The sequence below is a fragment of the Lemur catta genome, chromosome 14 (genome assembly GCF_020740605.2).
Source record: "Lemur catta isolate mLemCat1 chromosome 14, mLemCat1.pri, whole genome shotgun sequence".
Classification (NCBI taxonomy): domain Eukaryota; kingdom Metazoa; phylum Chordata; class Mammalia; order Primates; family Lemuridae; genus Lemur; species Lemur catta.
The window spans coordinates 22,831,906-23,120,263 of NC_059141.1; the positions used below are offsets into that span (position 1 = coordinate 22,831,906).

A 288,358-nucleotide genomic window follows, 5' to 3' on the forward strand; every position below is an offset into this window, starting at 1 on the left:
GGGCTGCCTGGAGGAGGGGAGGGGCAGGCTGGCAGGGCAATAGCCTGTTTGAGAGGGGTCAGCAGGCTCTGGGGGACAGTTAAGGACCAGCTCTAGAAAGGAGGCTGCATACTGAGAGTTAGGAGAAGGCCAGGTTGGTATAGGATTGGAGGGTGAGCTGGTGGGCTTGGTTTGACAGAGCAGATAGGAGCAAGTCCTAGGCCCTGTGGGACAGGGAGCTTGGTGGGAGAGTGGGGGACGCGGAAGGAGGCTTGGGCATCCCACATATGAAGGGTAACGTGCACAGAGGCCAGAGAGGGAGCCTGTGTTGGAGAAGCAGCGAGGAGCCTGGAGAGGCCCCGTGCCTTGGGAGATTTTGAGATGGAACATGAGAGGGGCGTAGGCCCCAAGGAGGGCTCCAACCTTGAGTGTGCCGGGTGTTTGTGTGTGTGTGTGTGTGTGTGTGTGTGTGTGTGTGTGTGTGTGTGTGTGTGTGCGCGCGCGCATGCGCACCTGCGAGCATGTGTGTTAAGTCCTGGGTCTCTGTCAGTTACTTGTAGAGTCCCAGAGCTGGCCTTTGTCTGCCTGCTCTGTCTCATGGGATCTTAGCCTGAGAGTGGGCCCTCTACTCAAGCTCAGATCCCTGAAGTCTAAGCCATGGGGCCTTGCTGGCATGGGTCATGCTGGGGAAGGAACCAGCAGAAGCCCATGGGGTCCGGGAGGCCCTTTTGCAACTTAGTACCACCCCAAGAGTTGGCCACATCAAAAGGCCAGAAACTTGAGGGCTGAGCCTCTCCCTCCAGAGCTTCTACTCCCAGAGAGGTGTGGCTGCCAAGGGCCACGGCGGCCTGGCATGGACAGGAGAGGAGCTGGGGAAATCCCTAGGCCTCCCGGTGTGAGGGCTGCTTTGGGCCCCTCCTTTGAGCTCTGCTGGTTCTACCCTGGACTGGCCCCTCCGTGCCTGCCACTGCACAACAAGGGTCAGAGTCAGCAGAAGCCCAAAGACCGGGGTGTCTGGGTCCAAATGTGGAAGTTGTGTCTTTCCTTTCGCTTCCAGCCTCAGTGCCCCAGCCTGCTCCGAGCCCAAGGAACGGGGCCTATGGGGCTAGGAGCAGAGGAGCCAGTGGGCAGTGAGTCATAGGTTGGCTGACTTAGTCCCTTCCTACACACAGGAAGTTCCCAGGACCACAGGGAGGGATAGTGCTGACTTTGCAATCAGGGGGCTGGACCTGGTTCCTGATACCCCTCCCCATCTGCCTTAGCTTCTTCCCCCAGGAAACTCAGGATTTGGGAACTGCCTTCAAACCAAACAGACTCCTGGTCCCACCTCCTGCCCAGGACAACAGGAAGTCATGGGATAAAGGGGGAGAGTACCTGGGGTTGTGTCCCCTGGGCTGCTCCATCTGACACAGGAGCGCAGAAGAGCTGTGAGTCAAAGGAGCCATGGGGGGATTTCTGAGTCTTGAGAAAGGCTGCCAGTCGGGGGGGGGGGGGCGGGGAGGGTTCTCTGCGTCCAAACTAAGCAAGGGGTGTGCGTGTTGTGGAGCTGAATCTGTTCCTGCGCAGGCTTTCAGCCCAGCCCCATCCTGCCAAGAAGGGAGGCTGAATTTCAGAGCCCTGGGGGGAACTGGGGTCCTGTCCAGCAACTGAGCACCCACAGACCTACCGCCCAGTCACCGCCTGGTCCTGGGGGGAGGGGAGGGGTCCCACACGCTTGCTTCCTGCCCCAGCCCAGTCCTAAGCACTCTACCCTGAGCCAGGGTTGTCCTTGGACAGACCACATGTGTGGCAGGCAGAATAATTGTCCCCCCAAAATGTCCATGTCCTAGTCCCTGGAACCTGTGAATATGGTACTTTAGTTGGCTAAAGACACTTTGTGGATGTGATTAAGGTTAAGCATTTTGAGATGAGGTGATTATCTTGAGTAATCCAGTGGGCGCAATGGAAAGATGAGTTCTTAAAAGCAGAGAACTTTTCCCAGCCACAATCAGAGAGAGATAGATGTGAAGAGGGAAGAAAGGCCATAGAGACGTGATGTTTCTAGCTTGGAAGATGGAGAAGGGGGCTGCCAGCCAGGGGCTGTGGATGGCCTCTAGAAGCCAGAAAAGGCAAGGGTGCGGATTCTACTCTAGAGCCTGCAGACAGGAATGCAGCCCTGCCTACACCTGGGTTTTATCCCAGTGAGGCTTGTGCCAGATTTTGAACCTGTTAGAGCTATGAGATAACTCTGTGTTGTTTTAGGCCACTAACTTTGTGTAATTTATTAACTGCAACAGTAGAAAACGGATAGCCCGATAGACCATGGGTGCCTTGGTTTCTCCTTGTACAAAGTGGGCCAAGGGACAGTCTGTGAATGGACCCTGCTGTGAGGTGGGGGATGTCCTCTGAAGTGCTGCTGGGGGTGTGGGGTAGCAGGAGAGCCTCAGGTACCAGGAAGAGGGGAGGGTCAGGTGGGGGGCAAAGCCCTAGGTCCCAGCCCTCTCACTCTGGCTGCTACATGATCAGTCTGAGCCCCCCTTATTTCTGTCTAACACTTTATGCCAAGATACAAGTCCTCTCTGGGCAGCTCTGCCCAGCACTGCCAAGCTGGGAGCCTCATTTTCCCAGGGCTTGGGGTGATGACATCGGTCTTGACCATACACTTGCACTGAAAGGGAAGCAAATGGAATTCCTGTCCCTTTGAATGGAATGGGGTTCCTCTTGCCAGGACTAAGGACTGCAACTTGGAGAAGACTTTGGCCTCACTCTGCCATCAGAGAGCCCCTTTCTCAGCCCTCCCCCATTAGCTTAGAAATTGACCTCACATGGAAACTACGGCTGTTGGGGCAACCTACTACCACCCAGACTGCAGACACACCTGGAAGCTGCTCTAGGCCTAGCATGGGCTCAACTCCAAGACCTTTGGCCCTATGTTCACTCTGCCCTTCAGTCTGAGCACCAGCCAGCTGGCTTTCCAGAAACCTTGAGCCACTGGGCAGCCCTGCTTCTGAGCTCTGGAACTGGGGCATTGTCAGGGCTGAAACCTCAAACCAGCCTGAGACTCTGGGCCAAGTCTTATCCTCATTGTCCTACCGGTGGCTCAGCAAGCCCTGGTCCCCACACTAAAGGTCAGTGCACAAGTTGAGCCCAAGTAAAAGACCTTCTAGAGGGAACATCCCTGAAGAAAGCCCCTGGGCCCAGAGACAAGAGAGGCCCCAGGGAAGGAAGGGCTGTGGGGAGGGCTCTGAGGCTGTCTGTGGAGGACAGTGCAGATACCAGGCAAGGGAGGCCACTACTTGCTGCTTGAGTGGCTGTGGAACCTCTTCTTGGATAGCAGTGGTGACACTTTTGTCCTGCTGGACTTGTCACCTCCCATAGCGACAGGCCCTCATCCCCACTGTCCTCACCCACCTGGCTCTGCCTCAGATCAGCTGTCATTGTGCATGTATAGGTGGCCCCTGGGTATATGTGTCCGTGTTCCACTGCATGGTCATTTGTGTGTGTGCCTAACGTACGTTTCTGTGCCCTGTGTCTGTGTGCTGCATGCTCGTGATTTTGTATCTGAGTGTGAGTGTGTGTGTGTGTGTGTGTGTGTGTGTGTGTGTGTGTGCGCGCGCGCGACCCCAGGCATGTGTCCAAGTGTCTGTTTAGGCCTCTGGTTGCGGGCCCCTACGTCATCAAGGGCTCTTGCAGGGCCTATGGCTGGAAGGGGGGGCATCCCTGAAAGTCCCTGTGGTGCTGGACAGGGACTGTGGAAGGTGGCGGAGCACTGGCTGGGCCCCGGACTCTGGGTGCTCGTGTCCATGGAGGAGGCCGCAGGGCGGGCCGCCTGCGTCAGCCTTGAGCGGCCATCAATAGCGCGCGGTTAATTAATTTGATGGGAACAGCAGGGACCGCCGTTTGCATTTAGTGAAGTTCCAGGAACTTCCAACCTCATCTTCATAATTGGCCTCATAAATTGTAAGAAAGAGAGAGATCAGCAAAGCGGGAGGGAGGAGGGGCTGCCCGTCCGTCCTTATTTAATTTTATTGCTGAAATTCATCTTTTTAGCCTCCTCCGCCGGAATCGGCTCTCTCCCTGCCGGATTTGCCTAATCATGATAAATTAATATTCATTTCCCCGCCTCTTACCCAGCTCCCGCGCTTGGTTGGAGTTGGGGAGGGTCTCCTTCCAGCCCCTCTGTTGGGCCTCGGTGGGAGCCGGGGGTGGGGACCACTGAGGGGGAGCTTGTATGCAGAGCTGAGAGTGGCCCCTGGAGGGAGCCTGGGAGAAAGAAGGGGCTCTGTTACCCGTGGGGGGATCGGGGTGAGGGAAGCGGGGGCCAGGGATTGACCGGGGCTCTCAGAGGGCCCAGGATGAGGTGATCAACGACCTCTGCCCAGCTAGGGCTGGGTAGGAGGGGTGGGAAGAGACTGAGAAGGCTGTTTTGGAGACCCAGAAGCCGAGACCGGGGGCAGACAAGGATGGATTTAGGAGAAGGAACTGGAGTCCAGCTGGAATGGGGAGGTGGCGGAGGGGTTGGTGTGGTCTTTGCCCCAACCCAGCCCCAACTAGATCCAGGCCACCTCGCCCTGTGCAGCCTCCACATGGACCTATCCTTGTCTGTGGAGCCTCACAGGCACCCATGGGCTCTGACTGCAGAAGGGCCTTTCCACTTGCCCATAGCCATTCAGCTGGGTGGTTGGCCGCCTTAGGGTGGCACCTTCGCTGTGCTGTATGACTGCCATAGCTACTGCCATCCTTAGCAAGGCCCTTTGGAGGTCGGTATGGGAGTGTTGCTGGGAGGATACCACAGTTCTGCTCTTCCCTGGCCAGTGGGGTCTCAAAGTCCAAAGGGTCAGAATTGCCCATCCTCTTGCACTGCAGTTAGTGAGACTTGGGAGGGATTTGGGGTGTTATCCAGGCCCTTGCCCTCTTTACAAATGAGGAAACTGCAGTCCAGAGATGGGAGGTGGATGGTCCAAGGTCTCACAGGAGGCTGGGTATGGAAGGCAGGTTTCTAAGAATGTCCCCAGTGACCCTTGCTCTTATCTCATCTCCTTGCTTTTGAGTGTGGGTGGAACCTTCGACTACTATGTAACTCCTGTGGTTAAGTTACATACATGGCAAAAGGGAAATCATCGGGTGGGCCTAGTCTAATCACAAGAACTCTTTAAAAACAGACAGTCTTCTGTGGCTGCTGGTAGAAGGGGCAGTCAGAGAGATTTGAAGCATGAGAAGGACCAGAGAGGTTCCTTGAGGAATAGCCCCCAGCTGATAGCCAGCAAGGAAACAGGGACCTCAGTCCTACAACCAGAGAAGTCTGCCAGGAACAAGAATGATCATGGAAGCAGTGTGCCCCAGAGCTGCCAGGTAAGAGCCCAGGCTGGCCAACACTTGATTTCAGCCTTTGGGGCCCTAAGCAGAGAACTCAGCTGAATCTGCCTGGACTTCTGATCTTCAGAACTATGGGGTAATAAATGGGTATGGTTTTAATGGGCTCAGTTTGTGATAACTGGTTATGCAGCAGTAGAAAAGAGATACACAGGGCCTAGGGGCAGGCTGTCTTAGGAAGCTCCTATGACAGGGGCAGGGGATGAAGTTGGGAGAGGTCTGGGGGCTCTGTGCTAATGCCACTCCCCGCATAGTCCCACGTGACAATAATTGACTGGAGCCAAAGTTCCTCACCACTCCCTATTATTTTGCCTGGGACCAAACCCTTGTCAGCATTTAAGTTTGGGATTCCTGCCCAGGTAGAGTCTGTACCCCTGGGTTATGAGTAGCAGTGAACTCACCTCTCACAGGAATGGGTCCTCAACAAGAGAAGTTCCTATGGAACTGGCTCAGGTAGAGCCTTCTGCGATGTGGGCACTCCAGGCAGGCTGATAATTTGGTGCCCTTTCAAACCAGAGTCCCCCCACCCCACCCAAACGAGAGTTTTCAAAAATATTCTATTTATTCATGGTGCCCAGGTAAGTGCTGGTAAAAGATGTTTTTGATTCCCACTGGAGGGCGCCATCTTCTTTGGAGATTGGAGACCAATGGACATTTTGCAAGTTATGAAAGGCCTGCAGTGAGGAGACCCAAGTTAGCGGAACCACATTCTGGTTTATTTCAGCAAAATTTCAGTAGCATTTATTGATTGACACTTGAGCCTGGCCAGTCCATCCTTAACCCAGCTGGCATATAGATTATATCATGTAGCCTTCCCAACAGCTTCCATCCAGGTAGTTGTATTAGCCCCATTTTACAGATGAGGAGAGTGAGGTCCAGAGAGGTTTATTCACTTGTCCTAAGTCACACAGCATGTGAGGAACAGAGGTGGGTTTCAATTCCGATCTCTGTGATCTGGGAAGCCCAGCTGGTTTCCCTGGCTCCTCTCTAGGAGTGGCCTCTAGCCCAGATCTAACTGGGCTTTCTGTCCTAATCTTGTGCCGAAAGCCTAAGATCTCTCCCTCCTCTCCTCACTTAAGCAAGGAGCCCTGAGCTTTTCACAGTCTTTAGAGGGTCCCCAAAGCTGATGTTGAAGGACACAGTCCGTGGCCTGGAAACCTGGGGTTTTGAATCAGCAGTTGCCCACTTGCCCTGAGATGGGATCCCCTGACCTTTCCGACCTCCATGTGGGAATTAGTGGTGTGAGGGGCACCAACTCCTACGAACTCCCAAGCTCCAGCCCTGCTGCAGGCGGGGGTCCTGTTTCTGTAGCTCACATATACCCCTATACATGCCTGACCTGTCCCCCATGTCCCCCATGTGTTTGCACACACCTGACCCTTTTCCTTCATTCACTCACATGTGTCCCTGCACACACCTGTGCCTCCCTCACAGCCCCCACACATGGCTGACTTGTCCCCACATGGGCTCCACCACAGGGCCCGATGGGGGCCTGGCCTGGCCTGTGACGTCCCCTCTCCCCAGCTCTAGGCTTCCCCTGGGGAATCTTGTCTCATCATCATGACCTTGGACTCAGCACTGCACGGGAGTGCTTTGGAGCCACTTTGTCCAGGGCCTCTGGTCAGGCCACCCTCCCTGCCTGCCAGCCAGCCAGACACCACATTGGAAAGGAATCACCCCCTGGCCTGCTCCCTTTCTCCCAAGCTGCCTGATGGGGAAGGTGGTGTGTCCCCAAAGGAGAGAACCCAGAGGCCATGCCCTTCCTCTCCCTGCCAGGGAACAGTCCTGGAGTGCTGTACAGCCTCAGCTTCCCACCTCAGGGTCAGGGACTACAGCCGCCACCTCAGAGAACCCAGGTCCACCCACCTTGAGGGGCCTCCTGACACTCCCCCCACCAAGTGCCTATGGAGGCTGCAGGACCACTGAGTGAAGAGGGAGGACTGCGCAGAGATGCCCCCTGCTTCCCTGCAAAGCGTAAATTCGAACTGCAGATGCCCCCCCCAGCCCGACACACACACACACACACACACACACACACACACACACACACACACACACACACACACACAGCCTGGCTCCGTGGGCAAGAGATGTCCTCTCCACCCGACGCTTCGGGTTCCTCTCTCTGGTCCCAACTCCGTCCACCCTCCAGGAACAGAGACAAACGGGGCTTCTGGGATGGATCTGGAATGGGAGCGGCTGCCCCGAAGCAGGGGGATGGCGGGACGGAGGAGTGCTCCGTGGGGCATCCTCGGGGACAGGGGGTATTCAGCCGGCCGGGTCTTTGGGGGCAGGGCTGGGTGGCTGCCACTCGGAGTGTCGGGCTCGGGGCGGGGCTGCCGACGGGCGCTTCCCGGGAGCCGCCAGCAGAGGGCGCCCGAGGACCAGCGAAGAGGCCCGGCCGCGCGGGAAGCCCAGGGATGGGGGCTGTGGTTGAGGGTGCGGTGGGCACCGGGGAGGGGACCCGCGAACCCGGCTTTCGGGCTTCTCTGAGAGCTCGGGGGTGGGGGCTGGGGGTGGAAGAGTCTGCTGCAGCGCGATCCCCGCTCCCCTGGAGGAGGCGGCCCGATGGGGATGTGGGCGCCGCGCGCCCTTCCCGAGAGTTGGTAACCCTCCCCATCACCCGGCAGGGGAGCGGCCTGCGGATCCCGACTGGCGACCTTGGTGCTGAATCGAGTGGGACCTTCCTCCCCACATTCACCTGTGGTCAGGACTCTGTGCCTCAGTTTTCCCGTAGGGGAGTTCTGTCCTTGCTCCCGTAAGCTCTAAACTGAGCTACCAGGTGGGGCGAAATGACCCAATGAGCGGGAACCAGCACCTCCCAGACCCCGCCCTTCCTCGCCAACCTTGTACGAGAGCTCGGGGAGGAGAGAGAGCTGGGGGGAGGACGGAGAGCTGGGGGGAGGAGAGGGAGATGAGAAGAGGAGGGGGAGATGGGGGGAGGAGAGGGAGCTGGGGGGAGGAGGGGGAGCTGGGGAGAGGAGGGGGAGATGGGGGGAGGAGGGGGAGATGGGGAGGATGGAGAGCTGGGGGGAGGACGGGGAGATGGGGGAGGAGGGGGAGATGGGGAGGACGGAGAGCTGGGGGGAGGAGAGGGAGCTGGGGGGAGGAGGGGAAGCTGGGGGAGGAGGGTGAGCTGGGGGGAGGACAGGGAGCTGGGGGGAGGACAGGGAGCTGGGGGAGGAGGGGGAGCTGGGGGGAGGACAGGGAGCTGGGGGAGGAGGGGGAGCTGGGGGGAGGAGGGGGAGCTGGGGAGAGGAGGGGGAGCTGGGGAGAGGAGAAAAGAGTGAGTGACAGACGGAGAGGCAGCGCTGGAGAAGCCCAGGGGGAGAACGGAGGAGTTAGGGGAGGCAGGCTGGGGTGGGTCGGCATGAAGAGGGGCCCAGCCCTGTGGGAAAGCTCTCCCGAGATCGGGTAGTCTGTGCCTCCTCCCGGGCTGTGCTGGGGACTGAACTCTGCTCTGTATCCCGGGAACCATCGCTCCTCCCGTAGCTCCCCCTCCAGCCGCCATGATTTATGGCTGGGCCAGGCCTGTCGACCTTGGACGGATAACTAATGACGGGTCAATAACGCTACAGAAAAAGTGAACTGGTAAGGGGAGGAGGGACGAGGCCATTAGCCGGCCCATCCCTTTCCAGCCGGCATCTCCCTCTAATCTTGGTGCCTTTCCCAGCAGTCTCCTTGCTGGGAGCTCCCCAAGGGCCAGAGACAGGTCTGAGAGGTGATGGTTAACACAGCTGAAATAGGGGAGAGGAGGCAGGGACCAGGACAGTTTGGAAAGACCCAAAGTGGGTGCCACGAGAGTGAGGAAGACTGGTGGGAGGGTCTTGGGCCTACACTCCCCTTACATTCTGTAGCAGGAGAAAGTCACATATTGGGAAGCCAAAGTTGGCAGGTGGAATCCTGGCCAGGCAGAAGGCAGGGTGCCCTTGGAGAAAAATAGGGAGGAACCCCGGCACCCTCCACCCCCTCCACCTGGCTCCCTCCTGGGGCCCATCTCTAGGGTCCTCTGCCTCCTCCCACCCCAAGCTGCCTGAGATCAGAGTGTTTATTTAGTCTTGAGGGGGGACATCCCATATTTGCCCTGTGTTCTTGCATTTATGTGGGTTGTACAAGGCAGGGGCCTGAGCCTCAACTCCTATATCATCGAGTTCCTATTGGGAGTGGACCAAAGCCGCCTCCTCTCAGGAGTGCCAACCCCCCTCCCCCTGTTTGAGGTTACCTGGGTCATTCCCTGGGCCCCTAGTCTATTTTCCACACCTCAGGGACCCAGAGCCCTCTCAATGCTGACTTGCTTTACTAGACCTCCCCTAATTGTCCATGCAGCATCCAGGTGCGTTTCAGTCATATAGTTCCATTTTGTGGATGAAACAGCTGAAGCTCAGAGAGAAGCAGTCAGTAGAAGGAGGAGCTGAGACTTGAATTCAGATCATCTGGCCCCAAATGAGAGCTTCTCCCCCACCCCACCACCCCAGGGCCTGTGCTTCTTCCTCTGTCTGCTTCTCCTTGACTCCTGCCCAGCTCTGACTGCAAATGAGATACCCAGTGAGAGTGCCACTGAGGCAATGGCATTCTGCCCCCAAATTAGACACAGGGTGACAGTAGAGGAAGTGTGGGGCAATGGCAATGGGATAGGGAAACATATTTGGGCCTGCATGTATGTCTCATGGTGGGGACATTGGATGCCCATGTGTGTATGTATGTGAATTCACTTATTCATTCAACAAACAGGTGAATTCATTTATTCATTCAACAAACAGGTACTGAGTGACTACCATGTGCCAGGCACTGGGGAAATAGGGGATCTTGTACTTTAGCAAGGGGAGTACCTAGGATAGGCATGTTTGAGGGACAGCCGCATTGGTGTGTGGCAGGGTGTGGCCTCCCTGCAGAGCAGAAGCAGCACCGGCAGAGGCAGATGCAAGGCAGCAACACCTGCTTTGGGGATGGAGACTCGGAATCTTCACTCATCGCTTCAATCCCTCACTCTACTTCCAGCCTCTCCCATAACCCCCATCCCAAACCAAATTCACCTTCTCCCCTGAGCCTACTCCTACTGGCTTCCTAGCTCAACCTGGAAACCTTAGAGGTCCCTGGCTACATAATTTTTGTGGCCCAGTGCAAAATGAAAATACAGGGCTCTTTATTTAAAATGTATAAAGACTTTCAAGACAGAGGCAGCAGAGCATCCAACCACACATGGGGCTCTTCTAAGAGCAGGGCCCGTGGACAGCACAGGGCCCAGTGTGTGGAGTCAGCCTGCCTGGCACCGCCGGCCACTTACATTCCCATTCATTGACTTCCGGGTCCTCTCCTTTGCTTTTCTCTGTCTTGGGCTAGCTCAGGCTTCATGGATCTCTCATGTGGACCTGTCTCAGCCTCCTCGATGGCTCCCTGGCTTCCAGCCACCTGGTCCCAGTCTGTCTGAAAGGTCTCATTCCCACCACACTCACCCAACACCACTCACATGGACTCCTGTCACCTTAGACTGCTTGGTCCCAAACACTCCCCATACTTTCCTGTTTCCATACCTTTCGTTCAGGATTCAATTCCTCTAGAAAATTCCCTCTTCCTTTAGCCACCTCCTCCAGGAAGACTCTCCTGATTTTCCAGTTGGAAATCTCACATCACAAACTATGTATTTGGATCAAAGCACATATTACCTTCTGCTTTCACGCATAGCCATTTGCCCCCTTCCTGAAAACTTAAAATTCTAGAAGACAGGGATGGTTTTAAATGCATCGTTGTAACTGCCCCAGCACCTAGCTGACAGGTGCATGGTCGGGGCTCAGTTAATATTTGTTGAAGCAGCTGTGGGCATCTTTCGCATGTGTGTGTCTGGACACTCTGAATTGTGTGCACAGAGCAGTTGTGAAGGGCTTATGTTCATGCAAAAGCATTTCTGCTTATGGGTGTACATATTTCTGTATCCATGCATGTGCGGTCATGCCAGGAACAGGAGCATGCATGTGCTTGGACATAAGTGGTTTTTGTAAGTGTGTGCACGAATTGAAGGTACATGGGTGTGGATGGCTGTGTGCAGCAGGATTTATGTTGGTGGGTGTACACCCAGATCTGGGTGGCAGATGTATGCGCGTGCATGGCACAAAAGGATGTGTGTGTGATAACATGATGTCAGGGTTGTGCCTGGACAGGAGCTGCAGGTGCGCGGTGTAAGGACACAGGCGTCTGGCGCATGTGCGGGCCATGTGTGTGCACAGCAGCGTGTCCTGGCCGCAGGCAGGCCGGACGCCCGGTGCGCCCCCTGCGCCCGCTGAGCGCACCGCTTTGTTCCTCCGCCGCGGGCGGCCGAGTGCTCTCTCGGCTCCTCGGCCTGGGCGTCTCGGGCCCTGCCGTGATTGGCGGCCGGGTGGCAGCGTCTGGCCTCCCTCCGGGGCGGGCGGAGTCGGATCGGCTCCCGTTACCGGCGCAGGGTGGGTAGGGGTGGGGGTGGGGGGGCGCCAGGCCATCCATCTTCTGTTATTACAGCGTAATGGGGCTGCTCGGGCGCCCGCCCATTTGTCATCGGCCTCGTTCGCTGATAACGGGCATTTGTCATCACTTTCCTCTGCGCCAATGTCATCAGCGCCGCTGACAGCGGGGGCGGGGAGGGGTGTGCAGTGCATGAGCACAGGCGCGCACGCATGTACATGGACCTGCTGGACACACGCTCATGCACATACACACGTGCACATCTAACCTGAGGGGACACACTGATCCTAGGGGGACACATGTCCCTGTGCGTGGATCAAGGCTCGTTGGAGACGGACACACATGCAGACACACACTCAGAACAGCCTCATCTGTCAAGCAGATATTCCCAGCTGGAGATCCTCTTCCCCAGTCTAGGAGCCTTGTATTGGGGGGTGGAGGGGGCAGTTCCTGGTTAATGGCAGCTTGAGTGCAGGTGGCCCTCTGCCAGCTCCCTGTGTGTACGTGTGACATCAGCCACCAACATTTATTGTGCCCCCCACAGACTGTACAGGCTTGTATGTGACTGTTTCATTGGCAGCACAGGGACAGCAAAATGATCACACTCAGGCCTCCCAGACACAAGGATGTTGGGAGAGTCTGCAGGGCTGGGTGGTGGGGTGATGGGTAGTGGTCCCCACAATGCCTTCCTCCCAACCCTCCAGAGACAGTGTAGCCTGAGAGTCACCTTTCCACTCCTGGCCCCACTCAGGCTCTGAGCCTAGGCTGATCTTCAGCAAGAGGGACTTAGGAAAGACTACAGAAAGAACTTCCTGCCTGGACAAGGTGTGAAGGAGATTGGGGCAGGGATGCCACTGGTAGCCAAGAGGGGAGCTTGGAAGAGAAGGCAGATCCCCCCTTGTCTGTGTCTTATGCCCTCTGGGCTAGGTCAGGTACAGCCCACCTGGGGCATGGATATGTCTTCCTGATGCACACTCACTTCGGGATGGCAGAGGGGACCCCATTCGCTCTTATTAGAGAGAAAGAGAGAGAGACAACCCCCATCTCTCTGGTCCCTGGTTTTCTGGCACATATTATGTGCTCAATAAATTGCTATTGAATGAATGATTGAAGACAGCATGTATGGGGGGAGGTGGGGGTCCTCTTTGTCCCTCCCAGAATGGCCACCAGCCACTGGCCCAGATTTCATTTCATACCCTCCCCCTAACTCTCCTCCTCACTTCTGCAACCCCCCAAATTCCCCTTCTCCCCCAGCCTCTCCCTCCTGGGCTGATGGGGAGGGCGTAGGGGGATGGTCCCCTGGCAGAGCAGGGCTCGCTTGTTCCTTGTAAATGAAGACCATAATTAACATTAAATTAAGGTAATACAAATGAAGGCAACATAGAGGCTGACAAGATGAGCGTTTGGGGAGGCAGTGGGAAGAAGTGATTCATATTTTTAATTTACTGTACGGATGGGCCGTGTGGCTGGGGAGCGGCAGCTCTCATGGAGGGGGTGTCGCCCTGCGATGTTTGCTGGGCTCCAAGCGAGCACACAATGACTATTAAACTCAACTGTCCATATAATGGGACAGATTCGACACGACGCCCACTGGAGCACCAGGAACCTGGCCGGCCAGGCTGTAAATCCTGCCCACACCGCACCCACCTGCCCACCTGCCCGCCTAGCTGGCCTGGCCCAGGCCTAGGGCAGGGCAGACATGGTCTTCAAAGAGCCTGGAGGGGTCTCAGGCCTGGGGCATCAAGGGGGCCAAGAGGGTCCAGGCCCCTGGCCCCAGCTGCACCCGGGGGTGGGGGCACTGGAGGTCAGGTCTTGAACGTGCTGGGGGTGAGATGGGGCCTGGTACCCAGTCCCAGCCCAGACCTTGGTGCCATGATGGGGCTAGAGCTTGTGGCCCCACACATGGTCCATTCCAGGAATCGAACGGAAGACACTGATGTTCCATCTCAAAGAGGGGAATTAGTCACCACTGCCATAATCATCGTCATCATCACCACTCACATTTACCAAGCACCTACTGCGCACCAACCCCCAAGCACGTCTAATCCATTGTCATCTCCTTGCATCCTTGAGACCATCCTGTGAAGAAGGTATTATCTTTATTTTACACGTGGGGAAACTAAAGTTGAGACACGGGGAGTAACTTGATCACAGAGCTTGTAAGTGTCCACTGCCCTGTATCAAAAGTGTGCCCCACCCCACCCCTCCAAACCCTAGAGCCTGGGGCAACCCCTGATTCTGTATCAGGAAGGAGGTGGCATCCCAGGTGCCCCTCACCCATGGGACCCTGAGGTCTTAGACACAGAGCTCTCTGGGGACTTGGGGCGTGTGTGTGTGTGTGTGTGTGTGTGTGTACACATCCTCCCACCCTCACTCCAGCCAGAAGAAAGGTGCCAACAAATCCCAGGCAGGCAGGGAGGGATTCCTGCTTACTCACTCTGCAAACGGAGCCGAAAGACGCTCGTCCCTGGGATGAGAGACGCAAGTGTAATTTAGGTTTTGATATTATGAAAGTCTCGCTGCTCTAAAACAGCGGGGCACTCGGTGCCTCATTAATAAAGGATAAACTTGGAGTCTATTTACAAGGCACTTTTTGGGGTTATTTACTCTCCAATATACATATGTAATGTTGCGCATACTTACCGCTAGGTACGGCTCATCCTTCTAGCCTGGGCTTCCACCCTGAGGAGGGGGTCCCTGCGGGGTGGAGAGGGTCAGGGGCAGAGGGGATGCTGAGAGGCCACCCTGGGCTGGGGGAGGCTCTGTGGGAAATGACAGGCCCCATGGAGGGAGGGGAGTCACAGGATTGTAGGGCTGGAAGTAAACAGCGCAGAAAGCGCACCCCATCTGCCTCCCTCCCACCCCTTCCGGAAGCCCACTTGTGCTCGCCAGCCCCCTTAAAGATGAGGCATTACAACTATTATGTATCCATAAAAATTTTAAAAAGACAAGGTACAGGCTAAACACCCCTGCTGGGCATTTGAGGCTTTCCCTCCCTGCACCCCCTGCCCCTGTGTCAGGCCAGGGCACGGCTGCCTCCCTCAACCAGGGCCCCCACCGACCCGATCCTGCCCGCGCTGGGGAGGAGCCCCCCCTCCTTCTGACAGGTACGTCCTGTGCAGCGCTGCGCACCCTCGCCGTGGCGCTGCCCCCCATTGCGCGCCCAGCACAGCCTGGAGGTGGCAAGGTCTTCCTCACACCAAGGCGCAGCCTGCCTCCCGGCTCCCCGTGCCCAGCAGCCGAGCCACGGTGGGGCTCCCCGCAGCTGTCCAGCCCCCTTTCCCGCAGTGCCACGGTGGGGCCGGGCAGCCACGTTTTGCGGTAGGGTCTCTGCTCATCTCCAGTTTATGAATGAGGGGACTCCTAGAGGCTGGGGAACTCGCCCAGTGTCGCGCAGCCAGTAGGGAGCCAAGCTGGGGTTTTAACTGGGCCGGGCCTTTGCTGCTCAACGTGGGCCCCGCCGCCTGTGGCCTCCGATGAGGAGCACCGGTTTCCTCTCCCCGCCTCACCCTTTCGCCCTCTGAGTCACTGAACACCCACCGCGTGCGGACTGGGGCTCGCACACAGGCCAGGCGGCTCGGTGTGCGGGAAGGGGGGGCCCTGCCTTGGTCTGAGAGGCGGTGAGTTCAAGCCCGGAGATAGGGCGGCCCCCACACGCGCCCCACGCTGCCAGTTACGAGGCTGTCTGTGCCTGTCAGCTCCTGTGGGTGAGCAGTGCGCGGCCCAGGGCCCAGTCTGGGCTGGTGCTGTGGTCTGTGTGTGTATGGGAGCAGGAGGGGCGATGTCAGGCCACCCCTGGCTTGGCCAGTTTGGACCAAGCAGACATCTGGTGGCCACTAGGAGACCTGCAGCCTTTTTGCAAGGAGCCCTGGGTGAAGGTATCAGGGTCTAACCAGTCTCTTGGGAGCCCCCAGGGCCCCAAAAGGACACTATCACCCTTGGGGTAGAGATCATGGCTGCTCCAGGCTTCCGTGCCTGGGATCCAGTGGGAAGACTCGGGATCTGGCATATGCCTCCCAATCCTAAAGTTGGGGGAGAGCTGCCCTGGAGGGTGCTGGGCAGAGGGAGGACGGCAAGCAGGAGGACCTGATCCATCATCGTTGGTGAACAATGAGCCATCACCACCCTAATTAAGAATGTAATTACAGCAAATACATTCTGGGCTGCGAATGAATGACGGGTGGCAGGAAGGCACCTTGCGGCCCACAGCCAGGAGATGACCCTCCCTAAACTCCCCACTCTGAGCTGGGGAACCCTCCTCTCAGCACCCCCAGCTGGTTACAGGGAACCCTCCAGATAGGACGGCCTGAGCCAGGGGCTGGGGCCTGGCTGGAGAAGGGAGGGTGGGAAGGAGGCTGCTCGCTGGGATGAGAGGGCTTGGGCTGGTGCCTGCATCTCAGGCGGGGGAGCAGGGCCGGCAAGCAGTGGGCACCTCTGGGACAGCTCTAAGCTGGACTTCAGGGCACACCTGCTTGAGGTAACTGGGCCCCTGCTAAGGCCCTAGAGGGTGGGTGAGGGGCCAGGCCAGGGGGACTCAGCCTACAGACCGGTGACCATAGCAAAGCTTCGGTGGGCCGTATGGGCTTTTTGGTTTGGCTCAGGCTTCAGGACCTGGGGCGGAGAGGGGTGAACTCTCTCGAGCGCTGGTGTGTCCTTAGCTGGAGGTTGGAGTACAGGGCAGGGGTCTGGCCACCTTGCGGGAGGAGAGCTGGGCTCCTCTGGTGGACCTGGTTCCTGCTGCTCTCTCCTTCAGCAGGGTAGGCCCCAGCCACCCCTTCCCCACGCTGCCACCTGGGACCGCATCTAAGGTCCTGGCGACTGGTTGCCCCAAGGAGTCCTGGGGCTCAGGACACTTCTTTCTCTCCTCAGAATGTCCAGGCCTGTTTGTCCTGGGGCCCCACTCTGCTTACCCTCAGGGAATAGGCTACCCTGAGCACAGGGTCAGGTCACGCTGAGGCCAGCCTGCACTGGGACTATTCCAGGGCCACAGCATGAAGGCCTGCCCTAATGCAGGGCTCGGTGGCCTTCGCCTCTTGGCCCCATCCGCTGCGGTGGCCCCTGGCCAGGTCCTTCAGGGTGTGTGGGCTGACCCCAGGGGAGAGAGGGCTGGGTGGGAATGGTGGGAGCCCAGGCAGGCGGGCAGAGGGGAGGGAGGGAAGGACACTGACAGCAGAACAAATGCTTGTAATTTTATAACCAATCGTGGTGTGTCCATGGGGGGCCGTTTGCGCCTCCACTCAGGACCAATCAGCCTGACAGAGCTATGAGTCTGCCTGAGTGAATGTGAGCAGCCCCCCGCAACACCACTTACTGCAATCTCATTACCAGCCCAGCCCAAGACCGGCCAGAGCTGCGGGGCCGCGGGGAAGGGGGTGCAGCACGGCCAAGGAGAGCCAGGCTGGAGCCAGGGTGGGCCTGGGACCAGGAGGGTAGCCGCAGCAGGGCTGGGAGACCCAGCGGCTCAGAGGGAGGGGAGAAGGAGGCAGAGACTCGGGAAACATCACTTAGGAAGCGCCTACCGGGTGTTGAGCATTTAGGATCCTGACAGGGCACAAGTCCCTGCCCTCAAGGGGCTTGCAATCTGCTCAGGGCAGACGGACAGATTACAGACGGATGCGCCCTGGGGAAAGTGCGGCTGGAGAGAAGTGACCAGAGGGCAAGGAGGAAGCTGAAGGACAAGGAAGGAGACAGGCAGAGTCCCAAAGTCAAGCTGGCACTGGGCAAGGGGCTGGAAGGAGAGAGTAAGGAAGAGAGGGAGGGGAACCAGAGAACCCTCCGGACTGTGTGTAGAGCCTGGTAGAGTCTGGGCAGAGAGCAGGGGACCGGGAGAGAGATGCTCACCCACGGGAGGAGAGCAGGGCAGCTGGGGGAGGGGCAGCTGGCCAGTGGTGGATATTAAAGGACTGCCTTGCTGGATATCTGGCTCTGGGGATGGCTATGTGCCCATTAGTCTCTCTAATTGTCAAAAATCTAATTTAGTGTCTGGAGCCCGGGCTGGCCTCAGGTTAAATGGAGGGAGGCAGGCCTCGCCATAAATCCGCCCGCCCAGCCTGGGCTGGTGCTAATTCTGCAGTTAAGTGAGGGGGTGAGGAGGGCACAAGATGGGACAGGCAGGGCTCTGGAGAAGGGGTGTCCCTGAGTGACAATGCATGCCAGCCCCCATGTGCTAGGTCATAGCCAGGCCCTCCTCCGAGGGGGCTTGCCTGGGGGTCCCATTTGGACCATTCAGGGGAAGTGCCTCAAATGTGACATGAGCTCAGGACCAGAAGAGTCTCTCAAGGGTCTGCGTGGCTGGGAGTATAAAACCATCAGCCCCTCGTCCCCCTGGACGTACTCAGGTTTCTAAATAGGCTCTGCTCTTGCAAGGTGGCTGGTGAGAAAGGCACATTTCCTACATAAAATCATGAGCCTTTGATGAGGAAGGGGGCACGGAGACTCATACTTTATGACTAAGTGACTGGTCATCACCTAGCAGTTCGCTGGGGATGGCCTCAGTGATGAGACCACGGGACATTCATGAGATGCCTGGGGAGTAAAGGGCCATTCCGTAGTGGGGAGAGAGCACACCCGCTGGGCTGCCCAGCCTCTTCTTCCCCAGGCCTAGACTCACCAGGGGCCTGGGGACCTGGACAGCCGCTGAGGGTGTCCCGTGGCCTGAAGTGGTGCTGGGGCTCTCCAACCTGGGCTTGGCAATCTCATGCCTCACTCCCCTCAGAGCTGCTAATTGAAACCCAGGGGTGTGGCAGGTGCAGCAGGAGAGGGTAGGGGGCTTAGAGGTTTCCCTGAGAGGCTCTGCTTCCATAGGGGTGGGGAGAAACAATTTCTCCTGGCTGCAGCTCCATCTCACCAGGCACCCACCCGGCCTCTCCCGCTGCTAACAAAGTGCCTTTAATTAGCAGCCTAATAAAATGCTCTTAATTGGTAAGAGCCAATCAGGAAGAAGAGAGGTCTCCTCCCCCTAGTCACTGCTGATGGTGGCACAGCTATAGGTTTAAAGGGGAGAGGGATTCTAGGCCCAGCTTGGGGTTAGGAAGCAGTGGCTAGTGGCGAGTCTTCCCAGGGCATGCCCGAGCCCCACCTTTCCTGGGGGATGAGATCTGACACTGGGTTTGAAGGTGAGGTCCATAAACCCTTAGGCTCAGCCTCTGCTCAATTCTGTGCTCAGGAGCCCAGCTGGTGAGGGACATAGCTGAGTAGATGCTAGCGGCCAGCCCCAGAGTGGTCTCTCCTGACTCCTACCTCCCTGCCTTCGCTCTCTAGGGCACTGCCTGTTCATAGTTGCTGGGGAGGAGACTTCAGTGTGGTCTTGGGCAACTTGGGTCCCTTTTCTTGCTAAGTTTCCTCATCTCCAAAAGGCTGGGTGTACCTGATGCTCTGACATTCTTCTAGCTAGAGCAGGGATAGTTCTGCATAGGGGCCCTGATGTCAACCACAGTCTAAGACTGCTCTAAGGACCAGTGGAGTCCAGATAAAAGTGATACACAGGCAGATGGAAGCCAGGGGCCTGGTCAAGTGGGGAGGATTATTAATACCAAAAGCCCATAGGTCCAAGGGCTTTTACTATTCTAAGCTTCTAAGACAAGGATGGGTCAATTTTGAGAAGGGTCCTGTTTGTGCCACTAGAGAGGGGGTGGGAAGAGGATGAAGAGTGAAGTGTCCCCTTCTGTCATTGCCTGCAACCTTGTACTTATCTCCCTAGGTTTGGTTTAAGCAGGGAGGCAGGGAGGGTTCACTTGGGAGCAGCAATGTTATCCCCCAGATGGCCAATGGTGGCTTCATTCTCACAGCTTGTTGGAGTCTCCCTGAAATTGCTCCCAGATGTGAGCTCACCTGTCTATAAACTGATCAAGTAGGATGCATGGGAAACCCAAATTTTCTTACTGCTGAGGGGCAGAAAGAAACTCAAATTCTGGGCTCAGGTTGGGTTGTGGTTGGCTATGGTGACCAATTTGAAAATTAGACATCACTTTGGCTCCAATCTGACATGGAGACCATGTGCCATGGCTCACGCCTGTTATCCTAGCACTCTGGGAGGCTGAGGTGGGAGGATCGCTTGAGCTCAGGAGTTTGAGACCAGCCTGAGCAAGAGGGAGATCCCATCTCTACCAAAAATAGAAAAATTAGCTGGGTGTTGTGGCACAGGCATGTAGGCCCAGCTACTCGGGAAACTGAGGCAAGATGATCACTTAAGCCCAGGAGTTTGAGGTTGCTGTGAGCTATGATGATGCCACTGCCCTCTACCTGGGGCAACAAAGCAAGATTCTGTCTCCAGAGGGAGGGAAAAAATCAACATGGACTAGGACTTGTATGCCAGGGACCCTGTACTTATTCAGTCATCTAGCCCTAACCTCTCAAGCTGGTTTTCTCATGTCAGACTATCTTAAAATGTATTAAATCTGTGTACTCTCTCCTCCTTCAATTTGTATATTAAAAAACTTAATGTCCTGTTGATGGTGGGGCAAAGAGACAAGACACTTAGAAAATTCACTTTAATCTTATATTTGTAATTTAAGTTACTTTTTTCTGAACAGTTAAAAAAACCAAAACACACTCTATTACCATGATCCTAGGCTGTGAACATATTGGTACATTGACTACACATCACCATAACATAATCACAAAAGTCAAAGCAGTCAGTACTTAAGAGTCTAGAGAACAAAGAACTGAACCAACCGAAAGCTCTCAGGGAAGCTCACAATTGTTGCCAGGCCTGTCCCCATAGCTGGAGTCTACCGGCCACCTCTGAGATCAGTCTGAGTTGGGCTTGAGTGATCACTTGATTTGGGAAGGTGTTAGTTTCCTTGGTACTCAGAGGTCTGACCTCCTAGTTGGTCTTTCCCTTTAGTGTCCAAGAAGGGAAAGTGTTAGGGGAGATAACACTTTACAATACTATTTACTGTACTGATCCTTAATAAAACATACACAGCGCCAATCAGGAGCTAAGAGAGCCAGTGGGCTGGTTGGAAAGCACATATTTCAGATGTCATCTGCCTCCAGGAAATTTCAGATCAGATTCAGAGATCAACTCAGGCTGTAGCATTGGGTGCACTTGAAAGTCTGCTGAAATCCAGATGGGGAAGGAGATCCGAAGTGCGGATTAAAGTGATGTGATAAATGTGACCATCAAAGAATGCGAGGGTCACAGGAGGTGGGTACCTAAGCATCCCATTTTCTACCTGTAAGTACTTTGGATTACTTCAGAATCCAGCTTGCAGCCCGGTCCTCAGAGCTGCACTACTGTGGGTTGGACTGCTCCACTTCAGAGGGTATTGACATCTAAGGCAAAAGGAAGATGCTAAGCAGGTCAACAATATCAAGGTATCTAATCCAATTCTAGGAAAGGGGGAAAAAAAAAAAGCCCTAATTATTTCCAATATTCTCCATCCTCCCTCTACTCTAAGCCCTTTGTCTCCACACACAATCAAGTGCTAAATAAGGAGTAGACCAACCACAGGTGCAGACCAAGGAATGGTACCAGGAGGTGGCAAAGGAAGAGTGCATTTCTTTTTCCTGCAGCTTTAGATTGTACAAAAGAAAAATAAAAAAAGATTGTTCTTACTCAAGCAAAAACCAGAATGATTTAGGGGTCTCAGGGTCTTTTCCAGTTCAGAAACAAGTTATGAGGGCCAGACTTTATTACTTGTCAATAGAGTTCCAAAGAGAATCCCTATCTCTGAAGGAGACACCAAAAAGAATTTTGCCAAGGGACAAGTGTAAAAGGCCTCTCATACATAATTCACGTCCACTTTCAAATTGCACATAAGAAAGTAAAAAGATATTTTCAGCAGTGAAATACACACACGTGCAGCAAGGCATGCTGGTCTTGTCCAAGCAGCCCCAGTGTGAACCAAGAGGTCACATGTGTCCACAACAGGTGTAGGTGCATGCACACGCTCCTCACCCACTTCAACGGGGTCTCAGCCTTCTTTACGAAAGTTTCTTTCAGGCCCTACATTGAGAAGTGAATTTTAGTGAGAAGAGACTAATCTTTAATTGGGACATTTCATTTCAGAGCCAAGGGACACCTTCAGCTCCTTTTCTACCATTCCTTTGTGTGTTGAGACTTTCTTTGTTTCTCTTTTCTTTTTAAAAAGGTCAAACTTTACATTTATTCTAGCCCAGTTGGGGCTTAGTAATAATCAATTCCCACTGAAATCACGCAGAGATGGTAAGTGGGGTTTACCTTCTCTGGAAATGAACTTCTACTTACCTGATTATTTCTTCTACAATGAACTAGTAAATGACCCCCAGAGCTGAGAAATGTGAACGATTCAAGTTTTTCAGACCACTTAACTTCATTCCCATTTCCATCAGCAGCAGAGAGGACAACTTGGAGAATATCCTCAACTGAGCTAATGGCTCCACATCTGCGGGGTCCACCCTTGATCTCATTTATAACGTACTGGACAACTTTCAATACGGTCTTAGAAACAATATACCTTCAACTGAACCTAGACGGGAGAGCGAAACCCCAGGCACTGATGAATATTCAACAGCTCCCACTTTTGAACAGCAGCATATAAGAGAAGGGCTAGTATAGTTATGGCTATCGGACAATATTTTGAGACGGCTCGAAACTGATGCCTCTTTTGTGTCTGACCTGTGTGTTTTTCAGGGCTGACAGCCCTCTACCTTCATCTGTAGCAAAATCCTTAACCAATCAAAAAGCCATTAATAGTCAACACAATAACGAGGAACCCTGATAGTGGCTAAGTAGAAAACATTTCTCTGTAGTATTTGGATAGCTGAGAAGGGAATTATACTGAAAATATTTCTCAGGCAATGACGTAACATTATACTGGGAAATATTTTCTCAACACAACCTGGAACTAAAAGCTTAAAAGAACTCTTAAGCAGGAAAGGGAAAAGGTAAAATGTTTATGTATAACCTGCTTCTCAATATGTAGTAACAACATTCAGTCTGGACACATTTTGGGAGAGGGTTACCTTCTTGCAAATCAGAAGGAAAAGTGAAGGGGCTTCTTTCTCTCTCCCTGCTTCCCTCTGCTGAGCTAACGGTGGCCTGGCTTTAGGTCACTTGCAACTGGCCCTCACTGTGCTATTTTTATAGCAGCGGGTTAAAAAGTGGTTTTCTTAAACTCAACTACTTTCATTATGAACAAAAACAACTGGCCTGATTGGTCAGCTTCCAAGGGAAATGTGAGACTGTACTATGGCCTCAAGGTGTTGGCCAGGCCTGCCCGTGATACCCGAGATGGCTTGTGCAGATTCACGCGTGCTGGGGAAACAAGCTGGGTGCGCAGTAATAGTATGTCCTGTGCTCTCAGGTCGGCATGGCACAAGTGTCCTTGTGCCTGAAGCCCGCTGGCTTGGAGGCCCACACACCTGCCTTCCAAGTGGCTGGGTGAGTCTGGCCCTTGCTGAGGTCCATTTGTTTATGTTGTTTACCAACTGCCAGAGAAATTTTATTGGTTGGGGAGAGTGGAGAGCAAAATAAGTTCAGGAGGAGGAAGAAAAGAAAGAGAAGGCAGTTTCTGCCCCATTAATAAACCCTGTGTGCCAAACTTCACCCTGATCCTCTCTCTCAGGCAGCTTTGCCCTTTTGCACATGCCAGGTATGGGTGAAGCAGAGGGAAGGTTCTGTGGTGGAAGGATGAGATGGTTAGATTAATTTTTGAGACATGATACTTACTGGCCTAAATGAAAAAGAAAATCAGTTTTTACTCCTGACCATCTCTTAAGCTACTCCTACTGTGGTCTTGGCAAGATACAGGCGCCTGGGTGTGCACAGGCCCTGATGAGGAAATCTGAGATGGGAACCATTACGCAGAATGCACCGAGCGACTAGCTCTGGCCATCTCAAACCTTTCTGTAGGCTGAGCCTTACCAGTGATTTAAGATGAAGTACAATGCTTTTTATTACACACCTAATTGTTAATGAGAGGAAATGCAATCAGCAACTCCTTTCCACACTCTACATGGAATCGAGGAGACTGCTGAGTCCAGAAAAGATGCAGCCATTGATGGAGCCCAGGAAATTTCTCCCCCTACCGCCCCCACCTTTGGGTGGAAGGAAGAAGGAGAAGAGAGAAGAGTTGCAAATATGATGAGAGTATCATGTCCAAGAATCCACTGTTGCCACGGGGTCACTTGCAGCAAAAGCCTGGGTTTGGAATTTTGACTGAACAGTATTTAACTCTTCCAAGTGCTGCATTTTCTAGCTGATCTGCCTCATGTTAACTGAGGACACTCTCTTCATATACTTTCTTCTCAGGTGGAGTAGAGAAACAGGTTAGGGGGTGGTTGGGAGGGTAGCAGGGAAGAGGGACAGAAACAGAGAAAGAGAAGGGAGGCAGGAGGCCCAGATCTTCCGGCATGTATATTCTTGTTTTCTTTCCTTGCCCTGGAGGCCATAGAGAGAGAGCTCTGTCTCCTCCTGAGCATGGTGGGGCTGGGCTGCTCCGGCCAGGGAGACACTGGGCGCTGTCTGGATTGAAGCTGCATACACCTCTCCCCTAGAAGTGGGTCTCTCCCAGTAGCCTATACAGGGAAACTAGTTCTTCTGCTTAATGGCAAAGCAAGAGAGATTCTGGCAAAACACTAAATATATTTATAAGTCATCTTTGTCTGGAACCAAATGGGGAAAAAATAGGTGCAGAGGGGAAAAGATGAGGGGAGGGGAGGTTTAAAAGTTCCAATCATTCACGAAAGATAGAAGACATCTTCTGGTAGCAGCACTGAAGCAGTCGGCCGTGCTGAGTAGACCGTCCTGGGCCAACTGCAGACCAACTGTGTCCCAACGGGAGTCTCAAAGCCCTGCTCCTCGGCTAGTCCGGGGAAACCGGGTAGTAGTTTGGTTGTTACTGTTGTTGCTCATCCTGGTGTCAGCAGATATGTTAAATACCGCAACTTTAATGAGTCCTGTGTAAAAACAGAGGAAACAGTCATTAGCCCCTTTCCCTGTATTTCTTACCTGCTCTAAAGAGGAAAGGAACATTCACTTAGTTGCCAACTGGAAAAAAGGCTTAGGGTTCTTCCTAATGCCTGCTCTCTGTCCATGCCATGCAGGAGTTTCTGTCAAAGGCTGCCTGGCCTGATAAGGGGACTTACACAAAAGGCATGGCTCCCTGACGTGCTCAGGGCTGTGCTGTACAAACCAAGTGATGTCTTGAGGCCAAACTGACCACGGTTGGTGTAGCTTTCCCCTGCTCCCTGGAATGGCAGAGCAGGATGGGGTGGCTCAGCGTGCTCTACCCCAAATAGCCATAAAAACAGTGGTGCCACTAACAGAAGTGAGGGAGTCGAGGGAAGCTGGCCTGGCTGTGTGGCTGAGGGGACAGTCTGACTGAGGATGGGAACACCAGAAGTGCTCCCGGTACCTTCAGGGACAGATATGTAGCTGACAGCTGGTCATGTGGCCTAGAGAGTAAGGCAGAGGTAGAACCAGAGATGGAAATTTGAGCACCATCGACATTGAGATGAGAACTGACACTGTGGGAAGAGACACGGCAAACTTATTCCCAAGGAGGGGAGCTTAGATAAGGAAGAAAAGCCAGAGACAGGCTCTCAGGGGGTGTCTATGTTTTAGGAATGAGGGGGGAAGGAGACACAAACCATCAGAGAGCCAGGAAGAATAGTAAAAATGGCAAAATGCCATAGAAGTCTAAGGAAGAGAGAATTTTGGCAAAAGAGGACATAGCTATATGGTGATTACAAAATTGATAATAATGGACACTTTTTACTGGGGGTGGGTTATGTGCTAGGCATTGTGCTGAGCACTAACAATTTTCCACATAGTATCTCCATGCAGCCCTCACGAGAGCTCTGTGAGTAGGCCCTGCAGGCTCTGGGAAGCTACCCGTCCAAGGGCACACAGCTGATGTGACTTGGCTGAGGAACAAGGAAGCAACATGTCTTCTGTGAGAGCAGGGGATGCTGAGGCAAGCACCAGTTGGGTATGAACCACTCCCCTCAGCAGGAACACTGCAAAAAGAGGTGCAGAAAAGTGTAGTGAATGTGTACTGCCACGAGAGCTGAGTCAAGTGTGGGAAATGAGAAATTCTAACACCAACAACGTGCACCAGTAGCTAGTGCAGCTTCCCCAAACTAGTGATAACCCAGTGCACGTGAACTGGTTAGGCCACCAGGTCTGACCTGAATACGCTGTAATGTGTACAGACAACCTGGGTACCTTTAGAATCTTCCCCTGTTTGAGTGGGAGGTTTGAGACCTAAGTGGGAGGTACACTGGGTTCTCACCAACTTCAGAGCCACTTCTGAGGTCAAAAGACAGGACTTCATCTTGGAGGGGGTGGAGAGGAGGGATAAGGATAAAAAGGCTACTTTTTTTTTTTTTTTTTGAGACACAGTCTCGCTCTGTTGCCCAGGCTAGAGTGCTGTGGCGTCTGCCTAGCTCACAGCAACCTCAAACTCCTGGGCTCAAGCAATCCTGCTGCCTCAGCCTCCCAAGCAGCTAGGACTACAGGCATGTGCCACCATGCCTGGCTAATTTTTTCTCTATATATTTTTAGTTGTCCATATAATTTCTTTCTATTTTTTTAGTAAGGACGGGGTCTCGCTTTTGCTCAGGCTGATCTCAAACTCCTAAGCTCAAATGATCCACCCACTTCGGCCTCCCAGAGTGCTAGGATTGAGGTGTGAGCCACTGCACCGGGCCTAGAAAAGCTACTTTTTATAATTGAATGATACTAACAAGGCAGGGCTGCCAAGATGTCAGTGTGAAATTTCACCAAGAGATATTTCCATTCATACATTAGATTATCTACTTGGCTTAAAGGGTCTCTATGTGTGTGTGTGTGTGTTTTTGTTTTTATTTTTTTGGATACAGAGTCTCGCTCTATTGCCTGGGCTATAGTGCTGTGGCATCATCATAGCTCACTGAAGCCTCAAACTCCTGGGATCAAATGATGCCCCTGCCTCAGCCTCCCGAGTAGCTGGGACTATAGGTGTGAGTCATAATTCTTACGTACTAATTTTTCTATTTTTTGCAGAGACTGGGTCTTGTTCTTGTTCAGGATGGTTTCAAACTCCTGGCCTCAAGTGCTCCTGCCACCTTGTCCTTCCAGAGTGCTAGGATTACAGGTGTGAACCACTGGCCCAGCCTCTATTGTGGGTATTATTTAATCTGGGAACTACAAAATCACAGGCTTTTGGATCATTACAGTACTCAGTTTTCAAACCGATTTAAATCTCATTTTATTTTCCTAACAATCCTCCTAGATAACTAGGGCAGGAATGATTAGTGCTACCACACAAGTGGGATCCCAGAATCATCTAGAACTGAGGCTGGCTACCTTGGTGAAAGGCACCACCCACTGTGGCAGCTCCAGCCCTGTCTCATGTTGTCTGCTTCCTCTGCTTTACAGGGCTTGGTGAGTTGAAGGGCATAAGAAAGCTCCATGAATCCGCAACAGCTTACTCCCCGCACTCCATCTCCTATGCACAGTGCTATGTGCATAACTCTTTCCATACCTGGGCAAGTATGAGGTCAGTCTATGGTTATTTATCTGGAGATGTAGGTGTATGTTCGAGAAGGGGAACGGGGAGGTTCTGCTTGGGCAGCTGGATCATTTAGGAAGTCCCAGATGAGGATTGTGTCATCATGTGAACTGCTGACAATCTGGAATTCATCAAACTGGAGTCGGAAAACTCTTCCGGAATGCTCCTAAAGCAGCAAAAACAAAAAGGGTAAGAATTTGAACTACTCAAAATCAAAAGGACATAAATTCAGCAACACATCAAAAGAAGTCTATGGAAAGGCGATGGTATACTGTTAATTTTTTCTCTACCATTTAGTAGTTTTCAAAATATACAAAGAAAACTTAAACTTTGGTTAAAGGCAGGATGAAGAAGTCAAATACTAGGCAGCTGTAAACAATGTAACATTCTTTGGCCAAAATATGTTAAATAGCATGCTAGTTTCTCACTGCCAGCTTTCCTTGGCTTAGGCTGAATGAAAGAAGGACCTCCCTGGCCTTCTCCTTTCTCTGTGTCTCTAAGTTCCTTCTACAGTTAGAGGCCAAGAGCTGGCAAGCAGTAAGTGTGCCGATAAATATTTATCAACCAAACCTCCCTGATTTGTAAAACCACTGGTAGATTTTCATAGCATAAAAATCCTTACCATGGCCAATTTCAAGCTACCCATGCTTGAAACCAGCTTGTAAAATTCATGAGTATCTAACAGTTGGCTCTCATAAGAGGGTATCAGCCTGTTCTAGTGAACCACTGGCAATAACCACCACCCCAATCAAGATGTAGAATGTTTCCAGTATCCTGGAAAGTAATCTTACAACCCCTACCAGTCAATGTTGCCATTATTAATTCACTTAGTCTGTTCTTGGATTTCATGTAAACACACTCATACAGTAGGTATTCTTTTGTTCCTGGCTTCTTTTGCTCATCATTATATCGATAAGATTCCTTTCTGCATGTAAAACAGTAGTTCGTTCTTTCTTATTACTGGTTGATATTCCAATGTATGAACATACTATAGTGCTCTTGTTGGTGGACATATGGACTGATTATAGTTTTTGGCTATTTTAAGTAAAGCTGCTATGAACATTTAGGTACACGTCTTTTGATGGATATATGCACCTATTTCACCTGGGAGTACAAATGCTGGGCCATGGAGTAGGTATCTATTAGTTTTTTTTTTAATGGAGACAGGGTCTTGCTCTGCTTCCTAGGACAGAATGCAGTGAGTGGTGTCATCACAGCTCACTGCAACCTCAAACTCCTACGCTCAACTGATCTGCATGCACAGGCATGCACCACCACACCTGCCTAATTTTTCTGTTTTTTGTAGAGATGTGGTCTCACTCTTGCTCAGGCTGGTGTCGAACTCATGAGCTCAAGCAGTCCTCCAACCTCAGCCTCCTAGAGCGCTAGGACTATAGGCGTGAGCCACCATGCCCAGCCTCTATTACACTTTTAATTTGCATTTTTAAAAATAAAGTTGAGGAAGTCCTCTCTGTTCTGAGTTTGCCAAGTATTTTTTTTTTAATTGTGAATGGGTATTGGATTTTGTCAAATGGTTTTACTGCATATACTGATACAATTATGTGGATTTGCCTTCTTTAGCCTGTTGATATGATGGATTATATTGATTTCTGCATGCTGAACCAGCCTTGCATACCTAGAACAAATCTCATTTGGTTGACAGTGTACAATTCTTTTTAACACATTGTTGGATTTGATCTGTTAATATTTTGCTGAGGATTTTTTTTTTAATTTAAGAGTTACTTCATTTTACTGGTAGGGGTTGTGAGATTACTTTCCAGGATACTAGAAACATTCTACATCTTGATTGGGGTGGTGGTTATTGCCATTACTATCAATTTATTTATTTGGAGACAGGGTCTTACTCTGCTGCCCAGGCTGGAGTGCAGTGTTGTGATCATAGCTCATTGCAACCTTGAACTCCTGGGCTCAAGTAATCCTCCTGCCTCAGTCTCCCAAGCAGCTGAGACTACAGGCACATGTGACCATGCCTGGCTAATTTTTTTTTTTTTTTTGGTAGAGACACAGTCTTGCTATGTTGGCCAGGCTGGTCTCGAACCCCTAGCCTCCAGAGTACTCCTTCCTTGGCCTCCCAAAATGCTGGGAGTACAGGTGCGAGCCACTGCAACTGGCCAGCTCCTTACTTTGAATTTAATTTGCTCTTCTTTTAGTTTTCACAAGTGGAAGCTTAGATTACTGATTTTAGATCTTTCTTTCTAATATAGGCTTTCAATACTATAAATTTTCCTCTAAGTACTGCTTTCGCTGTATCCTACAAATTTTGATAAGTTCTATTTTCATTTTAATTTATTTAAAAATACTTTTCAATTTCTCTTGAGATTTCTTCCTGGATGCATGTGTTATTTAGAAGTATATTGTACAACCTTCCAAATATTTAGGGATTTTCCAGTGTTACTGAATTCCACTGTGATCTGAGAACATACACTACATGATTTCTATTTTTAAAAATTTGTTAAACTATATTTTATGTCCTAGACTGTGGTCTGTTCTGGTGAATGCTCCATGGAAGTTTAAGAAGAATGTGTATTCTGCTGTTGTTGCATGAAGCATTCTATAGATGTCAATTATATTCAGTTGATTGATGGTGCTGCTGAGTTCAACTATTTTCTTACTGATTTTGTTGCCTGCTAGATCTGTCCATTACTGATAGGGGGTGAAGTCTCCAACTATAATAGTGAATTCATCTATTTTTCCTTGGAGTTCTATCAGATTTTTGCCTCATGTGTTGTGATACTCTGTTGTTCGATGCTTACACATTAAGGAGTGTTATGTCTTGTTGGAGAACTGGCCCCTTTTATCATCAGGCAACTTTATCCCTCATAATATTACTTGCTCTGAAGTCTACTATTAAATCAGTATAGCTATTCTAGCTTTCTTCTGATGAGTATTAGCCTGCTATATTCATTTGCTAGGGTTGCTATAACAAAGTACCACACCCTGGGTGGCTCAAAAAAACATAAATTTATTTCCTAAGGTGTCAGCAGGGTTGGTTTTCATTCTGAGGTTTCTCCCCTGGCTTGTAGATGGCCGTCTTCTCCCTTTATCTCCACATGGCCTTCCCTCAGCGTGTCTTAATCTCCTCCTCTTCTAAGGACACCAGTCATTCTGATTTAGGGCCTTCCCTAATGACCATGTTTAACTATAATTACCCTATTTTATTTTTTATAGAGAGGGGGTCTTGATATGTTGCTCAGGCTGGTCTCCAACTCCTGAGCTTAAGTACCCTGGTACTTGGGCCTAGAGGTGTGCTTCACTGTGCCCAGCTCAGTCACTTCTTTAAAGCCCCTATCTCCAAATACAGCCACATTTTGAGGTAGTGGGGGTTAAGACCCTAACATATAAATTTTATGTGGGCACAGTTCAGCCCATAACATGTGGTATATCTTTCTCTAACCATTCACTTTTAATCTATATGTGTCTTTAAGTAGGTTTCTTATAGACAACATATAGCTCCATCTTGTTCTTTGATCCACTCTGACAAACTTGGTTTTTAAAGCTGAAGCAGGAAAAATACAAAGAAAACCACACCAAGATACATCATAATCAAATTGCTGGAAAGCAGTGATAAAGAAAAAACCTTAAAAGCAGCCAGAGGAAAAAGATACATTATGTATAGAGGAATGAAGATAAATGACTTCAAACTTCTTGTCAGAAACCAAGACAGAAGAAAATGGATAAGAGCATTTTTTTTTTTTTTTTTTGAGACAAGGTCTTGCTTTGTTGCCCTGGCTAGAGCACAGTGGCATCATCATAGCTCACTGCAACCTCAAACTCCTGGGCTCAAGCGATCCTCCCTTCTTGGCCTCCCAAAGTGCTGGGAATTATAGGCATGAGCCACTGCACCCAGCCTGGAATGACACCATTGAAATGCTGAAAGATGCTGTCAACCTAAAATTCGTTAGCCAGCAAAACTATTTTTCAAAAATGAAGGCAAAATAAAAATCTTTTCAGGCAAATAATAGCTGAAAGTATTTGTCACTAGTACACCTGAATATACAAAAATAAGTAAGTTCTTTAAGCAGAGGAAATGATATCCAATGGAAATATGGATTTATACAAAGGAATGGAGGGCAACAGAAAAGGCAAATGCATGCATAAAAATAAACTAATTTTTTTCCATTTAAAGATTTCTTTAAAAGATAGTTGATTGTTTAAAGCAAAAATAACAATGTATTATAGAGATTATAATATACGTAGAAGTAAAATCTGTAACAACAATAGCACAAAGGATGGCAAAGGGAGAAATGGAAGTATAGTGCTTGAAATTTCTTACGTCATACACAAAGTGATGTGATATTATTTGATAGTGGACTATAATAAATTAAAGACACATATTGTAAAGCTTAGATCATACCCCCACAAAATAGAGAGATATAACTAATAATCCAAAAATAGAGATAAATTGAACTCCTAAAAAAAGACCAGGAAAACAGGGGTGAAAAAAGAGAACAAAAGGGAGAAATTAGAAAATAAATAGCATCATGATAAATTTAAACACAGTCACATCAAAATTACATCAAATGTGAATGGTCCAAACATGCCAATTAAAGGCAGAGATGGTCAGACTGGATTAAAAAAACAAGGCCCAACTATATGTTGAATATGAGAAATTCATTTTAAATATAAAGACACAGGTATGTAAACAGTAAAAGAATATAATAAAATATACCATAAAACACTAATCATAAAAAGGAGATTTTATATATAATGTCAAAGTTTTTATTCCCCAAAGAATACTGTAAAAATTAAAGAGAGACATTTTATGTTAAAAAGGTCAGTATATTACTAAGACATAATTATCCTAAGTGTGCATGAACCCAATAAAATTGCTGAAAAATACATGAAGCAAAAGCTGTTAGAACTGAAAAGAGAAATACACAAATTTAGAATTATAGTGGGACACATCAAAATTCCTCTCTCAATAATTAGTAAAGCAAAGAAAAAATCATGCCAGGCATGGTGGCATGTGCCTGTAACCTCAACTACTTGGGTGGCTGAGGCAGGAGGAACCCTTGAGCCCAAGAGTTTGAGACCAGCCTAGGACCCTATCTCAAAAACAAACTAATAGAAAGTCACTAACCATACAGAACACCTGAACATTATAAACCAATTTAACTTAATTGACATTTTTGGGATAAAAGTTATCTCTAACCACATTTATAGCTTCAAATGTTTATACTAAAAAGAAAGGTCCAAAATCAATGCTCTAAGTTTCCACCTTAAGAAGCTAGAAAAATCAATGAAAAAGAAAAAGGAAACATGACTTGGATTCTATAGACATTAAAATGAAAATAAGGGAATATGATTAATAACTTTATTTCAATAAAGTTGATAACTTAGATGAAATGGCCAAAGTGCTTGAAAGATGAAGTATTAAAACAGACTCCAGGCTGGGCACAGTGGCTCATCCCTGTAATCCTAGCACTCTGGGAGGCCAACGTGGGAGGATCGCTTGAGCTCAGGAGTTTGAGACTAGCCTGAGCAAGTGCGAGACTCCATCTCTACTAAAAATAGAAAAATTAGTCAGGTGTCCTGGTGAGTGCCTGTAGTCCCAGCTACTTGGGAGGTTGAGGCAGGAGGACTGCTTGAGCCCAGGAGTTTGAGGTTGCAGTGAGCTATGATGACACCACTGCATCAAGCCTGGGCAATAGAGCAAGACCCTGTCTCAAAAACACAACAAAACAAACTGATTCCTGAAGAAACATTAAATCTAAACAGTACTATATCTATTAAATAAATTGAATTTGTAATTAAATTCAATTACACAAAGAAAACTCCAGATCCAGACATTTCATTGGTGAATGCTATCAAACATTTAAAGAAGATAATATCATATCTTATATGCAAACTCTTTCAGCAAATAGAGGAAGGAACACTTCCAAAATAATTTTAAAAGGCCAACATCACCAGGACAGTCAACCGGAGACATAAGAAAATAAAGCAACAAAGCAGTACCCTCATGAACACAGACACAAATCCTTAATAACAAAGTGAATTCAACAACATATAAAAAGGATTATACACCATGAACAACTAGGGATTATACCAGCAATGCAAAGGGTTTAACATTAAAAAGTCAATGTAATGCACTAATTAACAGAATCAAAGTGAAAAACTACATGATAATCTAAATGAGTGCAGATAAAGCGTTTAACAAAATCCAATATCGATTCCTAATAAAAACTCTCAACAGAAAGGAACTTCCAATCCCCTGATAATGAGTACCTATGAAAAACCTATAGCTGACATACATCTACACACACACACACACACACACACACATATAAAATGGTGACAGACTGAATGCCTTTTGCCCAAGGTCACGGACAAGAAAAGGACATTCACTCTTACCAATTCTTTTTAACATTGTACTAGAGGTCCTAGCCAGAGCAATAAAACAAGAAAGAGAAATAAAAGATACACAGACTGAGAAAGAAGTAAAAGTGTATTTCTACATATTTGCAATGAACAATCAGAAATTGAGGTTTAAAAATACCAATTCCAATAGCATTAAAAATATGAAACACTTAGGGATAAACCTGACAAAAGACACGCAAGACCTTCACACTGAAAGCTACAACACTGCTGAGAAATTTAAAAAGACCTAAACTGATGGAGAGACATACTATATTCAAACACTCAATATTCTGGGGAAGTCAATACTCTTCAAATTGATCTAGAGTCAACAAAATTCCTGTAAACATCCCAGCAGACTTTCTTTGGGTTGAAATTGGCAAACTGATTTTTTAAGTTCACATGAAACTTCAAAGGACTCAAAAAACTTTGACAAAGACAAAGGTGAAGGACTCATACTACTTGACTTCAAGAGTTACTAAAAGCTGCAATAAGATAGAATGGTACTGGCATCAAGAGAGACAAAAAGATCAATGGAACAGAATAGAGTTTTTAGAAGTAGACTTACACACATATGGTTGATTCATTTTTGACAAAGCTGCAAAAGGCAATTTATAGAAGAAAGGACAGTCTCTTGAACAAATGGTGCTGGAACAACTGGATATCCATAAGCAAAAAAACCCAAAAAACAACAAAAAACCCTTTAATCTATATCTTGTACCATATAGAAAAATTGACTCAGAACAGACCATATAGACCAAAATGTAAACCCAAAACTATAAAGCTTCTAGAAGAAAACACATGGAAAATCTTTGTGACTGTGGATTAGTCAAAGATTTTTAAAGATATAATAGCAAATAATATAAGCCATAACAGAAAAAGCTGATACAATGGACTTAAAATTAAGAACTGCTTTTGGAAGAACATTTTTAAGAAAATGAAGAAATAAGCCATGGAGTGGGAGAAAATAGTTGCAAATCACATATCCGATAAACTGTACCGATCCCCAACCTTTCTGGCACCAGGGACTGGTTTCATGGAAGCCAATTTTTCCATGGGGTGGGGCAGTGGAGTTCTGCAGCCAGGTCCCTAACAGGCCGCAGACCAGTACTAGTCCACAGCCCAGGGGCTGGGGACTGCAGCGATAAAGGACTTGCAATCCAGAATATGTACAAGAAGTTCAGCTTAATAATAAGAAAACCACTCAATTAAAAATGAGCAAAAGACATTTAAACAGACACTTCATCAAAGTATATATACAAATGGCAAATAAGCACATGAATAGATGCTCAACATTACTAATCATTAGGGATACACAAATTAAAACCACAATGAAGTACTATTATTGGTACCATATTTACTAGAATGAATAAAATTGAAAAGACTGTGCGCTTAGTATTGGTGAGGATATGGAATAACTGGAACTCTCACACACTATTATACTGTAATGTAAGATGGTACCACCACTTTGGAAAACAGTCTGGGAGTTTCTAAAAATATTAAATATATGCTCACCATATACCATATAATCTAGTCATCCTGCTCCTAGTTATTTACCCTGGAGAAACAAAAGCATATGTTCATCCCAAGACTCGTACATAAATGTTTATAGAAATTATATTTGTAATAGAAAAAACGTGAAACAACCCAAATGTTCATCAACTGGCAAATGGATAAACTGTGGTATAACCATACAATGGAATACTACTCAGCAATTTTTTAAAATAAATGAACTGTTAATACACATCAACAACATGGTTGAATCTCAAAATAATTATGCTTAGTAAAAAGAGACAGGCAAAAAAGTACATACTATATGATTCCATTTTTATAAAACTCTAGAAAATCCAAACTAATCAATGTTGACAGTGGTTACCTGGAGACTGGGGCAGGGCAGGATGGAATGGGAAGGGAAGGAGGGATTATCAAGGAGCATGAGGATATCTTCATCATCTATGATTTCACTAGGCTATACATTTGTCAAAATTTATAACTTGGTACACTTTCAATATGTCTACTTTAGTGTATGCCAATTATACCTCAATAAATCTATTTTAAAAAACAACTCAATAAATAAAGTGATCACAAGATCTGAACACCAACTTCATAAAAGAAAGATAACATACGAAAGTATATTCAACATAATTAGCTACAATAGAAATGCAAATTAAAACTACAATGAGATATCGATACACACACTCAAATGGCTGTAATTTTAAAAAATATTGACAATACCAATTGCTGGCAAGGATATGGAAAAATGGAACTCTTATACATTGTTAGTGAAAATGCAAAATGCTTTACATTTGCAGAATCCCATAATGCCACTTTGGGAAATAGCTTGGCAGTTTCTTTTAAATTTAACACATTGACTGCCACATTAGAAAAAAAATTTTTCCCTGGGGCCACGGTATTTTAATAAACAAAAAGATCCTTTCTAATTTGTTGTTTTTTATTGTTTTCTGTGCGTGATTATATGCAACACAATCCACATTTTTAGAATTAAATTGTCAATATTAATTGTAACAATAAGAACATCAAGATTTTCATGAACCAACTGCAAGGTTTTGCTTCATGAGGCCCTGGGCTCAAAACTAGCCTGAGTTAAATACAACTCACATAGCGGTCAATGTGTTAAACATATACTTATCTTAAGATCCAGAAATCACACTCCTAGATATCTACCCAAGAGAAATGAAAACAATATGTACATAGAAGAGCCCATACCAGAATGTTTTCATGGGCTTTACTCAGAATCAACAAAAACTGGATTCCAAATGTCCTTAAACTGGTTCATGAATAAACAAGTTGGTTTATCCACACAATGGAATACTATTCAGCAATAAAAAGTGACAAAGAATTTGTACATGTAACAATATGGATGAATCTCAAAGGAAGTGGAAAAAAAAAAAAAAAAAAAAAACCAAATACAACATGCTACATACTGTATGACTTATTATCAGTGGTCCCCAAACTTTTTGGCACTAGGGACCAGTTTCATGGAAGATAATTAAACCTCAAAAACCAGATTTAGTCAGCCTAAATATAAATGAATGAAACTACACATTTTAGGCTGGGTGGTACACACCTATAGTGTCAGTTATTTGGGAGGCTGAGGCAGAAGGACTGCTTGAGACTAGGAGTTTGAGGCTGCAGCATGCTACAATTGCATCTACAAATAGCCACTGGACTCCAGTCTGGGCAACAAGGCAAGACTCTGCCTCTTGGGAAAAAAAATAAAGTACCCATTTAAAAAGTTATGTGTGAAATATGCAGGTAAAGTATGTTTGGTGCTAAAAAATGAGTTTTTAAAAAAATTAATTATATCTGTTTTGAGACAGGATCTTACTCTGTTGCCTGGGCTCTAGAGCGCAATGGTGTCATCATAGTTCACTGCAACCTTAAACTCCTAGGCTCAAGCGATCCTCCTGCTTCAGCTTTCCAAGTAGCTGGGACTACAGGTGTATGCCACCATGCCTGGCTAATTTTTCAATATTTTAGAATGACGGGGTCTTACTCTTGTTCAGGCTGGTCTCAAACTCCTGGCCTCAAGCAATCCTCCTTCTACGGCCTCCCAAAGTGGTAGGATTATAGGCATGAACCAGTACGTCTGGCCAAAACATGAACTCTAAATCCAATGAGGAAGACAGGAAATGTAACCCTTTCTCTTCTCCAGAGCCAGGACTGTCTAAATGTTCAGAGTAAGAATTTCAAATGGGCTTCAAATGCTTCATCTTTTCCTTGAGTTGTGCAAAAGATTCTGTCCACCCTGATGTCCCATCTAATCTTCTAATCGAAGCAGCATTTACCAATCTGGGCCCTTGGCTAACAACACAATAAAGAATTTAGTGTTTTTGAAGGTGACATTCTTCTTTTTGAATCACTTCTTTCCCCAAGTGTCAAATGGTTCAGACAAGGTGGTGTATGGGGAATAAAAAAGATGGCATTCAAGTTGCTGGAGGCATCAGCCCTTGAATAGGATGCAGAACTAAGGGGCTGACCAGGGGGTTCATGCAAATTCCTAGGGCACTATTTGAAGGCACAGGTGTGCAGGTCCTTAGATTTTGGACAGGTTCCAATTTGAATAATTATATTCTCACTCCCTTAGTACCTTCTGCTGTTTCTGGTGGATATGGAATTCTTATTCACTTCCTGTACTAAACTGTTGTGTAGGGTTGCTGTGCAGCTGTTAAACAGCTGCCACATTCCTCTCCATATACAGGCTCTAAAGCACTTTTGGATGAAAGGCATTATATAAACATATTTTATTGTCGTGTATTGGTTGCCTTTTCACTCAGTAGAAGGTTTTGTGAAGTTTTAACTATTAAATCCAGATCTATATTCCATAGTACATCAATATTTAATTTCTTCCCCTACCTACTCTGCAACCTCCTCTGAACAACACGGCTCTTACCACAAGGGTCCGTAGACAGAGTGTCCCTGCAGGAGCACGAGGGTCCAAAGCAGCCACAAGATCCCACACTTTAATTTTTCTAAAGATCAAAAAGGGGACAAAAATCTCAGTTAAGAACAAAATTAAAAGAACACAGGGAAGAACAGCAAAAAGTCATGGCAATAAATACGGATGGTGAATATAGTTTACACGATAAATCCAGCTCACAGGAATATATATAAACTTTTTTGTTTTGTAGACTTGGTTCTTGCATTCATTCTTGGGTAGAGGTTATTGGTCTTAACAGGGGAAAATGTACGTGATTAACCTAAAAACGAGAAACAGGTTAGCTTTAACCAAATTGATGATAGATAGTGGTAAAGTTATGCCATACTTTGGGATCAAGAGGAGATCTTGTGCAGACCTCTTATTGATAAGAGATTACTTAGACCTAGAAATCTATTAACTCTGAGGCATCCTCTTTCTGGTCAGTTCTAAGAGTGGCCCAGGTCACATGTACCAGGGGACTGGGGTCTACTTAAGAGCACTGGAATTTATATAAGCGAACCCTCATATTTTGATTTAAAGAAGAAAAGTCTAGCCTTTTCAAAAATCAATTATAGGCCAGGTTTCCTCAAGGCATATAACAGACAAATCCTAAGAAAGGTAGGTACAGATCAAAGCCAGGGCAATAAGAAAATATAGCCTTGACCCACCCGGAACATGTCATGACACCCTGAACAATTTCCCAAGGGTATGACAATGATGGCTGACTTGAAGCATAGGAAGTGAGTCGGCTACACTTCCTGCTGCTTGAGTTGGCTTAATGTGTCAGTATAGCCAGCTCTGTGAACTAAGAGAACATTTTAAGTAGTTTCCTGTATTTTAAAAGCTGCTGATATTTGAACTGTAGCTGGCCACCCCTCACCTCCCAAATCAGGTACTCTGACAAGAAGTAATGATAAAGAGTCCTTCATAAGTGAATACACTTTTGTATGCATTTATTCTGTGCTTAGCATTGCTGGACATGATATATTAACAACATGAATGGATCCCACTACCACTAAAATTAGAAGAAAGTCAAGATGACTGAACTCATTCTAAATGAAATGCTAGCAGAAGTAATGACAAGAGAGCTATACTTTTAGAAATTATTCAAAGAGATCAAAATTCAAGACCCTACTACACTAAGGCCCCAAAATACTGCCCTCTAGTGTTTCTATTTTGTTAATAAGTTACCATTTTACATGCATATCCTGTTATACTGGGTTTGTCTGGTTCTTTGCTTTATAGGGCAAAGTAGACAAATACATAACCAAGTAACCAAAATATTAATGAAAATCATGTACAAATATAAGTACAATAAAATGGTTGGGAAGAATATTTTAGAAAAGAGTAAACAAAGGAGAGTTAGATTAAAGAAAGGAATATTGGATCAGGTACTTTCTATAAAATCTAAAACCTTTTAGAGACAAGGAAAGGTTATGTTTAACATCACAAACCAGGAGGGATAAAGATGTGGATTTTTTAACAGCTCTGACTAAAGCATTATAAAAGCTATCCATGTAACAAAAACATTTGTACCCCCTTAGGATTTTGGGAAAAAAAAAAAAGATATGGCCTTTAAAAAACTCTATTAGCAAACTCACCCATCATAGGCCCCACTGACTATCCTCTTGTTATCAAATCGAATACAACGCACCAATTCCTCATGGCCTTCTAACACTCGCAAACATGCACCACATTCTATGTCCCATAATCTGGAAAAGAAAATTGAGTCAAGTGAATTTTCATGTATTCTTTTCAAAGCCTGGAATGGTATAATAATATAGCTCATACATCTTTTAAAAATCCACAAAAGTAAAATCAATCATCACTCATACAAAAATGTATTGCTTTCAATGTAATTTATTTCCTTTCTGCCATTATGACTCAGGCAGAAAAATGTACGGTTTAAGTTCAAATGTAATATGTATTTTCAAAGCACAATGCTTTATATAATTCTGTAACCAGGTTCTCCCAGACATAAAAAGGATGAATTCAACATACACAGTTGTCTGAGAGGGAAACAAAGAAGCCAAAAATTATGCTTCCTGAAATTACCACTCCAAATGAGACCCAGAATGTTGGTGACTCCTGCCCTCACAAAGCACCTCTGCCACTGACACAGTCTGCTTTCACCCACTGTCCAGGAAAGTCTTTCTCATATAATGGAAATACAAAGTCAGTTCTCAAAAACTTTTGTGTTCTAATTTCAAAAATTGTATGCTTTCAGACTAATCCAAGTGATTTCTAGGAATGATAATTTCCTTAGATAAAACAGTAGCTCTGTTTGTTGTTCTAATGGCCTCTTCATCCTCTTAGTACTTCAGTGAAGGAAGCGAGAGGATGAATAAATCTTCCAAATTCTAATCTTATCTGTGTCATTCATCTTTGTGAAGGGAAAACACCAAAAAATACTTCAACTGTGAAATCTTCATAATTTCAAAGACAGGTTACTCTCTGGCCAATTACGTAATGCTAAGATAAAACTGCACAATTTCTAGTAGGGAAACAAATCTTTTTTTTTTTTTTTTTCTTAAAAACAATGGCAAAGAGAAGAGGCCTTTAGCTATTTATTAGCACTTTAACTTGTAGAGAGGAGAAATTTAAAAAGGGCCTTCAACTTCCAACTACCTGTCTTACTTGCTCATTTCCCTATTCAAGCAGTACCTCTGAAATAGGTCTAGCTGGTGATAAAACTATAATAGGAAGGAAACACATTAGCAAAAGGCTTTGTTGTGTGCCTCTCTGCTTGGGGCAAACATTTGACCTGTAAGAAGCAACAGAAAGAAAAAACAGATGATTTTAAACATAACACAGTTGAAGGTTGATATGATCTGTGCACAAATAACGAATTGGAGGGTACTCACCATCCTTTCTGGGATAGGGCACCTGGTGCTCACCTGATAGTGTTGTCAGAAGAGCCACTCACTACCAGCCTGTCTCTGTATTGCAAACAGGCAATGCCTCGTTTGTGTCCATTTAAGGTCCTTACAAATTCACAAGTACTTGTGTTCCATACCTGAAACAGACAGTAGTATCGAGAAATTGATTCTGGTGCCTTTACTGATAAAAATCTATGGCAATGGTAGTTTTGGGGAAGTAGAATACAGGACTGAGTCATTAGGGGGAAGTCAACTTCTCAAACAAAGACACGAATTTTAATTCATGGTAATATAAGGCTAATATGTAGCTGGCTGATATGATTTGAGAATTCCTCAAATTGATTTACTCTTATGGGGTTAGTTTGGTCTTCCAGATATACTTTCTTGAACCTAAATTTACCCCTGCTCTTCTCACACTCACCATTATTTATAGGAATAAAATACCTAGTCAAAATTCTTGCACAACTTGTCTCACTTGTTACTATTTTACCCACAGACTAGTCTCTGAGTTAAATATTTTCTTATTCTACAGTGATGTTTAAATATGAAATTGCCCTTGCTCAAACTTCACATGAACTCCCCTATTCTAAGTTGGGGACTTACTGAAAAATGCCTTATTACCTTTATAGTTCGATCCCCAGATGCAGAAACTATGTACTTGTCATCAAAGTCCACAACATTGACAGCAGCTCGGTGTCCGACCAGCACCCTCCGGAGAGTAATGTCTGTTGGGGAGGCCATATCCCACACAGCAATGGAACGGTCTTTGGAGCAGGTCACCATCATGCCATTATTGAAACGTAAGTGCAGAACTGCTTCACAATGGTGAATCAGTGTGTTCAGCATTTCACCTGTATTTACATCCCACACTCTGGAAGGAATATCTGAGATTTAGATGGCATTCAAGTAAAATTTGTTACCTGTCTTTGACCATCATGCTCCCTGCCACTGTCCATATTTTCATGGGAAGGGTTATAACTTCACTCTTCTTTTGCAGCATTGAGGTGGAGCTACGATAAAGAGTACTGATAGACCATGGGGAAGTGGTAGATGAGAAAGGGCTGCACTGGGAGAGTGGGAGAAGGAAGGGGAGGAGATGCTGCCAGTGTGAAATCCTTAAGACACACTGCTTGAAATGTGGGCAAGGTGTGGAGGGTAGTGATGAGGCAGCAGCCATCATCATTGAATAATTTGGCCCAGACATGAAGATTATAGAACTTCTGACATTTAAATTGATACCATTAATAAGATACAGTTTAAGTGGGGAATCTGATTAATATCAGCAGCATTAGTGCCCACCTCATCAACAGCTCTCAGGAATCAGAACAGACATAGGCCAAAATGCTTCTGCCACACAAGAAGTAATGTGGATTTGAGTTGATTCCCCTGGATCTTAGGTTTCATTACACAGGTCAAGGGCCAAGATTACCCAGACTCTAAGTCTAAGCCCCCATTTCTGTGCTTTGAAGGAGTTTGGGGTCAAGAACAGCCCTCCCACTATAAACATGGGCTTCACAGAAGAGTGTTGGATGCTTAGATAACTTGAGAATTTTGTGTGATGATATATTTTACTTTGATTACTCTATTTTTGTGTTATCTACTTTGGGTTTAAAAATATTTTATTCTCTTTTCTTGGTTTAGCCCCCCTTTTTAGAAAATCATTTTCCCCCTTACCCTATAAACGATATTAGCATCTACAATGTTTCAGCTTCCATAAGGCACTCCACAAGCACCAATAAATGTTAAATATCGATAACTACAAGGACTGAGTTTGCTATGCCTTTAAGTCATAAGACAAAAAATAGGAACAGCCTTTTCTATTCACAGAGGATAACTTGGAATGGTAAACATTTAACTTCAGAGAATCTAACAATGCAGTTAACTGCTTTTTTCCTAGGTTTTTTTTTTAAGTTACTTTTGATGCATTATGTTTGCTAAATCCTTTAGCTTAAGGCAAAATTCCTAACAGAGGTTTCCAGCAGTGTGGCTGGTACCCAGAACTCAAGCTTCCCGGACTCCAGCAGCATAATGGCTGTGTCATCAAATCACCGACGCCTCTGGAAATTGAAGGCCCCTCCCTGAGTGAAGATCACAATTAAAAACTGCAGGGATGGCAGAGGAGGGGCTGGCAAAGAGAGAGCACTGCTCACCTGTACACATTTTAAAGGAGATACTACAGGCCTGTGCTATAGTTATAACCTCCTGAAAAGAAGGCTTCATTGCATTCATGTCATTCCCCCGTGAGGTGGTTTTTGTAAGGAATGCATGGTTTACCACAAAGATAAGAAAAGTTTCTATAATGGATGATTCTCCAAATTAAAATAGAATGTATAGTTTCTTAAATGCACAAAAATGTAAATCTACTGCAATCATTCCTAAATCAAGTTTTCTAGTTCTAGACTGACACAAATGATAGGTGCTGGCGGGGAGGGCCTGATGGTTTATTCTTTTTTAGTCTCAGAACTGTATTCATGCAGATATATATAAAATTACTATCTATGACAAAGAACAGAGCAGAGCTGATGTTTCAGAGTTCAAAAGAGCATTTGAAATTTTCTACCTGACCGTGGAATCCGATGATCCAGTTATGATCACCCTCTCATCATACTGGAGACACAGGACAGAACCCGTGTGGCCTGTGAGAATTCGCTTGCATTCCAATGTGCTTTTATCCCAGATCTAGGATGGCAAACAAGATCCTTTTGATCACCATGATAATGGAGTGCTGTGGAGACTTGTTGGCCCTATTATGTGTTTGATTCCGCCAAAAGAATCACAGCCTAGAGTAGTGAGGAATGCATTCTTCTCTGTAAGTATAGCTAAGCAGTTATGTATATATGGCCTCAGTCCTAATGCAAACTTTATCCTTTTCATTAAGGGACAGAGGTAGCCTATAATTATGTGAAGGCCAAACGAGTAATAAGCCCATTCCATGCACTTCAAGAAGAGAATTTAACTCTTATGGGGGCAAGCAGATGTCTGTCCTTTAAGGAAATTATTTTGGCTTTTTGGGACTGAAAACAATCTAAAATTTTCACTTACTTTCTAGAAATAATGCTTAGAGTTTACGATTTGGATTGCATGATGAGTGCTACCCTCCCACAACTGAAAAAAACCTCACCTTGATTGTGTTGTCTCGAAGGCCGCTTACTATTTTCTGATCATCGTACTGTAAACAGTAAACTCCTTTGCTTGTTTCACTTCGGCAGTGGATTCTTTGTAAACTATGTCTTCCACATCTCCAATTAGATTCTATTGTCTGAGAAGGAATGGTAAAGAGGCAGTAATTAGGAAAGGACAGGAACCAAATTCTTCTCTGACTTTAATAGCAACCAATGGCTCAATGCCTCACTCTATGGGAGATATAAAACTTAAGGCAAACTAAAATTATGGCTTTAAAAAGCTACTATTTAGATTTATAAAACATTTTTCCATTTGCAAGGTAATTAAAGATTTATTTTCAGGCCGGGCGTGGTGGCTCACGCCTGTAATCCTAGCACTCTGGGAGGCTGAGGCGGCTGGATTGCTTGAGGTCAGGAGTTCGAGACCAGCCTCAGCAAGAGCGAGACCCTGTCTCTACTAAAAAAATAGAAACAAATTATCTGGCCAACTAAAAATACATATAGAAAAAATTAGCCGGGCATGGTGGTGCATGCCTGTAGTCCCAGCTACTCGGGAGGCTGAGGCAGTAGGATCGCTTAAGCCCAGGAGATTGAGGTTGCTGTGAGTGAAGCTGACGCCACAGCACTCACTCTAGCCTGGGCAACAGAGCGAGACTTTGTCTCAAAAAAAAAAAAAAAAAAAAAAATTCATTTTCTAGACCTCTCCTACATATAACTCAATCAATTAAACAATAAATCTGGTGGAAGGAGACTACTCCTCAAGAGAGGGCCAGGTTTGACCTATGTGAGGTTATGTGCTCAGTGCTTCTTTTATATGTGGTGGCCATTTCTACCCATGAACTTCCATGGAAACTCAATTCAGAAAATATTTAAATATCAGCTTATGAGTGCAAATTTAACAGTCTCACCGCTACTGCATGAATGTGTCATTTTCCCTCATCTATTTATCTATCAGTAAACAATTTTTAAAAGCTTTAAAAAGTTTGCCTAGCAAGTTACTATATTTCACTCACCCTACTCACTTGTAAAGAGCTTTTTAACCCCCATCAATAAACCTTAAGGGGTTTGCCCTAACAACACTGTGACTAAAGAATGCTGATTATTCTCTACCATTTGGCAAATACCCCCAAATACATAGATACTTACCTCAATGTCTTGTATAATTTTAGGATAAAGTGCTCTATAAAAAGAGTTGGGAGGAGCATTCCCATCAGGAGGTTTGTTTTTGAATAAATACTGTCCCCTACAAAACAACAAATATTTCCCAAATGAAAATCATAATATTATACATTTACAAGGAGCTTCACATTTCTTCAAATATTTTCACAGTTACCATTCCATATAATCGCCACAACTAGCCTGGGGAAGTGTGAAGTTAAAGCCTAATTTTAGGAGTCCCATGTCAAGGAGAAACTTTCTGGGTTCTAAGAAATTCTATCAACATTGATTTGCTTTTGGGTAAAACATGATTATTTTTAATGTAGAATCAGAGTATCAGGCCTTTAGGAATATTATAATGTCACAGACAAATGGAATATATATAATCAGAATTCACCTATTGGTCTATTAGATTTCTGTATAGATTTACTGGCCTCGTATTTTGAAAATTTCTTTGTAACAGTAACTATTACTTTGAACTAGCACATGCTCCAGTGTCACTTTGTTTCACTGAGAAAAGCTATGTCAGTGGAGCCCAGCACTGTGGGCAGCAGCAATGCCTCTGTCACGGAGATCACTTTTTCTAGGTCTTTATTTGTGTGGGATAAGGTTGCTCAGTCACCCAGGCTGCTGGTGATCAGTGCAGCTACGATTTGAAAGGAGCAATTCAGTTCCTTTCGACAGAAAACCAAGGGATCACAGGAGTGTCCAGCAGCAGGTAGGGAAGAAGATGAAAAGGAATACCTAACAGCACGGTGCTGTCAAATCTAAGTCATGAAATTGACTTTCACAGGTGTGCTCCTGGCTATGTATACACATATACGCATTTTACTGCCTTTTCTGATTCTAGTGAGCAACACTTGTTAGCATCTCCTTCCTTATGACAGCACATCTCTGGAATACTCATATCCCAAGCTAGATCTTTGTTACAAAAAAAATCAGTAAATGGCAATCACTTCCTGCTGGGCAAAAAATTTAATTCCTCATCCTGAAGTTAAGAACCCACCAAACACGGTGTGGAAGCTAGTAAACCCCACTATGGGTGTACTAACTGCTGTTCTCACTGGCACCGTGCCTTGCAAAGTGGAGATAGGCAGAAATGCCTCTGAGTGTAATCCTGGCACCAGAGAAATCATGTTTTCTCTGGGCCAGTCATCCACTCCTCCCTCTATAGCTCCATTACAATATAATTAATTGTTCGATGTCTCCAGGAGCGCTTCTCCCCTGCCCTCTCCCTATTATACACCTTGAAAATTAGTTAAGAAAATTTCCTATCAGGAAGGTTTTGGCTCTAACTTTCATGTTAATACAGAAAAGAAAATTCTGCAATAGAGAAGCAAAAGTAATAGTTTTTAAAAAGTGGCCTAATAAAACATAATACACCAGCATAAGGAAAAGGGCAAACAAGATACATTATAAAATAATCCAGGATTAAAGGTACCCTTCTCTGAACAATCTTATTCTATAAACACTTTGCAGGCAAATAATAGATATTGAATGCAAAGATTTTAGGTTGACTCCTTAGCCCATACTCTGAACTACTTTACTGTTTCTCAATGCCCACCATTCCTGAGATTCCTGTCTTCTTTTTAGTCTCTGGCAATTGTATACAGGCACTCCAGGATTTTCTTCATATGCAATGATACTATCTCTATCTCCTAAGGAAAGAGAACTCATATAAACTCTTGAGCTTGTTTTCTATCTCAATGAATTTGTCACATCTTGGTAAAATATCTGTATTTCTTCAAATCAAAGGTGTTAGAAAAAGGAGTGGATAGGTGTCGAAAACTGGCTTCTCAGTCTGTATCTACATTTTAAGTCAAAACCTTTCACGATGGAAACTCGTTGACAACAGGGACCACTTCTATGTGAAATGCCTAGTACCTGTAAGAATGTGAGTATATGATAAATGTTAAATATTAAATTTAGAATGTTATCATAAAATGTGATCTGCTGATTAAGAAAATGGACTTTTCCCAAGTGATCTTTTATTGTAAGAGTTACCATTACTGAGCAGAGAGAGCATTTTTCAGAATTAGTCAAGAAAGAAAATAACGGAGTTCATGTCCTAGACTGTCAAATCCATCTAGATATAAAAAATCACAACAGAGTAGAAGTTAAATCTTAGAGACCCAGAGCTTTTATTAGAAAACTGTATTTATTTGCTTACTTTAGGTTGGAAGAAATGGAAGAAACTTTCAAAGATAGCAAATGGGAAAAGGTATAACAGACATTACTGACATAATAGGCTTGGTAAGACAACTTGAAAGAAGAGAAACTGATCACAAATTAATTTTTTTTTAAAAGCAAGGAAGGACAACTGACACAGGAAGAAAGGCAACATGTAAAAACAGAAGCAGCAATAAGAAAGTCAGGGGAATACTGGAGGAGGTCTACATGGAGTGGATGAGTATTTCTATTTTCATGGGGTATATCAAGTTAAGAGGACAAATGTGGCCAAAGACTGTGGACTGTAGTCAGAACTCTAAAGAATACTCAAAAGAGCAGGAATGAGTGTCTGTGCTTGAAGAGATAGGGGAGAGAGAGATAATCAGTACTGGACCCTGGATTATTTCCCAGGTACACCTTCACATACCCTTTTAACACATTAACTGCCATGTGAGTTGCATTTAACTCACATTAGTTTTGAGTCCAGGGCCTTGTGAAGCACCCTGGGAGCCGTGAGAACTACTTTTCATGTTGCATATAATTCATGCACAGAAAAAAATAAAAAATAACAAATTTTTCATTAAATTAGAAAGGATCATTTTGTTTTCAAAGTTTTTATTCTTTTTTTTTTTTTGAGACAGAGTCTTGCTCTGTTGCCCAGGCTGGAGTGCTGTAGTGTCAGCCTAGCTCACAGCAACCTCAAATTCCTGGCCTCAAGTGATCCTCCTGCCCTCAGCCTCCCGAGTAGCTGGGACTACAGGCATGTGCCACCACACCCAGCTAATTTTTCTATTTTTAGTAGAGACAAGGTCTCGCTCTTGCTCAGGTTGATCTCGAATTCTTGACCTCACTCGATCCTCCCACCTCGGGCTCCTAGAGTGCTAGGATCATAGGCGTGAGTGACCATGCCTGGCCCAAAGTTTTTATTCTATTTTCTTAATAAAATACTGTGGCTCCCAAGGAAAAATTTTTTTTTCTAGTGTGGTAGTCAATGTATTAAAAGGCCCAAAAGCCGTCTTGTCAATGATCTTATTTTTTTCTTTGTAACTAACATAACAGATCTTGCTGTTTGGTGCCAACCCTAAGCAAAATTGTGGAGCCTATTTTACCCTTTGGCAATTTTTCATATCCATCTGCTAAGAACTGCCCACTTACTTCCTGTTTTCCCAGCCTTCAAAAAAGGACTTAGTAAATGCCCAATGTCTGAGGAAGGTTTACCGTCATTTACAGTATAAATGGGAACACAGTGGATTTTAACAGGGAACAAAACTTTTATAGCTAAGGGAATAAATCTCCATAACTGAAATTTCAGGTCAGGAGTTAATCTGGAGGACAGTTTTTCTTTTTTTCTGAGGACTCCTCAGATGTCTACCCCAGCTGCCCTAAATTTTCCCATGTAAGCAGTTGTCTGTTGCTATTTCAAAGGCTTATCCTGGCACTCTGGGCAAAATGATAGACTCTGAATGTCATATAACTGTATTCTTATTTGCTTTGTTATACTATTAAAGAGTTTACTTCCAAAGTATGAAAGATAAGATTTTTATTTTTTAAATAGTGAAATAAGTGAGAATAAAAAACATATTTGAGAAGAAATAACAACATTCTAACCTTCTTTTATTTATACAATTGTTACATAGTCAAAGAACTGCCTGGTTTTTGATTACTTTAATTGAATTTGAGAGCAAAATTTAACAAGTCTTCCTAACAGCTAGAATGACAAAAATCTCTGAAGCACTTCGTATAACATTTAGGTCATAATATTATTATGTGTTAATGAATTTCAAAGACCAAAGAAAAAAAGCCAATGACATTTTTATGAAAATTCTAAATAGAGAAAGCAGATCCATATGAGTATTTATCTTTTAAAAAGTATTCTCCATTCTGAAATATTTCATATCTCTTTACAATCCAAGACAAACAATTGATAAAATTAACTTGGAAGGATATAACTGAGTACACATATACCTACTTATCATTTTTTTCTATCAACTAAAATATGTAATGGCACCCTTATTTATGAATACTTTTCTTTTTCTTTTCTTAAACCTGACTTAAAGTATAACCACACCTAACTTTCTTATAGTGACATTCTAAAGACATAGTCTTAGAGAAAATTCTAAAAAGAAAGACATCTTCCAGAAGTTCTAAAGAAATGGTGCCATTATGTTAAGAGAACAACAATAAAATTGGAGAAGTCCCCGAGGCTGCTAGCTTTAAGATGTTTCAGGGAATTCAGAATTAAGGAAGAAAATCTTGAGAAAATATAAGTCTTAAGAAACAATGATTTATACTAAATTTCATTTTTCACTTTTTCTGATGGCTAGAATTCTTAATCTAGCTGGGCATAAAAATAATTTTTGATTACAAAGGTGATAAAATACCAGAGGCATAGGCTAAAGGCAAGAAATTGAAGGAAAAAAAAATCATTTGTCCTGGATTATTTTAGGGGAAAGATTTGATGATTTCTGTCTTATTCAAAGACATCTACTTGCATTATAAATTGCCCATCATCCCTTTTGCACGATACCAATTTCTGCACAGAGAACAGAATGCTTTAAACAGGAGGGCTGGTCAGTTTTCCATTATTTTTGCAAAGCAATATTAACACAATATTATGAATGACTGGTCAGAAGAAAAACTGCTGAGTTTATGAACTAATGAACTATTCTGTTACATTTTAGCTACAAATCAGCAAAATCACTGTTTTAAATGATAAGAGGTCTCAGTGATTCCTAACAATCTTCCAGTGACTCTGAATGGCCAGGTCTTGATGCTCTATAACAGAAAGAAAGCTAAAAGGCTCACCACCCTCTTCGTTCTGCCAGGCCTCTCCACAGAGAATCTGTCCTGACCATTCTCTCGATGAGCTTCTTCCATAACATGCCATCAGATGTCACTCGGTACCATTCCTTACACACTAGTTCAGCAGCACATAGTGATTTGGCATCCAGGTATGACAGAATGTTCTCAGCAATATGATCCAAACCCCGAGCTTTCAGTGGGGGGAGGAGGCAAAGAAAAAGAACATAGGTGGTGATGAATGATTTTTTTTACAAAAGGTCCTTTAAAACAGAAAAGCATCTGCTGTGTTATGAAGGCACATCATTGTCCCTAGTGTGGTTCAGTTTCTTTTTCAAATAGAGGCTTGGGTAAAATGAGTGTCAATAATTTTTCCATAAGGTTACAGAAATGAACAGTATTTTCCATCTTCCTTTAGATAAGGAAGTTAAAGCTAACAACCAGCAACCCCCCCAAGACATTAAAAATAAAAAGGATTCCAGAAAACAATTCACATCTATCTATATGGATTTCAGCACTAGGGGATGTTCTATGGATGGCATCTCAAACTCTGTGATTCAGACCCCCCCAAATCTCTATATTAGGTCCATTTCTCATTCTGTTTCTATTACTGCTGCAGTTCCAAAGCTGTTCAGTAAAAGAAATATCCTTTAAATGTACTAGGGGAGAGGCACTAAGTCAGAATGTGCTGGGTTATAGAATTTTGGACATGTAGAAAGGAGAGAAGGAAGTACAGATTGGTATGGGAACATCTCAAGAGAAAGAGAGGCATGTTTAAGTTCAAGGATGAGTTTAATTTCAGATGTTAAAAAAAAAACCTGTATTTGAGAAAAGCTGCTGTTATAAAACCTAAATGACAGTTGAGCAAAAATGGAAAAAAAAAAAAATCCCAGACCAATAGATAACTTGGTTAGCATTTCAGGGAATATTTTGTAGGATATGGAGAGGAAAACAGTGGAGAGTAGATCTTTGGGGTGTAAACCAGATGGGCTTCCCAATTAAATTCTCCTCTAACCAAATATGTACTGAGGCATCAGAAGAAAAGATCCTATAAAATAGGATGATCTCACTAAAACCTTCTTTTGATTGCTGTTCTAAATTGACAAGTGAGACAAAAACATTCAGTTATTCCTCTTTACAGGTTACATATCAGAGGTTTTCTGAAGACTTAAATAGTTCAGAAAGATCCCTTCATACTGTGACTCCCTTAGGCACAAACTTAAACAGGAAAGAGAGCACTGTATTTCAATTTTTGCCTTTCCCTTGAATCACAGAGATGCACTTGGATGCCATTAGCAACAATTCAAATGTGCTTAAACATTATTCTAATTATAAAGATTGTATGGATATCAGTCACACTTTTCAGCAGACTTGGGAAAGACAGCATTAAATGGATCTTGTTTGGCTGGCATCACATGTTCATATTTAAGCATAAGCAGATGGAGGCATCCATCACCTAATTCTTATTAAAGGAACATGACTATAAGCCAATTAAGGATATAATAATTAGTTCTTCATGCAAAACACAGTGATGGTATAATTTCTGAATCTTTATGTTGAAACTTTCTACACCATCAGAAGTTTCCAAAATGCATTCCTGTATTTTTAATGGCTGCCATCAAACTGCTCCCGATCACTTACTATGAACCTATAATAATTCTTTGGAAGTAATTTCACCTAACATTCCAAACAAACCCATTACGTTAATGGATTACAGGCATCTTTTGAAGTTGTTTGGTTTATTAAACATAGCCAAGATGGTACAAGTTTGTAAGTTTAAATGGCCATAAAGCATTAGACCGATGATTTAATACCTCATAGAGTGGTCAGCAGATACACACTAGGAATCAATATTAGGCAAAGGATACACAGGTCTAATCAACTCCTGTTCAATTCTTAGTGGTATAAGCTTGAAATAGTAGCATGTCTCAGTGATTGGAGAGAACAAAGTAATGAGGTACACACAGATCGTTGGTATAAAGAAAACTGTTTGCCTATGGCTAAAACAAAGTCCAATGAGTAAAGGGGCAAAAATCTACTCTATTTAACAAAAGATATAGGTAAAATTCAGTTTTAAAGTGGTTGTTTTAAAGATATAAATAGGCATGCATTTCTTTTGTTTTAAAGGGCAGTAGAAAATTGTGATGTAGAAAAAAAACTTTTTAAAAGATATAATTGGCAAATATAAAACAAAGTATTAATAGTAACACACAGTTTTGGAGAGGCTACAAGTTGGTCTATTTTTCTTAGAGGACAGTTTGGCAGCATGTATTAAAAGCCTTAAAAATGTTCATACTCTTTAAGATAGCAATTCCATTTCTTGTATTTTTTTCTTAGAATGCCCACAAGATTAATATATAAGAATGTTCACTATAGCATAGTTTATAATAGGAAAAAAAAATCTAAAACTACCTAAATTGTTCAATAAAGGGTTAAATAATATGTGCATCAACCATTGTAAAGAATGCTGCACAACAACTGAAAAGTATGTTTTAAAAGAACACACATTTAGGAAAATACGTTAAAAGAATGTATGAAGAAAAAAATGTTACAAAACATTTATGATCACGGCTTTATAGGGAAATAGATTCACCTGGAAAAACCAGAAAGGCTACATGCCAAAATACTAGTAGCACATTTGTAGTTCTCTCTGAATGGTGACTTTCTGGGAAATATTATTTTTATATTTTATGCTTTTTTACATTTTCTAAATTTCCTATAACTTCCATGGAAGAAAATTTATAAATTTCCTATAATCAGAACCCCCCCCCCAAAACAAGATATGATATTTTAGGTAAGATTCACTCATTTTTGTACTATTTTTTCTTTTAAAATAAACTTTTAACACATGAGAACCCTGTATTTTCCTGAGATAGCATTTCCTCCAAATACAGATAACTTTGTAGTGTTCTAGGTTACCATTAAGCATTGAGAAAAACCACAGCATCCTCCAAGGAAAAAGTATTTTAAATATCATTTTCTTTTATCTCTATATTTATTTATTTAACACCACTATAAGGCTCCTGAGATACCCTTCTTTTTTAAAAAAAACACTCAAGTAAAAATGTTTCTTGGCCAGCCATGGTGGCTCACACCTGTAATCCTAACACTTAGGGAGGCCAAGGCGGGAGGATCGCTTGAGTCCAGGAGTTAGAACCAGCCTGGGCAATAGCAAGATCCCATCTCTACAAAAAATACAAAAATTAGCTGGATGTGGTGGTGTGTATCTGTAGTCCCAGCTACTTGGGAGACCGACGCAGGAGGATCACTTGAGCCCAGGAGTTCAAGGCTGCAGTGAGCTATGATATACTGTACCCAGAGCAACAAAGGGAGACCCTGTCTCAAAAAGTTAGAATACAGGTAAAAGTGGAATCTTTATTTCTAGAGTTTGGTGTTTTTTTGTATTTATATCAAGAAGGTACAATTAGAGGACCCAATTGATAAAACCAAGCCAATAAAGTCTTTTAAAAGAGAGATGTATAGCTAGAGATCCAGTTCCATTACCATTATAGCAAATTAATGGTTTATAAACACCTGTAGACATACCTGGCAGAGCAGTTATGAAATCCCTCTGCAACATAGGTTTAAGATATGAGTTTATGTGCCCATGTTGGTAATGACACATTTGGGATATAAGATGTTCCACAAATTCCACTTGATCTGACTCTGACCACTGCTCAAAATATTTGACACACAGTTCCTTTTCCTTTTCATAGCTTGCAGACAGTTTCCGTTGCTTGGGCACAATCATGCTGGAAGTGCCATTGGCAAGTTTTGTCTGTAGAAGGCAGGGATTAAAAGAAACATAATTAGTACTGAAAACGAGGGATATATATATGACTTTCTGATCTGGCATGTTATGTTATGTCTGCATGATTGAGCCCAGTTTGTTGTTCTATTAAATAGTATTTGGATATTTGTGAACAGCAATTATATGTAAAGCCACAGAAATACCACAGTAAGTCAGTAATCAGGTATATTGCTGGAAGACTAAGCATCCATTTCTAAAAGTTCACAGGAAGACATTTGGAGATACACAGATGATAACTGAAAGTTGAAAGCACATTATTATTATTATTATCATTAATAATAATACTAGCAAGCAACAAAACTAATTTGCTTTTTCTTGTATATATCAGTTATTGGACATTTATACAATTACTTGCTCACCACTTATTTTTTAACTGTCAAATAAGAAGTCTCCCATGCATCTACAATGTGCCAAACCTGATGTTGGTGCTAGGAATATAACAATGCACAGAAATGACAGTCTCTATCATCAATAACATATATTCCAATGTGGGAGGCACATTAAAAACATAAGCAAATGAGTAGAAAATATAATGCAGATAGTGCTATGGGGGAAAATAAAGCAGGATGAAGGGACAGAAAAATGGTATGTTATTGTGGTAGGCAAAATTGTAAGAGGATCCCCCAAGATTCTTGGCTCCTGGTGTACACAGACCTTTTCTGTTATTCAAATAAACAGTAATATAGGTACTGCTGTGATTAAAGTAAGGACCTAAATCAGTTGATGTTAAGGTAGGGAGATTATGCAGGCGAGTCTGATCTAATCACACGAGGTCTTTAAAAGCAGAGAGGCTTGCGCTGAAGCTGGACCCAGAGGAGATTAAACAGAATATACATGAGGATGTGATCTTCTCCATATGAAACTTCCTCATCTACATGGCCTTGCTGCAAGTCACTCCTTTTATCTTAAAGAAATTGGTCAACATATGAAGACTGGGCATCACAATGCATGATACGAAGAATCTGGTTATAGCTTCTACACCTATCTGCAATGAATAGGCCCAGAAAGGGGTAAGAGACTTTGATTGAATGAACATTAAAATTCTACCTGTTAAGAACAAGTCTGGGTCTGCTAACTGACCTCCAAAGCTGAAATATAAAACTATTTGGGAAGTATGAAAAAATGCCTCATGGTGTGCCTCTGTGAATGCTGGCATAATTGCAAATAATATCAAACTCCATTTTCTAGCAAGTATTAATTTTAAAGGAACTATGTCTCAAATGGCACTGTCTTGTCAGTCATTTCTGTTTACCTTTTTACTTCTGTCTGGAGTATATTTGTGAAGAGTCCCTTTAATTAGTTACATTTTATGGAAGTCAGCACACAAACACAATGACATTTGAGCAAAGGACCATTAGTTTATGTTTAATAAATGTACCAATTTTAAAAAAAGAGTTTTCTCCAATTGGTTGCAGAAGAGGAAGGGGGCCATGTGGCCAGGAACGTGGTCAGGCTCTAGCTGCTGAGAATAGCCCTTGGCTGACAGCCAGTAAGGAAAAGTGGAGACCTCAGTCCTACAATGGCAAGGAACTGAATTCTGCCAACAACAAGAATAAACTGAGAAGAGGATTTCCCCCAAGAGCTTTCAATGAGAACTCAGTCAACATCTTGATTGATTTCAGCCTTGTGATACCGAGTACAGAATGCAGCCACACTGTGCCAGACTTCAGACCTACAGAACTATAAGCTAATGAATGGGTATTGTTTTAAATTACTGACTTTGTGGTGATTTGTTATACAACAATTTAAAAAAATAATACAGTTTTTTAAGTCTAAGCAATTAGACAGTTTGCAGAAAGAGGTGACATTTGAAGTAAGACATGAAAAAAATGTGGGAACTAGACATTTTGTTACATGAGGGAAGAATGGTCTAGGCAATGGGAATTTTGAAAGCAAAGGTCCTGGGTGGCAGTCTGCCTGGCATGTCCGAGGAACAAGAAGGCCTGGTGTGGCAGAAATATGATGAGCAAAGAGAAAAAAGGTTGCAGAAGTAGTCTGGGACAAATAATCCAGGTCATTCAGGTCTAGTAGCTAATCTCCAAAGATGGCCCCGAACAATATAGTGCTCCCTCTACACGAATGCTGTTCCTCCCATCAAAAGTTGGACTTTATGTCCTATCCTTTAGAATCTGGGCTTTGACTAACAGAATGTGGAGAAAGTCCCCTTCTGGGATTTCTAAGCCCAGGCAGCTTCTGCTTACTCCTTCGTAGAGACTTTGTAGAGTCACCATATAAGAACCTCAGGCTACTCTGCTGGAGAGAGAGGTACGGAGGATGAGAAGCTACACTGAGGCCATATGGATAAACACTCAGAAGCATGAGAGTGTCACAATCTGACACCTTTTAAAAGGACCATGGCTGTGTGGAGAATAGAACATAGAGACCTAAATGGAAATAAGGAGGCCAATTAAGAGACTACTGTAACAGTCCACAGAAGAGATGACAATCTCCTGGACTATAGCAGTAGCTGTAGAAGTGGTGAGAAAAAACGGGATTCAGTGTATATTCTGAAGGCAGATCCAACTGAATTTGCTGACAGACTGGATATGGATATGAGGAAAAGAAGAGGAGACAAGGATCATACTCAGTTTTGAAGCTGGGGGACACTGTAAGAAGATTCAGGAATCAATAGAAACTTTTGCTACTCTGAAGAAAGTATGATTTTCTTTACAGGATAACCACAAAGGAGTAAAACTAGGTACTTTTCAAAGTAATTTGATGGATCTTTGGCACATATGCCTAAGGTAACCCCAATCTGGCAGGGAGACCCATTTAACCATCGTGTTCATTTCTGCTTAGACACACTGTATGTGGAACATGCCATAAAACTGTTCCAAGTTTAGATAATCCACATTGGCTATTTAAGGCATAGGCTTGCTTTATTTTCTCAATGTTAAATCCTATATGCAAGCCTCTTTACAAAATAAGGATACACAGCTGAAAGTGTATTTTCAAGAATGGCCTAATGCCATTCTATTTACATAGAAAGAGCAGACACTTGTAAACAGCAAGCCCTGGTGTTCAGAGCTGGATGTTTTCTACCATAAATGCCACTGTTGTCTATGATGTAGACTAAAAATGATTAATAAGAACCTCGTTGGACACAGGCCTTCAGGGATGCTTTTTGTGTAGGTTATTTGTTTGCATCTCAGAAAAGGAAAACTCATGAAATGTGGAGTAAGATTTACGGAGCTAACAAATAGGTGGGTTTACAAGCTTGACCAAATGCCACTTCTCATTCCAACAACCAAAACCTCCCACTCCATCATCTTTTATATATTTGCTGTTTGTCTTTTAAAAGGTGGAAATGAACCATAGTTAGGTGCTAACAGAGTACTGTTTTCTGGTTAAAGACCAGAAATGCCAGTACCAGAGAACAACCACCAACAAATTAATGAAATGATTCTGCTTATTCTTTAACTAAATTATTTAGATATTCTTTAATTTAACAGTGTTTTGCTCTGTAGCCTGGGATAGGGTGCAGCGGCGTCATCATAGCTCATTCACTGCAACCTCAAACTCCTGGCAAGGGATTCCCTTGCCTCAGCCTCTAGAGCAGCTATGACTACAGGCATGTGCCACCACGCCTAGCTAATATTTCTTATTTTTTGTAGAGATGGGATCTTGCTATGTTGCCCAGGCTGGTCTTGAACTCCTGGCCTCAAGTGATCCTCCTACCTCAGCCTCCCAAAGTGCTAGGATTACAGGCGTAAGCCACTGTGCCCAGGCCAAACCAGATATTTCTATAATCACGCGGAGTCATGTTTTGTTCAGCTGCTATCAGACTGTTAACAGATAAAACTGCTTAAGGATATAACCAGTTTGGTTATCCTACTACAGGAGCTGACGTTTAGTCAAGACATTCTTATGTTTTCAATGATCAAATCATAAATGGGACTTAAAATATTTGGCTATTGGAAATGAAGTACAAACTGAGATTTCATGAATCTATGAATTATTCTGGGCTATTCTAGCTGCACTTTAGTAACTGCCCCTGAAAATAAGAGTATATTTTTGTGAGGCAGAAACACACATACCTGCTTGAGACCCATTAACACTTCAAATGAGTTACTCCTAACCATTGCCCCATAATGTATTGTTTTAAAGGAGCTTTGGCCCTGGAATAAAAAGACCTAATTTCAAATTCTACCTCCTCAATTTACCAGCTGTGTGACATGGAATAAATAACTTGATCTTTCTGAGTCTCTGTTTCCCTCATCTGTAAAATGGGGATAATAATAGGATCTACTTCATTGGAGTTTTGTGAGGATCAAATATAAACACCCATGAAAAGGATGCTTAACACACCACCTAGCACACAGAAGTGCTCAATAAATCGACATTCTTAATGAACTTAAGACACTGCTGGAGTTGGGCTTTCCCCCTCTTATTGAAATACGTTCTTCTTTCTCACTATTTTTTTCCATTTTAATTTTTATTGAAGTATAACATACACAAAAGTGCATAATCTTAAGTTTGCAGCTCAATGTATTTTCACAAGGTGAACATACCCATGTAACCAGCACCCAGATCAAGAAGCAGATTATATCACAAGCCTTACAAGCGCCCTTTTGTGTCCCTTTTTGGGTCACTAGCCACCCTAAGAGTAATCACTATACTAATTTCATTAAAAAATATATATATTTTGAAAACCATGTGCCAATACATTTATGGTAGCATAAAAACATAATATTTAGGTATAAATTTGACAAAATTTATGTCATGTCTATAAACTGAAAATTATAAAACATTGCTGAGGGAAATTTTTAAAAGAATTTAAATAAATGGAGAGATATATTATGTTTACAAATTGGACTCAATATTGTTAAGATGTTCATTCTTCCCAAATTGATCTACAGAGTTGGTGCAATATTAACTAAAGTATCAGCAGGCAAACTGACATGCTGATTCTAAAATTCATATAGAAATGTAAAGGATCAACACTTAGACAAAATACTCATGAAAAAAATAAGATGAAGTACTCAGAGTACTGAATTTCAGGACATGGAGTAGTAATCAAGATAGTGTGCTTTGGTGTAAGGACAAAAGTATAGATCAATGGAACAGAATAGAGAGTCCAGAAATAGATGCGCATGTGGCTGAGTTTTAAGAATGGTACCAAGATAATTCAATGGGGAAAGGACAGTCTTTTTAAACAAATGATGTTGAAACAATTTATTTGAAGCAAAGTCTCATGCTGTTGCTCAGACTAGAGTGCCGTGGCATCATCACAGCTCACTGCGACCTCGAACTCCTGGGCTCAAGAGATCCTCCTGCCTCAGCCTCCTGAGTTGCTGGGACTACAGGGACATGCCACCATACCTAGCTGAGGATTTTGGATTTACATACAGAAGCTAAAATTATAAAACCTATAAAAAAATAAAAGAAAATCTTGGTACCCTTGGGATAGGCAAACATTGAAAAATTTTAAAAAATCAATAAATTGGCATGTGGCAAAATTTAAAACTTCTGATTTCTAAAAGAAACAGTTCAGAAAATAAAAAAGACAAATCACAAACTGTGAGAAAATATTTGCAAAATATGTATTTGACAAAGGGCTTGAATCCAGAATATATAAAGAACTCTTAGAACTCAATAATAAGAAAATAAGTAACCCTGGTTTTTTTTAACGGGCAAAAGATTTGAATAGACACTTCACAAAAAAAGACCCATGATTCATAAATGGCCAACAGGCATATGAAAACATGTTCAACAACATCAGTAATTAGGGAAATGTAAATTAAAATCACAAGATAGTAATACATGTTTACTAGAATGGCTAAAATTAAAAAGACTGGCCATACCAAGTACTGGCAAGAAAGAGGAGCAGACTGGATCTCTCATACATTGCTGGCAATGTTTATAATGGTAGAACCACTTTGGAAAACAGGTTGACGAGTTTTTTGTAAAGTTAAACATACACTCACCATATGACCCAGCAATTCCACTCCTAGGCATTTACCCCCCTAAAATGAAACATAGTTCCACACAAAGACTTGTAAATTAACATTCACTGTTGCTGTCTTCAGAATAATCCAAACACCCATCAAGAGATGAACTGATAAACTGTGATATATCTGTATAATGGAATAGTACTTAGAAATAAAAGGAGTTAACTACAGATACACAAAATGATAAGGATGAATCTCAAAAACATGCTGAACAAAAGAAGCCAGGTATAAAAGAGCATATACTTTATGATTCTACTTATATGAAACTTTAGGAACAACAAATATAATTTTAGTGAGAGAAACAGATCAGTGGTTGCCTATGGCTGGATGTGGGGATGGGATTGACTAGAGGATGCCACAAGGGAACTTTCTGAGGCAATGAAAATGTTCTCTATCTTGATTATTGCACAAGTGCATATATTAAATAATTGTCAAAATTCACTGAACTACATACTTAAAATGGGTGTATTTTATTGTATGTAAATTATATCTTAATAAAGTTGACTTCAAAAAATTCTAAGGATAGAGTACTCTAAAGAATAAATAATACTCTAATACATATTTCATTTGTAACTAAGATGTTACATTTGTAGAAAATTCCGGAGATAAACATCTTTGTTTTCAAGCCCCTTTCTTCTACCATTCTCTAATAAATACAGATTTTTCTACAAATGTCTAAAGTAAATGCAGCAAAATTTCAATTTGAGAACTTCTGAAAATCCACAAGGGCACAATGAAAAAGTTCAATTATTAAAAAATCAAAAGGTTGTATATTAGAGGGCATGGGAGAGAGGGTAATGGTTAGTGGTGGCAGTAGAATTGATTTGGCTTTCCCAACAAAAGCCTGATGACTCAACCACTACTGTCCAAATGTCTAGGAAAGCTGACAAACAGCCTCAGTTTAATGGTAACACTAAGTTTCTGCCACCCCTGCACATCTCCTCTTTTGCTTTTATGTTCACAGTGAACACTTGTCTACAAAAGAAAGAAAGAAATAAGCTGTCGGGTGACAAACACACAAAATGAAAGGAGTTAAGTATTTATAACTGTCCTCCAGCTTAGCTCTCAAAGGCTAAGGGCTAATATTTTCTCCCTTGAAATGATATTACATGTACCACTTTCAAAATTACCATGAATTTCTCTGAAGCTGCAGCCTGGGCCTGGAGAGGAAAATACACACTTGCAGACCAACTGACCTAACCACCAACCACCACTGTAATATTAAGTGTGCTGACTTTGCTAACTGTATTATATATAGGTTGGAAAAATACATCATGGACTGGCTGAACTTGATGGTGAAATAACAGATGTTTCTATAATGGTTCATGAAAACTCTGCTTTAACCAAAATGAAAGGTGTGGTAAGTAGAGAGAGAAAAATGTTCCAGACAAAGGATACCATTTAGAACTGGGGCTGCAAGGACTAGATGAAGAAAGTAATTATAACAAGAGAGATGTAAAAGAGAAAAGGATCTTTTTTGGCTTTGAGGAAAGCTCTGGCATTAGAAACTATGGTAGGGGAAAGGGGACATAATGATTAAGATGATGAATTAATTTAAGAATAAAATGGGCAAAGGTTGTACAGGGGATGAGGCTGCAGCCTAGGAGGGATAGGACAAGAATTGTGACTAAGGCTGGAACTTTAGCATTATCAGTCAACCAATAACCATTTATTGAGTGACTACTCTGTGCTGGGCACTTTATCTGATGCTAGGGAAATTGCAGTGAACAGGCATACAAAGTTTCTTGGCCTTCCCTGGGGGGAGTGGGAGGAGAATATATAATAAATATGTTAATTTCAGAAACCAATAAGGATTGTGAAGAAAACAAAATAAGATAACAACATAGTGAGTGAATAGGGTAGCCTACTTTAACTGGGGTGGTCAAGAAATGACTCTGAAGGAGGTGACATTTGATCTGAGATCTCAAAGATGAGAAGTCAGTCTACTTGTAAAGATCTGAGGGAAGAGTTTCCCAGATAAAAGGGAGAGTAAGTGCAAAATATGTTCAGAAGGAAGGCCAGTGTGGCTGGGGCAGACTGAATAAGGGGTGAAATGATGGGAAATGAGGTGGCCTGGAGACAGATCATATAAGGCCCCCTGGGCCACGCTAAGGAGTCTGGATTTCATCTGAAGTGTAAAGGAGATCCCCTGGAGGTTCTGAAGTAGTCAAGTATGACATCATCTGATTGTGCCTTAGAAATATTTACACTAGCAGCCACATAAAAAATGCACCAGAGACTAGGGAGGTGGGGAGGAGGTAACAAGAGCAAGTTTCAAAAGCAAACCAAGGAAGATCAATTAGAAAGCCAATAAAATAATCCAGGTAAAAGGTAATCATGTTTAGGATTAGAAGAGGCAGATTAGGAAGTATTTAGAAGAAAGGTATTTTAGCCTCACAAAAGAGGAAGAAGGAGAAAGGGCTTGAGACTTTTAAGTTTGGGTTATAGTATACATTTATTTTAGTATAATGATTTCTTCCTCTAAAGGGCTGATCCTTTAGATAATTAGTCTGGTACATTAGCCTGGATGGGGATAAAACCAGGATCCTTGCTCCTATGGCCCGGAGAAACAAGGCAAAACTTGTAAGGGTTTTGCAAAGGAAAAGGAGAGATTTTTAAGGATTTATATTATATTCCCTATAGGCTATTGCTAGGATTTAGTTAAATAAGAATCCCAAAACATTGATTTTAATGTTGTTTTTCCTATTATTTTCCCTTGACTTCTTTGTAAAAAGCATCTTAAAAAAAAATAAGTCAACACTCACTTGGTTGAAGTGCGAGGAAATGGGATTGTCTACGTTTTGATTAGTACAAAAGAGAGGTAAGTAAGCACACATCGGAATGGACATGGTGCTGACAGAGACCCCAGAACAGTTCTAGAACTCCTAAAGAGCTAGGGTGGGAAAGAAAAGGAAGAGTTGGACAGAGCCCACTGGTACCTGAGCATCCTTTTACAAGGGGATTTCAAGAAAATTTGAAAGAATTTAGCCATAAATTGAATACGCAGAGAAAAGGTAATGAATGCTCAAAAGCGGGACAATAACTTTTAATGTTCTAATTTTTAGTTCTTGAACTTTATAACTCTCAGTGACCAAAGCAGTCCATTATCCTTTTTGGGGTAGCGTGGGGAGTGGGAATTCAAATGAAAATGGTGGCTGGATGTACAGAATGGAGCATACATTTCAAGAGAAGTAAACATCACAGTCCTCAGTGGGATTATTGTATTAATATTTTAACAGCTTCTACTAAATATGATTACATATTAGGTGAACTCATAAACATGTCAGATCTGATTAGTGAATGTGGAAGACAGGAAGGGGCAGATTTGTCAGCAGAGGGAAAGTTAACGTTATGAATCTCACTGATTTCTAATAACCAACAAGGAAAAGCTTACAATCATCCCAATTCTTTTAACTAAAACTCACTAGGAAATGAACTCACACTGTCCCAGTGTATATAATGATTTAACGATGGGACATTTGCTAATCTTTTTTTGTATTTACTAATTATAGGAAAAGCCATACATAAAATTTACCAAAATCAAAGCAAAGCCATTTTGATTATTTCCTGATTTTTCATATAGTTAAAGAGGCAGGATAGTCATTTAACATTTTTAGGTTACAAAACTGAGACTCTGGTTTCTTTAGTGGGCTCCCTCATGCAACTCTATAGCTTCCAGGGTGATAGGTTCTTTTGTTCTAAACCAAGAAACTCACAGCAGTTTAATTTACTGCTGTATCATTATAGCTACTAACTACACACACCTCCAAGGCTGGTAATGCCACTGATGTAGACAGTGCCACCTTAAAAGGATTTTTGGATGGGTCCTAGTGATGGGGGAAAAAAGGACATAATGTTTAATTATAAGAAATGATTGAAATAGGCACAGAGATACCCCGGGTGCCTCTGCACTGCAGCAAGCTCTAAACTTGTTATCGTTAATGGTTTAAATTTCACTGTGCTAATCATTTCAGGACACAAGCCCTTCTTGATAATCTAATGAATTATTCCAACATCCTTCAGCAAAAAAAAAAAAAAAAAAAAAAAAAAAAAAAATCCTCCATGACAGCACTAATTACAAGACGTTTTCCCAGTGCTTATGTAAAATATGACAGAGCAGCAGCTTAGGGAATTGCAGAAAACTGCTTCTAATTTCCACTGAGAAACTGACAAACACCTCTCTTTCATCTCTCCCAGCTCTCAAGTAAGATTTAACTTTCTCATTTAGTTAATTACCGAGTGAGGATCATCATTTCCCCGGATCGGAGCGGCACAGAGCCTTTATCGTGTTAACTTGTGAACTTGATCGATGGCTGCTGCTAAAACTTAATAACTTCACCCCCTGGCAAATTGTAAGATAAATATAATAGGAGAAACTCTGACAGTAAAAACCTGCCAGAAATGAGCGCTGTGTTTATGTTTCTTTGCAGGCAGCAAAAAAACAACCCACAGCTTATTACTGGTTGCGTGTTACTTATATTTAAAAGACTCCAGGCAGTTAACTTTCTACGTACTGTTAAAACTTTGCTCACAAGATGGAGAAAAATGGGATAAAAGCACCAGTAATGCAGACTTGGGGAAGTGAGAGAAAAAGAAATAACAGGGAGAAGGGCAGCACAAAGGAGTAAATACATTGTGTAAAATCTTAAATGTCATGATTATCAGACAAAACGTCCAACCATCTTAAATAGGCATAAAATCCTTTTAAAAGATAATTTTGTACTTCTAAGACACTTTACCAACTATACGTAGGAGCAAAGCAAGAGAATTTTGTTCATTCAAATTTTTTCAATGACATGAATCCATGCCTGAAGGATTCAATTAACTGCACAATTCCTAGATTTCTTTTCAAAAACCCCTGCAGCTAGAAAACCATTCACTAACTACAGCATTACCATTTAACCCTTTGTGAAACAATGAGTACATTAAAGCTAGGAAATGAGTAACTCAGGTTGCCTAGAACACTTCATCTAGTCCTACATTCATCTTCCACACCTGGGCTAATCAACAAACCCAAACGGAAATAGTCTGATGAAAGTTTTCCTTTTTGTCCAATTGAATCTGAGCTCAGAATTTTAACATTTAACACATTAACTGCCATGTCAGTTAAATACAACTCACACTAGTTTTGAGCCAGGAGCCTCATGAAGCATATGTAATTCGCACATCTCTTCACCTTGGGAGCCTCGAGAACTATTTTTCGAGTTGCACATAACTTACACACAGAAAACAATAAAAAACAACAAATTTTTCATTAAATTAGAAAAGGTCATTTTGTTTTTTGAAGTTTTCATTCCGTTTTCATAATAAAACACCATGGCCTTGGCCGGGCGCGGTGGCTCATGCTTGTAATCCTAGCACTCTGGGAGGCCGAGGCGGGCGGATCGCTCAAGGTCAGGAGATGGAGACCAGCCTGAGCAAGAACGAGAGCCCGTCTCTACTAAAAAAAATAGAAAGAAATTATCTGGCCAACTAAAATATATATAGAAAAAATTAGCTGGGCATGGTGGCGCGTGCCTGTAGTCCCAGCTACTCAGGAGGCTGAGAGGAGGATCGCTTAAGCCCAGGAGTTTGAGGTTGCTGTGAGCTAGGCTGACGGCACTGCACTCACTCTAGCCCGGGCAACAAAGGGAGACTCTGTCTCAAAAAAAAAAAAAACAAAAAACACCATGGCCTCAAGGAAAAAATTTTTTCACTAGTGTGGCAGTCAGTGTGTTAATTGTGGCAAAGGTGGTATCATGGCCTAGTACAGAATGAATGTTATCCTTTTTATAACCAACAATACCAAGGACAAGAGACAGGGTATAACTAACAACAGTAGAATTGCTGCTCACCAATGCCTGTGACCAACAACAGGGCTGAAAATAAATTTGTATATAAACTGCCAAGTCTATCAGACTGAACACTCTCATAGAATAGAAATATTACAAAGAACAAAATATGAACTAAATTCTGGGAGGATAAAGAAAGGCAGAAAGGCCGGGCGCGGTGGCTCACGCCTGTAATCCTAGCACTCTGGGAGGCCGAGGCGGGTGGATTGCTCAAGGTCAGGAGTTTGAGACCAGCCTGAGCAAGAGCGAGACCCCGTCTCTACTAAAATAATAGAAAGAAATTATCTGGCCAACTAAAATATATATAGCAACAATTAGCCGGGCATGGTGGCACATGCCTGTAGTCCCAGCTACCCGGGAGGCTGAGGCAGTAGGATCGCTGAAGCCCAGGAGTTTAAGGTTGCTGCACGCTAGGCTGACGCCACGGCACTCACTCTAGCCCGGGCAACAAAGCGAGACTCTGTCTCAAAAAAAAAAAAAAAAAAAGAAAGAAAGGCAGAAAAGGTCCTTTAGGACTTAGAGTTGAAGCCTAACTTGTGCAGCTGTATTTAACATTCATCATGAGCTACAACAGTGCCAATGAGCTGAAGACTTTGTGCTACAGTCCAAAGGGCCACCATTTTGAAAGATGAAAGGATTTGGAAAACTGAACATTAAAATAGCAAACCAAATCCATATTCTCTACAGGATCAAATTCTGATTCAGTGATCTTCCTTTTGTTAAATAAAAATTTATTGGGGGGGGTCAAGAAAAGAAAGATCAATTGATTTTTTAAAAATAGCATTTATAATAGACACATTTCAGAAAATACAAAAAATATAGAAGCACAAAGAACACAAAAATTGCCCATAATTTCCACTATCAACAAACAATGTTCACATTTTAGTGGGTATATATCTTTCTGGTTTTTATAAAAAAATTATTAGTCAATTATTTGAAGAATGTTATGAAGGGAGGGTGTTTCTGTGCCATGGAGAGGATACTTTGTCCATAACATCAAATTAATCAGAATAGTCAAAAGTAATTTCCTTTGCTGAATACCTTAGAGAAGATGGATCCTGGAGGATATAGCATTATAGGTCATTGTGATAGGGGAAAGAAGGGGAGGGAAGAAGAGAAAGACAAAGAGGAAGCTGGGGAATGAGAGGAAAGACAGGGAAGGAAATGAGGGAGAAAAATAGGAAAGGAAGCAAGGAGAAGGGGCTAGGGCTAGAAAGAGGGCAGGGGAATAAAAGAAATGACAAAAATGGCTGGGGAATGGGGGAAAGGAGAATGGGAGGCTAGGCAGTGGGTTAGGTGAGAGATGGGAAAAAGATAGGGGAAGGGTGATAAGCTCACGCCTGTAACTCTAGCACTCTGGGAGGCTGAGGCAGGAGGATTGCTTGAGGTCAGGAGTTCAAGACGAGCCTTAGCAAGAGTGAGAACCCATCTCTACTAAAAACAGAAAAAAAATTAGCCGGGCATGGTGGCACACACCTGTAGTTCCAGCTACTCGGGATGCTGAGGCAGGAGGATTGCTTGAGCCCAAGAATCTGGGGGCCTGGGCAACAGAGCAAGACTCTGTCTCAAAAAAAAAAAAAAAAAAAAAAAAAAGTGATAAGCAGGGCTAGGGAAGAGACCGGAAGGGGAGAGAGAGATGATGGGCTAGGGAAGAAATGAAGTGGTGAATAAGTAGGGATGGGGAGATGAGGAGAAATGGTAGTGGTGGTAGGGGAATGAATATAACCAAATGCGAAAGGGACCAAACATTACCAAGCTCACCTGCTCTAAGAGGAGTAATATGCTTGCTCGACAAACAGGTCCTCTCCCACACAATAAACAATAAACATCAAGAGGGAGAGGAGAAGAAAAACTATTTTTTAAAACCACTATATAATGTTTCAGGCAAAGTAATAAAGTTTAATTGTCTGGAATCTGGTTGCTCTTTCTGTATAACTTCCTCAGGTAGAGGGTGTTCAACTGGATGTTAAAAAATGTTAATATTACCAAAAGAAAATTACTGTGATGGTGAAAACTTAAACTAAGAGTCTTCCACCCACCTCCTCCCTCACATCCTCCCTTTATTTAGCATCAGAAAGCTAAGTTTTACCATAAATAATAGGGAATGATGGAGGCACCTGCTGCCACAGGAAAATCTAGAGACACACTTAAAACACAATTTTTGTGTCCTCAATGACTTGGTAAAACTTGCTTCTGCGAAAAGCCTTTGAGAAGCTTTATCTAAAACCTGGATTTGGAAACTACAAGGGTTGTTTTTTTTTTTTTGGATAGGATCTCAAGCAGCCAACTCAGCTTTCTAGAAGAAATTCAACTCCTTCCAAATGCTTGTTAATGCATGCTAAATGCAGCAAGAAATAATCCTATGAGGCAGAAGCACAGGCAGTGAATGAAGTAAATGACTTGTAACTTCTGGAAGTCTTGGTTATCTGCAGGTAAAACTTTAATAACCCTTGGAACATCAAGGGACTAAAGACATTTCTCTCTGGAATACTTCAGTAATTGTTTTCTTAATTTATCCAAGAAAAGCTCAGTTTGGATGCAGCTTTCTTTCTTTTTTTTTTAAAGCAGAAGTAATGAAAATAACTTGTTCAGATTCACATAAATTTGTAGAGTTCGGACCAGATTTCAAAATGCAGTTGTTATATAAACTGTACAGTTTTTCTAAAATGAAATTCTGGTCCTTCCTCTTTTTAGTGACAATGAAGCTCCAAGTCAATGACTAAGAAGACCAGGACTGCTTTGCATAAATGGATAAATGCATTTGCTATAACCAAAAGAGGTTTACATGAGCATCGAGACCAGCTCAAATGTCTCCAATAACCATCATAAAAAAAATCTACCATTTACTTGGAGTGTGATCTTGGGTAAGTTACTTAACCTCTCTGTGCCAGATATTCCTCATCTATAAAATGGTGATACTTATAGTTATTACCTGGGATAAAAATAAGATAATATAAAGGCATTTAGAAAAACAACTGGCACATAGTGAGGGCATAAACTGTCATTAAGATCTTAACTAGAAAAGATTACAATCTACATAGTTGCTGACTATAATTAGCTTAATACTTTAATAAATACAATCTTCTTTGCTTTTGTAATAATTTTATGTTTAGAAACCCTCACTTTCAAACTAGATTTTAAGCCCTGTAGGGCAAAGATTATGATATAAGTCTTTGTATGTATATGGCAACAGCTCAAAAATATTTGGTAAACAGAATTCTTTTTCTTTTTATAATACACCTCAGCTTACTTCCCAGGTAAACAGAATTTTTAATCCAAACTAATGTAAGGGGTGGATATTGCTTTTTGCGAGTGCAGTGGTAAAATGTCTTGTGGTGTAAACATATTTGGAAAAGATGCAAGCACTAATGTCGATGCTTTGTCCATAGGCACTCAAATTTTCCAATCTAACCCATATTTGAATATTGCTTTCAATATTTTCATGGAATAAAATATGTAAAATATTACTATGTAACAATTTAAGAATCAAAGCAAAACTGAACTTCCAAAAGGAATAATGACTGATACTAGGTTATGGTTTCATGAAACTTAATAATTGGAGAAGGCCGGGTGCCGTGGCTCACGCCTGTAATCCTAGCACTCTGGGAGGCCGAGGCGGGTGGATAGCTCAAGGTCAGGAGTTCGAGACCAGCCTGAGCAAGAGCGAGACCCCGTCTCTACTAAAATAGAAAGAAATTATCTGGCCAACTAAAAATATATATAGAAAAAATTAGTCGGGCATGGTGGTGCATGCCTGTAGTCCCAGCTACTCAGGAGGCTGAGGCAGTAGGATCGCTGAAGCCCAGGAGTTTGAGGTTGCTGTGAGCTAGGCTGACGCCACAGCACTCACTCTAGCCCGGGCAACAGAGTGAGACTCTGTCTCAAAAAAAAATAAAAAATAAAAAAATAATTGGAGAAGACAGAAAAAAGCAAAAGGAAGACCTGAAAGTATTTTCTGTAATATGGAATAAAAGAGATTAGTATTTTGCTTTTTTTAGTCTCATTTTCAATCTTTCAGAGCTATTGCTAAAACGTATTCCCCTAACACCCAAATTTAGTGAAGGAAAAATAGTAAGGAAATTATCAGAATGGTAACAAGACTCTCAGTGCGTTACTCTAATTTTTAAAATCCATTTTACCAATTTCAACTGAAGAGCCAACATCCTGTAGGGCAGAGTACATTTTGCTTCTTTCCAACTTTCTACTTTGTTTTAGTAATCAGTAAAGACAGAGCTAGGGCAGAAACCAGACTAAAATTCTGGCTGTCATCATCCACCCCTTTTCTCTCAAAAATTGACAGAAAAACTCTTTAACCTTGTAATTTTGTTTGAAGGTTATTTATATGTCCCTCACAAGGAAACCATTCTTAGGGGATTTCAGGGACCAGAGATTGCAGATTTTTGGCTTTTCTGAAAAAAAAAACCACACAAAAAAAACCAAAAACACTGAATTTTGAGGGTCACAAAAAATTTTTTTTTCAAAATGAGACAAACTCCCACCAGGGGTTTTGGGCATATGTGTGCTGAGAAGAGAGGTGGAATAAGACAAGGAAAATCAGGAAGACAGTTACCTCCATAATATTTGTGCGCTTATTTAGAAATAGGAATTGTATCTTTTCTATGCAGAACTTGGCTTTTCTTAAAGCATGAAATGGTTTCTTGAAGACATTTTCTGGTTTACTAACCAACCTTTTCACTTCACCTGGGTGTGGCTTAAGCTTATATTGAACACTATAAATATGAAACTCAGGGGTACCAACTCTTTCTCATGAAATTTTTCTCACTGTCAAACATTCTGTAGTTACTCTATTTTCATTTTCCACTTAAGGAATACATACAGAAATTTGGCCGGGCGCGGTGGCTCACGCCTGTAATCCTAGCTCTGGGAGGCCGAGGCGGGTGGATCGCTTGAGGTCAGGAGTTCGAGACCAGCCTGAGCAAGAGTGAGACCCCGTCTCTACCAAAAATAGAAAGAAATTGTCTGGCCAACTAAAAATATATATACAAAAAAAATTAGCCGGGCATGGTGGCTCATGCCTGTAGTCCCAGCTACTCGGGAGGCTGAGGCAGTAGGATCGCTTTAAGCCCAGGAGTTTGAGGTTGCTGTGAGCTAGGCTGATGCCACGGCACTCACTCTAGCCCGGGCAACAAAGTGAGACTCTGTCTCAAAAAAAAAAAAAAAAAAAGAAATTTGATGCTTTGGAAACAAACCACTCATGAAAAAGTTTTCTTATACTTGACATAAGTGTTTTCACATAGCCCTACAGCAAAAGTTAGGCAACATGATGTAAAAGAGATTCAGGCCCAGTCTAAGTCACTAATTAGCTATGACACCTTGGGCAAGTCTCTACTGGCATGGGACCTCATTTGTAAAAGGAATGAGTGGATGGGATCATCTGAGGCTCACTATGGCACTTAACATGTTGAGTCTATAATCTGGTTATATTTTAACCTAAATATTTGACTAAATAAATTTAAAAATAGAGATTCATTCTTCACATTTTTATACTTACAAAAAATCATATCAGAGCTTAAGCATATTCCTAAAATTAAAAAAATATAGTAGTTAATATATGTTTTTCACACTATTGGGGTAAACAACATATTCCATAATTCCAAGAATAAATCAAAACTTTTCTTAAACAATTGAGTTTTTAATGTGAAGAGTTTTTATTGAGCTTTATTGAGTTTATAATTGAGTTTTTATCATTCTGAGTGACAGGTACATGGGTAACATTATTACTCTCTTTTCTACATGCTTAAAATATTCTAAAATTAATAATTTAAAACTTAAAAAAAATTTTGGCCAGGCGTGGTGGCTCATGCTTGTAATCCTAGCACTTCAGGAGGTAGAGGTGGGAGGATCACTTGAGGTGGGAGGATCAGCCCGGGCAACAGAGCAAGACCTTGTCTCTAAAAAAAAAAAAAAAAGCCGTGGTGTGTAGTCCTAGCTACTCACAAGGCTGAGCCAGGAGTATGAGATTGCAGTGAGCTACGATGACACCACTGCATTCTCTAGCCCAGGTGACAGAGATCTCACCACCAAAAATAAAAAGGAAAAAGAAATTAAAAATTTTTTTTACAGTTTTAACCTTTTTTTTTATATTTGACACTAGGATCTGAAGCCCTAGTAATGCCTCCTTGAAATTTTCTGTCCCAATATGCCTCATTTCTTTCACATTTACTCTCCAGATAATTTCCCCATCCATCCCTCCTCATGGGTCCCAGTATTTAAGAAAAGGTTTTCTAGGAAACTGCCAATAAATGAATGTACCTCTTTATTAAAGACGTCTTTATTTCACATGGTGGCAAAAAATTATATATACTAACTGGTCTTACTTTGGGCCAAATCAAAGTATAGTCATGCACTATGTAATGATGTTTCAGTCAATGACTGTTCATACAGTGGTAGTCCTGTAGGATTATACTACTGTATTTTTATTGTACCTTTTCTATGTTTAGATATGTTTAGATACACAAATACTTACCATTGTATTACAATTGACTACAATATTTAGTACACTAACATGCTGTATAGGTTTGCAGCCTAGGAGAAATAGGCTATACCATATAGCCTAGTTGTAGTAGGCTATACCATCCAGGTTTGTGTAAGTACACTCTATGATGTTCAAATCATGATGAAATCGCTTAATGATGCATTGCTTATGATGTATCACCATTAATAAGGGACACATGACTATAGTAGGGCTATAAGAAGAGTCTGCAAATAGATATGAGAACCCTACTGGAATCCTCTCAAAGCTTTATCAAGGTTGTAGTGGTCATGATCAGATGGCTACTGCTCTTTGCCAGTATAATTTTCACCATTGTAGGCCATAGACTCTGTACCACGGAGACTTTTTTTCTTTCAGATTCCAAAGGCCATCAAGTGTCCTCAAGGTCAAGATGGCATATTAGCTACTATAATAAATAAATATGGACAAGCCCTGAGCTTTGATTTTCATTTGAAAGAATTAAGTTCCACTGGACGTTACAAGTAGAATTTGAAGCATGGTGATAGCACTTTTCGACAGAGAGCAATCTAGTGAGGACTACATTGTAAGTAAATAAGGATGAAAGAGTGTGCTGATATCAGAATGGACATTAAAGAGAATAGCAGTGAGAATGGGATTTGGGGGGTTGGACCAAAGAATCAAGACATTTTGGAGGATGTATTCTTAAGGATAATACCAAGGAGCCAGGGCATTACTTCTGGAGGTGATAATTATTTCAAAGGTAAGTACTGCACAGTGTCAGGCAAGCCCAGGTTCAAGCCAAAGTTCTGTCACACACAAACTACGTAGACCTGAGCAAGCTAGTTAGCAAGCTAGCAAGCCTTGATATTTTTCAACTGTAAAGTAGAGAAATACCACCTATTTCCTAGAGTTGTTATAAAAACATCATGCCAAATTCCCCAGGAAGGGGAATTATGAATTGAAATACTTTTTAAATATGCTAACTTGTGTGAACACCATTAGCTGATGGGATGGGGGATAGAACTGTGAAGAAAACACAGAAAATTTAAGATGTGATTTAGATTGTAAGAGCAGCTAACTAGAGCCAGGCTAAAAGGCTCTGGGAAAATCAGAGGAAACTTCAACTTAGGGAATTTTTTGCATATAGGGTAATCTTTCTATATATCTATGTCAATACATCTCTCTCCATATATTTCAATAAATATATTGAGAACCTTCCATGCACAAGTGCTGTACTAGACGATGCAAAGGTCATACTGATGGCAGTATTGACAAGTTGATTCTAAAATTTATATGGAAATGAAAATGGCCAAGAATAACCAATTTTGAAGAATAACAACAAAGCTGGAGAACTTACTAGCAGAGTTCAAGATTTTGATAAAAGGCCCATAGATATATATTCACATAATTTATGACAAAGAAAATAATTTAGTACAGTGGGAAACATACATTTCAATAAATGGTGCTGTATCAACTGGGTATCACATTGAAAATAAAGAATTCTCACCTCTACCTTACACCATACACAAAAACAAAATGGACTATAAATCTAAACATGAAAGGTAAAACAATAAAAATTTTAGAACAACTATAATATCTTCATGACATTGGAAAAGGAATAGATTTCTTAAGGAGAAAGTAAAAATACTAACTATACATGGCAAAAATCAATAAATTGGACCATATAAAAATTAAAACCTCTGTTCAGGTCATCAATAGACATCATTAAAAAAGTAAAAAGGCAAGCACAGAGTAGGAGAAAATATTTGCAGTACGTACATCAAAGAATTTGTATCCAGAATTTACATAAAGAACTCCTAACAAATCCTTACAAAAAATACATAAAACCCAGTAGAAAAATGAGCAAAGACTTGAACTGCACATCCAAATGGCCAATCAACATTTAAAAATATGCTCAATTTTAATAGTGTTCAGGGAAATTTAAATTAAAAACACAATGTGACAATAACATGAATACACTTAACATTACTAAACTGTACACTTGGAAGATGGTAGATTTTATGTTATGTGTTTTTTACCACAATTAAACAAACAACTCAAAACATGATATGTGATACTACCATACATCACTAGAATGCTACAATGAAAAAGCCAACACCGAGTGTTGGTTGGTGAGGAAAAGGAACAATGGAACTCTCTCATTTACTGCCCTATAAATTGGGAAATTTGGAAATTCCAATTCCTCTCCTAGTTACATATTCACTCAAATACATTCATTGTATATATTCATGAAAAGATATATATAAGAATTTTATGGTAGTTATCAAAATCTAAAAGAAACCCAATGTTCACCTACAGTAAAATGGATAAATTGTGGTATTTATTAATATGTATACTGAAACATTACATATCAATGAGAATAAACAAATTACAACTATATGCAACAATATTAATGACTCTAAAAAACAGTGAAGTAATTCATACAGCAAAAATAAGTACTCATGTAGGGTTCCATTTATATTAGGCTTAAAAATAGACAAAACTAATATACGGCGTTAGAAGTGAGGATGATGGTTACCCTTGGAAGGGTAGTGACTTGAAAGTAGCAGTGGGCTCTAGTAATGTTCTTTTTTATTTCTCTTTTCTTTTTAAAATCTGGGTGGTGATTATACAAGTGTGTTCACTTTGTAAAAATTTACTGCATCAAATTCAGGAAATCCTGAATACTGTGTTAGGAGGAGATGATTACATTCACAGAAAGGGAGACAAGGGTGAATAAAGTTCTGTTTTGTTACAGATAGACTGTCCTAGCCCTTATTTTCTGATATGAAAAGAAACAGGGACTTCTAATAAAAAAGATTGAAATTTTTACCACACAAGAGCCTGAGCCTCTATCTTCACTTTCAACCCTGTGGCCACATACAGACAATTGTTCCCATATGCCACCACTCTGAACAAGGTTAGAGCTCCCTCTAGCACTTTTAACTAAGGAAACACCACAGGCCCTTACAGAGCTGACACAGTTTGGTGCTGCCCACAGTTACATGCAATATGGCGATTTTTATTTTTAATTTGCTTTAATTGTTGCTATGATATGAATAATTAATAGGCTGCCTATGCCAGTTTTGTAAAGTTCACAGCACAGAAAGCCAGGAGAGAAATATCTACTTAGAAAGGAGGCTTAAAAATGGTTATAACTGCTATAATATTAGAGAATTCCAAATATTTATTCATGATTTGTGGCAACATTATGTTCCACCAACAAACATGCTACCAAGCACTTCCTACTAAAATATCTTTCTGGTCTCATCTACTTTTTTCTTCATGACTTCATAACCACTGTACCTATAGTACTGTATAAGAGCAAAGTAGGTCAGTGTTAAGAGAACCTTGCTCTTCGGTGGAGAATAGAAAGGTTTGGCTGCACATTTAACCTAGTTCCATCCATTCTAAAACAATTATTTATTAGCATTAAATAAGCCCCAACAATAGAGACCTATTCAATTTAAAGCCTGTATTTTTTCCCCATGTTTGTAAACTCCCTTTTCTATGGGCACCTTAACCATTGGAAATTATGATGATATCAATGCCTCCAGTTAACAACGTCTATTTCACATTTGGATATCACCAGAAAGTACAATTTAGTTATAATGTTGTAATCCTATACAATCCAGACAGAATTAGAGCAGGAGCTAAAAGTTCAATAATTATAATACACACAACCATTCTGGGAATGCAGCCAGAAATAAAAGGGGCTTCATTTTTCATGGTTGGATTTCAAATCTTTCCCATCCTGAAAGAAACATGGCTTTTCAACACTCTTGTTCAAATCAATACACATATAAAACCAGCTAATTAATAAGTTCCTTGAATCAAGGAAGAAAAATGAGAGAAAGAAAAAGAAGAGAATGTAAAGAGTCACCTTTAATGTAAATTCATTTTAAGGAAGACTATTATGTGTTGTTCAGTTTTCTGTATTTTCAAAATTAAGAAAATATTTTTTGAGTTATAATCTAGCAAACACGTCCTATCAACTTTTTATTTAAAGCATATGGATCCCTCAAAAAATATGTCCATAATTAAAGGGAGCTTTAGTAATTTCCTAGGGAAATGGTTACAATTTCGTTTTTTAGCATGTGAAATGAAGATTAATACAAGTCAGTATGCCTTCTCCTCTTGTGCTCTGGTTACAGACAAGCATCATTCTGTCAAAGACAGTAAGCCATTGACATCAGTTCTAGATCCTTCCTGTACATACCACACAAGCAAGATGCCAATTTACCACCTTTGTTTGGTTTTGTATTCTGTCTGCTGGTCACATTAACACGGCCACACTCATTCTAAGAGCAGCTCAAACTAGGGGTGAAATATTGTGTGAAAACAGTTATTCATTAGCTTGATGAGAACCTCAATCAGGAGTTGTGATTTTCCTAAGACAGGATTCACTGCAGCTTCTCTTTCAGTTCACCCGTCTAGTATCTGGTGGGAGTGGTATGTCATGAAGTAGAACAAGAATGACAGATCTAAATTAACATGACAAAAAAGCTATTTGATGCTGTCTCTTGGTTTCTCTACTTCACTCTCTTATGTGGCCTCCAATGGCATCAGAATCCTGGCATTAATTAAGCAACAGTTTTATTACACACAATCAAAGCCTGAAAAGAAAAGCCTAACAGACAGTAAGAGGAGATTACAAGGTTCAATTAACACTTTTACTTTTTTGTGGTTGCTAATTGAGGTATTTTTAATTTTTATCATCTCATATAGAATGCTGAAAAGGAAAATACTGTAAGTGCAAGAGAATAACAAACCTAAAATGTACTATTGTATCATGATTTTTCTTTTTATAACCAATTTGCCTACTTTTGCGATTTCTAACTCCTGGCTAGTAGTTATTAATAGTAAACAGTTAACATTTAATAGGCACCACAGAGAACATTTTAGATAATCCCTCCCATTTGCAACATATACCCTAATTTCTATGTACTAAAATTCACAAACACAGTGGTTTCAAAGCACAGGGCCATGGGGCCAGACAGTCTGGGTTCAAATTCCAGTTCTGCAACAAGCAATATGACCTTGGGTAAGTTGCTTGATCTGAGTTCTGGTTCTTTTGTATATAACATAGGGTGTTAAATGGCTAATGAGTTGTTGTGATGATTCAAGAGAAAAATGTATATAAAACCATTAGCCCAATGTTTGACACATTATAAATGTTCAATAAATACCTGTAATGGTACAGAAAGGCTGTCAAATTTAATGATACAATCTCTGGATTTTAGTGCTTTAAAAAACATATTTCATAAATTTTTTTTGTTTGAAGTCTTTCAGACTCAATAAATATAATTTGAGAATCTAACTTGTGTAAGTGAAAATTAATCCTATACAAACTTTATAATGAGACCATTTACTCTGGCATACAATTTGCCTCTTATAACTTGTCTTACACATTGCATATTATTACATTATAATGTTGAGATAGTGGCTCCTGTAGTACCCCAGGCTAGATGTATTCAAGTTTACATTACTCGGTACCCAAAGCTTTGAAAAGCATACCATATTCATAAAACTATCGCTGCAAATGGAATCTTCTGTAATCTGGATACCTGTGATGTCTTTATTTACCCTTTATCTTTCATAGGCAAATTTTTAAAAAGCTGTATTTTATGGACTTAATATATTTCAGAAACTATCTCTTTTCCTTAAGTTATTATCCAGAGAAAAGGTTAAAGAAAAATCCTTCAACCTATTTCACAGTCTAAAATGACACTATATTAATCCTACAAAACAAATATAAAGGAAGATTCAAGGAAACCGATTTTTTAAAAAAGTTCCCTAATTAAACTGTCAGGTTTGTAAGTACTCCAATCACAAAAATAAGAGAAAATATACAAACTGAAAATGAACCTCACACATAGATGTAAATAAAGCCACTCTTTAGGTTGCCCATTAATCCACAAGTGGCATATTCATCTTATTTACAGTATTATACCCCCCGCCATGATATTCCATTACAGAGTCACGCTACAGACTCCATAGTTAACACTGTAGGAACCATTTCTTTTTAAACATAGTTTTCTCTATTTCCCTTTTGGCTTGCTCTCACATAAAAAAAAAAAAATCTGTATAATTAAATTTCTTATGCTCTTAGATATTCCTAGAAAATGTCGATTAAAAGTTAGAGAAGAGATGCTTGAGGTATAAAACATATTTAAATTTACATTAATTCTTTTAGAAAGATTTTAATGTTCCTGTTCGTCACGGTCTTGGCTCTCCATGTGAGCAAGTACTTCTTACATACTTTTTTTTTTTTTTTTTTTTGAGTCAGAGTCTCACTTTGTTGCCCGGGCTAGAGTGAGTGCCGTGGCGTTAGCCTAGCTCACAGCAACCTCAAACTCCTGGGCTTAAGCAATCCTACTGCCTCAGCCTCCCGAGTAGCTGGGACTACAGGCATGTGCCACCATGCCCGGCTAATTTTTTGTATATATATTTTTAGTTGGCCAGATAATTTCTTTCTATTTTTAGTAGAGACAGGGTCTCGCTCAGGCTGGTCTCGAACTCCTGACCTTGAGCAATCCACCCGCCTCGGCCTCCCAGAGTGCTAGGATTACAGGCGTGAGCCACCGCGCCCGGCCATTCTTACATACTTTTATAAGTCTGTGCAGGAAATTTATGCCACCCTTAACTGTCAAAAATTTCTGTCCTTTCCATTAGAGAATACCTAGAGAGTTACACACACACACACACACACACACACACACACACACACACACGCAATAATATTCATGTTTGTTTGCTTTTTTGTTTTCATTTGTTTTTCATTAACCTGTTTCTTCTAATCACTCATCCTTGTCCTAAGACTCCTCTCTGACACAGAGGATTTCAAAGTCCAACTAAATTCTGATACCCTAATCATGTCTTCACAATCACCAAACCATCTAGAATCATGAATGGAAATATAAAAATATTTACTAAAGTGTAATTAGACAAACCTGGGCTTTGAAGCCTGAAGAGACATTTTTTAATTGACAAAATTAATACCAAAGTTTAAGCAGGAAAAATAAATTTTTTGGTATGAAAGGACTGTCAATGCATGTTGCAAATCCTGACACAGACAATAGGATAAGGTGTGTACTCCAAAACAACCTCTAAAACAATTACTAAGGTATGAGTGACCACCTTGATTCGAGTGTTCAATACTATTTCGCTCATTTGATATGCAGAATACTGTAATACGGAGCCATGAAGTCATCTCAAATCCTTTGAAGACCTGTATAAAGCTGGGTGCAGTGGCTCATGTCTATAATCCTAGCACTCTGGGAGGCTAAAGCAGAGGATCGCTTGAGGTCAGGCGTTCGAGACCAGCCTGAGCAAGAACAAGAGTGAGACCCCCATCTCTAGTAAAAACAGGAAACAAAATCAGCCAGGCATGGTGGTGCATGCCTATAGTCACAGCTATTTGGGAGGCTGAGGCAGGAGGATCACTTGAGCCCAGGAGTTTGAGGTTGTAGTGAGCTATCATGACACCATTGCACTCTTAGCCTGGGCAACAGAGAAAGACTCTGTCTCAAAAAAAAAAAGAAAGAAAGAAAAGAAAAGAAAAAGACCTGTATACTATGTTCATAAGGTAGGTAATTATTATTGAGTAAGCATTTAAAAGCTACATAGAATTACTGACTAGGTAACCCAGAAATGAGATAGTTAAGTTTCTGAATACACTACATGGCTCAGTTCAGCCTGAACAAATATATTATAAGCAGCAAGGGGTGGGAGTAGGGGGAACATGAGGAAATAACATTTGCTAGATGTCAAAAGTACTATAGATTACAAACTATAATAGAATCTATAAGAATTTTTTTTAAGTGCTATAGAAATCAAATGGAGAAAAGCTATAGGTACTATGTAATGGAGAGTCAAGCATCCTCGTAGGAGAGGTACAGGGTACCTCCAAATACCATTTGAAAAGCAGTCTGCTGAGCAAGGCCTCTTAAGTCAGATCCTGAGTTCAAAACTTGGCCTACAACTAAAAGATGTGAGAACTTGGGAAAAGGTTTAACTTTTCTAAGCTTCAGGTAAGATAGGGGTAGTGTCCATCAGGTTCGCATGAGGATTGAAACAGATAACACATAGCTAGCCCAAGATGCCTAGACAAAGTGGCTCAATAAATATTAATGTATTCTCTTTTCTCCTCAAACTTGTAAGTAGCAGAAAACTAGAAAAATAAGAAAAGATAAAGGTCTTCCATCTTGGATACATACATAAGAAAGAAAATAGACATTTTTCAATCTTTATATGGGAACATACCCTAAAACTAAAAATGGGGGCTGGTAGAGGAGTGAAGAAAACTGAGAAAGGGGGCTGGGTGTGGTGGCTCACGCCTGTAATCCTAGCAGTCTGGAAGGCCGAGGAGGGCAGATCGTTTGAGGTTAGGAGTTTGAGACCAGCCTGAACAAGAACGAGACCCCATCTCTACCAAAAAAAAAAAAAAAAAAGAAAGAAAGAAATTAGCAGGACAACTAAAAGGTATACATATATAAAATTAGCTGGGCATGGTGGTGCATGCCTGCAGTCCCTGCTACTCAGGAGACTGAGGCAGTAGGATTGCTTGAGCCCAGGAGTTTGAGGTTGCTGTGAGCTAGGCTGACACCATGGCACTCTAGCCCAGGGAACAATGTGAGACTTTGTCAAAAAAAAAAAAAAAATAATAATAATAAATAAATAAAACCTAAGAAAGGATTATAATAACCTTTATAGATTCCCCTGGTTGTATGCATAAGAACTGTAAATAAAGGTGTACTGGGTAACCTCTAAGGACTAGACTAAGGAGAATTTCTCTAAGGTGAACCCTATTGGGATTAGTAGCCTTGGGATTAGTAACTTTAGCTGTGTAAGGAAATTAAAAGGGCGTTTCTTGGCCATTTGGCCAGCTGAACATTTTTGAGATTACTAGTATAAACAAAAAAGATGCCTTCAAAAAATGGGACGTCTAGCTGGGACCAGTAGCCCATGCCTCTCGTCTCAGCTATTGGGAAGGCTGAGGCTGGAGGATCACCTGAGCCAAGGAGCTCAAGACCAGCCTGGGCAACACAGCGAGACTCTGTCTCAAAAAAACCAAAACAAACAAACAAACAAAAAAATAAAACAAAATAAAACTCAGGATGTTTATTTTACGCTAATCCTAAGAAACATCTTTGTAGAAAAGAACTCTAACAATGGGAACAGAAATTGACAGAAACACTAAGTCAGATGGAACTTTCCTTTTAGAAAAAAGAGAAAGATACAATTTTATTTTCATAGAAACTTGGTACGGAGTGGAAGAGTCATTTAAATTCACAGTTCATTTGCCTCAGAAGCTGAAGTCACGACACAAGAATAAAATTTTACATGTATGAATCCTGAGCTCATGGGTAGTGAAAGGTTCAAAAGGACGGCTCAGGTTTCACAAGCTTTGTAAGTGATCTTTTTACACCATATGACTAAGAACATATTTATTCATGGAGAGCTTATGAGCCCAGTCTTCTGAAACTGTCAAACTATAGAGAGAAGAATGTTTACACAATGAAAATCCACAAAAACCATAAAATTTTTAAGAATAAAAATCTCTCTTTTAGATTAGGAATGTAGAAAAGTACCCTACAAAATAATAACAAGTGGGCTTTAAAATATTAATATGCACAGTAGCCAGTCTATTAAAGAGTTGTCTGGAGGGAGTCCTAAATACTATTTGGTATTATGTCACTGATTATAAAATACTGATACATACAAGTCTAAATGAATGTTTTCAGGAAAAGCTCACTATCTCAAAACAAAACAAAAATCAGATTTCGGTTCTAATAGAATCCTGAATTTTTGGGGGGCACAGGTAAGGAGATGGTACTAGGAGGAAGTGAGGTGCTTTTCTTTTATGAGTTTTGCATAGAGGCTTAATATTAGGGACTTGAGCTTCTATAAATGCATATCTTCGAGCTGTAAGTTATGTATAATCTACATTAGCTATAAATATTTTTTAAAGTCCTATTAACTGTAATGAAAAAAGATCACCTTATACCTTACCTAAATATTTCATACTATACTTTAGGCTCTTTCCTACTAATTCTATACTCAGATGGGTACTGGATAACCAGCTTTAATGTATTAATACTTATAAGTAAATACCTAAGTTAATTAACTCTTAATATCACGAAAAAAATTATTTTATCTATCTTTTGAAGATATCTGAATTAATTTACATAGCTTACATCATTACTTACTTTTATAGTAAGCCACTAAGCTTAACATATAAAGACTAAAATACTGCAAATCCTGATGGCCTCATATACTTCTCCAAAGTTAAAGCTTTCTAAAAAAGGTCTAGAAAACAGGGGCTGATTTAGTTTAGAAAATTTAGCTCATTAATGTCTTCCACAGCCTTACACCATTTCCCCCCAATATTACAGGAGTGATTAACAAGGTTTTAATTTTCATATATCTGAGCTTTAACTGGATGAATCAGCCTTTAGTCTCAGTTACTGCATAGATTTTTTCCTCTTCCTCTTATAAACACCACACTGGATTGATATTCAATTCTCAATTACATGAACTGAAATAACACAGCCCCAACAATGAGAAGTCAATTGCAAAGGAAATACAAAAACAAAACAGCGAATTTCTTAATAAACAGAAATAGGAAAAGAATACAATTTAAATATGCCATAGTTTACTGCCTGGATTTTGCTCCTCTTTTGAATAACTCTAAGTGACAGAAGTGCTCCGAATGAGAAAACTCTCACGTTACTTGCAAGGAAAACTCTAAACTGCAGTTATGAGGTGGGGGGCAGTTGACAAAGCAGAACTTTTTAAAATTTAATTCCTCTGGTTACCTGATTTTTAGAAAATAAAAACTTAAAACCCAGAGTACAATGCCAAAGAAAGTGTGCTGGTAATCAAAATCCTAAATGACTCCTTATAGAATTATAGTCTATAGATTATTACTACATCAACAATATTTCTGACATTACTTTGGAATGTAGGCAGGGTTTTTTAAGTCTGTGAACCAGCTCTAGAATGGAAATAAAATGCCTGTATACAGCAAGAAAAAGGTAATATTAATATAAAACCCACAGATTTTTTTTCTTTCCCTTTATAGAAGTTGTGCCTGGCACTGTGCAGCTGTGGTGCTGCCTTCATCACTCCCTCCATTTCTAGTCTCGCTAATTAAAAGGTTGATCACAGAACAATGCTCTTCTCATTAATTTCAGTGTTCCGATTGGGCAGGATCCCTGCTTACTCCACCTGATCTTTTCACACTGCTGAAGTTAATGTGACAGGAGCCTGAAGATGGATTACCTGCTGCCATATTGCCCATCGCCTCCAATCAGGAGCTATCTGTGTAAACTGATTGTTCTAATTTGCTCTCATTATTTTTACAATATCAGGAGAAAATAACGCACACAGCTCACTGTCAAAGCCATGAAAATCGGCCATTAGTTAAACCCAGACACTGAGTGGCTTTATTAGACGCACTGCAGTTTATTGATGTAGCTCCAGTCAAACAAGGCAGCATTTGCTTCAGTAGGAGAAAATGTTTATACGGATAGTAAATATTTATTGTGATAATATCCACAGCAACAGGATATTTTAAAGAATCCTGTTCTTATTTCAGAGGCTTGATTTTGACAACAACTTAGGTTGGGTTGGCATAAGAAAGCAGGTAACATTTAATATACACTTAATAGCATGAAAATCTGTCTATTAAATTTATAAGCACCATACTTAGTGCTTTTTTATTTATCCTATTTTATTTATCCTGTACTTTGTATAAATAAGAAACCCTATTCTCTGACTACAAAGACTAATTGGTAAAGAAGGGTAGTTCTCTTTTGCACCATACAACCACAAATATTTTTCTAAAATTTTAGACTGAGGAATCAAAATTATCTCTGTAATGATTATAACAGGTATAATTTTAAATAAGACTGCATTCTTATAAAATGTAAGTTTTCAATAGGATTATTAATCTTAATATCATAGATATTGATAATATGTTTGAGAATTAGAAAATAATCAGCACAGTAAAGCCAGCTAAGCAAACAAGCTGAGATTTAAACCCTTCAGTAACTAATAGTTTCTTAAAGCAGAAGGCAGAACTCTGCGGAAAGGTTTGATATTCAATGAAATAATATATTTAAGGAACTGTCCTGAGCACAAAGAAAATATATTTTCATGTTGTAAAGAAAATGCTAAACTCCAAAAGAGAACAGATTTAAATTTGGTATTTCTAGGCTTGCTTGGCTATGGACATTTTGTAAAAATATTAGCTAAATGTTGCGTGAACACCATTTTAGGGGGCTGAAGAGGAGGGTATAAATAATAGAAACTGATGCCTTTTAAATAAAAGAATTTAACTAATCCATACACTATTTTCTCCACCTCCCCTCTTTAGTATTAGGAGGAAACATGGCTTCCTCCTGTTTTCTTTCTATACTAAGATTCCTAGGTAACGTGAAGGCAAGAGTATGCCCTTCTTGCTGCTCCCCTTTTAATGGCCACTTTTTTTTCCCCCTAAGAAACGTGTGCCATGCTTTTCTCCTTAAAATTCCTGCACTAAAAGACTGCACCATACTGCACTCCGCAAAACGTGCTGATGGCGCCAATTACAAGCCCCCAGCCGAATGCTCCAGCCCCCACCATTCGGGCAGATTTATGCGGACTCTTGCCGACGTTATTACAAGTCAGAGTTTATTGGGAAATTGTTACATTATGCGGAGTGTCTAACAAATTGCTTATGCTGCTATAATTGGATTACAACAGCCGCTTGCTCCCACCGGTAAGATTAGGCAAGTAGGACTCCTGCCGATCTCTGAGCGTTAGCAGTAATTTTATTTGCCTTGCCTCTCTCTTTCCTAACAACATGCCTCTCTCCCTGCCAGCTGTCTGCTGAAAAGGCACAGGCTTGTTCCTTGGCCCTAACAATGCAATTACAGCCCCGCAGATCGCACTGTTTGTGCATTAAGTACAGAGCCAAAACGAGGCGAATTGATCGTTTGACTTTTGGAGAAGCCATGTGATCTCTCTGTGCGGGTGATCTGACATGCATCAGCAGGCAATACTGCAGTCATTCTTGATGAAGAACTTCTTCTTTCACCCCATTTCCCCCTAACCTTTCCTTTTTCACTGAGGAGGACACTGACTGGGCTCATCTCATGCTAATCTTGATCAATCCACAAAGACAAACTTGATCTTATTAGCTCCCTGGCTAGATAGAAATGTGAATAGGTTCTAGCATCTTGAAGCGCCTCAGTCAGATATATCAGTGATTCCCAACAGCTGAACTGCTTGCTGCTATCTAAAAAAAAGGTTCATAAAGAGTTCATCCAGGAAGAGTTTACAGAAACACTGTAGTTCAAAAGAATTACAGAAAGTTTTAGGTTTTGTCCAATAAAACTGCCTTGGAATGGCTTTGTTATAAGCTCTATCTATATTTAAGGGCCATCAAAAATCAGCACTGAAACTTGTGCCCCGCCTTTCTCTACAGATCTGCTCTGTTGGAAGATGCTGGTGGCCAATGTGCACAATCAATGCAGTTGGACTTCAGGCTTAAAAACAGCCAGTCTGATCCCCATTTGGGGCAAAGTTTTAAACACATGTTGACGACAGTTTTCTGTTTCTTATGTCTCTTTCCTGTATGTTTAACAATGAATGCGAGTAGTGAGGAGACTGCAGAAGCAGTTACTCTTATTCAAAGGTGTTAATTCATGAAGATTCTGGGGTGGGGTCTGGACTTTTTTTTTTTAATTAACTCTCTTCTTGGTTGAAAATGGTGTGAATTTTACTAATTTTAACATAGACCAAGATTCCTGCTTACATTTTCCTCACCAATGGCATATGCTCAGGGTTCCTAAAGCTGATTACACAACAAATGTGTAGTCAATTTGATCCCTTTTGGTGCCCCACCTCTGTATTCTGAAATAGCATGTACCTCTAGGGAAAATGTATTCTTACATCTTTAATTTGACAAATACACAAACTCTTGCCTATAAGAGGGGCCCCTGCTTCTCTTACTAATTCCAAAGTGACCTTGGGAAAGTCACTTTACTGTTTATTTCTCAGAACCTGTGTGAGTTCAATGTCCAATTAACACATTAAACTCATATGAATATTTAAAGACTTTAAAACATATATTACTTCTGAACTTCATTTCTGCCTTTTTGAAACAGAATAAGCCTAATTTGTAACATGTTATATTCTAAAGTTTTTCCAACTACATTGGCCTCAATGATGGTAAAATCTTACTATGTTCTCTACAAAGCTAATGGTTAGACCTGACAAAGGCGCTTGTGAGAAGAACGGACCATCTGACATGCTACTTGTGGAACAGTATATTAAAGAAGCCTGTTAACATGTAGTTTAAAACTCAAAAGAAACTCTGAACAGCTGAAATGCCTTATAAATAGCGCAGACCCAGAGGAAGTGCAAACGTCTGCATTGTGAATTGTAGATCTTAATTACCGACAATGGCTGGTACAGCAAGTAGCACAGAAAAAAAGTGAAACAGTTGCACTGTTCATGGTTAGCAATAATTCTTCAGGAAAATATTTACTATCAATCAGTTATGAGAAAAGGGACTCTGTGCTCGTAAAACAGCACGTTGCTTCTCATACCAGGACCATTTTGCTTCAGCATAATCTGAATTTAAACAGCTTGTTTCCTGCGGATATAATTTTGGAAATAAATAAAACAAGTCTTCTATCAAAATCTGGAGTGAGTGGGAAGGAACATCACATTTTTCTGTCTCAGTCAGTTTCAAACAGATTATTAGACTCAAGTAAAAAACAATAACAAAAAACAACAACAACTAAAATACAGAACATCTACAAAGGACTACTGAAGGGATTTATTTTCCAAACATAAAGAAGCAAAACTTCTCCCATCAGGGCCAGAAATCTAGATAGATGTATTCTAATAACTCAATTTTAACTCTATGTGTTTGTGCATATGTTTGTGGCTATAGGTAAGGGTAAAGTAGGGAAAAGCCTAAAACAAAAATTGTCAGTAATATTTCAATAACGTCAATAAAAAGATAACATAAAAAATTAATGCTCTTCAGTTTTCCAGTTAGTTTTCTTTACCAATTAAAAATCATCATGAAGGTTGACTATTAGGTACAATGCGATTATGGATTTTAAAGACTAAGTTGACAGTTAATAATGACTGTCCTTTTAAAGCTATAACAAATACAGAGCTCATAATGTTCCAAACACAAATCTTGTGAACTTCAGGAGAAAGGATTTTGAAAAAAATAAAAGACATTTTAATGTTTCCAAATATTACTTGAATTAAGTTATACTGATAAACTGACCCCTTCCCAATTTTTATTTTTAAATCTTTTCTTAGGCCTCTTCCTTCAAGTTAAACATTCAAAAGACCTAGGATAGGCCCCCTAAGGTAGCTGCAATTTGTCTTATACCTTTGTTTCCTTTTATTCTAAAAAGAACCATAATAAGTACCCTTTTTATAGACCTATTGTAAGACTAAGGTATTTCTGGCAAAGAAGAGTCATGTACAAGGTACTACAGGGGTCTGAACATAACAATTGCTGCTTTTAGGGAAATAACTGGTATTAATGTTTTCTCTAAAACTCTGCATGAACAGTATTCAATAATTTTTGGATTATAATTAGTATCTCCTACCAAAGTTACTCTTATCAGAATTTAGTTGCTTTCAACTAGAGGATAAAATTGGTTGATACCACTATATTACAGTTGTTCTCACATGGAAACAGTTGGATATTCAGGCTACATTGCAGGACAACCTGAATCAATAACAGATACTTGTTCAGAAAACATTTCAGCCATATCAATGTAGCAGATGAAAGTATTCAGTTAAGGGCTAAAGGCGAAGGTCAGGAAATAGGGACAAGTTTGTAGACCTACAAAAATAATAGTAAGTTATTCCACTCAGAGGTCAAGCAATAAATGAGGCCAATAGAAACATTACAGAATCATGAGACACACATAACAACGTGTAAATAAAAAAGAGAAAACTTTCACTAGTCTTATGCTCTGAGTACTTCACTGGAGGCTGCTGCAATAAAGAAATTTTGTCAACTACGTGTTTTTATTTGCTATGGATCAACTGATTATTTGGTTCAAATCTGAAGCAATGAATCAGAAGACAGGACATGGGCCAATAAAAGGAACCAGGAAGTTAGTTAGGTTCCAATAAGAAATAATAGAAATTATTATTAGAGTATTTAAGGGGACGAAGAAAGGATATAGGTGTCAGAGTAATGTTAAAATAAGCAAGAATGAAATGAGAGGGTCACCATCTAGGAGCAAGTGAAACACACTGATGAGCAGCAATGAGCAAACTTATTTCCTTACCCAAGAACATGGAGAAAATTATATCATTATGCCAGATGCCAGAAGATTTCTAACCATGTACTACTAAAGTAGGTGGGAGGGAAAAAAAAAATAAACCCCACATCATACAGACACACACCAACCTAACTATGCAGTTTTAGAGATCCTGGCTTACAAAGTATGGAGAAAACAAAAGGAACAGATGCTCACTTGGCCAGCTCTCAATGAAACTCATTAAAATTGTCACCCTGTCCTTGGATTGGTGCTCATGTTAAGATTTTACCTTGTTTAGCCAGAAGATACCCACTTGTGATGAAACTGAGAGCAGCATGGCCAAAAAGGAGGAAGAGTGGTTTTATTTTTTATTTTTACGAGATTATTTTTAAAGGACCAAGTAATCATACTTGTTTCTATATACAAATGCTGGATATGAAATAGGGTTAATTAGCACTTGGTAGTTGTAAGAAAAATGACTGAGAAAAAAAATATATATAATGTATTATACTCACATTTTGTAGGAAATTATTAAGACGTGTAAGAGACACTTAACTGATGAACTTTACCTTTTAAACCACAATTTTAAATAAATTCTGACATTTCCTACATAGATCATTTCAGTGGTTATATTTTATATGATGTATTTTCAGTTGGCAAAGTAGGCCCAGAGACTACTGTATGTTTTAAGAAATAAAATTTCGTAAATTTTATTTAAGCAGAGCCCTCATGGATGGGCTTAGTGCCCTTAAAACGAGACCCCAGAGAGCTAGCTAGTCCTTTCCATCATGTGGGCATGCAGCGAGAAGGCACAATCTATGAAGCAGAGAGGAAGCCCTCACCAGATAACCCCTGACCTGTGCTCAAGCAATCCTCCTACCTTGGCCTCCTAAAGTGCTGGAATTATAGGCATAAGCCACCATGGCCAGCCTATATTATTTTCTTAAATCCATAATCCTTTAAGTCTTTAATAGCAATACCGAGTAAAGATGCCTACAGAGATAGCACTGTTATGACGTGATATATACTGATGAGTAATATTACTTACTTTGGCCACACAATTTTCAGTCTTCATAGCAGTGCTTGCTAGACATACTGTTTCTTGGTTTAAGCAGAGTCTGGCACAGCTGTTGTAAGTCTGTAAAGAGAATTTTTTGGAAACAGTTTTTTAAAATATTGAAATACTGCCATACACAGTTTTCAAATTCTATTCTATTTCTCAAAATAAACACACAAATAGAATTTTTTTTTTTTTTTAAATGGGGTCTTGCTCTGTCACCCAGGCTGGAATGCAGTGGCATGATCATAGCTCACTGCAGCCTTGAACTCCTGGGCTCCAGCAATCCTCCTGCTTCAGCCTACTGAATAGCTATGATTACAGGCTTGAGCCATGGCGCCTGGCCCTCAAAACATATATTAAAAATAAATTGGAGCATTTGAAATTAGCATATAAACAATTGGTACACGTAAATTCTGGGCTCAGGGTTCAACATTTCTTTTGTAATGACTAATTCCACAAACACTTACTATTCATGCACATAAAAAACAACCTTTTTTAAAAAATGAACTTTACTGTTTTTAGAAGATATTTATGAAGTAATCAGTATTTACTGAATAAAATAAAACTTTAATCAAAGAATTCTGGTTCCAGTAATGGTAGATATGTAGATATGTTTGTATCAGATTAATTTTCCAGCAGATAACAATTATAAACCATAAAAACACTTAAAAACTATGTAAAGGCATAAGTGAAAATTAATGCTGATCATAAGTGGTCTTACGTAAAGACTGACTTTAAAGTAGGCAGAAACTGGCGGGGGGTTGTAGGGGTGGATGCAGACTGATCTTGAAAGAAGAGAACCACACTGGGTGAGATATGTGTTTATGTGCTTTTCCCCCAAAGGCACTTGCCAGTCCACTTGGTGCAGGGTGACCAGAATTCAATTAGAAAGCCACAGTCTTTTGGCTTAACATAGCAAGGAACTGAGAAGAGAAATCCCAGAAATTAGAACCACAGAGGAAGGAGGAAGCCTAAAAAAAATACATATAAATTTTTGTCAAATCCTTGGCTAACCCTGCAAACTATATACATGAAGGGGAGACTCCAGGGATTCCAATGGAAAGCAACAGCTGGAAGGTTGAAAGACCTGAGCAGAGATTCCAGCTGCTGCTCCTGAGGGGAGACAGAGTTTAGAATTTGATTCCTACCAAGTTAGAGAGGCGTAAAAAGCATCTCAGGCTTTCCACTGAAAACTCAAAAAGACCTTAAATTGAGATTAAAAAGTATGTTTTAGGAATAAAGGATCTGCTTTAGGACTAAGGGCAAAATCAAAACACACCTGACCTTAACAAAGGTAAAACCAATCCTACACAAGACAACAGTGATCACACAGTAATTTAATCAGAGGAGGATAAAAGAATTCAGAGTTTCTGCAATGTGCCCTTTATAATGTCCTCTACATAATCAAAAATTAGTGGATACGAGCAAAAGAAGATAAATGGGATCCATAGTTAAGAGAAAAAGGAATCAAAAACTAACCCTGGCCGGGCGCGGTGGCTCACGCCTGTAATCCTAGCACTCTGGGAGGCCGAGGCGGGTGGATCGCTCGAGGTCAGGAGTTCGAGATCAGCCTGAGTGAGACCCCGTCTCTACTAAAACTAGAAAGAAATTATCTGGCCAACTAAAAATATATATAGCAAAAAAAAAAATAGCCGGGCATGGTGGCACATGCCTGTAGTCCCAGCTACTCGGGAGGCTGAGGCAGTAGGATCGCTTAAGCCCAGGACTGTGAGGTTGCTGTGAGCTAGGCTGACGCCACGGCACTCACTCTAGCCCGGGCAACAAAGTGAGACTCTGTCTCAAAAAAAAAAAAAAAAAAACTAACCCTGAAAAGACCTATTGTAGGAATTAGCATATATTCTAGCTCTAAAGAAGCTATAATGTGTCCAATGACTTAAATAAAAGATATGATCACAATAAATAAACATATGAAAAATTTCACCAGAAAAATGAAAACCTAAAATGAATCAAATAGAGATTCTAGAATTGAAAAATACATTATCTGAAATTAAAAATTCACTGGATGGGCTTAAAAGCAGATTGAAGGTGGCAGAAGAAAAGGTAAATGAATTTGAAGACATCAGCTGAAACCATATAAACTGAAGAACAGAGAGAAAAAAAGAAAAAGAAAAAACAAAGAAGGGTCTCAGTCATCTGTGACAGAATTTTGGGTTATCTAGTATATGTGTAGTTGGAGTCTGAGGAGAGAAGAGAATGGGGCACCAAAGAAGTTATAAAAATAGTAACTAAATATTTCCCCAATTTAGTGAAAACCATTGGCTTTCTGAGCTAGGATTAGCAAATCCCAGGTAGATTACATACAAAGAAAACAACACCTAGCCCAATCAAAGTCAAAACTGTTGAAAATCAGTGACAAAGACAAAACATTGAAAGTAGCCAAAGAAAAAAGACATGTTATATACCTGGGAGCAACAATATAAATAACAGCAGGTTTTTTACCATAAACAATTAAGGCTAGAAGAAGACAAGGGAATGACAGGTTCAACTCATTTAAAGTGCTGAAAGGAAAAAAAAAAAAATCTCAAGCCAGGTTTCTTATGTTAGAAAAGGAAATTACAAATACAGAAAGGGAGAAATTTAGAACAAACCCTGTATTTTTGAATTGGAATTGGAGGTATCAGTGTGAACTCATGGTTAAAAAAGTAAAATAAATAATAAAAAAAAAATATATATATATATAAAAGAAAAGTTAGTGTTTGAATCTTGGCTTCTAAATACCATTCTGCTCTAAAGGGAGCCATAGATCCCTGGAAATGGCTGATTCCAGGACTGACCAGGGAAAATATAATGAACTTATAAATACTCAAGAGGATGGAGATATGTCAATGGGGCACAGAAGACAGCCTAAGAAAAGGCTTTCATTAGCTCAATATGAAACAATTTCAGTATTAAAAGATATTAACAGATTACAACCTGTTGAATAAATAGGAAACATTTCTTCAACGATATAAATTACCAAAACTGGCACAATGTGAAACAGAAAATCTGAATAGCTCTAAATGGATTAAAGAAATTGAAATTGCTATAAAAAATCTTCTTACATAAATTTAAATGATAAGTTAAAAAAACTTTCCACAAAGAAAACTCCAGCTCCAAATGGCTTCACTGGTGGGTGAATTCTATGATATTTTAAGTTAGGTAAATTTCATATGGAATTTACCATATTAACAGAATAAAGCAGATAAAAACCTTTATGATAAATCTCACCTAAAAAAAGAGCATCTGCCTAAGTTAACCACTTATTTTTTTAAGAAAGCCTCACCAAGCTATGAATAAAAGAAAACTTCATAAAGGGCATCTAAAAAACTTTCGACTATCATACTTAACCATGCAAGACTTAATACAGTCCCTCTAAAATTGGGAACAAGGTGAAGATATATTCTTACTACATCCATTCAACATTGTATTGGAGGTCATGGCCATTAAAACACAGCAAGAAAAAAAAACAAAAGGCAAATAAGTTGGAAAAGAAGAAATTGTTTTTATCTATAAATGACAGAAAACAAGGTCAACAGTCAAAAATCAATTGGATTTCTCTATTCTAGCAATAAATAATGAGAATGAAAAAAATTTACAATAGCATTTAAAAACATTGACTACCGGGGAATAAACTTAATATGTGCAAGAAATATACATTAATAACTAAAACACATTGCTTAGAAAAAATTAAAAAGACATAAATAAATGGAGACATACATACCATGTTTAATGACTGGAAGACTTAATGTTAAGATGCTAATTCTACTCAAATGGATACATAGTTTCAATAAAATCCAGATCAAAACCTCACAGAGTTTTTAATAGAAATTGCTAGGTTGATTCTAAATTTATTAACTATATAGAAATACAAAGAATCTAGAATAGCCAAAACAAAATCAAAATAAAAACAAATCTGGAGGACTCATACTACCTGATTTCAAGACATATAAAACTATAATCACCAAGACAGCATGGGTATTTGGTACAAGGATAGACAACTATCAGTTGTCTCATCCACCTTGGTTACCAGGATGTGAAATAGGGGTAGGTCAGCAACTCAGCCACCATCACCCACTGCTCTGCATCCAGCAGCAATATTTTTTTATACAGGAGGTTCACACAGACTACTGTCTACAGTCCACTGGTTTTTGACAAATGAACCTATGTAATTCAATGGGGGGAAAGAAAAGTCTTCTCAACAATGGTGAAACAACTGAATAAATCTGTGGTTAAAATAATGAATCCTAAACTCTACTTAAGAGCATACATAAGAATTAATTTGAAGTGGACCATAGACTTAAATACTATAACTGGCTGGGTGCATTGGCTCATGCCTATAATCCAAGCACTTTGGGAGGCTGAGGCAGGAGGATCACTTGAGCCTAGGAGTTCAGGGCTGCAGTGAGCTATGATCACAGCACTGCACTCCAGCCTGTGCAATAGAGAGAAAGCTTGATTCTAAATTAAAATAAATAAATAAATAAATAAATAAATAAATAAATAAATAAATAAATAATAATAATAGGAATAAAGACAAAGCAATTTTTTAAATGCCTAAAAACTTAAGACAGATACTTTACAAAAGAAAATATCTGAATATTTAATGAGCTGTAAGCTAATGCTAACCAAACCCTTTATATAAGAAAACTCATAGTAATTTCATTTATAAAGATGGTAACACGCCGGGCGCGGTGGCTCACGCCTGTAATCCTAGCACTCTGGGAGGCTGAGGCGGGTGGATTGTTTGACCTCAGGAGTTCGAGACCAGCCTGAGCAAGAGTGAGACCCCGTCTCTACTAAAAATACACAGAAATTATCTGACCAACTAATATATATATATATATATATATATATAGAAAAAATTAGCCGGGCATGGTGGCGCATGCCTGTAGTCCCAGCTACTCGGGAGGCTGAGGCAGTAGGATTGCTTGAGCCCAGGAGTTTGAGGTTGCTGTGAGCTAGGCTGACGCCACGGCACTCACTCTAGCCAGGGCAACAGAGCGAGACTCTGTCTCAAAAAAAAAAAAAAAAAAAAGATGGTAACAGATAAGATAGCCACCAAAAAGAGAAAAGAAAACAAACTGGAGTACAGTTATTCAGCGGAATAAAACAATATAAGAGAATAAAGTACTGATATACATAGCAACATAGGCAAATCTCATAAACATTATGCTGAGTGACAGTCAGACCCCAAATATATATCATTCCATCACATGAAATTCTAGAAAAAGCAAAACTAATCTATAGTAATAGTAAGCTGATCAGTGTTTGATTCATTGGGGATGGGGAAATTGAGTAGGAAAGGGATCAAGAGAACTTTCTTAGATAATGAAAATGTTCTACAGCTTGATTTGAGTGGTGGTTAAACAGGTGGGGGGAATAGATTTATCAAAAATTCATTGACTTACACAGTTAATACCTGGATAATTCATTGTATGAAAATGTTCAATATAAAATAAAAAGCATATGCAGTTAACATTTTAGAGGAAAAAGTATTATAGAGGTTCATCCAATCAATTAACAAAAATATAATGCTATTTTTCTAAAAAAATTAAGTTATGAAAAGTAGGAAAACTAATTTGTTTTCCTTCAAAATTTTTCTCTTTCCCCTCCATGAATAAATATAACATTTAGGGGAACATTAGATAGATTCAGAAAACCTGTGCCAGGCCTAGGGGAGTTTCTAGAGTAGGGCTACCTAAAGGCTTTTATTTTCTAGACATTCCATCTGTAAAATGGGTATATGACCTTGCTTATCTCCCAAGGAAGTAACATAAATTGGTAAACTAAAACTTGTCACAGTTGTTTGACCACTGAGGAATAAATGCTAAAACATTCAATATTTTCCTATTATAAAATTTCTTCCAGCTTGAAATCAAACTAGTGAATATAATAGCCACAAGCAAGATAGGTTCTATCCCCATGCAACATTTGAAAAGGTAGCTTCATTGCTGAACCAGAGGCAGAGAGTTTTGCGTTGGAGTACTTTAATACGTTTTTATATTGCATATAAAGCACATAAGCATAAACCAGTGAGATGCCTTGCTGAAAACTACCTTCTTTGTGAAAGCAGGCTGTAATTCTGAACAAGTTTTCAATTTTCACACTGCTGCTAGGGTAAAAAACATTTTAAAGAGTTTAATTTTTTACAATGGATTCAATGACATAGGATTATCTAACAAAGTAATGGCTAATCAATAGAAGGTTTAGTTGTCAGGTGAAACATATAACACACTAAAAGGGATTGATTGCCAGGGTTCCCCTTATTTACTAGAAGGTATATATTTAAAATGACACAAACTTGTTACCAGGCTGCATTCTTTTAACCTTGCAAAAAGCTGCTTAAGAAATCTGTTCAGCAGCCCTACAGCAGAACAAGATATAGTATAATGAAAATGGCTAGTGATTGGGGGTGGGGGTTAGGGGGATAGGGACCTTCCAATATATGGTAACATCAAATCATGTCCCAAGCAAGAATATGATATAGAAAAAGCAAACTAAAAAGCGACTCTAATGGAAGCTGGAACTGGGCTTTAAAAATGCCACACAGATGCTACCGAACCTCGCTCAATAGCCGCAAAGCTGTATCCAATTTCATTCCATGTTGTTCTTTGGGCAGATTTTTTTTAAGATTCATGCAGCTGGGCACAATAGGCTTTTTCTCTCTCTCTCTCTTTTTTTAATGGTACATCCAGATTAAGCACTGAACACAAAATGAATTGGGCCCATATGGATTTTGACCAGCATAAAAACTGTTTCCTTTATAATTTATTCACAGTATCTCAACTCTCTATATGAAAATATACTTTTTATGGTCATTGCAACCCAGGAGTTCAATAATATTTTTTCTACTAAGTCAGTGATTATACAATTTATCAAAGAATGATTACATTGAAATAAAAATAAAACAAAGCACCAACCCCCTATACAGCCTTCCTTCCTCAAAGTAATTTTAAGAAAGCTGGTTATTAAATTGCTCCTTTTGGAAGAAGGGTTTTTGTAGCTAGGCACAAATTGCCAAACCATGTTTTTTTTTAAAAAAAATGCTATTAGACTCTAAAGGATTCAGCAGAAGTGAGAAGTTATATAAACACATCACTTCATCAAACTTGGAAAGATCACTTTTGTCTTACTTAAGAGACCTACATTAATTACCTTTAAGGTCTTTTACATGGACTATTTAAAATAAGTACAATTTATTTATTTATTTATTTCAAATGAGGTACTTCTTCCAAAGTATTAAATAATGTCTACAAATGCAAAAACATTTTTATAAATAGGTAATTAAAACAGATGACTAAAATTAAGTCAAGCTGCAAAACATTACCCAGAATGCACTGTGATTTTTTTTTTTTTTTTTAATAAACATCGCAGGCAATTTTTTTCCATGCAAAGCCCAAAGCACTTCGGGGGGGGGGGGTGGGGAAGAGAAGTAGGAAGTTTCATAGGGTAAAAAAACCTCACATATATAATGAAATAATGCCAACCTCCCAACGAAAGCATTTACAAGATAGTCCCTTAAGCATAGTTTGTCATATTGCAATTACACCTTGCCTACTGCCAAGCCAAAGTGCTTACTATTGCCACTAGAGGGAGAAGTGTCTTAACACAAAGCAATGGCAGATAGGGAATGGGTTTTCTTGAGCAATTATCAGAACAAAGCTCCCTTGGCTGTGTGTACCTTCTAATTACTCAATACAATTAAAATGACTAACCTAAAACAAATAGGGAAAAAATCCTGCCTGCCTGATATCAGGGACTTCATTAAACGTTCTACTCTCATCAATCAAATCAGAAAGAAGGGAATGCCATCATATGCGAACATTACAGAGCTATTAAAGCAAGTAAATTCTGTGAGCTTTTTCTTTTTTTAAAGGAAGAAAAGAAGTGGCTGTCTTGAAAAAAGAAATGTCTTGGTATTTACCCATCTGGATGCTGCTTGAAAATAAATTGTTCTCCAAAGAATGGAAATACAGTATGTTTTCTCTCAGTTCACTGGCTTAAGAATGACTTTTTTGTTGTTGTTGTTGTTTTGTTAACACACACTATAATGTCATTTTCTGTGTCAGTGATGTGCTTTCTCCTCCTACTCATTCAACTGTATAAAGGAGCTGTGCCCATCAGACTTCTATACTTATCCTGACTGTTTTAACTTTGAGTCCTTCACTGCTGCTTTTTTGTAGATCTACTCCAAGGCAATGTTTAGAACAGCGTAGGAATTTTTGAGGGGAGGGGGGCATTGTAGGCAAGGAAAACAGCATTCCTTCTAAAAGGCTTATATAGTTCCTTTTATAAGGCCCAGTCATTAACAGAAGATGACAACAGAGTCATTTTTCTTTCAGCTGACAATTGTGACATTTTTCCAGCAGCGTGCAAGGTGTTGAAAACCTGGCAGCTGTTACCTCCTGGGATGAAGATACTTTTTTATCCTCCCTTGACAGTTTAACTCAGTGGGTCAGCACCTTTAAAGACTGCAAAGTATCCTTGAAGAGGATGGAAGCTTGAATTACTGCTCCCTCCCTAATCAATGTAAACCCTCACTGCAGGTGAAGTCTCCATCTATAGAGGTGCATGGGGGAGGAAAATGTAATGCCCTAAGCCAGATGGTTTTTATCTTGTTTTTAAAGAATAAAGGAACAACCTAACAAGGGAGACAGCTACTTTGTTAGCTTCTTGGCCTCTCTCATGGCTTTGCATCCCCAGGGTTCCAGCTACACAAGAGAGAGAATACAGAAAAACGTAAATACTTAAAGAAATATAACTAGAGGGCTGGCATCATGCTGCTTTCAAAGAGTTGAGAGAGCCCTACTCAATGCTTTATTTATCACTGCCCACGTTCTCAGGATGGTAAGTGGACACATACACAAAGGGAATGGGGGATGGGAGAAGGATTAGACAGCGGTCACAATTTACTCAATTACAGAGAAAGGCAGGGCTGACAGATCCTATTAGCACCAAAGTGAAGCAAAGAAGAGTTGCATGTTGTAATGCTACACTTTCAAAAAGTAACAAGTACTTTCATGTATTCTCTCATGTCTTTGCCCTTGATTGTAGATATGAATAAAAGCTATGAAAACAATGGTTATGGTTTCCTTGGTTTCATATTTTAGAAGTAAAAGTAAAAGAGAAAATTGTAGCTACTTTGTACATCCTTTAAATAAAACTTCATACTTTACCTAATGCCAAGAGATGAAAAGATTACGCTAAAGCTAAGAAAATAAACTTTCTTTACAAGGATACACTGCTTTACCTTCCCCTCCAACTCCCCCACCTTCAGTTGTTGGAGATGAAATGGAAAAGCAGGAATACAAAATGACTTGGTGACACAGGGAGTAGTGTCTCTCGACTTTTTCCTTCAATAGTTCTTTTACTGGTAATGTCTTCATCCAGTTTTGGAATTATTGCAGTGGTGGTCTTATAATACAGGTCAAGAAGGGTTCTTTCCTTCTCTATTTTCTGAAAGGGTTTGTATAAAATCAGTATCATTTCTTCCTTAAATTTTTGTTGAATTCACCAGTGAAACCATTTAGACCTTCTGATAATTAATTAAATTTCTTTAATAGAGCTATTTAAATTTTGTTTCACCTTGTGTTAGTTTGGTACATTGTATTTTTTAAAGAATTTGTCTATCCATATCATAATTGGCATGAGAAAATATATTGGTGAAAATGCTGTTTATAGGACATATATATAATAATATTCCCTTATTATTCTTTCAATGTCTGTAAGAATTACAGTGATAACCCTTTCTTTAGCTCCTCTTATAATATTTAAATTGCTCTCCAAATTAACATGTAGTAGTCATGTCCTATCAACAAAGGCAAAACTCTACTTTAGAATAATATACATGAACTGTAAACTTAGTTTAAATCAACACTAAATTGAAAGAACGTAACTGAGCTTTTTATAATCAATGGTAAAAGAGTTCCTGAAATCTCATTAGAAATATCTGCAAAAGGATGTAAAGTTGAGAGACTGGCGCATGTGATGCAAATCCTGCTTATATCAACCCTAGGTATAAGGTGGCCTTGACATCTTTTTGTCTATAGAACTTGACTACAGTGAAAAAAACAAAAACAAAACACAAATGGCACTTCATTATTGTCATATGCAATAGATAAAAGAGGGCATCTAAACAGCTTATATATTATGTCCTACTTTTAAAAAAATCAGCAGTGGGGTAATCAAGTTCAGGGCAGCCCTGGACAGCTGCCCTGTGACTCAATTCTATTGACCCCTGCTATTCATCACTCCTCCCTAAGATTGAGAGGGCAAGCTCCTAGGGAGTGACCACCACAATAGACAGACACAAGCCAACAGTAATCTGGTTCGAGCAAAAAACCAGATGGCACTGCAATAAATTTACAAATCTGCATTCATGGGGCTGTTAAAACACCCAGAAGCTAAAAGACTCTGAGGGCCCCAGGAGGATCTCCTACTTCCCTGTTTCTAAAGGCCATTTCTCTTTCCAAGAACATTGAGTTCATGCTCTTCACAAAGAGAATGGAGATAAAACCCTTTACAAAGAAGGGAGGGGGGAATGCCTCATGACCTAATTAATCTCCAGAGCTTGGATCTCAACACTGAATGACAGATATTAGAAAAATCATTTTGGAGCACTCGGAGAAAAAAAAGGTTGTTAAAGTGGAGGGGGCAAAGAGAACCTGCTAAAATAGCAATGAAAAAAACATTAAATCTCTTTCAAAAACTACACACAACAGATCTTGCAAGTGGAAAATGATTCAATAATGTATGCATTTATTTTTAAAATGAATCAGATTAGTCCCATGTGTGACCTGCTGGTCCATCTGTATGTGTTGGACTTAATAGGCACGATTCTCTCTCTTGCTTCAGTTTGAAGTATGAGAGAGATAAATTTAGTTTAATTTTCAACAGATCAGCCTATCCATTTTCCAAATGGACCATCTGGATCAGCCTATTAAAATTAATTTATAACTTTGCAGAGTGAAAATTCGTTTGTTAGCTTAAATAAAGTTGCCAAAACTTTTTGTCGTGTCATTGTTTTCTGACAGTTGTTTCAGTATAGTGGGCAGAGTGTTTCAACTTCTAAATTTATCTTATTCAATATTGTTTTATTGATTTCAATTTACAGATAAGGTGTGAATTTCCAGCTAAAACTGTAACTGTCTAAACATCAATTACTGATCATTTCTTTTTTTTTCTTTTAAACAAAGCTTCCTGGAATGACTCAGTTCTATTTGCTAAACAATTATTTTTATGAGAAAGGGAAAAGTGCCCATCCAAAAAACGTTTATCATATAGTAAATAAAAAATGAATGTGTCATGGTTTCAAGCACTTTCCCTCTAAATTAACACTGTTAATGCAAACTGGAGGCAGAAGGCAGAGGTAGAAACACTGAAATCCAGGTTTCAAATCACTGACTGGCCAGACAAGCCATCTAACCTCTTTAAATCTCCATTTTCTTCATCTATAAATTGGAAATCACATCATATCTACCAACTTTACAGGGTTACTGTGAGGATTAAATAAGTATATTCATGGTGGGTGTTCAACAAATATTAGATCTCTCCTTCTATTTCTAGAACAATGTCATAAATTCAAGTAAATTAAGAACAGTGCCATAAATGCAAGTATATTATTTTTACTGCTGTTGGTGCTCATCTTATCCAATTTCATACCAAAAATAAACAGGTGGCATACTTTTTCTCTGGCAACACTGTAAGAATTTGTTTTTGTTGCCAATGAGTAAGGAAGATGTTAGAAATTTCTACAGGCAGTGAGAACAGATTTTCAGACAGTGTTTTTGGATATTTTAAGTTTTAAAAAGAGAGCACCATGACATTGAACTTTCACAAGTAAACTGTGTTACCTTGTGGAGTTTGGGGGCACAGCAGTGAGCAAAAAATATTTTTAAGTTATCATCAATAATGATGATAAAATGCAAACAAAATATTGTTCCGACTAAAAGGAGCTAACTATTATTAGGCAGGTATGTTTTGATTGTTAATTTTTTTTAAAATGTATGAAGAATCTTAACAGGAAAATAAGGTTTAAAATCAACTATTTATTCTACGATGTGCACTTAAGAAGCATTTAAAGTTATCATTATTACTGTTTTTTTTTTTTAGGCTAGTCAAGTGAAGCAGTGGAATGGAGAAGGAACAAAGCAATCTACAACTGGTTGTGATTAATTAGTTGTAAACACCACTGCACTTGGACTAGCCTAAATTTATTTTTCTTGAATAAGAACTCTTTTATTTTGTATTCACTATTTGTAACCAACTGGCTGTCCTGTGCTTGTACACCTAGATGTTTTTGAAATATTTTGGAAAATAATGTCACCTGATTGAAACTGATGGATATGGCCAAACTAACTTTAAAGTAGTCTTAATTAAAGCTCCAGTGATTAAAGGATGGCAAAACAAGGGCTTCCTGTCTTTTGTTTTGTTGTTGGTAGCTTTTTAAGTAAGACTGAATTTCATACCTGTCTAAGTGAATTCTTCTCTGGTATTATCTTCCTAGGGGGTTCGCCATTATTACAGTCTTCTCTCTCTGAGGAATTCTGTGAAAGAAAGTAAGCTTTAATTCAGTTCTCATTATCTTCAATCTTATTCTGTGGGAGTAAACTGAATTATATTTCTAATTCTGTAAGCTAGAATGCCACATATATTTATGCATTTATTCATTTGAAGATTTATATACATACAGACATAAACATATGTAAAGGAAAACATATGCCCATGTATATAAATAAATTATGTGAGGATCTCGGTGGAAAGTATTTCATATATGTTTTAAGTGCTGCCCAGGAGATCATATTCACTATCAGTCTAGTTTCTCACTCTTTGACACAGGTTGACAATGGACACAAGAAAATTCCAGTCTACATTTAGTTGATGACAACTTAAACCATGATTATTACTTTCTCTTTCAAATAATTAGTTTTCAGCTATAGTAAATGTTTAGTTGGCACAGATCTCCAAGTTTGGGTCCTAAAAAATAGTTCTTTCTCTTTCTCCTCTTCTCAGATTTGATTTTCTTTTCTTCAATAAAAGTAGCTTAGTACTTAGCATAAACAACAAGATTTAATCAGTGGTTTAGGATTTGAGTTTATTCCTTGTCAGTATCACCTCAAACAGCAGCTAGAAGACCCTAAGATATCAGTGGGTTTTTTAATATACTTGGGGGTGGGGGAACAATAATCCAATTGAAAATGAGTTTAGAATTGCCAAAAAAATCTGCCAGTCAACAGGTGTAAATTGCTGTCTGCAAGGCAAAATACAGAAAATCCAAATTACATATTATTTGGATTCTATTTCCTACAACTACATTTGTAACATTAATATGTTATTTATTTATTTATTTTAGAGACATGGGGTCTTACTGTAACTTCAAACTCCTGGGCTAGTGGGATCCTTCCATCTCAGCCTCTCCAGTAGCTAGGACTTACAGGCATGTGCCACACCTGGGTATAAATTTTTAATTTTTTCACAGAGATGGAGTCTTGCTATGTTGCCCAGCTGGCCTCGAACTTCTGACTTCAACCGATACTCCTGACTCAGCCTCCCAAAATGCTAGGATTACAAACTGAGCCACTGCGCCTAGTCTGTAACATTAATATTTTAAAACCTGCAGTCGATACATTCATTCCATTAGTTATCACATTCTAACTGGGGAGTTACTTTTATTTTTAGGTCCAGAAATTATTTCCAACATATGAGTTTATCTAATACTTTTCATACAAGTATGAAATTATTATGATACAATTACTACTGTGTTTTAAACCTACATATAAGTTTCACTTTTTTGGTTTGTATTAGATACTACATTTTAAAAGATGTCAAAGGACAAAAAATGTATTGTGTCACTCTAAGGCCCAAAACTCTGTGGCTAACATCTGTGTGCTTTGTGTGTCCACCTTTAGTTAGCTTGACAGGCCAGTGCCCCAAAGTGTTCCTTTTGGGCAGAAATCTCTTATGAGGTTTAACTTGAAATTTTACATTTGTAATCATCATTTTATGGTAAAGGTCCCTAAAATTAAAAAAAGAAAAAGCATTCTATGTTACAAACAAAGGGACAGAGATTCAAGAACTTTGGAGCTCTAATGTCTATCAAAAAATGGGGGAAGGGTAAGTTGAATTAGTGACTATAAAGCATGACAAATGAGGAAACTGGCAATAAATGCTACTGTAAGAGAATCGAGGCTGGGCATGGTGGCTCATGTCTGTAATCCTAACACTTGGAAGCTGAGGCAGGAGGATTGCTTTAGGCCAGGAGTTTGAGACCAGCCTGGGCAACATCAGGAGGCTCCATTTCTTCAAAAAATTAAAAAAATTAGCTGGGTGTGCTGGCGTGTGCCTGTAGTCCTAGCTAGCTTCTTCGGAGGCGAAGGCAGGAGGATTGAGGGAGCCCAGGAGTTTGAGGCTGCAGTGAGCTATGATCATACCACTGCACCCCCATCTGGCCAGCAGGGCAAGACCCTATCTCTTAAAAAAAAAAAAAAAAGAGAGAGAGAGAATCAAATAAAGAAAGGGAAAAGTCAACATTAAACCCCTAAAATCAAGGTGTATATTTAACTTTGTTTTTATTAAAAGCATAGATGTTTCAAATGCCAAGATTAAATGTATTATATAATAAAAACTTATATTTAATTATAATTTATAATTTGCAAGTAACTATTCCCCAGGTCATGAAGTCCCACCCTCCTTCAAATAAAATACTATATCAGATTATCTAAACCTGTTTAATTCAATGTGAGGTCCTATTTAAAAATTGTGTTTTATTGAAATGTCATTATTTAACATGGAATCCTACTAACATTTTGCTGGAAGTTTGTTGTACTGAAGACATTATAAATTGCATTTTTCTTCTACAGGTGCTTGGGCTGAAATACAATTGCTGGTAAACTCCATACTGAATTATAAAGTGAAAAATAGTCATCTCGACCTAATAGGATGAATACGGACTATTTAGCCCATATCCAAAATTTCCTTCCTCCTGATCCTTTATTTTACCTGATTTTGATGAGTGGTATTTGGGTATTACAAAAATGTCTGAAGAATGAAAAGGCAACGGGAGCTAACAGGTAATTACTAGCAGAACACAGAGCTCCTTAGGAGTTCCTTTCTCCTTTCCACCCTATCAGGGCAAAGAATATATAGATGATATTGTTAAGCATTAAGAATAACTCTTAAACAGGAAAAGGGGAAAAAAACCCACATTGTTGTGGCTAGTTCTTTTTAGATAGATTAACCCAACACTTTTGCTCTGGACCATCCATATGAGAAATCAAATCAAAACAAAAAAATCCAACTCCGTTGTTACAGAAAATAGAGGCAGCAACACTAAACAGTCATGATATCAGGAGCAAAGAGTAGGTACCGTCTTAATAGTGAAGAGAAGAGGCAGAAGGCCAGTGAATAAGAAAGATGAATAGCTCTACAGTCTTGAGGGTAGGGGGTAATGAAAATAGTCATGTGTACCTAGGTGGTCACCTCAATGGTCCTCAAAGACTCTCCAACATCCAGAAGAGTTCAGCAGCACAGTTAATTCTTACGTCATTATCTGTGAGGAATCCCAAGAAGCAATGTGCATAATTGGCCTAGGTCGTCATGCTAAATTTTGTCCAATAAATTCCATTTAAGGGTAACTATTGATACAGGAATCATTAAAGGATGCTAAAATTAGCAAGTCAAAGTTTGACAAATAGCAGGATAGTTACGTGGTCTCAACATATTTTTCCACAAGACAGTCATTAATTATAAATGGAAAAACAGTAATCTCATAGTGGAGAAATCTGGCAGATACCACTTTAAGATTCTATGACTCCCCATATATATACTGAGAACACATCATCACTTCTGAGGTATCCTTGCCAAAAACACAAAACCTAAATCTACTCATATGAAAACATGAGATTAACCCCAAATGAGGATCATCCTATAAAACTGCTAGTCTGTACTTAACAAAAAATGTCAAGCTCATGAAATATAAAAAAAGACTAAGGAATTGTTTCAGATTAAAGGAAACTAAAGAAACATGACAACTAAATGTAACTTGTGATCTGAGATTTTCTTTTCCCATTGTGGATTATTAGAACAATTGGAAAAATCTGAATAAGAACCACAGATAAACTAACAGCACTCTAACAATATCAATTTCCTGGTTGTTTCCCTACTTTAAACATCTACATACAGAAAAATTCACTTTTTGGTATATAGTTTTATAAGTTTTGATAAAATTACAGTTGTGTAACAACCACCACAATCAAGATATGAAACAATTCAAACACTCCCAAAATTCCCTTGTAATGCTCCTTTATAGTCAATCCTCTCCCTACTGAAAATTACTGACTTTTTGGCTCATTTTTTCAGAATATCACATAAATGGAATTATATAGTATGTAACCTTTTGAATCTGGCTTTTCTCACTTAATATATTCACAATCCATTCATATTGTTGCACATATTATTAGTATTTCCTTCATTTTTATTGCCAAATAGTATTCCATTGCATGCCACATTGTGTCTATCTATTCAATTTCCTGATTTTGATAATTTGTACTGTGGCTTTTCCCCCCCAATGTCCTTGCTTTTAGAAAACATACACTAATGGCCGGGCGCGGTGGCTCACGCCTGTAATCCTAGCACTCTGGGAGGCCGAGGTGGGAGGATTGTTTGAGCTCAGGAGTTCAAGACCAGCCTGAGCAAGAGCGAGACTCCGTCTCTACTAAAAATAGAAAGAATTTAGCTAAACAATTAAAATATGTACAAAAAAATTAGCTGGGCATGGTGGTGCATGCCTGTAGTCCCAGCTACTCGGGAGGCTGAGGCAGAAGGATCACCTGAGCCCAGGAGTTCAAGGTTGCTGTGAACTAGGCTGACGCCATAGCACTCTAGCCCGGGGAACAGAGTGAGACTCTCTCAAAAAAAAAAAACAAAGAAACCATACACTAAAACCTTTAGGGATAAAGGGACGTGTGTCTACAACTTTCAAAAGGTTCAGAAAAATAATATGTAAATGGATGTACGTGAATGTATATAAATATAGAGATAATGCAAATGTGGTAACATTAACATTTGGTGAATCTGTGCGAAGTGGTGTAACTATTTTTTCAATTTATCTATAAATCTGAAATTATGTCAAAATAAAAATTAAATAATAAATCAAATCTAAAATAAAATATGTTAAGAAATGGGAAAAAGGTCAGATAAGTGGAAAAATTTTAGGAGAAAAAAATTCCATCTATTATTAAAGTTATATTCTATCACTTAGCCCTAAAGCCAACCCTAAGCAAACCTAACCACTCAGAACAACTCATTCCTGATACTCAGATGGATCATTTTACTAAAATAAATAACCTGCTGAATGTGTATTGTTTGTAGTAACAATATTCTACAAATGGCAGCATTACAGTAGTGCCCCCTTATCTGTGGTTTTGCTTTTCGTAGTTGCAGTTACTGTGGTCAAGTTCAATGCTAAAATATTAAATGGAAAATTCCAGAAATAAACAATTCATACGTTTTCAATTGCATGCTGTTCTGAGTAGTGTGATGAAACCTCACGCCATCCTGCTCTGTCCTACCCAGGACACGAGTCATTCCTTTGTTCGGCATATCCACACTGTACATGCTACCTGTCATCGACATCGTCTGCTCCTGACATCCAACCACCCACATCGTCAAGGCACTGTGATCCAGGATCACTCGAAGCAGATGATCCCCCTTCTGATGTATTGTCAGAAGGTCAATAGTAGCCTAATGCTACATCACAATGCCTATGTCATTCACTTCATTTCATCTCATCATGTCGACATTTTATTATTTCATATCATCACAAGAAGGGTGAATACAGTACATTAAGATATTCTGAGAGGCAGAAGGCACATTCACATAACTTTTATTATAGTATATTGTTATAATTGTTCTATTTTATTATTGTTACTCTTATTGTGCCTAATTTATAAATTAAACTTTATATTTAAAAAACAATATATACAGGGTTTGGCCTGAAAAAACTATCCAAGGTTTCAGGCATCCATTGGGAGTCTTGGAATGTAACCCCCATGAATTATTGGGGGAGGGCTGCTATATATTAAAATATTTCTGAAAAAGATTCTACACAACTTGTCACCTTTTATATTAACACAAATACTTATTTCTTAGCCCAGCACTTACTAGCTTATAATTAAAAGGGGAAGAATAAAAGTATCCCTGACAAAATTGAATTTAACTTCAAACTGCAAGCATTTGGGTTGTAACACCTACCGCCACACTAATAAAGGTTTGGGTAGAGAAAAGTCAATATATAAAATACTGTTAAAGCTCATGCATTAGGTCTCAGAGTTGCATTTTGGATAAAATGTTTCTAGAAGTAACCTGGGTGAATAAAAAAAAAAAGTAATCACACTAAAAAAAGCATTCACATGATAAACTCAAATAAACTGTCTCAAAACCAACACATCTCAGTTTAGAGCATTCTTTTACCATCCTCACCCATTTCTGGATCAGCTCTTTCCTCTCAACTTTTTCGGAGACTTAAATCCTCAGAGTCAGTCTTTACTCATTCCTTTTTTTTTTTCTTTGAACACATCTAGCCAATTTCCAGTCTATAAAACTTTCATTTGAATCATCTATTTTAATACATCTGATCCTACTTTTGCATTTCTACTGCCTCTACTCTAGTCCAGATCCCCAAACCTCTTACCAGCACTGTTACTATTGAGATAGCCTTCTGACATCCTTGCTTAAATCTATATCTGATACAGTCGACTGTCAGAATCATAGTTGTAAAAAAAATTAGCTGGGCATGGTGGCACACACCTGTGTCCCAGCTACTCAGGAGGCTGAGGCAGGAAGATCGGTTGAGCCCAGAAGTCTGAGGTTCTAGTGAACTATGATTACTATAATGAGGCCACTGCACTCTAGCCTAGGAAACAGAGCAAGAACCTGTCAAAAAAAAAAAAAAAAAAAAAAGAACAAAAAAAACCCCTTTATAGCTCTCTGGCAGTAACAGGATAAGCCCAAACATCTTAGTATAGCATACATAAGAGATAGCCAAATTAACTTTCCATCAAAGAAAGTCTCTGTACCATTTACATGACATTATTTATCATTCACCAACATAAAAAAAAAAGCACTCTTTCATCCCTGTGGTTTTGCTAATTCTGTTCCTTCAACGTATAATAGCCTTCTTTCCCATTCTCTTCATCTACTAAAAGTCCTCATTCAAGAGTCAACTAAAACAATACCATCTCTGAGAAGCCTATGTTTATATCCTCATCCTCAACTCCCAGTTGGAATTACTCTGAATTAACGCTTCATTTCCAATTTGGCACTTATTCTTTATATTTAATTTATCTCTTTATGTTATATCTCTCTATGAACATGTTTCTCACCCCACACCTCTCCCCCACACACTGTAAGTTCCTTCAGGGCAGGGCCAGTTTCTTTTTCATCTTCATATTCCAGTGGCTTAGCACAAAACTAGAGTACATAATGTGACTTTTAAAATGTTTGCTGGATTGAACACTATTGCCAGATTAATCTTTCTTAAACACCACTACTGTCATGAAGGTCTTTTCCTAAAATACTTTCAGTGGTACTTTGTTTCTATGAAATCAAATATGAAGTATGAGGCCTGGTTTTCAGGACTGTCCAGAATTTTCAGCTACATTACACCAAGTTATTTCTCTCAACATATATTTTCTGTCCTAATTAAGCAAGTCTCTTCACAGGCTCACAAACATCTGATATGATCTTAAAATTTTCAGGCTGGAAGGATCCTTAATTCTAGTCTAGTTCACTCAACAATTACTATATAAACATAAGAAGATCATTTAATCTACTCAGGTCCCACACATTCTTAAAATGAAGTTCTAATGTCATCTTCACTAAGACACCATACAACTACTCCATCTTATTCTACTGGAAATTCCTTAACATTTTTAACTTGATTCACAGAAGCTGGCACTTAATTAGATAAATTTTTGCATCGTTATTCTCAATTAACCAATAAGATTGAAAGCTTATTGGGAAGTCTTTGTAGCTTCCTCTACCCACCAACATATTACATAATATACAGATAATAAGTGCTCAATAAATAATTGAAACCCTATACCATCCACACTGTCTAGTTAGCTCAAAAAATGGTTTTCATAGCAGAGAAACTTCAGGGACAGTCCAACTACAGTCCTACTGTCCCACTACTTATAATGCCCACATGATCATTTAGAGCAGAAGTTAGCAAGCTCTGGCCTGCTGCATATTTTTACAAATAAGGTTTTATTGGCCCACAGCCACATCTATCCATTTAGCTTTTGTCCATGGCTACTTGCACACTACAAGGACAGAGGTGGGAAGTCACAACATAGGTCCTGACAGGGCCCACAAAGCCTCAAATGTTTATTATCTGGCCTTTTATAGAAAAAGTTTGCCAACATTTAACCAAAGCATTCCTAACTTTTCAGAGTTTTTTTTGTTTTTGTTTTTGCTTGTGTATGTGTGTGTGTCCAATTCAGTAAGTAAAGAGAGGTTTTTGATGGTAGCACACAGCAGGATCATAGCTGGGGCAATATTCTCCAGGACCTAATAAGTGGCTTATTTACTGTTTTCAGTTATCCATTTGAACATACAACTCCTGATAACATGAATAATTGAGTTGGTTATATAATCAAATGAAAAACTAAACTTGTTTATACAGTGATAAAAAGTCAAGCCACTCATGACGACTCATAATAATCTTTGAGTAAGCATCTTGCTCAGGGTTGGATGGTGCAACAGAACTTGAACCTGTTTGAAGAGACACATGTTCTAAGTATTAATAAAGTAACCAGCTCCAAAACTACAAGTTAATATTTTGCACCTATGCCATATTCCTTATTGGGAGAACTCAAAGGACTCTGTAACCAGGATATTTATATTATTTTAGTAAAGCAAGTAAATTGTGGTAAATTGTAACTCTCATTTTGAACACATTTAAAAATGTAATCATCTGCTCATCATCATGTAGAATGACAATCCACATAAAAAATCTTGAGACCAATTTTTAACAATTAGTTGCAAACAAAATAGAGTGAGCTTTGCTAGTAAGTTGGTAATTTGGATTAATACATTCCCCCATTAACTTATTAGATGAGTTGAAGCTAATTATATCCCCCAAATATACATGATTTGCAATTTACAAAACTAGGAATAATTATTATTCTACAAGGTTAAAACATAATTTAGCTACATGGATAAAATCATTCAAACTCTTCAATGAAAGGCAACATGAAAAAAGCCACCATTGTTTATGTGTGTGTTTAATTAATCTTCCCAGGGTACAATGGGGAAAACTTAGGTCATTTAAGTTCAGAAGGTGATTGAAGAATCCCATTCAAGGGAGGATCTTAAATGTCCTCATAAGCTAATATTCTTTGGCATGTTTCCATGCACATTGCTTCTCCAGCACGTTTATCATTTGACATACTCTGTTAAACCACAACCACATCGAAGCATCTCCATACTGTTAGACGTCAACAGATACACCCAGTTACAGCTTTCAAGAAGTACTTTTTTCTAGTAATATACCAACCCAAGTACAGTGCTCAGAACCAGACAGAATGAACAGCACTCTCTGGGACAACCAAACAGGACTTCCATTAGTACTGCCTTGCTCCCTGTGACAGTCAAAAATCTGCCAAGCAGGTTTCCCCCCCCACTGTATTGTCCAACCCTAATCATAAAACACTACAGATGCAGACTTTCTCAAAATGCAAAGGGATTGTGTATATTTGCAAAGAACAACTATTTTTTATGCTTCCAAATTCTTAATCCTGTTTGGAGCTGTCAGTGGGGGTTAATGGAAGCCTTGGATAGGAGAATTCCAATCTGGTTGGCAGATGGATAGGTTGGTTATAGCTGCATAACTATGTCTTGCCTGCAGGCACAATTCAGAACACTGTTAAAGCAATATAAAGTCTCTGTCAAGCTGAACCATTTGGATCAGTAGCAAGGAGAAATAATAATAAAAAAGAAGTTCATTTCTGGGCCTTGTGCATTTATGCTAGTATGCAGAAACTGATTAATTGTCATAGTGTGCTGGTCTTCTATACCTCAGATTTCTACTTCTGGAGTAGATTTTGCATGCTAATATAATCATTCTCCCTCTTGAGACATTAGCAAATAATCAAATGAAAAACAGGATCATAATTTACTGAGATTCGAGCAATTCTCTATGCAAATTTGACTTGTTATTGCTGCTGCCTCGTTAATCTGAATGCCTTTGACAAACTCCTTTGATTTATGAACTCGTGACAACTCCAATGTGTATATATTTTGCTAGATTGACATTATCATTAAGAGTGGGTGGACTGAGCTCACATGAATGGCTGATTTTATTCGCTGGTGTCTGCTGCTCAACAGCTGAGCATCTCCTCCTCACAAAGCCCCTGAGCGGCAGGCTCTTCCCATCTTCCCATCCATTCATCATCTCGATGTTAATTGGCCCAGGCTTTAAGCAAATTTTCAACACGATTTAAAGGCACGATGACACTGATTACTGACCCTCTGCCATACGGTGCCTATTGATTAACCTGACAGAGATGATGAGCTTGAGGGAAACTAGGTATGTGGGGACCTCAGGGGGAAAAATATATTGTCTATGCAGGCAAACACTTGTCATTACCTCACAAGCCAGAATTTGCACAGCACACATTCTTAAAATACACTACTGCTTTAACACCTACAGCTAACAGAGAGAGTGCTTTCTGTATTCAGAGATAGTACAGATATGTCATGTCAAAGTACATGACACATTCAGTATTTAGAAGAACTCCCCAGATAGATGGCTGCCTTTCAACCAATTATGCTTGTGCTGGCTGATGTATATAATTTAGGTTAAATTCAAAGAAAGTAACTAGATGGCCTGGCAGTGTTATACCACATCAGAAACGAGTAAGAATGGGAAAACAAGCTGGAGTCTTGAAAATAAGGAAGAAAGGAAGGATTGAAATTATCTGTTGTCATCCTACTCACTATTTAAAAAGTAGGTATTCTTAAAGAGGAAAAAAAAATCAATCTGATTTTACAAATTTTTATTTCTGTTCTTTTAATACTGCTACCTGATTCCACAACTGTCAAACTAATCCCAGCACAGAAAGTACCAACTGAATATTTTTAAATAAAGAAATATTTTAATTCTAGCAAACAGATCTCTTCTTGCTTGCCCATTTTCAACAACTGCTGTGCACACTGCTATACTCGGGAAAATTGTGCAGGATCTTTGAAGTTAAGCTTCATAAAAACTAAATGTTTTGTTATCAGAGAAAAAAATGAAAGTTCATAATTAATAGTTACTGAACACATACATTAGTAACAAAAATCTGCTTTAAAATACTGTTAGGTCTGCAAATTGATACAAACAAAGTCATGCAGCAAACTATCAGGGATTTTTAGAAAAAGCAACCATCTTTAGATAGGGACAGTTATTATTTAAAACAAAGCCAACAAAATATCCTCCCTCTGGCCACATATATCACCTTGTTTACTTACGAGTCCTGTGGGGACAGCCAACATACAATTTTATACACGGAGATTTTGGAGCAGCACTAACAGTTATTTCAAAGCAAAAATAATAGAAAACTGAACAACAGCCCGGCTGTAGTCCCTATTACAGTGACATGGGCTGTTAATGTAAGAGATCAAATGTTTTTCAAGTCAAACAGCATTGGTGCCTGTTATACTGGAACATGTAGCTTACACTCTAAAAGCCTGCCTCCTGCTCTTTTAAGATAAACAAGCTCAACTAAGCACTGAGATACTCTGATAAGGATAGAAGAGATGAACTGCATCAGGGAGTGACAAGGCAAGGACATGGATGAGCAGTGTTGCTTTTTTGTTAACTTTTAAGTCACAGGAAATATCACAATACAACATTTTAATATTTCACCATTAAAAGTCTACTATAGGAGAGAGACAAATTTGTACTAATAAATATGAGGACAAAAAAAGCTAGAACAGTTATCTCTGTTTTGCAAATAGGAGAGATATTACACAGCTGTCTGAACACATTCAGCTTTGTGACTTCTTAATCAAAGGTTTGAACATCAACTTAGCAATGACTGTGAGTATATAAAAGAGTTTGTAATTATGTTAATATGCTCCACATCAGAAGTAATAGTCCATTTAACTAAAGGTTTTTTGGCTTTAAAGCCTTGAATTAAAAACAAACAAACAAAACAAAAGGAACTTCACACCTTACCCTTTCAAGTAGATATTTTTACATTTCATTCTGCTTTACATACTGATGCAATCACAAAACCATATCTATTTACAACAATGTGGCTTAACATTTAAAAAATCCCAAATGGGCTTGCAAAGCGGGCATCTATATACTACTGTAAGTTGTTTTTTTTTTCTTGACAGAATTAAGAAGACTACCATTCTTTTAGAAAAAAATGAGTTTGATACATATGTTTATACTGTTTAAAATACAACAACGTACCAAGTAGCTAAATAAGCAAGGTAAAATAAATAACAATTCACCAGGGGGATTTGGGGTACAAAGACATATAAAACAAAAAGCTAAGGATACCTATTATGTGAATAAAAATATAACTAGTTTAATTTACCTCTTACCTTTAAATCTATTATGAATCTTAGAAACCTTTTTTTTTCCTTCAAGATATTACCCTCATGATCATGTGTTTAGGACAGATCCTTATACATCACAATTTTCTTTGCTACCATATTTACACATTTAATCCAGAGCTCCTCTGCATATAGTTTTGTGTAAATTAAAAGGCAAACAACATTTGCTTCTATAATGAGGACATCTGCTTATTTTTGTAACTCAAAGACCTCTGCATTACATAGGTTTTTTGATTTCTCAAAATAAGGCTAACTATAGAATCCTTAGAATGTACATCAAAATCCTTTTTTTTCTGACAAATTATTTCTGTCATCCTTGTTTCTGATTTTTTTCCCCTGACTTTCATCACTTTGGATCTTTTCCTTACTTTGGGGTTGCCATTTTATTACAATTCAACATCTTCAAAGAAATTTAAGGTTCCTTTAAACTTGATAGACTGTAAATGAAACCATCCCAAGTAAATAAGTACATTTCTGAAAACCAGATTGGACTGGAGTAAAAAGTTTAAGTGCATATTTCTACCATGAACTGGCCCTTATTTAATCATTCTCTCTTTTTTTTCCTTATTATTGTGAAATTATTATTCTATAGATTTATTATTATCCTGTGGCCTTCCCCATTAGTTATACAGAATCTTAATGTCTTTACAGGTCTTTAAATTTGCAAATACCATTCCTCTCACTGATTTCTATACATTTTGGTTCCCAAGGCTGTAAAAGAAGGCCTCACACAGGTTTTGAAGGGTATGCTTTAAAGACCAGCAACACATGGAAAAACAAACAAACCAAAAAAACCCAAACACCATACTTTATATCACCTTCCTTTCCTCTTAAAATGCTAAGTAGACTAAATACTAACTATATTCCTTATTTGGAATACTTGAGTTTAATCTGTAATTTTTGCTTTTACTGTAAATCCTGCTTTCTCATTTTCTGCTGATCTCCACTATAAAAATGAAAAAGCTAGAATGAGAGAAAATATGTTTTTAAACAGAAAACAGCTAATATAACTCATATTGACTGAATTCACATAGGTCTCTGAGTAGCCATACACCAAGGTAGTAGGGGCCTAAAGGATTTAAAATTTAAGTGAGAAACCTTCTATTTCTAAGGGTCAAAGGTTATAAGTACCAATTCGTGTCTTCAATTTTTCATTTGTTAATCTCACCAAACAACAAAATGAAAATAAAACCAAAACTGATTAACTTGGAGTTTGACCAGGAGTAGTTTAATAAATTTATTTAGGAAGATGGCTAATTTTACTGCCCCAGGGATAAACAAACCTTGTTGGGTTTTTTTTGCTGTGGTTTAAAATAATGCCCTTTGATGTGTAAGTAACAGATTTTTCTTTTTCTCCAAAAGAAAAAATTGCTTTTTTCTATAGCAATGTAAATGGTTTCTACTTAAAGGATATGCTTGTGTGTCACTCTAACAAAATTATTTATCTTAAGCCTGAGGTCTTAAATTATTGGGATACTATAAAATGGCTGTATACCTCTAATCTTCCATTTTGCTAACTATATAGAATTTTGTTTGTCACGTTTGACAAATCCTACAATTAATTTGATTATGCTGTCATTACTTTCCATACCATAACTATCCTCAATCTAAATAACAAAAAAATCTATATTATTTTCTCAGAATTATCCCATAAACCACTTAAATGATTACTATCATTTAGCAGGTATAAAGAGTTTTCTTTGGAAATATTAATAATACTTGTTTAAAGAAAAAATAAGTGAGAAACATTAATCCAAATGTTCCCAAATTATTCTGTCTTTGATCATCACCTCAATTTTAAAATGGCCTTTTGATTTAATTTAATAATCATTTTAGCACTGAAATTCAAACTGGGCTAATTTTAATCAATGATCTTTTAACATCTGTTATTAGCTATCATGAATAGCATTTTGCTGTGTTATAGAATGAAAAAACTGCTTCACTAACAGATATCAAACATTAATTTTAATACTATAGTAGTTATTTTTATAGTACAGAACCCGTGAATACCATAATAGCCAACTTTGGCATTAGAGTATGTCCTGCCAAAATCCCCTCCTGCAGAAACCAATGTACACCTTTTGCTCCTGCAGACAATGAAGGAATACTTGACTTCAAAACCAGTTTGCCTATCACTGACTGTTGTACCAAGGACATTCTGGGTAGTGGTCAGTAAAGAAAGCATGGCCATTTCTAAATGCCAGTGGTTCCCAACATCTCCTTTCCTTCTGAGTGGAGTGAAGTCTGAGAGCACTGACTGGTGGGTCATTCAACCCACGAGGGCCTGGAAAGGTTTCAAGAATAACAGAGGTCATGTAATTGCCAAAAGAGCATTAGCCACTCAATCATAATGGATAATTAAATGACCTACATGATTCCTGAAATAGCTGCTCTATATTTGGTCTATTACTTGCGTCCCCCAAGATAAGCTACTCATCTGGTCTGCCTTGACCCGCAAAAGTCCAACCTGTGCTGGAAAACTAGCTGCATGCTTCTATTGCTTTGTAAACCCCCTGCAAACCTCCCCACCCCCCTTGGTCATGCCCCAGACTCTGCTTTCAAGAGGACACACATAAAAAATCAATCTTGTATCCTTCTCCCTATTGTGCTCTCTAGAATACAAATGACTAAAGCAAAGAAAAAAATTAGTAAATTCCTGGTATAGATCTTTGGGGGATAAAGGGAAGAAACATAAGAGCTACAGAAAAGGAAAGTCATGATATATATTTTTTTAAAGTTCTGCTCATATGCCTTCAAAGAATTTTACATTTGATTATAAAGCTAGTCAGGGATTGTTGTGGGCAGCACGTCATTAAAACTCCAATTGCCTAGACTGCATTTTTGTTGGTGTGGGCTATTAGAATGTTTCCTGGCCTAGTTTTTAGTCCATACAGAAAGCAAACTGCTCTCAACAAAATGAAATATACACAGCACCAACTGTTTATATAACAGCAGGAGCAAAAGGAGCAAGACTTTATATGCTTCAAATTCTCATCTCTGAATAGTTCAACAGTTTCACTAAAATACTTTATCAAAAATACAACCAAATAGAAGCGAGGTGCATGAAATAGCAAAAATATATTGGAGAATTTGCTTCTTTAGGAGAAACAGTCTACCTGTGGCCCTAGAGGTAGCTGCACGTCTAGTAAGCACTACAGAAAGAGGCGAGAGAGACAAGTAACCAAAGACAATCTCACAATAATCGCAAGGGAGAAGGGATGTTAGGGACAAAAGAGCTCACATTTAGAACAACTTGGAGGCTAGTAGGATTTTTCCGTTTCCACAGGAAATTATGTAGCTTGCAGCTACTGACTATCCTGATCTCTTACTAGTACATGAATGGCTTATTAAACCTAGAACATATCTGTTTTAGTTAACTTCTGTGCAAGGAGGGGGGTAGAGGGGGAGATGAGAACAAAATGTACTTAAATGCTGAATTTTCTCTCCAGGCTGAATGCCTTTCATCCAATAAGACATTCAAAGCAGTGACCCAGCAAATGGATTGAAAAAGCAATCTTCCGTCCCAGTGCCACATTATCATTCCTATTCAGTATTCTCCATGAGATATCTCAATCAGCTGTGTGTAAGTGACAACGCAACCCATTGCTGGGTTAATTAAACATTTGACTTTAACACCCTCCCCGTCATTAAGCAAATAAAAACAGATAATTCAAACTGCACTTCATCCTCAGGGTACACAACACACATGTCAAAATTAAGAGAGTCCAAGGCCTCTGGGGAATTCTGTTGGGGCTATAATCAGTTTAAATCTTATCTGGTTTATCAATTATTCTATTGATTAAACCAAAGCGATTATACACAACTCCTCTGCCACATGGGATTGATGTCAGCAGAGCAAGAAAATAACTCCAGGAGGTTCCAAACTGATTTAAAAAGAGACCATCAGACAGACCAATAATAGTCGATTATTACATACCAGTGATCCATATACTGAAGAGTTGATTCTTAGTTTCAGGCAGGTGAAGTGAACTGTTTCCAATCACTAATGTCCCTCTGCTATACACCTTACAGTTGGTTTGAATAAATTTATGTCTTGAAAGATCAACATATTTTCTACTGATTTAAACAGAAGCTAGGATACTCAGCAGTTGAAATATGCTTTATAGACACTGACCCTAAGTTCTAACAGAGAGAATCTCAAATAGAGAAAACTAAAATTTTTCTAATCTTTTCACCTGTATGCATGTGACTAGTAACATGCAGGCATGAAAAGGGATATACTTGAGAGCTAATTCTCCTAAAAAATATAATAGCCCAGATACTCCAATGTCCTAAAAACACCATATTCCTGAAAAACAGAATCTAAGAAATCAGAAAGACCTTACCATAGATATAGAGTCATGATTCCTTTTATTAATTGGGGGGGGGGGCAAACATCTTCAAAGCCATTAATAACATTGAAAATATAGAGCTATATCTTCAAATGAAATATTGATATCCTCACCCTAACATATCAAGTTTCCACTAGAAAATTCTAACCACAATTTAGATACCCTCCTGTCCATTCATTGTGTAATATTCTTCAAATGTCTAGAACCCTTATCACCTCAAGGCCATGCCCTATTATATATGAGAAAAGCACTAATAAAACCTACTAACAAAGGTGGCGGGTGGTAGTTAGACTACTCCACACCTGAAATCTGTGCACTCATAGCCATGGTCTTCAGAAAGGAAATTTGTTCACGGCTATGTTGGCACCACATGTGCATTCAACCATAATTTAACTTATCTTCTTCAGATTTTTTGTTTTCCGGCAGACTAAGAAACCTGCATTAGCATGCTGTATTCTACACTCACCACTAGAAATACTGAGGGTGCTATTTGTAATTGTATTCTTTTTAAGAGGTTTATTCTCTGCAGCTGTTTTCTGCTTGCAGTGTATTTTGTGTAATCAGCACATCATCATAAATACATTGGCTGTTCCCCTGAGGGTAGCTGTCAGTGTTTAATTTACAGAACAACCTGGCCAATGTGAATTTTAACACTACAGCACTATGGCAAGGAGTTACCACACTCTGTGAAAAACAGGTTTCTATGAATTTTTATATCAAGAGCTGGTCCCAGGACAATTTAGGTTCTAGAAATAGAGTGTTTAAAGAAGCACTTTATTCCTTGTATGCAATGGACTCTTCTCAATTTATATAGCCTTAGAAGAAGCTTAGAACTAACTACCAAAGAGCAAGTGGGTACCACCAATTCTGAAGACAATAAGGATTAAAAATCTATGACCTACCAGGAGGAGGCACTGTAACAAATATCACCTATCTCTCTAAGCTACATGTAAAGCTATCACAAACATCACTGCTGACTTAGAAGGTATGTAAAGGCAGAAGGAAAATCATTTAAGAGACAGACAAGTCTGAAGTATGCATTATCACTCTTTTTTGCTGGTAAGTATACTGTTTCCTTAGGACTGCTACTAAGCGAGACCTCTAGCTCAATAAGGGGAAATATTGATGAGATTGGCTGGGCCCAGTGGCTCCTGCCTGTAATCCTAGCACTTTGAGAGGTGAAGGTGGGAGGACTGCTTGAGGCCAAGAGTTTTAGACTGCCTGAGCAACACAGTGAGACCCCTATCTTTACAAAAAATAGAAAAATTAGCCGGACATGGTGCTGTGCACCTGTAGTTCCAGCTACTTGGGAGGCTGAGGCAGAAGGATTACTTGAGCCTAGGAGTTTGAGGTTGCAGTGAGCTATAATGATGGCACTGCAGTCCATCCCAGGTGACACAGAGAGACCTCATCACAAAAAAAGAAAGGAAAAAAAGGAAAGAAGAGACTAATGGTTATTAACAGTGGTAATCCCCCCAAATTATATGCATAATGACTGTTACACAGGTTCTCAATAAATGTCTAGTAAATAACTGTAAGTACTCATGAGGACAGGGTCTGAATCTTAATTTCTGTCTAATACTTTGTACAGCACCTGACACATAGAAGGTACTCTGTATACTAATAGAGTTTTGGCTAGTTGTAAATGGCCATGTTAATTATGAAGCTTTAGACCTGTACACTATGAAAAGGATTTTGCTGATTTAGAAAATGCCCTTAAGGCCAATATAAAAAGTACATATCATATATTTTAGTGATTTTAATGACAGCTGTTTGTACAAAAAACCTAAGTTGCTCAATCTTACAATAAAAAATAGCCTACAAAATATTGCCATATTCAAACTCTATCTTAATAATGAAGATCACAAAGAAGAAATTAAAACTTTTCTATGCTTTATACTTGTTTCTTTTATATGAAAAAATTTAAAGAGATAGTTTTAATTGCTCAGAAAGGTAACAATAGCACTTTTCTATTACTAAAGTAGTTTTATATGTACACACACATATTCCATAAATCAAGTAATTATATACATGTATTTTTCTGTTAGGACTATTTTTATAAGTGAGAATGCCTACAGTTAAACTGAATCAAAATATATTTCATGCTCAGTTGTCCTCAGTATATCTGCTTTTAATGTTGTATAGAATTATATTTTTGTGATGTTTTACAAAATCATTAAATTGTGACTAAGATTCTTTTTTTAAAAAAAAGAACAAAATTACCTACTTAACTTTAGAGAATTTCAAACTTGCCCAAGTTTGTAGTAAAGTTAAATTTTAAACTATTAAGCAGAATAGAGATTTGTAGAATTTGCTGATACTGATATAATTAAAATATTTTTCTATAACAATTTCTCATTTTCTATAAGCATAATCATATACAAGCAAAATTTGATAACACCTTTAAAGTAACTGACATCAGTATTTCTAAGAACCAGAAAGAAGTTCTATTTAAGAATACAAACAATCCCTATATTCATCCTTTCTATGATGTTAAGACATTTCAAAAATGTAATTCCTTTTTACATTTATAACATATAAAGAGCAAAATGAGAAAGAACATAATCCACTAACTCAATTTTGATTTTTTGTCACCAATTAAAGGTTAGAAATTTTTAATTAAGTTGAATATTTACAACTTAGTATTTCATAAAAAACTTGAATGCCTAATAAAACATATCTTAATTTTTAATAAGGAAATTTATCACATTCTTATTTCAATTTAGAATTACAAAAATACATCCTGGGACCTTTTGAACTAAACTGGATGGGGTTAGACTGAGGTCACACTGAATCAGATGACTGCATTCTCTCTTCCCTGGAGACCATGTAGTAGTTCCATAGGCTGCCATTAGATAGCAGCACAGTACACATCATCAGTCATGTCTCTCAATCTCTTCCCGTTAAGGTTGGAATTATCTCAGTTACATTCACACACACACACACACACACACACACACACACACACACACACACACACACACACACACACAGATTCTAATTCAATTAGTGCAGTCGGCAACTCCAGAAAAGAGTAATTCAATTAGTGCATTGTGGAGCTCTACAATATCTCTAAGCAGATGTTCACCATCTTCAGGAACTGGAGCTAGGTTTAAAATACCTGTACCATTCAGATATGCCATGACATTATATCATTTGTCAAAGTGCTTACATATGCTTTCCTGGCTTCAAAGAAAAGGTGAGGAAACAAACCCAGGCTAAGTTCCTAGAAATTTTCCTATCATCCATGCCAAAGAAGTATATGCAATTTCTGGCAGCACATTATCTTATCCAAATTATGTTCAGAACAAGATGTGTCTATACTGTATTCTACATTATTATACATTTTTTTACATATTGTATTATTACAGACTTTTGCAACACAGCCTCTAGTTATGCATTGTAATGAGGATACTGTCAAGGTAGGACATGTTCCTAAGGAAAGACAACAGAATGCTAACACCAAAATAGGAGGTTATGAAAATGGCAGGAATGATTACAGATATATTCCAAAGAAACACTAACAGAACCAGAAACATTTAACTTGGGGAAGATATAAGCAACAGGATAGCTATTCTCAAACATATAAATATATGAAAAAGAGAACAATTACTTTATATAACTACAAAAGGCAGAATTAGAATCAGTGGGTGAACAAGAAGTTTAGTTCCTTCTTGAGGAAAAACTTTCTAACAGGACCAAGAAAGAAGAAAACAAGGTGCTTCAAGAAGTTTCAGCTCACCAATAATGCAATGATCAGACAAAGATTAGATGACCCCTGCCAAACACACTTCATAAAGGATTCCTGTGTTATGTGACGACTAGATGGCCTTTTGATGTCCTGTCCACTGCTAAAATTCTATGATTCTATGAATACACTGATTTTTGCTCATAAGGCAAGCATGGAGTTTTAAGTAATAAAGCTACTCATTATTCTGGAGGTGTAGCTGTATAAAAGCCCATAAGCTATGAGGCATTTTCACTGTAATTGATGCATTAATAATATACCAAGGGAAGAAGAAATTTTGCACAGTTTCTCTGTACTAGATTTAGGAGACTCCATAAATGCAAATATTTCCACTCTCATTTCCTAGATAAACACTTGCATTCCTCTTATTCTTCTAAGATTAAAAAGAATGGTTTGTTTTCATTCATTCTCTGGAAATCAGCCAATGAGAAATCAATTTCTACAAGAATGATTTTTGAAAACTCCCCTACTGAGTCAAGACAGTGGGTTCTCATAGCTTAAATGCAAATCTATGTCAATATTTATGCTTTAAAAATAGAGCAATAGTTAAAAACAACAGTAACTAGTTCTTAATATCCTTTCCTTTGGTCTTACTTTCTGAGCACTGTATTTTTAAATGAGGACATAATTCTGGATAGAAGGGAGCAGGACTTTATTTTATAAATATTATCTCCTCTCCTTCCAGTATGACTTCAAAGCAGGAATTAAGAAATGTCAGGAGTGATTACCACCGTTTTTCCAGTGCATTTTACTGTGTATTCATGGTAGAGAACATTTCTTGCCTTTCACATTTGCAGAGGAGAGGACTAAGCCAAATAATTGTCCTTAAAAACCATCAATAAAGGCCGGGCGCGGTGGCTCATGCCTGTAATCCTAGCACTCTGGGAGGCCGAGGCGGGTGGATCGCTCAAGGTCAGGAGTTCGAGACCAGCCTGACCAAGAGCGAGACCCCGTCTCTACTAAAAATAGAAAGAAATAATCTGGCCAACTAAAAAATATATATAGAAAAAATTAGCCGGGCATGGTGGCACATGCCTGTAGTCCCAGCTACCCGGGAGGCTGAGGCAGTAGGATCGCTGAAGCCCAGGAGTTTGAGGTTGCTGTGAGCTAGGCTGATGCCACGGCACTCACTCTAGCCCGGGCAACAAAGCGAGACTCTGTCTCAAAAAAAAAAAAAAACAAAAAACAAAAAACAAAACCATCAATAAAGATAAATTGAAGTACTATCAACACACAAACTCTTTTCCATACTCCAGAAAAATCGCAAAAGTCATTCATTCTCAGTTAAAACGTTACTTGTTAAGTTCTATGCCCACAAAATGGATGAAGACAGAAGGACACATCTATCAACAGTGCTTCCTTAGAAAAAGAAAATTTTTTAAATATATTTGTTGTTTTAAGATGTATAACTTAAAATCGTAACAGAAAACTCATTATATTACTACCAAATATTTTCCAATAAATATATGTTGGCTTTCACAACAAAGATTTTCTATTCATGTGCCATTAAGTTGGACTAGTATAAGCACAATGGTTCTTCCATATTACCTATTCATGAACCTTTTTACTACTAATACAAATAGTAATACAAATTTTGCACATTTTTTAAAAATTTATTTTTCTTGCCAAAATTTTTAAGTCTTTTCATAATTTGACCACTTGTCAAAGACACTGGATAATTAGAGTAATAAATAAAATAACTGGGGTAATTTTGATTTGACTGGCAATACTGCCATATAGTAGGCTATCAGTTTAACAAACTATGTCACTGCATCTCTCATCTGTACCCATTACAGCCTTCCCAACTTCCTGCCTCCACAAAAACAGAACTGGGACCTAACCTGTATCTTCCTTACAACAGGGTGTTCCATAAACCCCAATATCAGTAATATACTAACCCAACTTTAATCTCCTTTACCCATACCTCACAGCCTGTGTTTATGTTTCAGTGTTAAGTTTATTTGCCTCCATCAGCACCACTTCTAACATTGTCCCTTTTTGTGTATCTAATGCAACTACTTCCAACCTTATCAATGAAAGTGGACAAATGGAGGAGAAAGGCATAAACTGCAAACACCTCAAACAAGAAAGGTTGCTTAAAAAACCAAGTGTCACATTCTGACAGTTCAATATTTCATAGCCAATACAAGGAATGTGCAACGACACTGCAACTTTAAATCTTTTCCTTCTATGTCAGTCTCTCTTTCTCTCATTGTAATGCCAAAGGGAACAGCAATCAGAGTGGAGATGTTCAACGTGATAGAGGTCAGGACACCATCGGATCAACGTACCAGAAACACGACCTTGTTTATTTTTTTTCCACAGTATTATTGTTTACAGGGTGCTTTGCTCGTGTACCTTGTGGTTCTTAGCTAAAAGATGAAATTACAGCCCAGGATGAAGCGCTCAGGCACACATCCAATTTGTGTTTCCATCTCAGAAAACAAAAAGCTTCTAAGGCCCTCAGGCTGCCATTCAAACTTGGAGGCTGACATTTTTAACAGCATGAACCAGAGACTGGCAGAGAGAATGATCTAATGCATTTCTGACTTGTCAATCAAAGATCTCACCTCTGCTGTCTTGTAAACAGTTGGGGGCCATCTAACTACATTCATAAACCTAGGGAGAGCTTACTGCCAGCTGGGGTGCTGGAGCCACATGCTCTGGCTTCAATTCACCAAAATCATGATTCAGTTTTAAAATCTCACTGTAAATAGTCCATAGGCACACTTCCAGGACTACTGGAACAGAATCAGAGTAGGGAATACAAAAGAGAATCTGGTCAAATACTGTGTTATTTTCAAGTTGATGGAATCCTGTACCCATTTTATCCTCATTTTACAATTCCCCTCAAAGGATTGTACTATGAGGGGGCAGCTAAAATGCTTAAAAAAATTAATGACCAGCCAATTAAAAAATCTAGGGGAAATATGTTAATATTATCCAAAAATTTTCCTTTGTGGTTTATTATCAGTGAAGAAATAGGTACTCCTCAAAATAATGGCTCATGTAAAGTGTAGAAATTGCAATGAACAGCATCTATATTTTAGTAAAACTAATCATGTATTCTTTCAAATATAAAGCTGCTCACGTTCCTATACAAAAGCTTTATATTTACTAGTTTGAAATAGTGTAATATATACAAGTATGTGTTCGAAACATGGAAAGATAAAATGAGATGACTTATCCTGGTACTCTGTCCCTATTTATGATCATCTTACCCAACACACACAACTAATTAGACCCAATTAGGGTAAAACTTGAACTTTTTACAAAAGGATCATGTATGAAAATGAATATTCCTTTTCTTCATGTCAATTTTACAGGGCACAGAAATTCAGTTTAATTTATACCAAGCCATAGATACTAGGTTTGTGGATTTGAACAAAGGTCTGAAGGATTTGAATGGCACACCTGAGAACTTTAAAAGGCAGATGACAGATAACCTAGCAGGACAAGGTACACTGCAAAATCCCTTTTCATCATGATGTACTACATCCCAGGCTCAAATAACTATTTCAAAATATAATAGACTTGGTCTCCAGAGGACTGGTCAAGAGAATATAGAAAAGCTCAAAGCTACTCAACATCACTCTCAGGAAAAACAAAACTCATATGTATCAGCTCCCAATAGCAATGCATTACAATTCTTAGAGGCCTATGCAGTTAAACAAGTCATGAGATTGGACTTTTTTTTTTTTTTTAATGAGGCACTTGTAAATAATTTGAGTTTCTTTCTTCATGAAAAATGACAAGGGAAACAGTTTCCTGAATTTTGTTGATCTACCAAATTTCCACATCTTGGCGGCGGACATAAAATACCAAGTCTGGAAATGCACACAAGGACAGAGCAAAACAATAAAACACTACCATATAAAGCAGAACAATAGTGAAAGAAGGTACAAATGGCTGTGGCAGTCACAAAACATCCAATAACCATTACTGAAAAGAATCACAAAAAGAACTCCTGTGGTACTATGGCCTCTACTCAGCACAAAGATGGCAATAATAAGGTAATCTCAGAATATAAAGAAAGTAATATGTACCTCTTCAGAGGATACAGGTAAGTCTTAACTGCCCATAGCAAGAATTTGTCTCATACAGATAGTATATCCACAGAAGTTCCCATTACCTCTTAAAGTTTTCATCAATTCCATCCTTCTGGTTTGTGCTTCACTGGGGCAACTTCAGTCCCCCTGTGGTACCTGTACTCTCCCTTCTGCCATTAAGGGTACTGTTGAAGTTAACGCAATTAGGAAAAATCCAACATTATTCAACACAAATAAAATAAGCAATAAACCCTCTTGGTGGAGTGAAGAATTTAATTTTTAGAATTCATCATGAAAAATTTAAAGAACTTTTTTTAAGGAAATCTGATTGTCTCACAAGAAGATGATTTGGTATACTCTTTAGGTAATGCCTGTAAAGGAGTATTAGCTGCATCATAGACATGTCAAAATACTCAGAAATAGAGGAATCTGTTACTATAAAATGTGAAGTACTTATTTAAACAACCAAGCAGGCATCTGGAAAGACAAATCAGCCCAAGATGTCATTTCTCCAAGTAGACTATTTCCAGGATAAGGTAAAATGTAGCAAATTCAGGTCATCTCTACTTTTCTTACTGAGATGTACATAAAGGTTATGAAGAGTAGAAGGGGAAACAACAGATTTCAATATTAGCGTAAATATTTTTAAATCCATAATTATACTTTTTGGGATATTAACTTCAATCATATATTTCCAAGATTTTGCACATGTACTTTTTAAACTCTGTGCCTAATCAAGGCTCAAATAAGGGGTCACTTTCAATGTGGCTAATGATTTCCATCTTTTCTCTAGACTGTTGCTTATCACCATCTGCATTTCAATTTTCCCAGTGTTTATTCTTTTAAAGAATAAGGTAAAATGCAATAAAATAGTAAAATAATTGCATAAATATATACTGCTAGGAAAAGAAAGATGTTGACATCATTAAAACTGATCTGTTAGCTGGCTGGCAGTGCCACTATAGCTTGAAATGTGCACTTGTTCAGCAATGAGAGTGAAAATTAAGCATACAGAATCCAATTCAGAGGTGATCATCATAGTTTGAGATATATAAAAGCCAAATGTATAAAATTTGAGGAGTGCTCACAAATCAGACTCAGCATGTTTTTCTCTTTTCCATGTAAATGTGTGGTCTTTGGAATGGTTAATTATCATGATTTCTTTTTGAATACAGAACATTTGTGTGTATTCAGCAATTCAATGTTTTCCTCTACAACATACATGCTACTTGATACTTTTCTTCAAAGTATCTAAGTCTATTCATTAATTCAGAAAAAGTATCAAATATTACACTTCACACTGGAAATATGAAATGAACAAAAACATAGTCCTGCTCTCAAGAAACTCACAGTCTAATAAGGGAGAGAGAAAAATATACAATTATAATAGCTTATCAGTGCTAAGACAGAGGTACCTATTGCATGCTCTGGGTACAGATGCTCTGACTAGTTTCAGGCAAAGAAAGTAAGTATCAGGGAGGGCTTTTATCCTAGCTCAACTTAAGCTAAATATTGAAGATTAGGAATTAGCCAGGTAGATAAAAGCAGAGAGGGGACAAGGGAGAATAGATGTTTAGCTTAAGGTTCTCCAGGTAGGGAGCACAGGATATGCAAAGACACAAATGCATAAGAGAACACTGCACCTTCAGGGAACTGTGAAATTTGAAATGGCTAAGAATAGTATGAGAGGGAAGTGGTGGTGGGATATAAGCTAAGTTCAAACTTTGTTCCATTTAAAAACATGTGCACAACTGTCCAAGAGATAACAGTAACCAAAATCAGTGTTACCAGCTGATGACTGTAGAATTTGAGCAAGAACATGATATAGGTGAAATTCAGAAAGTACTAAGTATCACTGAAATGGTAATATGTGGGAGGACATTTAAGATAGTTCCTTTCTTCTTTCTACTTCTCTGTATTTTCTACAATTAATATTAAATTTTTTTATATATTTTATAATTTTATAATTAAAACGGTAATAAAAATATTTAAAAACAAAACAATTGTCTGGACACGCCTATGTGTGTACATGCATGGATAAGTCATTCCAAATCAAAGGTAACTAACATGTTAACAACAATTATCTTAAAGTAAAAGGATTATGGGTGATACTCTCTTGTTTAAATATTTACCAAATAATTTACATATTCCACAGTAAACAATAATTAGTTTTATAAAAGCCAAAAAAAAATTTCCCCACAAAACAAACAAAAACATGATTGTCACTCTCTGCAAATCCCTAAGATAACAGATATAGGTAGGATAAATATGGGTCAAATATTAACACGTGCACAAAAAATAACTAAAATTTTTATTATACAGCAATTGTGCTGTATAATATGAAATTATTCATATTCAATTCGGGGACCATCAGCTAGGGCTACATAAGCATTTTTGTCATAGGATAATTTTCCTGATGGCATTATTTTGTAATAAGATTTGAATGTTAATTTACCTTCAATGTGACAATCCATGTTCCCCTAAAATCTCAATTGTAAAGTTAAGTCTTCCACACATATACAGAATAATGCTTAATTTCCCTAATAGTATTCCATTTTAACATTTTACTTTGTATGTGGTAAAATTTAGTCAACTTGTAAGCATTTTTAGGTAATAATGTACATTATCTCTCCTGAATTTAACCCCCAACAACTGCAAGCTTTGACAAAGGACCTTAGCTAATTTTAAAATATCATATTTTCACTTGGCTCAAGACTTCCTTAAAATTACTAGCTATACTTGACACCTAAAATATGCTAAGGTCATATACATCTACTTATATTCTTATTGTTAGAATTTCATTTCTCTTTCAGTATCTAAAGAAAAATAAAAAATCCTATTCATCTGTTTTTAAGCACTTTCTCTCCACTGCTCATTCTCATTTAATATTATAGATTATAAGATCACTATTTGCTGAGGATTAGCAAACGATTCCACAAAATACATCTACTGTTAATCAATAGAAATCCTCTTAATCACTTACATACTTTCCAGAATAAACCAATGGAATGATGAAAATAAAAATATGTTCAAACTAAATGTATCCTCATAGAATCTATTTAAGCAATTTTTCAGCATCTTCTCTGTCACTAGCTTGAAATGTGCAGTTTGAAATGTCAAAGAACAAACCATCCCGATGTTGTAGTTTCAATTTGAGTTACTGAGGATAATCTAACAAATTCAGCAATGGCCTCATAGTTTTTCCTTCTCTATTGTTATGAGAATTTTGATTTCTTAAGATGCTTAGAAAAAAACGCCGTGAGGCTATTGCTAAGACATTTCCTTAAACACATTTGTCAATATTAGTAAAAATAAGTATTCCTACTGGGAAAACAACTTTGAAGTATGACTTGACTGTCTCTTTTAAACTTAAAAATATACTTACTCTATGACCCAGCAATTCCACTCTCAGGTATTTACCCAAGAGAAATAAAAATACATGTCAAAGAAAGATTTACACAAAACTGTTTTTAGTAGCTTTCTTCATAATACGCAAAAAACTGGAAACAATCTGCATACCTATCAATAAACAAATGTATAAACAAATTGTGGTGAACTAAAACAATGGAATATATTCAGCAATTAAAAAGAACTACTGATACATAGAACATGAATAAATCTCAAAAACATTATGCTGATAGGAAGAAAAGTGACACGAAAGAATGCATCTTATATGACTGATTTATATGAAGTTCAAGAACAGGCTAAACTAATTTTGAGTGACTAATCAGAACAGTAATTGCCCATGGGGGACATGTACTAACTGGAAAGGAGTGTAAGGAAACTTTCTCAGATTATGGAAATGTTCTATTAAATATATTTTGAGATTGAGGTAGGTTACACAAATGTATACTTCTGTTAAAACTCATCTAAGAGTACACTTAAGAGCTGTGTTTTTCACTATACGTAAATTTTACCTAAATAAAAATCTAAGTAAGTAAAAATAAAAACCAAATCAGAAAGATACAAATGTACTAAGATTGTTATAATTCCTGTAGTGGGAATAGGAAGTACTAGATTCTGTTTCTGCTTATTAGTCAACCAGCAACATCAAGCACATGTGTGTGCTGAGCCTGACATAGAACAAATTATTGAATTAATAGGATAAAACCTGCACATAAGCCCATGACTTCCGTTTTTGCTACAAAAGATATAATAATGATCTAGCTGAAGATAAGCCAAGAAAAATAAATATTCATAGTTATAACAATGTTGGGAAAGCAAAATTTTCTCATCAATACCTGAACCAAAAGTAGGCTTCCTTACAATACAGAATTGGACTACACACTATGAAAAAAATAAGATTTACTAGCATACTGTTTTATAGCAAAGTAGACAATAGCATTTACTGGAAGCCTTCAAACCTAGTCCTCCATGCATTTTTTTTTTTTTTGATAGTCTCACTCTATCACCCTGGCTAGAGTGCAGTGGCATTATCACAGCCACTGTAACCTCAAACTCCTAGGCTCAAGTGATTCTCTTGCCTCAGCCTCCCGAGTAGCTGGGAATACAGGCACGTGCCACTACACCCAACTGATGTTTTCTATTTCTTGTAGAGAGCAAGCAGCTAATTTTTTCTATTTTTTGTAGAGACGGGGTCTCGCTCTTGCTCAGACTGGTCTTGAACTCCTGGCCTCAAGCAATCCTCCTGCCTTTGCCTCTCAGAGTGCTAGGATTATAGGCATGAGAGCCACCATGCCCAGCCTCTCCATGCATTTTTTCCTAATAAAACTCAATCCGCTAGACAGTGTTTTAAGGACTTAACATAAACCAACTCATTTAATCCTAACATCAACCCTATAAGATAGCTACTATTATTATCCCCGCTTTACTGATAAGGAACTTGAGGTATAGATAGGTCAAGTGCTTACACAAAAGTCTTACCTAGAAAATACCAAAGCCAGGCTCAAATACCAGGCAATCTGACACCAGGGACCATGTTCTTAATCATCCATACCATACACTGACCTTTGGGGCTTCATGTGTAAGATGTTGCTTAAGCATCTTTTTCTGCCTATGCCACACAATTTCACTCCTGCAATATAATTCAGGCCCACACATCCAATTTATTCTTGAATCTTTCAGAAAAATCTCTAAACCAATCTTTCTCCAGATATACTCCAGAAGTAGTAACTTATGAGGAGTTGTGGTAATTTTTTAAAATAAATATTTGTTAAGTTTTGATCAGGATCAGATAGAGAATCTGATAGGATCTGATCAGGATCAGAATTCTATCCTACTGACCCTTTCATTTTGCCTAAAGACTTCAGATCACTTTAGGCCAAATAAAAATTTGAATTGTTTTTGGTGTCTTGGTGTCCAAGTCAGAAGATTTTAACTTGTACAAGTTTTAATTATGTATGATTATTTTTACAACTTGTCTAATTATAGTCCAAACCATCCATTATTCACTGAGCACCAAACTACTAAAAAGCACTCAAGGGGGCACTGTGGAGGTCAATAGATAAGAAGCGATTGCTTCTACTTTCAAGGAATTTTTCTAACATAACATTTCTCAAATTAAGCTAGGATATATTGACTACCTAGGGTCTACTGAATTCCCATGCCCACATCCAGGGGTAGGAAGCAGCATGTAGGCAGCAATGTATAACAGTCCTATCTCACTGTGGTTTAAATTTGCATTTCCCTGATGACTAAAAATCTGTGCATCTTTTCGTGTGCTTATTTGCTATTTGCATATACTCTTTGGTGGTGTATCTATTCAAATTTTTTGCCTATTACTTTATTTCATTTATTTTTGACACTGTTGCACCACCTGAAGTGCAGAGGCCTCTTGTCTCAGCCTCCCGAGTGGCTACAACTATAAGTATACGCCACTGTGCCTGGCTGCCCATTATTTTATCAGGTAGTTTATCTTATTGTAACAGTTCTTTATGTATTCTGAATACAAGTATTTTATTAGATATGTATCTTATAAATGTTTTCTCACAGAAGTTTTCAAAATAGTGAAGTCTAATTTATCAGTTATTTTTTTAAGGGTTCATATTTTTTGTGCCTTATCTAAGAAATCTTTGCCTAACCCAAAGTTGCAAGTGATTTTTTTCCTCCTACATTTTTCTGTTAGTTTTATATTTTAGCTCATATTTAGGTTTATAACCCATCTCAACTTAATTTTTGTATATGGTACAGTGTAACAGTTGAGGTTCATTGTTTTGAATATGGATATCCAATTGGTCCGGCATGATTTGTTGAAAAAACTGAGACCAGTGGATTTTAAGATAACACAGGAAGTTCACTGATTAGATTTCAGATCCTATACTGCAACTAATCTTTAAGAAATTACAATTACCTGAAGAAGGTATCAAAATGCCTTTCCCTTTTCAAACTGTGTATCTGTGCCAGGCCAGATATTCCTCATATATTTCAACCCAAATAACATATCACAGCAGATTGAATGCAAGAGCAGATATGAGAATCCAGCTGTCTTTTATTAATCCAGATATTAAGGAGATTTTTAAAAATGCAATACAATGCCAGTCTTAATTTTGGGGGGAAAATATATTTTTTATACAAATGTTATTTGTATCATATGCCACAGGTTAAAGTGAATTAATAAATACTTAAATTTTTCTCAGTTCTAAATTCAACTATAGTAAATATGAATAGATAAAATCCACATAAACAAAAGCACTTTAGGGTACTTAATAATTTTTAAGAGTACAAAGGGGTCCTGAGGCCAAAACCAAGTTGCCATCATCTCTCTCCTCAATTACTGAAATTATCCTTCTTATAGCCAGAGTAATACATCTAAATGCATCTTCTCATAGCCAGAGTAATGAAAATATTATCAGATCAAACTTGTGTTTAAATCCCTTCAGTGATTTACTAATCTTAGCATCAAGACTACCTACTTTCTTTTTTTTTTTTTTTTTGAGACAGAGTCTCGCTCTGTTGCCCTGGCTAGAGTGAGTGCCGTGGCGTCAGCCCAGCTCACAGCAACCTCAAACTCCTGGGCTTAAGCGATCCTACTGCCTCAGCCTCCCGAGTAGCTGGGACTACAGGCATGTGCCACCATGCCTGGCTAATTTTTTCTATATATATTTTAGTTGGCCAGATAATTTCTATTTTTTTAGTAGAGACGGGGGTCTCGCTCTTGCTCAGGCTGGTCTCGAACTCCTGATCTCAAGCGATCCACCCGCCTCGGCCTCTCAGAGTGCTAGGATTACAGGCATGAGCCACCGCGCCCGGCCAAGACTACCTACTTTCGATGGCCCACAAGTCCTGAGTGATCAGCTTCCCTAGTCTTTCTTCACTCCATTCTCCCTTTTTTATTGTCTCAAACAATGATCTTGTTTTTAGTACGATCCTTAAATGCAACAAGGCTCACCTGTCCTTGGAGTCTTTGCACTGGCTCTTCCTTGTGCCTGAAATGTCCCCTCTCCTCTCCTCCCTTTTGGCTTGTTAATTCCTATTCATCCTTCAGATCTTAAATATTCATTACCTGGCTCTCCTCACCCCAACCCTCAGGTTAAATCAGGTCCCTCTGTTATATATTCTTACAGCTACTTGCACATTTTCTTCATAGAATTTATCCGTTTGGGAGATAATGTGATTTTTTTTTTTTTTTTTTCTGAGACAGGGTCTTGGTGTCGCTCAGGGCTAGAGAGCAGTGGCATCATCATAGTTCACTGCAACCTCAAACTCCTGGGCTCAAGCCATCCTTCTGTCTCAGCCTCCTGAGTAGCTGGGACTACAAGTGCACCCCACCATGCCCAACTTTCTATTTTTTATAGAGATAGGGTCTCGCTCAGGCTGGTCTCGAACTCCTGGCCTCAGCCTCCCAAAGTGTTAGGATTACAGGCGTGAGCCAGTGTACCCAGCCATGATTTAATAGCTCTCTTGCTCATTTCACAATACAAATATAATAATCATGTATAACTATTAAATAAAATTTTGCCTATATATATCCAAGATCAATAGTTTTTATCAGATTCTCAATGGGCTGCATGATCACTGTGTAGTAAAGAATTAACCTCCAAAGAGAGCTCTGGTTTTTGCCCTTGGCTACTAGGGCAAAACTACTTGTCTCTAGGTCCCTGGAACTCCTTGCCTGACAGCTTTAGTACTGGACAAATATGATTCATGTTGGAGGTGTTGAGCACAACTTATCAGTTCCAACAGCAGAAAGAAACAGAGACTAAAGGCATTAGTGTTAGCTATGGGAAAAGGGCTGGAGACTAAAGGTCAGCCACACGGGTATTATGTGATTGCCCCCCAATGCAAACTCTAGACACCAAAGGCTTGGGTGAGTTTCATGGTTGGTAATGCTTTGTGTTTATTGTCACACACTGTGGCTGGGAGGCCGTAAGCCATCCCTACCTAACTCCCATGAAGGGAGGATGATAGTAAGTTCTACAGTTGGGACTCCTCCCAGATTCTGCTCTATGTGTCTCTTCTTTTGGCTATTTTTAACCTGTATCCTTTCCCTGTAATAAACGGTCGAGTGTAATTGTTTTCAGTGAGTTCTGAATCCTTTCCAGCAAATTATCAAACCTGTGAGTGGTCATGGAGGCCCCTAAACTTGCAACCGGTTTCTGAAGTGGGGGAATTACAGTTCTCTCAGACTTTGCAGACTGGCTAAACTCACTGCAACGCAAAGAAGTTTAAAAAACCAATAGGCTAGACTATGGTTCCTCGAGGGCAAAATCCTATGTCAGTTTGATACATAATTAAAACATGAGAAATTTCACTTTGAAATAAATAGACACTCTCTGGACATCAATAATCTCTAGTAATAGCAATCATGTTTATGATGATGATGATAAAAAGCAGGAACCATTACCGCATGCCCTTACTGTAGTATACATTTACAGATAAGCAAACAACTTGTTCAAGGTCATACCACGAGTGACAAAGACAACATTTAAGACTTGATTTGACTAACTGTAGAGCCTACACGCTTTACTATATGGTATCTCACAGTACAAGCAAATGAAGTTTAATATTAAATTTTGCAAAGGAAAAATTAAAATTTCTACCATTACCATTAGTAAAATAGCATCATTAAAGACTAGCAACTGTTAGTACAGGTCAGGAATATGGAATACTTAAGTTCCCCCCTTTTAAGTAAGACTTAGTCATAAGCATTCTGCTACTTACAGCTTGTCTTCAAAATTCTTCTAAATAGAATATGAACTACATAGGTTAAAAACAAATATAAAAACAAATTTGATGTGTATTACTATAAATGCTAAGCATAAATTCCAAATAACTGAGGTGGACAGATAACACTCTGGCAAGAAAACTATCACATAGTACACACTAGATTACCCTAATCTGTAAGCAATGGGCACCAAGCTTTTTCTTACATTTTTGTCTACAATTTTCCATTTTCTTCTTCTATAGCTTTCTCTCACATCCTAGAACTGATCTCCTGGCCTCTAAGAAAGGCTGAGGGGAACTAGAATCCATCAATCCATGCAAGACCAACTGGACTGTCTCAAGCAGAATATTGTACCCAAAGGTCTCAAAGGCCTTTTCACCTTGAAACTAGAACCATTAATCAAGACATAAATAAAACAGTTTATAGAAAAAAATACATATACAGTAGTGTAATAACCAGAAGATACTCTGAATAGAGCACTTTATATTTTCAGTAATTGTAAAAAAAAAAAAAAAAAAAAAGAAGATGATGCTCAGGCAACTGATTACATTAATTGGCTATATGTAGGTCCAGAACATTACATATTGAATTGTTATTTATTGAGATTACTATCACACTGCTACTAGATATGCAAACCGACAGTCAAATTGTGCTATGTCAATTTTAGCAAACCAATCATGATAAAAATGTCTTAAGAGTGGATCGTTCTGGACCTACATTAAAAATTAATCATTAAAGGAGTATTGAGTGATATGAAATACAGGCAATATATAGGAGAAAAGGTGAATATAAGTAAAGCATGGGAAAGGAGGAGGGACATACTAATGAATTAGACACACACACTAATGCCCGCAAATAACCCACAGAGACAGAGAAAGTACCTGGAAAGCTGTGAGTGCGCCAGTCCCTGGGTTATACAGGCATCGCAGCGAAGGCATGCTGTCCGCCAGGCTGGAGCAGCCCAGCCACAGAGACCTGGGCATAGAGCACTGCAGAGAGAGGACAACTATGAGATGGGACAGCATGAGACAGGATGGCACAGATTACAGGAATTTTCAAGGCTTGGCTGAATGCAATATTCCAGTTGCAGCTGGCCTTTATGACAGAAACATCTTCAAGAAACATACTACTTATTGGTTCTAACCCCAGAGAGAAACGCAAAGGGGCACTAGTGGTCAAAAAGCCCTAGGGGTAAAAAAGAAGTTATAGGTCAAAAAACCAAATTTTTAGGTGAAATTTTTGTCCCTATTCTTGTATGTATGAGTCTAAAGGAAATCTACTTCTTAATTCAATTGATCAATTCTTTTCTTCTATGTACCTCAACTCATTTCCCATAAATTCACCATAGGGTGAAATATGGCACAGATTAAGTAGAAAGAGGAATAGAGTTCACCACAGCATTATAATATTTAATAGAAAACAAAATACTATAGGAAAGTGAAGATTTTTGTTTTCCTTAAGGAAAAGAAAAAGTATGGTATCCTTATGGCTTTGATAGCAGCCAACTCTGAACAGTTTGTATACGTTTTATGTATCTTGTTAGACTGCTATTCATTGACCAAAATGCACAGTTACCATAGCAGCTGCCTCTTCATCTTTCCAGATGGATTAAAGTGGGGATGGGGCAAGAAACAACCCAAACAGAAGAGAAAACAACAAAGAAAAAAGAGAGACAGGGACATAGAGAAAGAGAGATAGAGAGAAAACTCAAAAAGCTGCTGGTATTAAAACTTTCTAAACAAAAAAAAAGTACATGCAAATGTGTGTATATATAGAGAGAGACAGAAAGAGAGAGAGAATTAAGTAGGGAAAAAAGGTAGAAAGTACAATTTCTAGTAACTCTATATAAATAATATTGGCATTATTGCACCTATAGCTTATAAGACAATATACATTTCATAACAATTTTTACATTATTCATGTTTCTCTAAAAGTACTCGAGACTCAAGTTTTGTCCCATCAACTTGAGAGTGCTATTACAGTCTAATAATAACCAAAAAACTAATTACCTAATCAGAGCACATATAAAAACAGGAATACATATTTTTAAATATAATGGTCAATATGGGTGACATTAACTTTAAATTACAGATTTTGAAATATTTAATATCATAGGTTTTTTTTCTCCTTCTTAGAACAGTACAGTTACAGGAATTAATACTTGGAAGCAAAATGTGGTATTCATTGTTGACACCATTTACAGTTGATAAAAGGATAAAGGGCTGCAAAGAACTCCAAAAATTGATCTGACCTAGACCCCTGCTTTCAGATCATTATTCTCATTTTATAGTTTAGGCAATTGAAGCCCAGGAGAAATTGGTATTTGTCCATGATCATGAATTTATACAGTAAAGAAGTAGGGACTAGAATCCTGGCCTATTGCTTTCTAGTACAGAACTCTTTCTCCTGCCTCCATCCGTCCCCAGGTCATAAAGTAGACATCAGGCTTCAAAAGAAAGGTATCTGCTAAAGGCATTGCTGGACAACATAACAAGTAAAACAGCTAAGCTGCTTTGAACTACTATAACAACCTCCCAACTTTGTTTACTGTTTCCAATGTTTCTTCACCTCAAGCTACAATCCATTTTACAAACAGCAGCTAAATAGAACAAATAATTGTCTTCACTTTCTTTTCATGTCGCTTTCATCAATAATTCATAATGGATCCCCTATCTGCTGTATGACATCCAAGCACTCTATCAATCTGAACATTTCTCTGCTGCCTACGTCAACGCACCTTCTCTGTCCTTCCAATTGACCCTGGCACTCTAGCTAATATTTAATATTAATATAATTAACATATTAATTAATATAACATTGATACTTTGCCCAAATTCTCATCTTACTCCTACTCCTTTAAACTTGTAATTGCCTTCTCCCTCTCACTCTGCCAATCCACATCTGCCATTTCCATGACTCCTTAAAATTATGTATACTAATTTCAGTCTCTTCCAGTGCTTCTTAGTATTAATAGCAGAGATTCTCATATAAGAAAAAGGCAAGAGAAGAGAATGAGGAAAATGGGGTAAAAAAAAAAAGCTTCCTTCCCCTTGAGAAACACTGTTCAACTGCTGTTCTACACTGGAAGCATCAAGAATGCTTTGCTAAAATGATTTCTAAGTGCATGACATTGAAGTTTTCCTAAGGCTAATTTTTTTTTTCTTTTGAGATAGAGTCTTGCTCTGTTACATGGACTAGAGTACAGTGGTGTCATCATAGCTCAAGTGGTTCTCCTACCTCAGCCTCCCAAGCAGCTGGGGACTACACACATGTACCACTGTGTGCCTGGCTAATTTTTCTTTCTTTCTTTTTTTTTTTTTTTGTTGTTGTTGTTGCTCAGGCTGGTCTTGAACTCCTGGCCTTAAGTGATCCTCCCACTTATCCTCCCAAAGTGATCCTCCTTAAGTGATCCTCCCAAAGTGCTGCTAGAATTACAGGTATGAGCTACCGCTCCCAACCACATAAAGCTAATGTTTTAATCATTTAGTCAATAAATATTTACTGAATGCCTTCCTTGTCATACATACTATTTGTGGGCACTAGGACTAGAACAACAGACCAAAAAAAAAAAATTACAAAAATCCCTGTCTTCATGTAACTTACATACTAGTGAAATTCTCTCAACCTTAAATTCTTCTATATTAAAAATCCTTAATGTAAAAGAAATCCATTGTTATGACTATCTCTCATTGGTAATGAGAGACAATGTACATTATTAAGCAGCTGGCTAAAGTTGTGGGTATGTATGGATAGAAGAAACTCTTTAGTCATTCTGAAGTACTGAATTTGAGAAAAACAAGAAAGATAAATGGGAGGGAAAAAAAGGAGTATGGAAATACCGAAGAGCAAATAATGGAAGAAAATGGAGGACGCACTGGAAGATGGTTTGTCACTTCTCCCTCTTCCCTTCAGAAGACCACATACTTCTAGCCATACTGAAGCCACCTGCATGATGTACAGCACCGTTGAGTCTAGAAGCTAATCAGAAGCTCTTCATCCACAGATTTGGGACTCCTTTTTTTTTAAATTAAAATATATACATATTTATTTGTATTTGTGAATGTTCCTTTGTAAGTTTTTAAAGGCATTCCTGTTGTGAATGATTTGTCTTTTCCATTTTACATAAGAATCCGTTACTTTTGTGACATGTACTTGATAAATTATTATCTGAGTTTCCTTATTGTTACTCATTCTAAGCTGTTCCTCATTCATTCATCCCTATCCTCCATCAAAACTCCTAACAACTAAGAATCTGAAAGGGCTTACTCCACCCCCTAAACTAAAATTCCAAAATAAAATTATAATCAATAATGAGCCACACACACCCAGGAAAGATACTATCTAGACATACCAGTGTGGTTTCCAAAATAGCATTAACTTGCAAACACCACACAGAGGATGCATTCCCGATTATTACAAGTCAATTGGTGTGGGTATGAAAATTGCACTTGAATATAGTCAGATGTGCACATTACCATAAGATTTTACATATTATGGCTCAATTTAAAAACTAATTTTCAAATTGGTTTGAATTGTAACAATTAATCCTAGCCATACTGGTAAATGCCACTTAAAAGCACTGAGGAAAAAATATAATTACAAAATAAGTGGAGTAGGCTACAACTTTTACTCTACCTTTTTCCCTTTTATCTTCACATTTAGGAATATTTTCTAAATGAAGGGGAAAATCAAAGGAAATTTGGGCAATAAGTAACAGCAGAAAGGACTACCATTTTGTTCACTATCCTTATGCATTCTATATTGATTGGTGAATTTCTGACAAAGATGTAAGACTTTTTTTAATCCTTCAACATTTAATAAATAATGTCCTTTAAAACTTATCTTTAAAACACCCAAAAAGTACATAGTTTTCTACTTAATGTTTAGGCTGCTGTTCCTGTTTCTCCTTCCAAATTATATTCAAATTCCTGCTATTTTCTTTCTACACTTAGAAAAAAAATTTAATTAAAAAAGAGCAGGTTCTAAACTAAGCTACAATCCAGGCACCACATTCTCATATTTAAATATTTAACTTATATTAACTGTTAAAGAACTTGTGAATCACCTACTCCTTAAATGCAATCTCAAAACTACAACAAAGTTTAGTTAATAGATGTGCTTGCATCCTACACAAATCCCTCCCTGCACAACACATTAGTTTCTTCAGCTCAGTTCCCATCTAACCTCACCCCAATTGACTCTCCTTTGCAAAATCAAAGAAAGTTGAAGACTAATAATATATTACAATTGTTATTATCCAACTGCATGACTTCATCAGCTTTTTAAAAGCATATAGAACATTCAGCAATTTAAGAAAGGCCTGAACATGTTTTCTAGTACCTGAAAGAATCAGAAAAAAAGATTAAAATGTTGCAACCAAGGGCCTCCAGTGCTTCAAGAAGAATATAGTATCTAGTGCCCATCAGGTTCAATGGCACAAATTCATTTACACAGAGAAGAGTGAAAATCTCCACTCCTCCCCCTACACTTGGCTGCCGGGAGTAATGTCACAGATCCTCTTCACTGATAGAGGGCCCTGCAGGCAAGGGGCTGGCCTCAGCATTTATTATATGAAAGCTGAATGACAAAATCTCCTAAACTCAGGTCCCTGTTGGTCAACTTCTAGGAGTAATAGAAGCTATAATAATCAACAATAAAAAGATTGCTGCACTGAGAGTTTATGTATCCTTAAGCCATGGAATAGAAGAATTCCCTTTTCAATACTATATCAACTAAAAAATTCAGAGAGAACTACAGTATTACATAGGCCACGTAATACTTTCAGACTCTACCTATACAAATTCAATGGTTGCCTCTTAAGACTCCCAGCTTAGTTCACTTCAAAAATAAAACTCCCACCTATCACATAGGATAATCATATACGCCCAGCCTTATTGCACAAGGTTTGTGATGAAACTAAAATACGGCTTCTAAAAGCTGCAAAGACAGCCTGAGCAAGAGTGAGACCCCGTCTCTACTAAAAAAATAGGAAGAAATTATCTGGCCAACTAAAATATATATATAGAAAAAAAAAAATTAGCCAGGCATGGTGGGCGCATGCCTGTAGTCCCAGCTACTCGGGAGGCTGAGGCAGTAGGATCATTTAAGCCCAGGAGTTTGAGGTTGCTGTGAGCTAGGCTGACGCCACGGCATTCACTCTGGCCCGGGCAACAAAGCGAGACTCTGTCTCAAAAAATAAAAAAAAAATAAAAGCTGCAAAGTACAAAAGAAAAAAACATAAAGTGGTATTATTACCAAAAACAGGCTTCCATGAATGCCACTTGCATTTCAAAATGTTCTGGGAAGCCATTATGAACTACAGACCATGGAATCAATAAAGTCATCCACCAATCAAATATTTATTTTTTATTACCAGAGTGGACACCAGTGGAGCACAAGGAAAGGAGAACTACAGTTTATCAGGCATAAATTATTTGCCAGGCATTACACTAGATCCCTAAAACACATTATTTCATTTAATCATTACGATCTTGTCAAAGAGTTATTATTAATAGTATTTCCACTTTAACAGGAGAGTAAACTTGAGTTCAGAGAAGTTACAGAGACTAAATGGCAATGGCAGAAATAAGATGTCAATGTATTTGTCTCCAAAATTCACAGACTCACCACTTCAAAGACCTGCTCTCGAGATGTTTACACTCGATTTTAGAGAGACTAATTACTAACAAACAGTAACTACCAAGAAAAATATAATAACATACTAAATTATGTTAGATGATAGCTGCTATAAGTTTAGTTTAATTTTCTAATATTTAGAAAAGTTCAGTCACAGGCTTTAATTTTATTGTAGTGCTTGTTACTGTATATAAGCTAATTATATATTTGCCTCCTTTAGCAGTTGTAGTCCTCAGAGATGTGATTTGTGTCTCACTGTTTTTTATCTCCAGTGTCTGGTCACAGTAGACATTCAATAAATGTGTGTTTAATGGTGAGAGATCAGTGACAACTACATATCAAAGAAAAGTAAGGAAGCATTGTATGCCTATGTTATGAGAAAACAGACAAAATAATACTCACTGGTTACATTACTGACTCTGCTCTAACTAGACTGGAAGGTATGTGTTGGATAAGACTCTTTCACAAATCATTATCTTATTCACCTTTGTAACCTAGTATGGTAAAAAAGACACAAAGAGGTTAAATAAATTACCAAAAACTGATGGATAGCAAAGATGGGATTCAAAACTAGATATTCTGACTACCTAGGACAGTATTACATAAAAATGGCACTTAAAAATTCACACATGGAGTTATCTTGTTTATTAAGAAATGGGGAGCCAAATATGGTTTAGGGGCACTGGAATGACTACAGAAACTAAAGAAAAGAGGCCACCCAAGAGGCTGTTGTATTCATCAAAGTAATGGCCACGAAGATGACAAAAGTACACCAAAAGAAGGATCAACAGGACTCATTCACTGACTATAAGGAAAGAAGGGGGATGAGTCAGAAACAACTCCAAGATTTCAAACTTAAATGACTAGAAAAATAGTAGTGGCAGTGACATCCCCTGGTAAACTGAAATTAGTTTGGGTGTAGGAGTAGGTAAGTTCAGAAATCATGATTTTTGAGGTGATAGTAAACTTCTAGAATGTAAGTAAAAATATGGCATGAAAGCTTGGATATAAACCTGTAATAAGTACACAGGACTGGGAGTGACTGACTACTGTATAAGTTGTAACACATTAGGTTAAAAGCATTTGCTATACAAATACCAGAGAGTTTTTTCAAAGTAAAATTTAATTGATACCTCTCCCCCTTCTCCTTTCCTACCTGAACAATTCAGTTCAACAGCTATTAGGTGAGTACAGGCTAAGTAGGCATCAAGCTGAATGGCAGGGGTGGCTATAGTGGCCCAATACAGGCTTTTGGAGACCAAGTAGTATGAGAAGGGTGGCCCTGAGGGGACAAGGGGCCTGGCATAAAGTTTCAGGGCCTAGGTAGAGTGACAGGGAAAAAGCAGCCAAGGGGGTGATAGGGCCCTAGTGCATTAAGGAAGGTTCCCACATAGGAACTGGAACAGCAGCAGTGAGCAAGATGATGAGGGTGTGCACAGATGGTGGGCAGGAAGTGGGGGAGTGGGTCACAGTGAGGGTTCCCCAGGTGGGCATAAGAAGATATGCATTAAGGGAAGGAGGGGAAGTAGTCCAGCAGCGCTTTAGACCCAAGGGGGTAAAGAGAGTGGAAGGTGCAGCCCAGTGCAATCTGTCAGATCCCAAAAGGGTGAGGAAGGCATGCATGTGAAGCATGGGGTGGAAAATGGAGAGAGAGAGATGTGTTAACAACAGGAGACGGGTTATACGGGAAGATCGACCAAATAAAGGTGGTAGACCAAATATTGAGGATAATAAGAGTTAGGTTTCTCATAATCAGAAGGAGTTGTAACAGAAAGCTAGAATAAATATTAATACTATGTTGCTGAACTAGAACTGAAGATGCTGTTGTGAGCTCAAAGCTTAAAATATATAGCAAGAAATTTCTACATAAATAATGCATGTATATATGCACAGAAGTATTTTCTCTCTCCCCTCACCCCAGATCTATTAAATGAGAGGGCCTGGGAGCAACTTAACAGAAATGGGCAGTACTTTAATGATTCAAAGTACTACTTGCCATTAAAAGGAATCAGAGGCCCTTAGAACAATGGCAGATTTCAGGGCTTGGACAGGAAAGTTTAAGATGAGCTTAGAATATCTTCTTCAAGGCTCAAAGAATGGTGGAGACATGTCAGAATGACACAGGGGGCCAGAATGCAAGGCTGAGACAAATTAAATCTGGGACAATTTGAACATCAAACTAAATAATGAAAATAATAATGAATTATAACTGTGGCAAGCAAACTCTAACATGCCCCCCAATAATTCCCACCTCCTGGTATTCATACCGTTGTATAAATAAGCCCATTCCCTTGAGTGTGGGATATCCTAGTACCTTGCTCCTAACTAAGAGAATATGACAAAGGTGATGGGATGCCATTTGTGATTAGGTTACATTAAGACTGTAACTTCACCTTGCTGACAGACTCTGTTGCCTTCTTGGCTTGCATGGTTTGATGAAGTGATCATACCGTAGCAGTCCAGGTGGCAAGGAACTTGAGGGTAGCCATGAGTCAACAACCAGCTAAGAATTGAGGCTCTCAGACCAATAGCCCTTGAAGAAAAGAATTCTGCCAATGACCATGTAAGCTTGTAAGTGGATTTTTCCCCAGTCAAACCTTAAAATGAGATCCCAGCCCTGGAAACCTTGATTATAGCCTTGAGAGAGATCCTGAAGCAAAGACCATGGTCAGCTGTGCCCAGAATCCTGACACAAAGAAACTCTGAGGTATTATATTAGCTTATGGATATGTTAATTGGCTTGTGATAATCATTTCACGATGAATATGTACACAAAAACATCATTGTACACCTTAAATATAATTTTTATTTGCCGACTATACTGCAATAGAGCCAGGGAGAAACAAAAGAAAAAATATATATATTTGGCAGGAAACATAGATGTGAGAAAATTCTAGAAGAGGCATAAACTACTGCCAGGGTATAGCAAGCCATCAATTTAGGAGTTGGCACTCTGAAATATTGGTGCTCATGAAAACTTAAAAATAATTATGAAGTTTTCATTTTTCTATGTATTTTGGGAGCATTTATTATAACAAATATTTGCCATTTAAAGGTTAAATATAACTCACTTGTAAATCCCCCCCAAAAAATATGAATAAATATGTGTTGTGTGTTATTATAAGCCACTGAATTTGTGGTAATTTGTTATGTAATAATAGATAACTAATATAATAATCCACTGAATAAAATAGAAATCCCTGACTCTACTAATGATATAATACCTCCCCACAAAATACTTAATCATTAAAGAGAAGGAAACGAACTTTACAGTGGGAAAAAAGCCTTACTTACTGACATCTTAATCAAGTGATTAACATTAAAATCACCAATAATGAAACAAACTAAAATCATGTGTCAACTAATGGTATGCAATAAAAACACAGCATCACCTCTGTGATATTCCTGTCAGATACCCAACCTGGAACTGATCATGAGAAAACATCAGAAAAGCCCAATCTGAAAAACATTCTATAAAATAACCAGCCTATAATACTCACCCCAAACTAAAGGAGACTAAAGAGACATGACAACTAAATGCAACATGTGATTCTGGACTAGATCTGTTTGCTATACAGGACATTTATTGAGATTTCTAGAGAAACTTGAATAGGGCCTCTGGATTAGAGGACAATAAAGTACCAATATTAATTTCTTCATTCTGATGGCTATTATTGGGTTATACAGAAGCATGTTCCAGTTTGTAGGAAATACGCATCAAAGAATTTAGGGGTGATGGGACATCATGTCAGATTCTTATTCTCCAGTGGTTTATGGAAAAAAATGTTATTTGGCTGGGCGAGGTGGCTCACACCTGTAATCCCAGCACTCTGGGAGGCCAAGGACAGAAGATCGCTTTAGGTCAGGAGTTGGAGAGCAGCTTGAGCAAGAGCGAGACCCATCTCCACTAAAATATAGAAAAAATTAGCTGGGCAACTGAGGAAAAAAAAAAAAAACACAGAAAAAATGTTATTTGCATTTTACTTGCAAGGTTGCAGTAGTTTGAGAATGTCTAAATATAAAACATGGAAAATCAATTAATAAAAATATATATTGGGATTTTGCTTTTGGCTATGCTTTTTTAAATTTATTTTTTATCTTTTCTCCTTTGGCCACATTACTGAAAAGCTTTAATGTAATTGTTAGCACACTAAATTCCATGCAGAAAAGACAGCTATAAAACTAAATGAAATAAAACTGTTTGAAGGCATCAGAGAACAACTTATCCAGACAAGACTTTAGGAGCTAAGACCCCAGGCAGAAGGGCAATGTATGATGTGAACATTCTGTCCACAATTTTCCCCAGGCATTTGCTGATTCCTAAGTTTTACATGCACAGACTAAGATGCTGAAAAACCAATTTAAAGAATATTTTAGTAGTCTCATGATGCTGTGGAGCTAAAAACTGGAGTATAGGGCCCACCTAGGATGAGTTGCCCTGGTAAAAAACTCAGGCTTTCAGTTGACACCATGGAAAGAACTCAATGAACCAGAAAAAAGAAGGGCACCAAAAATAGACATGCCTCAACTGAACCAAAGGGACATGAAAAGATTATTAAACACTCTCTGAAGGACAATATTCAGTCTATAATATTTTCATTAAAAAATACCTAACATGCAGTAAAAAAAATTATCAAGCATTCAATGCAAAGGAATCAAATGACCAAATTAACAAAGAAAAACCACTGGAGAAAAGCAATAAAAACAGAAAGACTCAAACAGCCAAAAGGTGGAAACAACTTAAGCGTGCATCAATGCATGAGTAGATAAACAAAATGCAGTATACGCATACAATGGAATATTACTCAGTCTAAAAAAGGAAGCAAACTCTGACACATGCTGCAACATGAATGAACCTCAAGAACATTATGCTGAGTGATATTAAGCGTGTCACAAAAAGACAAATACAGTCATGTGCCACTTAAGGACAAGGATATCTTTTGAGAAATACATCATTAGGTGATTTTGGTGTTGTGTGAACACCACAGAGTGTACTTACACAAACCTAGATGTTATAGCTTACTACACACCTAAGCTATGTGGTATAGATAGCCTATTGCTCCTAGGTTACAAACCTGGACAGCATATCACTATACCAAATACTATACCCAATTGCAACACAATGGTTAGTATTTGTGTATCTAAATATATCGAAACACAGAAAAGGTGTAGTAAAAATATGGTATAAAACATAAAAAATGGTATACCTGCATAAGGCAATTACCAAGAATGCAGCATGTGGGACTGGAAGTTTCTCTGGGTGAGTCAGTGAGTGAGTGGTAAGTGAATGTGAAGGCTTAAGACTTTACTATGCACTGTTACAGACTTTATAAACACTGTACACTTAGGCTACATGAAATTTTTAAAAAATATATTTCTTTATTCAATAATGAATTTTTTTTTTTTTTTTTTTGAGACAGAGTCTCACTCCATTGCCTGGGCTAGAGTGCAGTGGCATCAACATAGCTCACTGCAATCTCAAACTCCTGGGCTCAAATGATCCTCCTGCCTCAGCCTCCCAAGTGGCTGGGACTATGGGTGCTGTTACCATGTCTGGATAATTTTTTCTATTTTTTTAGTGGAGATGGGGTCGCCCTCTTGCTCAGGCTGGTCTCGAACTCCTGACCTCAAGCAATTCTCTCACCTTGGCCTCCCAGAGTGCTAGGATTAAAGATGTGAGCCACCATATCTGGCCATCTGTCTTCAATTATAAATTAACCTTAGCTTACTGTAACTTTCTTACTGATAAATTTTAATATTTTTAACTCATTGACTCCTTTGTAATAACACTTAAAACATAAACACATTGTACAAATGTATAAAAATATGTTCTTTCTTTATATCCTTATTCTATAAGCTTTTTTCTGTTTTTAAATTTTTATTTCTTTTTACTTTTTAAACGTTTTTGTTAAAAACTAAGACAGAAATGCACACGTTAGCCTAGGCCCACATAGGGTCAGGATCATCCTCCACATCTTACCCCACTGGAAGGTCTTCAAGAGCAATTAACACACATGGAGCTGTCATCTTCTCTGAGATAACAATGCCTTCTTAGGAAATACCACCTCAAGGAGCTGAGGCTGTTTTAATATTCTTTTTATAAATAGAAGGAGTATACTCTAAAATAACAATAAATAGTATAGTATGGTAAGTACATAAACCAGTAATAGCTGTTTATTATCATTATCAAGTGATATGTACTATATGACAGGCAGCACAGGAGGTTTGTTTGCACCAGCATAACAATAAACACGCAAACAATGCGTGGCACTATGATGACCCAACAGCTACGATGTTACTAGGCAATAGGAACTGTTCAGCTGCATTATAATCTAATGGGACCACTCTCCTACACAAGGTCTGACATTGTTCACAATGTCATTATATGTGGCACATAACTGTACTATATGAGTCCACTTATATGAGTTATCTAACGTAGTCAAATTCAGAAAGTATAAAGGTGGTTGCCAGGGGCTGACAAGGGTGCAAGAATGGGGAGTCATTGTTTAACGGGTATTGAGTTTTACAAGAGAAAAAGTTCTGGAGGTTGGTTGCACAATAATGTAAATGTACTTAAACTACTGAATTGTACACTTAAAAATGGCTAAGATGGCAAATTTTATGTTACGCATATATTAACACAATTTTTTAAAAAACAGCCCCCAATGTGGTAAGTATTGGAATTACCAGAAACAGGCTTTAAAATGAGCATAAAATACTCAAGAAAATATGAAAAAATGAAGAGTTGCACCAGAAAACTGGAATTCATAACTGAAAATATATAACATGAAAACTCTGTAACTAAAAAAATATAAACATTGAAATTAAGAATTGATTAGATGTTTTAAGAGAAGATTAGAAACAGAACAAGTGAGAATTAGTGAAAAGGAAGATAGGTCAGTAGAAAACCACGAGACTGAACCAGAGATAAAAGAAAAACCCTGAAAAGAACGTAAGAGATATAAATGACACAATGAAAAAGTGAACATGTGTATCTGGACTCCCAGAAGGAAAAAGGTAAAGAAAATAGGGCAAAAGCAACCCTTAAGAAGATAATAAAAATTTTCAAAAACTGATGAAAGGCCAGGTATGGTGGCTCATGCCTGTAATCCTAGCCTTTGGATTACAGTGGGAGGCTGGAGCAGGAGGATCACTTGCAGCCAGGAGTTCAAGACCAGCCTGGCACTCAGTGAGACCCTGGTCTCTACAAAAAATAAGAAAAATTAGCCAGGCATGGTGGTATGTGCCTGTAGTCCCAGCTACTTGAGAGGCTGAGGCAGGAGGATCACTTGAGCCCAGGAGATGGAGGCTGCAGTGAGCTATGATGACGCCATTGCACTGTAGCCCTGGCAACAGAGTGAGACCATGTCTCAAAAAAACCAATCAAATAAACAAAGAAAACCTAATGAAAATCATCAAGCCACAGACTCAAGAATCTCTACAAACATATAAAGCAAGCATCTTTTCTATGCCTTGGTGAACTGTTCTAAGTTTAGATCTGCTTCTAACATTTTATCCTTTGTATAATACTTTTAATGTTATGAAATATCTCCAGGAGATCTTTTAATATATAGTTTTTTCCTCTGGGACATCTTCATCTTTTTCATCATTAACCACTTTCCTCATTTATGTATTAAGTTTACCTTCACTAAGTACCTCTGGCTGCATATCTAGTGTCTATCAAATGATAGCAGTGTCAACATTCCTATGGTCAGCTATTTCTTCTATAACTCCATTTCCATTTCAATCAAATTTCAATTAAAGTGTTACTTTTTTGTTACTTTGTTTCACCTCTGTAGGCCAATTTCCACTTTTGATTATCTATTTTTGTTAACTATCATGTAGGCTTACCACTGGGAAAGAAGACAACACGCTATACAATTTGTTGTCTGTACATAAAGTTAATAACATGTGCAGTGACTATTCACTAACAGATTTTGAAATAAGTGATGAGCATCGATTTTTCACATAGTAATCTGTGGGCTGCAGAACTAGCAACGAAGTTTGTACTTTACATACTCAGTTAACATACTATGGTAAATGAAATTAAAACCATGGTGCTGGGGAACTAGTGTTATTTAACTAAACTGTAATAATTGAAATCTGTACATATTGGAGTTGTGCAAAGTGAGGACTTCCAGTACATTAAATTTAAATAAAATAGAAACTCTGAGTAAAAGAAGAACACAAGACCTAAGCTCCCACCCTAAGGGAATTACTAAGTAGTAGGCTAAACCATCTAGGTTTGTTTAAGTACACTCTATGAAGTTTGAACAATAACAAATGTGCCTAAAGACACATTTCTCAGACAACATCCCTGTCATTAAAAGATGCATGACCGTATGTATATATTAATACATACATATACTGTGAAATGTAAATACTAGCAGGTAGACTGGGAAAGAAGACTTTTACATAGCACTAAACCAATAATCAATTTATCTTATTATTCTTCCAGTATCTACCATCCTGGACTATAATCTGAAACCCAAAAGTGGGTACTGGTGTTGGTAAAGAGAGCTCCAGAAAAAGCATTCTGGAGTTGTAGTTCAAGGAGTGAATAAGGGGTATCCTAACACTCAGAAAGAATGTAAAAATCTCTCCTTTTTCTTTAAAGTCCTCTCCATTCTCTCCAAGCAATCTCATGACGAAAGCAATCTCACAACACAAGGAGAGACCTACCAAAGCCTAACACTTTGAAGTAAGGAAATCTGCTGATCAGAGGAATTGTGATCCTAAAAGAGTGAAGCAAAATCTCATTGCTTTTTCCCCTCCTCTATCCTCCCATCACTTAGCCCCAGATTCAGTAACATATACAAGATTAAATAAAGCCCTAGTTTTCTGGCTAGAGAACTGAATAAGGGAGCCTCAGGGAACCAGATAGTACTAGAGAAATCAAGAGGTAGGGACTCAGGAAAGCAATCCTTTAAAGTGGTTAATAAACTCCTGTGTTCACCAACAAACTGTACATGGGTGGATATAACCCAAAATAGCAAACTATAGACTTTGAGAACCAAACTATAAGATGGACCACCATCCAGATTCCAGACTGGCCAATGAGTGGCACACACATGGAACATATCTCAATAGTACTGCAAAGGCTTTCAAAATGTAATAGAGACCGAAACTACAATCCTACAGAAAGCTAAACTTGCAGGCTGAATCCAACTGGGTTGAGTGAGTGATAAAATAAAAATATTAAATTTTTATTCAGATTTAAACAAAATTCAGTGTCTAATAATATTAAAAATGTCAAGGATATAATCCAAATATTATTCAGGATATCAAAAAGGGAGAAATTTTTCAACTGGTATCAACAGATGCCAATACCAAAATGAAACAGATGCTGAAATTAACTTTAAAGACAAAGAATTTAATATAGCTAGCATTAAAATGTTCCAATAACTAAGGGCAAACATTCTTGAAAGAAAGAATGAACCAGCAAAGAAACAAAAGATATAAAGAAGAACTAAATGGAAATGTAAGAACTGACAACAACCAAAATTTTAAAACTCATTGGATGGGCTCAATAGCAGAATGGAGATTACAGACCAATATCCCTTACGAACATACTGGCAAAAATTCTCAACAAAATACTGACAAATAAAATCCAGCAACACACAAAAAGGATCGTACACCATGACCAAGTGGGATTTATCCCAGAAATGCTAAGAGCCGATGCTTTGAGTCCTGAAGGTATTCTAATACCTAGCTCCAGGTCCTTGTGGGGCCTGACCACACATCTTTTTCCTTTTAGTTCCATGAACTATCTCTGTTTCCTTAAAATAGCTGCTCCTTCTTGCTCACGGGGAGAATGAAGCAATCTGTTATTTGAAACCAAAAGTACTTGATGAAGACAGAAATACAATTTTAAAATGAGTATTACCCCCAGAGTAGACACCATGGGAAGCTATACTTATTCCAACAATGCCATCAATGCTCAGGAAAAAAATTTTAATTTAAGCCTTCCAAAATAAAACTAGATTGACTTTATGAGAGCTAAATGAGTCCCTGCTTTCAAAGAGATTATAATCTAGTAGAAACAATGAGATTTAAAGGTTTAGCCACCACAAGTTAACATTTATAAACACTAGAAAACACTAGGCAAATTAAGATTAAGATGTAAAATGTTACTAGTATGATATTACTATTAGGCCATATTAACTCATACTATTCTTATAACCTCTAGATGCCTAGCCCACAGTTGTATCCATAGCAGAAGTGTTCAAGAAATCCCTGGTGAAATGAATTGTTGAATTATCATGACAACTAAGAGGAGGCGTGACCCTAATCCAGGAGTTAAGTCACCAGGTTCTGATGCAGACTTGAGCAGCTCACTTAATTTCTATGCACCTCAGCTTCTCTGTTGGTAAAATGTTGATTAAAATATTTCTGGTGGTGCCTAACACCAATAAAATCCCCAAATTCCGTGATTTAAGTCCATCTACAATACTTCTAATATAGATTTTTTTAAAAATAGGAATTAGTAGTTTCACCACAAAACTTGGACTAAAAGGGATGGAAATCCTTTTAAACAAGAAGTGGGGAGAGGGAATGGTTCCTGATGTTATTTAAAACTGCTAAAATTTGGCTGTCGTCTAAATTCATTATTATTTATTAAGTAGGCAATTAGTCAAATATAAACTGATAAACTAGAATTTTGAACAAACAAATGCTTTAAAATTCTAATAACTATGCAGAAGCAGTAAATTATTCTTACTTGAATTTCTACTGCTTTGTAGAGCAGGGTTACTAAGTACATAATTACATAAGAGAGCCACCCAACTTCCAAAGGAGCCATTCCAGTGAATTGTGTAAATAATATGCTTTAAAAAAACATAACCTCCTCACATATGAATTTAGATTTACCAGATATGGAGTAGCTGTGTACCTGGGAGACTAGAACACAGTCTTAAAAAGCCCTTCCTAATTATGAATTTAGCAGAGAGACTAGAATGACCCAAAGCAAATTAATATGTAGACTTTTTTTATAACTTTCGATAAAAACACTTTCACTATTCTGCTTCAGTACAGAAAACAAAAGATCTTAAAAGTCACTCGGTTGAAATAAGAACTCCAGAGCATAAGAAAATGACCAAATTTTTCTAACATCAATGTTCTATTTTTCTTAATTACTCAGTTATTTGTGTTTTACTTTTCTTTCATTTGTATCAACGTAAGTTCTAAATATCTGGTCTATGACTGAATTTACTGTAAGACTGTTGAATTTGAAAGAATAAAATAAAAAATTGTTTTTAATCACATAAATTATTCAACATTAGCAGGAAGCAGGGCATCATAATAATGCCTAGATGCCACATGTTTTCTATGCCAATAAAAGTCATTTTTAATACCCATCAATAGGAAACCGTCTTAATAAACAAACTTATGCATTCAGCCAGGTAGTATCTTTATTCTCCCTATAACAGAACAAGAAGTAAGGATGTTCACTTATACTTTCTTTGACACATTATTAAAAGTCACCTTATGCTAAATAAAGAGAATTCCTGTTTTTTAAGTGCTCATTCACTTGGTAAGAATAAAACTACAATTACCTCAGATTAGTTTTTACAAACTCAATTGTCTACACATGTACTTAAAGACCATTTAAATCATCTCACAAAAAAATTATTTGGTTACACTAGAATTTCATTGCATTAAATTCAAGTCAAATCCCATTGCAATAAGCTCTAAGGGACTGTCCAAATTCTTTTATTGCCCTAGAATTTATTGCATTAAATATGATTTGAAATAACTAGGCCACCAGCTGAGGCCTGGGAATCGTGGGGTTACACAACAATTTTTGATGATGTGGAGTTGGCCTATCCACAAATTTCAAATGATCACAGAGTTCACTGGGAGGATTAGGCTTTATGTATTTCTGAGAGATGGAGGGTAGGGAAGAAAGAAAAGGAAAGAAAAGAAAAGAGAAGGGAAGAGGAGGGAAAAGGAAAAACGAAAAAGAAAAAAGAAAGCTTGGCATTTGCCACACTTTTTTTTCCCCAGATGGATTTACATGTTTGTTCAAAGGAGTTGCTATGACTCAAAAAAGGCCAGTGTCATGTTAATAATCCACATATTAAGGCCAGGCTGGCTGCCATATGAGAGATCAGAGCTCTTCTCCCTCACTTCCCAGGCAAAAAGTGCAAAAGAAACCACAGAGTAAAATCCTTTGACAGGCAGAGGAGACAAACCCTCACACTAAACTTACGGATCATCCTCCTCTACAGATGTGTTTGCTCTAACAATGAGTTCAAAAGGGAGCTTTCTTCCTAAGGAGAGGGAAACTCGTTCATGAAAGGATCCCTTGATATCTAACAATATTTCAATGACTGCAAACCAAGTTTCCCAGCCCTCTTGGGTACTCCTTAATTTAACTTTTGTGTAGGAGTAGAGAAAAGAAAATTACTTGCTCATTAGAAAGAGAATAAATGCCTACATAAATAAATGCAACCATATTACATCTGATTTCCTGGGCACCACAGACTAGCAGAGAAAAGAAACTCATTTTCAGCAGTGTGTTTACTTCACTGTTTGCAAATCACTGACTGATTGGCAGCTACAATATATGAAATAAATAACCATTTCAAAGACCAAGTGTCATGTTCCCTGGTAAGTAACAAAAAATGAGCATTATCTACCTTCCCCATCCAGTTTATGGAATTTAGCAGGAGAATAGGTTTATTGGGTATTTGATTACTTGGTATGTTGTGAGGACATTTTCTATGATGGTATGGTTATTATTGAGGTAAGATAAGAAATTCTCCTTTCTCTCAGGACATTAGTATTAAGACTTACATATTCACAAGAAGGACACAAAATGAATATTTCTGAAGCAAGTGAAATATGACAAGAAATTGTGAAATGGGGAGTGATGAGTATACCTAATAATTTTTTTCTTCCATGAAAATAAAATACCTGATTTTCCAATCCAATTTATCATAAGCCAAGATGCAAACTAGTAAATCTCAAATGTACAACCTGATGATATTGCCCACTTGAGACAACAATCTAAAAATCAGTGGATCAGATTTTAATGTAAAACATTTTAACAGATTTACAAAGTAGCTATAAAATCTTCTTTTCCAAGATAAGTTAGAAGAGAGGGAGATTCACATCCATACATTGTTAAATCCCAATGACACTCCCTATCTTCTCACAAGAGAATATAAACACTGATGGTCTTTCATTTTCAAACTCATTTACAAAATGTTGGCTAACTTGTTAATGCAATCTTTGAACTGTTTGCTGGGTATCTGAACCATTTAAAAGCTTAAGTTGTGTGATAAGTCATAAGTCACATACATACTAAATAACAGGAAAAAAGTGAGCTTTTTACAAATCATTTCAAAAAATCCTTATTTCTCCTTCTCTTCCTCCCTCATCTTTTTCTGATTTTTAAAAAGAGGTTTCTTCTCTATACCTATATGAAAGAACAGATTTTGGTTAGCCAGGCAAAACCAGGCAATGTTTAACATTAAGAGGCTATTTATGAAAATTGACTTATGCATAAGCAAAATCAACATTAATATATTTGGATTCTGACTGGAAATATTCAGTGGATTATTTTAAAATACTGTTCTTTGGTCAGTCAATATTATTTCTCCTAACTGACTTGTTTTCACACCACAGTTTTCAACTACAACACAAGAACATTAAATATAAAAACCTCTACTAAAGGGCAAAGAAGGGTAATGGCATTTGTGTAGGCAACTCATGCTCAGGTAATGTTCAACTATTTGCAATTAAATGTGGACGAAAATATGGGAATTTCAACACAAGTTTTTAGATAAAATCCTCAGTTTTATGGATATTTATAGCACATGTCCAGTCTTGCAGAACTCTGTCTTCCTCCAACTCATTTGTAATATAAACTGCTCTTAAACCACTTTAATACATTGTTACAGGAATACTTCTTTTACCCAGCACCTACCAAGCAGCAGATCAATACTCTAATACAGAGATGCCGATTTCATTACCACAAAAACCTGCGCAAGCAGCCAGCTGCTGAACAAAGAGCACAGCTTTCATCAGGTTTATTCCTAACACGTCTCCACTGCACTGGGATGAAATATTTTGCTATGATGGGCAAGTAGAATAATGGCATTTAAAATAACACTTAAGAAGTTCTGATTATAAAGAAAGTTTGAAAGACACAGCTAAAATAAATTTCTTCACACCTAGAGGATGCTTATCATTTATCATCAAATCCATCTGTTCATATGCAACCATGATGCTACACTGGATGCTTTACAAATTGTCATGACATTAGATGTTTATGTTACAGTTCAACACTTAAGACTAAAATGATACAGCAAGAGGGTATGGAAAAGAACGAAAATTAAGCACTGGGTGAGAAAAGGGGGAAGGAGGAAAAAAGGAAAACACCCTATATTATTTTTAAAATAATTTTCAGGAATAAAATTATAATTAGAATGGACAGAGATCAGTCTATACACAGTGGTACAAGCAACTTGTGGCACCAGAGGGATTTAACTTTTGTCTAAAACCAATTCTTCCTGTCTTTTCTTACACTATATACTTTCAATGGACTAATGCTGCAATACCTCTTTCTAGACCAGCTTTAATCATTTTCACAACTATAGTTGCTATGACAACAGGATGCAGCTTATCTGTGCTGTTTTCATTTTCCCCATTTGAGTTGCCATAACGACACAATCATTCTGCCTTTCTCCAATATGTAACAACTTTATTTTAGGATTGTATTCTTAAAGACTCTGGATTTCCCCATGAAGAAAGCAAATAACAGAATGTATACAAGAATGTTATTTAAATAATATAATACCCAACTTTAAAATCTTTCAGAGGAAGAATTACTTTGATAGGGACTTTCATCATATAAAAACAAAAAACATTAACAAACCCTGATATCTGCTGAAATCTAAAGACTGTGTACCATTAGCAGTGACTGATTTTTGTACAGACTTCTCCAAGCAAAAAATATCAATACCATCATGATTATGAGCTGTGGGAAAGTGTGCATTAATACCTGTCTCAAGCAGATCAAGAATGAAGATGGTTCTATACCACATACTTTGTACCACAGTGGCCAGGCGCTGCGGCTCATGCCTGTAATCCTAGCACTTTGGGAGGGTGAGGTGGGAGTTATTGCTTGAGGCCATGAGTTTGAGACCAGCCTGAGCAACACAGCAAGACCTTGTCTCTACAAAAAATTCAAAAATTAGCCAGGCATGGTGGTGCATGCCTGGTAGTCCCCTCTACTTAGGAGGCTGAGGCAGGAGGATCCTTTGAGCCCAAGAGTTCGAGGTTACAGTAAAGTAAGTTACAATCACGCCACAGCACTCCAGTCTGGGCGACAGAGTGAGACCTTATCTCTTAAAAAAAATAAAATAAAAGGATTCCAATGCTAGGCTACCTGGCTAGACCCAGACATGAAAATTAAACCAACCAATTGGGCTAAAATAATGAACAAAATCCCATCTCTCTACAATCCTATTTCCTTAATTTATTCTATTGATCCCCTTTTGGGAGGCCTAAACTCCCCAAGCAAATGCCACCTTGCAATGACTTCTAAATTAGCGGAAGCTGACAGATCCTAGGCTGTAAGCAAGATGATGCAATCTTATTACAGTGCAATAATGTAAATTTAGGTGCTAGTGCTGTTAGAATCATGCAAGAAACTGGATTTTTGTGATGAACTTTGACAGGATAATTTATGAATTTTTTGTGCATGTGTGTCCTAGCATTCTTGGTAACTGCTATGACTCATGCAGAACTCTCCTTAAAAGAAAAGCTCTGGCCTCATCTCCAGGCAGTATGCTACAAGCAGACATGCATTCAGATCTCTGCTATTGCTGTTAACACCTCCTGGAACTCACTGGTCAAATTGCTATTCCTGCCGTGTCTAGCCATGTACTCTGTAGGGAACTGCAGGCTACTGGGACATGCCCCTACCACTCTTCTCAATAGTGTGTTATACCCTGTTCAGATTGTTAATTATTTTAACCTTCACTCTCTCTGGGCTACGGCTTTCTTTATTTCTCCCCTCTGTTCCTAGATTAAGAGATCATTGGCTTTTGTTTTACTCATAACTAGTCAGTCTGTGACTCTGTGTATTTTGTGGAAGGCGGGGAAGTGGAAGATGACTCCGCTTTTAGCTTTACCTTTGAAACTAGATAGTTGAGTCTTTAAATGGACCAAAAAACCTTATCTCAGGAATAAACCAAAATCCCCAATAGAAGCTATGTGAAATCCACAAGCCAAGCAGGCTGCATGCTGCAAAAAAGAGTACTTTTTCCAAGATTTTAAGGGGTATAAATTCCAATATACATAAGACATCTAAATGTCTTTCACTCTCCAAGATACAAAATATTATCTTTATAAATATTCACCGTACCAGTCGTTGGCAATTAGATCTAAAAATATTCAATTTCCAGTATTTATACTTAAAAATAATTTAGCTGCTTTTTTTCCTTTTTTTTTTTGAGACAGAGTCTCACTCTGTTGCCCGGGCTAGAGTGCCATGGCGTGCCAGTGCCATGGCCTAGCTCACAGCAACCTCAAACTCCTGGGCTCAAGCAATCCTTTTGCCTCAGCCTCCCGAGTAGCTGGGACTACAGGCATGCGCCACCATAACCGGCTTATTTTTTCTATATATTTTTAGTTGTCCGGCTAATTTCCTTCTATTTTTAGTAGAGACAGGGTCTCGCTCTTGCTCAGGCTGGTTTCGAACTCCTGAGCTCAAACGATCCACCCACCTCGGCCTCCCAGAGTGCTAGGATTACTCTAGCGTGAGCCACCACACCCGGCCAATTTAGTTGCTTTTTAAACCATTTCCACAGTGAAAGAATGCATTATCATAAAAAATAAATTACCAAAGAGTCTCCTTCTTTTATAAAAAAAAATTTAATGTACCTTAGTCACAATCTCTACCTGTAACCCTACAAAAATAGTAAGTTCTTTTAAATAAAATTGAGAAGAAAGTATCTCCTTTTTTCCCCCAGCTAAATAATGTACATATTCTATAAAATCTGTAATTTAGTTACTAAAGCCTTGGAAGTCCTAGATCCAGATTCCTGGGCATGCACTTTGTTTTAGACGGGCATGCTATACAGCATAAGAAGTTTGCATTACATTGGCTATGCTGTTCAAAGGATTTTCTCGGTCGAGATGCTTTCAAAGATAGACGAAATCTGAAGAGAAAATAAGAAAAGACAAAGAACTCAGTTCTGCCACAATACACGTTCATCCTTTGTGTGAGACAAGCTGGTTTCCAAAGTGGGCTGTGCACATGCCAGGAGGTAAGCAAGACGATCCTTTGGAGTGTAGAGGGGAAAGTATTAGAACTTTTAATTAAATTAATTTTCCAGTTAAAAGCGTAATTAATCTTTTTAGCTTTTTGTGATATCGACTGACACTTGATTCCCTGATCTGATGTTATATATGGTCAAATATCACTTATGAACCAAGTGTTCCAATAGAAGACTGGAAGCTCCACAACATAAAGGAGTTAGCAATGGTGCCTTCCCTCATTCATTCTCTTTCAGCATATTGCAAAAACTTGTAGTATGCTCTGGATTTAAGATTACCTAGTTTTAAATAAACTTTAAATAGCCTTTCATTAGACACTTTACAAAGTAAAAACAATATTGAACTAACCGTATGTGAAAAAAGTGAGCCAAAGACAGTATCAATGTAACTATTTGGGCACAATTTATACATACATATTTATTCATTTATATATGTATTTTTAATATTTATATTTGCCCTAAATGTATATATTATGCCTTAATATAGTAACTAATGATAGGGCATGGATACAATTTATAATTTGTAAATTAAAAAATAAAAATACTTGGGGCCGGGTGCAGTGGCTCACGCCTGTAATCCTAGCACTCTGGGAGCCTGAGGCGGGAGGATCGCTCGAGGTCAGGAGTTCGAGACCGGCCTGAGCAAGAGCAAGACCCCATCTCTACTAAAAATAGAAAGAAATTATATGGACAACTAAAAATATATATAGAAAAAATTAGCCGGGAATGGTGGCACATGCCTGTAATCCCAGCTACTTGGGAGGCTGAGGCAGGAGGATTGCTTGAGCCCAGGAGTTTGAGGTTGCTGTGAGCTAGGCTGACGCCATAGCACTCTAGCCTGGGCAACAGAGTGAGACTTTGTCTCAAAAAAAAAAATAAATAAAAATACTTGGAAGGAGTACTCAAAAATTTTTTATGATGCATTGGGAGGCTATTGTTCTGGATAGCTAAGGTCTCAAATTTATTTTTAAAACAGCTTATCAAATTAAGGCACATGCCAACATTGCCATTTCTGTAGAGTCTCTGAATCAGCTACTGATGAATGAGCAGCACTTTGTGAAGGCTGAACTAAGAAAGCTGTAGCCATGCTAAGAAATGAAGACAAATTTCCGTTGGCCCAAGTGCAAAAAGAAGATAGTGAAAAGTTTTAAATTTAGATTTTTGAAAGATCACTCGGGCTGTTATATGGAGACTGGATTTCAAGAGAAGAATAGTTAGAAAATTATTACATTTGTCCATAAAAGAAATAATAACCCATAGTAAGTTGATGGCAGTGGAGGCAGAGAGAAGTAGACGAATTTTAGATGCAATTTGAGAAGGAGAACAGATAAAATCAGATGATGGATTGGATATCAGGGTAAGGAAAAGTGAGCACTTAAGAGTGATCCCAGGTTTGGGGCTTCAGTAACTGTGTAAGTGGTGACACCATTTATTAGGATGGGAAGACCAGCAAAAAAACAAAAACAAAAACAAAAAATCATGACTATACAACATTCAAGTGGATAGTCAGTTGAATATACAAAGCTAGAGGTCAGAGTAGAAGGCTGAATTAGAGATTACAGGCATGTTAGGAGTCATCAGCACACAAATGGTATTTCAAAGCCAAGGGAATAGATGGTCACCTAGGAACAAAGTATAGACAAGACACAGAAAAGGGCCCAGGCCCAAAGGCTAAGAACTCCAACAAAAATAAAGATTTGTCTAAGGGCCAAGTGTTTATTAAGTAATCTGGCTCAATAAAGCGTTCTTTCACTGTATCCAACTGTCTCTTAACAAAACAAAACAAAGCTATCTTCCCTAGCCTAAGGTTCTCAAATTTTAGCATTTAGTTTTTGAAATAACTCCATATTTTGGTTCTATCAATAACTAACTTGAATGCTACCAGGCATATTATTGTTTGCCTTTAGATACTTGTTATTACTGAGTTTGAAAAGCATCTCTAAAACTCCTGTGAAGGTATAAAAAGCCATGAACAGCCAAGAAGAAAAACAAGGTATAAGCACTTAACTACTAGATACAAAGGCTTGTTTTAAAGCTATGTGAATAAGATAGTATGGTACTGATACAGGGATAAATAGAACAGAACAGAACAGAATGAGTCCAAAACCAGATCAATGCATTTAAGGACATGATTCATGATGGAGGTAGCACAGTAGATCAGTGGAGAATACATATTCTTCCAGTAAATGATGCTGTGGGCCACTGAAAATCCCTATGGAAAAAAATGAAATGGAATCCCTTCCTCACATCAAATAAAAGTCAATTCTAGAAAGATCGGTGGACAATACATATTCTTCCAATAAATGATGCCATGGGCCATTGAAAACCATATGGAAAAAGATGAAATGGAATCCCTTCCTCATATCAAATAAAAATCAATTCTAGAAAGACTAAAGTTCTAAATGTAAAAGGCAAAACTAAGAAGCTTCTAGTAGAAAATGTGAGACTATTTTCATGATCTTAGAGTAGGGAAGGCTTTCTTAAACAAGCCACAAAAGCACTAATTAAACACCCCCCCTCCCAAATTCACCTATCAATCATATCCAGTGGAAGAAACACAAGCTGAACCACAAACAAAACAAAGAGTCGAAAGCACCAACCAGGCTTAGACTTGGGAAATGTGTGCTCTAATCCAGGCTTTCATCCAACTGTGACCTTGGACAAGTCACACAAGTCTCTGGGTCTTCATCTGCTCATTTTTAAAAGGAAGGAGTACTCCACAATATTTTTTACTGATACCTTGTAAAAATTGTTTCTCTACATGGCATACGGGATACATTAAAATCCAAACCAGGTCTTTTGGCCAAAGTGTACTGCTGATCTAAAATGATCACAAGCTACTCTTTCTTGAATGAGCTAACTAGATGGATAGCATTCCCAGTGTTGATAACTTAAGACTGCAGTTCCCAATCCCTGCCTCTCCCCCCGCCCACATACTGCATACTGACAGGGCATCAGTCCAGTCTGTGGCCTGTTAGGAACCCACCACACAGCAGGAGGCGATCAGTGGGCCAGAGTGAAGCTTCGTCTGTATTTACAGCCGCTCCCCATCTCTTGCATCACCACATAAGCTCTGGGCACGAGATTCTCATAGGAGCGCAAACCCTACTGTAAACCGTACACTTGAAGGATCTAGGTTTCGTGCTCCTTATGAGAATCTAATGATGTGAGGTAGAGCTGAGGCACTGACACTAGTACTGGGGAGCAGCTGCAAATACAGATTATCATTAGCAGAGACGTTTGACTGCACAATAAATGTAATGCACTGTAATGCACCTGAATCATCCTAAAACCATCCCCACCCTCCTACCCCCACTCCCACCCCCATCCGTGGAAAAACTGTCTTCCATGAAACTGGTCCCTGGTGCCAGAAAGGTTGAGGACCACTGCCTTAAGAGGATGAAGAAAAAGAGAAGAAGATAAATGTTTCCCAGGCCTCCCACAACCGCAGAGCATAAATAACTGAACATGCTGACAGCGTTTAACGTTTACCTTGATAGAATAGAGTTTATTCCAAATGTTCCTAGATGTAAAGTGCACTTGCTAGGGTAAATTGACCTTGCTGGGCATTTACTTGGTCATACTATTTCTTTAATAAAACTGATAAAAGTAGAAAGATCCTGGAAATAATCTGGATAGTAATCAAAGGATTTAAGTGTATCTATCTATATATCCCTGACAAGTAAAATTCCATCATCATAGACAGCAATAAATTGTGGCTGCTTGCCTGAGTAGCTAGGGGAATGAAAATATTAAGAACAAGATGTTCCAGTAGGATTTTTGATAACCACCAGCCAAGTCATCTCTGTACCATTTTTCCTGACACAACCAAACAACATACTCAACATTTCATTAGCTTCTCAAAATGAGATTTTATGAGGAAGCTCAGACCTTATAGTAAGATCCTTATTAAAACAATCACAACTAGTTATAGTAAAATGATGTTTATCAACAACAAAGGCTTTTTAATAAAAATACATTATGCCACAACCAAAATATAAGCCTAGATCAGGGTTCTTAACCTGGGGCTATAGATAGGACTCAAGGATCTCTGAACCTCCTGAAATTGTGAACAAAATGCATGCATATGCATGCATGTCTAAGGAGAAAATCCTGTAGCATACAAAAGATTTTCAGTCCATAACCAAAAAAAGGTTAAGAACCCTTGAATTAGATAATCTCTGGAGGGATGACCCCACAAAAATCTGGTGACATTTTAGATAAGAAGGCAAATAACTGATATTAAGAAAAGAGGACCTTGCTTCCTTCTAATTCATCACATTTAATACAAGTTCAATAAAAGTCAGTTTCACTTTAAAATAAAGTTTTGATCAGCCTAAGCCACACAGTGAAACCCTGTCTTCATAAAAAAAAATTAACTGTTAGAAATTAAAAAAGAAAAAGAGAAAAATAAAAATAAATAAAAAGAAAACAAAAAATTATAAGAGTTTTAAAAACTCCATGGCTTCAATTAAGCAATTAAAAATTGAGTTCAATAGTGCCCTTCAATTTCAAAATGTTCTATGTCTTATCTTCAGTTTATCTCCCTACTGTTAAAGCCTCTCTAAACACTCAAATTTTAACTATAATATTTTTTATTTCTCAACAAGAAAAAGAATCTCTGCTTAGGGTTTTTCCACCAGGAACTACTCCTTCTAGGTCTTATGTACATTTTCAAATCAATTGAAAACAAGATCTTACTCTTTCCTACTGCTAATTAATTGGGGCTATTATCCAAACCTGAGCCTTTGAAAAAAGCTATTAGTAAAATCCTAGTGTGGCCAAAATTTAGTGACTGGTTCCCACCCCAGCTCATTAATATTTACTTTAAAAAAAACATCGGCTGGGCGTGGTGGCTCATGTCTGTAATGGCAGCACTCTGGGAGGGTAAGAGGGGAGGATCTCTTGAGCTCAGGAGTTTGAGACCAGCATGAGCAAGAGCAAGACCAAGACCCTGCAACTCTACTAAAAATACAAAAAATTAGCCAGACATGGTGGCTCTTGGCTGTACTCCCAGCTACTAGAGAGGCTGAGGCAGGAGGATAGCTTGAGCTCAGGAATTTGAGCGTGCAGTGAGCTATGATGAAACCACTTCATTCTAGCCTGGGCAACAGAGTGAGACTCTGTCTCAAAACAAAAACAAAAACAAAACAAAACACACACATACACACACACACAATTTACTAATGAGACTTATAATTTATCATCAACTACTCATAAGAAATTATAGTTCAGCTGACTGGCAAGTAATTGGCAAAGGCAGATCGGTTTAGCTACATAAAATAAGTATCCACCTGCACATACTAGCACTAATCAGGGCGTGAAATTAAACTTTCTATTCAGAAAGAAATAGCTGCTTCAAGGCTGTGCTTTATTCTGGGAAGCAAATATTAAGGTCATTCTCCTATCTAATGGTTATAGTATTGCTAATAGGGGAAGCAAGGGAGGAGGAATGACTGGCCAACTTCTGTAAAAGTAAAAATATCTCTATGACATAACAAATTTGCCACTTGCTTTACTAATTGCACAGACTTAACAGAACAAAGTCGCTGAAGAGTATACAGAGATCACATCAATACTGAAAGCCCATCGGGCATGGTGGCCCACAACTATAACACCAGTACTTTGGAAGGCCAAGGCAGGAGGAGTGCTTGAGCCCAGGAGTTCGAGACCAGCCTGAGCAACAACAACAACAAAAAAAAAAAAAAAGAAAGAAAGAAAAGAAAAGAAAAATTACCCAGGTGTGGTGGCATGCATCTATAGTCCCAGCTACTTGGGAGGCTGAGGTAGAAGAACGTCTTAGGCTCAGTCAGGAGTTTGAGGCAGCAGTGAGCTGTGATGATGTCACTGCTTTCTACCCCTGCCACTGAATACTTATTAATTACGATATACTCTTACTGTATATTGGAGAAATCTGGTAAATACAACCTTAATAAATGATCAAACTTAATATCACCAATAATGGAACAAACTGACATCATGTATCTTCTGAAATAATGCACTAAGAAGGAAACCACAGCATGTATTATATTCCTCACAAAACCTGTTTACCTGAATCTAATCATGAAAAAACAATCAGACAAATCCAAATGAGGGACATTCTACAGAACTACCCTAGAATCTTCAAAAATGTCAATTTCATGAATAAAAATGTTAATGAACTATTGTAAATTAAAGGAGACTAAAGAGACATTATATGTAACATGTGGTTGGATCCTGGATTTTTTTTAAAAAAAAGCTGTAAAAGACACTTTTGGGACAACTGGGAGTTTTGAACATGAGTTGTATATTAAGTTAAAAAAACGTTATCAGTGTTTAATTTCCTGAGTGGAATCTTGTATTGTCATTACAAATGAAAATGCTCGTTTTTGGAAAATACATGTGTAAGTAGAGGTGAAATACCATGTCTGCAATTCTCAAATGATTGAGAAAGAAAATTATAACTATATATAAAGAAAAACCAAATGTGGCAAAATGTTAACAATTTGACAATCCAGGTACTGAGTTATCACTGTGCTTTTCTCAAAATTTTCTGTAGATTTGAAAAAAGACTGATACCATCCACACCCCTCTTCAAAAACATATTTCTCTAAAATAAGTCAAAAGATAACAGTCAAAAAACCCCCACATATTAAAGTGCTTTTATGTATACTCTCTCACTAGATCCTCAAAATAACTTAGTAGCTGGGTGCAGTGGCTCACACCTGTAATCCTAGTACTTTGTCGGGGGTCGCAGGGGGAGGCAGGAGGATTGCTTGAGGCCAGGAGACCAGCCTGCACAAGAGGGATACCCCATCTCTACAAAAAATAGAAAAATTAGCCAGGCGTGGTGGCATGCACCTGTAGTCCCAGCTACTCAGAAGTCAGAGGCAAGAGGATACTTCAGTCTAGGAGTTTCAGATTGCAGTGAGCTATGATGATGCCACTGCACTCTAGCCTGGGTGAAAGAGACAGACCCTGTATCAAAAAACAAAAAAATTTAATAAGAGGAGATAGAACAGTTATTGTTACTTTCATTTTAGAGATGAGGCAACTGAGGAACAGGGTTAGTACAAGATAGTGCTTAAGTGGGTTAACAAGCACACTCGCTCTGGAGCTAGAATGTCTAAGTTAGGAACACCAGCTGTGCCATTCATAAACTGTATGATCTTGAGGAAGTAACTTAACCTCTCTGGACTTCAGTTTTCACATTTGTAAATCAAGATGAGAATAATCATACATACCTAACAAGTTAAGAGGATCAAGTGAGTTAATTTATACAGTGTCTGGATTCCTGCATGGTATATACTGAGCTATCAGTGTTTGCTACCATTATTATCATTGTTATTTTATTTTAACTATTAATACCACCACTCAAGGTGAGAGAACAAGCAAATACAGTCATGCACCTCGTAACAATATTTTGGTCTACAATGGACCACATATACAAAGGCAGTGCCATAAGATTATAATACCATAATTTTACTGTACCCTTTCTATGTTTAGATAGATACACAAATGCTTACCATTGTCTTACAATTGCTTACAGGATACAGAATACAGTAACATGCTATACATGTTGTAGCCTAGGAGCAACAGAATATACCATATAACCCAGGTGTGTAGTAGGCTACACTATGTAGGTTTGTAAGTTCACTCTATGATTTCGCACAACAATAAAATCACCTAACGGGCTCGAGGTCAGGAGTTCGAGACCAGCCTGACCAAGAGCGAGACCCCATCTCTACTAAAAATAGAAAGAAACTATATGGACAACTAAAAATATAAATAGAAAAAATTAGCCGGGCATGGTGGCGCATGCCTGTAGTCCCAGCTCGGGAGGCTGAGGCAGTAGTATCGCTTGAGCCCAGGAGTTTGAGGTTGCTATGAGCTAGGCTGACGCCACAGCACTCACTCTAGCCCGGGCAATAGAGCGAGACTCTGTCTCAAAAAAAAAAAAAAAAAAAAAATCACCTAACAGGAGTATCCCAGTCATTAAACAATGTGTGACTGTAGTTAAAGACAGGACTTGAGACCAGTTCTGGCTCTAACTCCTGTGTATTTCCACTATGCCAACAGTGTTTCAATCATTTACAGTTATATAAGAAAATGGAAAAAATAACAGAAGCAAACATCATTGCAAAAAGGATGTGCAAGTGTACATGACAGGGTGTGTGAACAAGAGAAGGATGTTTGCTGATTTAAAAAGGTTGTTATACCTAGTTCATCTTTAAGAGAAACATAATCTGGATGGATACTTAAAGTCCTTTATAATTTCCAAAATATTTTCATTATTTGTAATTTTACTTAGTCCTTACAATAGCTCTCTGAAGTACAAAAGTGGGTATTATTATCTTTCCTTTTTAGATGAGCAAAATGAGACTCAGAGAGGTTAAGCATCTCTGAGCATCCCAACATCTTATGACTTCTAGAAAGTGGAACCAGAGAACCAGGCCTTGTTTTCACTATACCACAATGTGAAATTTACATACCAACTAAACTGATTACAAGGTGCTTCAAAGAAAACATACTAACAAGACAGGTAGAACTCCATATTTGTCAGTTACAAGCAAAAGAAGTTATAACTAGTCCATTCAGCACAACAGATGTCACTTTGCAGAGCTTTGATATTTTTCTTAAATACCTCTGAAAACAAGGATCAAAAAATATGAACTCTTGTAAAAAGGGCTTTATTGTATTTTTATAGCTTATTACATACCTTGTAACAATCATTTGTTAAATGTGAATGTCAGTTTTATTTTCGGTCCCTTTTTTCCTGGCTATTTACAAGCTTTGTAAGAATCGTTCCTTAATTAAGTCTAAACATAGTTTTATATAAATGGATTCCTGGAAATAAAACGTTCAGACTTAAGAAATGATTGTTACAGAGACTGTAACAGGCTGTAAAAAAACGAATGCCACTTTAAACAAAGATTTCTCATTTTAATTAAAAAGATAATCATCAGAACATTCCTACACTTAACAGAACCATTTAAAGAAGCTTCTTTGGAAAAAAATATGTAGTATCTTATGCAAGCTTCCATAGTATAATTTATATTTAAATCAAACTCTCAGTTGATCCTATAGTATGAATTCTTATGTACCATGCCTACATTTTAAGGATACATTGAAAAATAACAGGTCCAAATGAGATAAACCTCATTTCTAATACTTTTTAACATGAATGCTTTCCAAAAAGATTATGAATATTTTTCTATAAGATAATAGTATAACACATTTAAGAATACTTAAGGGCCGGGTGCGGAGGCTCACACCTGTAATCCTAGCACTCTGGAGGCTGAGGCGGGTGGATCATTTGGGCTCAGGAGTTCAAGACCAGCCTGAGCAAGAGCAAGACCCTGCCTCTACTAAAAAAACAGAAAGAAATTAGCTGGACAACTAAAAACATATATAGAAAAAGAATTAGCCGGGCATGGTGGTGCATGCCTGTAGTCCCAGCTACTTGGGAGGCTGAGGCAATAGGATTGCTTGAGCCCAGGAGTTTGAGGTTGCTGTGAGCTAGGCTGAGGCCACAGCACTCTAGCCCGGGCAACAGTGCGAGACTCTGTCTCAAAACAAACAAACAAAAAATACTTAAAAAACACTTTTTAATATGACCACATATAAACATAAGGATTATATACAATTTGTTGATGAGGCCAAGTAAAGGGACCATATTCAGAAGACTACCATATAATCACAGGTGACACATACCTCCATAAAAAGAGTTTCTATTCTCAAACTCTGATAAAAGTTAAAGCAATCCATTCTGATTTTCAAAATGCCATGCCTGAATATGGTTGGTTAGAGGCATGATTCGATGAGGCAAGATTCTTTTCAATTAATTCATTTGACTAACTTTTAAATTATTTGTTTTTAACTCAAGTTGTATAAAATTTGTAAAATTAGGCAACATTCCGAGAATATAGATCCTATAAGATGTCATTATAATTAACTGCAATTTTAAAAACAGATACATCAATGTTCTTCTACTTAAGTCACCTTTTTTTTTTTTTTTTTTTTTTTGAGACAGAGTCTCACTTTGTTGCCCAGGCTAGAGTGAGTGCCGTGGTGTCAGCCTAGCTCACAGCAACCTCAAACTCCTGGGCTTAAGCGATCCTACTGCCTCAGCCTCCCGAGTAGCTGGGACTACAGGCATGTGCCACCATGCCCGGCTAATTTTTTCTATATATATTTTTAGTTGTCCAGATAATTTTTATTTCTATTTTTTTTAGTAGAGACGGGGTTTCGCTCAGCCTGGTCTCGAACTCCTGACCTCGAGCGATCCACCCGCCTCGGCCTCCCAGAGGGCTAGGATTACAGGTGTGAGCCACCGTGCCCGGCCTTAAGTCACCTTTTCTAAATTATACTGAACACTAAACCTGAATCACTACTTGACAGTTTATTTCTGAAAACTGCTTCAAAGTGGACTATATTTTCCCATGGAAACAAGTTATAATCAAGAGACTATTTCTTAACTGAGAACTTGGTAGCAAAGAAAGTACTGACATAACACCATCTAAACAAAGATTCAATAACTGTAAAACTCTACAATCATTAAAAAGAAGGAAATTATGTACCAGCTTCATAAAATGGAAGTAACATACCAATAATCAGCAAGCATGCATTCAAAATGTAAAAAACATAATTCTTGCATATTCACTCACTAAACAAATTTAACCTCAAGCTAATAACCAACTAAAATAAACACTAAACATTTAATTAGCAATCATTTAGTTTGCTTCTTATAATACAGACTGCTGCTTGAGATGATTTACAAAGATGGGAGAACAGATAGATGGGGCCAAATTAATATATTACTCCAGGGAAAGCCTTCCTTGCCTCTATCTAAATTATTTCTCTGAATAAGTATGTTATTCAAAATCAACACCACTGATCTATGCCACCGGGAACATGAGATCAGTAAATGTTGATCATGATCACAATCTCCATCATGATGACCGTGTTTCTAACTTAGTTCAGCATTATGAAAAAAATATAGAATAACCAGATTTTTTTTTTCATTTACCTATCTCCTCAGCTTTTTAAAAGCCACAAATGTACACAAGACAAAAGAACACCAGAAAAAAAATGCTCCCAAGTCACTCTTCCATCCTCACTGTCACAAGGCTTGCTCGAAACCTTGTGAATAGGTTTCAGAGTCCCTCGCACTTCACGGAAAAACTGTGAATATTCAGTAGCATAAACTCCTTTCTAAAATATTCACAAAAGGCTAAGCACAGTGGCTCATATCTGTAATTTCAGAGACTCGAGAGGCTGAGGCAGGGGATCACTTGAGGTCAGGAGCTCAAGACCAGCCTGGGCAACATCAAGAGACCCTGTCTCTTAAAAAATGAAAAAAATTAGCCAGGCATGGTGTTATACACCTGTTGTCTCAGCTACTCAGGAGGCTGAGGCGGTAGGATAGCTTGAACCCAGGAGCTGGAGGCTGTTGTGAGCTATAATCATGCCACGGTACTCTAGCCCAGGCAACAGAGCAGAGACTCTGTCTCAAAAAAAAAAAAAACAAATCTGAACAAGGTCTGAGGATCAGATCTGTATCTGTATTGTATCAATGCTAATTTCCAATTTTGGTGTTTATGTTATAGTTGTGTAGAATGTCCTCGCTGGTAGAAAATACATGCTAAAGTATTTGGTGGTGATGAAACAACTTACTCTAAATTGCTTCAGGAAAAAATTTCTCTTGTATTGCACTCACAACTTTTCTGAATTCTGAGACCGATTCAAAATAAAATATAAAGAGAGAACTGCAACTGGTAGTTACCAAACACTAATCCATAGACCAGTACCAATCTATTAAGTAATTTTTATGGGTCTGTGGTAAAATGAGAAAAAAAAAAATAAGGCTAGTAAACATAGTGAATATATATATATATTATTTTTTAACAAGTCATACACACACACAGACCAATTAAGGTGAGTATCTTCTAGTGAGAAAGACTGTATTAGTTTTCTGTGACTGCTTTAACAAATTACCACATACTCAGTGGCTTAAAACAACATAAATTTATCATCTTACAGTTCTGTAGTTCAGAAGTGTGGAATGGGCTTCACTCAGTTAAAAACATGTTGGTGGGGCTGTGCTCTGTTCCGAAGGCTCCAGTTTGCCCTTGCCAGCTTCTACAGGCTGCTCACATTCCTTGGCTCATGGCTCTCTTCCACATCTTCAAAGTCAGCAACAGTGGGCAAATTCTTACATGACATCACTGACCTCCTCTTCTGCCTCCCTCTTACCCATTCAGGAACCCCTGTGATTTTTTTTTTTTTTTTTTTTCTGAGACAGTCTCCCTTTGTTGCCTAGGCTGGAGTGCAGTGGCATGATCATAGCTTACTACAGCCTCCAACTCCTGGGCTCAAGTGATCCTCCTGCATCAGCCTCCCAAGTAGCTAAAAGTCAGCTGATTAGCAACCTTTACTCCATCCACTACCATACCATGATTTCCCTTTGCCATATAACTTAACATATTCACAGTTTCATGGAATTAGGATACAGACTTCTTCAGAAGAGGGACATTATTCCACCTAACACAAAAACATTTAAGAGTTTCCTTTATTCAGATGTTATATCCTTTCTATCTTGTTGGCATTGAAGTCTTTTCTTTCTTTTTACAATCATGGTGCTAATAGTGATAATTCTTTTTTACATGTTGATACGTAAGAAAAAAACTCACTTGGCTGAGCATGGTGGCTCATACCTGTAATCCCAGTGGTTTGGGAGGCCTAGGTGGGAGGATCACTTGAGGCCAGGAGTTCGAGACCAGCCTGGGCAACAGAGTGAGACCTCATCTCTACAAAAAGTAAGAAAATTAGCTGGGCATGGTGGCGCACGACTGTAGTCCCACCTGTTCGGGAGGCTGAGGTGGGAGGATTGCTTGAGCCCAGGAGTTCAAGGCTGCAGTAAGCTATGATCATGCCACTGTGCTCCAACCTATGCAACAGTGCAAGACCCGGTCTGTAACCAAAAAAAAAAAAAAAACCCACCACATGACAAACAAACTTGCAAATCTTGTCAACTCTTCGTGGATACTACAAAATCCTTTAAAATTTTTTATAGATCCCTTAAATTAAAAAGTGTGAAAACAGACAAAACATTCTGTTCCTACAAAGACACCGTGTATCTGATAAAGGATTTGTATTTTTTAAAATATAAGGAACAAATCAATAAGAAAAAGGCAGGCAGCCCAATATAGGAAAAAAAAAAAAAAAAGGCCAGGACTTGAATAGACACTTCACAAAAGAGGATGTCTAAATAGCTAATAAACCTAAAAAGGTGCTTGTTTACAGTAGTCATTAAAGAAATGCAAATTAAAACAGTGAGATAGTACAATTTATCCCCCAGAATGGCTACAATGAAGAAGACAATATCAAGTGAGTGTTGCAAGAATGTGCAGCAAACTGGAACTCTCATACACTGCTAAAGGAAGTGTAAAATGAAAAACGGTTTCATAGTATCTATTAAAGCCAAAAATTTTCATACCCTATGACACAGCAATTCCACTCCTAGGTATACACCCAACAGAAATATGTACATGTTCAAGGAAAGACAGGTACAAGGTTATTTCTAACAGCACAATTTAAAGTGGCCAAAAACTGGAAATAACCCAAATGTCCATCAAAAACAGAATGACTAAATAATCTGAAATATATTCACACAGTAGAATATTATACTGCAACAAGAATGGACAAACTACACACAACAATCTGAATGAATCTTTTTACAATCAACATAGGACAAAAGATACCAGACACTAATGAATATACACTGGAATGATTCCATTTATATGAGGTTGATTACCAATAAAGGTAAAACTAACCTACAGGTATTAGAAGATAGTGGTTTTCCTCGGGAGTAGGGAGTTAGTAACTCAAAGGGGGCATGTAGGCAATTTCTGGAGTACTGGTAATGTTCTATTTCTGATCTGGATAATGGTCACACAGATGTGTTCATGGGTTAAAATTCATTGAGTTATATAAACATGATTTGTATACTTTTCTGTAGATGTATTCTGCTTCAATAAAAAGCTTACATAGACACATACATATACAAAGTACACTAGAATATTCTTCTTAAATACAGACTTCATCAAACTGGATTCAGTCCAAACTCCCAGCCCCCTAATTTATCTTTTCCTTTTTATCTGCTATGCATCTTATGCTCAAGTCATACCTATCTACCACCTGTAACTGATCCTGTGCCTGCCCATCTCCTGGCCTTTACCCAAGCTACTTTCTTTTCTTGGAACTGCCCCCTTCAGACACCAGGCTGTCAAAAACTATTTTTCAAGATCTAATATGAAGCTTTCTTCTATAAAGTTTTTAAAGATCTCTCCAGTTAAAACTAATTTCCCCTCCCTTAAATTCTATAGCACCTCTATTTTAGCACTTAGCAAAGTGTGTGCCTTATGAGATATTTATAAATGCCTGTCTCATTAGATTGTGAAGTTCTAGAGTTTTATTCAACTTTGTATCTTCATGCCCTTCTGCCTCATCACCCCTTCTCCCCATGTAACACAATGCTTTGCACTCAGTTTATAGTCACTTTCTTATCAAATCACATTACATGCACACTATTGTGACCTCACTTTCAGTTTGTCAACCCACTGATTTTTTTCTAGACTTTATTGTCAAGCTCTACTTAACAGAGAATTCAATGCTTCAGCACAATTTAGGATTATACAGTCCTAAACTTCCTATCCCTAGATACATATAGGGATTTTATGGTGTAAATTAGCAATTAACACCTTACTTATACATGGCAATTTATAATTTAAAATGAACTGAAAGGGGGGGAAAAAAAGAGAGAGAGACCCTTTTTAAGTAGGTAACACTAACAACAGCCCATTTTCCAATTAAGAAAACTGGAGCTCAGAGTGAGCAGTTTGTTCAAGCAGCCACTGTCAGCCTACTAGCCAATACACTTGCTACACTGTAGCCCACAATAAAGTGCAGGTCTTCATTTTGGGTATTTGTTTTAGAAATACATATACTTGATATGCTCAATTTTACTTTTTCTGATTAAATATGATTTATATTCACTGTAGAAAATCTGTACAGTGACTCATGCCTATAATACTAGCACTTTGGGAGGCCAAGGTGGGAGGATAGCTTGAGTTTGAGAACAACCTGGGCAACACGGCAAGATCCCATCTCTACAAAAAATTTGTTTAAAAATAGCCAGATGTGGAGGCTCATGCCTGCACTCCCAGCTACTCCAGAAGGCTGAGGCAGGAGGATCCCTTGAGCCCAGGAGTTCAAGGCTGCAGTGAGCCATGATTCCAACACTGTATTCCAGCCTGACAGAGCATGACCTTGTCTATATTAAAAAAGAAAAAAAGAAAGAAAGAAATCTGGAAAACATCATTAAAGAATTAAAGAAAAAAAATCACCTCAGTAATGTTCTTTTTGTGTGGTTACTAGTATATTTTTAGAATTCCATTAAATATTGTGAAATATTACCCATAATCCAACAATTCACAAATAACCACATTTAACAGTTCAGTTTATTACTTCCTCAGTACAAGGATTTATGCATCTGTGCTACAAAAACATTTATCCACATGCTAAAATTTCTGAGTAGCTATCTCTATGACTTTTTAGTGAAAGCATGAAAGTTCCCCAGACATCTAAAAATATCAGCACCAAATATCTGCAACTTTAAGTTTAGGTGCAGAGAAGGAATTGAAAACTCTAAACCTACTACCAAGAGAGTTGTTGGGATACTATGTATGACTTTGATACAAATTCTGTTACAGTTCATATTCTGTTACAAATACCACTGGAGTGACATCAACCTTATCCTTCTGCAAAACAGCATAGTATCGTGAACTTGTTGAACGTTTCAGGGCATCACTATGGAATAAAGTCAAGATTCTGTTTGTTTACGTTTTTTTCCACATAACATGATGCAAAGATATCTGCTGCATTAAATTGTGATTCTGGGAGTATTGAACCAACAAGTATTATTCAATAACCAAATGAAAAAGTACTAGTCAGGACAGTGCCAACAATGAAGAGCAGAAAGAAAAACAATGGCTATCCTAGTAAGCATCTTACCATTCTATAAATCAACTGTACTAGATCATTGTAGTAGATTATTGTTACTATAGTAGATTATTGTGCAAATTATTCCCTCCCCTACTTAACTTGGGGCTTGACCACATGACTCCATGTGGTCAGTGGAATATTAGCAGATGTGATACAACCAATGATTGAAAGGCACTTAAACAATAGAGCTTACTCTCTTCTGCCTTTGCGGTGGCTGCGAGAAGAGTTATGCCTGGGAAGTCACTGCCTATTCAGTCTGAATCCCAAAATAACATACAGAACAGTCCTGAGTGTGTAACCAAGTTCCCAGTCACCCAATTAAGCCCAGTCTGGATCATCCAATACCCAGCAAATCCATAAATTCATGAGAATAAATATCTATTATTGTATGCCACTGATATTTTGTGGTTCTTTATTAAATAGTAATAGCTAACTGATACAATGATATTGTGACAACTGTAAAGTCTTTTCTGTATTTCATCAGTAATTCAAATATCAGGAAAGCTATATGTAAATTTAGGCAGTAACTCTTCCACTCTGGCCACCACCAGACAGCAAGGAAATAGGCCATCATATCCCATTGTTTTCCTGCTCTTTAAAGATGAAGTATACTTGTAAGGGAGGCTCTCAGATCAGACTGCCTGAGTTTAATCTCAGACTCCTTGCCAGCAGAGTAACTTTGAGCAAGTTACTTAACCTCTCTGGAACGATCTTCCTTAGATGAAAAATGGTGGTAATAGTAGCACTGAATCTATCTCACAGGATTATTGGGAAAATTAAGTGAAATAACATAGTAAAGAACTTAGAACAGTGGATTTGGAACAACACACAGTAAACACTAAATAAATACAGTCATCCCTTGGTATCTGCAAGAAATTTGGTTCCAGAACCCTCCCCCCATACCAAAATCCACAGATGCTCAAGTCCCTTATAGTGCCGTATATAAAATGATGCAGAATTTGCATATAACATCTCTAGATTATTTATAATACCTAATATAAGTGCTACATAAATACTAGTTATATTGTATTAGTTTTTATTTGGATTGTTTTTATTGTTGCATTTTATTTTATTTATTTTTTTTGAGACAGAGTATCATTTTGTTGCCCGGGCTAGAGTGTCATGGTGTCATCACAGCTCACAGCAACCTCAAACTTCTGAGCTCAAGCAGTCCTCCTGCCTCAGCCTCCTGAATAGCTGGAACTACAGGCTCTCGGCACCATGTCTGGCTAATTTTTTCTATTTTTAGTTGTCCAGCTAATTTTTTGTATTTTTAGTAGAGATGGGGTTTCACTCTTGCTCAGGTTGGTCTCCAACTCCCAAGCTAAAGCGAGCAAGTGATCCCGCCTGGCCTCCCAGAGTGCTAGGATTACACCTCGTCAGGCCCTGTATTATTTTTTATTGTGGTTTTTTTTCCTGAATATTTTCAACCCAAGTTAGGTTGAATCAGCAGATGTGGAAGCCACAGATACAAGGGGCTGACTGTAATAGCTGTTAGCTATTCATGGCTGACTAAATTAAAAAGAAAAAAAAAATTTCTCCCACTTCTACTGTGTTACCCCGTTATTGACATAGCATCAATTCAGGTCACAAGCCTGGGAGAAGGAAGGCAAGTATGTCCTCAGAGGAGACCCAAATCATAGAAGGAGCAAGACCAGAAAGAAATTCCTACTCAAAAGGTTCATCTTAGGCAGGCAGGAATTCTCCCCTAGGTCTGGGGCTTTTGCTCCCTTGCTTCCTAATTCTAGTCCTGGCCACATATAAAAGCAATCCAGGTACTCAGATGGTAGTGCCTCAGAGAACAATCATATTCTTAGCTCTACATTAATCTCAATATCTTTTCCACTTCTGTTATTTGAGTCTTCTTTAAAACGCTCTCTCTCGATTGGGCTTTGGGAAACTGAAGGAAATATGCTTCAGTCTGTTCTAATTATCCAGAGAATCCCCAAGTACAAGGTAAATACTGTGGAATACTACCTGAAACTGTTAAGATCCCTGGAGATTTTTTTCCCCGTCCATTGCCAATTTTAAGATGCTGGGATTAATTTATTAAGGAAGGGGCAAGTTTTCTTTTTATTGACTAAGTTGCAAAATTTTGTTAAATATTTTCTATTTCATCCTCAATGGATTCTCACTATACACATTTAGAAAGGACTTCTGTGCTGTGTTAAAATATTGCTAGAAAATAGATGGAATTTTAAAATATTTTAATACAAGATTTTTTTCCTTGATACTCATTCTTCCCTTTCTTATTATAATGCCATTTACCATAAAATAATTTCATCTATATATGATCAAGATCTTACATAATGTCCTGTCCCCATTCAGTAAGGGAAAAGAATTCTTATCTGCTTCCTTTCTTTCAGGATTTAAACAAGTGGTCTCTTTTGAAAGTTCATTTTCTAATTTAGCAATAAATAATTTCTAAAACCATTCAAAGTAGAAGAGCTTTTACTCCACATCTAATAATTCACTTTCAATAATTTACTATGTATATTTATTACAAACACAAATCTAGAAAATAAGCAAAAAGAATTATTACTAATTTGTAATTTCATACCCCAACATCTACATAAGAGTATCCAGAAAAGAAACTGTTTGAAAGCTAATTTAAATTGGAAATAGACAAAGGATACATAGAAACTCTGACAACTTAAACTAAGAACCAGTTTCAAATGTCCATCCAACCAGCTGGTAATCAATCTCAATGATCGAAGGAAAAGAAAAGTCCATTACAGTGAAAAATCTGAAAATTTATTTTAAAATGTAATTTGTTTTTAAATACCTATGTTTCTCAAGTAAATAAGAAAAGTTACTGAATCACATTAATTCAACCAGTATTATGTCTACAGTGATGTCATTAAGGCAAGTCATGCAGGCGATCATGTTAGTTCCTTGAGAAGTTAACCTCAAAAAAGAGATGCCTTCCAAGCACTTCTAGTGTTATTGCCCACAAACTTGGCTGATCCCAATTGTATTTTTAGCCTGAACATCCAATTAGAATAGCATCTTTGGTAGCCAGTCTCAAAAGATGGCCCCCAGTAATTCCCCTTCCTTGTTTACCCATGCCACTTTTCCTATCAATTGGTAGAGATTATTTCCTCCTTCTAAGAACCCAGCCACCACCACAGTTTAAGGAAATCCATGCAGCCACATTAAGAATGGCCCACATAGAGAACTGAAGGCCTTTAGCCCTACCTGAATTCTCAGCCAGTAGCCAGCCATGTGAATGTGGCCATTTGGAACACTCCAGTCATGCTGGCACCCCAGCCAACACCAAGGGAAGCAGAAAAACCATCAAATTTGAGAGAAATAATAAATTGCTTCTTTTAAGCCACCAAATTTTGAAGTGCTTTGTTACACAACAATAATCATCTTTTATATTATATCTATCAGTTCTATAAGAAACTTTATGTGCCCTAAAATTATGTCATTCAAGTTTCAAGTTCCTCTACTTGATTTTGGGATTAGTTGGACAAGAATATATTTATCCTGTCTATTTTTAAAAATAAGCTTCAAATTTCTCCTCAGTTTATCTTTCATACATTACATATATATATGAGGCCTATGTTCAATCATTTTCATTTCTCTTCCAGGTCCTCTTCCAGTTCTACTTATCTTTTCTGAGGTTTATACTTATACTTTTGTTGACCAAAGTAGTATCCGGAAAGGTCCTTGAGGACCTGCTAACGCTGAATGTGAGACATTAGCACACAAGTTATTTAATGCAAACTAGAGTTTTCATATCATTTGTTTTTAGAAATTAAACATTATGCTTAAACTACTTTTCACAAGTATCCAAGGGCAACTCTGGTCAACTCTAAATTAACAGTCTCATTAATAAGATTTTATTGTAAAATTCCTAATTGAAGCACTACATTAATGTGGTAATGAGCAAATTCATAAGAGTATCCATTTCATATTGGCATTTTAAACCAATTTTACTTTTTTTTTTAACTATAGATGTCAGGGCATCTGTACAAAAGTTGTCACTAATGATTCACAATTGAGGGAAACGGTAAAGCCAGAGCAAAGCCAAATACTGAACAAAATTTTCTATTTAATTAAAAGGATAGTCTTTCCATGTGTACTGTGCACTAATTACTTGATGCAAATTCAAATAAAATATATTCCTATCTCAAAATTGACTCTGAATAAACATGCTATAGCAGGGTAAAGGAGACCAATGGGAAGTTGTAACTTACTCAGATTCATGATAAGACTGTTACTGAGCTGAAAGAGAATATAAAATCTCTAACTCTTTGTTCTCTGATTAAGGTGTCATTCTTGATGACCGTCTTCCAGTTGACCTTTTCTCAAACAGCAGCCACAATAGCAGGCAAGGTCAAAAATGAAAGTAACTAAAATTAAAGAAAAAATTGGCTTCTCCATATAGAAACTGATTCGACATTTTATAATCTATGGTGCCCTAAAAGCTGCGAACTACTACATGGTCATCTCCAAGTCCATCTTAACTCAATCAGGAGGCCATTATCAAAACATAACTCACTGGTACAAGGCAGAGATGAAGTGGTTAAGGATATTCCTAGGCTGAGGGCTTCTTAATGGGGAGTAAAAAGGATGATCTCATAATGTCTCTTTATGATCTATAACTCACATTATTCCATAAATCTGACACAAGTGTCAGGATCAGGATTAAAAATCAACCCTCTAGGTAGGAAAACAAAAATAAGGAACTTCTCTGATTTAAATCTAGAAGCTGGCTATAGAGATAAAGCAACTTTCATTTACTTTTAAAGTCCAAAAAAAATTTCAAGACCTCTTCTTAATATTTGGCCAGTCTCTGGAAAAGTATTCCTGGGATTTTAGGCAGTTTACAGCCTAAATTCAATTAGATTAGTATCCATATTTTTTTAGATTTGTCATGGTATTTTAGGCGAAGACACAAAATAACTATTTTTTAACAAAGGAATAAGATTTGGAATAACAAGTTACAATTGCTTCTGAAAAAAGCAAGACTTGAATGAAAATAACATTAATGTCCTAAGGCCACCTGTTAAACTAAAAGTCTACTCATTCCATCATCCTTTAGTTGTAATCACAAAGTCTGGTTTTACACCTGGGATATACAAGAAGCATCAGATTAAAAGCATCAAATATCAGACCATATAAATTTGCCAAAGATAAGCATAGCAAAAGAAATGCATGATACAGTTAAATAGGTTTCAAGGGGTTTAAACACACAAAGTCCAATCCATGCTCGTACTGTGCTTCAACCTAAAACTGACGGGTAAACCACCAGTCCTGACTTAATCTCACATAACCCACTACCTACAGTCACCCTTTTCATCTTCTGAATTTCTCCACAGATCTCATCACTTCTTATGGGTCTTTGCAACTCTAATCTCCATGGCCTTTCCTTTCCCAGAAAGTGATACAGCACCTGGCCCCATATTTTACTACCTCCACAATTTAGCTCTAAGTTTTGTTTTGCTTTAGCCTATTAGATATTAATTTTGCCCCCAATCTCCTATACCCACGTTTTCCTGACCAATCGGCCTCTTACTTTCCATCAACTTGTCCTAACTATAATATTTACCTTCTTTCAAAGTATATATCCCTTTCCCGACATTTTTAATTCTGGTTCATAGTCAACACCCTCTTCCTCTCCAACGTATTGTCCCCACAGCCCTAGGTCCTCTTTCCCAGTCCTTAATCTTCCTACGTAAGGCCTCTTCCCTTCCAGAGTTTGTCAACATTAGTTTGGCCAAGCTAAGATTCCACCCTCAAGGCAAAGCCTATCTTCCCTCCTCATTTCACAAAACTACAAGCCTCCCACCAGCCTCTCCCTCCTCCACCCTTGAATCCATCTGCATCCAGCCCTGCCTATTCTCCCCCTACCCACAATATCTGTCTTCCCACTATCCCGTGCTCCCCTTCCCTACTCCTGAATGCACCTCCTCTCGGGGCCTTACCTGCAGTAACCCTGACACCAGGAAGGCCCTGCCAGCGGCCTCACGGCGTCTCTCCACTGGGCTTCCTCCGGCTTCACTAACTGTCCCCACGCCCCTTTCCCTCCTGGGCCCCGCGCGCCGCCTGGTGCCCCCTCCTCGATTAAGCTCCCGCTGTCACTTGGCCTCTCATCCACAAGATGGCGGAGCTGCTGCCCCCACCCCTGGGTCCGCTCTGCAACCCCCAGCCTCCTTCCCGGAGCTCTCATCCCGTCCCTCCGGCCGCCCTCGTCACGGGCCTTGGCCCAGGGTCCCGCTGCCAAGTCCCGCAGTGGGGGGGCGGCCCAGGCCCGAGCTCAAGAGACGCTGCCAACGCCCCCGCCTCCGCCGTTCCCCGGCCTACACCGTTCCCTCACCATAAACTTGAGTGCTTTCTCCTGCAGCACCGCCTCGGCCGGGTCCATAATCGCCGGGGCCACTGGGTCTGCTCTCCGCCGGGGCCGCCCCTTTGATGCCAGGCCGCAGCCAACGCAGAGCCCGGATCCCGCCTCCTCTTCCTTCCCCCCGCCCCCTCTTACCTCTCAGGCATTGGCAGGGGGGCCAAGGAGAACCAGCTGCTTCGTGCTCATGCGGGAGCCCGCTGGTTCACGGGATTTGTAGTTCTGGAGCTTCCCTCAGGAAAAAACTGGGGCCACGCCGCGAACCGCAACTCCCGCAGTTCACTGCGGCCGCGCTGCGGCTGCCGACAAGCCAAATCTGGACAACCCGTGGTCAAGTAGCGGAAATAGGCTGATGGGAAGTGTAGTTTACAGGTTCTATGGATGAGAAACGGGAGGGGCACGGGTGTCTCCGTGGTTACCGAGCGACGCCAGTGGCGGCTTTCCTGGCGTTTGCTATCAAGATGGCGACCGGTACCTCACCTGTAGCCCGAACACTGGGAAAAACTGTGAGAGGAATCAGGGGTCTTAGGGCCTCCCTAACTGGTTTTAGAAAGCCGGACATCCCCAAATTTCATATGTCTGGCGTCTGCAGGAAGTTTGTGACCCAGAGGCGCTGGGCCAGTGGGCACCTGGGAGCAGCTCACAGACCAATGCAGAATTTCAAGGTTCTCCTAAACTATCGCCCTTCACTTCTCCCAAGTAATCTTTTCTCCCCTACAGCGAGTCAGAGCCTGATAGAAGTCGGCTCATGAAATTCTTGGTGTTTAGAACTCAGACAGCATAGCCTGCAATTGCTAACCCTGGGACGTAAGCCCTGTTCTAAGGGTCAAACAGGAATTTACAAAAGCCTTTGGATAGTGGAGTATAATGACCATCCAACAAATAAAGCATGTAAATATTGTCTTTGGCCTTGAAAGTGACAATATGAGTTTATTTTGGAAATCGGGTCTACTTTAGGAGGAAAAGCAGTAGCGTTGGGTTAAAAGTGAGGTAGATTATAAACCTGGTGCAGTGGCTCCCACCTGTAATCCCAGCTACTCTGGGAGGTTAAGGCTGCCGGATCCCTTGAGCTTGGGCAACAGAGAGAGATCCCCATCTCTAAAAAAAGAAAATAAAGAAATGAGATAGATTATGATAGCCTTGTACAAAATATCTAAATTCATAAAATAAGTGAATTAGGAAAGTGCCTTTTCACTTATAGGAAAAATCTCCATGGTAACTATTTTAGTTCATTCAATAAATAATAAACACATAACTGTGCACAGACATCATCTCAAGAAATTAGGATTCATTAGTGAACATAACAGATCCAGTCGCTTTCCCTTGTGGACCTTACATATCTAGTCTGTTGATACTTTGTCCTAATCATCCCTATGTCCACGGAACTCAGCATAATATTTAATACATAATAGACTTTCATTTAATAAAAAGTTTTGCTCTTGAATTTAAAAAAAAAAGTTCAACACAAGTGCAAAATGGAGAAGACTTAAAACTCATTTGTACGAAAACTACCTGGAAGTTTTCGTAGGACCAAGGCAGGCATGTGACATGGTTACCAAAAAAAAACTACAGAAGTCCTAGGCAGCTTGAAGAGAAGTAGTGTTTGGGGCAAAGAGGCTTGTGGTCTTACTGTGTTTTGAACCACCCAGTTCACTCCTGGAGTATTTGGTTCAGATATGGGCACCATGTTCTATTAACATCATATGCAGAAACATAGGCAAGAGCAGGAAGACCAAGAAAGAAAATATTGGTGGATGCTTAACTCTGAAAAGAAAGAACACTTAAACATAAAATGACAACCAACTTCAAGTATTTGAAAGACTTTTGAAGACATGTGTAGGACAGCCAATCAAAGCTCAAGGTCGACAGGAAGCAAAAGTGATAAAAACCCAACAACTATTTAATTTTTGAATATCTGATAGGCTTAATCCTAGGATCAAGAGATCCAAAGAAGGTAGGAAAGGGTATTTGTATTTCAGTTGGTGGGAGACATGCTGTTATAGTTGGGTGTTAAAGAAAGGTTTTTCCCCCTTCCCGTTACTTCCGTGTCCTCATAAAAGGTCAGGAGTTAATTCTTTACTTCTGAAAGTTTGCTGACCCCATTGAGGCACTATGTTCTTGTGCCTAAATGGAAGGAGACATTTTTAACAGCAAACTGTAATTCACATTAGGTTCCCTCCTCAGATGCTCCCACTGCCTTAGGCCAAGGCCCATTCTATCTAGATAGAGCAGTCAGTACCCTTCAGGGCAGCTCTGGGGGCTGGAGATTGGGTGGGATGGTAGTGGAGCCACAGGAAAGAGTATTCCAGGCAAAGGTAACTGTATTTTTCATGATGCATTCTGGGAACCAAAACAAGATCCATGGGACTTTAGTGGAAGAGTGGCCTAGACGAGATTGCAGAGGACAAAAGCATGAAGCTCTGTGAGTAAGCCGGGATTTAGGTGGCATAAGCTGGTTAGGTGAACTAGCTGATATCCTTTCTAACTGGGGTCAATGCCTATATCTTACTTATCAGCTATAAAATATCTTGACTTTCACCCCAGTTTAAGGCCACATTGAGGCATTTGGACTTTATCCTGAGAGCTGTGGGAAATGACAGAAAAATTTTAAGCAGGGCTACAGCATGGTCAGATTTGTATTTTCAGAAAATCACTCAGAGTCCAGGGTGGAGAATAGATTAGAAAGGAGCACAGCTGGAAGTTTGGGAAAAGGATTATGAAGTTGCTGAAATCTTCCTGGGAGAGACGGTGGCAGCCTAAATGAGGGAGGTGGCAAGAACAGAAAAAAGTAGATGGATTCCTATGATACCAAGGAGATAGAATTGGTGGGACTTGGTGATTCATTAGATATGTCATGGATGATATCAAAGGGATGTGTCAAAGATGACTTCTAGGTATCTGGCTCAGGAAACTGGATGAATGAGGGTTGCCATTTTTTGAGACAGGGAGCACAATAGAAGGAGCAGGTGGTAGGGGGATAATCATTTCTTTTTCAGACATATTGCTTCCAGGAGCCTGCAAGACTTCCATATGGATTCAGACATCTGGGAGGCCATTGGATATTTGGAACTAAAGCCAGAGAGAAAGACCTGGACTGCAGATTGGGATCCCCAGCATGCAGGTGGTAACTGAAGCTCCCCCAGGAAAGGACGGCATCACCCGAGGAAAGTACAAACAGTTGAAAGAGCAGCAGGTTTAGAACAGAGTCCTGAAGAACCATAGGATTTACAGGGTGAGCAGAGGAAGAGAAACCTGCAAAGCAGCTCTAGAAGTGACCAGAGAGGCAGGAGGAGAGTCCAGTGAGTGTGGATCATCAGGAGAGAGAAATGCCATCGGGAGAGAGAGACTGCAGCAAGTCAAAAAGGGAGCTGAGGACATGAAGATTCTTGAGTCTCTTCTTACAAAACCTGTGGCTATCAAGGAAAGGAGAGAAGAGGTATCACAGTGGTTAGGGGTAGAAGTTGGAGGTCTGAAGAAAGCATCCCTTGTTTTGTTTGAAAGAAGGGAGACTTTAGAGGAAACTGAAGAGGTATGACAACTAATGCTATGAATGAGCCCTGACTGGATGCTAGAACAACACATGCACACATACACACACATTGACACACAAGAGAGAAAACAGCTATAAAAGACATTAGTGGGACGATTAGCGGAAACTGAATAGGGGGTTATATTGGATAATAGTATGCTATCAATGTTAAATTTCCTGAGTGTGATAATTGTGAGAATAAAAGTATTAGAGAATGTCTTTGTTCTCATGCTGAAGTATTTAGGGTGAAACATTATGATGTCTGCAGCTAACGCTTACATGGTTTGGGAAAAAAGAAAAGTATATATATGTATATATATATTAATATGGAGAGAGAGAGAGAAAGAGGGAAGGAGAGAGAAAGAAAAAGAGGGAGGGAGGATGGGAGAGACAGAGAGAGAAAACCAAAGCAAATGTGACAAAATGTTGAGAATTGGTCCATCTAGACAAAGGGTTATGGGAATTTGCTGGACTATTCTTGCAACTTTTCTGAAGGTTTGAAATTTTCCAAAAATAAAAACTTGGGGAATTAAAAAAAGTGAGAGACATAAGCACATTTAAATCCTGATGGAAAAGCTCTATTAGAAAGAGAAAGATTGAAGATAAAAGAGAGGGGATAATGATGGAGCCAGTTCCTGAGAAAATAGGACAGAACAGGATCTGGGACAGATGGAGGGACTGGTCTCCTCAGAGGGAGACTAGGAGGAGGAGCATATAGGTGCAAATGCAGAAGTGGAGGAGAAAGGTTGAGCTAGTGCCCTTCTAGTAGTTGCAATAGGCAACTAGCAATTTCTACCACAAAAAGAAGAGATTTTTGCATTTTCTGCTCTTCTGAATTATGTTTATTCCCTTTCCTCCATTAGCACAATCAAAAAGTAGCTCTTGTTTTTTAATTAATATTATTTTTAATTGACAAACCATAATTATATACATTGATGGGGTACAGTGTGATGATCTGATATTGTATACAATGTGGAATGATTAAACCAAGCTAATTAACATACCCATCACCTCATTTAACTTAACCTTTTTTGTGGTAAGACATTTGAAATTTACTCCTAGTTATTTTGAAATATACAATATATTCTTACTGACTATAGTCACCCTACTGTGTAATAGATCTCAAAACTTATTTCTCCTGTTTAACTGAAACTTTGTACCCTTTGACCAACAGCTCCCTATTTCCTTCCTCCTCCCACCCCTAGCCCGTGGTAACCAACATTCTATTCTCTACTTCTATGAGTTCCACTTTAATTTAGATTCCACCTATAAGTGAGATCATGAAGTATTTGTCTTTCTGTTCCTGGTTTATTTCACTTAGCATAGTGTCCTCCAGGTTCATCCATGTTCTCACAAATGACAGAATTTCCTTCTTTTTAAAGGTTGAATAGTATTTTATGGTGTATGTATACCACATTTTCTTTATCCATTCACCCATTAATGGACATTTAGGTTGATTTCATATCTTAGCTATTGTGAATAATACTGCAATGAATATGGGAGTGTGGATGTCCTTCCACATACTGTTTTCAATTCCTTGGGATATATACCGAGAAGTGTGATTGCTGGATCAAAAAGTAACTTTTCTTAAGTTAATGTTTTTCTGGACTAGTGATTCTCAGCTGGGGGCAATTTTGTCCCCCAGAGTACATATAGCAATGTCTGGAGACATTTTGGGTTGTTACAACTAGGGGGAGTGGGGGCTTCTACTGGCATATAGCAGGTAGAGCCCAGAGATACTGCTAAGCATCTTGTTATGCACAGGACAGCCCCTACAACAAACAATTATTCAGCCCAAAATGTCAATAATACTGAAGTTGAGAAACACTGTTCTAGACTAAGTGTTTCCAAAAAATTATCAATCATATATTTAAACCAAAATGCTGTTCATGCCCCAGGTGACTTGAATTAACAAATTGAGTAATTATGATTTACCATTCATTCACTTATCCATTCATTCATTGCAAACTTATTTTATATAGTACAATATACCACAGTGGTTAACAGTACTCTGGAGCCAGACTACTTGCGTTCAAATCTGGCCTCTATTCCTTGTGTGTCATTTTCCTTCTCTATAAAATAAGAATTTTAATTGTAACCTCATAGGGTTTCTCTAAGAATCATGTCAATTAACACATATAAAGCACTTAGAGCATTGGTACATGGTAAGAACTCAGTAAGTGTTAATCATTATTATTGTGATGATTAACTCCCTGCCATGAAGGGTATACAGAGAAATAAAGAGACGTTTCCTTCCTCACTGTTTATGAGAAGACCGGAAAAAACTAAAACCAAGACTATTAATACAATACATATAATAAGTGCTATAAGTGAGGAATGCAGGAAGTCCTATAGTAGCATCAAATATAGGATGTTAACTAGCTCTGCTTGGGGAATAGGGAAAGACTTACAAAAGCAATAATATTTGAACTGGATTCTAAAGGATAAAGACTAGTTACTTTACACTCTGTTTGCTATTTCATTGTTACCACTTTGTCTTCATAGGTGTGAGTACATGTTTATGTTTTGTTTGCTTTTAGTGGCAGCCCATTTTTAAGAAATGCAGGTATGTGAGAAGTTGCTGAAGATGCTATCAGGTGTCCATAGGAGCCAGTTGGCCTCCATCACCTGCACCTCCATCCATGGGGCAAGGGACTGGGATTGAGAGAATTGGAGTTGTAATGTTACTTGATCTGGGTGGCGATTACACAGATGTGTTCATTGGGTAAAAATTCATTGAGCTGCACACTTATGATTTTTATATTTTTCTATATGCATATTTTATATTAATAAAAAGCTTACATACCCATAAAAAACTTACAGTAGAATGTTCCTAAATACAGATATAGTCAAGCTGGATTTAATTAAAACTCCCCAGTCTCCCAACCTTTTCTCTCCTTTCTTGTTTCTTCTGTATTGAATGTTCGAGTCATACCCATCTACTCACCTTTAACGCTCCCTGCATCTGCCTATCTTCTGCTCTTCTGGCCATTCCCAAGCTAGTCTCTCTGCCTGGAATGCCCACCTCAGACACCATCTGTGAATGTGTAATGTGTAGCCATGAAACTCTTAAGGCCAATCAATATATTTGGATTGTAACCAAAGTAATTTTTATCAACTAAGTCCATTTGGGGTATATTTTTAAATTTTTAAAATAATCTCAAATGTCCAGAGAACTGGCAAGTGCAGTACAAAATGATTTTTCCTGAACAATTTGAGAGTAAGTTGCCAACCCGAAGCCCCAGAACCCCGAAATACTTTGGTGTGTATTTCCTACAAACAAGTACATTGTACACCACTAGTATACAACCACCAAAATCAGGAAATTAACATTGATACATAGCTACCATCTAATCATCAGATCCCATTCAAGTTTTGCTAATTGTCCCAATGTCCTTTATACTAGAAGGATCCAGTTCAGAATCTCCCATTATATTTGGTTACCATATCTCTTTGGTCTCCTTCAATCTGGAACACTTCCTTAATCTTTTCTTTAACTTTCATGACCATGACACTTTTGAAGATTATAAGCCAGTTATTTTGTAGAATGTTCCTTAATTTGGATTTATCTGATATTTCTTCACGATTAGATCCAGGTTATGCATTTGTATTAGTTATCTATTGTCGAATAACAAGTAACCCTAAACTTAAGAGCTTAAAACAATAATAAATACTTGTTAGCTAGGTGTGGTGGCACACACCTATAATCCCAGCTACTTGAGAGGCTAATATGGGAGGGTCACTTGAACCCAGGAGTTCAAATCCACAGCTACCTTTAAAAAATTGTTATCTTTTGTTATCTCATATGGGTTAGAAATTCAGGAACAGGTTAGCTGAGTGTTCTACCCCAGTGTCTCACAAGATTGCAGTCAATGTTAGCTGGAACTGTAGTCACCTGAAGGCTTAACTGGGGCCAGAGGATCAGCTTCCAAGACAGTTCACTCACGCGGCTGGCAATTTGGTGCTGACTATTGGCAGAGGGCTTCAGTTCCTTGCGATGTGGACCTCTCTCCAGGGCTGCTTAAGAGTCTTCACAACATGGTGGCTAAATTCCCCCAGAGAATCCAACTGAGTAAGGCAGAAGCCATAATATCTTGTACAACCTAGCCTTGGGAGCCACCTTCAATCACTCTTGCAATATCTTATGGAGTCAGGATTTCCTTACAGGTACTACTGTAACTCCAGAGCTTAAATGCAGTGACAGCGTCTCTTATTTATTAACAGTAGCATCCAAAGCAGAAACCCTTGCCTAAACAAACAAAGAGTATTTACCTTGGTTATAAAAATACACTTTATATATTTGGTACATGTTTTTCCCAGTTTGGAAAATCAATCAGTTTTGTGCTGACAGAGCTGTTTTTCCCATGACTTCTGTGATTGGCTTTGTTAGGCCCTGTTTGACCAATGGTATTTACCGTACTTTATTTTGTATCCTTTAGTCAAAGTTTGAACAGGTTTTCTCTTTAACTGACCTATGTCCAGACTCCCCCACTACCATTCCTTCAAGTTGGTGGATTCTTTTATTTGGCTGCTATAATTTCCCAGAATTTACATCATCTGAAGCTATTTTTTCATTCGATCCCCATTCCCTCCCAAAAATGCCATTTGAGGAAGATGTGATCAAGGCTGGGATTAGTTCTAAGAGTGAATTTAAACACTCACTATGTGTCTATCACTCTGAAGATAGGTAAGAGATGAGCCCTGCCTTCCAGAAGCTTTTTATTTTGTAGAGGAAACAAAAACATAAAAAAAGTATATACCAACCAGGGCTTTCTTTTTTTTTTTTTTTTTTTTGAGACAGAGTGTTGCTTTGTTGCCCTGGCTAGAGTGAGTGCCGTGGCATCAGCCTAGCTCACAGCAACCTCAAACTCCTGGGCTTAAGCGATCCTACTGCCTCAGCCTCCCGAGTAGCTGGGACTACAGGCATGCGCCACCACGCCCGGCTAATTTTTTCTATATATATTTTTAGCTGTCCAGATAATTTATTTCTATTTTTAGTAGAGACGGGGTCTCACTCTTGCTCAGGCTGGTCTCGAACTCCTGACCTTGAGCGATCCACCCGCCTCGGCCTCCCAGAGTGCTAGGATTACAGGCGTGAGCCACGACGCCCGGCCACCAACCAGGGCTTTCTTACAACAGTATGGGCCAATATCAAAGTCCTGGCACATGTAAACTTGATTAATTTGAGACACGTGTTTAGTTAAGGACCTATTTGCAAAGGTGTGGGCAGAATTTAGGGGGACCAACACAGGGCAGTGCACACCCCTGCGCTAGCAATGGCAGGGAGCCATACCACTCCTAGACCTGAAGGGCCAAGGGAAGAGAATGGCTACCAAGACCCTGAGAAGGTAGTTGAGGGGAGGGGAGCCACTTGACAATAGTTATGGCCTTCAAAAAGGAACACAGCACTTCCACAGCAACCCAGCAGGGAGGGATCTGGAAGAATTATACACCAGCATCCTCCTGCCCTCAATTCTTCTATGTTCTCTTGGCTAAATATAAATAGAAGTCTGAGGGCAGGAGAGCCTTTGATACTGCCCATTTGGGTTTGCCTCCTGGGGTCCAGAGAGAGGTGGGAAAGGATGGAGAGTGTGTCTGGAAAGGCAAAAGGCAGATTTCAGCATGGGACCAGTTTAGGGGTGGATAAGATCTAGAAGGTGTACAGACCCACAGGGCAGGGCTCGTCATTCAAGGAGGCCCCAGAAGCAGGCACCAGGAAAAACTGCAGGGGGACTTTCAGTGGGAAGGAGCTTCCACGGCAGGCACATTAGTAGGCAAACAGAGAAATCAGTAGGCAAATGGAGAGAAATCCACATAGTCAGGCTGGCAGCCTCAGGAGGGCTGGGAGCAGATTGCGAGAGGAAGTGGAGGAAAGGCAGGACTTTAATGTCAGAGAATCACTCCTTAAACACAATCTCCTCCATGCATCAAAAAACATTTCTTGAGAGGAGCTACTCTGAGAAGGCGCAGCAGTAGGAAGGAGGGAGCCAGGACAACTCTCCAAAGAGGCCTGGATTCCTATCCCAGAATATCTGTCTTCTTGGGATTCTCATACGATTGTCCCTTTTACCATCACTGTACCTGGATTCTAGGCGCCCATGACTGTCTTTTTCTCACTGGCCCAAACGCAAATAAAACCCATTTGACTTAGTTTGTCCTTGGCACAGATAAAATAGGCTATTTTTTTTTAAATAAGCACCTTAATTCAGAAATAATAACAAAACAACCAAGGAAAGAAAACAGCTAGAATTAAACACACACACACACACACACACACACACACAAAGAAAAGAAAAAAAAAGCATAGAATATGCATGCATGTTTTAACTTTCAATTATATAAACTTTCAAACATACAGAAAAGTAAAGAGAATAATATAGTGAACTTCCTTTTACTCATTACCTAGTTTCAAAAATATTGATTTATGACCACTTTTGTTTCACGTGTACCCCCACCCACTGCTTCTCCCCCTCCTCTGGATTATGTTGATGCAAATGTTAGGTATTTGAGCCATAAATACATCCGTGGCTTACAATATATACGGTCATAAAGCTCTGTGCGGATTTCTGATCTCAACGCCTTCCTGAATGTAGAGTTCCCTTATCCTAAGTGAGCTCCTTTCTACATAGTTACCAAATGGACATGTGACTGAATGCCACTCTCCAGTCTCTGTCAGAGAACTGTCCCAAATGTGTCCCAATTGTCAGAAAACAACCTGTCCACACTTTATGCCCTGTCCATGGGTTCTCCATGCTGGTTCCAGTGCTGGCCCCAGGGTCTGCTTCATTCACGGCCCGGGAGACTGAACCTCAGCTCTGGGTTAGCAGTCCAGATTTAGCTGGACCAGGTCCCTGCTCACGGTAAGGACTCAGTAAACATTAGACAGTGGTGGTGATGATGATGATGACAAGGACCTGACAGAGAATCCTGTCAAGGCCTCAGCCCAGAGAGGGCACAACAGAGATTCATTTACCAGAATTAAGCTTTGAGGGCTCAGCCTGAATCCAAGTGCGGCAGAGTAGTTTTTTGTTTGTTTGTCTGAATGCACCTTCTCCAGATGTAAAGAATTTAACAGGAAGAAGCCATGTTATTGCACAATATGGAGATGTGCCAAGGACTGTATGTAAAGCTGGGCTTTTGAAAGAACTAATTATTGTCTTATGGGGGTTTACCTGCCACCGTTCTCCCCAATTCAGTGTCAGGAAATCCGACTGAGGGCGTCCTTCAGAGAAGGGGCCAGACCATGGGAGACAGAAATAAAAGAGGGTCCAAGGATGGACAGGGGTGCCAGGGGAAAAGAGAGAAGAGGCGAGTGGAAGCACATGCTCTGCCTCCCAGTAGGGTCAGGCACAAAGGCCTTGCACTCACTGGGCAGGAGGGGAAGAAGCCAGACTGCAGAGCCAAGGAGCCCCTCCTGAATTGTCAGGTCTGCTTGTGGTTACAGCAGGCCAACCGTTGCATTCAATTCTTTGGCACTGGGTGGGAACTAAAATGACACACCCCCACCACACCCTTTGGGGGCACTGGGTGGGAACTAAAATGACACACCACCACACCCTTTGGGGGCATGGACTGCACTGCCCCTCCCTTCAACGCAGGGACATCTGCGCCAGTGTTCCCTTGGAAACAATGCAGTGCAGCTGCTAAAACCACCAATGCGACTCTTGATTCTAAACCTGTGAGCTCCAGAACAGAGCCCCTTTGTGATTCTCCCAGTGATAACTGAGAGAAACCAGAGAAAGGAAGCAGCTTAGAGGCTTGCTGTAGACTTAGTTCAGGGACAACTCCACTGAGGACAGACTGAGGGTTGATTTCAAAGACTAGGTTGGATAAATCCTACTCAAACATTTCTGGGACAAAAAAAAAGAAAAAAGAAAAAAATCAAAGTGCAAATTCACAGTCTTTCATATTCTCTATCTCACTAAGGAGCTGGGGTTTGTGTTGAACTTTTATTGTGCTGAAAGAGAAGGTGGTAGATCATTCTGTATAAAAAGAGGCAGACAGGGTAACAAGCTTCTGATAAAAAAATGAAGAGATTCAGAAGGTGGGAGAAGGGGGCTGAAGAGAGGCCATCAAAGTCAGAGGAGAGAGAATTCCTCCCTAGGGCCAAGGTATGTCCCTTCTGAGTCTCTGCCTCTGCTGTTTCTCCTGTCTACGCTGCTCTCTTCTCGTTTCAGGGCTGGCTCTTCCTCACCCCTTAGGCACCGCAACACCCAGGGAGTTCCTTCGGAGCATTCATTACAAGTCGTGATTACTGTTTTCTTACTTGTCTTTCATTTGTCCTGCCCCATGAAAGCAGGAGCCGGGTTCATCCTGTTCATCATCATCTCCCCAGCACCCAACGTGGTGGGTGCTCAGTATACACAAGCAGCTGTCAGTATCTGTCAGGGGTTGGTTCCAGGACCCCGGGGATACCAAGATCCTTGGAAGCTCAAATCCCTGATATAAAATAGCATAATATTTGCATATAACCTATGCACATCCTCCCACATACTTGAAATCATCTCTAGATTACTGATAATACCTAATACAATGTAAATGCTACATAAATTGTTGTTATACTGTATTGTTTTTTGTTTGTATTATTTTTATTGTTGTACTGTTATTTTTATTGGTTTTTTTTCCCCAAATATTTGCAATAGGTGGTTGGTTAAATCCACAGATAGGAACCTGAAGATATGGAAGGTTGACTGTATTTGTGGAAGGAGAGAAAGGAAGGGAAGAAGGAAGAAAGATTTAGGTGGGGAGAAGCTTCTGAGGAAAAGTCTTTAAGAAGTGATGTTTGGTGGAATTTCCCCTTTTTGCTACCCCTTTAAGAGGTGAACAACTTAAATTACTTGTCAGTGCTATTTAGAGTCAAATTAGTGTTGGGGAGAGAGAGAGAAAGAGTGACGCACCATGCTGATTGCATCGATTGAGCTGTTCTCTTACTTATTCTGTGTACTTTTTTGTATGTATATTATACTTAAATAAAAATTACATTAAAAAAGAGAGAGAGAAGGAAAGAAAAAGGCCATACCAAACCCAGATGTGTAAAACACAAATACAGGGGCGGGGGAGTGGAGCGGAGAGCATAGGTGAGTGTAGGGACCAGGGTGAATTAGAACAAAGAAAGGAAGAAGAAATGCAGTATGCGTGTATGAAACTGATGAGAACAAGGAGCATGGAGGCGAAGGCTGGGTAGGGTCAGATTAGTGAGGACCTGCATGCCAAAGTGGAGAGCTCAGATTTGCTTAGGAACTGTTTGAGGGCAGTGCTCATAGTTTATACTAGTGGCTTTCCAATTTTAGATGCCTAGGACTCATCTGGAGAACTTGTTAAACAGCCCCATATTCAGAAATTCTGATCAAGAATTTCATGAACCCCATATTCAGAGATTCCAATCAAGGAGACTGAGTGGGGCCCATGAATTCGCATTTTAACAAGCTTCCCAGATGACTTAGTTTAAAGATTGTCCTCCTTGGGTTTGGCCATTGGGAAGAAAAAAAAAAAAGAAGATTGTCCTCCAGCCATAATCTGAGAAACACATAGCATCCTCTCACTCCCCTATGTGGCCTAGGATTTCATCAAAATTTATTGATTTTAATGAAAACTAAATGCAGTATCAAAGTAAGCAGGACTCTGACGCTAGAAGTCCCGTTTCTAGCTTCATCAGAACTTATTATAGATCCTGCTATCAAAAGACACTTTTTGTACTGAAAACCATTTGGCAGTTTTCATTGGTTTTGTGGTTAAGAGTACAGGCTCTAGAATCAAAACCTAGGTTAAATTCCTGGATCAGTTATTGAACTTCTTCTCTAAGCCTCAGTTTCTTCATCTGTAAAATGGGGAAAGATACTAGGCTCTACCTCATAGGATTACCACGAGGATTAAATAAATTAATGTTTGAAGGTACTCACCATAGTGCCTGGCCTGTAGTAACTCTGATTAAACCATGACAATTATCAGTCTTTGTTGTTGCCTCTGTAGTCCTCTCCCAAATCCTCCTCCCACTGGGTTCTTCCCCAACACTGAGTAATAGAAGTAACTGGAGAAGTGATTGGGCCTTAGCTTTGCAGACAGGGCCCAAAACATCTTACAGGCTCCAGAAACCCCTTTCCTCTTACAAACTAACTCTTCCTTCCTCCAGCCCTGCTCACCCTCCCCAGTGCCCAGGCAGCCAGGCAGGGAGCTGTCTTGCCACAGACCTCTCTCAGCATATGTGTGTGAGAGGGTTTCCACTGAGACTCTTGGTCTTACCTGCCCGAAATTTTGCTAGTGCTAGGTCTAATTTATTTTAGGGCCTGGATTTGTGACTCCAAACTAATTAATGAGTTGATATAGTTGTGCCTGAGAATACAGGTCTCCTTGCCCAGGTTTGTAAGTTGAGAAATCAGTAGAAACCAAGAAAATTCCTCTCAGGTGGCAGGAAGGCAGGAGTCAGGATTGTTATCTTTTTAAAATTCTTTATTTAGGAGCAAGGCCAACAACCATTCCTCATCAGCCCTCCACCCGATTGGCTTCAGCGCCAGCACCCCAGCATGCTAGAACTCACAGGCTGGACCTTATGAATAGGAAATGGCCAGACATGCAGAACCACCCTCCCTTCTCATAGCAGGGCTTCAGCTAGCGGATCTGACAGTTTATTTGTCAATATTATTTGTTGTTAGCTTAATTGTAGGAAAATTGAAAAGTGTAATGCATAGCCATAAAACCCTTAAGGCTGGTTAATCTTTTTGGATTGTAACCAATGTAATTTTTATTAGTTGATCCCATCTTGATTATAATATGCAGAGCCCTGGAAAAGTTGCTGAAGGCTCCAAGTCATGGTGTGCGCGGGAAACAGGCTCCATCAACTGCATTTTCTACCAGGGAGAGAGAAAGGGCAGAGGGGGCTAGATTAAAGGAATTGGGTTTGAGATGCCAGTGGGGGGAGGAGAGCAGTCTCCAGGATGGACACAGAAGTGGTCCTGGCAACCCAATGAGGATAGGGGTTAGCCTAAGCCAGGTGAGGTCCTGTGCCTTACATGCTGTGGTGCTCAGGCCCAGCAGTGTGCTGAAATGAGAATATTTGAGTAAGGGCCATAAGCTCAGAAGTAGGCTTCAGTAGAGGAAACCCAGACAAATCCAAAAGATCAAAGAAAACACATTTCCTTTCCATCAGCATTGGTTTACTTATGATTATTTGGAGAGACCCTTTTGTTCAGTTCTACAGTTCAAGCTTAGTGGCATCCAAAATTAGAACTATATTTGCAATGGAGAATTTGGAATTTGTAAAGGATGACTGTAACCATCTCAGGTCCTTCTCTGGACTTTGATTTTCTGCACCAAAGAATGGGGAACAAATGTTCTCCATCTCTCACCCTTTTCTTTTCTTCTTCTTCTTCTCCTTTTTTTGGGGGGGATAGGAGATAGGGTCTCATTATGTTGCCCACAATGGACTTGAACTCTTGGGCTCAAGCAATCCTCTTGCTTCAGCCTCCCAAGTAGCTGGGACTACAGGTGCATGCCACTCACTGCACCCTTACTGCCCCTTTCTTGACCCTGACATATAAAGGGGCCTCCTTTTCTGCTTTGGCATCTCCTGAGAAGGAAGGGGTTGTGCCCTCTCTTGGGCTCATCCAGCAATGAGCCCCCTTTGAAAGGTGAAGTTGGGGGCCAGGAACACTGGGATTCTACTGACACTTAACGCATGCCTTTCACCCCCAACCATAGACCCCAGCAAATGAGCTAGCGGCCTATTCTAGGTAAATGAGGAGCCTAGAGGTAGCATGTGGGCATTTTTTTTTCTTAGCCCTTTTATGAATATAAATACTTAGTGTGTGGTGTTTTGCAGAATTAAATCTCTGAGCCTAGTAAGATCATTATGTAGATGCCAGGGATGAGATACCTGTGACTGCTGTGTGTCTTCTCATTCAACGATGCCTGTGATGACTTGATGCACTTTAATTTGCCAGGGCAATCATTAATTGCATATGAAACAGTTGGTGTTTGGCTTTAAGGGAAGCTGATTGGGTCAGTCACCGAGTGTTTGGCTCAGTGATCTACAGCTGGCTCTTTGCTGCTGTGCTCCTGCTTTCTTTTCAAAAGCATTTCACTCAGTGTTTTGGGGACCCCCTGAGGAAGAGGCCGTGAAACATTAGAGGTTTTAATCTGTGTTTTCCTTTGGGCATTATAGCTTTAATTTTAATATTTTGGATAATAAAGAATGATTTTAAATTAAATTTGCCAGTCTGCCATCTGTGATTGTTTGGACTTTTTCCTTCTCTCTGGCAGTTCTTTGACTTAATTCTTTCTGAACATTAGCAAAAGTGGGTTGAGGGCCGGAGGAGCAAGCAAGAGGCTGCAGAACAACAGGTAAGCCTACAGAACTCAGAGAAATGGAGAGAGGCTTGGATCCCTGGCCTTTGGCCCTGGAAGTTGGTAGAAAAAGCTTGATGCCAGAGTCAAAATCACCAAAGTCAGCTCAGCAGTAATTGCAGCTTCCTGTCATCACTCCTTGATTTGACTTTGAGAAAGTAATTGGCCAAGATTATGCCTCCATTTGCTGATCTGTTAAACAGAGAAGTGATTTTAAATGGAGAAGTAACCCACTGAAGTGCCAGGACAGTTTTGATACAGTTTCACATCTGAGGACAGCTACTGGAACCCAAGGTGTTATCATGATCCACTGAAGGTTAAAGGGGTCTGGGAGCTCAGATCTAGAGCTAAATCTGAGAAATGTCTACCTAAAAATAGGTTCCTCATGTTGTCAGTGAAACCTAGGAAGAAGAATTTTCTACCCTTCCAAGGGAATTGAGGACACATCATCACCCCTGCAGACCATGGCATTAATGAGTCAGACAGACAGTGCCACTGAGCACACAGACAAATGCGGAGCGAACGCCAGAATAAGATGAAAAAGCACCTGCCAGCAGAGCGGTTGGTGTGATGAGTGGGTTAGCTAGGGAAGGCGGGAGGGTGGGGCTTGCACAGTAAGACAAGTAACTCTCCCTCCTCTGTTTAGTGGAAGAAGACTTCTGGGAGAGGTCAGTTTTTGCATTTTGGGGGAAAGGGAAAGTTTGAGGGGCTGTCCAGGGACAGTATCCCTAGAAGAGCACATGGGCCATCTGAGAAGAAGCCTTAGAGAGAAGAGAGTGCAGAGATGAGGGCTAGGGATGCTGAGAGGGTGAGTGGAAGGAGACACACCAGGGGAAGGGAATAAAGCAGAGGATGAGGAAAGCCACCTGAAATGCACTCTGGGACAAGAATGGGGCATGTGAGGAATTCTGGGAGCTGCTGGAGACCTTAAATTACGTGTAGATAGAAAGCTTTGTTTGCACCAGAGTGGTTTCCTTTGCATCTGCTGATTTCCTCACCATCCCTCCTCCCTCATCCCAAATTCTGCTTTTATCAAATCCAGGAGGGGCTCCTAGCCACCTCCCTGCACAGACAGAGAAGGATCAAATTCATTGCTCTGCAGGTCAGAGGGCAAAGATTCATGAAATGACCTTGAAGGTCAGGGAGGCAATATTCACGGCTCTGAGCATAAAGGAAGCTCAGGTAAACAAGTATTTATCATGTTTTTAAGACCTCACATGAGCATCCTTTGTCCCATATGACTCCTAGACTAAGAGAGATAAGCTTGGAATCTCAATCGATCTCTCTCTCTCTTTCTTTCCTCTCTCTCTTAAACACACACAGAGGCTGACACAGATTTTTCTCTCTCCCTCCTCCTCTTCCTCTCTAAAATCCCTAGTTCTCCTAAACACAACCTTGGTATCCCCCAATAGTAGAAAACAACCCCAACAAGTGCCTATGAAAAAAGCCTTTAAGACTCATGAATATTTAGCTCGTCCTCATGTAAAATATATGACTTTGTGTAAGGATCAGGCGAACGAGGTGCATGATTTTTTTCTGATTTATGGGCCTGGAGACGGATTATTCATAGCAGAGCAGCTGTGTGGAAAGATTCATCCGCTGCAAAATGTGATTGTACATCAGGCAGTGTGTGGGAACGGAGCTATGACTAATGGCTGCTTTACATATAAATGAGAAGGTTTGTGCTAGGAACTGTAAAAAAATACAATCACTCAGCTGACGGGCAGGCTCCTTATCATGGGTGCAGGAGAAGGACCACAGGAAAGGTAGGCAAATGAATGCCGCACCCCACTCCGCAAAGCTGAGCCAGGTGGGGGTGAGAGTCAGAGAGCCGGAGGGGGTTGGAGGAGGTGTGGAAAGGCAGCCAGCTCTCCGGATCAGTCTCTGTGCTGGTAACTCCATCCGGGCCCGCTGTGACCTCTAAGAGCCTGTAGGGGCAGAGGTGTGGCCCAACAGAAGTGGCTGCATGGCCAACATATCCAGGGGTGACAACCAGGCCCCGAACTCTCCAGAGCTGGGTGTTGGGCTGCTGAATGATTCAGGTGCATTTCAGAAGTCAGCACAGCATGCATTTGGGTAAACCTCTGAAGAGAAAACTGTATGAACATGAGACTTCCCTCTGCCAGTCCTCACGTCTCCCTCGCTTTCCCTCCTTCGTCTTTCTTCTCTCTTGTAGCTGAGACAGGCTGTCTAGACATTGCAGATGTGGACAGATGTTGGGTCTGTAATTTATAACAACGGCCTCCAGAAGGCAATTCCAATTTGTTTCGGTAAGGCTTTGAGTTACAGGCAGAAAAAATATCCTGTAAATACCGTTGACTTACATGGTAACTACACCAAGAGTTTACTTAGTGAACAATCACTAACTACAGCATAATTACACATCTCTGCAGATTACCAGAGAATTTAGTGGCACTGAGCAGGCAGTGACCACCAAACTGAGTTTCTGGCTTTGGGAAAGCCTGGAGAGCAAGAGTGTTGACCCACAGTTAACAGGAATTTATGGCTATTTCTTCAGATCATCAATTAGTCTCCATTTTGCAGGGCCTTTCAGTTTTATCTCCATGCTAGACATCCCCTCGCCATCATACCGAGCTCCAAGCAGGTTGGATGCTGGCTGTTGCTTTCCACTGATACAGTTTTAACCATGCGGTATCCATAGGTACTCACAAAACCCCCAGACAAGCCAGGAGGCTAGAAAATTATCTTTGCTGTTATCATAACGGGTCATGCACTCAGCAGCAAGGTTGAGCTGCACTGATCCATCCTCACTCTCTCCTGGTAACCGATGACTAAACAGCTGTCCAGGCCATCAGTAAAGCCGACTAGCCCACCCAAGATCAAGCTAATCCTCATGAGGACTATATTCTGACCTGGTAATAATAATGGAAGACGGGAAGGTGATTATCTGGAATAGTTTTTCAAGAAATTCAGCATGCTTCTTCCTATCATGTGGGATGGTGTGTGTGGAGAGGGAGCAGAAGGCTAATATTAAGGCCAATATGCAGAGAAATTAAGTGATCTGACCGTGATCAGAGACTATTGGTAGCAGAAGCCAAATTTGCACTTGGGGTCTGCCATCCCTGAGAATTCTGACCAGCTGGTCTCTTTGGGATTAGGGGATCAGAGTTAGCTGGCAGCTGGGGAGCTCAGGCTTCTCTGGATATATAGGGTTGCAGCTGAAATAGCCATCAAGGTATCATTTATGTCAGTCTAGGGGTAGGGGAAAGGGGAGTGGGAATAAAGAGGGTAGGAAAATGTGGGAATCAAATGAACACATGGATAGGGTTGGATTCCAGTTTTTAATCCATTACCAACCTCTTCTAGCTTATTTGTTCCTATAATCTTCCTTTCCCTCTCTTACCTGTCCAAAGACAATGCAATAAAACTAAATCTTAATATACCTCTAGGCACAGAATCCTGGGTTTACACAGACCCTGAAAAAAGTACCCTATGCCAATTTAAGGACAGATATTGTCTGGAGAATTTTTATTGATTCTTTGGTTGTTTGTGTTCTCTCTCTCTCATTCCCTCCTCCCTTCCACCTGCCCATTGAATGTTCTATATCTGTCCAACTTGAATGATATCTTGCTTCACCTGAAGAAGTGGGTCTGGTTTGGAATGTCAGCTCCTGGCAAAGCCACAGAACTGATCACTAGCTAGGAGCGCAGACCATGTGGGCCAAAGGAAAGAAGTGAAAATTATCATGTGTTGTGACTGGAGCTACACTTCTCTGGTGGGCATTGGCCAGTGGCTTTGGCCTCAGGCTTGGCCTAAGAAAAAAGATGTCAGCTGCAGAAAGATGGGTTTAGGAAACAATTTGTGTCGTAGCAATTTAAGGTTTTGGATGCAATGTCTACAGAGACTCCTGAGACTTATTTTATGGAGACTTTAAAAAATATGAGTGAGTCCTGCCTGCCAGGGATGTGTGAGATTTTTGTCCTACTGAGAAATATAGATGACAATGGCCAAAAGCCCTCCAACCCCAGGAGATCCTTACAAGTGCACCAAGCCTCACACAGCTCCCTGGCAGGAGTGGATATGGGCACTGTACTTCCAGCCCTAGGAGGGCTGTGGTGGAAGGAGGGACGCCCTCTGGTCAGGGAGGACAAATGAGCTATAATAATGTTAATAGCTAACACGAATTGAGAAGTTACTGTGTGCCAGGCATATATTATCTATTTGATGATACATGTTTGCATTAGCACTTTGATAAAAAGAAAAAGTTACCCACCGCCAGGGAGTAGAACTTTCCTTAAAATAAGAGGAAGCACATAGCACAGAATCCCACTCTGTGGCCTGTGAGCGTTGGCTGGAAGGTCACATGCAGTTTCTAGGAGTGGAGGAGAAAAGCAAATGGAAAAGGCAGCTACAGGGCAGATGTCTGTGGGCAGGGGACTTCAGGGTGCAGACTCGGTGTCTGCATATACAGAGTAGTCACCATTGGGCCATGAGAGAGCTGATGAAAGGATGGATTTACTAATATTAATACATATGTATACATACATGAACACATGTCTACATATACCATGCACACATAGTTATATACCATCTGGTAAGTAAACATCTCTAAATTCATGAGAAAGGACCACATAGCTTAGGCACAAAAGGATATATTACAAGACATGATTGAGTCTATGTATGCAGGAGTGATGTTCCATATCTCACACAAGACCCTTTCTTAGACATTTTGATAAGTTACCCCAAGCCTAGGGTGTTGAAGGAAGACTGGGCAGGATGGGGAAAGGTTCACTTTATAGGCATCTCCCAGAGGGCTTAAGGTCTGGTTTTTCTCTAGACCTAATCTTCCTGCCCTGGCTAGATCTGGCATCTGAGGTGACATGTGTATCTGTGGGAAGGCCATAGGTGGATAGATGAGGGCCCAGAGCTGGGGAAACATGAATCCTAAGCCCAACATCAGGTCATTTTTCCAATACTGACCCTGAGAATCCAAACTAATTACTTGGACTGAGGAGTAGCAAGACCAGGAGCTTTGGAGCTAGAGAGTCCAGGTTTGTGTCCTGTCTTTTCTACTTAGCTTTTCATTTATTTATTCACTCAATAAATAATGGTGAGCACCAATTGTATGCCAAGTGTGTGACATTTTTTTGGGCAAGCTATTTAAACTCAGCTTCAGTTTCCTCATCTCTAAAACGGGGAAATATACCTAGATGTCACAGTTGTTGTGAGGATTACATGAGATGAGGGCTTGGCACATAGTTGATACTCAACAGATGCTTCTTGCTGTTGTTATCACTAGTAAGAGAATTCCAGTTATGACTCTTTAATAAAGTTTCTTTCATTTGCTGGTATTTTTCCCCCAAAGGTGGCTGAGCTGTGTCTGGAGGAAGTTTGGGGAGAGTGACCTTAGAGGATCAGCCACTTGTGGGTGACTCTGCCAGTAGGTGAGGATGTGGCTCTTCCCCAGAGTGAAGCTGCACAGGACAGACTTATCACCACGGTTGTCTTATTTGTCTGTCTGCCTCCCCTGCTGAGCTCCTCATGGGCAGGGACCCTGTCTTCACTTGCTCAGCATTATGGCCACAGTGCCTCTGACAGTACCTGGCACACAAAAGGCATTCAGTAGATGTTTGCTAAAGGAAGGAAGGGAGGGAGGGAGAAAGAAAGAGCAGGAGGAAGGAAGGGGCAGGGCTCTTAGCCTTGTAGTGGTTGTGCAGGCCCCTCATTCCCTCATTCATTCAACAAATATTTATAGACCTATAATGTCCCTGGTCCCTGGGTACTGTGCTGGGTGCTGGAGATATAATGGTGAGTAAAATAGACATGGTCTCTGCCCTCATGGAGCTCAGAGTTCAGTGGGAAAATACAGGCTGTAATCAAGTAGTCACAAAAGGAAGTAAAGGATGCTAAGAGAGAACTATCCACATTTGAGTAGTCACAGAAGGCTTCCCCCAGGATGCAACGTTTCAGCTGGCATCTGAAGTGGGAGTAGGGGTTAAGACTATGCTGGGGTGGTGCTGCTGTCCCTGGCAGGAGCCTTCCAAGAAGAGGGACTGGTGTGAGCACAGCCTCCATGGCTGTTTAGAACATGGCACACTCAGACCACAGGAAAAGGCCAATGTGGCTGGAGCACAGTTTGTGACAGGGAGCAGAGGCAAAGAAGCTGGGGAGGCAGGGTCCTTAGAGCAAGGGGGCACCATTGCAGGTTTTAGGTTGAGAGATGGCAGTGGTGACATGATCACTACCTGGCTGAGTTGAGGGGGCAAGAGGGTTAATGAGGAGACCAGTGAGGAGGGTGCTGAGGCATCCAGGCAACAGACAGCAGTGACCTTGGGCTGGGAGGCGGAGTTCAGTGTGCTGACGGCAATGGAGAAAAGAATGGATGAGAAAAATATTGGAGCGTGCAGTTGAAAGGGCTCGCTGATGGCTGGTTGGGTTGCGCAATTGCAGATGAGGGCAAGGGAGGACCCACAGACAACTAGGTTTGTAAAACTTGCCCCTAGCGTCTGTCTGCTCCTTGCTCACTTTTGTAAAAGCTCTCCTCTCTGGTTCACTGGAGAGTTTTGTTCTGACAGTCTTCAGAGGTGGATGGGTTTCCACTTCCAGAGAATGGAAGAGACTACAAGGGGTCCTGCAGTATCAGGGAGGCACCCATAGGGGCATTTTCCCAACCAACCCCTTGCCATGTAGGCAGTCACATTCATCCTCCCAAACTCACCCAAACCCAACCACACATACTCTCGGGCTCCCTGGCTCCACAGACTCGCACAGACTTCCAAACACTCCCTGCAGACCACTTCATCCTACCCTTATTTATCCTCGCTCCCTAAAGCCCTTCGTGCCCCTCCCTTTCCCTCTCCTCTCTAGACCCCCGCCCAGCCGCTACCTCCCTCTGCCTCCACTTCACCCTATTAAGAAACAACAAGCCCACAGAAACCCCTGCCCCCGGCTGCTGCTCCCTGAGCCCCGCCCGCCCTGCCTCCTCCTGCTCCTCTCCCTGACAGATGCCTCAGAGCCCCGGGCCGCAGTTAAGGTGACGAGATGCAGCAATTCTTTATGAACATTTCATTCCTGCTCGCTACACGACGTAAATTAGATGGTGTGTTACATTCGGGCAATAAGAGAGATATGTCACCACGACGCTGGCCCATTGGATGGAGAGGGTAATCCTGCCGTGAATTTCATTACTGCTTTTATATAGACAGAATTAGCTCGGTGACAGCGAGCCTGATTGTCTTTCACTAGGGGTTTGGCGAAGAGCTGAAAGGATTTCACCCTGATGTGCACACTACTGAGTGACCCCGCTCAGCAGCCGCTCCGCTGATTGCTTTGCACCTTGCAGCCCCGCAATTGGCTCAGCCTCTCGCCCGCCTCGCCGCCCTCCCCGTCCCCAGCCCTCCCCGCCTGGCTTTTTCTTGAAGCAAGAAGAAAGGAGACCTAGTGGAGGAGTCACAAGGTCATGAAGGGAAACGTAGGGGTGGGGGGAGGGGAAAGGTGGCAGAGCTAAAAACAAACAAACAAAAAACTGCCAAAAGCAATCCCTTTCTGATCAGGGTCCCGGGACAGAAGCTGTGGCCACTTTTGCCCCCCAGAAAAGGGCAAGGAGGACCATGTCCCTGTGGGCAGGAGCTGGTAGATCCTTGTGAGTTTCCCAGCAGAGACTCTGGGGCTGTCATCAGGTTCCTGTCCCTTTGCCTCTTGCATCTCTAGGTCCTTCCTTTGTGACAGCTCGGGCCCCCTTTCTCACCTCCTAGTCAGGGAGAGTTGAGAGAAACCAGAGCAAGAGTGGTTGTTGCTCCCGGCCTGGGAACCCAGCAACTCCTGTGTGAAGGTGGGGCAGGGAGTAGATTCCTTCTCTCCCTCCCCATGCACGTCTGACTGTGTCACTGCCCCCACTGCAGCCCCCATACACATATGTCACAGTCTTCAGTGACTTCCCAAATCCTTGACAAACCTGCAAGGCCTGGCCCCAGTGGCCTGCAAACAAGCCCAGACTCTTTTCCCTCGGGGTGGCTGGTGCTAAGGGAGCCAGGCCCCTCCCTGTTCCCAGCCTCCGTGTAGCTGTCTCGCCTTCTGCCACCTTGTCCCCTCCCTCCCTCACCTCTGTTGACCCCTCAGCAAACACCTGCCTGAGGCAGCTTGTTGCCCATGAGGCTGGCCAGGGAGGTTGACCACTGCTGGGCCCCTGCTGAACACTCTGGCCCTTTCTAGAAGCCACTGAAGAGATCCTCCAAGCTTCCATTTCTTGGGGCTTATGGGCCAAACACTGAGCAGACAGCCTAATCTCCTCAAAGCCCCTTGTCTTTTGGTCAATCCAACACATCTGTCAGGAAAGCTTCTCGTGTGGCCTGGAGCAGCCAGCGCTGTGGCTCTGTGCTGGGAGGGATTAAGGTCACAGTCTCCACTTTCCAGAGGGGGAGGGGGCTCCCTGGACCTCAGCAGAGCTGAGCAGGCCCTCTGGAGGCCTGGCACAGGCTCTCTGCACCCTGACCCATCTGGCAGGGGGACAGCATGCTGAGCTCCCCCACCCTGAGCACCCTCAGCTGCAACTGCCTGTCCTGCTTGGGGCTGAGGCAGAGGGTTCCTCAGTGACTGACTCCTGTGGTTACACTGGAGGAAGTTTTGCACTGAAAGTCCTCAATGCCACAGGTGCACTCTAACCCTGCCTGTATGAGAGCTGTGTAACGAGGCCGGTCATCACCTCTCTCAAACTTCAGTTTCCTCACCTCCAAAACGGGAGTGGTAATTGCTACAGGGGTGCCATGGTGCAGTGCAGCCATTCTTCCGTGCTGAAGGACAGTTCTCCTCAGCTGCTGCCCTCGCCTGTCAGCCTTCCTCGGATTTGCCTCTGCTGAAGAGTGCTGCCCTGCCTGAGGTCACGTCCCTTTCCCAGGGCAGCCTGTATCCAGTGACTGATCATCACAAGCATATGAAGGCCCAGACACCTCTCCCCAACTCAGGGCAATTCTGAAGGGCCATGCCAGCTTCAGAGTCCCTTAGCAGTTAGCTAAGTCCTTTTTTGAGACTGCAGCCCAGCCCAGCTTCTCCCTCTGCCTAGTCCTGCACTTTCCAGCACCTTCCCAGAGCCATCCCTACTAAAGCTCCTGCCCAGTAGTCACCGTCTCTGAGTCTGCTCCCTGAACCACACCTGAAGACAGTTGCTGCCCTACTTATCAATGTGGCTACTACAAGGATGAAAAGTGTTTTGTAAAGTATAGTGCCATGAAAAGTACAGCTGCCGCTGTTTATCATCATCATCATCATCATCATCGTTGTCATCTTCATCATCTTCACTGGAAGGCTTACCCAGCTGGTGTGATGGGCTTAGCATACTTAGGCCAGGAAGTCCAATAAATGAATGTAAGTCTTCTTTTTTTACCCTAAGGACAAGGTCCCTTGCACTCTACCCTATATCTTTTGATTAGAATGTGCTTCCCAAATTGGCAGGACTTGTCCCCCAGGAGGCCTAGCCGTCGTCCCAAGGATCTAGGAGTTCAAACTGCTGCAGTTGTTCCCCACATCTTACTTTCTGCTCTAAGAAAGAATCAGTAAGCCATGTGTCCATTGGATTATCTCTCCTACACTCTCCAAATTTGTTCCAGTTGGTGCCCTACTCTTTTATTTAAAGCACATACTGTTTTCTCATAAACTGAAACATCCATCCTTCCAGGGGGGGCAGACAAAAAGGTCTCAAGTGAGGCCTGAGAGCAGAGTCTCCTCCCCTTTAAGCCAAGACCTCCTTCATTCTGGGCCTTGTTTACAGGTCTCCCAAATAAAGTCTAACATCTCTCCCTCCTAGGGGCTAGGGAGGAGCATGGGCAATGGCCTCAGACTACTGCTTCCCTTCTAAGCAGGCCACAGTCTTACCACTGGGCCCACAGCCTTATCAGCATTTTGGAGTGAGGTGGTAGGTGGGGGCACTGCCGGGGGAATCAGTTCTGCAACCCAGTCCCTCCTCCTGGGCCTGTCCCAGCACTGTACTCCTCAGGAGGGCCATGGCCTGCGTCTCTTCCTTTGGAGCTCTCCCTTCAACGCTGCGACACTGAGCTGGGTGCCAGGGATGTGGGGGGTGGAGTTTCTCACCCCTCCCTGCATCCTTGCCTGACGTCACAGCCCTCTCTTTCTGACACTAATTGGTTGCCTTGGAAACAAGTTCCTTAAAGTGCATGATGACTTGAGGTGGTGGGAGGGAGAGCCATAGGAGCCAGCCCTGCCACAGAGAAGCCCCAGAGCCCTCAGAATCCAGCAAAACTGCCTGGAGTCCTTGTCCTCTGCTGGTACACATGCCTAGCACATAAGGAACAAAGTTCACCAGCTCAGAAAAATGTCCTAGGCTTTGCCTCCCAGATTTCTTAGCTTGCAAAGTCCTTGGGACTACACAAAGGTAATCCTAATTCACCATGCCTACCATTTCCTACTTTATTTGAGGTTTTTGTTGTCCGTGGGTGGGGATATCTTGCTGCAAAATCAGAAGTGGTCTAAGGCAAAAAAAAAAAAAAGAAGTCAGCCACTTAACCTGGAACATATGGATATTAGGTGTGATACAGTCCTATTTCTTCCAGTGCCAAATCGGAAGTCATCTTTTCTAAGAAACTGTCCTTAACTAGCCAATCTCCCACCCCCATCTCCATCTCTCTCTGTCTCTCTCTCTCTCACACACACACACACCCTTTACCATTTAGAGCTTACACATTCTTTCAGTCATTCATTCAACAAGGATTATTCTTACAAGCCTCTGCTATGTTGTAGGTCCTGTGTCAGGCCCTAGGAATAGATCTGGGAGCTGACAGGACCCTGTACTTATGAAGCACAATCAACATCTTTTTTTTTTTTTTTGAGACAAAGTCTCACTCTGTTGCCCAGGCTAGAGTGCTGTGGTGTCAGCCTAGCTCACAGAAACCTCAAACTCCTGGGCTCAAGCAATCCTCCTGCCTCAGCCTCCGGAGTAGCTGGGACTATAGGCATGCGCCATAATGCCTGGCTAATTTTTTCTATATATATTTTTAGTTGTCCATATAATTTCCTTCTATTTTTAGTAGAGATGGGGTCTCACTCTTTCTCAGGCTGGTCTTGAACTCCTGAGCTCAAACAATCCCCTGCCTCTGTAATCCAGAGTGCTAGGATTACAGGCGTGAGCCACTGTGCTGGGCCACAATCAACATCTTATACCATGTCCTTCTATGCTCACGTGTTCATCCCTTTCCTAAGTATCTCTGGGTTTTCTTTTTCCTTCTGGTTCCCCAAACATGGAGAGCTGGTTGTTGGTGTAGGGGGTTGCAACTTGCTTGGTATCCCCTCTACTCATGGGTTTTCCAAGAGTGAAGAACCTTGAGCCTGCTAATCCACATCCTTGCTTGACACTAAATCCCAAGATTTGGGGCCCCTCAGCCTCCCATGTCACCCCACTGGTTTCTGAGTCCAAAGGACAGGAAATAGCTTCTAATGCAAGCCTTCCAAGGACACTGGATGTTCCCTTTCCCTTTCAAGGCCAGAGAACAGAGGAATGGATGGAACTTAAGGAAGAGGGCAGAAAGGTATCCCTGATTTGTGTCCACTAGAGTTTGTACATGGGCCAGATACACAGCCATGCTTCTGTGCACTTGTGTCCTGCCGTCACACACATGCACTTTGTTGGCCAGTGCCAGTATGTGTGACTTCTCTCAAATTGGCCAGTGCAGGGGTGTGAAGGTGTGTGTGATTCTACTTATGAGCATGAGTGAGCATGTGTTCAGGCGAAGGGGAATTTAGGGGTATGTCTCTATGTGTGTTTTTTCCAAATGCTTGGCTTTTTTCAAAATGGCTTAGAGCACTACTGTCATTTATGGGGTTTAAAATGTCAGAACAGGGCCCGCGGGGAGGCAGGGGAGATTAAACTGCAAACAGTGAAGGTTATAGATGACGTTTCTGATAGGCTGACAGGCAGACTCAAATGATGCCACACTTTAGCAATCATTTAAACACACACACACACACACACACACACACACACACACCCCAGATCATCTCTCCATATTTTAATGGCATATTCTGAAGGCTAAAAACATAAAAGTCCATGTCTAGAAAACTGCAGCTCTGTTTTCAAAATATAATCAGCAGCCCTCTGTGGTGTATATATGTGTGTATGTGTGTGTGTGTGTGTGTGTGTGTGTGTACATACTCAAGTGCACCTACCTGTGCAAGGTGAACCCATGTGCTTGTTTTTTTGTCTGTATAGGTTAATTCCATCTTACTTTTTACATAGTACACTACATAACTAACAAAATATGTCAACGTGCAACAGTCTACCTGAGCATCACAACAATTTGTGTAAGGTAGGTAGGGTGGAGATTACTATCCCCATTTTACAGATATAGGGGAAGTGAGGCTCAGAGAGGTCTGATGGGTTGCCTGAGACCACCCAGCTAGGAAGTGACAAAGCTAGAGTTTAGAACCAGAGTCTTTTTGTACTTATCAGGAGCTCTTTTCTTGAGGCTGTGGCTCTCGGGCTGACTACACATTGCAATCAGCTGGGGAGCTCTTAAAACCCATCAATGCCTGGGCTCCGCTCCCAGAGATCCTGAATCAATTGTTCTGGAGGTGGCGCTTGTGTGGTATGTTTTTAAAGCCCCCAGGTAATTCTAGCATGCGGGTAGGTTGAGAACCACTGCTCCAGGACTTGGAGGCCACACTCACATCCCCTTCAGGTGAATGTGGATTCCAGTCTCTTTCCTCCTCAGGGCTGCCTCTGAATCTACTTCTCGGTGGACTCACTTCCCAGGAGGATCAGATCTACTGTTTTGTCTGCAGCCCCCCTCCCAAACTCTAGAGACCCACAGGGTGCCTGCCCACTCAGGCTCATGGATGAAGGCTCAGCTACGGCCACCTCTTAAGGGGGAAACTTTGTTGTCCCATCAAGAGTGAGGAAGGAGGCTGGGCGCGGTGGCTCACGCCTGTAATCCTAGCACTCTGGGAGGCTGAGGAGGGCGGATTGTTTGAGCTCAGGAGTTCGAGACCAGCCTGAGCAAGAGCAAGACCCTGTCTCTACTAAAATAGAAAGAAATTATATGGACAGCTAAAAATATATATACAAAAATTACCCGGGCATGGTGGCGCATGCCTGTAGTCCCAGCTACTCGGGAGGCTGAGGCAGGAGGATTGCTTGAGCCCAGGACTTTGAGGTTACTGTGAGCTAGGGTGATGCCATGGCACCTAGCCCAGATGACAGAGCAAGACTCCATCTCGGAAAAAAAAAATGGCAATGATAATAACAATACCTACCTTACGGGGTCTCCAGGAGGATTCAGTGAATTCACATAAAGCCCCTAACATGGGCTAAGTACTGGGGTTAACCACTATTTATTCCACATCATTTGATGCTTTTGAACCCTCCCTTCTCAAAACTTTCTCCTCTCTTTACTCCATAATGCCCCTCTTTTCCTGTTTCTTGTCCTATCTTCCTGAACATTCCTGCTCAGTCTCCTTTGCTAGCCCTGTTCCTCTGCCCTCCCCCTGAGTCTTTGATTCTGAACCCCAACTCTATGTTAGAATCACCTGAAGAACTTTTATAGATCATTCCCAGAGGTTCAGATTTAGCTGGTCTGGGGTGGTGCCCAGGCACTGGTGTTTTTCAATCACCTTATTTTGTCCAAATGTGCTGCTGAGGTTGAGAACCACTCCTCTACGTGTTGACACTGTCTCCAAGTCCATTCTTGGGCCTCTTCTCACCTGTCTTTCCCAAGTAACTGACCTCCTTCCCGTGGCCTTAATTACCATGGTAACTCTCAAATCCATGTAGCTGACAAAACTCTCTTGAATGCCATACATGTATTTCCAGCTCTCTCCCAGACATCTTAATTTAGAAATGTATGGAGATAAAGTTGTTTCTAATATTCTCTTAATCTCTTGGATATCTTTATTGAGACATACCCCAGACCCCCTAAATCCATGTCCCACTCAGAATTCAGCTTTTTAGCACTCTTCCCAAGCCTATGCCACCTGTTCTACTCTCCATCTCTGTCACCGGACAACCATCTGCCTGAGGCGAAACTTGGTGGTCACCCAGGAATCCTTCCCCTCAGTCATCTCCTCCATCCGATCAGGCACAAAATCCTGACAGTTCTCTCAGAAGGCTCTCTCCAGTCTGTCACTCCAGGCTTATGGCTCTGGATTTTGAAGGGTGGCTTCCTTGCTCCTGGTGCCAAGGCAGAGAGGCTAAGTATTAGGGAAGAGACCCAAAGCTACCACTGACCCAACACGGTGCCTTAGCAAACCTGCCCTGGGTTTGCTTTGGTGATACCAGCTCTCCAGGCCCCAGAGCTGGGAGCTCTGGTGGTCATAACTCCTGGAGCCCCTTCTTGGCCTGGCCAAGGTAGGTAGAGTCTTCTTTCTTCTGTCTCCTGTGAGATCAGGTTGGAAAGCCTCCAAAGGAACCTTCAGAGAGAAACCATGAGAAACTAAAAGCTAGCAGGCAGGCAAAGAGACCCACCACCACTTAGAAATACAGGAGTGGACAGAATAAAGATGTCCACTCCTGCCTAAGAGAGCACATTCAAAGGTCATTTCTGTCCTCATCCTCAGCCAGGGAAGGGGCTAGGCAGGAGTCCTTGTTCCACCCTAGGCAGGTGGGCATCTGAAAAGGCACAGTTCTTACAGCCAGGGGAAATGAAGCCTTCATCTTTCATGGAATGAACTGTCAAGGTCATCAGTGGACTAGCGTGACAGAAACAGTCAGGGGCCCAGACAATAACCCACAGAGAGGGTGTGGTCTGCAGGACACCCAGGGCAGTGTTTGCCTCATTTATGGCTGGATCCACAGTGACTGGCCCTTACTCACTAATATTCCCAGAAGTCTTGCCATATGCCAGCACTGTGCCAAGCACGAGGTGAGCCCGAGTCATGCTCACAACAACCCTATGACTATTATTATTCCTGTTACAGATGAGGAAACTGAGTCTCACAGAGGCTGTGATTTTTCCAAGGCCACAAAGTTGGTAAATGGCTAAGCCAGGAGCCAAATTCAGATAGTTTGACTCCAAATTCCAGGCTCCTAATCTCCATGGTGTCCTGCTTAACAGACACAGCAGGTATTAATAATTGCCAATTGTAATAATAATAGCTAACATATATCAAACACTTAACAATGCAGCAAGCAGTGCGTTAAGCATGTTACATACATTATTTTATTCAGTAGGTAAGTACTATTACTATACCCATTTTGTAGATGAGGACACTGAGGTTTAGGTAAGTTAAGAGCATTGGCCATGGTCCTGGCTAGCAGGTGAATGAATAGGGATACAAACCCAGGGGGACAGATAAGTGAATGACACAGACAACCCCCCTACCAGCACCACGACCAACCTGGGGAATGTCCATGAAGGAATGAGAAGCCCTTTCCAGGAGCTATGACAAGGCAGCTAACCTCTTGGTCAAGGATCTGCAGGCTTTTATCAGATGTCCTGGCAATGGCGGCTTCAGCCTGGACTCTTCTGCCAGGCTCAGGGCCGACCTGTACTCAGAAATGATTCTAGAAGACTGGGCCGGTTTTCCCCCCTTTTCTCCTGGCCTCTCCAGAGCACCCTCTCATCGGCTGTGTCTACTCACAATAGTCTGGCATTTGGAATCTGGTTGAGTTTGGGTTCTCCAATGTCCAGAATCGGAGCCTTGAGAACCCTCCCCTAAGCAGGAATTTTCAGATCTCCCAGTTGGATCCTTTGGTTCCTGAGCCTCTGGCTTTGGCTTCTTGATGGGAATCCTTGCAGAGAGCCATTCTGCTACTTAAGGAAAGAGAGAGAGAAGAGGGGAGGAGCAGCCTCCCTTCCCCTCCCCTCCTCTCCGGGAAAGCCAGGCTGGCCGCCCCCACGCCACCCCCACCCCTCAGAGTTTCTCACCTTCAGGCAAACGCAGTTGACCGCAGATCTGGGGAGGAGAACTTAACTGAGTCCTCGTGGCACAGCAAATCCCTGCAATTAGTATTTAGGGAATGTGCGTCCCAGAGGATAGGGGAGAGGACGAGACAGTGGGACAGGAAGGCCGAGATGCTCAGAGATGCAGCGACAGAGATGGAGACAGTCACCAGGAGGGGCTGCAGGAGAGACAGGAGAAGAGGGAGTGAGGGAGGAAAAGAAAGGAGACCGAGGCGGGTGGGAGAGAGGCAGAGAAAGGGGGAAGGGAAGAGAGAGACAGAAAGAGCCAGTTGCTTTATTCATGGCTGGTGATATTATAGACTGAGTGAAAATCACATTATCGTAATGGGAAAGTTAGAGTTGCTGAGATGATGCCCTGAAGCCTCTGCGCTGATTGGGGTGTGATTGCTATCTGTATTTATATGTAGAAAGCAAAGTTCACTGCCAGTTCAAGATGGTGGCGGCTGCTTTATGCAACATAATTCTTCAGTAGGGAGACGCCCGGAGCAAGCAGCACACCGGCCGGGAGAGGGAACGGAGCCGGATCGGGAGCGAGCGATGGAGCAGGCGGTGGAGCCGCGGCTGGAGCCGAGGGGACCAGATGCGGAGGACGGAGCCCGGGACCCCGAGGGGAGCCAGGGCAGCGCCTGAGACCGGGGCCCAGCCCAGGGGCCTGACCGGGGGTGGGGGGTGGGGGTGGCAGGGGGCGAGAGCTTGGGGACTACAGGGTCCGAGGGGACGCTCCCACTATCTGCCCCCTCCCAGGCCCGCCTAGATTAAGTTCACCGGCGACGCGAAGAGGAGGCGCTGGAGCCCCAAAGGCAGGGCTGGGCTAGACCTTGAGAAGTTACCCCACCCTCACGCTTGTACAGTGAACGTCAGGAAGTTTTCATTTTTTCCCACGATGACTGACTACTTGACACTTTTTTGACATCTCAAATTTCTTGATTTTTTTTTCTTTAATTTCTCATTTCATTTTTGGAGACCCCTGCTGTGCTGGTGCCCCCACTTAAGGGCAGCTCTGCCCTTTGAGCAGCTCAGTGCTGGGATGAATAAGGGCCAATCGCTTTCGATGGGTGGACGGGTGTGACCTCTGACTTCCCCAGCAAGGAACTGGGGAGGAGGGCAGGGCAGCCCAGACTCCAAGCCCTGCTCCTTCCTGGCCCCGCAGGAAAGGAGAAAAGGGCTGGCAGGGTCACCTGAGCAATCTAATTGAGCTCAGAGCATCCCATACTTGACACTTGTTTCCCTCAAGACTTTCTTAGGAAGAGGAGACAGGGCTGGACCTGGCTGTGACCCCACCTTAGAAGTGCCAGATAAAATACAGATGGCCAACAAACAGATGTTCAGTATAAATATATCCCATGAACTATTTGGGATAGACTTATATTTAACTATTTGTTGTTTGTCCAAAATTAAAATTTAACTGGGTATCCTGTATTTTTATTTGCTAAATCTGGCAAACCTGCCCTCCCCACACCTTACCCTGTGACGGCAGGTTTGTATTGATTTCCCGCAGAAGGCAGTGCCCCTAAGTGGAAAGAGCCAGATTGACCAGTTCATGGCTGTGTGGCTCTGGACAGGTTTTTAACCTCCTAGAGCCTCATTTCCTTATCTGAGTAGTAGAGTGATCACATGTGCATCTGGGGACCCCTGGACATGCCCTCCTGCTTTGATCCTCACAACAAGCCCATATTTGGGCTCTCATTCTCTTTCCCTCTCTCAGAGACTCACCTTTCACTCTAGAGCTCTGGAGTGTGCCTTAACTCCTTTATTCAGTCACCACCTAAAAATTCAGGAATTCTACAAAAGCTTCTAAAAGCTCTGGGTCCTAGAAAAGGTCATTGAAGGTTCATTTCTGCCATTCTCCTGCCTCCAGGCAAAGGTAATCCTCTTCATGGGAGACAAGGGGCAGGGACTGACAAGCAGGGTCTACACATTCCCTTGGCCCTACTTAGCTTTGATTTCAGGAAGTTGAACTACAGTCCCAGTGATTTAAGTCCAAGTTTGTTAAGAACTCCATCAGGATGGGTGAAGACCCTTTCCATAGGCATCCCCAAACCTTCCAGGGTTCCTCCCCAGGGGATCATGTGGTACAGCAGAAGCCCCAGGCACTCAGGGCATGGACCCCAGAAGGATCCCAAGAGGGGATGTAGAGTCTGGGGCTCTTCCACACTTCTGGTACATTTCATCTTTGGCCATCTGTGCTAGAACCTAGCCAATCTCTTCCTGGGCTTAGTCATTTCAACAAAACAGAAGTAGGTCAATCAATTGCAATAAATGAAAGGAAATGAATTAAAATCCAGTATTCTTTCAGATTCCTGAGAACTCATCTTCAGATGATTCACTGGAATTATCTGTGCTCCTGTCCCCTTCCTTTTCATAATTATAAATAATGGTGAACATCCCCAGCATCTTATCAAAGCTGGGATGTCCACACCATAGGGAATGAGTACCCAGCCACATGGGGTTGGGCCAGGAGGCAGGAGAGGGCCCATTGAATAAGGTTTTGTCATCTTAGAGGTGCAGGGGAGAGTCCAGGGACCTCTGTCTTGTCTTGGAGACATGAATCTTTAAGGATTAAAGTGAGATATCTCCAAGGGCAGGAGGCTTGACTGGAGGTTCATTTCTTCAGATTCTTTGAGGTGCCTATTTAAGTCCCATTTGGGCTTGTGTCTGTGCAGCTATGTTAGGGCATTGCCCATGTGTTCCCGATCCCAGCAAGAGGAACTGAGGTTTGACAGAGAACATTCTGCTGTGGTAGAAGAGAGATGAGGCATCTACCCCAAAAACCGCCTGCCCCATCAGAGAAGAGAGAGCAGAAAATCGCCCCATACCCCTGGGACAGAGAAAGGGGCTAATCTGCTCAAAAGCTGAAGGCTGGATAAAATGACCCCTGCCTGAGATGGATGTTGAAGGAATGTCTCTGAGGAAATGTCACTCCACTCCCCTAGAGGGCCGTGTAGGTGGTTGGTAATCCACCCGCCTCTACCCTCCACCCCATCTCCCCCCACCCCGACAACACACACACACACACACACACACACACACACACACATTCACACACTCACACGCATAAATCTTAATTGTGTCCAGGGCTTTTTACAGTGTTAATTAATCATATTTAGGGCAGTTTCCAGCTGTTGCCGAGGGAAAGAAGGTCCCACACGCCTGTGACTTGGGGTAAATCCAATCAGATGGAGGAATTCTTTGATTCTGGAGAAGCTGAGCATGGGAAAGACACCTCTAATCCCAGAGCCAATCGGACCCCTGCCTGCCACACCCCCATCACCCCCATCGCTGCCCTTGAAAACTGATCTGAGCTGGGGAAGGGGAGGGTGGCTGAGGGGGCGCAGGGCTGTACAGAGCCGAGCTGACTGCCTGGGGCCCTGCCTGAGCTGAGCTGAGGGCTGACTGGAATCAGGGCCTCGGTGCTGACGTGGAGCTTCTGCCCCTGTACTTGGGCCATTTAGTGGGCTCCAGAGAGCCTGTGATTCCTGAATAGCCACTGGGCCCGAGAGTTATTACGGAAGGCTGGGCCCGGACTAGTCAGACCAGTGGGTGGGCAGAACTGACCTAATTACAGCTCTGCACAACCCCTGTGGTCTGAGAAAGAGCCTCGCCCAAGCCTTTCCGCTTTCCTGTGACTTCTCCCAAAGCCCCTGCGGCACCTCTCAGCTCCCTCAGGCTCTCCTGTGTCTCTATTTCTGGGTCTGCCTTCCTCTCTCTTCCTGGGGCACCGTGGCTGGGTTCCAGTCTCTTCCACTGATCTCTGGGATCCTAGGCACCTCCTCACATCTTCATGGAGACACACCTTAACATAGAGGGACATCTTAAGGGGAGGGGCTGGCCTGGCAGGTGCTAATGACCTCTCCTTTGGTTTGTGCTGGTGGCCCACTAATCACGTGGAGCGAACACAGGATGGGGACTGGGAGAGGGAGAGCTGCTGCTGAGGGTGGGGACAGGAAAGGACTGTCTTACACCTTGGAGACCCAGGTATATGGGGGGGCAGGGGAGAACGTGAGAGGGTGGGGGACTGTAAGGCCAAACAGACCAAGCAGTTGCTGCCTTATCCTCCCCCCATGATAACCCCACCCCAGCATACCCCATTGTTGGGGCCTCCTGGGTCCTGGCCTAACTGGGCCTAAATAATTGAGGAGCCCATTATAGCCTTGCTGTTTCCTCACTGTCAAGTGTAAACGCTGCACTGGTCGGGTGGGGAAATAGGGCTAATTTGAATTGATAATAGGAAACGCGGGGAAAAGTCATCTATAGTGAGTGAGGAGCGAGCGATCCCCGAGCAGATGCTAAATCTTGTATAATGAAAGAATCTGCCGATGTCAATTATGTACGAGCGTCTTTGCAGTGGTTGGAGGCGGTGGGCGGGTGAGGGAACGGAGGGCTGGGTGCATCCCATAAACCCAAACACCCATCAAAGGCTCATACATATGGAGCGGCGGAGATTACAGCATAAATTTGAATGTTATGAATGTGCATAAGGGACAGGCAGGAAGCCCACCTCATAAGGGGGTAGGAAAGGGACTGTTTTTTAGTGCGTGTGTACAAGGGAGCTTTTGTCCTCTTGGTTCCTCAGCTGTGTTTCCTCTGTCTCAGCTGTGCGCCCTCTGCACCCAGTAGTATTCCAGAATGAGAAAGAAAGTCAGGATATGGGGGTGTTGGAGCAGGCTAAGGTCAGCTTTTCTTTTGGGCCCTGGATGTGGGTCCATCGGGAGCTTTGGACCCAAGCTGCCCTTGACCCTTTAAGAGTGCTGCCAAGATGAGATCAAGGATCAATGTGACCAGAGATCCATAGGGATATCTTGAAATATCTCTGATGTGACCACAGCTTTCCCTCCTGCCTGATGGAAGAGACAGGAGAGACGAATGTATACTGTGATGCCAATTACAGAATGGGCAGAGTGATCCTGGAAGACAGCCTGGAGGAAGAGGTCACAAACTGTGTTAAAAGGGGGCCAGCAGCTCAGAATGATATCAGGGCACATCTTTCTGTTCCTGGGTACAAGTCCACACCATACCCGGGATTGGGTGTTGGTGAGCGTGCCCATGCATGCATACCCCGTAACAGGACCCAGACCCGTCCGTCAGTTCCCAACCTGCAGCCGCTCCCTGAGCAGACTCTGTGATTTGTGGTGCAGGCCACCCAGGGACTTTAATCTTCACCGTGACAAATGCAATAAAAGGAACAATTTGGAGATCACAGCTAAGGAAGACACATTTACAAACCCTTCCCCAAAGGTTGGATGGGGCTGTCACCATGTGATTTGTGCTGGAGATGAAGCAGGGAGGGGGAGAGGGGGAGACAGAGAGCCGGAGAAGGAAGGCTGGGGGTGAGGAAGCCTCCCCTCCTCTTTCCTCCTCACCCTCCCTGCCGATCACAGTGGGGCCTGCTAAGCTGGCAGGAGGAGGACTGGACCCACCAGCTGCCTGCCACCCTCCCCCATCATGACCAGGGAGCACAACTCAATTACCAGGAACACTGCCCAGAACCACGAAGCTTCAGAGATTTGTCTTCAGCAGTTCTGGGCTCTATCTAGAGAAAGGATGGCGGAGGAGGGTTGGAGAAGAGAGAGAGAAAGGGAGAGGCAGAGGCAGAGCAGGAAAGACATTTTAATAGAAAGACAGTGACATCTCAAGTTGCAAAGGGAGCCCCTAAGAAGCTCAGTCTGAGATAGGAAAGAGGAGGGGAGCTTTCCCAACCAGGGCTCCTCAGTCAGGCAGATCTGGAGGGGTCCAAACATAAGGTAGCAATGGGGGTGTGAGGGGACACTTAATCTAGGGACAAATCCATGGGGCAGACAGATCTGCCTGGAGTTCCATAGGATGAGGCCAAATTGGGGTCTGGGAACTAGGCTGGTGGATGACTCGAATAGAGCACAGTCTAGGACCTAGGGCCTTCCCTCCCCTCTTTCCTAATCTATAAAAGGGGTACTGGGCCAGATGATCTGTAAGGTACCTGTCTGCCTTGCATCTTGGACACTGAGCCCCCAGTTTCTTGGAGCCAATGACAGGAGACTGGGTAAGAGAGACAGGTACCAATGCAGCACTCCCAGACCCTGCCTTTCTTGTGGCTATTCTGGTTACTAACACGTGGGCTCCTTTCTGTTGGGATATCAGTTCTGCTCCCAGGGGTTCAGGTCCATGGTCCTCTCAGCTACTTCCACCCCAGCAAGAGTTCAAGGAACTCCTTGGCCCTCTTTGTTCTCTAAAACTCTCGTCACATTTACCTTCCTTTTGGCTCAGATCATCCTCAAACCAAGGCCATTCTTTCCCTAGCTCCCACCATGGCATGCCCAGGAGATGTTCTGTCTGCCCCAGGTCTAACTTTGAAGTCTCTAGCTTCCTTCCAGTTTCCTAACTTTGAGCCACCGCAACTGACATATTTGTTTCTGTGATCTGTGCCCTCCCTCTCCCTCCCTGCTTTCCCCATCTGTCTGTGTCCCCTTGCCCTCCCCCACCCCACTTCCAACCAGGCCGAGGGACCACAGAGGTGCCATGCTGGCAGAGAGGGGAATGTTTCTAGGCTACAAGGCATTGGTTTTCCATTTCACTAGAGGCCACACCTCAGATCTCTTCCATGTAGCTGCTGCCACTGTGCTAGCCTGACCCCTAGCACAGGACTGTCCTCCTGTGCATCTCCAGGGCCAGACGTGGGCCTCATATCCAGGGAAGTGGGCTTGCTGAGTGCCTAAATGGGGTAGGGGAAAGGAGCCATCAGCAGTGTGGGCCCTCCCTTGGAACTCCCTGGGGAGCACTGGGGGTCAGATGCTAACAATGTCTAGTGGTTGTGCTTATGGCCCAGTGGGCACAGGCAGCTCCCCTGGACAGACTGGGCCTCCCCAGGGTGGTGGCTCAGGGCTGGGTCATGGCCTCCAAGGCCATGTGGGAGGTAGGGCTTTGGGGAGGTTGAGGAATGTCAGGAGATGAGAGAGTAGGCAAAAGTATATTTTCTAAGCTCTAGATATGGAGAGAACCCTGCTTAGGAACGAATAGAGGGGCTCAGGGGAGGGCTAAATTATGAGCAGGCTGGACTCCTCAAGGCCTCTCTCCATCAGAGGGGCAGGGGCTAAAAGTGTAAAAACATTCAAACCAGGTGAGTCCCTCCATACGAGCTCTGTGGTGGACAGGGCACATGAAGGAAAGTGAAGTGCTAGCAACTGGATGGGGCAATTCCCACGGCCCTCTGCTGCCTCCCTCTGGGAGAGGGCAAGAGGGTGAGCTCTGCCCTCCTCCCTGTCCCTTGGGCTCCTCCTGCTCCTTCTCACTGCACCTCACCCCCACCTTGGCCCTTGATTTCTCCCCAGTCCTCGGATGCTGTATCAGTCAGGGTTCTCCAGAGAAACAGACCAATAGGAGAAAGATAGACAGATGGGCAGATTCACACAATTTCGGGGGCTAAAAAGTCCCATGATCTGCTGTCTGCAAGCTAGAGGCCCAGGAAAGTGGGTGGTATAGTTCTAGTCCAACCCCAAAGGCCTGAGAAATGTGGGGAGCTGGTGTATAAGTCCTAGTCCAAGTCTGAAGGCTCAGCAACCAAGAACACCAGCTCCGAGGGCAGGAGAGGATGGCCCAGCTCAAGCAGAGAGAGGAAATTCTTCCTTCCTCTGCCTTTTGTCCTATTCAGGCCTTCAACAGATTAGACCCCGGCCACATTGGTGAGGATGGATTTTCCTTGCTCAGTCTAATGATTCAAACGCTAATCTCTTCTGGAAGCACCCTCACAGACACACCCAGAAATAATGTTTTCCCAGCTATCTGGGCATTCCTTAAGTCAGTCAAGTTGACACATAAAATTAACCATTGCAGACACCACCTTCACAACTGACTACGTCTCCCTGATACCCCTACCTCAGAGGAGGTGCTAGATAAAAGCAGATAGTAGGTGAGCAAAAGGGACTCAGAATCTGGAATCCTCTCTATTCCCTGTCTCCCCTCCTCAGAGAAGGACAGGACTTGGCTTACTCATTTGCATCCCCACCCTAAGGATGGGCTGGGATCAGAGGGCCAGGAGAGGGGTGTGTGCCTGAGAATGGGCCCATCCCCTGTGGCCTCCTTCTTTCCCTGGAGTATAGCTTTACCCAGGGCCAAGACCAAGCTCAAACCCAGCTGGGAGTCTATATTGACTGATAGTTCAGCGTCCTCCAGTGCCCCCGCCCCCAGAGGATTGACTCCAGCTGGGCAATCTCTGGCCCCCAGCTCCATCTGTCTCCCACCAGGTTTAGTCTAGACCCGAGGTGCCTCAGACCCAAGATGGTGGGTGGTGGGGAGTGGAGGGCCGAAAGAGGGCTAGAAATGGCCAACAGGTCACATGGGCTCTTAGAGAGGCATTGCCCCTCCCCGAGTCCTCAGACTTAGTCTAGCAGACCAGAGGTTGACAGGAAAATAACAAAACAACCAAGGAAAGAAAAAGTCATTTCGGGCAGGACATGATGGCTCACACCTGTAATCCTAGCACTCTGTGAGGCTGAGGTGGGAGGATTGCTTGAGGCCAGGAGTTCGAGACCAGCCTGAACAAAAGAGAGACCCCCATCTCTATAAAAACTAGAAAAATTAGCCGGGGATAGTGGTGCGTGCCTGTAGTCCCAGCTACTCAGGAGGCTGAGGCAGGAGAATCGCTTGAGCCCAGGAGTTTGAGGTTGCAGTGACCTATGATGAGCCACTGCACTCTCGCCTGGGTGACAGAGAGAGACTCTGTCTCAAAAAAAAAAAAAAAATAGGAAGTCATTTTGGGTTTCTCCCCTCCTTCATCTTCATGCCTATTTGGCCTGTGACTAACCCACCTACCAGCACATTCACACACACACACACACACACACACACACACACACACACACACACAGGGCTGAGCTATGTCCAGCCTTAATGCACACATGATAAGTCTTGGGGTGGGGACCAGTGTGGAGACATTGGGTGGGGGATATGCCCCCTGATGGTGAGCTGAGGGGCAGGCATAGCAGGCACAGCATGGGGCACTTTGTGGGGAACAGTGAGGTGAGGACCCATGGGAGCTAGCGGGCTGGAAGCAACAGAGAGGGTGACGAGCTGCAGTAGAGGGTGAGCTGGAGGCGAAGAGGCTGCCTCTAAAGGGAATGAGCTGCTCTCGCAGAATCCCTTGATGACTGGGGGCCCAGGCATGAGGCATACCAGCATTCCCTGTACTGAGTGAGAGGTGGGCCCTCTCAGGCCTCCAAAGTCACCCCCTCCAAATAAAAAACAAAGTCACCCCCAGAAGGAAGCCAGGGGCCAGGTGTGCTCCAGGCATAGTTCTTCCTTTCTGCTGTTAAGAGGGTGGGTCAGGTGGGAGCTGGGATGTTGGTCCCCATTTTCCTCCTTTCCCTCAAAAGGCTGCACTCACCCCCTCTCTCCAAATTTGATTATCCCTTGATGAGATCCACTGTCCCACACTGAGCTTTCCTACCCGCTCCCAAAGTGTGGGGGTGGGGGGACCAAAAACAATCTATCTTGCTCCAAATTCTAAACTGGACAAGCTCAGGGTGGGAAGAGTCAAAGTGGTGACTGTGGCTTCCTGCCCATCTCTTATTTGCCTGAGCCTGGCCTTACGACCTCTTGCCCTTGAACAGGATGTAAAGTCAGTGTGGGTGCGAGGGTGGGCATTTTGACCTTGGGAGGCCTGCCCCTGTCTTTATCCATCCTCTGCCAGCCCTTGGTGCCCTTTGGAGGTTTATAGTCATATAAATTGCAGAGTCCCATGCCAGGCATGGAGCCTGAGACTATAAATAGGCACGAGGTAAACAAGGTGGCAGATGCAGGGGCTTGGGACAAGACAGAAAATATGCCCCTCTCTGCCTGGGCAGGAGCCAAGGCACATCCGTGGAAAGGGATACCTTTCCTCCCTTCTCCTCACCTCTCCTCCCCTGCCTGCTGCCTGCTGGCGGCCTGTGCTATGGGCTTCTAGCCTTTTCCCTCCAGGGATTATCCTCCAGCGTGGCATTCTGCTCCAAGTTTCCCTGGTCACCTGCCCTGTTTCATCTTGCTCTGAGTCAAGATGGGGGGAGGGGTTGGCTCCATTACACCGAGTGTCCCCCACTGCCTCCCTGCAGCTGCTTCACGCTCTGGCTCCTAGCAAGTCTCCTGGTGTCGCCTCTGCCAACCGCCAGTCTCCACCACTAGGGGCGCTGTGATCCCTTCTCCATCGGAATAGCCGAAGTGATGCTAGTATTTCTCAGCTAGGAAACTTTACTAAGAAACTCTGGAGAAACCAATCAAAGACCCTTCCATTCATTGCCTTCTAAAGCACGGGAGGTGAGAGTGCACAGATTTCTAAGCACAGTCTTCCTGTCGTTTGGATTGATCGACTGTTGCCTGGCCACTTGCGGTTTCTACTCACCGTCTCTGGGCTGTGAGAACGAGATTCTGAGCAGAGACTCTGAGGTAGAGACAATTTAGGTAGCACTTCTTTCTAGATCTATCCCTGCCTTTCCTCTGCCCTAGGGCTGGGCTGCTTTCTTGCTCTGTACTTGTCCTGGCCGTGGCAGGTTCCCAGCCACCAAGTGTCCCCTGAGAAATTTCAGGGCCCATTGGCCCCTCAATTACCTCTCTCATCCCTCTTGGAACGGTCTGGATCTTCAGCCCTGAAATTCCTTCTTTTATCCCAAGTTGGGCTCTCCAAACATATTCACTCACCAGTTTAGATTCTTAGAAACTAGAGCTGACACAAATCTTAATTTTTTCATTTTACAGATGAGGACTCTGAAGCCCAGAGAGGCTAAATGACTCTGACTACATTCTCACAGCTAATATGGCTTTGTTGCTAAGGCTGAAATGCTCCTCTGCCATGCCTGGTTTCTCCATCCAGACCTTCAACCTTCTAGCTCCTGACGGCTTCTTTTGCCCCCCAGAAACAGGCTAGTTACCTTTCAAAGGTTCATTCTCCTTTGAACCCTGCCTCTAACTGGTTTCTCACATAGGGAGAGAGAAGGCACAGGCTTTGAGTCTCAATAAATGGTTGAGCCATGTGTGGCTCTGTTTCCCAGTACCTTCAACCCCCCATTTCCCTGGGTCCTCTCTGATGGCTTACTGGGCGGATGATCCTGGAGGAACGACCTCCCAGAATCCCATCTTCATAAGGCCTGGAGGAGTGAGAGGTGTCTTTCTGACTGCGGGAAGCCACTTCTCTGGCTGCGCCTTCATTTTTCTTCTGAATGTCAGTTTCCTAATTTGGATGGCAGGGTGGGATCAAGTACTGCTCCTTGAATGGTGTCCCCTGTGCCCTGGGTGTGCAAGGCCCAAGTGAGCAAATGTGTGTGCACACACATGCATATGCATGAACTCATGTTGTCATCACCAACCTGTTCAAGGGTCTGTCTTAGTCTGTTTCTGTGGATATAACAAAGTACCCAAGACTGGGTAATTTATAAACAATAGACAATCATATCTACTACTTCTGGAGGCTGGGAAGTCCAAGATCAAGGCACCAGCAGATTTGGTGTCTGGTAAAGGCTCGCTCGCCACTTCACAGATGGCACCATTTGCTGCATCCTCATATGGTGGAAAGGGGAAAAGGGCCAAAAAGCCCCCTCAAGCCCTTTAAAAGGGGCACTAATCCCATTTGTGGGGGCATGACCTAAGCACCTCCTACAGCTCCCCCCCTTAGTACTACTGCTTTGGGGATTAAGTTTCAACATGAATTTTGGGTGGACACAAATATTCAAACCATAGCAGGGTCCTAAGCTAACAACAAGACTGGAACTCAGAGTCTATATGTCAAATGAGTCACAAGGAAGGGAAGACAAATGCAGGAATGGATTTGGGTGGTGAAGAGTGAGGACACGAGTGGTTCTCTGAGGGCAGAGGCAAGGAGGCAGCACAGGTAACTAAGGCAAGTGGGCATGGCCTGGCTCCCTGAGAGCCAGAAAGGGACTCCCTTTGTGTGGGGCTGTCAGGATGAATGTAATCTCTAGGGGAGAGGGAAGATACTGATGGGGTCAGACAGGGAGAGTTCTGAGAGGAGTCAGTTACCCCAGAATATTCCCATCCTATATAGCTGGATTGGAGTTCCCAGAGTGCCATCTGGGAGTGCCTGGGATGTGCAGGGGGCAGCTGGAGGGATGGCCATGATCTATCCAGCACCTGTCCTGCCCCCAAAGGCTGATGATGTAACAGTATAACAATGTGGCAGCAGACAAGGGGGGCTTTGTAGTGTTGCTCTGGGGGAGGGCTAGTCCGGCTTTCAGTGATGTAGCTGGGATAAGGCAGCTGTTGTCTCTGCTCTGAGCTCAGAAACAGCCCTTGCCCCTTCAGTGAGCAGTCTGAGCCTGGCTCCACTCACCTTAATTCTAGTCTTCGGTCATGGGATGGCTCATCACACTCCTTCCAAGGAACAGTAATTATTTGGGTGGCACCTGTCAGCCACATAGACTCTAATCAGAGATCAGACAGAGCATAGAAAAGACCCTGCCCAGGAATAAAATGGAGGCTTTCCTACAAGGAAGGGGACATTCAGACCCTGGAGAATTCTTTATCCTGGGTCCCCAAGCATCTCCTCTCCCTTGCCCCAACATCCCACCTTTCTGGTCTTCTTATGCCCCTCATTTGCACATACGCCTTCAATTTAGGCCTCCCTAGAGGGCTTCTAACTCAGGGCCTCTTCTCACCTTGTACCTGATCTCTCTGGAAGGCCTCACTTTGGTCCTCAATGATCTCCCAGAGGCTTTCACCAGGATTCCTTGCAAACCCCTTGGATGTGATCTTGCCTAGAGATTTGTTGGCCACCATTGTCCAAGTGTTCCCCAGATGCTCTGCTAACCAGGCCCAGAGAGCAGAATGGAGTTAGGGGGACCCTCATCCCCCAACTCCACCAGTTTCCCTTCTGCTGCTTCATTTAAGCTCTCCAGCTGCTCAGGTCCTTAGAAAAGTAATCTCAGCACCCACTTTTTTACCTTTCCCTTTCCTTATCCCTAACCAGAAACCCCAGATGGGAGGCTGAGGCAGGAGGATTTCTTGAGCCCAGCCTGAACAACATTGCAAGACCTTGTTTCTAAAAAACATTAAGAAAAAATCAGTTTGGTGTGGTGGTGCGGACCTGTAGTCCCAGCTACTCAGGAAGCTGAGGCAGGAGGATCCCTTGAGCCCTGGGGTTCAAGGCTGCAGTGAGCTATGATCGTGCCATTGCACTCTAGCCTGGGCGACAGAGCGAGACCCCCTAAAAAAAGAACAAAACAAAACAAAAATTTAAAAAAGAAACCCAAGGTCGCCATTCTCCAAACTATTTTACTGTCCTTGAAGGCGACAGCCATGTCTAACTTACTCCTGTGCCTCAAACTCAGTAATTCAAAAGTTAAAGGTTCAATAAATATTTATTGAAGGAATCAGTCCTCAAACTTCTCCAGTGTATTTCCTTCGTTTCTCAGTATACAGTCCTGCCAAGCCCCCAACAACCACACGCTTTTTTATTCCCAAGGCAGCTTTTAGGGAGCTGTGCAGAGGCTTTAACCTCTTTCAGTCCCGGATGATGAGGGGAACGCGCCAGTGTCCAGGTCTGGAACCCGGAGCTGAGCGCATGGCCCGCCTGCCTCCCCTGAGCCCGGAGGCTCCAGGCGGGATTGTCTGTCCTCACTCATCCTTGCCGCCAAGGCCTCCTCGCCTGTATTTATATATACTAAAGCCTCTGCTCGAATAAAACATCCATGTAAAATCCAATTTCCTCAGAATCTCTTTTGGAGCCTGGGCCTGAGATGGAGTAGGTAACCCCGGCGGTAACTGCCTGAACCACTCCTGCTGGCTGCAAAGGTGAGGCCCATTTTTCAATTATCTATCTGCTGTGACAGCAGCGGTCCAGCCACCGAGCCAAGGCAGGGGGGAGGGGAGAGGCGGCGCTGGGGAGGAGGGAGAAAGAGGGCAAGGGCACGGTGGGGGAGAAAGAGAGGGAGAAACCTAGGAAGAGAGGCACGGAGGCGAGACCCTTGCACGTGGCACCCAGTAGGTGCTCAAGAATTATTTGGGAAATGAGTGAATAGGGAGGGTGGGGGTGAGGCAAGGAGAGGGGGAGAGCTGGAGAGACACAGAGTGGGTGGAGAGAGAAGGAGTGCGGGAGGGGGAGAGGGGGAGGGGAGGCGAGCATGGATGGAGCCAACAAGAGGCTCCTGTGTCAATCCGTGGAAACGGGAGGCAGAGTGATGCGGTCACAGCTCCTGCCATCAATATCCTCTAATATAAATGTCAGTGATGCTATTTTCCGCGCAGTCATTTCGCACACTGCTGATTACATTAACGTATAATGGAGGGGCGCCGGCTCCACTGCTTTCTCCCCTAACCCTCCCCCCGGTGATGTGTCAATAGCCGCCTCCATGAACAAGTCAATTTTCTGCAGGCTTGGCAGCGGAATAAATCTGCCCGGCTATGGGGAAAGCTGGAGATATTTATATACCCAGCGCCTGCCTTCCGTGAGCGCGCGTGCGTGTGCGCGGCGGGCGCGGGCCGGAGGGGGGTCTGGGGCGCGCCGCCGAGCTGAATGATTTCCAGCCCCGACTCAATAAGAGGAGAATTTAGAGCGGTCCCTGAGCTGGGCTCCCAGAAACAGCCTTACACGTTTATTTTCCTTAGCTGAACAGGAAAGGCGAGAATTATATGTGGATTTATAGGACAGGCGCAGCTCAACCCAAATGCTCCCGCTCCGGGGGGCGGGGACGGGGCGGGGGTGGGGAGGTGGCAGGCCAAGCGCGGGCCGCTGGGACCCCCGCTCGCGCCAGTGCTGGTAGGGACGCACCCCCCTCGCCGGTCGCTTTAATTATATTTGTTCTTGTCCTTCGTGGGGGCGAGACTTCCGCGCGGCCCGCGTGGGGGGCGGGGGGGCGGGGCGCAGGCCGGGACTTCCTGGATGGGGGCTCCAAGAATGGGGACTTGGGGAGACCAGGAGGGGGGCTGTCAGGCTTTGCTCAGAAGCGGATCAATAGTACGAGATCTAATGGGCTAACTGCCAAGCGGGCGCACCGAGGCGCTGCCCTGCGGGGGCGGGAGCGGGTGGAGGAAGGACGAGAGAAAGGAAGGGGGGTGGGAGAGGGAGTGAGGACAGAGGAAGGGGGAAGGGCAGGAAGAGTGGAAGAGGTTGGGGGAGGAGGAAGAGAGAAAATAAGGAAGGGGACAGAAGGAGAGCGGAAGCGGGAGGGAAGGGACAGGGCAAGACAGTCCTCGTGGGGGCGTCCCTTCAACATGCTTCGCACCCTTAAGGAGGAATCTGCCCCGGAGCTGCCCGACCCCACAGCCGCCCGCTTTCGGGCCTCAACTCTGTCATTGAGCCGCCAGAGGGCGGCGCGATCCTGTGCTCTCCACGCGGATCTCTGGGTCTCCTCGCTGGGGCTCGAGTGACCGGTCGCCTCCAAAGCCTGATGCCTGCGCGGTGCCCTCTGTCTGCTCCCGGAGGCCTCCCGCGCTGACAGCGTGGGCGTTGGGTGGCTCCCCCCAACCCCTGCCCTGAATAGAAGGAACTGTCTCGCTTTCAAGGTGTTGGCTTTGGCGCCCTGGGACCCCGGAGTGGGGAAGTGCCCAAGGGCTGGGTCACCTGGCCTGGGGCTGGCTAATGCTCCCCCTGAAGATACCCAAGGCTGTGGCAGACGTGACATTGGAGGCGGTGTGGGATGTGGGCCTTCCTACCCTGGTGAGGAAACGCAGGCGAGTCTCCTGGACATGAAAAGTCCCTGCCTGAAGGGTCCTTCTGGGTGTGCTGTGCTAATGAGGCCAGCCAAAGCCGACAGGGATCAATGTCCTACAGCCCAGTTTTAACTCTTTCAGTTCTTGGCCTCTGTCTGGCACCCTAATCTCCTGGCCACGGACATATCCAGCTCCGGAGCCTGCCCCTTCCCAAACTGAGTGAGAAAATAAAATACAGCCCAATAACCCTGTCAGCAAGTTCTGCCACCCTGGCAAGGGAAATCTGGTGGGGGAAGTTCAAGAGTTCTCCCCTGGAGGGGTTATCAATTACTTGGGGGAGCTTTTCAACATAAACGTGTTTACCCACGTGCACTCATTGTAAGGGGTGTGTATGTATAGTCAGGGGTTCCTGGACTCAAGCACTTTGTCAAAGCTCCCCAGGTAATTCTGATATATCCCCATACGGGCATTGCCTGAGGAAAAGTATTTACTATTGCATATTTCCAAATGTTGGGTAGCGCAGCTTGGGCTGTTTGCCCTCATGGATATGTCCGTGTGTCACTGTGTGCGTATGTCCTTGGGTTCCTGTGTCGCCTGGTAAGCAATGCTTTGTGTATCTCTTTGTGCATACTCTGTGCGTGGATGTCACTGGCTATGCATTGTCCTGTGTATCACTGGTGTTATCATCAGTGTTTATTAAGAACACCTATTGTGTCTGTGTCATTGTACATGTCTGTCCTGGTAAGAGCAAGTGCCGGTCCCATGGTGTGTTTGTGTTGTGTCGAGCACATCTCTGTGGTCTCCATTGCGGGGCACAGCCATTGTCTCCATGTCATTGAGAGGGTGTGCTGGCGAGAGCTTGTGACACAAGTGGAACGAAGCTGATCTGCCCCAGAAGCAAAGGCGGCAATGACCTTCTTTTTCCAATTATATCCTGGTCAGAGGTGAGTGACCTCTCTCCACTGAGGCCACTTCTTGTCATGCAAACCGAGCAGAAGGATGGAGATTAGAGGAATGTGACCAAGTCACGTGTGAAAACAATCAGCTATCAATGGGCCGCAATCAATGCCCCATGTTACAGATGAGCCCAGGGCAAGCAGTCACTTTAGAGTTTTTCCCAAGGAGGCAAAAGCACACAGTACATAGCCACATGTGTCACACATCCCGAGAGACCCACATGCACTTATACAGCCTGGGGACAGGTAGTAAGTGGGTTGGAGGGCTGGGCAAAATTAATGGCCACTCACTCTGAATTGGCGGGCAACTATCATTATTAGTAGGTGGTTATGTTGTTTTTGCTAAAGACGCAACCTTTATTCAGCTGGTAGCTGGAAGTGTAAAAGCTTGTGTTGAGTGTTTTCTATTTTAAGTCCAGAGCGTTAGGACTCTAAGTGGGTCACAGGAGGCAGTGTGGGGATTTGGAGGAAACTCTCATGTCAGAAACAGGAGCAATAGAGGGCTGTGTTGAGAGGGTGGCAAAGGAGAGTGTTCGGTCAGCTGTGGGCAGGGGGCAGGTTGCGGGAAAGGGGCTCCTGGGGCCAGGGCACTTGTCCTCAGAACAACTTGACACCAGGCTGTGGGGCGAGGGAGCCGAGCTTCTGAAGGGCAGGGCCAGCCCTGACCACAGACATGCTCCAGAATGGCAGGCAGGGCCGAGAGCACTGACTGGGGGAGCAGGGGCCTCTGGAGAGCACAGCCATGAGGGTTGACTAGTCTTGGGAGACAGGTGGTTCAGACATTTGGGGGGCTATAAGGACCAGCTGAGGGGCTGAGACTGGGTCAAGAGAGACCAATGAGAAGATGAGAAGGGTTCTGGAAAGGCCTGAGGACCTCATTAGACCTAGCTCTAGTACTGGCTGAGCCTACCTCTGGGCCAGCAGTCAGTGCGGCTGAGTCTAGCACCCAAGCCAGCCAAGGTTGAGGCAAGGGGAAGTATCATGTCCTCTGAGCCCAGTGGGGTGTGACAGGCAGTTCTCTGAAGCCTTTAGTTGTCTTTGAATCCCTTTGGTGCACATTTATGGATGTCCCACTTTGCCTCACCCTGTAAGAATGCAATGATGGGCGAGAACGACCTCAGGGAGTTTGCAGTCTAATGTAGAAAGAGTTCAAAGACTTTAAAGTCTTTATTTTTTTTCCTGCTTTGGAAAAAGTACTGTTACATAAGAGCATGCTACCTGGATTAAAGTCCCAGCTGTGCCACTTACCAGCTAGAGCTTATGAATTCTCAGGCCTCTTTTCCTCCTCTATAGAATAGGGGTACCTACCTCTTAGGATTGTAGTACAAATTTTAGTTAACGTCCTTAGAACAGCACCTGGCCACAGTAACCTAAGTGTTGGCTCTTCTAGTCTTCCCTTCAGTTTTCTAGTGCAGGGCCTTTGGAAAAGTCTCATTCTTGTGTCAGTGGAATTAAGGTGAAAAAGGACTTATTCATACCTTAGACCAGACAACAGTGTGGTTAGAAGTCCTTGTGAGGTTGGAGTGTTGAGGGAGGAGGAGCAGGGAAGGGGCCTGCTGGGGGATGTGGGGATCCCAGTGTGGGGCCAGTGGAGCAGTGAGAAGGGACTCTTTCAGGTGGGGCTGAGGAGGCATAGGGCAGACAGGTGACAGGGTGGTGAGAGAGATCCTCTGTGCAGACCCAGCACACTCAGGACAGTTCCGTCCTGCTAACTCTGCCCCTTCTCCCTGGAGGGGCACCCTTGCTGGAGCTGCTAGCCCACAGGCGTCCAGGAGGCTGCATGGGAGAGCTGCCTGCCACCACAGGATTGTCAATCTTCTCTTTCCTGGAACAGGCCTCTCTAAGCTCCCTTCTCTCCCGCCACTTGACCTCAGCTACAGCAGCCCCCTCTGCTGGCCTCCGCAGCGCTAGAACTGGGTCCTTGCCTTCCAGCAGCTCTGACATGAAAGGAGAGGTCACAGCAGATGCATTCTACAGCCTGGGATATGGAAGGCCAGAGGGTCCTTGAACTAAGTCTACTTGTTTAACCAGACCCCAGTAACACTCGGGAGAGATCCATGCAGACAGCTCAGCCAAATGGTTAAATTGTAGGCTCTGGAAACAGAGTTTGAGTTTGAAGATGGATTCTGTCACTTATTAGCTGGTACGAACTTGGGCAAGTCATTTAACTTGTGTAGGCTCAGTTTTCTCATCTGAAAATTGGGAACAATAATAATACCTACCTTATGGGGTTGTTGTGAGGACCAACTAAGGTTGTGTACTTTATAAAGTGTTTAGCACAGGTCACTAAGTAAACGATCAGCCAGTTCTCTAAGAATTTGCCAATGGAGGAACTTCCTGCTATGGTGAGACTGAGGTCCCGTAAGGGTCTTAGCCCTTGACTGGGGGCTTCTGGGAGCCTTATTGTTCCAGGTTTGTTTAGTCAAACTCCAAATCACCAAATAGCCAAGCAGCTGCCAGCAGCTGCTGCTTATTTTTAGGATGCGGTAGGAGGGATGAAATGGGGAGTCTAGTTACTGTGCAGGGGACAAAGGGTTAAGGCAGGTAGGGGGTGCTGGCATGGGAGTGGGTCACTCCCTCTCCTTCCATTGATTATTCTCCTCTCCAGGTGTTTTTGTGGCTTTTTCCCTCCTCCCTTGGGGTGGCAGTGGGGGCTGCTGGGTCCACTTCGGGCTTAGTTATTGTTTTAATTTTGGTGCTGGCTCCCTGGTGCCTGGAGTGGATAATGAAAGAGGAAAAGAGAGGTCAGGGTGGTGCCCAGGCAGCAGATTTCTGCCCGTCAGGCTGGGTTGGGGAGGGTGGGGAAGTGTTGGGGGGAGTGTTAAGTTAATATCAATAAAGCAACTGGAGTCTCAGAAGTGAGGAGCTGCAGAGCCAAGCACAACGTCTTTGTACTCTGGGAGCCTAACGGGGCACTTTGCCTGGCCACAATGAAGTCTCAAAATGGGGTTGGGCATGGGGGTAGGTGTACAGGGAGCATACAGGCTCTTGGTGGGCACAGCTCAGGGGCAGCAAGGAGTGACAAAGGAACAAGGCAGGAGCTGGGCAGACAATGAGTCTCAGCTCTGTCTCATGCTCAGGCCACTATCTGGCTTTTCTGTCTGCATTGCCCTACTGTATGTCCAAACCCGCACAGGGTGGATTTGAAGGGGCTGTGCTGTGGCACTGCTAGAGATGGAGAAAAATAGAAAAAGGAGGCAGGAAAGTATAGGGATTAAGATCACAACCTTTGCTATCAGATAGACCTGGGTTCCTGGCCAAGTTCTGCTTATTGGCTGTGTGACTTGGGGCAAGTTACTCAACCTCTCTGAGCCTCAGTTTCCGATTCTGTAAGATGACACTAAAAGTGATGCTAACCTCACAAGGTCATTGACATGGTACTTAGAGAACTCAGCATGGGGCCTGGCATGCAGTGAGCACTCAACACATGCTAGCTATCCTTATTAAGCCTGTTTCCTCAGCTGTAAAATGGGGATATCGGTTATAACTTCCCCATAGGGGTCTTATGGGGAGCAAATTAGATAAAGCCTGTAAAGTGCTTAGCACAATGCCTGGTACATAAATAAGGCCTCAATACATGTTAGCTGTTGTTGTTATTATATTATTTTTATCTTTATTATTCCCTGCTGTCTTGGAACTGGTGATTTAGTTGAGGAGACTGAGGCCAGGCCACTCCCTTAGCCATTGAGGCATTGGCTCCCATCAGAAGGGCTTGCTGACGCCCAACCCCACTTGGAGAATACTTTTGGTGTTTCTTTTATAATCGTGTGGACAGACAGAAAGTCTCCAGGAGCTGAGATGACTATGCGACATGCGGGAGAACGAGACCCTCCCCCCATGACCACCTCTGCCCCCAGGAGAACCATGTCGGCAACATGGCTGTCCGTGGGAGGGCCAGCTGCCTCTCTCTGCGGGCCCCACCCTACACCCCGCGGTTGAAGGCAGCATGTGGGGCAGCTGAGTGGGCAAGTCTGAGAATGTGGGACTCAGAAACCTCCCACCCTTATCCCATCCACACTCTCTCAAGTCTGGGGGTGGGGGTGGGGATGGAGCAGACCAAAAAAGAGGGTAGTTGATGTTTCCCAGTTGACCTTTCTTCCCCCCCCACCACCACCGGGCGGGCAGGCTGAGGAGATGAATGGATTAGAGGGCACGATTTTCACATTAATGGCAGCATATGTTGTGTTTATTGACACCGCAGGGTCGGTGCTTGTGGTGGTTGGGGGGGGGACGTCTAGGAGGCCACCGGCAGGAGGGGGCAAGGGGAAGAGGAGGCAGAGGGGAAGGTTGCCGGCGGGTGGGGAGGGGGAGAGAGGGGAGCCTGGGGCCTGGGGGGAGGGAGGCAGGAACAATATTGTTGCAGGAGCACACCAGGTGCTCGCTGTCAGCCCGAACAAAAAAGAAGAGTCAGCAACTCTTGGGGGTGGGGGAGAGGAGGAGGGAGCCACCGCCTGCTCCATCCTGGCAGCCTTCCCCCGTTAACCCCTGCCCTGCTGTGCAGCTGAAGAGAGGAGGGGCATCTGGGGCTCTCCCCAGGCCTAGGAGCTCCCCACAGCCCTGATCTCTTCAGAGCCACCATATCCCTTTAGTCATCTGGGAGATGTGGCTATCTCTGGGGTCGGCAGTGGCAGGACTTTCTTTTGCCTCCCCCAAAGCCTGAAGGGAAAGAAGCCCCTCTCCTCTGTCCTACCCTTCCGTAATGGAGGGACTTATGTGGTCCTTGGGAAGTTGGCAAAGCAGAGTAGCAGGGGTCAATGACCTTGGCATTGGAAGGCAGCTGCAGGTGGAGGGCTGTGTGAGGAGAGGATAAGAAAAGGAGGTGATGGTCCCTCCGCTGGAAGTTGCCTGCAAAGACCCCACAATTCCCTTCTCTCTGCCCTGGCTGCAGATTCCTTGGCCCCTGGAAGTCTTCCTGGGGTCCACACGATCTGTTCTGTAAAGATGGCTCTCGGTTGACTGAGGAGACTGGGCTCGCTCAATTCTCAGCCCAGAAAGCACCGCGGGCTCATCCTGCAATGCTCAGGCGGGAGGAGCATAGATAGCAGAATGAGCTCCCCACCCTGGACCCCCATTGTGGAGGTCTGGGAGGGGCTCCTGGTTTCCTGGGTGGGGAGCAGAGCTGCAGGTGTCTCCAGCTGTCACCGTCCTCCTCCCTGTCTCTCTTCCTCTTCCTACAAAAGCCCGGAAGGGAAGCAAGGTGCTTAGGGCTGCTTGGACTCGCTTCCAGCATTCTGGTTGCTCGGGGTGGGTGGTGGTGCAGGTGAGGATGGGAGGGAGAGACCACCTGTGAGGGGTGGAGGGAGGACTGGTCTTTCACCCCAGCGAGGCAAGAGTTAAGGTTTATACCTCCACCCCTGAGTGCAAGTCTCCTCCAAAGTCCGTGACCTTACATTCTGGGGCTTTCTATTGATCTGGACATTAACTTTCGTCTTGGCTACTTTAGAGTCCATGTCTTGGTCACGCTGAACGAATGTCGTAGTTCCTCGCGCTTGCACAGGGGGCGGGCCCGTAGAGGGGAAGGGTGTTCTTTCCATGTCCCCACCCTGACGCCCCATCTCTGTCCGGCCACCAGGGGTCTCTGAATTTAGGCGCAGAGGCCTCGGTGGATCTCCCTACCCACGGCTGCACGCGCGGCAGGCACGCCGGCCTTGAGCCCTCCCTGACACCCTAGTCTTGCAAATAGGGCCCACGCGCGGCACCTCGTCCTCCCGGGTCCCCTCTTCCGCGTGGCGGTGCGAAGGCCCAGGGCAGACCCAGCCGCGCCGAGCCCCTCGCCGCTCTCATCCCGGCCCCTCCCAGGGCTTCAGGCCCGGTCCGTGCCCCCCTTCCGCGGCCCTCTTCGCCGGGCTCCAGCTGCGCGCGGAGCGGTCCCCGGCTCGGCTCCAGCTCCTCAATGGCCCTGCTCCCCCATTACCCTGATGTCGGCCCCTCTCCCCCTCGGCTTTATCGGCTCTCAGCCGGCTCCGCCAGGGTAATGAGGGCCCTCCTAATTACCACTGCAGAAACTCCACTTACATTAACAGCTCCATCCGAGGAGCGGCAACATCTGCTGTGCGCAGGCAGGCGCCCCTCCCCCGCCCCTCGCTCCCCGCCCCTCGCCGCTCCCCTCTTTCCCCGTCCTCTCCCCCGACCCTCCTGGACCCCCTCTTCAACTCTCTCCTTCTAATTGCTTCTCTTTTCATGTCCTCCCACCACCCTACCAGCCAGGTCCTTCTCAACTTCAGCATCCCAGGATGAGAGAGATCCAGACACAGGACCCCAGAGATGTTGAGATGTGGAGACACTCAGAGGGGCTGGGCCAGAACTCCAGGAGACCCATAAACTCAGGAACACAGCCAGGGAACCCGGGAACAAATAGAAAGTGGAAGCAGCAGAGACTGTGAAAGACATGGAGTGTGGAATGGGGCACACTGAAGTGTGTGTGTGTCTCTGACGTCCACCGACGTGCAAAGGTATGTGCATGGTATGCATATGTGTGTATGCACATGTATCATGTATTTTGCATGCTCATTTACTTAAGCATCATGTATATGAGTATGTGCATGCATGTCAGTGTATCTTTATTTGCATGTGTATCTGTGTGCATTCATGAATCCATCTATTATGAATTTGCATCATGTGGGCAAATGTATTTGTCTATATGTTTCTCTGTATTTGTATTTTGCAAATGTGCATTTCTGTGTATATGCATATACTTGTCTATCATACATGTAATTTTGCACGTGTGTCATTTGCGTGTGACTTGTGTACCTGTATGATCCAGGTCCAAAGTCATGTGTGCACTATGTATGGATGTGCATGTGCCTCTGGGTGTGTTTGCATCTCTGCATGCATGCCTATGCATGTGTGTATCATCTGTGTAATTATTTGATGAGAGTGGGAGCATGTGTGTGTTCCTGCTCCATGGGGGATGACAGGCAGTCGGGAAGACGCTGAGCCCATTTTATCTGAGGTTAACAGGGGTCACATTTCACTCCTGGAAGTCCCCCACCCTCCTCCCCACCCCATACAATTAAGCCTCAGTGTGGTGGAAAGACAGCCAGCAGACATTAAGAAAGGTCAACAATATTATCAGCTCCTAATCCAATTAGTTACTGTTTATTTGGGGATCCAGCTCCAGGTCAGCTTCTAGGGAGGAGGCCTGGGAGAGATGAGGGCATGGGAGGGGGACGAGTTGAAAGAAACTATTGAAGATGGTCTGGGCATTGGATGGGGGGAGCTGTCCCCAAAGCACTGTCAGATAATGCACCTCCCGCTAGCTGTTTCCAAGCCGAGCAGGTCTGGGGGTGGGCCTGTGCTTCAAAGGAGGGGCTAAGATCTGGACTTTCATCTCCAGAGGTTGGGCTGAAAGAGAAGAGGGGTTGTCGCCCTCACCCCCAAGAGACTTCCTGCCTCTTTCCATTCCTGGGATCCCAAAGAGGGGGACTGAGAGCTGGACAGGCTGCCTCAGGGCTACGGCCAGGTCCCCCCTGGGATGGGAGAGTCAGAGGAGGAGATGTTGGTAAATGCGCTATTAGCTTTAGAAGCTACTTCATTAATCCTGCCCTCTATTTTATTTTCCCTTTTCTCTTCCCACATCCTTTCCTGAGCCCTAGCAGGACTTCTGCTCCCTCACACTCCAGGACATGCAGGGGCCCTAGCTTACCCCCACAGGGCTGCAGGTACCCCCTACTGAGTATAAAGAATGGAAGTGACCTCACTGGGTCTCAGCCCAGTGAGACTGAGGACCCTGGGCAGAAAGGGAGTGGGGGAGGTGGTCTTTGCACTGCTCTGACCCTCTCTGACCTCTCAGGAAAGGACAATATCCTGGGATGCCCAGGCTGCGGTGGGGCGGGGGACTAGCAGGAAGAAGAGAGTGGGCTGCTAGATTAGCAGGCCAGATCCCAGGGGGCTCCACACCAGCTTAGCAGTCAGGGGCTGGCAAGAGTTGACCATTCCCACACATCTGTGGCCAAATCAGGGTGACAGGAACAGCCATTTTCCTCAAGATGCTAAGCTTTTGTTTGTTTCTTGAGGTTAAGTGCATAGGCCTGAGCCCCCAGGAATGAGACTACTTGTTCTTCTTAAACATACCCACATACACACACTTATGAACCTGCCTCCTGAGACTCCAGGCCAGAGATGATCAGCGTATGAAAACATTGGCAGTGGTCCTTATTTAAGGAGTTACAATGGATCTAAGTGCTTTACAGACTTCCCTAAAAGGTGTTTCCCCAAATTCATCCCCCAAAAGATAACAAGAATGATGATAATACCTTGACAATAATGATGATAATACATTTCTTTCCTCCAGCAGTTATCATCCTTAGCTGAGCATTGAAGTCACCCAGAGAGTGCCTGGGTGTGGTGGCTCATGCTTGTAATCAATCCCAGCACTTTGGGAGGCCAAGGCAGGAGGATTATTTGAGGCCAGGAGTTTGAGACTAGCCTGGGCAACATAGCAAGACCCCATGTCTAGAAAAGAAAAAGGAGAAATCACCCTTTAAGGAGCTCTTAAAAAATGTACATGCCTGGGCCCCACCCCAGATCAAGCCAATCTGGATCTCTAGGGATGGGTCCCAGGAATCCGTATATTTTATAAAGCTTCACAGATGATGGCTATAGTTAGAAAATTCTATCAATTAAAAGATCAAAATTTACGAATGGCAAAGCACTGCCTCTTATTCTTTCATTAGCTAGGGCAGTATTGTTATCTCTCTTTTACAGATAAGGAAACTGAGGTCCAAGTTGCTTAATAGTGGGGGTTTTTCCTTCCTTCTTTCCTTCCTTCCTTCCTTCCTTCCTTCCTTCCTTCCTTCCTTCCTTCCTTCCTTCCTTCCTTCCTTCCTCCCTCCCTTCCCTTCCCTTCCCTTCTCTTCCTTTCCCTTCCTCCCTTCTTCTCTCCTTCCTTAGAACAAAATTTCCTAATGTGAACTGAATGTAGTCAGTCCCTGGAATTTAGAGCACCTACATGGGCTAAAAGGGAGCAAGAGCTCCTTTCATTTCGTTGTCTGCTTCCATGCACAGCCTCTTCATGGACATCAATTCATCTAGTTTAACAAAGCCTTATAGTCTTACTTAGGCACTACAGAGCATCACGGCAGTGGCAGAAGAGAGGCAACATAATATATTTGGGCAAACAGGCCTTTGGTGTCAGATGGTTTTGGATTTGTATTCAGGTTCTATTACTTATTATCCATGTCATCTTGTTCAACTCATGAGTTGCTAAGAGCCTCACTTGTAAAATGGAGATAATACCTACTTTCTGGAGTTGTTAGAATTAGAGGCAATGCATGCTAAGTTATTAGTGCCATATCTGATCAATAGGTGCTAAACATTCTTGTTCTGAAATATAAAGAAATCTGCTGGAATAGCTAAAATTTAAAAGTCTGATGATATTGGAGCAACTAGACTCATATACACTAATGAGAGTGTAAGTTGGTAGAATCACTTTGAACAGAGGTTTTGAAAGTACTTATTAAAGCCAAACATATATGTGTCCTACAACTAAGCAACTCTATTCCTGCATATGGACTCATATCAAATGAATGCTTATGTTCAGCAAAAATCATGTACAAGAATGTTCACAACAGGTGATTTTGTAATAATCCCAAATGTCTATCAACAAAAGAAGTTGTTACCCCTTCTATATGTACATTTTGGTATATTCCCACAATGGAATACTACAAGGCAAGGAGAAAGAATGGACTGCAAAAATTTAGGTAAATCTCAGAGATACAATGTTACACGAAATAAGTTGGACACAAAGAGTATATATTATATTATTCATTTGTAAAAGTTTTGATAACAAGTAAAGTTAATCTCTGATATAAGTTAGAATAGGAGATACTGGGGAAAGAGGCAAAAGGATCCTTCTGGGATGCTAGAAATGTGCTATATTTTCATCTGGTTAGAGATTAGCGTATGTATGTAAAAACTCATTTAAAATTCACTTAAGCTTATTGTACATGACTGTATATAAAGTTATATTTCAGTTTAAAAAAGTAATCATGCTTTCAGGCAGCCTAAAATCAATGCCCTGAGTGGAGTAAAAAGGACTCTGGAACCCAAAGGAAGAGGTAGACCTGGTGGCCGTTGTGCTTAGGAAGGGTGATCAGGAAAGGTTTTGTAAGAAGAGGCTTTTACCATAGGACTCTAGGAAAGGTGAGGTATTGATAAGCAGAGGATGAAAGAGCTGTTGAGAAGGGGGAGTGTTCCAGCTGGGGTGTAATTGTGTGAAGGAGGGTAAGACAAAGGAGGCTGCAAAGGCAGTTTGAGATTAGATCAGCAAGAGTGTGCTTGAGGTGGTCATATGGCACCTAGAGGACTGGCTGGATGGAGGGGAGAAAGGCGGGGCACCATGGCCTTTAGGCTGCTGCAACAATCCTGCTAGTGAGTCTGTGGGCCTGGCGCAGCCCCAGGGCTGTGAGATCCTGGGCCTCAGGCCCTTTGGGTGGCAGGACCATGCCCCAGGAGGAGCCAAAGTGCAGTGATGCGAGTTGGCAGGAGAATTGGGCATTAGGAGAGGGCTCAGCTGAGGGTACAGTCTTCAGGGAGGCTCCTTCCCATGCCCTTGCTGGGGGCATCTCTTGCTGTTGCTTCTGCATTGCTTTATTCCTGGGCAAGAACACTGTGCTCTGGTCCTTGCCCTGTCGGGCCGCTGGCAGCTGGGCCCTGGCAAATGCATCTCTGTACCTATCTCCTGCCTGGCACTATGCTCAGGACAGAGGAGGTGAGTAATAAATATGTGCAAAGTGAAGGCTAAGAGGTCTGGCTCAACCAACACAGCAAGTGGCTACAGGAAGCCTGCAGGAAAGTCCTCAGAAAACAGAACAGCTAAGAGCCTGGAAGGAAAGTGTGGTTTGCCTGAGTGTGCATCTTTCCTTACCGCTTACTAGCTGTGCGATTTCGGGCAAGTTCCCTTCTGTACCACAGCTTCTTCTGCTAAGTGGGGATAATGACAGTACCTGTTTCCCCAAGTTATTGTGAGGATGAAGTGAAGCATCCAAGCATTTGGAATAATGCCTGATATAGCACTCAAGAAATGTTAGCAATTTTTATAATTGCTTCTGAGTGGTGGGATTAAAGGTTTTCTTTTTCCTGCTTCTTTAGACTTATTTTCTACTTGGCTAAGCAGGAAAAAATAAATAAAAGAGAGAAGAAAAAGAAACTGGTGATAGAAACATACTTGGAGGGGCAGCCAGAGGAATGGGCACTGTTATTGAGAAACATTTCTCCAAAGGATTGCTAAAAAAAGAAAAGAAAAAGAAAGAAAGAAAGATTTCTCCAGCCTCAGAGCAGGGAGAAGGGGCTGTCCCTGCAGGACTGGGTAGGAGTTGGCTGGATTTGAATTTTTTTTCTTTTTTTTCTTTGAGACAAAGTCTCACTCTGTTGCCTGGGCTAGAGTGCTGTGGCGTCAGCCTAGCTCACAGCAACTTCAAACTCCTGGGCTCAAGCAATCCTCCTGCCTCAGCCTCCTGAATATCTGGGACTACAGGCATGTGCCACCATGCCTGGCTAATTTTTTCTATATATATTTTTAGTTGTCCAGCTAATTTCTTTCTATTTTTCAGTAGAGACAGGGTCTTGCTCTTGCTCAGGCTGGTAGGTTTGAATCTTAAAGGGTGGGAGGGGCAAGGATTGTTTGCCAGGTATATGATGTAGACCTACAGACAGATCCAATATCTTAAATAAAACACCATCATTCATTGAGTGCTTAGCAGGGGCCTCAGTTTTTATATGTTACTGCTGATCATCACCACAACCCTGCAAGGTGGATATTATTACCCCAGTTATTACATCACTCAGAGGAGTAACTTGCCCAAGGTCCTACTGTGAAACTGAGATTTGAACTCAACATTGAGATGACTTCTTTCCACTAAACTTCCAGGCCATTTTCCACATATGAGATGCAGGAAATACCCTTAAAAGAGGGGAGTCTGTGTAGCCAGGCCCTCAGGCTCAAACCCCCTACTCCAGGCAGGACTGGGCATTCCCTCTCCCTTCTCTTCCTCCAGGTTACTGCAAGGACCTGCCAGTCCCTGGACTTGTCCACAGACCTCCTCGCTGAAGGTGGGCACCAGGCACTGGTCCCTACCCCTAGCCCAATTAACATTCCCTCCTCCATTCCCTCTCCACTGCTGGTGACACCCTTCTGGTCCCCTGCCTGCCATTACCATTCATCAGTGGCACTTTAAGGTCTGCTGCAGCCCCTCACAGTTGCTAAATCCCCTATTTGGTTTAGTTCTACTCCAGCTCCCCACGCACGGAGGGCCCTGATGGGACACAGGGAAATTATACACGTAATAAAGAGCTGGTTTGCTCTGATAATTCTGATAAGGATGAACACCCCACCCCTTCCTGTGCACACACAGCCGTCCACATACGCACAGATCGCATCCTCACATCCCAATCCACATACCCCACAAAACACGTTCCAACCAGCTCACATGCAGCTTACGTCCTGGGGGTGCTCCCCAGACCACAGTCTATACTCGCCCCACTAAGGTCGCACCCTGTTCTCGGAAATTCTCTGGGTCACCTTGCCTGTTCCCAGCTCCCATAGCACACAGCGCTCCCATCATGGTTTCTCTGGAGCCCACTAGATTTTGAGCAGTAACGGTGTCTGTGTGGTTCACTGTTTCACTGAGCACAGTGCCTGGAACACAGTGCCTCCTCCTTAGCCAGGCTGAGTGAATGACTGAATGAACGAATGCACACATCACTACATTCATCCCCATAGCGACACACATCGTGTCTTGGGATATCCCCCATCCCCACCCACCCTCACGGCACTCCTCCAAATTGCATCTTTTATTTACAAAGACACACACACAACACACTATGGAGCCACTTATCTCTGCTAGCAGATACTCACAACACACTCCTGGCGATCCCTGACTATTGTGAACAGCTGCCTGACATCCTCCTGGGTGTCCGTGTACCGGTGGCGGAGTAGGCGGGAACATGTGTTGAGCACGGGTGCATGTGTGTGCATGATGAGTGAGGACTGCTGTGTATGTGGGGCGTGTGAATGTGCGAGAGTGTGCATGCGCGAGTGGGGGTGACTGCATGCACGTGCACATGTGACACAGCCTTCTAGTCCCCAAACTTACCTCATTCCCTACCCTTTAAAAACATTGAAAAGCATCCTGGGGTTCTTGTACAGGTTTCCTCTTCTCTTCTCCCTCCCTCCCCTAAGCTCCTTTTAGAGAGAAGTTTTATCCTCAGTCCCCCTATTTTTCTGCAGCCCGGGAGGTTTAGAAAGGAAAGGGGAGATGATGTGGGGGTCAGCTCCTCTTCCGCCCTCCTGGTCAATGTTCTTCCACCTGCTTCCACCTACCTCTGCTACCACTTTCCCACCCCTAGTCACATCTAGGAGAAAGCAAACACAAAGCATGGCAGTGTCTTCCCCGAGAACTGGTGAACTGGGACCTGCAGGCTTATTGATCAGCCCTGCGTGGCCGCCTGCCTGTCACCACTCGCAGGCCCCGGGCCACTGCAGCTCTGTGTTTTCCTGGGTCCCTTACTGCTTCTAACCTGGTGTCCTTGCTGGACTGTCCCCACCCAGCCTGCCCTCAACCACTGTCTCCAGCTCCTTTCCCTCCAACCATGGCAGGCATTCCCCCAGGCCCTGTCCTTGGCCATCTTTTCTCTAGGGGACCTCAGAGATCTTTGAGTCATTGAGACATAACCAATTTCCCCAAGGTGGAGCCCTCTCCTGGGCAAACTTAGTCACTGCCGCAGCTTTGTGCCTGTGCTGGTGACTTCAGCCCTGCCTTTTCCAAGCTCCAGCCTCTTTCCGGACTCCTGCAAGGCCCTGCTCATGGGTCCTCTCAATGTCCCCCTCCCCCAGTTACACAGATCCCCTTTGCACACCCCCCTCAGCTTGCCCTCCGTCTGATACTTACAATGACTGCCTCCCCCTTGCTTTTCCTCCACTGCCACCCTGGGCCCCTCAGCCTCCTGCACTCTCTCCTTGGACAAGCTCCCCAGTCGCCAGGGGACCTGGAGGGTTCTGGGGCTGCCTCAGAGAGAGCCACTCACATCAGCCCTCCCTCCTCACATGCACCAGGATGCTTGATTTTTTTAATACTGATCTGTTCATGTCACAGCCCTGTCGACAGCACCCCTCTTTTGTAGGATAAAGTCCCAAACCTTCCTAGAGCCTGCTGGCTCCAGCCTCCTTTCTCACCATGTTCCCCTGCACTCCCTAAGACACAGCCACAATGACCTTCTTCATGGTCTGTCCAATCTAGGGCCCTCCAGGCCTCCTCTGCAGGCCACAGGGCTGTGGGACATGCTGCTTGCTCTTCTAAATTGCTTTTCCCTCTCCTTTTTACCTGTGTAATGCCTGCTCATCCTTCCACGATCAGCTCCACTGTCACTTCCTCAGAACAGCCTTGCTTCTACTCCTAAACCAGGCAAGCCTCCCCTACAATACGCACTCCTGGCATCAGGAACACCTCCTTGGGTGGACTTATTAACACTTGTAGTTTTATATTGATGTGATTATTTCATTTAATGTCTGGCTCACCCACTAGAGGATTGTAGGATAAGGAGTGTGTTTTTGTGCATCACTGAAACCACAGGGCAGTGTCTGGTATATGGGAGGCCTTTGACAAAAATTTGAGGGATGAATGAACTTGTCAGCAGTCTCAGACTGGGCAAGAAGAGAATTTTCACCAAAAATCAGGTGTTATCTGCTCAAGATCTGAGTTCCTTCACCATGTCACTTACCTGCTTAAGAACTTTCTGTGGCTCCCTGTAACCTCACAACTCAATCTTAGGCTCTCTGCTTGGATTAGTCAGGCTTTCAAAATTTATTTTCTTTATTTTGTATCACTATCCTTTGCTTCCATCAAGCAAACTCAGCAGCCCATAAACATACCTTGATTAGTCTGAACTTCATGCCATTCTCTCTACCTGGAAGAACACTCATTTCATCTTTATTTTCACTTAAATCTTGCTCATCCTTTAAGGCCAAGATCATGTTTTTACACCAAGCCTTCCCTGTCCATTCTAGCACTTGCTGAGCTCCTATGACTTGTACTCTATGTCTATCTAGAATATCAGAGACTGTTAACCGTGGAAGGGCCACAGAGATCACTGGTTAAACCAGAATCTGGGAAACCTCTAAAACCATGTTTTCCAGACTTCTGCATTCAAGGGCCAACTTCACAACTCATGGCATATCCATATACCACCTATAAGGTTACTTGATATTTTTCTTTAAATCAACTTACTATTTTTTACTCGTGTGTTTGTTTTTTCAAAAAAACTTTATAGCAGAACAGAAACTATAAAACCATCACTTGCCAAAAATAGAACATAATTATAAAAATAAGTAAAATAAAAACAATGTTTTCTGATTCTAGTTGGCTACCACTGCCTGCTGAAAGGTTGAAGGCTTGAGGTTGAAGCCTCCTCTCTGTTAAAAAGGGAAAGAAAAGGAAGATATGTTAGAGGGGTGTTAAAGACACACTAGCACCAAACTGAGATGTTCTCTTCAATAAAACTGGAGGAATCAAACAACCCAAATGCCCATTGACAGGAAAGTGACATCTTCTTTTTATTGTGGTAAAGTATACATAACATAGAATTTTACAATCTTAGCCATTTTTATTTTTTTTTGAGACAGAGTCTCACTCTGTTGCCCCGGCTAGAGTGCTGTGGTATCAGCCTAGCTCACAGCAACCTCAAACTCCTGGGCTAAGCAATCCTCCTGCCTCAGCCTCCCGAGTAGCTGGGACTACAGGCATGCGCCACCATGCCTGGCTAACTTTTTCTATATATTTTTAGTTGTCCGGTTAATTTCTTTCTATTTTTTAGTCGCTCTTGCTCAGGCTGGTCTTGAACTCCTGAACTCGAGCGATCCTCCTGCCTCGGCCTCCCAGAGTACTAGAATTACAGGCATGAGCCACCGCGCCCAGCCAATCTTAGCCATTTTTAAGTGTACAGTTCAATGGCATGACTTCTATTCACATTGTTCTGCAGTCATCACCACCTTCCATCTCCAGAACTCTTTCCATCTTCCAAACTGAAACTCTGTACCCATTAAATGATGACCCCCACTCCCCTCCCCACCCCAGCCCCTGACAACCAGCATTCTACTTCTGTCTCTGTGAATTTGACTACTTTAGGTACCACATATAAGTGGATCATACAGTATTGGTCCTTTTGTGACCAACTTATTTCACTTAGTGTATCTTCAAGGTTCATCCGTGTAGTAGCAGATGTCAGAATTTGAGGCTGAATAGTATTCCATTTTATGTATAAACTGCAGTTTGTTTATGTGTTCATCTCTTGCTAGGCACTTGGGTTGCTTCTACCTTTGCCTATTGCAAATAATACTGCTGTGATCATGGGTGTAAGCAAAGTGATATCTTCATAATAGCTTGAGATAACCTCACACAATGGAATATTATACTGTAGTCAAGACAAAGGAACATAAATGACATGCAACAATATGGGTAACTCTTAGCAATATAATATTGTGTGAAATAGCAAATCAAAAAAGTGATATATACCCTGATTCTATTTTTTAATAAAATGAAAAACAGTTAAAATTTAAAATGTACTTTTTAGTAATAAGTATAGGTACACTAAAGCTATATTAAAAAGAAAGCAAGGGAATGATGAATATGGGACTCAATATGACAGTTGCCTAAGGTTGGAGGCAGGGAATGGCATGGGGGCACCATTTGGTTAGTTGTCAATTATTGTCAAGGTCTGAGATATTGTTTTGGATGATAAATTCATGAATGCTTATAATATTATTTCAAAAACAACTAATAAAGACAAACTAAATATATAATAAAGTGTTCCATGCAAGGACCAATGATGAGAATGTGTCATGAACCAAGGCATATGATTAATCCACATCTGCGAACCCAAATTCCACTGGGAAAAAAAAGGGAAAGAAAGAGAATTGACAAGGACATAACTTTCTCACTATGGGATTCAGAGTGATTTAATGTCTTGTCAATGCACCATTGAAAATCATCTGGTTTTCTGCCAGAAGTCCAGGTCCCCCACTTGGGTAAATAGCTCTAAAATATCTGTACCATGAGGCTGCCTGCTTCCTCTGCAGTCTTGCTTACCTCCAACATGAGGGAACTCAGAACTTCTGGGGGCACTTGTCTGGACAGATCCTTTTGTCAGGAAATTTTCCCTTGCACAGAGACAATTCAGCTTCCCTGAAACTTTTGCCCACTGTCTTGTGCTCCTGTTGGTGCCAGGCACAGACTTGAGCACACAGGACCTGGCATTTGCATATCGATGGCCTTGTGCTCCAGCCTCCAGCCCTAGCAGCAGCCACGTCAGAATGTGGCAGCGCCATTATTTCCTTTGTGGAGGAAATCAGCATTCTTGATAAAAGTGCTTAAGCAATCTTCTGATAAATCTTTAATGGGATTCAGATTTCTTCTCAGAAGCCAGTTTCCCACGTACCCTTGATACATGGTTAAGAGTTGTTTAACGAGTTTGATACATTTTATCCAGATATTATTTTTGTGTGTTGGTTTTAACAATGATTCTAACCACTCTTCTTTCCTCTAAATGTGTCTACCAAGAGGCAATCTTGAATTGGCCTCTTCTAGGTCTCTTTACTAGCAGCAAGATTGAAATAAAACTTTGACACATGCTCATAAATAAATTGTCTAAAAAGCTTTTTATATGTTTTGTGTGTGTGTGTGTGTGTGTGTGTGTGTGTGAACATAACTGAATACTTGAAGGTAAGCTAGAATTTCTTAGCCATATTTTTACTAACCCCTGGCTGGGATTAACTGAGACTCCTTGGTCCAAACACTTGGCCTGACCCTGTGGGGCCCCCTCCCAGCTCTGATCAGCTACTTTCTTCCCCTGATAAAGTCCATGGCCTTCAGAGTCCTGGGGCAGGAGAGGGAAGGGGTCAATTATAGACCTGAATATATCTCCATAATCTTCACTGAACCTCAGAACTAGGGATGAGGCCACCTTCACCCCCTCTCCTGTATGTACAGAGTCACTGGAGTAATGGGTAGAGACCTTTTGGGGAGAAGCTGACTCTGGAGCCTCTGCCCTCTTTTTAGGGGCAGAAGTTGTAGAGAAGCTATGAACATCGGTGCTCCAGGTTGCTGCTTGGCAGACTTAGTCCCTAGCCCTGGCCTCCATCCAGCTCGGAAATGAGCCCCCCACCTCCCATTGGACACGGATTGTCTCCAGGCACAGCTGACTCCCAGCTGCTAGCTCTCAGCCCCTCCCCCATGGGTTGCCATAAAGGGGGCCAGTCAAGGATCCCCCAGGGAGACCTGGGAGTGGGCACTGGGCCTGGGGTCTGCTGTAGGCCTGGGGTCTGCAAAAGTTCTGGGTCTACCTTTGATGTGTCAGTTTGACCCCAGAATCATCTTCTTAATCTCTTTTCTAGTTTCTTAATTCTAAATGTTGATGGTAGAAAATTTGGAAACTATAGAGAAATATAAGGAAAATAATATCATATGAAATCTTACCACCTAGAAACAATCACTGTCTATATTTTGTTGCTTTTATTCCAGTCTTTAAAAAAATAAAACCTATATAGATTTATTTTTTGCTCTATAAGTGGGATTATTCTATATCTAGTGCTTTGCATCTTATTTTTTTCTTGTTGTCTCCTGAAAATGTTCCTGGGTGATTAAAAGTTCTTTGAAAGTCTGATTTGTAGTGGATGTGAGTTACCATAGGTCCACAGTCTCCATCCTCCCCCAGCCACAACTCCCTCCTCCCTCCCCACCCCACAGTTTTCAAGGGCTCCTAGTACATGGTCTATGGAGCTACTGCTAAGGCCTTGGGACCTCTCCAGGGGCAGGAGGAGGACTAGGGCAGGCCACAAGTACTCTCAAACTCATCCTGCAGGCAGATCCCTTTAGCTGTGGCTGGATCCTGCTGCACCCATGCCCCACACCCAGGCACAGAGAAATTGGAGGGGAATCTTTGCTTTGGGTTCATCCTCCCAAAGAAGTCATTACCTGGTCTCCTCTCACCTCCTGTTTTCCTTGGGAAATGGGTTTCTGAGGCTGCTCAGGCATCTTCAGTCCACTTTGACCAGTCTCAACCATTCCCCATCACCTCCCCATTTTCCCTCAGCCCTGGCCCCCTGGGCTTGAGCTGCATTTCCTGGGAAGAGTTAGTGGGCTGTTGAATGGGAGAGAATGGTGGCTGGAGGTCAGAAGACAAAAGGGGACTTGGAGCCAATGTTTGATGTTTCAGGTTAAAAAAAACTTCACCCTTTCCCACCTGGGGAGCTGCTAGGAGCCTCGGAATAGCCGGAATAGCCGGAATAGCCGCTGCAATGACACTGGGAGTGGGGGCTAGGGAGGGAGGAAGGGGCACCTCTTGGCATCTTTCCTAGTTTGTAGATCCTGGGCACACTTGGGCAGCAGATAGAAGCATGCAAACTCCTTTCTTACTCTACGAGGAAATCTCTAAGCTCAGACTAGAGGCAGGCCAGTGTCACTCAGTTTAACCCGAGCCAGAGAAATAGAGGGGCTTTGAGCATTGTTCCCAGATCTCCTTCCCTGGCCCAGTGCAGTAACAATTCCATCAATAGCTCATTTGTGCAGTACTTTAAACAGTGTGTGTTCACATACACCTTCTCATTTGATCTGCTAACATTGCTCTCAGGTAAGTAGGATTGGTCTTAATTTTCCTCATTTTACAGATGAAAAAAACCTGAGGCCTGACGGCAGCCTGTTGGTAATGTCAGAACTGAGGTCCTCTGATCTGCAGAACCCCAGCCCCAGCCCTGCTTCCTCTCTGCCGCCGCTGTCCTGGACGCCGAGAGATCAAGTTCCCCCTGTCTTGGTTTTCCACGCCTGCAGATTTCAGACTCAGGCAGCCTCTGGCTCTTCCAAACCTAAATGCTGCCTCACATCTCCACCCGGAAAAACCCTGCTCTCTCCTAGGCATTTCTGTTTGTCTTAGTACCTTCCCCTCAGTGGGAGGGCAGTGAGGAGGGGAGGAGGAGCTCCCATTTGGAAACCTCTCCTAATTGATTTCTCTGATGAGGTGCCATAATCCCTTCCGGCTGCCCTTACAGCTTCTCCAGTTTCTTGTAGCAGCCTCTCCATGTTCTCCCTCTGGGCCTCCCACATATCCCCTGGGCTCGAAATCTCTTTCTTGATCTCAGTCTTGGCAGCTATCCCCACGACTGCCTTATGCCCCGTATGTCCAGCAGGAGAGCCCTGCTTCCTTCCCAGAGCCCTGCACACGGGCACGCATGGGCACACATTGACACACACAGGTCCGTGCACACACACACACACACACACACACACACACACACACCCTTGGTTGGGGGTGGGGCTTACCACTTCGGGCTCCTCCACCATGTTCAAGTCAGACTAAGGGGAGTAGCAGGTTTAAGGAGGGATTTCAATAACTCTGTCTGAGGTGAGCCCTTTCTCGCCAGATCTATCTCACTGGGGGTTGAGGGAAGGTGTGAGGCTTGGCTGTTCTTTGCTCAGCCTTGGGAGAATTGGGGGAGACAGGCTGGCCTGGGCAGCCCTGACCCCATGGCCAGGGAAGTCACATCATTCTCCTAGACTACGGCTGCCTTTGCCTTCCGGACCCCCGGCCCCTTCACTGACCCCCTCACCAGGAGGAGGGCTACAGAGACCAGGTGGGCTGAAGCAGATGCCTCCAGACCCAGAGCCTAGGAGCCGAGCTGGATCAGGATTCTGGCCTCCCACCTGTCATTCTTGTCCTGCTCTGGGGGAGGGAAGGGGAGATTGGCTGGGTGCAATGCAGTGGTTCTGGGGACTAGGGGAGCAGGGGAGTCCATTCAAATTGACAAAAATAGAACATCAGCCTCATATCATTTTTCTCAAAACAAGATTTATTGAAGTTCTGTCGGTGAAAATCGCTGCTGTGTGGAACGCTTAACTTATAGATTAGATTACTCAGTCGTGCCTTACTACATTTTTCATTAGAAAAATATTGGCTGGGAGAGTTTGACCTCATAATCTCTGCATTTTAAACAATAACCAGAGGAAAACCAAATAGAAGGCACAAGTTAACGGTTTTCTCACCCCCAGCATTTCCCCCTGGGAGAGATCGGAGCGAGGGCTGGGGAAGGGAGCAGAGTGGAATCTGCTGCGTGAGCAATTCCCCATCTCGGGCCCATTCCCCAGAGGCTGCAGGAAGCGGCTGGGGGTGGCGGGCTGCCCGACTTTTTGGGGCTTAGACCCTGCCAGATCCCTGCCTCAGGTGGCCCAGAGCTCTGCAGGGCCCCAGCACAAGGTGGAGCTGTGGGTTGGAGTACACACCCCTCACCTGGGAGAGCAGAAGAAGCAGGAGCATTGAGAGAGGAGACTTTTCCACCCCAGGGAGCACCTAGTCTAGTTGGGGAGACAAGAGCAATGAGATCCAGGAGAGCATATTAAATCATCATCACGTTGTGCACCTTGAATACATTCCATTTTTATTTGCCAATTAAATACTAACTAAATAAAAGACCCAGAAGAATCCAGAATTCCAGGGCAACTATGGGGCTCCCTAGGAAGCTGCTGGAGTGGTGAAGTGAGGACATTACTACTCCTGTGTCCCCCACCCTGACGTGCAGAAGTCTCCCTCCAGGAGGACTTTATGAAGGAGGGAGCAACTCCAAGGCAAGGCTGAGCTGGGACAGTCTAGACTGGCCTCAGGCATTCTGACCAGTCCTCTGGACCCCCTAGGGGCAAAGGCACCTAAGGGACCCCAGGCCCAAAGTCCCCAGGCTGAGGGCAAGCATGGGGTGTTGGCTGGCTCCAGAGCAGGGCAGGGGGCTGTCCAGGTGCAAACAGATCCCAGGCCACTTTACGATGGGCTGATCCGCTTCTTCTGAGAGTGGCACCCCCACCCCTGTCCATGTCTCGGTTTCTACTTTCCAAGGCTTTGGTGATTTCCAAGTTCTGACACAGTCATTAGTTACAAAGAGCAATTATTTTTTTTTTTGTCATTAAGTCATTTTTTAAATGGCTCCGGGCGACATCACAGAACAAAGAAACAAAATATCCATGAAAAGACTTAATCACAAATTACTAATTATTTCACCCTCCTCCCTCCCAAAATCGTGAAATCTGAGCCCCATGAAAAGAGAGAAGTTCTCCCCGTCCATGAGCTCGCCATGGCTCTTAGGCACCTAATCCATCATGGGGGGGCATTTCCTGGCCCCCTCTGGGCCCCGGGGGAGGGGGTGGTAGAGAGTCCCCCATTCCTGACCTTTGAAGTCACCTTCTGCCCTCAGATACAGCCCCTCAGCCAAGGGGGGGCAGCTTGAAAATGAGTGGGGCCCCCATCCACAGCCCCCCCACCTTGGGCTTGCAATGCCTCCCCCCTCCTCCCAGGCCGGCAGTCTCCTGGCTGGCATTCCAATTGGGGCCCTTTGAAGACTGGGCCACAGCAGAGGAGCCGCCCCCTGCCGTGGGGCTCCTAGAGTCTCCAGCTGGAAAACAAACTGTAGGAGGAAGTAATCCTGGAGGGGAAGCCCCTGGGGTCCCCAGACGTGAGGAAATAAAATGTGTTTGACACCAAGATGTATGGGAGGAGGGGGGAAGTCCAGGGTATGGCCTCTCTATCGGGCCAGGCCTTCTCCTAGGTCTGACTGTGGTCTCCTTATCTGGCTCTTTGCATAGGATGGAGGAGGCAGCAGTCAGGGAAGCCTTGTTTCAGCCCAAGAACAAGGGTGAGACTGCCAAAGGTGGGTTCTGAGGGAGGGCAGGCCTCCTAGGCAAGGCCCACACTTGCCCCACTTCTCTGCCCAGCATGTCCAGTTCCCCATGGGTGCCTGCCCTGAGCTTGAGAGACTGGCTCAGCCATAATGGAGAGAAAGACCATGGGAAGGATGGGATTGCAGGTCCAGAGACTGAGCCACTGAAAAGAGGGGGTGCTGTGGAGTCCCCAACTTCAAAACCCAGATAATCTCCCAATAGATTCTACTCCACAGCTCAGCTCTGAACCTGACTCCAGGGTAAGCCCAACCCTGTTCATTCATCCATTCAACAAATGCTCACCAAACCTGTGCTATGTGCCAGGCAACAGGAATACGTTGGTGAACATGATAGATCTGGATCCTATCTTCATGTTTACCTTTCTTGAATGTCTTTTTGTTGAGAAGATCTGGATCAAAGAGAAAGTCAAAGCTACTCCCAGTGTGCCTGTCCTAGCCTTTGTCCACTCTGGTTATTTGGACAATTGTCCTTGGTTGTTGTTTTCTGACTGCCCAGTCACAGCACTCCCTTAAATACAGGTCTTGCATGTCTCCTGGGTCCACCTCTGTGCCAGTCCTGGGCACATGATAGAGGTGGAAGAGGTCATAGGTAGAAGGAAAGAAAGCAGGCAAGCAGGCATTTAATAGACAGAACCTACTTAGCAAATGCTTGGACCCATTGTCCCTGTGTCACATGACCCATGAAGACCTTGAGTATAAATATGGGGATTGTAGACACTGTCCCAGAGACAGAGTTTAGAACTCAAATAATTATTCCCACCATGCACAGGTACTCACTCTCCTTCTTTCTCTTTCTTGTCAGACTGTCCTCTTTCTTCTCTCTCTTGAAATCTTTCTGACCAAGGAATATCAGAATATGCTGGGACTTGACTCTTTAAGAGGAGCAGGCTTTTCTTGGAGATTATCTGCTTCACTTTCCTGCTGCCATTCCTCAGACCTGTAGGAGGAATGAGCCTTGGGTGATAGCCCTCCTCTGAGTGTGGCAGAAACTTCTGGTTGTTCCCCCATGTCTATTCTCCCTTCTTTTAGTAATAAAATCCCCAAGTGTTAGCTGGAACATAGTCAGCCAGTTTAGGACTACATTTCCCAGACTCTCTTGCAGCTAGGTGTGTCCAGCTAACTAGATTCTGGCCAATGACATGCAAGCAGAAGTAATGCATATCTTCTGGGCTCTGTCCTTATGAAGGAATTGACCTTCTCCATCCTTTTGTCCCCTTTTCACTGAGTGTAAATGGATATGAGAACTACAGCAGCCATCTTAGACCTCAAGATGGAAGCCATGTGTTGAGAATGGTGGAACCAAATTAAAGAATGAGCCTTGGGGCCCTGACACTGGAGTGGAGCTGCCACTTCTACCCTGAGGCACTTCTGCTTAGACTTTATGGGAAAGAGAAACAAACTTATTGGGTGCTTAACCCACTGTTATTTTGAAATTGGCTTCATTTCTTTCCTACTACTTCCCTGAGCGAAGGAGAAACAAACAAGCTAAGATAGCACTATACAACACAGTGTGAACCACATATGTTGTTTAAAATCTTTTTGTAGGCCAGGCAAGTTGGCTCACATCTGTAATCCTAGCACTCTGGGAGACCAAGGCAGGAGGATCACTTGAGCTCAGGAGTTCAAGACCAGCCTGAGCAAGAGTGAGAGACCCTGTCTCTACTAAAAATAGAAAAATTAGCCAGGACAGGTGGTGTGTGCCTGTAATCCTAGCTACTAGGAGTCTGAGGCAGGAGAATTGCTTGAGCCCAGGAGTTTGAGGTTGCAGTGAGCTAGGCTAATGCCACAACACTCTAGCCCAGGTGACAGAGAGAGACTCCATCTCAAAAAATAAAATAAAATCTTTTTGTAGACACGTTTTAAAAATAAAAAGAAACAGGTGAAATTAATTTTAATAATATATTTTATTTAACCCCATATTTTTATTTAACCCCATATTTTTAAAACATTACTTCAACATGTGAAGAATATAAAAAATTTTATATTAAAGAGATAAAGAGTTGACATTCTTTTTGCATACTAAATCTTCAAAATCCAATGCATATTTTACACTCACATCTCAACTGGATTAGCTGCACTTCAAATGCTCAATAGCCACATTTGGCTAGTAGCAACAGCTTAGCCAGAACAGATTAAGGGAATTGCCAGAGGTTGAAAACCAATTAGGGATTGAGGACCAGCCCTGAGTTAAGAATAATAACTACAGGAACCACTGCTCCTCCTGCTGCAAGGAGGGCCTTTTGGCAGAGTCATCTGATTTCTATTCAGATGCTTGGCACACCCAGAGTGCTCTGGCTTTAGCCCATGAGGAAAAACCTCTATGCCTTAGTTTACTATATTGGACCCCAGAGAAGGACTATTTTAGGAAACAAGTAGAACCCTAGGAAAAGGGAGAAAGAAAAGGAAAACCTGGAGTGTGGGTTACCTTCCAAGATCCACATTTTTTTTTTTTTTTTTTTTTTAGAGACAGGGTCTTACTCTGTTGTCTAGGCTGGAGTACAGTGGCATGTTCATACCTTACTGCAACCTCAAACTCCTGGGCTCAAGTGATCCTCCTGCCTGCGCCTCCCAAGTAGCTGGGACTATAGGCACATGCCACCATGCCTCGCTAATTTTTAAATGTTTTATAGAGACAAAGTCTTGCTATGTTGCCCAGGCTGGTCTCGAACTCTTGGGCTCAAGCCATCTTCCTGCTTTGGCCCCCCAGAATGCTAGGATTATAGGCAGGAGCCACCAAGATTTGTCCAATCTCCACTTTGCCTTTAATGAGAACAGAGTGCACCAGGAAAGACAGCACAGGTTTGATCACAGAGGTGTTAGGTAGGGAGACCCAGGGCCAAGACATGTTCTTCCTGATCGCACTTAAAGGATAAGTTTATCTCATACACTTATTGGGATTAAAGAAAGGACAATAATATCACACGAAGAGTTCATACTTACCAATGTAATCCTTACCATCAACTCCCTCATTTGGACAACAATTCAACATCTCTACCACAATCACAACCACCTCTTCACTGTGACTATAATTATTGTCACCATAATCCACTGATATTACCATCACCCCCAAAATATTTGTTTCTGTTACTCTGAACTTCAATATCACCAGGTCCTTCACCATGACAATAGCTATCATCACTTGGTCCCTTATCACCATGGCAACAATCATTAACCATGGCAACATTACGACCAGTCATCACCCCATTTCTGCTATTACCATAATCACTACAATCACTGTAATTATTAATCTCACTACAACAACTACTTCTACCATCACCATAACAGTAAGTATTAGGACCTCCAACATCTCTACCTCCTCAGTATTATAAGGACATCCCCAGCTCTCCTTTCCCCATCTAGAAGTCTTCAAGTATACCCATAATTTCCACCTGGTCAAAATAACCTCTTGTGTCCCTTATACCCCAGCATCCCCCTCACTCAATCATTGTTGCCTCAGGATCAAGTTCCCATTGCCCTATTTGACCTTTTGGATTCTGGACTCTTGCCTGCCATGACCACTGTCCATTGAAACCTGCACTCTCCTTCTGCCTGCCTGGATGCTCTGGCTTTTGGGCCCTTGGTTTGTACCTAACTTATGGCCACTTAGCCCTGGGCATTCTGCCATCAGTGACAGAGCTCTGGCTGGCTAGGCCTGGGGAGCTCAGCATCGCCTTGCCCTCTCAGGGGGACTAACAACCTGCCAGCATCTTTTCTTGGATTTTTGCTGAACAAAAATAGGCTGGGTTTGTATAGTTGCTTCCTGAGGACTAGTGTGATGACTCTTGAGCCCAAAGGAAGCTGGGAAAGGGTATTTCCTGGCAAGACTTACCAACATTGAAAACTGGTGCACAGAAAGTGTCAGAGGAAGGAGAAAAGATTGGGGGCAGGGGACAAGCTCTGCTCTCCTACTGGCTTGTCCAGTGGTGTTGTTCTGGCTCATATATTTCCCTAGTTGTCCCCAGAAAGGAGAGGGACACTGTGTTCTTTTGTAGAAGGCTTGCTGTCAAGAGAGATCCTGTGTACCCCATGTCTTTTCCATGGACAGCGAGATCTTGTGTCTGATGCATTTGGGAAGAGGAACCTCCTCCAGTGTTGCTGATGGTACTACCGTGTCAGAGGCAGCAGGAGTTGTAACCTCCCCCTACCCCTGCACTTTGGCCAAAGTCACCCCAGTCACTCTCTTGCCCTCCCAAGGATGCACAGACACCTAGGTTTTCTGCAAGCAGTCAACCCCTCCAGTGACACATGGTTCAGGTCCCTGCATGGGGAGAGACAGACCCAGGGTGTGCATCTGCATTGAATTCAGACCCCGAAGTGCATCGTTTTTTTTTTTTTTTTTCTTGAGATAGGGTCTCACTCTGTCACCTGGGCTAGAGAGCAGTGGAGTCATCATAGCTCACTGTAACCTCAAAGTCCTGGACCCAAGTGATTCTCCTGCCTCAACCTCCCAAGTAGCTGGAACTACAGGGGTATGCCACAACGCCCGGCTAATTTTTGTATTTTTTTGTAGAGACGGGATCTTGCTATGGTTCTCAGGCTGGTCTTGAATTCCTGGCCTCAAGCAAACCTCCTGCCTCAGCCTCACAACAAAAGTGCCTTTCTTAATCTGATCATATAACCCAAAAGGAATAGATCTCCAATTTCCACATCTGAATAAAACTTACCAGAGTGCTGGCGGATGAAGTATTGACAGGACGAAGGGAACTGGATTCCATTTTATGTGCTTTGAGACTAGACCCCTTCCCAATGCCTGGCATGGGGCTCTGGGCAGAGCCTTTCTACACTGAGGGTAGGGTTGGTGGCTCCATGACATGTGCACACAGCCGTCTACACTTTGGGGCACCTACACATTGAGCCCAAATGCTCAGTAGTGATGACCCCCCCCACCAATGCTGGGGTAAATGGATTATGAAGTGACTCAGGGAGGTGGCCAGGTGGGAGGGAAATAAGCACCTTGCCACCACCAAAGGACATTATGGCCATAGACATATCAGTTAATAAACACAACCTCTCCCCACTTCCATCACCAGAGAAAAGGGATACAGTTCTTCCTCCCCACCCCTCATTTGTCCATTTGTTCCATTTTTATTTAGTGACTACCATGTGCTGAGCACTGAGCTGGACCTTGGTGACACAAAGATGAATAAGACTCACTTCTTATCCTTAAGGAGCCTGCAGTCTGATCAAGGCGTCACTGAGAAGAGAGGAAGGAAAAGATACCCTTGGCCCTTCTAGCTCGTCAAGGGTCAACCAAATGCCTGAGCCAGCGCCCCTGAGAGGGAAGAGGGTGGGATTCCAGCAGGTAATGGATGAACACAGCTATACCCTGACAGGGACATTACTTGCAATTGGTTCCAGTCATGTATGGAGCCAAACAGCTTTGAAAATTGGGGGAGGATGGTGACAGAGGAGAGCAGGCCTGGCCCCTCCATCCTAGGAGCTTGGGGCCCTGTCCTGATTCCCCTCCTGGGAGAAGAAAGGTGTGGTTTCCCACAACCAGGAGCACAGCAAATAGCTCTGCCTCTTCGCTCTGCTGGGCCCGTCTCTGCACAGGCTGGGAACCCCACGGAAGAAGCACTAAGGCCCTAGGAGAGAGGGCAGAGGCCAGAGGCAGGGGACTGCCTGCTCATGAGGTCAGATTCCAGCGCAAACAGCAAGCTGTCTGCCTTTTCAGACTCTGAAAGGATGGGAGTAGGGGCGGAAAGGGAGCGTAAAAGGTTGCAGTCCCTGTGGGCAAGGGGAAGGGAACTCTGGGACCTGACAGGCACCCCTAGGACACGGTGTCTGCGCCATTGCTGGGCAGGTGGAGGCCAGTAGCAGCCGCTGAGTGAGTGCAGCCCTTGGATTTTGCCACGATAATCAGAGTCCTGTTAGCACAGTCTGAGCTGGAGGACTGGTAGAGCCTTAGTTCTCCTCCCTCAGCTAGAGGGGGAAAGTGAGGCTGGGGTCTCACAAGGACAACCACCAGCTTGGGTCTCTTATGTTGGACCACCCTGAGTCAGTCCCTCTGGCTACTCTGAGACAGAGCATGGCAGCCACAAGTGACTCTGAGTGCATTTCCCCAGCTGAGCAGGCTCTCACCTCTGTCCCTAGAGCACCAGCGTGAGGGGACCTTAGGGACAGTTCCAGCTTTCAGGGGAGCCGGTGGGGCTACCTGTGCTGATGGCCAGCTGGGGCTCCGGCAAACTCCAGACTCCTCCCATTCCCCACCCCAGGACATGGTCAGGCCTCTGTCCAGGGCCAGTTGCCTCCTGCTCTGCCTGAACCTGTTCAGCCCCCAGCACTCTCACTTTTCTGTCCCCTTCATGCCTTCTTAGTTCACTTTCTCTCTGCTGTTCTGTAAACTTCCCTGCCCAATCTCCCCCGACCCCAGCCCCTTTCATCTCAATATTCCCCCGTGCATACCTCCCTGGAAATACAGGGTCCCAGGGCTCTCCTCCGAGGGTCAAGGCCATGCCTGTGGGTAGGGCTAGGGCTAGTGTGGCATTGGTGACACAGGAATCCTATTACTACCTGAGTAAGTCACATGGGGATACAAGCAGGATTGGTGGCCTGGCCCTAGGGTGGGGCAATCAGTGTGTTAAGGACCGGCCCTGGGACTGGGGACTGAACCACATGGGTGGGGGTCTCTCTTGAGTCCAGCTCTGCCAGGGCCTGTCCGGTCCCAGGTGCCTGTGGCCCTGCTGTGATCTGAGTGTGTCCCTCCATAATTCATGTGGAACCCTAATCCCCACAGTGGTGTATTAAGAGGTGGGGTCTCTGGGGAAGTGACTAAGTCATGAGTGGGATCAGGGCCCTTATAAAGGGGGTCGAAGGGAGCTCCCCAGCCCCTCCTGCCATGTGAAGACACAGGCAGAAGGCGCCACCTTTGAAGCAGAGAGCAAGCCCTTACCCAGCACTGAATCTGCTGGAGCCTTCATCTTGGAATTCTCAGCCTCTAAAACTGTAAGAAATAAATTTCTGCTGTTTATAAATTACCCAGTCTAAGGTATTTTATTAAAGCAGCAGGAACAGACTAAGACAGGCCCAATTCACAGAAATCTTCTCAGGGCCTCAAAGAGGCCTGGCAAATGAGGCAGGAGAGCATCTGGGGGGTGGGGGAGGGCTTGACCCCTTGCTGTCCCTCTGGCAGCACAATCGCATCACTCCTGCCACCCTTTCCCAAACACGATGCAGAAGTGGAGCCGTCTGCCTTCTCTTCAAATGTTCTCCTACATCCAGGTCACCCCTGTGTCTGGCCTGACTGGGGTGGGGTCTTAGGAAATAGGAGAGAAAAGTCCTCTGGGAATGACAGTGACACTCACTCATGGGCACACCCCCAGCAGATGCATACAGATGCCCAGGCTCAGGTCCACACTCCTGTGTGCGTGTGCACTCTCTCGTGAACACATGCTCCCTCTCTCGTTCATTCATTTCGTCACCCAACACATGTTTATGGAGCAACAACTCTGCCCCAGGCACTGCGCTCGGAGCTGGTGTTACAACCATGAGCAAAACAGACCGGCGCAAGTGTCCCGGCCTCCGTGGAGCTTACAGCCTTGCAGGGAAGAGGGATAGTAAACAAATAGTTATGCAAAATTGTTAAAGATATTAAAATCGTAGTAAGTGCCACAGTGGAGAAAATTCCAGTGGATTATGAGAAAAGAGAGCAGGATGTCCACACAGGGACTTCCCGAGTTACGCAGACTCTGTGCTGCACAAGAGCACGGCTAGGGGCATGTCTTTGTGGCAGAAGGGCACCTTCCCCTCACTCTCACACAGGCACCGCCTGGCCTGGCAGTGGCCTGAGATCTTCGTCTGGGGGTCAGTTTCACATCTACCGTCTCTCATACCAATCTCATGAGGGCTCAAGCCCAGCTTCAGGGTCAATCTCACCGTCACACATACAGTATTGCACAACACTCAGTCACACACTTGCACAGTCACCCACACTATTCAGTACCACACACAGGCACCAACACCCCATTACAGACACGGCTTTCACACGCACTTAGAGATCCTCACAGTCACGCAAGTTCCTCACACGTGTACTGTCACATGTGCACACAGCCTCACGACAGTCAACATAAGCTTTCATATCCCATCACACGCACAGTTCCTCACACATGCACCCACTGCTTCGTTACAGCTGCACATGGTCCCCCACATCCTGTTACACACACACACACACACACACACACACACACGAGTCTCTCGTACACACAGGCAGTCACGCTCCTGTTAGGCTTCTGGAGACAGGCGTGTGCAGCCCCTGATCACAGCTAAATGTCAGCCAGTCCCTCTCCTCCCAGTTAGAGATGAATTGTTGCTCGGGAGATATTTCATCCTTAATGCCTCCTGCTTGAACTGGAGCATGCATCTCGGGGAGGTTACATTTCTCCCAATCCGTCTGCTGTCCCCCAGCTGGCTCGGGGAGCTGTCCTCCTGCCTCTCAGCTTTCATGGGGGGAGTGGAGGGCTCCCTCTCACCTTACAGCCTCTCCCCATCCCTTCCTTCCCACCAGCTCAGCTCCTGGAAAAAGAACAAAGTCCCTGCAGCTACCCAGGCCCCTTCCCCAGCTCCCAGCTCAAGAGGTATCCCCAGAGCCCAGGGGCCATAGCCTGGCCACACCCAGCCCCTGCCCCTGCTAACTTGTTCAGGGACAACACGGACCCTGTGACCTCGGGAAGAGTTGAGAGTAGAGAGATAGGACATGGCATTGAGAAGCATGGCATTGAGAGACAGCCCCATTAAAGGTCTGTCTGCATCCATACCCCTCCCCAGCATAAACTTAAAAAAAAAAAAAAAAGGCCTGAGCGATGCAAGTATGAGGGTAAATTAGGACAAGCTCTCAGGAAAGAAGCCGGGTAAGATGTATCTACAGCCTCTGCAAGGTGTATCTCCCTTGCCCCAGCAATGCCATGATTAGGAATTTATTGTAAGGAAATACACAGGGATAGCCCAGACGATTTAGCTTCAAGGGGCTCAGCCCAGCCTTGTTCATAAGAATGAAAAATTGGAAACAACCTAAACATCCCACAGTAGGGATTGGCAATGGTACAACCATCAACAGAGTACCATGTAGCCATTAAAATGGTGGTGTGGAAGAATGTTTAGCATCGTTGAAAAGCATTCACAACACACTGTTGAGTAAGACAAGCAGGTTGCAAAACAGTATGTATACTAAATGCAACGTGGTATCCTGGATTGGATCCTGGAATAAGAGAAAGACATTAGTGGAAAACTCGTGAAAGCCAAATAAAGTCTGGAGTTTGGTTAATAATAACATACCAGCGACACTGCCATTCACTTTTCTGGCCCCCACTCCTGGGCACACTAGAGCAGGTAAAAAAACCCGGCCCATTCATGCTGTCTCGCCTGCCCTCATCAGCATGTGGAGAAGCTTTCTCTTCATTTATAAGTGACTCCCCATTATAATTCCACAACCACACAGACTTTCTCTGCAAGCCTTCAACTCCCTGCACTCCTCTTAGAGAGAACTGTCCCTCTAACTTGACCAGGAATACGGAGCCCATTCCTCACATAATGCCCCCTCTGTACCTGTCCCCAAACCCACTGGTCCACCTCAGGATTTCCCTGGATCATCGTCTACCCTCTTTCTTCCCTCCTGTCTCTGAGAAGAGTTCCTTCTCCTTACCAAAGACCCAACATCTCCTGTGTCTTCTCAGAATTTTCTCCACGGAGCATCTTCTTGTCCCTTGTGGCTCTCCCTTCCTCCTTTCTCCTGAACAAACTTTTTGAGTGAGTAATCACCTTCATCACCTCTATCTAGTTCTTTGCCACTCACTCTTCACTCAATGTCCCTGCTGTAGTCTCTTACAGTCATCTGTGACCTCCAAACAACCAAACCCACTGGCCCTTTACTCTGTCCTCACTGATGGCTCTGCAGAATTTGATACAAATTCCCTCCTAAAAAACTTCCACGATTTCCAGGCCACTCACTCCCATTGTTTTCCTCCTAACCTCCCTTTTTGGTCTCCTCTGACTTATTTCCTTCCTCCTTCTCCCTCAATATAGGGACCTCCTAGGATCCCACTTCCAGCCTGTATTACTCTGCCCTCTCTCCGGCAAGTGCACCACTTCCTTGGCTTCAAGTGGTCATATGCTTGGAAGAATCTCTGATAGCTTCTGAGTTCTGGTCTGGAATGTCCAACTTCCTGCTGAGCATCTCGGAGTGTATGTCCCAGGAGCTCCTCAAACTCATGGTAACCACAGTCACTATCTCTGTCCCCAAGCCTTGCCTTCAGACTCTCACCATTCTTTCAAACAATCAGTCTTAACACTTAGGAGTCATTTGGACTCCACCTTCCTCCGTCCTCATCTCCCAAATCTATTCCACCACCAGGCCCCCATCTCTTGCCCACACCCCGTTGTGTGCTATCCTCTCTGTCCCCACTGGTCCTGGCCTTCCTTTCCTGGACTATGGCAATATCCTCATCCAAGACCATCCTGCCTCTAATCTTGCTCCATTCATGCTAATCCTACCATAGCAACAGCCCACCCTAAAGCTGGGTGGCCATATACTTTAGCATTCAAACCAGCAGGCTTTTGAGAGTAAAAGGAGGCTCTGTAAAATAATGACTTAAAATAAAAAATAATTGCACAGGGACAACAGACATAAAATGGAACTGCCCTGGGCACATGGTTACCCTACCTAAAGCACATCTCTAATCACATCCCTCTCCTGTTCAAAGACCTTCCATGACTCCCACTGAATTAAATTCAGATGCCTTGTGCTGACAGTTAAGTCTTACCTTCTAGCCTCTCCGCTGCTCCCTCTGTGCTCCCTACTCTCCTAAAACGCAGAACTCCGAATTGGTCCTTGAACATGACTCGTGCTCTCCTACTCCTGTGCCTATGTTCACATTGATTCTTCCTTCAAGAATTCCTTGTCTCAAACTCTGCTCCCCAAATACCATCTTTATTTCAAGACCCAAACCACAGACTATCCTCCATAAAGCCTCCCTTCATCTTCTTTTTGCACTTTGCATTTCTTGTAGCACTTTGCATTTCCTCCTTACATAATATCATCTCTGCGCTTCCCTCTCTCAAAGACGCTGATCAGTGACTGTGCACACGGCTCCACTCCCAGCCAGCTCTTTGGCTGGGCAGCTGCTTACGATGTGGCCTGGCATTAAAAGATGAGCTGGGCCAGTCCAATTTCCTCTCCTGGGAATTTGAACTATGAAATACTGAGAGACTGGCGCAGTTAGTGGAGGTGATGTAGAGAGCAACTCCGAAAGGCCGGCTGGTCAAATGCGAGTCACGGTTATGAGAAATTATGAGGAAACCCAGGAAGCTCTCATGCTGCACGGGGGTCAGAAGCAGTTATGAGCCGGGGCTTGGGAGGCTGACCCTAGTGAGAATCCTTACTGCACCACTTACTGGCTTGAACCTGGGGCAGGTTACCTAAGCTCCTTGTGCCTCATTGTTCTCATATGTAAAATGGGGATAATGATATTAGCTAACTTCACAGTGTTCTTAAGAGGATTAACTGAGATAAGCATGGAAACCAATGGGTCTGCCTCAGAACTTGTTAACATTAATTCCTCCTCCTATTATAATAATTATTAATTTCATTAATAATAATGAAGAGGCCCAGCACAGTGGCTCATGCCTGTAATCCTAACACTCTGGGAGGCCAAGGAGTGATGATTGCTTGAGATCAGGAGTTCAAGACCAGCCTGAGCAAGAGCAAGACTCTGTCTCTACCAAAAACACAAAAAATTAGCTGGGCATGGTGGCACACACCTGTAGTCCCAGCTATTTGGAAGGCTGAGGCAGGACGATTGCTTAAGCCCAGGAGTTTGACGTTGCAGTGAGCCATGATGACACCACTACACTCTCCCTGGGGTGACAGAGTAAGACTCTGTCTCAAAAAAAAAAAAAAAAGAAGAGAGAGACATAGAAAAGACAGAACTTGTGGGGTGCCCTTCCACCTTACCATGAGAGAGAAGTTGGTCCCCAGAGCTGCTTCACTCCCTGTATGCTTTCTGGGCTCAGGTCCAATGACAAATCCTGTGCTTCAATACGAGAGGCCTTCCTTTTTCTTGCAATTACTCAAGGGATCTTGCAAAGGGAAGGACCCCTGTCCAGTCTCCTGTCTTCCTCTTGTGTCTGGACATGAGCTCCCCAAAGTCCAGAATAATGGTCTATCTACCCAAGTATCCTACCTGGGCCTTGAACACAGCTGATGCTCAGTGCTTGCTGAATGAATGAATAAGATTCCAAATCCTTTCTAAGGAACCTACAGAAAGGCTTTTTTTAGGAGACTCAAAAGTCCATGGGGTACATGGTTAGGGGAGAGTCAACCCATTGGCCCATGACCCTGTCCCTCAATGTAGAAAAGAAGGAAGTCCAGGATTAGGATCACTCTGGAGGATTGATGCTGTAGGGTCCCCTCCCTGAGTTCTAGCCTTGCCTACACACTGCTAGGCCTTGCCTCTTCCTTGTCTTACTTCCTCTGTCCCCAGGATAAGAGGCAGAAGGTGACATAAGGGGCAACTGAGGGAAGAGGCCTGCTGGGTCAGCTTGCCAGGCCCTCCCCTGTCCAGCCTCACCCTCCCCACTCCTTCTCCCATATCCAGACCCCAGTCTCACTCATGTCTTTTCACACTAGGTAGTGGTGCTTTGCCTGTACCATGTCCTTTCTTACTGTGTCTCTGATGTCTCTGCACATGCTTTCTCTACCCCTCACCTGCCTTTCTCTGCCTTCGCCTCCAATGAAAACTCCTATCTTAAAACCCAGCTCAGAGCCAGCCTCCTGCTGGAATCTTCCCTGGATCTCCCAGGCAGTTAAATGATTTTGTTCTGTGCTTCCACAGTCCTTTTGGAGATTTTATGAGCCCTAAGACTTAGCTCATAATAGGCTTTCACTAAGTGTTTGCTGACTGACTGCATGAATGTAAGAATAGATTAATTTACAGTTTCTCCTAGCTTTGGGATCTCTGAGTCCTGCTGTTTTCTCTTGTTCTCTGGCTGTCTGGGGCATTTCTTGAAGCCTTTCACAGACCTATGACTATTTCTCCCAGTGGTACCACTACCTTCCCCCAGTCCTGAGCAATTTCTGGTGTCCATGGTGCAAGACACTACAGGGTTATGGAGCTGGAGCTTCTGCAGGCTAGAGATGTGAGGGTTAGGTACTGAGCAGGGACCACAGGAGAAAAATGACAAAATGGGGTTGGGTGGGGACTTGATTGTCTTCATTGGCCATTTGGGGCCTGATGGGTGGATCCAGGCTCTTCCTCCCACACAGGCCTCTGACTAGGCTCCAGGCATGGCTGCCACTTGCCTGCCCTCCTACCTCCCTGGGCCCAGGGCTGAGCGGCTGGCGGAGGCAGCGCTGGGCCAGCCTGAGCAGACAGCCTTGCGCGATTGCTGGCTCCAGGCCTCCCAGCCCAGCTTGTAGCTCCCCCCAGAGTGGCGGGATTGATTGGCTGCAGCCGGAATGGGCACCAGTCTCCCTGGCTTGGACAGAAACGGGGCCATCTGTTACACCTCTAGTTAAAAGTACATAAAGTTGAGCATTTGTGCGCTGACAATACCACCCCTGACACCCTCCACGCGGCACAGCGCTCCGGCTCCTTGGCAGGCTTGCGCCCCGTGACAGGCCGGCGCAGCAACGCCTACACGCTGGCTCGTTTGGCACTGCTGCGGCAACACAGCTCCACCCTCCAGCGGCCTGGCCCAGCTGGGTCCAGCCTATAATAGCAGATCCCACCTGTATCAGGGAGCGGAAGGGAGGATGGGGGCAGTGAGGGTATATATTGGTGGGTGACTCCTGCCCCAGCCCAGGGTGCCTGCTGGGCTGCAGATAATACCAGGCTTCAGGCTCTGAATTGGGGGGCTGAAGACAGCTGCTCATGCCAGTCCTGGGGGGCAGGCCTTAGGCAGACCCAGGCCGGTCCTGGGCTTATGCCAGGCCTTAGATTGCCTGGGCCAAGCCAGTTAGAAGAGTCCATCTTGTTTCCCAATGAGGTCATGCACCTTGAGTTTGGAGTCCCCAAGGTGGCCTCTTATACCAGCTGAGAGGATAGCTTTGGACAAGACTGGGTCCTGAACTTTGGCCTTGGTTTCTGAGTTCTAGACTCTGGTTTCCAGGCTCTAGGATGTGGACTCTGATTTCTGAACCCCATTTTCTGTTGTCTGCCTCTGGGCCTGAACACTCAGGCATGAATGTCTTTCTCTGGTGTTCTAGCCAGGCCAGCCCACCTATCAACCAAACTATTGTGGCATTCCTGCCTCTGTCGCTTTACTCTTGCTGCCCCCTTACTCTAACCTAGAATACTTCATTTCTTCCCTTTGGCCACTCAATCCTTGCCATCCTTCAAGGGGTAGCTCTAGTCCCATCTCTGCCAGGCAGACTTCTCTGACCACAGGGCCCTTCCCTGCTCTGATCTTCCAGAAGCTCCCTCCCCAACATGAATAACCTCTCATGAGGTTTGTCCAGAGTGAGTCTTGTGATCCTCCTGCACAGGCAGAACCTGGACTGGCTCTTGGCTTACCCACAAACTAGCTCAAGGCTAGGTGTGTGATGTTGTGGGAGGCTCTAGAAGTGCCTACTAGACTCAGTTCAGCTGTGGGGGGAGAGGGACAATGACTGCCGAGGTCACCCTACTGGCTCTGCTAGTCATAGCCTGGAAAGCAGATGGCCAGAGGTAGACAGACAGCTTTTAGACATCGGTTTACTGATATGTTTGTTCAATATACATTTTTTGTTTTTGAGACAAGAGTCTCACTCTGTTACCCCAGCTAGAGTACAGTGGCGTCATCATAGCTCACAGCAACATCAAACTCCTGGGCTCAAGAGATCCTCCTGCCTCAGCCTCCCAAGTAGCTGGGACTACAGGTGAATGCTACCATGCCTGGCTAATTTTTCTATTTTAAGTAGAGACGGGGTCTTGCTCTTGCTCAGGCTGGTCTCAAACTCTTGACCTCAAGCAATCCTCCTGCCTCAGCCTCCCAGAGTGCTAGGATTATAGGCATGGGCCACCACACCCAGTCTCAATATACATTTATCAAACACCTGCTGTGTGCCCAGGTCTGTGCTCCATGTGGAATATGAGAGGGAATCATTAAAAAAAAAATGAGATTAGATATAGTCCCTGCTCTCCAAGAGGTTACCCATTAGTAAAGACCATGAGATAAGTCCACAAATAATAACTACAATGCAATGAACCAAAAAATCAACAGAAGTGATCTTTGTTTTATGTAACAATAGACTCTCAGGGCTGGAAAGGACCCAAAGGTCAGAGACTCTGATATCCTATCCTCTGCCAAAATACATTTATATACATTAAATGAAACCATGTGAGTAAAGCTCTTACTTAACACAAAGCAATAGTAAAATAATGATGATGATGAAGATGATGATGACAATAAGACTGTGATTATTATCCTTCTTGGCAGGTTCTAAGCCCTGTTTGCATACTTCACATGTTGGAGGAAGCTCATGCCCACGTAGCTCATTCCACTGTTTACATTTTTTTTTTTGACAGCTCTGTCACCCTGGCTAGAATGCAGTGGCATCATCACAGCTCACTTCAACCTTAAACTCCTGGGCTCAAGCAATCCTTCTGCCTCAGCCTCCCTAACCCTTCAGAAAGCCATTGACAAGGATAAGCTGAAATCAGCCCCCCTGTCCCCTCTCTGCAATTCATTGTTCATGATTCCTTCACCGCCAGACCACACAACAGAGCTGGGACCAGGGTAAAAAGTGAGTGAGATGCCTAAGGCACAAAACTCAAAGAGTCACACACAGCACTGGGAGCAAGTGGCTCTTAGATTTGGGGCCCTAGGCACCCACTCCCTTCTCCCTAGGCCCAGCCCTGCTACAAAGTTAGTCTGTGCCCTCCTCCCCCAGCCAGCATCAAGGTGGAGCTGTCAGATTTCTCCAGTACCTTAAGCTTCCAAATAACGTTCCCACCAGAATCCTACAGGATGTGGGGTGACCTGGTGTAGTCCCCTGCCCCCAGGGATGGGGGCAGAGGAGGACTGAGAATTATGGAGGATATTAATCCTAACCAGGGAGACTCAACTTGCCTACTTCAAGACTTTCTTGCACAACTCTTTCTGCCTGGTGTGGTTGCCCCAACTCCTTTCCCCACAACACTGGTACAAGCAACCTAAGTAAGGCTGGTATGCCCAAAACTGGGCCCTAAAAGAACCCAGGCAGTGGGCTCTAAAGGACATTGAGACTGGATATAGTAAGTCATGAGACTGTTTCTCCTTCCCATGGGCATCTCTAGGTAGGAGTGTGTGTGTGTGTGTGTGTGTGTGTGTGTGTGTGTGTATAGAAGGCAGAATATAAAGTTTCTAGGAAAGCCCTGGAGAATGGGGGGTGGGTGGGAGGAGCCTGGAGGCTGGACAACAGTGTGATCTGCCCTTGTTTCTCTCTGGCCCTCCTTGATCCCATCCCGACAAATCCTCAATTTTTCCTTTCCCGTTTATAAAGCCCTGGCCACCCTCACTGAGTCTTCAGCCTCCCAAGAGCCCTGAAAGGCAGGTAGCAATGGAATTCTTCCCATTTTCACAGGGGCAAGCCAAGGCCCACAATGGGTTAGAAATGCGTGGGAAACAGGGAGGAGAGGGGACAGCGTTGAATTTGGCGCTTCCGAGCTCCTCCCCCAGGCTGGAGGCCGAAGGGTCACTGAGAGACGGGCTAGGACCCCCGCGGGCCCCCGGAGTGAGGAGGGCATCGAGGGCGCAGGATGGGCTCTGGGAGCGCGGCGACGAGGACCTGCGCTTCCCGCGACCCGCCAGCAGCAGGCGCTGTGGCAGAGGCACCCTCAGTACAGGAGCATTAACTTAAGAATATCCCTGGCTGTGTGGAAACAGCGTTTTATTAAATGCTGCACACAGATTTGGTATAATAAAGATGAATATATTATATCCTTTGCCTCCCCCAGAGTGAGACAATAATACGAGAGGGGAAAAAAACCAATAAAATGAAACATAAATACAACGTAATGGGACTTGCGGCGAGGGACGCTTGGCCTGTCGGGGCTGCCACGGGGCGACCCTGCCGCTGGTGCTCGGGACACCGTTGCCAGGGATCCGGACTCCAGCTCCTCCCTGCCCGTCCAGAGGGTCCCAGGCCCTGGCTTCCATTACAGCCAGCCACCCCTCTCTGCAGCTAGGAGGAGCCGACTTCAGAGAGATACCCCTGGAGAGGGAGAAAGGTGGAATCATCTAGAATCCTGTCTGCCCGGACAGAGCGGTGCACCTTCCCCGCGCTCCTTCTGCCCCTTGGTCCAGGACTGCCCGGGACAAATCCATGAGCATATGGACAGACTCGGAGAACAAATCCAAGAGTGATGGCCGCTAGCTTGGCCCGCCCCTGCTCCGCTGGGTTTGGGGGAAAGTTGCCCTCACCTCCCCACGCCACGGGTTTCCCCTTGACATGCCGGAAGTTCTTCCTTGGGTCTTACTTCCATCCTTCTCTGGGCACTGACAAAATCGTTTATCTGAAAATAACAATTTCAAAGCTTTCCCAGAACGGGGGGAATAAAAGGAACGCCTGGAGATTCAGCCCAGCCCCCCTCCGCTTAGGTCGCCCGGGGCCCTGCGGGGGCTCAATTTACCCGGCTGGTGAGACTGCGGGGCTCAGACAAAAGAGCGGCTCTGAACCCGATCTGCGCTCAAATCCCACCTGTGGCGTTGACCAGCACGACGCGACCTTAACCTGTTTCTTTTTCGCCAAAACGGAGACAGGGTGAGGACTGGAGAGAAGGTTTCTAAGGCCTGGCACCCCATTGGCTGTAAAAAAGAAAAAAAAGCAGCTACTAGCTGCTCCCGAAATATTCCTGAAACTAAATGACCCTTTCAGACCCAGAATTCTCCCGAACCTCACTTCCTGCTTAGGCCCCAACGCAGGAAACCCTCTTTCCCAAACGAATGAAAAGGCTTAGTGTCCCATCGCCACTCTCCTGCCTTCACCATCGTCGAGGCTCGGAGAGGTTGAAAGACTTACCCAAGATCACGCAGTCGGGGGGCAGCCGAGCCTTCTGAGGTCCAGGAGCCGTCAGCCCACCGCGCTTGCCTCTGCGCAGACACCGAGCGGCCCTGCCGCAGCCGCCCGGAAGCCCTTCGAGATTTGGCCACCAACCCAGTCCCCGGGCTGAGGCCACGAAGCGGCAGAGGAAGTTCAGGCCTCCCCGGGCCAGGGCGCCGGCCGCACCTCACCAAATGAAACAAAGAAAAACGGATGAGAAAGAAAAGCGTGAGGCCAAGGGACGAGGAAGAGGAAAAGGTGGAGGCAGCAAAAGAGAAAGATGGGGGGAGCTGGTTCCCTCCAAGCTTCGGATGTGGATGTGGCTACGCGGGATACCCGTGAAGACCCAGTTTGGGCCTCTGGAGGGCAGCGTAGCCAGGGCGCGGGTCTCGGTCGAGGTTCCCCTCAGTGGGAGTAGGGAGGCTGCGAAGGAGGGAGCGGCGGAAGGGAGGAGGGGTCGGCCTGATGGAAGCGAAGAGGCGTGGGGAGGGACTGGAGGAATTAAGTTGGTGGGTGTGAGATGAGATGAGTTCGATCCCTCAAGATTAGGAACCCGGGGGCACGTGGGAAGTGGTAAAAGCCAAAGGGAGCTGGTTCTGCTCAAACGAAATGAGGCTGCGGGCGCTACGCACTTAGCTCTCTCCCAGGCCCAGCAGCCTGGGGCTCTCTTTCTGCGCTCTGGGCGCGCTCTGGGGGCCCGGGGTAACAGGGGCGTCTGACAAGGCGGTAATGGGATCCGCGGGTCCACCAGAGGCAGAGGTCTGGGAACTTAGGGGTCCGGAGAGGGTGGAGGGCCCTGCGGCTTCCCTTCCATAGCAAGGAAAATCCCGGCCGGGACAAAGCCTCCCCAAGGGATCCGGGCTCTGAGCGCAGATCGAGCCTTTTCCACTGTGCTTGCAGCCTCGCTGCCGCGTTCCCTGCGCGGTCGGGCACTGCGGAGGCCAGGTTTTCCGCACATCAGAGGCCCGCACCCCGTATTCTGGCCTTAGTCCCGCTGCCTGTCTTCTCTTGCCCCGAGTCCTGGGGAACTGGAGCGGCTTAGCTGGAGCCAGAACTGCCCAGCAGGAGGCCCTCTGACCCGCGGGACCCGGAGGGAAGGGGACCAGGGAGGTTCCCGGAATTGGACAAGGGCAGAATCCAGGATAGGGGCGTGCAGGGGGTCTTGTACCCGGCTCCCCTCTTCGAGCACGTTAGTGGCCTCTTCCCCTCCAGGGGACGCGAGGGGCGCCACGCGCAGCAGCAGCGCTAATGCAATGAGCCCCCGCGCGGCTGCTGAATTATTCACGTGCAGTTTATTACAAGAAGCCTGACTCAGGCCTTCCCCCCGTCCGCCCAGGCGGGGCGGGCCGGCTCTTTGGACTCCTCGCCTGTCCCGCTTCGGTCCCGGTCCCTCTGATCCTGGTTCCTCTGCCTTTCTGCCTGGCCTAGCTCAGGCCGGGAGACCTCTGTGAAAGGGTGAGCTGCCTTAGTGGTTTTGCCCAGACCTGGGAGTTCCGGGCCGACAGGGTTAGTAAGAGAGGAGGTCAGCTCTTGGGGCTTCTGAGGTGGGCAAGGAGAACCGAACCCCACTATAGGCCCAGGAGCCACAAGGGTGGGAATGCAGCCTCTCTCAACACCCCTCTCCCACTCTAAATATTCCAGGAGCCCAGCAGTCCCTGCCCCCGGGCGGCAGACCTGCTGGGGGTGCACAGGGACTAAGGGTTCCTCCTTTAAGCCAGCAGCTCACTGCCAGGACAACCAAGGGAGGTGGTATGGGGGACTCTGGTTCCTCTTCTGGGCTGGTACCTTTGGCCTGTTGCTTGGCCATTCTTCTCGCCTCCAGGGTGGTCCCTGAATCTGCCTCTACCCAAATGCTTCTGGTTTTTCAAAGTTCAACCCGAAGGTCACCTCCACTGGGAACCAGACCCTTAACCACCCACACACATACACACACTTAGGTTCTTTTGCTCTCTTCACAGAGCCAGGGCTACTGGGGTAGGGGGCTGGTGTCTGTTTTCTGCCATTCCTGCCTGCCCATCACCTCCTGTCTTCTGTCCGTTCTCTCTACTTCCGGGCCCAACACATGATGGGAGCTCAATCCTGCTTTCCAAAAATAAAAATAAAAAATAAAAGTGAACAAAGTCCATTCCTGAGTCAGACCATAGCATCACAGCTGGTCCAGAACCCAGGCAACCCCCACCCATAGCCAAAAGGCATTAACAAATGAGGTCTTGGCTGGGCACAGTGGCTTACGCCTATAATCCTGGCACTTTGGGAAGCCGAGGTGAGATGATCACTTGAGGCCAGGAGTTCAGGACCAGCCTGCGCAAGAGTGAGCCCTCGAGCCCTTGACTCTACAAAAAATTGAAAAATTAGTTGGGTGTGGTGGCCGGGCCCTGTAGTCCCAGCTGCTTGGGAGGCTGAGGTAGGAGAATGGTTTGAGCCCAGGAGTTTGAGGTTGCAGTGAGCTGATGATACCATTGCACTCTAGCCTGCGTCTCTCTCTCACACACACACACACACACACACACACACACACACACACACACACACCCTGTCTCAAAAATATATATAAATAAAAATTAAAAATGCATAAAAGACTGAGGTCTCTGTACCCCTCTGTGTGTTAGAGGTGTGGGCAGCAGGGGACCTTAAACATCTGCAGGCTGCTGGCAAAAATAATGCACGTATCCTTCCCTTGCAACCTTGGGCCTGTCTCTGAGGCACAGGCTAAATTCTCTGCCTGTCACTCTGTCCCTTAATTATTCATTTAGTTTATTTAGTCAACAAATGCTTGGGGAACTCTTGGTATATGCCAGGCTGGCATAGGGGCATGAAGAGGACATTACAGTCCCTTCCTCCCCAAGTTCACAACCAGATGGAGAGAGAATTAGGACAGACAGACAAACCAACACATTCCAGCAATGTAACAGTGACTCCAAGGGGGATAGGGGTGTGCTAAGGAGCACAGAGGAGCTGAGCAGGGCAGAGAAAATTTCCCCAAGGAGATGAGTGGAATGGAGCAAGAGATGCCAGAAAGGCAAGGGACAGAGACTATTCCAGCCCCAGGATGAGGGGAGCAAAGGTTGAGACCAAAAGAGAAGGCTGTTCTGGAGTCTGCAGAGCAAGGGCACCTGGGCCTTAAGCACCTCCTGGGAATTCTCTCTTCTTCCTGTCGCTCTCTGTCACTTAGTGGTCTTTCTATGTCCCCCACACTTCCAAACGGCAATCAGTCCCCTCCCTTCAGGCCAGGCTGAAATGCCAGGAAGAGGTTGGCCAATGGGTGGGCATCGAGTACATTATCTTTATGCTCTGAAGGAATTCAGTTCACAAAAGAAGTGGGAGGGGAGAAGCAGGGAGGGGACTCTCCAAAGGAGTGTCCTGCCCCACCTCTCCTTTCCAGCCAGAGGTTAGGTCCTAGAGCTAACCTCTAGCATGTGGCCAGAGAAAACAGGGCAGGTCCAGAAGCAGGTTTGGAGCCCAGCCTGAATTTTGGAACAGCCAACTCTCTGCTCCCAGGCCTGGGAGGAGGCAGCTTCCCTCCCCCTTCCCCATTGGCCAGATTCTGCCCTTTACCTTTTTGTATCTCTACCCCTTTTGAGAATCCCATTGTTATATAATATTGCTCCCAGAAAACTGTGCCCACCTAGGCACACATACACAACTTTACACACAATTTCTAGGGTCTGCAGAGCCCCTGATGCACATTCAAAGAGCCCTTGGGGCCCTCTGGTTAAGAACCCCCTGATTCAGGGATTAAGGGCATAGACTTGAGCCAGAAAAAAACCAGTGTTCCAATCCTGATTACTCCAAAATGGTCTGTGTGACTCTGGATGGGTTACTTAACTTCTCTGGGCCTCCTTTTCCATATATGTAAAATAGGGGTAAAATAGCTACCTCAAAGGATTGAGTCTAGGCTGGGTGCCATGGCTCACACCTGTAATCCTAGCACTTGGGAGGCTGAGGCAGGCAGATTGTTTGAGCTCAGGAGTTGAAGACCAGCCTGAGCAAGAGCGAGACCCTGTTTCTACTAAAAAAAAAAAAAAAATAGAAAGAAATTAGCTGGACAACTCTATATAAAAATATATAGAAAAAATTAGCTGGGCATGGTGGTGCATGCCTGTAGTCCCAGCTACTCGGGAGGCTAAGGCAGTAGGATTGCTTGAGCCCAGGAGTTTGAGGTTGTTGTGAGCTAGGCTGACGCCATGGTACTCTAGCCCGGACAACAGAGCGAGACTCTGTCTGAAAAAAAAAAAAAAAAAAAGGATTGAGTCTAAATAAGTATAAATGAAATGAATAAAACTCTTAGCCTGGAACCAGGCATGAGGTAAGCCAGGCATGGTGTCTACTGTCATGGTTACTGTTGTTACTACAGACTGTGGCCCAGTGCAGAACATAAAAACCAAGTGAGCAGTCCTGGTTCTGTCAGGGTGGCAGGAGGTCGTCTATTGCAGTCCACTCCTATAGCGGAAGAAACACTCTTCAAATTCCACACCGAGTGTCAGAGTAGCAGGTCTCTATGGACAAAAAAATGAAAAAATTGATGTGGACTGCTGGTCAAGTTAACTCATTTCAAGTGGTGTCAGACCCTTTTCTCTGAAGGAACTGTGGCCTGAGGGCCAATGCTGGTGCTTATACAAATAATCTGGAAGGGAATGGGGCTACCAAAACAATCCAGATTGAATCTGACTGAGCCTTTGGGGGTTTAAGTGAATTATTCTCCCATGTTAAGGAATAACTCGTTTTGTTTGGATCTGCAGGGTCCCCTTATTGTGGCAATTCAGGCAGTGATCTTTCCCTCCTCTTTGTCTGGAATATTCCGTAAACTGGGAAGGTGGCTTTTTGGTAGAAGCAGGTAAACCTGGACCCAGGCTGTATGGCCAGCGAACAGGAATTCAGAATTCAGGTTCTGTGTAGATCAGGCTTTGAAGGCAGGCATTCCTTCTGTGGAGGGGACTCCAAGGACCAGCTGCTTCCAGCTCCAGGTGAGAAGACATTAGCCCAGCTGGCTAGGGGTGGTGAGACTCTGAGAGTCTTCCTTGCTCCAGTGCAGGGTCCCAAAAGGGGGTTGGGCAGAGAGAATAGAGCCTGGACTGTCATGGCAAACTCTACTACACTGCCTTCTGGGGATGGGAGGGTTCTCATAGTCTCTAAACTCCTCTGAGGGGGGACAATCCAGGCCAAAGGTCTTTCTCTCCATGTTACACAATCATTTATACCCCATTTGCTCTATGAAAACTCATTCAACCAGTATTTGGTGGGAGCTGGGTTTCCTCCAGGCTCGGGCAGGTCCAAGGTGGCCAGAATCCCCAGATTCAGTCTCCGCCATCAAGGATCTCAAAGTCTGGCTGGGAGGGAGGGAGTCGGACCACAAACCCAACATAAGGTGTCGTTGCTATGCAAGAGGGGTACAAGAGGCAAGCAGATTTGGGCTTCTAGGAGTCCAGAATATTCTAGGCATCCACACAATGGGGTTTTCTGGGAGTGAAGATAGAAGCAGACCATGCGGTTGGGAAAAGGTTGGTAGGGCAGTTGGGATGGGTCTTGAAGGTGGCCTAGAAGCGGTGATGTGGGCAAATGGAACTGAAACAATGAAACACAAGGTGGTACCATGTATTCCCCTCACCCATCCATGTGGTGTGCCCAACTATGTTTGGCCAAGAGGCCAACTAATTAGGCCAAAAGAACAAAACTATGGGATTGGGCATCAGGTTCAGGCCAGCCAGGAAAGGAGGTTTGGTGATGGTGGGTGGAGTTAACACAGCAGATGACTGTGGGATGTCCTTTCCACTTTGACATAGTATGGCTGAAGACTAAAGGTCTCAAAACTGGCTAGCAGGACAGGATCTTAAAGACAAGACAAGCAAGAGGGGGCCCCTCTGCTCCCTAATTCACATTCCTCCCCTTTCTGGCAGCCTCTCATTAATCCTGAACTCCAGTGGTCTTGAGGGACTTGGATTTGGGCAACAGCAGGGGCTTGGCTTATCCTTATAGTCCTGTCCCACAAGGCCAATACTAGGTACAGAGATTGGAGTGGACAGGAAGAGTGGGGATGCTGGGGTTATGAAAGGAAGCCTCAATCTCTCTCTTCCTCTCTCACTCTTCCTCTGGAGACCAGATTCCAGGGTCCTGATTGGGAGGGGCCTCCCTGCTATGGGGGGCTGTGGCTTGCCTGAGGCTCTGGGTCTGGGGGTTGGGGTTATGGTAGGAAAGGGCCAAGGGGGGATCCTGAGAGCAGGAAGTGAGAGGAGAGGGCAGACCCCTCCTGGCTCTGGAGCTTCTAAGCCATTGGGTTCAGCTCCTTGACGCCCTCTCTCTTGGGTCCCTCTCCACTGGTCTGTAGACTCAGACTCCACTGTTGGTGGGTCCAGCATCACCTCACAGCTCTCAGAGCAGCAGGGATGCATAAGAGACAGGCCTGCCCTGGGTATGGGTCTGCAGCTATGGGGGAACTATGATTCCCAGTCTCACTATTCCTGCCTCCGGAGTACCTATCATCTTCTCAAAATGCAGGAAAAAGATGGAAAGAGGGTAGGGAGCTCTTCCCAGCACTCCCAGCACTAGGGCCCCAAACAGATTCCTTTCTCCCTAAATGATCCCTTTTACTCCGGAGAGCTGCAAGCCATGATTCCAAACAAATAACTAAACGAGATAATGAAACCTATCTTTGCTGCACAGAGGCCCCTGTGCTGAGAGAACTTGCTCCCTGCCCCGTAGCCCAGCTTAGCTCACTCCCTCTCTGGGGCAGGAATGGGGCAAGAAGTCCTATTTTTCCCATCCCAATCTCTGGCCTGTGACACAAACACTTGCATTGGTCTCTCTGGGCCCTTCTCTGGTCCAAGCGGTGGTGCCTGACCACGCAGCCCACCCAGGAGTTTACGAACAAAGCCAGAGCCAGGGCTGTGTACATGGGGAGAACAGCTCTTCCTCCTTTGACTCCAACCCCCTCTTCCTCCCCTCCTTTCTCCAAGGGCAGAAATGGGAAATTAGACAGGCAGGGCCAGCAATCTCGCACAAACCAGACGGTGTAGGGAGAGAGAAGAGGGCACAGCCCCGCTAGGGTGCCTCAGGGAAATGAAAGACATAGCTGGGGCTCAAACATGCCGGTATACCCACAGGTTCACATACACTTACACAAATAATACACATGGAAAACCACACAAATAAATCCACTTATTTAAAACATAAACACCTTCAAATAAATACACACAAAATGCTCACAGCTTCCAGGCCCTAGGGTCCTCAGCTCCCAGTCTGACTGGAACCCGGGCCTCCCCTCGAGTTCCTGAGAACGAAGCCCCAGCCGTGGCCCGGCCCCCTCCGGGCCCCCGCCCCGCATCCGGAACAGCTGGAGTCGGCCGGGCGGCGCACTCTAGCCCGGAGCTGGGCTAGGCGGGGCCGGCAGCGGGGCCCGGGCCGGGCCTGGGCAGAGCGCAGCGGGGAGGCCCCGAGCCGGCCCCGTTAGCCCCGGCACCTGGCCCGCCTGCCCGTCAGAGGCCCACCATCAGGCCGGCGGTGGCTCCAGCCGGCCTGGAGAGCTGCTGCTGGAGAAAAGAGTGTGCAAGATTGCCAGAGGAGGTAGGGCGGCCGCTTTGGGCTCCGGCCGGTAGAGAGGCGCCCAGGGCCACCAACAACTCCCCCCTCCGCCTCTCCGCGTGGAGAAGGCTGAGCTTTCCGACCAGCCCCCTCCCCCAGCGCCTGGAGTTCCCCACCCTCTTCCCGCGTCGCCCACCCAGGGCTGCGGAGTCGGCTCTGACCTCCTGCGGGCCAGCCCGGAGGCTTCAGATTCCCACTCTCTAGGCGCGTGGCCCAGGGCAGGGGGTGAGCCGCAAGGCAGTCGAGGGGAGAGGCGCTGGGTTCTTGACCTCGGCTCGGCAAAGTCCACGCTGGGCCGTAGCAGGGCCCACCCGGGCTCCTGGTCTTACCTGGCCCGCACGGCGGCCGCGTCCCTCCCGGCTGGGCTTCCCGCCACCCTTCTCGGGCTTCACATCCTGGGTCGGAGAGCCTGAGACCTCTGGGCTGGTGCTGCCATCGCAGCAAGGCTGGCGGGAGGCGGGTGCGCCGAAAGCGCGGCTCTCAGTTTGGGGTGGGGGCGGTGGCTTTTCAGTCGCCCGAGCTTCGGGTGCAATAAAGGCGCTGCTAATGTAATTTACAAACAGCTCGGGCCGAGCACGGCGCAGCGCCCGGACTGACAGGCGCATTAGGCAGGCTAATTCCAGCCGGCTCCTCCTACCCCCGGCCCGCTAATTAATGAGCTTCCCAACTTAGAGCCGCCTGCATTGGACAGAGAGAGAGTGAAAGAGAGGGCGAGGGAGAGGGAGAGAAGGAGAGAGACGGGGGGAGCAGAGAAGAGAGAGGGAGGGAGGGAGGGAGAGAGAACAGAGAGAAAGAAGAGGGGAGAAAGAGAGAAAGGAAAGAGAAAGAGAGAGAAGTGCTGCTGCAGATAATTGATTACTCCTCGATCAAGGCTAACTTGTTAGCAATAGTCAATTGCCCCGTCTCTCCGCCTCCCTCGCAGTCCGGGATCGGCGCCCTAGCCTCGGCTCTTCCAACTGCAGCCGCCAGGACCCGGGGCCAGGAGCGGCCACGGAGCCACCTGACACCTTTAAATAGCACCGGGGCTGGCGAAACTGGAGCCCCGCGCGGCGCGCCCCGGCTCCGGCCCCGGATTGCTGGAAGCCCCGGCGGCGGCAGCGCCCGCGTCAGCGCCCTTCTTCGGGGGCCCCACGCTGCTCTGCCCGCCTCAGCCGGCGTGCTAACCAGCCCCGCTCCCGGCCGGCGCCCTGCCCAGTGCGGCCTCCTTGCGCACCGCTGCCTGCGCGCGCCGTCCGGCGCCCGAGCTGCCCGCGGGCTGGGTCTCCGCGGCCGGAGCCGCCCCGGCCGGGCCCCCAAACGAGGCAGAGATGACTTCCAAGGAGGACAGCAAGGCGGCGCCGGGGGAGGAGCGGCGGCGCAGCCCTCTGGACCACCTGCCGCCGCCCGCCAACTCCAACAAGCCGCTGACGCCGTTCAGCATCGAGGACATCCTCAACAAGCCGTCTGTGAGGAGAAGTTACTCGCTGTGCGGGGCGGCGCACCTGCTGGCCGCCGCGGACAAGCACGCGCCGGGCGGCTTGCCCCTAGCGGGCCGCGCGCTGCTCTCGCAAACGTCGCCGCTGTGCGCGCTGGAGGAGCTCGCCAGCAAGACCTTTAAGGGGCTGGAGGTCAGCGTCCTGCAGGCAGCCGAAGGTAGGCGCCGCTGCTGGTTTCCCCTGCACCCAGAGCCGCGCGCCCTGTGCCCTGTGCGCTTCGTGCCCTATGTTTCTGCCTGCCTCTGCCCGCGCCGGCCGCCAGGGCCCTCCAGCCCGAGCCGCTGCTGTTTGGAGTGGAGATAGGTGGGACGGAACCCAAGTCTCTATTTCTTAGGGACATCAGGGTAGGCCAAATTGAGGGGTGACCTGAGAGGGGTGGCAGGAACCCAAACTCTCTCTGCAGTCTGAGTGCTTTGCAGTGCTGCCTCGCGTTTCTGGTAGCCTGGGGTCTCCCAGCTCCGCTCCTTGGGGTCTTTTGCTGGGACCTTCTGGGTAGGATAGAGTCAAGGTGATTGGGAAGGGGTAGAGAACCAACATTCATACCACAGTTGGAGCGTCCCTGTCTAGCTTTCTCCTGCTCTCAGAGACTTTGGGTCTTTCAAACTAACTCTTGGAGAGGGGGACAGAGACCAAAACAATTTTTCCTAGGGACTTCCAGGAGACCAAAGACAGGAGCAGGAGGTTTGTCCCGCTGGTCACGGAGGCCAAATTAAATTGGAGAAAGAAACAGTGGCAGACTGGAGGCCCGATGGGCCTGGGTGGGGCAGGGAGGTGCTGAGGGTGAGAGCCAGGGTGGGGCTTCCTGTCTCCCGATGCGAGCCTACACTGTCCTTTCCTCGCAGGCCGCGACGGGATGACCATCTTCGGGCAGCGGCAGACCCCCAAGAAGCGGCGAAAGTCGCGCACGGCTTTCACCAACCACCAGATCTACGAGTTGGAAAAGCGCTTCCTGTATCAGAAGTACCTGTCCCCTGCCGATCGCGACCAAATCGCGCAGCAGCTGGGCCTCACCAACGCGCAGGTCATCACCTGGTTCCAGAATCGGCGCGCCAAGCTCAAGAGGGACCTGGAGGAGATGAAGGCCGATGTGGAGTCCGCCAAGAAACTGGGCCCCAGCGGGCAGATGGACATCGTGGCCCTGGCCGAACTCGAGCAGAACTCGGAGGCCACCGGGGGCGGTGGCGGCGGCTGCGGCAGGGCCAAGTCCAGGCCTGGCTCTCCGGCGCTGCCCCCAGGCGCCCCGCAGGCCCCGGGCGCTGGACCCCTGCAGCTCTCACCTGCCTCTCCGCTCACGGACCAGCCTGCCAGCAGCCAGGACTGCTCGGAGGACGAGGAAGACGAAGAGATCGACGTGGACGATTGAGCCCCGCGCGCCCGGATCTTCCGCCGCCGCCGGGGCCCCTAATGCCCGTACTGCCCGCCGCCTCCCGGACCGGACCGCGGAGGGAGCTGGGACCTCCTCTGCAACTCCCGCCTCCTCCCCTGTCCCCGGCCCCGGACTCGGCTCCCAGCAGCCGCCTCTTCCCTCTCGAAGCAATAAACCCCGGGCTGGCCGGCCGGGCCGGCCGCCGCACGCGGCCTCCGCCGCCCCGGGAGCCCTCGCCGTGCAATTCTGTATGGCTTCTGTATAAATATTTAAGCTTATATAGCGGGTTCTTCCCATCGCAGCCTGATTTTTTCTCTTATTTTTTTAAATCTCGGAGATTTCGGCGTTTTCAAAGCTCTTGGGCTGCCGGGAATGCTGAGGGCGAGGCAGAATCCAGGGCGGCGAACACTCACCCTGCGGTCTAGAGAAGGGGCAGCCCCGGCTATTTTGATTTTTCTCTGCATGTGGCGAATGCACCGTCCCGCTCCCTCCTGGCCCCCCTCGTCCTAGTGCAGTTGACTTATTTCCTTCTGCCTATTTTCCCCGCGTGGGAAGGGGATGAGGGGGGCAGCCGGGTCCTGACTTGCAAGTTTCAAAATCGATCTTTTCTCCCCACCCCCAGAGAAGTCTGTTTTCGATGACATTTCCGCTTCCCAATGCCACTAACGCTATTTTTAAGATTCCTCCCTCTCCCGCATTTCCTCGGACTGACTTCTGGAGTCCGACTCTTAGGGACAATGCAGGGGGAAATTCACCCAGCCACCCACCCAACCATCGAAAACAGAACCCAAAGCCCTAGAATTATTTTTTACTCTTTTTAGAATTTTTTTGCATGTGACACAGACAGAGAGGAGGCCGACCCAAGCCCTCATCCCACTTCCTCCGCAGCTCTGGGTCTCTCTTGCCATCTCCAACACCCTGCTCCTAGCTCGACTTGGCCAGACAAGGGTGGCCCGATGAGGGTGGGTCCTGAGTGCCACTTCCCTGCTCCTGCCCTGCCCTCTCCTCTCCGGACTGTACCCAAGGCCTCTTTCTCCAATAAAGTCTTTGCAATTTTACTAGAATCGGCGGTGACCATGTCTGAGTGAGTGGGCCCGATTCGGAGAAGCAGCGCAGCGGCAAGCTGGGCTTCTAGCTGCTGCTCCTCTCGGTCACCCCAGCTTTGGAGATTTGGGGGGAGTTTCAGGGCAGGCGTTAGAGTGAGGGGCGAGGGGGAAGCCGCAGGAGGAGGGGCTTCTTGCCCATAAACCGGCGGTAGCTACTAAATGGGGAAAGAAGCGGGCTTCGCCAGGTCGGGGTAAAATGCTAGGAGAAAATTCGTGTGTACGTGGGGGATGCCGCGGGTACAACATTAATTTATGTGGAACAAAGGATGGGGAGGAGGACTTGCTCTACGGTTCCTGCGTCGCACCCCAGACCCAACGGCATCTCCCTGCGCGCTCTGAGACACTGGCTAAGCCCCGGGTGCACCGCAGGTATCACTCAGTGGGACATCCCGGCGGAGCCTGGGGGCTCCTAAGTTTCGATCTGTTCCGGAGGGTCTCATTCTTGGGGGTTGAGGGGATGCGCTAAAGGCAGCAAGAGTAGTCGGAACTGCACGTATGGGCACACGGAAATGTGAGCCCAGAGCGTCTGAGGTGGGGTGAATTTCTGGCAACAGTCACAAATTCTGGGCCTGGAACTGGGCTAGGGGCAGAAACATCGATCTCCCACAGACTCTCTGGGGTCTGCGGTGCACCAAGGGCGGCTGGGGTGGGGGCTCAAGCAGCTTTCACTTTTCCGGACAGAGCAGGTTTCTCTTTGGGCTTTTGTTGTCGCTGGGCTGGCGAGTGGACGCTGTCACCAGAGTAGAGTCCCGCCTCCCGGCCGCCGGGCTCTCTCTCTGCAAAATTGATGTGAGAAATGCGCATCTGGTCTCGGGCAGGAGATGGGGCAGGAGATGGGGCCCTCGGGCCTAAGTCAAGAACGTGCATGTCCAAGAGGAAACAGAAAAAAAGGGGCGCAGAAAGACACTCCAAAAGCAGAGAGAGAAAGTGGACAGCCACAGAGAGACGGAGAGAGAAAGAGGAAAATCTAGAGAAGGAGAAAGACAGCGGCAGAGACAGGGAGAAAAAGAAGAGAAAGAGGGGAGAGAAGGGAGACAGAAAGAGAGGGGAGAGAAGGAAGGAGGCGGCCGGGTAGCCAGGCGGGCATGCGGCCGGTTCCTCCTGGGCGACATAAATCGCCCTCTCTTAGGATGGATGGGTCTGTAATTCGGAGCGCGGACCATGAAGGCCGGGACGAATGGGCCCGGGCGGCCGCTGACAGGCGACAATAGCCGGGCCCAGCCCCCCGCGGCTCCTGGTGCGGGCACGGCCGCGGCCCTCCGCAGCCCAGAGCGCGCCGGCGCTGGCGACCATATGGTTTTTGAATTTTCTTCACAATTTGTAGACAATTTGATGGATTAGGTCCCCGCGCGCGCCTCCCCGGCACAAAGGCGGCGCAGGGACTGCGGCGCGGCGGTCACCCGGGCATCTGCGCCCGCCGTGCGCACCGCCCCCCCGGCCCCCGCCCCGCGCCCCAAGCCCCGGGCCGCCCGCCCAACACGCCCATGAATCCCAATGAAGCGGCCCTGGCACCTCCGGCCGCTCCCCGCTTCGCGGCCCTGGGCCGGGCCCTGCTGGGTCCCTTTGGGCTGGGGGCGGCGGCTCCGGGCTGAGCCCACCCGAGCTGTGGCGCCCGCGGGGCGCGCAGCTAAGCAGGCGCATCGGGGCTGAGGAGAAACGGGGCCATTTATCCGCCCGTCTAGTTAAAGCGGGTTATTTGTTTGCTTCTCTGGCCTTCCCTCCCCTCCCCCTCCTCCCCTCCCCCTTCCCTCTTCCCCCGCCCTTCCCCTTCTGCCTTTTATTCTTTTGTCTCTAAATGGATTTAATGAGCCTGAAAAACATGACAATTGAATATAACCAAGAAATAAAAAATAATGAGGGAGGAAGGAAGGAGGAAAAGAAAGAATAGAAGAAGGGGAAGGATTAATAAAATAAAGGGAAAACTCAATTCAATTCAGCAAATGTTTATTCTGCGCCAGGCCGCGCAGGGGGCTGGGGAAATTGAAACGAATCAGATCCGGTTCCTGCCCTCAAGGAGCTCTCAGTCTAGTGGGCAAGACCCACAGCTCCCTTGGCGCTAATAGACGGCGCGGAGAGACGGCTTAGGGCTCCAGGGTGGTGGGGACTTCACGGAGGAGGTGACAAGGAATCCAGGCCTTGAAATACAAGAAATAATTCGTTGTTTCTATAGACCAGAAGGAGGACGGACGAAAGGACGGACCCGACGGGCGTCGGAGGGAAGGGAAACGAGAAGCACATGAGAGCCTTGGGCTGAATCCGAGCCGGGCGGCCGCGGGAGAACGCGCCGCGCGCTCTGTCCTGCACAATGCGGGGAGTGTATTCGAGCCACTTGGCGGTCTCCTGGGCTCTGAGGGATTCGATGCCTCTCTCAGGCCCCTAGTGGGCTTCCGGAGATCCGCCAACAGCGTGTGAGGCTACGGAGGCCCGACTCTGCCCTTCCAAGCGCCGGGACTTGGGGCTTATTTCCGGGCCCCATTGCGCGGGGAGGCGGCGGGGAAGTTGGCAAAGGCCAAGGGGCTTGAGCTTGGCCGTAGACAGAGGAGAGGGGCTGGGATCCAGGGAGGCCTGGGGCTTTCACCCACCCTCTCCTTAGCTCTCCCAGTTCTGATGAAGGCTGCTGCCTGTACGCGGGCTGAGGGCCCCGGATGATCTTGGCCGCGCCTCGGGCGCTGCCTCGGGGACTTGTAATACGAGAGGACCTCGAACCCCAAGTGCGGGCCTTAGGCCTCTTAGCCAGCACCTGCCCGGCCTGTCTCCCAATGAGGACTATGTGGTGTGTGCGCTTCGTGGGAGCAGGGCTTGTGCATTGCTTGTCTGCCTCTTCTCTGGGTCTGATTGTACGTGGGTCGTGTGAGGGGCTGTGGGCCCTACGCCCATTCTTCGGGCAAAGTTTGTTAAAACTTGGGACCCTCTGGGCTGCCGGTCTTTCGGCTGGAGTTCCGTCACCGCCAGGAGCCGTCGCCAATCTTGTTCCCTAAGGACTCTGGCTTCTGCGGACCCACTTTCGATTCCAGGCTGCCCAGGGGAAGCGGCCCGGCTTTATCTCTCCTTTCCCCATTGGGTCTCCGGCTCGGTGCTGCTTGCCAAATCCCGGGACGCTGACAGTTTCTGCTGTCCGGGTTGGGGACCCCCCGCGCGCGTGGACAGGCCGGGCCGCACAGAGCGATCCGGCTGGCTCGGCTTTCCCCCGCTCCGCCTTCCCTGGCTCAGTGGCCTGGCGGGCGGCGCCCGGTGAGGCCGGGAGGCGCAGTTCCTTATTTTACGAGGTGTCGGGCCAGTGTCAGACGCAGCTCCGATAAGTAATACTCCAGTCTGAGGGACCAGAACGTGGTAATTAATCCCAAAGACTTAAGTGTATTTTAGTTCAGGAGAAAAAAAATCACTAATTCAATCGTCCGGAAAATTGAAGTTTGATGCATGAGTCCCCCCTGAAAGGGACGGGCTGGGGCCGCGCGCCTCCCCTCCGCCCCTGCCGGTCGCCGCGGGGACCCCCTCCTCCCCATCATTCTGAGCCACCGGGTCCAGGGAAGTCTGCTCACCCTGACCAGCGCTTTCCCAGTCACCTGGACCCAGGGACACCCAGGCTTTGCACCTCTCCCCAACAACCAACACCTTTTTTGGAGCCCAGAAAGCGATTTGTGCAGACAATATGTATGCTCCCCAAACACAAGCACCTGGGAGGGGGCAACAGGGAGCCCCGGAGATGTAGAGGGAGCAGCCAGATAGGGTCCACAGTGAGTAAGGTCAGGGGCTGTGAGGCACACGGGAGAAGGGAGGGGGAACCTGAGTGGGCTGGGTTGCCAGGGCCAGTGAGCAGGAGGCTGCTGTAATAAAGTGAAGTACATGTGGCTCCCAGGAGGTGTGAGTGGGGGTAGAAATGAGTGTGCTCGGTGGCAGTGGTTGTGATGCAGGTGTGAGGGGTTGCATGGGGAATGGTTTTCTCCCTAGACTGTACATGTACAGGAATGGAGGTCTTGGGCAGAGATTGGCAGGCCATGGGGAGTCAGGAGCCTGACCCCTGAGTGTGTCTATAGGCTGAATCTCCCAACAGACAGGCTCCCTGAACCAGGGCAAAGGAAGGTGGGGGTTCCTGGGCTTGGTGCATGTGCGTGTGGGAGGCCAGCATCCCAGAGGAAGGAGAAGCCCCATCTTCAGGGGCCTCACCTCTGCACTCCCAAGTCCAGGGGCGCCATCAGCAATCACCCTGTCTCCTCCCAACAGCTGCCAGTTCTGGGAGAGACCTGAGGCTGTGAGTGTGTGGGTGGTGAGCTGTGTGGGGACCAAAAAGGGTGCGTTCCTGAGTGTGTCATTGAGTGTGTGCAACTGAGAGACTGAGCGTGTGTGGCTGATTGATGGAAACGGAGCGTGGGACTGGGTGTGTGCTGCTGTGTTCGTGTAACTGATCGTCGCAAACTAGTGTGTGCAGCTAGGTGTGACTAAGTTTGTGCAACGAAGAGGAAAAGTAAAGCTGTCACTGGAGTGGGTATGACCGGCAGGTGAGCAATGCCTGGGGTGTGATGTGTGCAGGGAGCTGGTGTGGGCAGATAACTGGGAGAATGAATATTGATGTGGAACTGAAGCTACAGACAACCAGAATCCTAGCTCCAAACAGCTTGGCCAAGCAGGCTAGTCAAATTTATTTACATTTATAATGCTGGCGGTAGAGGCAGGGAGAGAACCTTCAGCTTGGGTGTAAGTCTATTCCGAGGGCAGCTGGGGCTAGTGAATGAACACTATGTAGGCGGGGGCTCTGCTTCTTTGAGAACAGGTTGTGTGAGTGGGTCTTCTGCTGTGCGATTAGGTAATGGCCAGGCTGTCCTGCCTGCTTCCGCCTATTCAAGTTGGTCACAAGGCTGAACCTTTGTCTCTGGAGTGCTCTGCAGACCTACCCTTGGCTGCTCCAGTCTCAGGTAGCCCTCAAAGACCCAGCTTCCCCCAGCTCATTCAAGGGGAATTCCTCCTCCCTGTAGAGGGTCAGGCCTGCCCAAACTGGGGAAGGCACAAATGACAATATGCACATGTGTGCGTATCAGATGCATGATGCTACCAGCAGGGCCGGGAGCAAATGAGTCCTGCCACTTGGAATGTGGTCTGTGTGTGTGCAAGTGTGTGCAGATTGCTGTGTACTTGGTGTATGCAGGTGGGCATGTGCAGGCTAGTTGTCTGTGAATGGGAGTGGATGAGGTGGGGAAGGAAGATGGGTTACCTGTGGGTATCCAGGGACCTGGGTAGGTTTAGTTGTCATCAAGTGCACATAGGACTTTGAAATGAGTTGTAGGCACAGCTAGCTGTGGATGTGACATCTGAGTACAGATGGGATGGAGGCAGTCATAACTGGGTGTCTGCACTCCCACTCCTCCCACAAATTCAGTAGTCCAAATCAGAAGCAATGGGTGCAGGGGTCTGTGGAGAGGGAGATTCAGACTGAGAGGTCCCTCCAACAAGAAATGAGAGCCTTCCTCTCCCCTTCCTAACTGCTACCCCCAACTCAGGGGCTGGAATAGGGGCCAGGGTAGGAGGAGGTGACCCCTTCCATCTCTGGATCTCCACAAGGACTGTCTCCTCTCTCCTGGTCTCTGTGATGGGCCTATCGATCTGGCTGCCTTGAGGTCTCCCTGGGATGGCACAGCCACATGTAGATGAAGGGTAAGCCCAGGCAGGCCTGCAGGCCCACAGCCATCCCAGAGCACCCACAACATAGGCACACAGTTATCACAGACAACCCACAAACAATGCAAACACACACATGGCCAGTTACACAGACCAAAAATCCACAAGCCCAATACACAACCACAACAACAGACACACAGGATGCCTGGAAAACACAGCGTGGTCACATATGACAGAGCACACCCATCCAGATACATGCAGCCAGTAGCACACACAAGAATTAAACAGTCAAACCTTTGCTATTAAACACGTACACCATCCCCACTGTTATTCACACACAGGCTCAGTGACAGAGGCACAGCTCACAGTTACCATAAGCACACAAGGCACATACTCCCTGACAGTTTATGCAAACACAGGAGT

The 288,358-nt window shown here is 43.2% G+C and overlaps 2 protein-coding genes across 10 annotated transcripts; one reads left to right on the forward strand and one right to left on the reverse strand.

Annotated features, from left to right (window-relative positions):
- Positions 1-20,246: 20,246 nt before the first annotated feature.
- Positions 20,247-181,951, reverse strand: BTRC (beta-transducin repeat containing E3 ubiquitin protein ligase). Of its 9 annotated transcripts, none has more exons than XM_045568584.1 (15): positions 181,793-181,951; positions 136,375-136,482; positions 102,076-102,153; positions 89,597-89,686; positions 53,732-53,963; positions 50,192-50,378; positions 45,206-45,302; positions 44,059-44,196; positions 43,498-43,616; positions 41,559-41,808; positions 40,956-41,074; positions 39,660-39,770; positions 38,032-38,110; positions 27,216-27,408; positions 20,247-24,645 (listed from the first exon to the last, which is right to left on the reverse strand). In XM_045568584.1, exons 1-14 carry the CDS (start codon positions 181,838-181,840, stop codon positions 27,247-27,249), a joined length of 1,818 nt encoding a protein of 605 aa, XP_045424540.1. In that variant the 5' UTR covers positions 181,841-181,951; the 3' UTR covers positions 20,247-24,645; positions 27,216-27,246. The 9 variants fall into 9 exon arrangements, 6 of the variants coding, with proteins under 6 accessions (XP_045424540.1, XP_045424542.1, XP_045424541.1 ...); XM_045568587.1 differs by lacking the exon at positions 20,247-24,645 and adding an exon at positions 35,133-35,175 and having other exon boundaries at positions 27,324-27,408; positions 181,793-181,946; XM_045568586.1 differs by lacking the exon at positions 136,375-136,482 and having other exon boundaries at positions 181,793-181,950.
- A 97,107-nt stretch (positions 181,952-279,058) lies between these two features.
- LBX1 (ladybird homeobox 1) lies at positions 279,059-281,515 on the forward strand. Its single transcript, XM_045568590.1, has 2 exons — positions 279,059-280,010; positions 280,696-281,515. Exons 1-2 carry the CDS (start codon positions 279,686-279,688, stop codon positions 281,214-281,216), a joined length of 846 nt encoding a protein of 281 aa, XP_045424546.1. The 5' UTR covers positions 279,059-279,685; the 3' UTR covers positions 281,217-281,515.
- Positions 281,516-288,358: the final 6,843 nt, after the last annotated feature.

Bases quoted from the DNA above. Each gene is read 5' to 3' on its own strand.
- LBX1 (XM_045568590.1), top strand. From the start codon at position 279,686: ATGACTTCCAAGGAGGACAGCAAGGCGGCGCCGGGGGAGGAGCGGCGG. The intron at 280,011-280,695 runs GTAGGCGCCGCT...CTTTCCTCGCAG, and splicing joins CGTCCTGCAGGCAGCCGAAG to GCCGCGACGGGATGACCATC.
- BTRC (XM_045568584.1), bottom strand. From the start codon at position 181,840: ATGGACCCGGCCGAGGCGGTGCTGCAGGAGAAAGCACTCAAGTTTATG. The intron at 89,687-102,075 runs GTATGAAATTCA...TTCTCTTTACAG, and splicing joins AGAAGAATTCACTTAGACAG to ACTTACAACAGCTGTGCCAG. The intron at 41,075-41,558 runs GTAATAAGGCAT...TGTCTGTTTCAG, and splicing joins CTGGGGATCGAACTATAAAG to GTATGGAACACAAGTACTTG.